This window comes from Nuphar pumila, chromosome 4, assembly GCF_984573655.1.
Source record: "Nuphar pumila chromosome 4, dmNupPumi1.hap1.1, whole genome shotgun sequence".
Lineage (NCBI taxonomy): Eukaryota > Viridiplantae > Streptophyta > Magnoliopsida > Nymphaeales > Nymphaeaceae > Nuphar > Nuphar pumila.
The window spans coordinates 13,996,244-14,284,601 of NC_143252.1; the positions used below are offsets into that span (position 1 = coordinate 13,996,244).

General features: G+C 37.4%; 4 protein-coding genes across 5 annotated transcripts in view; 3 read left to right on the forward strand and 1 right to left on the reverse strand.

Annotated features, from left to right (window-relative positions):
- Positions 1–18,926: 18,926 nt before the first annotated feature.
- LOC149839445 (6-phosphofructo-2-kinase/fructose-2,6-bisphosphatase-like) lies at positions 18,927–218,998 on the reverse strand. 2 transcript variants are annotated; one of them, XM_090002555.1, is made up of 23 exons: positions 218,348–218,819; positions 218,122–218,185; positions 217,691–217,986; positions 214,480–214,683; positions 180,820–181,032; positions 180,505–180,597; positions 159,933–160,031; positions 159,813–159,842; positions 148,404–148,457; positions 124,857–124,910; positions 124,716–124,793; positions 118,779–118,870; positions 118,598–118,655; positions 118,433–118,507; positions 99,694–99,741; positions 70,534–70,631; positions 44,103–44,178; positions 21,429–21,491; positions 21,230–21,321; positions 19,687–19,755; positions 19,504–19,567; positions 19,350–19,415; positions 18,927–19,268 (listed from the first exon to the last, which is right to left on the reverse strand). In XM_090002555.1, exons 1-23 carry the CDS (start codon positions 218,525–218,527, stop codon positions 19,191–19,193), a joined length of 2,244 nt encoding a protein of 747 aa, XP_089858681.1. In that variant the 5' UTR covers positions 218,528–218,819; the 3' UTR covers positions 18,927–19,190. The 2 variants fall into 2 exon arrangements, 1 of the variants encoding a protein (XP_089858681.1); XR_016431325.1 differs by having other exon boundaries at positions 19,024–19,268; positions 21,230–21,328; positions 218,348–218,998.
- Positions 218,999–259,428: 40,430 nt separating this feature from the next.
- LOC149839446 (uncharacterized) lies at positions 259,429–260,783 on the forward strand. Its single transcript, XM_090004129.1, has 2 exons — positions 259,429–259,659; positions 260,480–260,783. The coding sequence occupies exons 1-2, from the start codon at positions 259,438–259,440 to the stop codon at positions 260,564–260,566; spliced, it is 309 nt and encodes a 102-aa protein (XP_089860255.1). The 5' UTR covers positions 259,429–259,437; the 3' UTR covers positions 260,567–260,783.
- Positions 260,784–262,731: 1,948 nt separating this feature from the next.
- LOC149839447 (GTPase LSG1-2-like) lies at positions 262,732–281,424 on the forward strand. Its single transcript, XM_090004130.1, has 7 exons — positions 262,732–263,303; positions 264,739–264,831; positions 266,297–266,383; positions 270,817–270,910; positions 278,759–278,815; positions 279,687–279,766; positions 279,838–281,424. The coding sequence occupies exons 1-7, from the start codon at positions 263,077–263,079 to the stop codon at positions 281,021–281,023; spliced, it is 1,824 nt and encodes a 607-aa protein (XP_089860256.1). The 5' UTR covers positions 262,732–263,076; the 3' UTR covers positions 281,024–281,424.
- A 5,379-nt stretch (positions 281,425–286,803) lies between these two features.
- Positions 286,804–288,358, forward strand: part of APTX (APRATAXIN-like protein) — a 21,712-nt gene continuing 20,157 nt past the window's right edge. The window contains exons 1-2 of the mRNA XM_090004131.1: positions 286,804–286,962; positions 287,072–287,193. Coding sequence (XP_089860257.1) covers positions 286,932–286,962; positions 287,072–287,193 — 153 coding nt within the window. The 5' untranslated portion in view covers positions 286,804–286,931. The remainder of the gene's footprint in view (positions 286,963–287,071; positions 287,194–288,358) is intronic.

The following is a 288,358-nucleotide window of genomic DNA, read 5'->3' on the forward strand; positions in this document are numbered from 1 at the left end:
CCTTCTCACACATCAAAAAAATGATATGATTCAAAACATGTTTTTTTAGCAATGTACATAATAACTATAGGTTGAACTTTTAGGGATCAGAATTTGGATTATAGATCAATATTTTTTGTTAGATCTGTATTCCATCTAGATCAAATACAACATTCTTTTTATACTTTTTACATGTAAAACCTGTCACTTGACAAAAAAAAATTGTGTTAACAAAAAATTTGTGACAAATGAAGTGCGCTCACCTTTATTTATGTCGGACCCTCGTTTCAAGCCCCACTCATCATTCTCCGTGGAAAGTTAAAGCAGATGCAGGTTCAACCTTTGTAACTCAAAATCCATTATAACAAAAATTTAGATCCAAAGTCCAAACTCTCAACAAAACTATATAACATGCAATTCATATCAAGAGACTGTTTAAGTACTTAAGCAGTCAATAATGAAAAATTTGCATAAAACAAAATTAAAGTAGAAACAATCGAATGGATTCAAATATTACATATTTCGGATGTAGGGTCCATTTAGTATTTCAGGCTTCAAATTTCAGACTTTCTCGGGCAAAAACCCCTCCTAGGGAGTGTATGGTGATCTAAGAGCCGCTTTTCCTTGGTCCAGCAGCACCTTCGAGTAGGTGTGATGGTTTAAGGGATGGATCTGGCAACACCTCTATGCAAGGGTCTAAAATCATGAAGATAGAGTGACAAGGTGAGGACGGGGTTAGGAAATTCCTTCTCTCTAGGGTCAGCACTTAGGTACGGGTCTCCTAATTGGACCAAGTTTGAGAGGGCATCCCCTATTTATAGGCCTCAAGGATTTGGATTTGTCTCGAATGGATCTAAGTTCATCCATATAAATAAGACAGGATTTATCTACAAAGGAATCTACACTTAAAATGCTCATGGAGGTTAGGATAGAGGATAAAGATAAGGTCCTAGGTCTATCCGAACATTCAGGGCAATGCACAACAAAAGTTTTTGTTGTTTACTGTTTGGACCAAAAGGGGGAAAGAACGAAAGGGGATGACAAACTTTTGTTGTTCGGTGATCAAATGGCAAAAAGTTTTTGTCGTCCGTCCATCATACGGCAAAAAATTTTATCGTCTGGCTATCAGACGAAAAAAAGTTTTTGTTGTTCGGAATAAAAGGGGCAAAACTAAAGAGGGACGACAAAAGAAAATTTGATCGGCAATCAAACGACAATTTTTTTGCCATCCAAACCAAAAGGGGGCCAACTAAAATGAAATGGAAAAAACTTTTGTTGTCCGGTGATCAGATGGTAAAAAGTTTTTATTGTCTTTAAAAAAATTGAGGAAAATTAGGGAATTTGGGTGTTTTAAACAATTTTGGGTTTTTTTTTCTAGAATTCTATGGTTTGTGCCCATCTTTTGTAGAATTCCTAAGCTATGGTATACAAAATAACCTGAGATTCCTAAGTTGGAATATCTTTTCTTTGTATAGTTAGAACCTTTGTTTGGTTCTCTCTACATGTTTTAAAGATGCGATAGATTGAGAAAGAAATATCTTCGATGCATCATATCATAAAGATGGAGATAACCGATGAAGGCGTTTAGGGATGATCATTAATAAAGACATTTGAAGACTTATATTTGCAAAAATCTCTAATGTATTATAAAGATGAAGATTTCTATTAAAAATACTTGAAGACTTAAATTATTCTCATTAATTCATTTTTTTGTATTTTCAAATTTTTGGTATATTACACCATAAGTTTGAAGGGATTCTTAAGATGTGCGCGTGCGTGTGTGTATATATATATATATTATAGAGTAACTAGAATATGAGAACTAGAAATATGGGCATTTTCAACACATTTTTTGCAAATCCAACCATGTAGATGAACTTGGCATGGTGAATTTGCTAGGAATCAACCATTGAATCATATATTTTCAATGGAAAAAATGTGAGTTTTGAATGCTTGAATATTTATGAAGATTATGAGAAATTGATTTTAAAACCTTAAAAAAATGATGTCTATGAATCAAAATCGGATGATTCGAGAGTGGGTTCTTATAAAACCAAGCATGTAGATCACATTAGTATGATTAGATTCAAAAGAAAAGAACACAAAATCCATGAAACACATTGGTTCTCATTTTTAGTTCTCATATTCTAGTGATTCATACATTATACATTAGACACATACATATATTTATTTAGCATTGCAATAAGTAAATACCCATCATGAGATATTTTTTATCTTTTCATATATGTAATAGGCGGAGCCCATTAGGGGCACTTTAGTCTTTTTCATTTCTTTTTTTCTTTTTTGTCTTTTTTGGATTGAGCTAAGGGAATTAAAGTCCTTAGCTTATAGAGCTGGGACCTCCCCAACGGTTATATTTATAGCCGTTAAGGGTGGTCCCAAGAGCCCCACATATGAAGGGGGGTAAGGGGGGTAGTGCTTTGTGTAGTGCCTTTGTGCTCTTGTATTGTCTGGTAGTTTATATATATATATATAACTGCAAGCACAAACCTTCATCTTATGCTTCCCGTTGAGGCAAGAAAGTACACCCTGAAAGATGCAGTGAAATTAGAAACCAATAAACTAATATCAAAGCCCAAATAAGGTGAACTCTTAACATCTATAAAATCTGAAATAACAAACTACCTTTGCTTGTTTGTTGAGAACCCCTCGGAATGTTTAGATCTTTAATATTTCCATATTTTTAAAACAAAGCATAAACCCTCTGCCTCTGGAACAGTCTTCGGAAGCATTCCAATGAAAAGTTTGTGTTCTATGTAGATAAGAATGCCATGTAACAGTCATAAAGCATGATGAAGATAACAGAAGAGAGCCAAAAGTCTTAACACATGCTTAACAGCTCTGCAGTTTCAATCAAGTAAATCCCTTTCGTTTATTATTTGCTTTTCTTTTCCCTCTGATGTTTAGCATTAGACTTTAAAAAGAAAGTAAGCTAACAAAATAGTGCCACTTCTTCTCTCGGTTATTATCCTTTCTTCTGTTTCACTTTTATTTGTATTTTCTCCGGTCTTTGATAACTTACGGAAGTACTGACATAAATTACAGGGCCCAAAAAAGTTGGGGAGAAAGCTTGACAACGACGACTGAGTGTTGTCATTGATCGAGGGTTTCTGGTGATAGGCCAACCCCTTTTCCACCGGATTTTGCCTACCAAACTCCGTGTTTTGGGTTCCAAAACGTGCCTAAACCATTTTGCTACCGATTTGAGTTCTAAATTCCAATTTTTAGCACCAACTTTGCCCAAAATCGATTTAGGCATTTTTTTCGGGAACCGAAGGGTCACCCTTCGATTTCCATAATTTTTGTCCATTTCACACAGAGAAAATGGTCCCCGTGCATCGTTTTAGGTTTTAAAACCTTTTTGACTGATCTGATCAGTCATTTTGCACCTAAAATGAGAAAATCAAGATTTGAAGAAAAGAGGGGTTTTCTGAAAAAATGTGTACCTTGCTTCCGAGCGATTTCTTGTTGATGAGGTCGCTCGCACCGTCAAACCAGATGTTTGTCCGCTTGACGATGCCATTGTTTGCCCAAATCTCCCAAAAAAAAACTTAGAAAAGATAAGAGAATTTTTTTGAAAATATAGGAAAAATGAGTCGTGGGTGGGTTTTTGCTCACCCCAGTGTTAACGACAATTCGAGACAGTGAGGGCATTTAGATTGTCGTTAGCCTGTTGCATCAGGTGTTGTCAAGAGCTCAGGTCATATAACCCAGTTTCTGCCCCGGTTCGCTGACGATAATTGATTTGTCATCAGCCTTTAAAGGATTGTTGTCAGCATTTTTTTCATTTGTCATTAGCATTTTATTATTTCCGTGACCTTCAAAGCTATTCAGAGGACTTCAAAAGACAAGTTTTTATACATTTTCATGCATTTTTTTACTTTTGAATTCATCCATTCATAAATTGCATAGAAAATACTGAAAAAAATGCATTCATTCATAAAAAAAAAAATCTATTTATTCATCAAAAAAAGGAAAAAAATGATCATGCATTCATGAGAACAAATTGAAGAGCTCTTCTAGTAAGAGTAAGAAAAATAAAAAATTGGTTAGACATTCTCTTGTAATCTGGTGTGATGTTCGAACCTTCACAAGTCAGAAAATGGACGGCGTGATTCCAAGAAAAGAGCACCACCTTCAGACAGTATCTCACTAAATGGAATCAATATTGATTTAGCATAGTTTGTCTACAGCAACCTTATTGTTTTTGGTCTCATGGATCTATGAAAACTGATGCAAGCATCAGTACAGGCAATATAGAACTATGTAAAAAGGGCCAGCCAACCAGAGGACCCTTCAAGGATGTGGTTTTTTAAACTTAGGTTTGTCATCAATTTCAATAGGCATGATATCCCAAGTGGTTGAACTGTCTTCCTAATTCTCCAACAACATGCAATAAGTTTTCAGAGATCAACATTTATGAGCTCCCAGGGAGCCATTGTACCTCTATTGCTGTGAGGAAGATAGTTGAAGATCGGGAACGTGCTTGTAGAACCAGATGTCATGCAAAACTTTGCTCCCTATGAAGCACTTATCCCATTGACAAGCAAACCCCGGTAAAAACAAGCCAAAGCCACCATGCCCCGTAGCAAAACTAATGCTTTAGAAGGTGGATATGACAGAGATCCATCAGTTTATAGGTCTCACCCAAAATGATGAAAGCCACCACACAAAGAGTAAAGCAGCTCATCAGACATGTCAAGGACTGCTCAAACAAGTCATGGCTACTTGTGACACCGTGATAGGGATCCCATAGAGCCCTCAGAACCAAGCAAGGAACCTCATAACGGGTCATCTTTGGCCATTGTGCACCGCCAGTTAGGTTCCTCAAGGCCATCCATTCATCGTAAGCTTTGTGGTTCGAAAATAATTGATTCTAAACAGACGCATTTTGTGGAGGGGGCAAGAGCCCCGAAATCTCAATGCACTCATCTAGAGTTATCATCTCCCCCATCGAAAGCTAGAAAGTGTTGGTGCTTGGATTCGGCTGTTCTACAAGAACAGTGATTAGTCGGTTGTTAACCATGAAGTCACACAGACATGCAGTACTCGACCAAGCAGTCTTCATGGTGAGCCTCAAATTGGTAAGCCATAAGATGAACTAATCCGAAGGAGGTCCAGAGGGCATAATGTTCTTATTCTACAATAAAAAAGAAAAAGGTTGGAAGCAAAAAAGATCCCAAGAGGGAAAATTCAAAGGATAAGTTGGAACAAGCAGAAAAGAGAAGGAATGTCTCACCAGATCATCCTCTTCAATTCGGTGAAACCCCTGCACCATTCTCAAGACATCAAAGCACAGTAAAACATTGTCTTTCTCAATCTTCACCATGACAAAGTGAAAAAAACACACACAAATAGGGGAAATTTGGATCAAAACAAGGCTTTTTGATGGTCTGAAGACAGTAGAGAGCCTCGGCTTTAAAAAGTCACTGAAAAAAGCAAATGACACATTGATTGTAGTTAGCAATGGCCAATGTGTCGTCAACTCTTTTTAGTTTGTCATTACAAGAAAGAGCAAGAGCGATTTGTCGCCAACAGAACAAGCAAGATCGGGGATATGTCATCAACAATAAAAGCATTTTCACTAATGACACATGGTTTGTCCATAGCAATAGAAGCAGGTTTTTTTATGACACATGGTTTGTCGTTAATAAAAAAGCAATTTCACTGACGATACTCGGATTGTCGCCAGTAGATCTTTTCATGTATTTCATTTGCAGCTCTCTAACCAGTTACCCTTTAGAAAAGTCTGCACAGTGCTAGTTGTTAGGATTTTAGGTACATTAGGTGTATAGTGTTGAATTAAATTTCAGATCAAATAGTTTCACAATCAACATCATGATAGAATTCAGAATGGGTATCAACACGATAATCATGATTAACGGTCGATCAAAACATAAACCAGGAACAAACATGTCGATTTTCATATTATATCAAAATTCAGACAAAAGCAAATGACCAAACAGATGCATATAACATAATAAAATCAACAATAACATGTTAGTATTATGTAACAGGCTAAGGCGTATGAAAGTACTCCCCTTAGAGAAGATTTGCCCCCACAAATAGTGCAAATAGGGCCCGGCGTTGTTCCACCAGGATACAATAGCCTCGACGATCCGGATCGGTGCACTTCGATGGTAGATCATCCTTCGAAGACAACCTCTCTGAACCACTGTTGCAGAAAACCCCTTTCTGGAAAAAGTAGGAGGGCAAGAGAGAGAGATAGCAGCAGGGAGAGAGAAAATGAAGTTTACAAGAGTCAGGCAACTTCGTGTGTCTGTAACTCCAGCTCTAACCACGTTTTATAACCCACGAACGGTTACAAAATGTGGAAGAACCTCATTACAGAATACGAGCAGTCGTGACCCGATAACGAATCGATCCGTTATTCATTTCTCTTAACCCATTATTTAATCCAAATAAAAAACAGTAATCTAGGACAAAAAGATCATTGGACTTAGAATGGATATGGCCCTAAAGGGCCAATTACTCGAGCCTGAGCTCGACCTGACTCGGCATGGCACGGCGCGGCGGGCGGGCGCGCGCGCACGCGTATGTGTGGTAGCCATCCCACTCCCTTATTCTTTGGAACAAGTGTAAGAATCTTCATGTAGGTTATAAAGCCCACAACTTTCTTGAGATTCTTCAATATGGGACTATTCCACATCATCAAAGTCCAAACACGATCCCCATTGTTTTTCTTTATTTGAATTATCTTTTCTCCTCTTCCTACACCCAACATTCCCCCACAAGTTCAAAGAATGAAAACAGAAGGAAACAAAGATACAAGATGGAGTAATCTGCAGTAGGACATATCATGCTTTCAATAATGGTACCTTCTGGTTTGAACAACTACCTTAGTTGACTAACTTTACCTCCATAAGAACGAAGTGAACTAAAGTCTTGAACTTGAACCTTTGGGGTAAGAGTATCCATTAGCAACAACACGATAAAAGTTCTGGTTGTAATCTTTAGGGGTGACACGTTAATGGCCATGCCCCTGAATCCTGTTTCATGAGTGACTTCAGGAATAACCCAATTCCTTAAACTGCGGTTACATAGTCATACTCACATAGGTGGGCTTCTCCAGAGATGCACTGCTAACATCTCGTCAAGAAGGCTTTGAACTCATTCAGAGTTTTAACTATTCCTTAACTTGCAGTTACACATCACCTTTTCAGAGTAATCAAGGAAACAGACACAGAGACATAATATCATATTAAGAAGGTGCTATCTAGTTCACCTTACAATTTGTTATTGCCACATTGAACCGACTTTGTGGGATCTCCACTCAGATAGGTTGGGTTGTCACTGTAGATGAACTACTGATGGGTTTCAGTCCCATCCCTTCTCTGGATTTCAGGACTAATGACTTATCTAGTCATTTCGTTAATGAATCAGGTGTGTTCTCTTTGGATCCAACATAGTCCACAACAACTACTAACTGAGACACCAATTCTTTTACAAATTTTATTCTGACTTGGATGTGTCTCCTCTGCTTTTGATTATATTTTGTGCTTTTGACTTTTGCAATTATGACCATATTGTCACAATGCACAGATATTGCAGGAATTGGTTTGCTCATTAAAGGAAGTTCCTCAAGAAGTCTCTTTAACCACTCAACTTCCATTCCTGTGATATCTAAAGCACAGAGCTCAACCTCAAAAGCAGACTGTGACAAGATGGTCTACTTGACTGATCTCCAGGCGACTACGCTGACACCCAAGGTAAATACATACCCTGTTATGCCATAACTCCCAGAGTTCATGGCTATTCAGCTCTTATCACTATATCCCTCAAGAACGATAGTGAATCTCTTGTAATGCAAATTCAAGGAAGTAGTACCTTTCAGGTATCTAAGTACCATGTTCAATACCTTCCAATGAGTGCGATTTGGACAACTTGTGTATCTATTTAATTTTGTCACAAAGAACGAAATATCCAGTCTCGTGCAATTTGCAAGATACATCAAACTTTCAATAATTTGGGAATATCTTAATTGAGATACATGAACACCAGTCGTATTCTTATAGAGAGGAGTAGAAGGGTCATATGGAGTTGCTGCAAATCTCCCTTGGTTATAGCCAAATTTTTCAAGTACTTTCTCAACATAATGAGATTGGAAAATAGCTATACTATCAGCTGAACGAGTCAACTTTAAGCCTAAGATCATATTTGCAACACCTATATCATTTATATCAAATTTACTACTATGAAACGACTTCGTCTCATTCACAATTCTCATATTGAAACCAAACAATAGAATATCATCTACATACAAGCATAAAATAATACATGTATTACTTTTAACTTTGCAATAAACATATTTATCAGATTCATTGACAATAAAGTCGAATGATAAAATAACATTATCAAACTTCTCATGCCATTGTTTAGGGGCTTGTTTTAGTCCATATAATGACTTAACAAGTCTACAAACTTTATTTTCATTATCAGGAGCCACATAACCCTCAGGTTGATCCATATAGATCTCTTCTTCAAGATCGTCATGTAAAAAGGCAGTCTTCACGTCCATTTGATGGACCGAGAGATCATAAATGAAAGTCAGTGCAATAAGTATCTTAATTATGGTCATCCGGGTAACCAGAGAATAGGTGTCAAAATAATATATTCTCTCCTTTTGTTTGAACCCCTTGGCAACCAGTCTCGCCTTGTATTTATCAATAGATCCATCTGGTTTCAACTTCTTCTTAAAGATCCATTTGCACCCAATAGTGGAACTACCACAAGAGAGGTCAATCAGTTTCCAAGTGCCATTAGAGACAATGAAGTCTATTTCACTCTTTATGCCTTCTTTCTAATGCCCTACTTCAGGTGAAGCCATTGAAAAGTGAGGGAATCATCCTCGATAAGATAAGTGATATAATCACTTCCCAAATCCTTGGTAATTTGAGGTCTCTTGCTCCTTCTTAGTTCAACCACTTCCTCAGACTTAATTGGTCTAGAGTGGAAACAAGATGGCTCAACCCCCACATTTGTCATCCTTTCCACATATTCGGGAATGAAATCAGAAGTTGAAGGTATATCTAAAGAAGAAAGATTCTGAAGTACACCAACTTTCATGGAAAATACATCCTCAAAGAATGTAGCTTCTCAAAGCTCAACAATAGAGTTTACATATATGCTAGATATCTCAGACTTAATTACTAAGAACTTGTAGGCATAGTTGTTATTTAGATTAAATAATGGGTTAAGAGAAATTGATAACGGATCGTGAAAGTCATACTATATATGCGAATGTTATAGGGTATTTGCGAATATGCACAGGTTGTTGGTTACAAGAGTTTTGTGTTACCTATGCATGAATTTTTGGATCCACAAATGCACGGGGCAAACTTTTTGAGGTAAAACATTTCAATCAGAGCAAGTTCACATGGGTGTTGCGAAATAGAGAAGATGTGTGTGCTTGATATGCGAATCTACTTTGTTAGGATGAAAACTGCCCAGAATCGCAAATTTGTTTATGCAAAATTCATGAGGTCCGTACAATTATCGTGTGAATCTAATTTTTAGTGAGAGTTTGTGATATGCTAACTGTGTACCGATATATCGAACCTCAGACTGTTCACTAGTGTGAAGGGTAAAAATATCCTAAAAAAGTTGGTCATCCACGATTTTCGACATGGGGTAGATTTTCCAAATTCTGAAGTATTTCAGGAAAATTATTATTTTTGCAAGGACAGTAGGATCATTTTCCGATAATGTTTCCCTTAGTGCAACAAAAAGGTAACAGTTTTTCTTGGGTGAAGTTTTAGTGCAGCACATGCCCCATGTAAACAATACCAGGCCCAGTTATGAGGGCAGCCCCTATTAGAGCCACACCAAGGATCAAGCCCACTAATTAAGACAGTGACAATCCCAACTTGGTCCTGGTCTTGCCTCAAACAGTCCAATTTGAGCCAGATCCCATGTTCATTATTAAGTGCTTCTAGTTCTTTGATTATGTTCATGATATATTTTTGCAAGTACACTGCACAAAACATCTCTTCTCTCTCTGGGCTGAATGTGGCCACCCATGCAGTGTGTAGGATGGAGTCTAGAAAAGCCTTAGAGCGGAGGGACTTGAGGCAACAAGGCTGAAAGTGCATCAAACGATGAGCAATTGGGCAAGCATTGGGAGACTTGTGGGGCAATTAATGGGACAAAGCCACCACGAAAAAGCGTATGTGCCCATAGTTGTAAAAAACACTAGGGGAGCTCAATGAGGGGCAGTCACCACACAAGCTACTGAGGCGATTGGAGGCGATGGGCAAGCAGGAGGTGCAAGAGTCACCAATCTGGCCAAGAGTGAAGCATCTGCAAAGCACAAGCATAGAAGCACCAAAGAGGCAACAAAAGCACAAGAGGAACAAGAGACAATGCAGTGTTCAGGAAGCAAATTTCATTGATGTTGGGGAGTCAAACAACACTTACAAGGCATTCAAGAGGGCTTGGTCCTAACGAGTATGCACCAGTGGAGAGCGCTTGCCAAAGACTATATATATATATATATATATATATATATATATATATATATATATATATATATATATATATATATATATATATATATATATATATATATGAGAGAGAGAGATGAGTAACTCCTAAATAGTTTATGATCTAAACCGTTCTAAACACTTCTAAAAAACATAGTTGCATGTGTTTTTTTCTCAACTTTAAATTGTAGATGTATTCATAATTGCTTATTCACTGACAACCCTGCTTTGGATTGAACAATTTAATGAGAAACCTTGATTTCTTTTTCACCAAGTTTTAGTGCAATATGAGTCATCGATTTTCAATCACTCTAAATACACATCTAAACATGAAAAATACCTAATCTAATACATGGTTTTACTACAAAAAATGATCATACTTACAACTATTTTGGCATATTTTCCTAAAAACTTACAATTTCTGCTATTCTCATGATGTCCAAAATCGCAAATACCCAACATCCTTAGGACCTATCCTTCACAATTGCAAATTGACAAGATATTGCGATAAAGTTCTACTGCTCGTCAGCTAGTGAAAATCTCACTAAAATCAAGAATCACATGTTTTCTTATGCAGACCTCACGAACTAGTATAAATTTATTTATGAACCTCCACTTGAACTTAAACCACTAAAATAAAAAATATCCTACTTAATCGCATATACTTCACAAATTCACATAAATATATTTTGCGTACATTCGGTTAGACTAAAACAACTAAAATCACAAATATCTTACTTATTCGCATATACTTCACGAATATGAAACATATGTGTGAACCTGCACTTAAAATGAAACCACTAAAATCGCAAATATCCTAATTATTCGCACATTCTTCATGAATTCACATAAATATGTGTGAACCTTCACTTAAACTTAAATTGAACGTTGCAACATTACAAATATCATACTTAAATATTTGTGAATTTATAACATATATGTGACTTCTCTTATTTTTTATAGAGTTCGTGAATTATATATAAACCCTTTGTCCACACCCCTAGGGTTATTTTCGCATAAATTAGGGTTCTTTGTAGTCCCCAACCTACTTCTCTTCGCCAACTTGTTCTGGCAACTATTCATAAGTGACACATCATCACGGTTGAACCATCGACAATATGTTTTTTCGATAAGCACATCTTTAACGGCAGAATCAAATAGTGTTCCCCGACTAGTGGTCCCTAACATGCTTACCTTTGGTTCTTTTTTTGTTTTATATATTGCGTAACTTGTATTATTATAAGCATGTCATTAGAATATTGTTTGATTAGGAGACTTACTCATCCTCACAAATAGTTTTTTTGTTTTTTGCAATGCGTTTTAAATATTTTGTGTCTTGTTATTGTAGAAAATTTTGAATTTGTTTAATACAATATGACCACTGAGAAGACTGTGTTGAAGGGGTTCACACCCACATCATCTTCTAGTGTTGGAGCACAACAATAAAAGCTAACAAAGAATTACGAACTAGGTCATCTTGATCATTTGCAAGCACGACTTAGTGTGCACAGGTGGATAGAGAGGGAGTCACATCCAAAGCCAAAAATGTGAGTGTTTGACTTTTTTCATAAAAAAATCACCCTCGATAAACCCAAAAAGTTGCACTCAAACAAGAAGCAATAAAAAACTTCGATTTCGTACAAATAATATTTACACATTTCAAGGTGGCCCATATCTAAGGAAGCATATGCAAGAAAGGTTGATCAGTTTATGTCACATTCTTGTATCCCATCTTGGAAGCATCTAAGGAGGGTGAGGGTGACCCATTGGCTTTCATTGAGGTTGTTGCTAACCTCAATATCTGAATAGATGAAGCTAGAGATGTGACCATCTGTAGTGGCAGTGACGAGATGAAGATCGAGAGGGTGAAGGAGGTACCTCACCAAGGGACTGAGGTTAATCTTAGCCCTCTTTAGGAAGTGGATGTGAGTGAGGGTTATATGGTTGGATCAAATATGAACCTTAAGACTGAGGTTAATATGGTCGCTCTTCAAGAGACCAAGGTTGATGTCACAGAGGAGAAAGTGCAAGGTCTGAGGAAGAGGTCGTAGCGGGGAAGAAGGTTTGGTGCTTGTGGATAGGTATTTTATTCATTTATTATTTTATAAACATTGTCAATTTTATATTCAATCATTGATTAAATTGATATATATATATATATATATATATATATATATATATATATTGATTAGTTTAATGTTTCTACTATCCATGAATGCAATTGATTAGTTTGTCATGTATGTGTGAAACATGTAAAAATACATATTTGTATGTGTGTATAATTCAATAATTAATTTGATTGATTCTAATAAAATTAATTTTGATTGCAGGATCTATAACCAATTGATTTAGAAGAGCCAACATTTTGCATGCACTGGTTCTACTGAAACCAAGCACACCAATGGTTTGTAACACTAACGAAAGAAGCAAAGAAAGTGCAAGATCAGATGCATTTTTGTAAATTCTTGAAGATCACACCATGGAATGTCAGTCACCCCCTCTTAGAGGCAGTTGTGTAGTTTTGGAATCTGGCAACCAACACATTCCAGTTTAGAGATCTTGAAATGACCATCATATTAGAGGATGTGACACAAATCACAAAACTGAAATGTCATGGGGAGCCAGTGAGTGGACAACGGTGGAGAGATTTAAAGCACTTGTGTGATATTTACTTGCAAGCAAATAATGATGCATTCTGAGGTGAAAAGATCACATTTTCATGGCTTCTACTATGACCCTAGTAGGGCAAGGAGGATGAAGGCTAAACTGCCGTGTGTTGGAGGGAATGGCGGTAGTAGGGTGGACAAGGTAGTGAAAGCATTCTTGTTATACTTCTTTGGTTCATGTTTATTCATCAATATTGGTGGAAAGTCTGTCTATGCATCGTACATCAAATTGTTAGTGGACCAGGATCGTATCGATCAATACGAATGGGGAGCAACCTCACTTGCACACCTGTATGCAAGTTTGAGTGGCAAGAAGAGTGAAAGAAAAAATATTGTCAGGATGTTGGTGTTGTTGGAGATATTTATTTCTTTATTGTACCTAAACTTTTGATTTATATATAATACATTATTTAACATTGTACTTGCATATTCTGTATTAATCCTAAAGTTTTGATTTATAAATACATATTGTATTTTAATCCTTATTAATCAATATATTAATCCTTACAGGTTTGGATATGGGAGCACATATCCATTCAAAGTCCCTAAATGTGTGACTTTGTCAATGAATTTCCATGTGCTGCAACATGGAGTCGGTAAGGAGGACAGTGATCAAAGATTGGTGGGTCCTCACATGTCACGTGTCGAATGTGCTGCATCGCTTTGCAGGCTAACCAGGGCAGACATAAGTATTTTTGTTGATATTTCTTATCATTTTTTTATAAATATATGTTTCTAGACCTAACCATGAAGGAAATGTAGGTAAATCGATACCCCTATGAAGGAGTGAAGGAGGAGGAGGAGAATGACAATGTGGTTGTGGGGGCGAAAGACATCGCGAGGAAGGACATTTTGTTGCACAACATGAATGAAGTTGAGCTTCAAATGGTCAGCCAAGTCGTCCGACAATTTGGGTTCATTCAACAACCACCCAGTCTCCCTCGCACAGTTAGCAAATTTCTATCACTTTCCACAACAGATCAAACGAAGGATTACCTCATAGTATTTCTCTCTGAACTTCAAGACTGGCATGAGAGCGGAGAAGACATTGGCTTGTCGTTTATGTTACATACCACCAATGATGATTTGTAGTTGTCTAACAAGTTGCATGTTTTTCCTCCGCAAAGAGGGCCTTTTAGGGAGAGGAGAAAGTTAGGGTGAATCACAAAAGACCTTAAGTAGATTGGAAGTAGAGTTGGCTCTTGCACTTAAAGAAAATTGCATGTTGAAGGATATAATACATAGTCAAGCTGACCTTCTTGAGAACATGAATAAGGTTATCGAAAAGATATGATCGTTTCGTTGACAACATCCTCAATAGTGATTTCATGTAATTGTTTTGTAAATATGTGTGAAGATCAACATTGTATATTAATTAATATTGTATAAAATGTCATTTAAATACATTTATATTTATGAGTAGGTTTCTATTGATTGTTTTTATGAATTTAAATATATTTGTATGAATGAATTTATATAATGTCATGTGATTGTTTTTATTGGAATGAGAATGTTCGCTTTTACTATTTGCAAAAATTTGACTTTGGCAAATATTTTATGCATCATCACAAATATTTTATATGGAATATGTAAGTCTGTATAAAATATTTATGAAACTTACATTTCTTATTATCGCAAATATTTCATGTGTACTCTTGCATCATCGCAAATATTTTATGTGGCATGTGTAAGTCTGCATAAAATATTTGTGAAACTGGACATTCCTCATTATAAAAAATATTTGTCAATTGTTGCATAAAAATTTTATGATGATGCGACATGGCGCATAAAATATTTGCGATAATGAGGATTATAAGTTTCATAAATATTTTATGTAGACTTATTCATTCCGCATAAAATATTTGTGATGATGCGACATATTGCATAAAATATTTGTGAAAGTCAAAATTTCTAAATTGTGTGGACTGCCTCATTCTAGTAAATATTTGAATAAATTTAATAGCATTCATTTATTGAAAATGAACCTGCTCGTACATGCTGATGCATTCATTCATTCATGTTCGCATATATATCTATTCATACATGTGTGTGTGCAACTACAAACCATAGAAAATTGAATCTAAACAATACAAACGATAACAAAAGAATAGCAACAGTGCCTATAGCTCACATGTATGTGTGGATTTACATTCTTAATGTTTGAAGTTTATAATATAAATTTACAATGATAATTATCCACAGCTCAACTATCAGGACAGAGACCTCTGATACCTCATTGACCGATGTCTGAAAGCCCTTTTCTTCATATGCTTATAGGAGTTGATTATACGATTCCTTATATCTGTGACATGTTGAAAAAGGGTTATTAGCAAACAACTAACTACAACGAACATTCCAAAGAATTAAACAACTGACATATAAACATATACTTATGTGAAGTTTAATCCCTAGTTTTTGCCCAAGTATTGTGTATACACTATGACAAATATACCACAATCATACCTGTAACAATCATATACCTGATCAAATGCATGTACAAATTGAGTTAACTCTTGGTTTCTTTAAAAAATTTGCTTTATAGTAATTTCTAATCACATAATCATTCAAAAACTCACAGTTATGCTAGAGATCATTAAACATTTTGTCAAAAGCAATTTCTCGATCGTTTGAGTTTGTTGTTAGCCAATAGAATTTGTTCACAATCATTGAGCTTTTCATTACACAATTGGCCATACAAATGAGATGTCTCTACTTCAATGATTTTCAATTGCTCTTCATTGTATAAGAATTCATTGAATGAGAACCTATTCAACCACTTTTCATTAGTGTAAAAACATAAACAAGTTATACTAACTAACAAATATTCATATAATTATACAACATACCAAGGGTTCGAATTCTCAAATGTCATTAGTGCATCACTTTTACCTACCATTATTTATCATATATCATCACTTTATTTGTCCTCTCCTATCGACATGGTATACTCGTCATCATTGATATCATCCAATTTTTCACTTTCAACATGTTCACTGCTATCACTAATTGATTATTCAGTTGCACCAACTAAAGCGAAATTCATCATATCAATCTCTTTGTTTGCTTTCATGCATGCAACATTCATACATTTTCAATATTCAAGATTAACTATCAAAATATCATATTCATCATCACACCTATATCTTAACTATAAATTATATCAAAATTACAACTTGTACCTAGCATTGTCGTATGCCTAAGAAGGCTGCATGTCATTCAAATTACTTCGATGAAGATCATTGGCACTAGTTTCCCATGTGGTTTCACATCCTTTGTAGTGATCCTTTGATCATATACACCATCAATATTGTGTACTGTTTGGGGTAGTTGAATGATCGGCAAAAGACTCAGCTTGATAGATGGTGCATGAGATAGATGCACATTCTTTGCTTCTTTTTAGCTTTATGAGCAACCAAGTAAATGTCTCTACAAAATAACATTGATTTCACATCATCATTGTCCAACGCAGTCATCCATATATGTTGGATATCTAGGTTCGAAGAAAAACTATATCGGAGTATCATTGAATCTTTCACATATCCAGTTTTACAAGACATCAATTCTATAAATTTCTTATAGCTATTATTTTTAAAGACGATTATAGATTGCCAAGTATTGTAATCAGTGTTACATTAATATACTCTAACCATTTCAGAGACTATCATCAACAACTTACATAATCCAGACAACATATCATTCATCTAATGAAAATAGCATAGGAGAAAAGACCATCCATATACACTTGATATATTCAATTAACATAACTACCTACAAAAACTACTCTAAAAACTAACTACCAATAATAAACTCTTAACCCATATTCAATGGATGTACACAGTAAACCTTAGCCCTATTATACCAACACACAAACATCAAATATTAACTAAAGGACAAAAAAACAAACATAAATCATCTACAACAAATATATATATATATATATATATATATATATATCCTAAGCATAGTAAACCCTAAACAATAAATACAGTGGATGAAGAAGTCAATGACAAGACATGAAAACGTACAAAAAGCATTCATAGTAACAACCAAACATAAATATACATGGGGTTATTAAATAATCATATCTATAAAAAAAAAGTTTTAGAGTGAAAAACAAACAAACAATATATATATATATATATATATATATATATATATATATATATATATATATATATATATATATATATATATATATATGAAACTCGCATTTCGAACCTATAGATGGGGAAGTCGATGACAAGGATGATACCACAACCTCCTCAGAATGCAGCTCCAAATTACTCGAGAATCATTGAAAGGGGAGAAGAACAATAGAGAGGGTTTTACAAGAAAGTTCTTTGAGGACATAAACGAAAAGAAGAAACCCTAGGTAAAAAAACAAGTTTATATATGATTAGCAAACTCCACAAATAATAAAAAAACTCACATATATATTATAAATTTAAAAATATTTAAGTAGGATATTTACGGTGTTGCAACATTCAATTTAAGTGAATAAGTAAGATATTGGTGATTTTAGCTGTTTCAGCCTAACCAAATATACCCAAATATAATTATGCAAATTGGTGAATTGTATGTGAATAAGTAGGATATTTATAATTTTAGTAAATTCAATCTAATTGGATGTGAACAAATATATTTATGTGAATTCGTGAAGTATATGCGACTAAGTAAGATATTTATGATTTTAGTGATTTCAGTTTAAGTGGAAGTTTACAAATAAATTTATGCAAGTTTGTGAAGTCGATGTAAGAAAATGTGTGATTCTAGATTTAAGTAAGAGTTTGAACTAGCCAACGAGCGGTAGAACTTTATCGCAATATCCCATCAATTCACAATTGCGAAGGGTATAAAAGTCTTAAAGAAGCTGGGTATTTGCAATTTTGGACATTGAGAAAATAGCAAAAATTATAGAGATTTTAAGAAAAAGTGTGAATTAGTCATACAGTATGGTCATTTTCCATTTTTACTAAGTAAACTTTAGAGAATACGTATATATGTTCATATTAAGTACGGTTTACGAGAAGATTTTTTTAGGAGTTACTCATTGTTAACCATTCACATTAGAATCCAGCAAAACTGGTAGAGAAAATTGGTAAGGTGGTTGATCTTCATTTTGAGAGGAGACTTTGTAACGCCCCCTGGATGATGGACATAATATCCTCAACGTTAACAAGCTGAGAGCTACCTCGGACGAGTGATAATATTGTAGGCCATAACTTAGATTCTCTCATAATGAGTTCCTTGCCGGCAACCATCCACCCAATTGACTTCTCACACAATAGATGTTCACGAATGGTAAATCCGACGATCCACCACACTCTTCAAACGCTATAAACAGAAGCTTCAAGCCACCGTCGAGGAGGAGGTTGCCATCAATCAGCATACAATCAGTTTGAAGAACCTCATAATTGGAACGAAGCAAGATATGAAGGATATATTCACGAATGCTGAATCTGATCTTTAGAAAAGCGTGCATCATTAAGGTATTACCATGCTGAACACATTTGTAGGGTCAGATTTACAAAAAAAAACTTAAAAACCCCAGTTCACTTGAGGCAAGCACCTAACTTTAGTAGCCACCTATTCGCCACTCATATATAGTACATGAATAACAGTCGTAACACTGAAGCACGACATTGTTCTTCCTAACATCATCCCTTCATAGCGATATGGCACACATTAGAAAAATGTACTGTTTCTCAAAAATGCAACTTGATCAATTAGTACATGAATGATGAGCTATCATAGCAGATTTGGTAATTCTGTTAAGAAAAGGAAAAATAAAAAAGACGGTAGATTACAACAATGTTAGCGTGGTTTGAAGAAAGACCTTCATAGTTCTGATGAAAGGGAAATAAATAAATAACATTAATAGAAGGAAGCTGTTGTAGGTTGTACGGAGCAATTTTCTTCTCCATGCCAATATTTTTTTCTTCCATATTTACATTAATGAATAAAAAATGACATGGCCTGCTTCAGGCATTGATAATACAGACCAAGGATTCCTGAAGCCAACTCAGTCCATAAGTTTGTACCTCTTCTCCTGAACTCCAGTAACCCCCATTTGAATCTCAACAATGGTATGCAGTGGGACCTACATAATGCACATAAATATAACAAGGACGATATTGGTCATTGTTTAAATCACATTCCAGGATTTCAGTCATGTCATTACCTCAATGTGAGGAATCTCTTTTAGAGGTTTATCCGCAAAATATGCATACAATGCCCTCAATACTGCCTGTAGCAAAAAAAGCTTTAGTGTTTCATTCTTATGTCCCACTCTCTTTCAGAATTTCCCAACTGTAAATGAGCTCTAGCTATTTCACCTGATGTGAAATCACAACCACCGGTGCACGCTGGCGCTCTAGCTCTATAATTACAGGCTCTAACCTTCATAAAGTTGGTTACCAATTTCATGAAATTACCAATAACAAATGAACCAAATTTAGCTGGATGCTCCAAGACTAACAAATCCAGGCTGCTGAAACAAATGAAAACAAACTACATACCTTTGAATAACATCAAGGTATGATTCCCCCCGAGGATATCGGTATCTGAGTTTATCCTTTTTGCGAGCTCTGAAAAAATTAGATGCACACTGTGAGAAGGCATAGAAGTAGACATCTGGTCCGAACAACATATATATGTAGAAATAAATATGGTTTCACTTGGGAATTTGGCAAGGAGAGAATGACAAACAAGAGGTCAATTGTCTATAGGAAAGCAAAAAGCAAGTACTTGTAAAATTAAGTATTAAATTTTTTCATGTATAGGTCAGCAACAAGAGGCTGCACCAAACAATCACAAAACTTGAAGAACACTTCCTGTGAGACCTGTTACCAGGAAGAATCTAGTAACTTTAAGGCAGTTCAAAACATGATGACAAGGGTGTTAAAAGCCTAAAACCTATGTCACATGGGTGCGGGTGCGAGTGCGAGTGCGGCGCAATTTTAAAATTTTTGGACACGGGGGCTCGGCTATATATATATATATATATATATCCTGTGTGCATATATGTGGTTATTGTCCTCTAAAGTTTGGCACCAGCATGAGTGTTTTTATAAACTTTGCAAATTGTACTTTTGCCCTTGCAGAAAGGGGGGTCTGGGGGCTCCCCCCGGTGCGGGTCCAAAAAAGTATATAAAAAGATCATTTTTTTTTCTGGGGCTTATGTTTGAGACTCATGCTATATATATATTTTTTAAAAAATATATATATATATAAATCATTTTTTTTTGTTTTTTACCCTAAAAATGGATAATTTTTGGACTCAGTCAACGTTGACCGAGTCCAAAAAAGGACGGACTCGGCCTCGACTCGTTGACCGAGTCCGACTCGGCGTTGACCAAGTCTGAGCCGTGTCCGTGTCCGCACCCGTGTCGGGGCGTGTCGACTCGGGTGTGGCGCCTCCCTAGCCGAGTCCGTGTGACATAGCCTAAAACCCTACATGGATGTAAAAAAGGTAATAGTGCTAGTGCCCTTTCATTTTCTAAAAAATAAAGAAAAAATCTTTTGCATGCTGAGATTTTTCTAGTGATTACAAATGCAGGAAAACCACTATTAAGAAGTAGAGGATAATTCTAGTGAACTAATACTAGAAAAAATCGATCTAAGAGTTATTAAAATTAATGTTACTTTTTCCAATATAACTTGAAGTATTGGGACATAAATAATCTAAAAAGAAAAAACACAGGGATCTATGGATCATATAAGCAAAAGGAGGAAATAATCTAAAGTTCTGCATTAAGGAATGTGCTCTTTTACTGTCAAACAAACATTATGAGAAGACCAAACAATTGACTTTTTAAAACAAAATCTAACATAAAATTACTGACATATAAAAAGAAATTGATCATGCAACAGTATGGCATATAAGTTCATAATTAAGAAACAGGGAACTGCAACAAAAAGACAAAAGATGTCTCGAAGGTTTGGTGGATGGAAAATGATAAGTTGTTACAGAAGTTAAAACATAGAAAAAGAATAGTTGACTTCAAGCAGATTATCATCCAAAACCAAAAATTGCTTAATAAGTAGTGAAGTAGGACATACTCATACTCTTCAGGCATGTTTTTCTTAATTTCTTCATAAGTCATGCCGTCACATACTCCTGCATTGATCTCATCTAGGGCACGCCATTGTATCTGCACACTTTGAACAAACTTTTTAGAATGGAAACTAGATCAACAATTAATTTAAACAAGACAAGAGATATGTCATGATAGCAACGATGTCGAAGCTTAGGGGATACCTTAGGGAAACCAACAATAGGACTTGCAGTAAGAATTGTTCTCTGAAGAGTGCTAGTCCATATCTACTTAAAAAAAAATAAAGTTAGGCACTTGTAGCATCACTGTAGTAAACACAGGTGGCAATATGATAAGAGGTTACAATAACCAACAGGAACAAACTGAAACAATACATCGAACTTAAACATAATTCAGAATAGATTGTCAATTAGCGTTTTAGCATGGTCAATAACAGGTCTCCCACAAGCAGGAATAATCAGTAGATATCATGTGCATCTTCATTGTACGCTCTTCAATATTCTTGAAAACAAACAAAATTCTCTTAGACAACTGAGGGAAAATGTCGACTAGTTCTACATAGAAATAATTAAATAATAAGAGAACATTCAAAGAGAGAGAGAGAGAGCACAAGTGACCTATTTGTCTTCCTCTTATAAGTGATATGGCTTCCTGCAGGAGAAACCTAAATCACAGCCAGGACTGATGACCACAGTTAAAAGAATAAGGTCAGTGCACTGGAACACTCGAGAAAACTGGACTACGATCGGCCAACTGAAGAGTCGGGAACACAAGGATCAAATAAACTGACTTGAAAGGCCTGTAATAAACTAGTGAAATGTTGGCCAACCAAGTATAATGAAATGAAGATCTCACAAATCACAAACCCAAATATGGGTTAATACAAAAATAGCCGCTAAGGGCCATGAGAACACAAAAATAATGGCTTTATTATGTAAAGAATGCACACAAAATGCATTCATTACAAGGGGGCCATAGGCCCATATTTATACACAAAAAACTAGCTATTGGGAAGCTCCCAACAACTAGAATTCTAGCTGTTGGGAGCTCCAACAACTAGATTTCTAGCCGTTGGGGAAGCCCCCCAATGGACAAAAATGCCCTTGAAAATACCAACAAAATACAAAATGAAGAAAAAAACAAAAATAAGAAAATACAAAAAATAAAAAGACATAAGAGGACAGTTCTGCCCCTAATGGGCAGATCCTATTATAAGGTCAAATGACCAAAATACCCTTAAAGGAAACACCTAAAATAACATACACACACATATATATACTATTAAAATATATGTACCTATTTTTGTTTAGACTACCCGATAGGGATATTTTTGTCTTTTCACATTGTTTAAATGTATTTTTTGTTTTTTATTTTTATCTTTTTTGAATCACATTGGGGCCCCACCATAGAGTCGTTGGGGCCCCAACGGTCATAAATATGATCGTTGGGAGCTCCCAATGACTCTATGTGGGAGCTCCCAATGGTCTCCCTTTTTCCCTTTGCGTTGTCTAAATAGGGGATGTCTCCTCTTGTTAATTTTATTCTTCTCAAGCTCTATTCAATAAAGATTCTACATTTTTTACTTGTTTAAAGCTCGGCTAGTTGCAAAGGGATATAGTTAAAAATATAGGATTGACTATGAAGAAACATTTGCCCCTGTGGCCCGAATGTTAACTGTCAGATGCATCATCATTGTTGGCTCAATTAACAAATGGAACATCTATGAAATGGATGTTAAAAACGCCTTTTTAAATGGTGATCTAAATAAAGAAGTATATATGAATGCTCCGCCAGGAATGAAGACTCTCAAAGGAAAAGTGTTTTGTCTTCGAAAAGCACTTTATGGTTTAAAACAAGCCTCCAAGGCTTGGCATGATAGATTTAATTCTGTAATGTTAGAAAATGACTTCTCATCCTGTTTCACTGACACTGCTCTGTTTATTAGAAAAACCAATGCAAGGATAGTCATTCTGCTTTTGTATGTGGATGATATGCTAATAACGGGAAGTGATACTAAAGGAGTTAAAAGCATAAAATCAATTTTAAAGGATAGATTTGAAATGTCTGATTTGGGATTTCTAACCTATTTTCTGGGTATTGAAGTGGCATACTTGTAATGGATCGGGTCCAGACCCAGTTCATGTATAATGTAAATTAACACTCTGTTAAGGGGTATTTTTGTACCCTAGTGTTTTACATCTTTATTATTAATAGAATGAGAGGGCAGTCACGATGGACTGAACCCCCTCTCTCTCTCTCTCTCTCTCTCTCTCTCTCTCGATGATAGGGTTTCCTTCTTTCATGGTATCAGATCGTGAATCTGGGAGTGAATCACAGCGTGAATCTGCGTGGATTCACCAGCGTCAGCAGCCGTGAATCTGTGTGGATCTCAAAGCAACGTGAATCTGCGTGGATTCACCAGCGTCAGCAGCCGTGAATCTTATCTGTGTGAATCTGGGAGTGAAGGGCTGCCAGCGTGAATCTGCGTGGAGGGCTGCCAGCGTGAATCTGGAACCACTCAAAGAAACGTGAATCTGGGAGTGAAGGGCTGCCAGCGTGAATCTGCATGGATCCATCAGCGTCAGCAGCGTGAATCTGCGTGGATCCATCAGCGTGTTTCTATCAGCAAAAATCTGGAAACGTTATTAAATCAGGTTCCCTTTTCCTTTGTAAAAAAAAAAAAGAATTTGATCATCTTTCTATCTGTGACTTTCTTTCTTGATCTGGGATTTCCTTTTAATCCCTGCTGTTTCCCTGCATTTAATCTGTGTTTCCCTGCTACCTGCTAATCACTGTTAATCTGTGATTTCCTTTTCTTTTCTTTTTCTGTTAATCTGTGATTTCGTTGGTTCTAAAGAGAACTGCCTACTGAGTATCACCTGCTAGCAGCCATCTGTTTTCCCTTATCTGAATTTTTTTTCTCTGTTTTCGTTGGTTCTGAAAAGAATTGCCTGTCGAGTATCTCCTGCTAATCACTGTTGGGTCTGGTTTCGTTGGTTCTGTCAGCCGAGTACTTTGACTGGCCAAGTGTTCTGTCATCATTGCTATCCTCAAGTTTTCTGTTAGCCGAGCAATGTTATGTTAGTCGAGCCCTCTGTTTTTGTTTTTCATACCTAAGTGTCAGTTCAAACATATTCATCAAATGGATTTTACTCACGGGAAATCATGTCTGTCCTCAAGTTTTCTCGGTCAACTAGTCTCTGAAAAACTGAATAACTGCAACTTCTTAACCTGGAAAAGACAGATCATTCCGTTTATAAAGAGTCAGGACCTCTCTGGTCATCTGAATGGATCGGTCCCACCGCCTCCAGAATTCCTTTCGCAAGAAAAGGCGGACGATAAAGGAGAACAATCTGTTGTTCTTCACAAGAATCCAGAATATGTTGCTTGGATGAAGAGGGATCAATCGCTAGTGGCATACATCACTTCAATCCTCTCACAGGAGATCCTTATTGCTCTTCCTGATGATTGTTCGGCAAAGGAGCTGTGGGATACGTTAGTTCAAACATATTTACAAATTTCTGAGGCAAGAATTATGTTTCTCAAGCGAGAATTTCAAATGCTGAAGAAAGATTCCATATCTATTATGGAATACCTAAATAAAGTGAAAGGCATCACAGATCAGTTGGTCGTTGTTGGGTGTCTTGTCAGTGAAAAAGATAAAGTACAACAAACCTTAAGTGGATTGGGGCCAAGACTATCATGTTATGACGACAACCTTACTATGTTTACCAGAACTTCCAAGGTTTGAAGATCTTCGTGCGAAATTATTGCAATATGAGATGAATTTGAAAGGATCCTCTGAAGCCTCTCATGGGAATTCCGGAACACAAGATGTGCTGGCTATGGGAATGAGTTATGGTCGAGGACGAGGAAGTTCTTTTCGAGGAAAAGGAGGCCAAGGAAGAAATAACTATGGAGGTCGTGGCATACTTCCAACACCCAATATCCAGGGACAAAGACCCATTCCCACCTGCTTCCTATGCAACAAGAAAGGGCACATTAAAGCAAATTGTTGGTTTAATCATCAAAACAAAGGGAAAGATCCACAAGCAGAGGCTAGGAAGGATGGAGAAGTAAAAGAGTTGTTGTTGGCAGCCTTGGCAGGATTGAATATGAATCAAAATGACAAAGGAATTTGGTATGTCGACTCCGGAGCAGCTACTCATGTTACAGGTGATGTAGGTAAACTCTTGACTCTTACACCTTATGTTGGAAAGAATAGCATAGTCACAGGAGATGGATCCCATCATGCAATCTCACATACTGGAAATGCCATTATACACATGTCAAAGTCCTCTCTCAAACTTCCAAGTGTCATTCATGCTCCTAATATTCAAAAGAACATTGTTTCTGTCTCAAAACTTGTTGATGATGCTAATGCTTCAGTTGAATTTACTCCCTCTTCTGTTTATGTCAAGGATCTTCGCACGAGGAGGACATTCGCTGAAGGAAAACGATGGGGCAACATGTACATCTTTCAAGAAGATCCTTCCTCCATTCATTCCAAATATTCATCCTTGAAGCCTCACCAACGTCAAGTTTTTTATTCTGATTTTATATTTACTGTTTCTGAAAGTAATAAGCCAAGACTTTGGCATAGTCGTCTTGGCCATTGTGGTCGCCATTTCATTGAAAAACTTGTCCTGAATAATCTTATTCCTAAGTCCAGTCTGAATTCAGAAGTCGTTGATACAAAATGTTTTAGTTATCATCTATGTAAGAGTCATGTTTTACCTTTTGCTTCCATCAATAAAAGAGCTTCAAGGCCATTTGAGGTCATTTGTTCAGATGTCTGGGGTCCTGCTCCAATTACTTTTTTTTCTGGCAGTAAATACTATCTTATTTTCATTGATAGTTACTCACGTTATACTTGGATATTTTTTATGAAGCACAAATCAGAAGTCTTTGGATTGTTCCAGAAATTTCACTCTTTTGTTCAAAATCATTTCTCTACCAACATTCTTAATTTCCAGTGTGATGGAGGAGGTGAATTCTCCTCGAGTGATTTTGTTAATTTTCTTCAACATAATGGGATAAAGAGAAGAGTGTCTTGCCCTCATACACCTCAACAAAATGGGATTGTTGAGAGGAAGCATCGACATATTGTTAAGACTGCAATGAGCATGATGCACGAGAGCAATCTTCCTGTATCATTATGGACTGAGGCCTTCCACTTCACAGTTCATGTGATAAATCGATTGCCCATGAGTATCTTAGAAAATAAGTCACCATACTTTTCTCTTTTGGGCATACAACCTGATTATCATGAATTACGTGTGTTTGGGTCTGTTTGTTATGTTCACATTGACAACTCACTCAAGCACAAGTTCCAAGATAAGGCTTTAAAATGCAGGTTTATAGGATATGCAGAAGATTACAAAGGGTACAGGTGTTATGATCCCCTGAGTAAGCGTGTCAAAATATCAAGGAATGTTATTTTCGATGAAATGAACTTTGCTGATCAGGATACTAATTCGACTATGGTGAATACTGATAACTCAAGCTCCAGCATTGAGGTATACTACCCATGGTTAAATTCAGAACTCTTCTCCAATGGTAAAGTAGACTGCCCAGAAAATTGCAGTCAGAAGGAGCCACATGAGGATTCAGCCAATGAGACTCAAACGGAGGAAACTGTCACATATGACTTAGAGCCAACAAGGTATAAGGGTATTGTGTACACCCGGCGAGAGAAAGAGCCCTCATTCATTCCTTGTACGAATACGGATCCATCTGGATCATCTGTTTCGCAGCAAATGGATATCAGAAGATCCTCACGGATTCGACATCAGCTTGACAGGTGGGTAAGTTATAAAAAAATTTCATTGGATTTTCAGTTATTCTTGACATCCATAAGTAAAGAGGATGAGCCTCTCATGTTCTATCAAGCTGCGAGCTCTAGAAGATGGGTAGAAGCAATGAATGAAGAAATGGAGGCCTTACATGAATGTGGGACATGGGAGATTGTACCTATACCACTGAACAAAAATGTTGTTGGGTCAAAATGGGTGTACAAGATAAAATATAAACCAGATGAGAGCATCGAAAGGTACAAGGCTCGACTTGTAGCCAAGGGATTCACACAAGAGGAAGGCCAAGACTTTGATGAAACTTTTAGTCCTGTAGTTAAAATGGGGACCATTCGCATTGTGTTGAGCCTAGCCATTAAACATGAATGGACATTGAGCCAGCTGGATGTAAAAAATGCTTTTCTGCACGGGGATTTAAAAGAAGAGGTCTACATGGAACAACCCACTGGATATGCAGAACGAGACGCCAAAAAATATGTATGCAAATTAAAGAGAGCACTTTATGGTTTGAAACAAGCTTCTCGTTCCTGGTTCGACAGTTTTTCTCTAGAAATACAATGACATGGCTTCTCTCGGTCTCTTCTGGATCACTCATTATTTGTTCACAATGAACAAGGAGTTACTACTCTTCTGTTGATATATGTAGATGACATCATCATCACATGGAATTGTAAAAGTCACATTGAGCAGGTGAAGAAGTTATTAAATCAGAGATTTAAGATGAAAAATTTGGGAGAGCTGCGATATTTTCTTGGTGTAGAAGTTGATAACAAAAATGATACACTTACCCTTACTCAACACAAATATACGTTGGACATTCTCGGCAGAGCAGGCATGACAGATTGTAAGCCGTTAACAACTCCAAGTGTCATTCATCAGAAATTGAGTTCACAAGAAGGGGATATATATGGAGATCCCACTAAGTATCGCAGTTTAGTTGGCATGTTGCAATACCTGACTTTTACTAGACCATACATAGTATATTCGGTTAATCAGGTATCCCAGTTTATGCATGAACCTCGTGTGTCACATATGGAGGCAGTCAAACATATACTTCGCTACCTAAAGGGTACAGTAGGTGATGGGCTGGTATACAAAAACAAGGAAGAATTAGATCTAGGCGGGGGCCATGAGATCGTCACTTATGCTGATGCTGATTGGGCGGGTGATCCAGACGAACGACGATCAGTATCTGGTTATTGCAGCTTCATTGGGCCAAACTTGGTATCCTGGAGCAGTAGAAAACAAAAGGCGGTTGCTAGATCAAGCATTGAGGCTGAATACAGATCGATGGCCACTGCCACAGCCGAGGGTACATGGATAAGACATCTCCTGACAGAAATGGGAGAACCGATTGCTCGGTCACTGTTGTTGTGTGACAATCAAAGTGCCATCAACATGTCATTCAATCCCATTCACCATAGTCGAGCAAAGCATATTGAAATAGATCAACATTTTATTAGGAAAAAGGTTGAAGACAAAGAGATTGAGCCTATCTATGTACCAACTGAAGAACAAGTTGCTGACATCCTCACTAAAGGGTTGACAAAGGATAGATTTTGGTTTCTGAAGAACAAGTTGTTCATGGTCCAACACCATGCACAACTTGAGGGAGGTTGAAAAGAAGTCATCGTTATCCTCATTATGTATGTCTGACCCGATCCATTTATGTAATGGATCGAGTCCAGACCCAGTTCATGTATAATGTAAATTAACACTCTGTTAAAGGGTATTTTCGTACCCTAGTGTTTTACATCTTTATTATTAATAGAATGAGAGGGCAGTCACGATGGACTGAACCCTCTTTCTCTGGAATATCTCTCTCTCTCTCTCTCACTGTCGATGATAGGGTTTCCTTCTTTCAATACTCTCATAGAGAAATTTTTTTATCTCAAACTAAGCTTGCCTTTGAGATTCTTGACAGGTCAGGTATTACTGATGATAAAGTTTATGAAACTCCTGCTATTGTAGGAGCCAAAAGAAAATTGATAATGGCATTCCGCTCTCCGATCTCACTCCCTACAGGCAACTTATGGGATCATTTATGTATCTGAGTATTACTAGACCGGATATTTTTCATGCAGTTCATACTGCAAGCCAATTTCAACATGCACCAACATCGGTTCACATGAGTGCCATTTTGTGGATCATCAGATACATGAAGGGTACACTAAATAAGGGAGTGTTTTTATTATCTTCTTCTGAATTGAAATTAATTGCTTATACTGACTCTGACTGGGGATGCGACCCAAATAACTGTCACTACACTACTGGTTTTTGCGTGTTTTTAAGAGACTCGCTGATCGCATGGAGATGCAAGAAGCAGCAAAAAATGTCTTTATCCTCTACTGAAGCTGAATATCGAGCCATGACAACTACTACCATGAAAATTGTATGGATTCATCAGCTATTAGAAGACATGGGGATCAATGTAGAAGGGTCCATCAAGCTATGTTGTGATAACAAGAGTGCAATTTATATTGCCAAAAATCATACATTTCATGAACGGACTAAACACATTGAGATGGACTGTCACTATGTTCGAGAAGCATATCTCAAATGAGTCATAGATCTTCCGTATGTAACTTCAGAATATCAGTTGACAGATTTCTTCACCAAAGCTCTATGTTCTCCGCGGTTCAACTTCCTTCTTGGCAAACTTTTGGTCATCATGCCCTAAGTTTGAGAGAGGGTGTTAAATTGTAATCCATTATTATTGTAATGCTCATATATATTTTATATATATAAAGAGAGATACATATACATATATATTTCATATATATGTACATGTATCTATCTAATTATATATATATATAAATATATATCAGCTGTAGGGGTATTCTAGTCTTTTTCTCTTTTTACGCATATTCATCTTTTTGAATATGTTTGTATATCTTTATTTTTCTCTTATTTCTTTTTAATATATGTACTTTGTGTACCTTGGGGTGCCCACATATAGTCATTGGGCCCCTCCAACGGTCACATTTGTGACCGTTGGAGGGGCTCCAACGACTATATATGGAGCCCCTCTAAGGCCCACTAAATGCTCTATAAATAGAGCCCCTCTCCTCTGTATTTGCAAAGGGCTTTGAGTCAAAGCTTAAGTGTGATCTAATAAAGTTTTAAATTCATTTTAAGCCTTAGTGCATTTGTGAGATATTGTGGGTTGTGCCTTTGTGCACAAGTGTTCTAAGTGTTTTTATTGTGCATTTGTGCACTTGTTTTCCATCAAGAACATTGTGTCTTGATCATAGTGTCTTTTTTAAGACACTTTCACAAATCCATGTATACTTCTTCATTTAAGTTTCCATTTAAGAATGCATTCTTAGCATCTAACTGATATATCAGTCATTTTCTAAAGGATGCTACTACAACTAGAGTCCTAACTGTAGTTATACGAGCTACTGAGGCAAAGGTTTCCTCGTAATCTATACCATATTCTTGAGAATATTCTTTTGCAACTAGCCTTGCTTTATATCTCTAAAGAGACCCGTCACTTTTTGTTTTAATTTTAAACACCCATCTACACCATATTGTCTTCTTTCTGATAGGAAGAGGTTGAATTACCCAAGTGTGAGCCTTGTGTAATGCATCTAATTCAATTTTTATGGATTCAACCCATTCTTTTATGTTTTTAGATCCGTTATAGTTAGATAGTTCATGATAGAAATGAATGGCTAGAAGACAAGCCAGCCCTATAGTTTGAGGAGAAGGATTCATATAAGACAAACCTACTTGGAGGCCTATGTGTTCCTTCCGACCTCTAAGTCTAGTTTCTTCAGTATTTGTTAGTTCAGATCTTTCAAGGGCACATGGATGCTCCCCATTATTTCATTTGGAGTATTGAAGAAGATCATGAGATGTCTCACTACTTGAGTCATTAATAGACTCGAAAGTTTCAATATCATTACTAATACCTTTATTGGGTAATAAATCAAATAAGAAAGCATACTCAGATTCTTCCTTAGAAACTTAAAACTCAAATCCATTGTCATTTTCTAAAAAAGTAACATTTCTAGAAACGTAAAGTTTATCATTTATTTTATCATAACATCGATATCCTTTTTTATTATCAGCATAACCAAGAAAGACACATTTTATGGCTTTAGGAGAGAGTTTGTTATATTTTTCAAGAAGCACGAAGCATTTACAACTAAATACCCTTAGCCCTTTCAAATCATGAGAAACTTTAAAGAGTTTTTCAATAGGAGATTTGTTTTTCAATGTTTGAGAAGACATTCTATTTATTAGATAAACCGCGGTTAGGGTGGCTTCAAACCCAAAATTATTTTGAAATTTCTTTTAAAATAAGTAGAGTTCTAATAGTTTCAATGATGTGACGATGTTTTCTTTCAGAAATCCCATTTTGTTAAGGAGTCCTAAGACATATTTTTGATGAACAATTCCATAAATTTTTAGATATAGTTGAAATTCATTCGAAAGAAACTCTCCCCCAGAGTCGGAGGGATAGACTTTAATGTTTTTTTTAAATTGGTTTTTAACAATATTATGAAAGTTTTTAAAACATGAAAAACTTCGAATTTGAGTTTTAGGAAGTAAATCCAAGTATGTCTACTAAAATCATCTATAAATGTAACATAATACGAATAACCAGCTTTTGACATAACAAGAGCGGGACCCCATACATCCGAATGCACTAATTCAAAAATTACATGTGACACAGAGGTTCTAGATCCAAAAGGTACCATTTGCATTGTATACAATCTTCACATACAAAATTTTTATCTTTATAAAAATTTTCCAAAAATGAAAAAAGAGATAATTTGGATATACTTGGATGTCCTAATCTTTTATGCCAAAGATCCAGATTAATGTCTTTGACATGATTACAAAATGAGTTTTTTGGTAAACACAAGAAATCTATGTAGTAAAGGTCTCCTCGTCTATGGCCTTGCCCAATCAGCTTTCCTGACTAGAGATCCTGCACCCAACAAGCCTTAGATGAGAAGAATACTTTATAACCGTAGTCAGAAATTTGGAAGACTGAAAAGAGATTTAAATCCAGTTTGGAAATAACTCTAACTTTTGGGATAAAATTTTTTTTTGAATTATCATCAAGATTTCCTATGCTTCTGACTTTTAAAGAGGTACCATCGGTAGTTGATACACATGAAAAATATGATTTAGTGCAATCGAATAAGAGAGACTCATTGTGAGTCATGTGAAAAGAGGCACCGAATCTAAAATCCAAAAAGTTTTACCTAGAGGAGAAGAGGAAGAGATAGCGACGCCGGATGTAGAAGGGCTTGAGAATTTGTGAGACTGTCTCTGCTATTTGAGCAAGATTTAATTCATTGAAGTTGCTCCCTTTTCTTGATTCTTGAGATTCTTCACTTAAGGCGGCCACCTTTTTAAATTTGGGACACTCCGGTCTTATATGCTTTGGTTCCTTACAATGGTGACAGATAATTTTACCTTTGTATCCTCCTCCATTATGTCCTTCTCCATTAAACTTCTTCTCAAAGTGAGGTGGTTTATATGTTTTTACAAAGTTTCTGGGTCTTGCCATGGCAAGAACCTCATCATTAGACTAATGCATTCCAAGTCTTGTCGCTTCTTGACAAATTTGAGCAAGGGCATCACTTATAGGAGTAGTGGCCCTATGAAGGAAGATCTTACTGTTAAATTGTATCTCTCTTATGTAAATATTTACATATATATATAAAGAGAGATGCATATACATATATACATGATGTATATATGTATATGTATCTATCTTTATATATATATATATATATATATATGTAAATATATTAAAACCCGCAAGGGTATTATAGTCATTTCCCTTCTTTTGCGCATATTCATAATTATGAATATGTTGTAATATTTTTTTTACTTTTACTTTTTCTTCTTTTTCTTTTTTCTTCATTTTATTTTTTCTTTTTTGTTTGACTCAAGTCAAACTTGGAGGGGGCTCAACACTAGCTGTTGAGCCTCTCCAACGGTTAGAATTCTAACTGTTGGAGGGGCTCAAACAGCTAGTGGAGCCCCTCCAAGGCTCCTTGCTTCTTATAAATAGGGGAGTTCCCCCTTTGTAAAACTCACTTCTTGGAGCTTTTGTTCTCCATTCTTCTCAATAAAATTCTTTATATTTTGTATGCCTTTGTGCATTTGAGTTTCTTTATTGTACCTTCGTGTACATTTGTTCTAAGTGTTCTTGTGCATTTGTGCACATTGGTGGTGTTGTGCTTATCACACACTTTATCTCTTTTTTGAAATATTTTCACATGGTATCAGAGCTAGGCTTAAAGGAAAAGAAGATCGTGCATTTTTCTCTCTTCGTTGGAGTACCTCGTAAAGTGTGCCATCGAGTTGTGGTGGTTGGAGTGAAGACTCGGTCCTTCATTCTATATTTTAGAAGCTTTCTACATCAAGAAGGAACTCTTTTCACATTGTGGTACGCATTTATTTCTCTTTGTATCCTCTCTAATGGGCGAAAAAGATTCTCACTTCTCTCTTGGCTTCAAATTAAAAGAAACGAATTATCATGTATGGGCCGGGAATATGGAGGCCCATATAAAAGGAAAGGGTCTTTGGGGGATATGTTCAAGGAACTATTCCCGAACCCGAACCTAAAATTACTATCCTTGAGAGAGGGGAGATCAAGGTTCTTGAGGGAGAAGAAAGAGAAAAGGCTTTTGAAGAATACAATAAGAAGCATGAAGAGTGGAAAATGAAAAATTACAAAATACTCTCATGGTTCTTCTCTTCGGTTGAGACCAAAATTAATGCCAACATTCTAAAGTTCAAAAAGGCATATCAAGTATGGGAATATCTTGAAAGAATGTATACTTCAAGAGATTTGTCCCATAAATACTATCTCCAAAAGAAGGCTTTAACCCTTCAACAAGGAGAAATGTCTGTTAGAGAGTATGTTGCCGAGTTATCCACTATTTGGGATGAGCTTGCTCTCCAACAACCTAAATGGAGTGGTGAGGCTATTGAATTGAGAGCCAAACAATTAGAAGATGATCATTTCTTTAACTTTTTAAATGGGCTTAGACCCGAGTTTGAACAAACTAGATCCTCTCTCTTGTCTTCTTTCTCTTCTCCTCCATTGGAAGATGTGCTTACCAAATTAAGTGGAGAAGAAACTAGATTAAGAATGAATAAAACCAATCTAAGTGTGTTGGTCGTTCCCTCTAAAGATGAGGATGAGGGTGCTTATGTTGTCTCAAGACCGGGGAATAATGTTAAAACCTATAAACCCCCTCATTTTAACAAAAATCAATGAGGAAGAGAAAATGGTGGGCATTATGGAAGAAGAGATTATAGTAAGATCATATGCCATTTTTGCAAAGAACCGGGTCACATTAAACCGGTATGCCCTAAATGGAAGAAGATGGTGGCTATGTCTACTACTTTCCAATCAACCAAGGAGGAAGGTCCATCAACTTCCAACCATGCTACTTTGTCTCTCAATCAAATCATGGAAGCTCTTCAACCACTCCTCAAGGGATCCGTTTCCGGAGCAGCCATGACCACCTTCTCTCCTCCCGATAAGACTCTTTGGCTCTTAGACTCGGGTGCATCCTTTCATATGACTCTAAATGTTTTTGCACTTTCTAAATACTCAAAAAATTTGTCACCCTCTTTTGTCTCTACCGCGGATGGGGCTTCTCTTGAAATAAAAGGAATTGGTGATTTTGAAAGACAAGGTTTTTCTATCCCTAAAGTTAGATTTATAGCAAAACTAAATTTAAATTTGATTTCCGTCTCTCAACTATCGGATCATGGGTGTGATATCAAATTCTCATCAAATAAATGTTGGATACAGGATCGCCGGTCCGGGAAGTTGATTGGGGAAGGCTCTAGGAAGGGAGATCTTTATCTCATGGAATTTCTTCAAATTCCAAAAACCTCTTTTTGTAATGTTGCCCAACATAAAGATATAAATGTTTGGCATAAACGCCTTGGGCATCCAAATATTGTCAAGCTTTCTTATTTACATTTTGCTAAAACTTTATGTAAAGACAATTTCAATTGTAATGATTGTATTCTTGGTAAAATGAGAAGCTTACCTTTTGGACAAAGAACTATGTTTTCAACTAAGCCTTTTGAAATTGTGCATTCGGATGTTTGGGAACCGGCACCCGTTGTGTCTAAGGAAGGTTTTTCGTATTATGTTATTTATGTGGATGATTTCTCAAGGTACAGTTCGATATACTTCCTCAAACATAAACATGAGGTTTTCTCTACTTTAAAGGTTTTTCACATGTTAATACAAAATCAATTCAATAGTAAATTACAAATTCTTAGAACCGATTCTGGGGGAGAATATCTCTCAAATGATTTCAAAAGTTATATTGAAAATAATGGGATTGTTCATCAAAGGTCTTGTCCCAAAACTCAACAAAATGGGTTGGCCGAACGAAAACATAGACACATAATTGAAACTACAATAACTTTGCTCATTTCTCAAAAAATTCCAAAAAGATTTTGGGCCGAAGCGGCTCTTGCATCGGTTTATCTCATAAACCGACTTCCATCCAAAAACTTGAATCAAATATCTCCATATGAAATCTTGTATAAAAAAGAACCCGATTACAATAGGTTAAGAATTTTTTATTGTAAATGTTTTGTTCTCACCGATAAGAATGATAAATTATCTCCCAAAGCTATTCCTTGTGCGTTTTTGGGATATTCGGAAACACAAAAAGGTTTTAGGTGTTATGATATTAAAAATGATAAACTATATGTTTCAAGAAATGTAACCTTTTTAAAAAACATAAGTGGTTTTGAAGAACACAAAACTCATGAAGATAATGTCGATTACTCTTTTTTGTTTGAACTATTATCTAGAAATGAAGATTTTTTTAGTGATGATGAATTGAATGAGAATGAGGATATAAGTGAAAGTATTCCTCAAACCATTCATGATGAAGAAGAAATGATAAATGAACCAATTACCTATACACATAGAGATAAAAGCACTTTTAGAAGTGCAATAGAGAAATATAGTGACCTTAGTGAATCTTCCAACCACTCTCGAAGAACTGAAAGATCTAGGAAAAATCCTTCTAGATTTATTTCCTATGAGTCTTTTTCTCCAAAACATAGGGCATGTCTTAGTGTCATTCACTCATATCAAGAACCTAGAAATTTTAAGGAAGCTAAGGAAATGATATAGTGGAGGGATGCCATGGACAACGAACTTAGAGCCCTCAACAAAGCCAAAACTTGGGTTTTTCAATATCTTCCAAAAAGAAAGAAAACAATAGGATGTAGATGGGTTTTTAAAGTCAAAACCAAGAGTGATGGCACTCTCGAAAGGTATAAAGCCTGTCTTGTCGCAAAAGGATATAGTCAAGAATACGGCATCGATTACGAAAAAACCTTTGCCCCTGTTGCACGAATGGTTACTGTAAGATGTTTGATCACCATTGCATCTATTAAAAAATAGAATATTTACCGAATGGATGTTAAAAATGCCTTTCTAAATGGGGACCTTAATGAAGAAGTCTACATGGATGCTCCTCCTGGTATGAACGTACCAAAGGGGAAAGTCCTTCGTTTGCAAAAAGCGTTTTATGGTTTAAAACAAGCCCCTAAAGCTTGGTATGATTGATTTAATGATGTGATGGTTTAAGATGGTTTTACCTCATGCTACATTGACACTGCTCTGTTCGTCAAAAAGTCTGATGCAGGAATTGTGATTTTACTGTTGTATGTTGATGATATGTTGATAACAGGTAGTGACATAAAGGGCATCAGAAACATTAAAACCACTTTAAAGGAAAGGTTTGAAATGTCAGACTTGGGGTATCTGACTTACTTTCTTGGTATCGAGGTAGCCTACTCTCATAGAGGCTATTTTTTGTCTCAAACTAAACTTGCTTGTGAGATTCTTGACAGATCAGGTATTACTGATGATAAAATATGTGAGACCCCTGAAATTGTGGGACAAAAAATGAAGATCGATGATGGGAAACCTTTGGAGGATCCTACCCCCTACCGGCAACTTGTGGGATCTCTAATGCATCTTAGCATCACAAGGCCGGACATCTCTCATGCCGTGCATACTGCAAGCCAATTTCAGCATGCTCCTACATCCGTTCATATGAGTGTCGTTCTCCGAGTTGTCAGATATATAAAGAGAACTTTAAACAAGGGAGTTTTCCTTTCCTCATCTTCTGAGTTAAATTTAATTGCATACACTGACTCTGATTGGGGAGGTGACCCAAATAATCGTCACTCCACTACAGGTTTTTGCATTTTTTTAGGTGAATCCCTGATCTCATGGAGATGTAAGAAACAACAGAAGGTGTCTCTATCGTCCACCGAAGCAGAATATCGAGCCATGGCTTCTACAACTATGGAGATTGTTTGGATTCATCAGTTGCTGCAAGACATGGGAATTCCAATTCAAGAACCCACAAAGTTGTGTTGTGATAATAAGAGTGCAATCTATATTGCTAAGAATCACACTTTTCATGAGTGGACAAAGCATATTGAGATGGACTGCTATTATGTCAGAGAGGCATATCTACAAAAAGTCATCGATCTTCCTTATGTGACTTCAGAATATCAGTTGGTAGATTTCTTCACCAAGGCGCTTTGCTCTTCAAGATTCAACTTTCTCCTTAGCAAACTTTCGGTCATTGTGCCCTAAGTTTGGGGGAGGGTGTTAAATTGTATCTCTCTTGTGTAAATATTTACATATATATATAAAGAGAGATACATATACATATATACATGATGTATATATGTATATGTATCTATCTTTATATATATATATATATATATATATATATATATATATATATATTAAAACCCGCAAGGGTATTATAGTCATTTCCCTTCTTTTGCGCATATTCATAATTATGAATATGTTGTAATATTTTTTGTACTTTTACTTTTTCTTCTTTTTCTTTTTTCTTCATTTTATTTTTTATTTTTTGTTTGACTCAAGTCAAACTTGGAGGGGGCTCAACACTAGCTGTTGAGCCTCTCCAACGGTTAGAATTCTAACCGTTGGAGGGGCTCCAACAGCTAGTGGAGCCCCTCCAAGGCTCCTTGCTTCTTATAAATAGGGGAGTTCCCTCTTTGTAAAACTCACTTCTTGGAGCTTTTGTTCTCCATTCTTCTCAATAAAATTCTTTATATTTTGTATGCCTTTGTGCATTTGAGTTTCTTTATTGTACCTTCGTGTACATTTGTTCTAAGTGTTCTTGTGCATTTGTGCACGTTGGTGGTGTTGTGCTTATCGCACACTTTATCTCTTTTTTGAGATATTTTCACACTTGCTCAAATTCTGATCAAAGGCCATAAAGGAAAGAAAAAATATTTTCTCTTTCAATTTTGGATCTTCTTATATTAATAGCCGAACCTCCCCATTTTGGTTCCAACATAGCTAATTCATCTCAAATAGGGGATAAGATACCGTAAAAATCTCTTACACCCTTATCTCCTTGTTTAGAATTACGTAACTTGGAGATAATAGAGTCTAACCATATCCTTTTGGATAAAGGTACCTTTTAGAAAGCCCCATACATCACATGCCTTCTTGAACTTGATGATATTGGTGGCGATTTTAAACTCAATGGTATTCATAAACTATGAGAGTATTTGCACATTGATTGCTTCCCAATCTTCCATTTTCTTTTGATATTCTTACAAGGCTTTCTCCTTCTTCAGACAAGGCCTTAACTTGATCTCCTTCTCTTGTCAAAATGAGTTGTGGTTCACAAGTAGAACCACTAACAAAACCCCATAATTTTTTACCCTTGATGTGATTTTTCATTGTCGTTGCCCACATCAAGTAATTGTTTTCATTGAGCTTGTAAGTGATGACGGTGGCAGACTCTCTTTCTCCCATGATGAATACTTGAATATTTGAGTAGAGGATCAAAGGATCGAAGAACACTTCTTCGCGTGAAGTAGATACGTGATTCACCTTCTCTCAAGAACCTTACTCTGATACCATGAAATGAAACAAGGGTGAACAAATATAATCCCAACAAAGGGCTTATACACACACGAATCGAGGTTCAAATGAACCGATTACAATCTCATATGAGATGAAATATAAAACAACAAAAGGCATAAAAAGCCTATTGGAAAAGAGAAAGAGCTTTTATATATAATACTAAAATGCTTCAAAGAGCATTCGAATTCAATTAAGGAGTGAGGCTCTATTTATACAGCCTCACTCAAGAAGTGGGAGGCAGTCCAATTGGACTGCCTTCCAACATTCATATTTATGACCGTTGGGAGGCAGTCCAACGACTAGTTGGACCATCTCCCAACAGTCATAAGTTACAAGGTTTTAAAAAAACAAAAAACTAAAAAGAAAAAGAACTAAAAAGGAAAAGAAATATTACACTTAAGTCCCTAGTGGACTGTACTACATACAAAAAGACAAAAATACCCTTGTCAGGTATTTATATACATAATTTTAACATCCAACACTCTTTTCGCCTTGTTTACAATTATGAATTTTATCTTGAAATTTCCATCTAAAGGCAATATCACATTGTGTATATGTTTGCTTGATAAAGAGTCATGTTTCATTGGCTCTCTCAAATTCCAAAATAGTCTCACAAGTGTCTTCATTCATACTTTCCATGAGTAAGGAAAGAACCTTGGCATAGACAATTTCTCATTCTTTCAAGGCTTTCTTATAACTCACAAGAATTTTCGCTTTTTCATCTCCTTTGAGCACTTCTTTAATGGTTCTATCTTTATCTTTTATGGATTTTGTGAGAGTAAGTTGAAGCTCAATCAACAAACTTCCAGAAACCTTTTCTAACAAGAATCCTTTTAATGGCGGTAGCCCATAGAATGTAATTTTTTTCATCAAATTTAATGGAACTACCATCACAACTTCTTTGTTGGCCATGGAACCAAAGTATACAAGACAAGAGAGAAAGAATAAAGAGAAGGAATATGTACTAGGAGAAATTTTCAGCTTCCTTTGAAGGACCAATACTTCTATGCATTCACCAGATGATAAATCTTAAAGAGGAGTGGGCATGCTTCCCAAGGAAAGAACCGATCTTTGCAACACTCAAATATGTTTGAGAAGCCGAATATCACTAAGGAATCGAACGAGCTCTGATACCATGTCACAAACCAATGTAATGCTATAATGAGCCACTTATGGGCTAGAACACAATCTTGAGAGATGACCACTTATAGGTCAAACACAAATAGAATCTCGGAATGAACCACTTAAGGGCTGAAACACATGAAAAATGTATATTGAATTAGGGAGAATCCCTTAGAAGCTTACAAACATTGTTCGGGGGGTTTGCCCCATATATATATGTTAAGACATATGTAATAATACATCTATATATATATATATAAATATAGATGTATTCACCATAATACCCGATAGGGGTATTATGGTCTTTTCACAAGTACCCAATAGGGGTACTTGTTTTATTCCTTTTATTTTTGTTTTTTTTATTTTTTAGAATGTTTATTGGGATACCAAAGGGGCCCCACAATGGAGTCGTTGGGGCCCCCAACGGTCACAATTGTGACCGTTGGGGGCTCCCAACGACTCTATTGGGAGCCCCCTTTGGACTCCCTTTGCTTATAAATAGGGGGAACCCCCTTGTATCTTGTATTGCTTTTAGAGAGCTCCTCTCCAATAAAAGGGATATTATTTTTATGTGTGTAGCCTTGTTATAAGGCCCTTCGTATATCCCTTGGTGGATTTACTCTCTTATGCTTGTTTCGTTTGTCCGTGTTGGACATAGTAAATGCATTGGCATTCTTGGATTCTTCCGCATACTTCATTACATGGTATCAGAGCCATACGATCTTCTAAGGTGAAATCGTGTCTCTCTCTACTTCCTTTCTTTTTTTTTTACATCTTCATTTTGTAGCAATGGAAGTCAAGATCGATCTATCATTCAAGCTCAATGAGAAAAATTACATGATGTGGGCATCCGCAATGGAGAATAATCTCAAAGGCAAGAAGCTTTGGGGTTATGTAATGGAAACCGTTCCGGAACCCCAACTTAAGCTCACAAAGATGGAAGAAGATCAAGAGAAAGCACTTGAAGGTGATGCTCGTCTCAAGGCCATTGAAGATTATCATCACCAAATGGAAGATTGGGAGAGCAACCATGCAAAAATCCTAGCATGGTTTATGAATAATGTCAAACTTAAGGTATGTGCAAATATTGCAAAATTCCGCCGGGCAAATGAAGTTTGGTTTTTTATGAAGGGTATGTATACCCAAAAGGATCTTGCAAGAGCTTATTTTTTTCAAGAAAAAGTGAGAACCACAAAACAAGGCGACCTGAGCATACAAGACTATTATAGTGCTCTAAATCCTTTGTGGGATGAATTGACTCTTTTAGAGCCTAAATGGGTGGCTACGGAGGATGAAAAACTAAGACAAAAACAAATGGAACAAGATAGATTGTTTCAATTTTTATTTGGGCTTCGTCTCGAATTTGAACAAGTTAGATCCTCACTTCTCCATAGATCTACATTTCCTCCTTTAGAAGAGGCTATTGCCGAAATTACTCAAGAAGAGACTAGGCATAGCATGGGTAAAAGCATAGATGAAGTTCTTGCCGTATCTAAACCCGACAATCATGTTAAAACATACAAGCCACCTCATTTTGGTAAGCAAGGGAGTGGTGGAAGAAAAATGATTATATGCCATCATTGTTATGAGCCGGGACATATTAAACCCGTTTTCCCAAAGCTAAATGGGACATTTAAGCCAAAGGTGGCTTCCGTTGAGGAATCCTCTACCAAAGAAGATGAAGGCAAGAACGGGGATCTCAAAGATACTCTTGGTCAAATTTCCTTTGCTCTCCAACAAATTTTAAAGGCTACTTCTTCCACCTCCGGTGCCGCTATTGCCTCATCATCACCTCCCGGTACGTACTCTTGGATTTTAGATTCCGAAGACTCTTTTCACATGACTCCTCATGAAAATGCATTAACCAACGTGCACACCAATTCAAAAATATCTTGTGTCTCTACGGCCGATGGAACTTTTCTCAAAATAAATGGTATTGGAACTCTCGATTCTAAAAATGTTCAAAATTTTCTCGTTCCAAAAGTTAGAATAGTTCCTAAATTAAATCTTAACCTCTTTTCCGTTTCCCAAATTGCCGACCATGGATGTGAAATATCTTTCTCATCCCAATGGTGCTTTGTGCAGGATCTCCGGTCCGGGAAGCGGATTGGGCAAGTCCATAGGAAGGGAGATCTTTATTTTATGGATAACTTAATGCTTCCAAATACCTCATTTTGTACTTATGTCCAAGACAAAAATATTGAAACTTGGCATAAAAGGCTTGGACACCCAAGTTACTCTAAAATGTATCTTTTTCCTTTTGGAAACAAGTTTTGTAAAGAAAAAGATATCAATTGCAAAGATTGCATTTTTGGAAAAATGAAATCTATTCCTTTTCCTGTTAGAACATTTGTGACAACAAGACCTTTTGAATTGGTGCATTCCGATGTATGGGGACCATCTCCGGTTCTATCCAAAGGTGGTTATTCATATTATGTTACCTTTATTGATGATTATACTAGATATGTATGGATTTATTTTCTTAACCTTAAATCGGAAGTGTTTAACTTCTTCAAAGAATTTCATGCAAAAGTTCAAAATCACATATCCATTCTTAGATCCGATTTGGGTGGAGAATACTTATCAAATGAGTTTCAATCATATTTAAAACAACATGGCATTTGTCATCAAAAATCTTGTCCAAGAACTCCTCAACAAAACAGCCTAGCGGAAAGAAAACATAAACATATTTTAGAAACCACTAGATCATTACTCATTTCTAAAAATATTCCTAAAAGTTTTTGGGCCGAAGCCGTGCTAACCTCCACCTATTTAATCAATAGAATGCCATCTTCAAAATTGAATAATATCTTTCCTTATGAAAAGCTTTTCAATATGACACCCGATTACAATCGTCTTCGTATTTTTGGGTGTAAATGCTTTGTTCTTTTACATAAAAGAGATAAATTGTCACATAAAGCAATAGAATGCGTATTTTTAGGATATGGTGAAAATCAAAAGGGCTATAGATGCTTTGACTATAAAAACAATAAGTTATTTGTCTCCAAAGATGTGATCTTTTTAGAAGATGAAAATGGATTTGAAATATTGGAAAAACCAAATGAAATTGATTATATGTTTATCAATGATCTTTTAGAAGATTCAAATGATGACTCTTTGAGTCATCCAGAATTTTTAGAAAATACTCATAATAATGATTCTCATGATAATGATATACACAAAGAGGAGGCTCAAAGGAGCCAATGCGACCTACCCAATGGCTAGAAATGTAGCTGTTGGGTAGGGTCCAACGGCTCTATCAGGATATTCCCAATAAGCCCTTGCGGCTGGGAATATTTACAATAAATAAAAAATAAAAATAGAAAAAGATAAAAATACACTTATTGATTCAGTACATGTGAAAAGACCAAAATGCCCCTAGGATACGTATGTACAGAAATACATATTGCATATATATATATATATATATATATATATATATATATATATATATATATATATATATATATATATATATATATATATATATATATATGTTTACATTAACATCCGTGTCATCCATGCTATAAATTGAAAACACTTAAACCCTTACCTATTCCCTAATAAATTTTAAGGAATAGATAAAGGTTCAAGTGTTTTCGATTTAAAAGATGATGAGGAAAAGGGTATATGCAAGTGTGCATGTATACATGTGCATCAAACTATGTATGCATGCAAAGTTACAATGCATAATTACAATATAAATTGCTACAGCTATAGAACTTGAATCAACAGGTCAACATCATCATGCATATAAAGGCTGTCAGGGATGTTAATGAAAAAAAATGTAAAACATATGTAAAATTCTTGGAACTCAAAAATGAAGACAAACAAAAGTCTATAAAAAATTAGCAGCTAAAACTAAGAGAAAATACAAAGGAACAAAGACATGAGAGAATAGCAGTTAAAAGGAAAGGACGGAAGCATAAAATGCTTGATATAGAAGCCAATCTTTAGCAAAGCAAAAGGAAGCATATGAAAGAGAATCTCACTGAAGCAGTTCTCTCTGATTTCAAACGCTTCTCCACAAAATTCGCAAGTCTCTTGGCATAAAGTTCTCCAGCTTCACTGTTTGAAATCAGTCATTGTTAGATTGAAGAATGCATGGGCAAGCAGGTAAGTTTGATAACACAACTACATAGACTTGGCATAGAATGATAGAACAATTGATTACTTGTCATGATGAAATTAACATATTCTAGAAACTTCATTTTGGAGATCACAAAAATGTGGCTGATAAAGCAGTCAAATGAACTACAAGGAACATTTAGGAGCTATGTCATACAGACATTTCATTTAGCATGTGTATCCTGTGTCGACACTACATGACACCTGGACACACCACAAAGACTTCATAGACAAGATCAAACTTGTGGCAAACACAGTCAACACTGCGTCCTTAACTTTATCTATTTATTTTCTGATCTTCACTTTATGTTGTATTTACCTGCATTTTTTCTTTGAAATTGGTCACTGATTAGACTGAATTTCACTTTTCAACTTAGATTTATCCTTTAATGTCTTTAATCAATCATGTTCAAGAATTTTCACTTAAGAAAATATCCATGCTTTATTGCTTTAGATTAAGAAGCATGAATGGACATAAACATATAAACATTAATATATATTGTACAGCCGTGTCCCTATGTCCTAATTTTACCAAACTTGTGTATCGGCATCATGTCCCATAACCATATCCATGTCTCTGTGATATAGTTTAGGCCATAAGCAGGCCTCCTAGACAGGTAAGAATCATTATTTGATTTTTTGCTATTGTTTCATGGTGTTGTAATATTCAAGTCGCATTTAGATCATATAATCACATATTTAGATGAATCAGTTATATGCAGACTTGTTTTATAATTTCAAGGTACAAAAGCATATTGAAATATTATTTGAATAGTAGACTATGGGCACATGAGAACGTTAACTCAGAACATGGGAACACATTCTATTCTCATAAAAAGAATGCTGAACTATTGTTATAAATTCATTATTTTAGATGAAAAAAAATATTGTAGCTTCATGTTGCCTGAAGTAAAGGAGTTACTAGCCAACTGGTTGTGATAAAATATGACTGTTAAGGGTTGAAACCATCACCTCAAATAACAAATATTAAGGGGATCAACCAGTCAAAACGCAATGAATGTGGATTTTAGATGATGGAAAATATCATCCTTGGGTAGGCAATGCAACCTATCCAAGATTACAAGACCATTAAGGGTCAACAAGTACATGCACTAATGGTCAATTATATTTTACCTGTCCAGGAACAATACCTGTGGGGATAAGAGGCCATTTATAAATTTAACAGAATGGAAGTGCTTCACATTCGTATTCTAAGATTGCACTTGTATGTATCAGCACCGAATGAATGGAATATGTACATATCGTTTTATTCTAGGTGCAATAGCATTTTACGATAAGATCCACATGCATGTCCTGGAATCACATAAGACACTTCATAAAACATCTTTCCTCAAGAGGATTAAGCCTTAATGCAACCAATTAAATATGTTGTCTAAACGGTTAGACTTAACTTGCACCTTAAACTTGATTATGTTCATTCAATTATGCACTAAGATTGAGTGAGAGTACAAAATGTAATATCGTGTGTTTTTCTACTATGTTAAATTCTGAGATTTCAGAAAATTTGGCTAAGTGTTTTGGTAAAGTTTATAAAATCCTTGATTTTAGGTGGCGTCACACCCATTGACAAGACCTAAACGAGCCAATTAAGATTTGGTAAACCTTTTTATTTTTAGCCTTTAAAATTGAGCGAAATTCAGGTTAAATTCAAGCGAAATTCGAAGAAGAAATTCAAGTAATATATCATTAGATACGTCTCAAAATTCTAAAAACATTGATATTTTGTTTTTTTGAATTCGGGCTACAGTTGGCCTGAAAATCGCATTTTTAAAAAATGGCCCACCTCAATATGATCGATTCTGGATTGGATCAGATTAGATCGGATCCGATCCGTATGACCCAATTTAATATGGACCCAGTCCAAGACCCATATTAATTAGGATCTGCTCAAGTTTGAGATCCATATAGATATTGGGTATGGATTTAGATCTTGGATCCGAGATCCAATTCTAACCAATTTAAAGTTTTAAATTCAATATAAATGTTAAATTGAGTTAAAATCCATGTTAAGAAGACTCCCATAGGGTGAGATACCCTCTAAAACTTTTTAAAAATTTATTATTTAATAAATAATTAATTAAATATTAAAAATTAATTAATTCCAAAATTTTATTTTTGCTATGGAAAAATTTTACATTTATGGAACTCTACCTAATATGTAGGGATTCTAGAAGTGCCAAATGAGGTTAAACTAAAGTAAAATAGTAAAACAAAATAAAATACCAAATGGATAAAAAGTAGAAATAGAGTTCTACATTAGAAGAACTTTATCTCATAGCCAAATGGGAAACTCAAGAAGGAATGTCACCCTCTCTCTAGAAGACAAAAAAAATATATAGAAGGGTCTAACTCGTCTCACTCTCTAGATTTCGTTTTCTAGAGAGAGAGAGAAGGAAGAAGAGAAAAGAGAGAGAGAGGAAGAGAGGAAAAGACAGAAGAAGAACAAAGAGAAGGAAAAGAGGATCCTTTCCATTTCGATCGGCCGACGAAGATTTTCTGGTTCTTTTTTCGTCTTCCATCCATGGTATGGGTTCCTCTCTTGATCCGAACGGCGAGAAATAGTCTAAATCCAGTTTATGTGAGATTTTAGTGAGAAAAGGGGAAAATCTGAACTAGAATAGATATATGTGGGTCAATTTCTCCTTTCTTTTCTTTTCAGCCTACATATATATATATATATATATATATATATATATATACGCGATGTTAAATCAGCCATTGATTTCCTTTTTGGCATGTACACGCTTTCTAATTTCGTGCTTATAGTGTTCATATTTAAAAGCTAAATCTGTTCCGCGTGTTATTTTTCTGCATTTTTCTTGTTCTGCATATTTTAAAAACTCTAAAATCTGATCTGCCACGTGTACACGTGAATTGATCTGGACAGATCTGTCCGAGAGCACACGTGGACAGATCTGTCCGATAGCACACGTGGGCAGATCTGCCCAACAATACATATGGATAGATCTGTCCAACAGTACATGTGGACAGATCTGTCCACAGATCTGAACAGATCTGTCCGACAGCACATGTGGACAGATCTGCCCCACAGTACATGTGGACTGATCTGGACAGATCTGTTCAACAGCACATGTGGACTATCTCAATAAGCAAACATGATCAGATCTGTGCGGTGAAAATTTTATGGCCTGCATAATATTGGTGTAGTTGATTTTATCTCTGATATCTTTTGTGTCACATGTTCAAGTCAATAACAGGTAGAGATTAGACAGCAAGTCATGTAACATTATGTCTTGATAAGTGGCATGATCAATTTTAAATAATCTTGTCTATATTGACTTTAGATGTTTGATCTTGAATCTGATAAGGGTATGCGCAGAACTGGTTTAAGTTCGTGAAAGGATTGTTTTACTTATTTGATTCTAGGATCTGTCCAAACTCAAATGTACAATGGGTGTGGATGGATCAATCACAGAAAATCAGGTGTGTCCGGATTTCCCGTGATGGGTTTAGATTAACCCCAAAAGTCTGTCCAAACCGAAATTTTTCATTGGGTTGGGACTGATCAGAATCAGTGGATTCGGTTGACAGGTTCTCTATGTTCTTTTTTCTAAACCAGGGTTCATTTGAGAATGGAACACAGTGGTTCTTGACTGAACCAAGAACCAACTGACTGTAGTGCTTCATGTTGGAGCATTGGACTGATCCGAAATGAAAATTTGAGTTTTGGATTGATTTTTTGATGAGTTTTGAAGTGAGTATAAGCTTAAATTGAAAGTAGGTTTAAATCTGGACATAATTAATTAAGTCTGAGTTTGATTAAATGAGTATAAGCTTAATTTGAAGGTAGGTTTAAATCTGGACAGAATTAGTTAAATATGAGTTTGATCAAGTGAGTTATGCTTAGTTTAAACATGTGTCTAAACCCAGAATTATTGTATTACTTAGTTTTGGATTTTTTGTTAAATGATTTGTAATTCGGAATGTTAAAGCTAGATTCTTGTTTTGGGACCTTGTTTATAAATCTGATTCGATTTTAGTAAACTGTTAAATCTGACCGCTTTTACTATGTTAAAGATAGGATTTTTTTGGTTATGTATGAACCTGGGTTTATCCAAAAAGATAGTTTTGTGATTTATCTCATGTGGTCTTATGCGAATATATATATTTGTGTATTTTGCTCATATGAATGGTAACCGTGTCTAGTGGTTATGTATGCCCATGCATTTGAATATTATGTTGGCATAGTTGCACATATTATGAGCACGAAATTTCTAAAGTTATTTTGAGGTTGCATTAACATGATCATATGCATGTTTGGGCATTATGCATGAGATGAATCATGAAAGAAAAATGCATGTTGCAAGCGATTATTCATATGCATATGCAATCTGGTTTATATGTACACTCTTGATTGTGTGAGAATAAATGTGCATTGTGGACATGTTTCAATAGTTGTGTATGTGAATGCTCACTGAGAATTTTGCTTAAGATGCATCGATGGTCGAATGTTAACTATTATAAGCCATGTGGGTCAGGAGTATGTATGGATCTAAGATTAGTGTTATGCATTGCAAAAATTCACTTTTGAAATTATTAGCTTTCTAAATTAATTGCACTGTTAAATTTGAAACGGGCAAGGTTTCGTGTTGTGTTTTGCATGTTGATTTGCAAAACGATTCTTTTATAAAGAATTTAACTTTTGTTAAAAAGATAAAAGAGATAAACAGTGTAATTAATACTTTTTCTTCTTGGATGTCCCTTCTAGAGTATGAGAACCCTGGATGACAGTTTTGGGAAAACCGTGAGGATACTAAAACTTCATGTGCGTTTGTGCCCCTTAACATAATAGGGTGGTTCACCTCACGGCCACGGTTTTAAAGAGTTTTCAGTGACTTTGCCTGAGGGTGGTGTTGTAAACACAACTGTTGTTATTGGTATACCAAGAAAGTGACATAAATGAATATTGATTTTCCTGGTGTCCCGACATTAGATATTTATTTCTAATGTTTCGATGAATGGTGTTGATTCCTGATATTGGTTGAGGAACAAGTCTGAAACCCAGTAATAAAATACAAATTGTGTATAAGGTACAACTAGGAACCCATCTTGGACTTCGAGAATTATTGTGCTTGTTTTGAGTATCCACGAGTTTTAATGAAAAATTGTAACGCCGCAAAATTTCAAAGTTATAAACCTTTTTAAAAAGTTCAAAAAACTGAAAAAAAAATTCTTATCAGAGTTTTGTTTAACAAATTAGCGGAAATGATTTTTATTTTTGAAAGATGAAAGGCAAGTTGACAACCTTGGGCGCGTTAGCGAAAAAAAAAACCACATTTCCAAAACATATATAACTTTAAGTTATACAAAATTAGGATTTCTTGAGGAAACCCTTGCCAAAAACCAAAAAAGTTCTGGATGCGAGCTGCTAGTAGAAACAGTAGGATTTTGAACCGTCTCGCAATCGCGTTATCGCCTATCTCGCAACCTATTCGTCACCTTTACCCATAAAATGGGTCAGTTTCACAAAAAACTGGTAGGTGCACAAATAAGACAATATAGAACAAAATTAAGTATATGCATTTAATTCTATCATGCTTAGCAGTTTATACAAGTGAAAAACTATATAAACAGTTCATCAACATAAGTAAAATGCTACAATTAGCATAGGAAGCAATTAACAAATAGTACACAACAAACAAAAAGTGAACAGGATAACTTTTGTTTTGATACTTAGCTGACCTGCGAATATCCGCAAGGCAACATAGTAGAAACAACTGAGACTAGTTTGGGGGTCTATTATGCCATGTATTTTCAAATACCCCGAATAGCTAGTTGAGTCCGCTCCTAAGGGGATGGTCGGTGACCGAAAGAAGATTCCTCAAAGGCATACGTAGACAACAGATGCATCTTACTTCTGCAGAAGTTTGTGGGATCTACCATCTAGGATAATCTCTAGTAGTCTCGTCCCCTAACTCTGATGACTGGGGATACCGAGTCATTGCCCGAGGGGTGGTTGTTAACAACCTGTCCATCGAAGTTTTTGTATAATCACATTTTGTCTCTTGACAGAAAACAATAGGTCGAATGAGTACTTTAGGTTTTATTTAACTGAAGACTCATTCTGCATGCCCTAGTTTTATCGACCCAACTCAAGCATCTTGCCTGTGAAGGTGAGTTATCACTATTTATGTGATTACAGCATTGTGCTATTAGCACTATTCGAGGTCACATAATCGTCTCATCCGATCATCGTAGTACTGACATGACCCGCATGTCTACGAGTACAGTACGATGAAAGGGGTATAGGTTTCACACAAAAGGAAACCCCAACACTAAGTTTCGCAAAGATGTAATGCAATGCAAAAACTCCTTTTACATGTTTTATCTTTCGAAATTAAAGTATAACATTTATGCTATTTGCACGCTATGAGATTGCCACTAATCTCTAGTCCATTTATCATAGTATATGTATGCAGCGCATGACTCGATACTAGTTTCGATAAACAGGATACGAGTTTCTCAAAAGAATCCCGCCCAACACATATTTCTACCCATAAACCGAGGTTATCTGAGTCGTATCGAATACGCAAACAGAGGTAGTAAAAACCTATCTCCCAAATACGTTGATTCGGAAGACTAGGTTGCAAACTCGCAACAAAAACTTTCAAAACCAACTCATGTGCATAATTATGTCAAGTGCATCCTTTCATTTGCATACACGGATTCACGCCATTGCATATTCCCTTTGAATGTAGGTGCTCATGTAAATGCATATTCCCATCAATCGTGCATGTCAATAGCATGATATCAATAAACTTGCATATACATATCAATGCAGGTTCCCATCATGTGCATACATACTTGTCAATGCACGTTTTTCATTAAAATAAACATCACGTGCACATTTTTATCAAGTGCATATGTAACTATCAATGCACTGTTTCTATTTGGAATAAACATCAATGCATGATTCTTCTTCAAGTGCATATATAGTTGTAAATGCAATGCTTTCTTTGAAATTACTCATACACATTATTACATATTTCCATCAAACATGTAAATATAACTGTCAACGCATGCCTTCATTTGGATGAAACATACACACTTCAATGCACACAACTGTTAATGCACTATTCCCCCCTTTTTTTGTAAAAACAAGAATCCAGTACCCTTATCATTTCTCTTTTTTTTTATAAGGGATTTATACCCAACCGACCCAGTCGGCTGGGGCTTCAAACAGGCTCAGCTGGGCCTGGCAGGAAGCTGTCAGGCCTGTGCCAGTCCAGCCAAGAGGCTGGACTCAGCCTGGCAGGGCGCTGCCAGCCCTAGGCTGGCCCAGCCAGCCCAGCCGAGACATTCGGCTGGGTCTGACAGACCATGCACAAGCCCGGCTCGGGCCTGTGTATGTTCTGCCAGGGCTTGGCAGTCAGCCGAGCCTCCCTCGGCTGGCTACCAGCCGACCGGCCCATCATCACGTTGGTTTGTTTTAAAAAGTTTTATTGAAAACTCTGGTATGCTTTTTTTTTTAAACGAAGATCATGCCCAGCCAAACCCACTTGGCTGTGGCTGGGTTTCAGAAAAGCCTGGCAGACCGGGCCAGTTGATCTGGTTCAGCTGGGCCGGCTGCCATGGCAGGACGTGGCCAGGTCTGGTTAGACCTGGCCAGCCCAGCCACTCGGCTGGTCTGTTGACCAGGCCTGCCCTGCAGCCCTTACTAAAAGAGGTTAGACATATTTTTTTTTCTTCAACGTGTAGAGGCCCAGCAATCTGTGCATGCTTTGATTTGCATGGGTACTGTCCAGCATGCGTTCACACAAGCTTCAAACTAATAAATAAGCATAGACATCAGAACAAATGTTAAGATTCACTAACTACAATCCTCGATACACCAACTTTAATGAAGAAAGCATGCATACCAAGATATTTCAGCATTATTATCATACATCTAACAGTCCATAATAATTGACCATGTACAAGGATTTATTCATTTGAAGCGATGAAATAAACGAAACCCCTCCATGGAAATCGAATATATCTTGTTACAAGCGCATACAAGCTATTCTTGTTATAATATAAATTCTGTTTTTACCAAAATTCAACTATGTACAGAATTTTAGTGTTGAGAGGATGAAAAGAACCAAAACATAGACATGGAAAAAGGGATCCATGAATCCTCTTCCATGCCTTTTTGAGTGACCACATAGATCTACTCCTTTACCATGGTTTACACCAAGGTATAACATAAGAATCAAATCGGTAATCGATTTCTCACTTACTTCAAAAGAAGAGACCCATACCTTGATGTGAAAAACAAAGAAAGCACGATGAAAAGAAAGGATGGGCTGGAGAAGAAGACTCTTCTTCTTCTCTCTTTCCCTTTCCCTCTTTCTTTCTCTTTTTCTTCTTTCTTTATTTTTTTTTTATAATGAGTGGGAGAGGGGATGACGTTCCCCCCTTCTCCAGCCCTTTCTAAAAGGGCTGGAGAGAGTTTCCAAAACTTTGGAGTTTCCAAAAAAAATAATTTTTTTTTAAAACTCTTTAAAGTTGACTTCTTTTTAAAAAAATAATTTTTTTTTAAAACTTTCAATCCTTATAAAACTCTATCTTAACCTCTCTTAGGTAAGAATAGGGACTCTTTTAGAGAGTCCCACTCACAGCCCAAAAACAAAAATTCAGAATTGATATTATTTAATTAATTAATAATTATTAATTAATTAAGAATATCTAAAAACTTTTAAAAATAACCAAATTAACCCAAAAGGCTTCTCAACCTTATTAAACTCCAAATTAAGGCTTTATATTGAATTTAAATCTGGAAAAACATTGGGCTGGGATTTGGATCTGGATTCGGGTCCAAGATCCAAACTCATACCCAAAACGAAAATGGATCAAGATCTAAATCAAATCCAGATTTAAGTAGGACTTAAATAGGACCCAAATCCATATTAGTTCGGATTGTAGGCTTGGTATCCAATCCGATCCAACTCCAGATCCATTTCGACAAACTGCTCAATTTTCAGAAAAACGTGATTTCCGGGCAAACCAAAACTCAAATTCAGGAAAAAAAAATATTGTTGCGCTCAGAATTCTGAGACGCATCCAACGACATATTACACAAATATCAAACTCTAAATTTCGCCTGAAAATAACCTGAATTTCGCTTGAATTTAAAGGTCGAAAATAAAATTATTTTTCACGCTTCGATTGGCTCATTACGACCTTGTCGATGAGACCTGAGCCAAGCCCAGACTCAAAGACATCGGTCTAAAAATCGAGCCTCAAACGATTTTTCACCTAGACTTAGCCAAATTTTCGAAAATCTCATGAAATGACTAAGTACGAAAATACGTGATATTACACAACATGCTTGGCTAAAAGAAGAAATTGACAACTTAAACATAGATTAACACATGCTTAAACTGGGAAAAATAGATGGCATGCTCAAATCAAATCAAAAATATATAGAATTGTGACTTAATACATATTCGTATACATATTTTTGAATCAGATTTCTCTTCCCCATTTAAAATTACACATGAACCATGTTTAAAACTATTTATTCCCTTAAGAACCTAGAGAGAAACCTGTACCTTAAATCGAAGCATAGGAAAAACGATGGATGTGGAAAGAAGAACTGGATTTCTTCCTCCCCTTCCTCTTATTCTTTTTCTTATCTTCCTTTTTCTTTTTTTCTCTCTCTTTCTTTCTTTTTTTTTCTTTTCCCTTTTCTCTCCCCTATGGGTTTGGGGTTCCTCTTACTCTCTCTCCCTCTCTCTCTCTCTCTAGAAACACAAGTTTCTAGAGAGAGGGGAAAACTACCTTTTTTTATACTATGTTATCCTCTATATTTTTTTAATTATTTTTAGCTAAAGTTTATCTAGAGGGGGACAACCTCTCTACAGAACTCCATTAGAGAGTAGTGTTTTACTAAAAGTAGAACTCTACCTCTTCTAGATAATCTTTTATTTAATTAATTATTTTTATTTCATTATTGATTTAATTATTTAATTATTAAATATTATATTCTAAGAATATTTCAGAACGTGTCGGCCCCCCTCTGGAAGTCTACCTATAGTAGATTTCTACTCCAGGTAGAACTCTACCTACCCAATTTAACCTTTAAATTGATTTTAAAGTTTTAAATTGGTCATATTTGGATTTGGAGGATTTTGAATCTATATCTAAGATCCAAATCTAAATCCAAATCTATATCCAAAATCCATATGGATCCTACCTGGACCAGATCCTAGTTAATATAGGTCTTGTAGTGGGTCTAGATCTATATTAACTTGGATCAAACAGAGCGAATCCAGTTCGATCCAATCCAGAAAAAAGCAAAAATAGAGGTGGGTCATTTTTTAAAAACATGATTTTCGAGCCAATCGTAACCCAATTTCAAAAAAAAAAAGCACCAACTGCCTCCAAAATTCGCTTGAATTTAACCTGATTTTTGCTCGAATTTAAAAGTTAAAAACAAAAATTTTCTCAAACTTTAATTGTCTCATCTAGGTCTTGTCAGTAGGCTCTGGGCCACGCCCAAACCCAGCTGACGTCACCTATATTTAAAGATATTTTCCCACAATTTTATCATTTTCATTAAATACTTAGAAAAAAAATCATATTTTTCAAAATTAAAAATCATGGAAAAACACACGGTATTACAATAACATTCATATATGAAGGTCTCGGAATTTGTGCCCTACTATCACACAAAAAAGGAGAGAAAGAGAAAGAGAGGTTTAGGGAGAAGACAATAGGAGCAAGGGTCGTGTCTAGCTGTAGGTCACACCCATGTATATATATAGATGTTGTACAAGAATGGCCCAGTATATAAGGGCAAAATTACAAGAACTAAGGTTACAGAAATGATAGAAATACCCTTACACGAGTACACATAATGCATGTTCTTAACAATAGGTCCCTCAACCAATGTTCTTAATGGCTATGTAGCAGCAATATTTGTTAGGTGTGCAATCCACTATCAACCCTTTGGGACCATTATGGGTCAAATGTAGTTTACTAATAAAGAAGATAGACAAACTTCCTTTACAATTTAGCGAAACAAATCTTGATCTCATTTTCTCCTACAAACATATTATGATCAAGCCTAGAACTTGAAAAGGAGCCCTTTTTCTCATGCTTGGTATTTAAATATTTTTTGTTGGTAAAGCTGGAAAAGACTGTGCAATCTTTTGCCCTAAAATAGGCTTCGAATCAAGGCACACTTCAACAACGATACATGATAAAGGTGGCCAACATGCAATAATAAGCACGAAAATATTCTTCAAATGGCTCAAGCTAATCATCTCAAACAAGAAGATGTTGCTTAGCTTGATATAGAATAATAGATCCAATACCTATGTCCATGATCTCATCCATATGAAAGTACAAATATATATAAATGATTTGTAGGTAACCATGTCTATGTCAAAAAGGTCTAAGACATAGGCTTATTATATTACATCATTAGATTATGAAAAAAGATAGAATAAAAATGCAAATTAAATTTTAAAACCTTTATTAAGAGTTCTAAATTCTTTAATAAAGTTACCTTTATACATTTGATATTTTACCGGCAAAATTATTATATAAACAGTTTGCAAGAGTGCTACCATTAGCATAATGTCAACAGTTTGCGGGACATAGGATGTTTTTTCTGGATTGGGGGAGGGGTGGTGGATCATGCAATAGATAAGTGTGAAGATGGATTGAGACTCCATAGTCGTCTATAGTAACCTTGTATTAGCTTTCTCCAGAATCTGCGAACGAGAGGAGGCTGTAACGAGTCACGACTTCATTAAGAAAGACCGTGACCCCTTTTCATTAATATAAAGGCAAAGCCCTAATACAGATTTGAGTATTTACAAGTATGCCATTATGATGTGCGTATGGTACATACAAATAGTTTGGATCCGGATCCGGATCCGGATTCAGATCCAAAACTTAAATACAAAACAATGCATTGTCTAATAGTCTCCCTCAAGTTGTGCATGATTTTGGATCATGGACAACTTGCTCTTTAGGAACCAAAAATGACGTTTTGTGAGTCCTTTAGTAAACAAATCAGCCACTTGGTCTTCTGTTCTAACATAATGAGGCTCAATCTCTTTTTCTTCAATCTTTTGCCTGATAAAATGTTGATCAATCTCAATGTGTTTGGTCTTACTATGATGAATGGGATTGAGAGATATTTGAATGGCACTTTGGTTGTCACAAAAGAGAGAACAACTTGCAATCGGCTCTTTGAGCTCTGTCATCAAATGTCTAGTCCATGTTACTTCTGTTGTAGCAGCAACCATCGCCCTGTATTCTGCTTTTGTACTAGATCTAGCCACTGCTTTATGTTTTCTACTACTCCAAGAAACAAGATTGGTACCAATGAAAACGCCATACCCTGAAACTAATTTTCGATCATCAGGATCCCCGGCCCAATCTGCATCTGAATAAACAATGATGTCATGAGCATTATTCATGGATCTGCTTTTGGTGTACAAAAGTCCATCTCCAACAGTACTCTTCAAGTACCTCAGTATCCTTTTTACTACTTCCATGTGTCCCGTCCTTGGCTCATGCATGAATTGAGAGACTTGATTGACTGAATATGTAATATCGGGCCTGGTAAAAGTAAGATATTGAAGCATTCCTACTATACTCTGATATTTTGTGGGATCATGATACAGGTCTCCGTCTTGCACACTTAGTTTCTGGTTAAGCACACTAGGAGTAGCAAGAGGCTTGCAATCTTTCATTCCACCATTTTCTAACAGATCCAAGATGTATTTATGTTGGGTTAAGGCAAGCTTATTTCCTTGATTATCCACCTCTACTCCAAGAAAGTACTGAAGGTTCCCAAGATCTTTCATTTTGAACCTATGACTCGGAAGATCTTTAGTTTCTTGAACATGACTCTCACTACTTCCTGTAATAATTATATCGTCAACATATATCAACAAGAAGGTAGTAAACTTCTTACCTCGAAGAATAAATAGGGAGTGATCCAATTGGGATCGATAAAAATCATGTTTTTGAATTTCAAGGGAGAAACTCTCAAACCATGATCGAGAGGCTTGTTTCAGTTTGTAGAGTGCTCGATTTAATCTGCACACATACTCCTTTAAATCTCTCTCTGTATATCCTGGCGGTTGTTCCATGTATACTTCTTCCTTCAAATCCCCATGAAGAAAAGCATTCTTCACATCTAGCTGACTTATTCTTCAACCATAATCCACAGCCAATAAAAGAACAATACGAATTGTGCCCATTTTCACAACTGGACTAAAGGTTTCATCATAGTCCTGTCCAAATTCTTGAGTGAATCCCTTTGCTACGAGACGAGCTTTGTATCGCTCAACACTCCCATCCGGTTTATATTTAATCTTATAGACCCATCGTGACCCAATTACATTTTTATCTGGAGGTCGAAGGACAACTGTCCATGTTTGACACTGGTACAAAGCTTCCATCTCTTCATTCATAGCTTAAATCCATTTTTTGGAATTAATGGCTTGATAAAAATGTCTAGGCTCGGTCTCTTTCTCAATCTATGACAAAAATAGCTGAAAATCCATGGTGAAATTCTCATAACTGACCCACCTTTCAATAGGATGCCGAGCTCTTTCAGATCATTTAATCGGAATTGCTACTGGATTAGAAATTGGAGAAGTAATGTCGTTGGATGGATGAAACACAGGCTCTTCTTGTTCAATATCGTCCGGGGTCAAAAGTGAGTCCCTTTCTCTTCTCCTATAAACTTGCCCAACAAACTTGTTAATCTCTGGAGGATGTTCTACTTCAAGTTCCTGTATGTCATTGTGTCCATTTTGATAGGATGTTCTTTGAGTACAGGAGAAAGAACACTCATTGTTGATTGCTGGAAAGAGTTCTGCACTGAGACATGGATCATAAAATAGCGCATTCATATTAGTTTGGGCAGAAACATATTTTCCATCTCCAAAATCATTTTCATCAAAAACTACATTCCTAAATATCTTGATTCGTCTGCTGTCAAGATCATAACACCTGTACCCTTTGTGATGATCTGCATATCTGACAAATCTACACTTTGATGCCTTAACCTGAAACTTGTTTCGCAAAGAAGAATCAATATGAACATAACACATGCAGCCAAAAATTTTTAGTTCATCATAATCAGGATGCTTCCCAAATAGGATGAAATATGGGGATTTATTTTCTAAAAGCTTCATGGGCAGACGATTAATAATATGAACAACATAGTGAAAAGCCTCTGTCCAAAGGCCTATGGGGGTATGACTTTCATGCATCATGCTCATAGCGCTTTCAACAATATGATGATGTTTCCGTTCTGCAACTCCATTCTATTGGCGTGTATGCGGGCAAGATACTCGACGATTTATTCCATTATCTTAGAGGTAATTGATAAAGTCCCTGGAGGAGTATTCCCCCTCACCATCACATTGGAAATGTAAAATATTACAAGAAAAGTGAGTTTTGACAAATGCATGAAAATAACGAAAAATAGAAAAGACTTCTGATTTATTTTTCATGAAATATATCCAAGTGAAGCGAGAGAAATTATCAATGAAAATAACATAATATTTGCTGCCAGAATGGGAAGGATTAGGAGTCGGTCCCCATACATCAGAACAGATGATGTCAAAAGGCCTTGAAGCTCTCTCATTTATTGAATGAAAAGGAAGAACATGACTCTTACACATTTGACAACTCGAACACATTTTATTATCTAGTCTAGAAATTAGGCTAGACTCAGGAATAAGACCATCAGATATTAGTCTCTCAACAAAGACTCGACCACAATGACCAAGATGCAAATGCCAAAAATCAGGCTTATTACATTTATTTGAAGATTGCAAATTGAACACATAAATATTCTTTGATGACATAGACTGAGGAGATGGCTTCAAGGTAGGTCGAACACAAGTAAAAGGGTCCTCCTGGAAGACATACATATTTCCTCGGCGTTCCCCTCTAGCGAACGTCTCCTTCGTTTGTAGATCCTTGACATAAATAAAAGACGGAGTAAATTCAACAAAAGAATTGGTATGATCAACAAGCTTAGAAACGGAAACAATATTTTTTGTAATATCTGGGGCATGAAGGACATTGGAAAGATGAAGTGGGGATTTAGACAAAGGGATAGAAACACTACCAATGTGAGTAATGGGGTGGTGTGACCCGTCTCCAGTGACAATGTTACTTCTTCCAAAATAGGGAGTTAAAGTAGAGAATTTACCTGCATTACCTGTGGCATGAGAAGCTGCCCCAGAATCAATATACCACACTCCTTTATCATCACGTTTCATATCAAGCTCAGACAGTGTTGCCAAGAGAAGCTCTTTCACATCTCCCCTGAATTTTAGAGGATTTTCCTTTCGTCCTGACGAGCTTTCACCCTTTTGGAACTTTCCTTTTGTTCTGAGGATTGTGCCAACAATTGGCTTTTATGTGGCCTCGCTTGTTGCAAAGATAACATGTGGGTACCTTTCTTGCATTATAAAGATGGAAAGTATTCGGGGTAGGCAATAGCCCACGTCCCCCTGGAGTACCACGGCCTCGTCCTCTGCCGCCACCAAAATTATTATCACCACGTCCCTATCCAAAAGAAACACCAGTAGCAAGAACCTGTTCACCAGTCTCATGTGACATCCCTTTCAAAGTCATCTCATATTAAAGTAATTTTGCATGCAAGTCTTCGAATGATGGTAGATCAGGTAGATATAGCAAAGAAGTCAAAAGAACATGAAACTCTGGTCCCAATCCATTCAAGGTTTGTCTGACCTTGTCTTTAACTGCCACTTCATACCCTACAACTGCAAGTTGATCACTGATGGTCTTAACCTTATTCAAGTATTACATGACAGACATAGAACCCTTAGTCAGGAGTTGAAACTCACGCTGAAGAAAAGAAATTCTAGCCTTTGATATCTGTGAGTATGTCTTTACTAGTTTGTCCCACAATTCCTTTGCTGAGCATTCATCTGGAATTCCCACTAACACTTCTTGAGAGATAGTTGAAATAATAAAGGCAACTAGAGATAGTTGAAATAATAAAGGCAATTGCAGCTTGATCACGCTTCATCCAAAACTCATATTGGGGATTTGGAATGTGTTGTATGGAATCAGCCTCATTTCCATTCTTAACTTCTTGAATGAGAAATTCTGGAAGAGCTGGGGTTGATCCAGTGAGATGTCCAGAGAGACCTTGGCTTTTGATAAAAGGGAGGATTTGTCTTTTCCATATCAGGAAATTTGAATTGGTGAGTTTTTCAGAAATGAGTTGACCGAGAAAATTGGATGAAAGAAATGACTGAGAAGAAGAGTCCATGGTTAGAGGTAAAAAAGATTTAGGTTAACGGAATGACTAATAAAATAGGATGTGCAATCAGTATGACAAAATGAAGGCTTCTGTAGATACAGACGCAATAAGTAAGTCTCGTTCGTTTTTTTTTTTTTATAAAGGAAATTCGAGTACTTAACTTGAATGAGAAAAAAAAACAGATCTGGTGTAAAGATCTAATTTAATGTCAAAGCCTTATGCTTGATTGCACACAGCCATACCAAGAAAGAAAGATTCCCCCCTTTTTTTTTGATAGAATCAAGTAAACCCGATACGCAACTCTAGCAAGTTATCAGATCTGACACATAGATCTATTTAATTGCACACAGCAGTATGAAGAAAGACAGATCTTTGATGGGATCAAGTAAGAAAAAGTCGTAAAACTAATTTTAGCATGAACCCAATTCAGATTACAAGAGATAACGATTATGTTGAATCAAACCCAAGTTACTTTCAGGAAGGAAATAACAGAAAACAAAACCCAATTTAGTTTTAGAGATGCGATACACAGAGAATATAAGATTGAATACTCAGTTTTAGATTTGAAAGAAAGAATCGGAATCTAGAATGAAAACAGGTCTAAAAAGAACAAATCGCAGAAATAAGATGACCCGAAACTGAGAGAGTAAGACGAGAGAGAGAAGGATGAGAGAGAGATCTGTAAAAACCGAAAATTTTTATTACAAAATATTTTAAAATATGCAAATTGGGCCTAGATCCAGGACCCATAAAGGGGTTTTCCGAATAAATTTACCTCGTAAATTTGATATGTACGTATAAGTACAATAATTTTTTAATTAATTAAATAATTCGGGAATAATTATTTAAAAGAGGAGCGTAGATGGGTCTGGGATCCACATACCGGATCCATGTACCTATATATATTTTAATATATATATATACATGTATAATCTTAAATAAATAAAATTTTAATTTTTTTAAAAAGTTAATCCGAGGATCCAGAGTTGGATCCATTTGGATCCAACTTGTGGATCCATCTCGTTGGGGTTGGGTTACGGGTCTCGGGTCCGAACCCGAGCCGCACCCATGTAACAGCCCTTTTAAAGAAAAAAAAGGGCAACCCGATAAGGGTTGCCCGATAAAGCATAACAGAATCAAGAAAGGGGGAAAGGGGGGGGTTACGCAGGGCGTAACCGACCCCTGCATCTCGGTAGAGGAGGGGCTTGGGGCCGATAAAGGGGGAGTGGAGAGGGGGTTCTTGCCCTCTTCTCTCTCTCTCTCTCTCTCTCTCTCTCTCTCTCTGGCTATGTGTGTGTGCCGGAGGATAGGAGATCGCCGGAAAACCTGCGGCAAACAGCAGGTTCGTCGTCGGCTACCTGCTGCCATCGAAGGCATCCAGCGAGCACCCTTCTTCACGGCAGCAGCGTGGAGCGACACCAGCCGACCGTGCCTACGCGCCTCCAACCTTCGATCGCCGGGAAACCCATCGGAAACAGGTACGGTGCTCCTCTCGAATCTAGGTGAGGGATCGAACATGGGTTCGATCCCGTGTAATCCTTTGAGATGAGGGTCCATGGGAACCCTCAGGATGGCTGATTTCTGCAAGAACCATGGGGGCGAACCATGGATCATTTCCCATGGCCCGATTTTTTTCCCTCTTTTGGTAGCCTAAATTGTTGTTCCTATTTGGCTGGAAAAGGAAATTTCAGGGTATGTAAACTAATTTACAAAAAGAGAACTGACTGTCTCTCTCGTTGAAATCTTGGTTGCTAGTTAGTTTCAAATTTCGTTTTGGGGGTTTCCATCAACCCTAACCTGAAAACCCAAATTTATGATTTGGGGGTTTCGGATTTCCTTTATGAAGGGGATGTGCGATTTCGATTTTTCTTATATAAAGGGTTTTTTCTTATTTGTGCAACTCTTTAGACTTCTATTGATGATAATGGCCCGTTCGAGTTATAAATTTGTTATGAATGATGTTTTTGTTAATTGTAGATATGATGGATGTGTAGGGAATCTGGTGGATTGAGTCGTTATAACTAAAGTATGTGCATCTATGTCACACGGACTCGGCTCCAAGGTCGCCGCACCCGCGTCGACACGCACCGACACGGGTGCGGCTCGGACTCGGTCAACCCGACCCTGGGTGTGGTCAACGCACCTAGGGTCATTTTGGTCCATTTTTTGGAAAAAAAAAATTTTGATTTTTCTTTTTTTAAAATTTTCTGGGCTACAGCTGTAAGGAAAAAAACCCATCACAACTAAAAAACCTGTACACTTTCAAGTTTTAAGTACAGAATGGGCACAACTCAAGTTTTTGTGGTTTTTTCCTGTATGAAGAAAGTGAATTATTACAGTGTATGAAGAAAGTGCCCAAAAGTGAATTATTCCTGTATGAAGAAAGTGTACAGAATGCCTTCACAACTCATCACCTGTCTCCTAATGGGCACAACTTTGACCGAGTCTTATATATATATATATATATATATATATATATATATATATATATATATATATATATATATATATATATATATATATATATATATATATATATATATATATATTTTAATATATATATAGTCGAGTCCCCGTGTCCAAAATTTTTGAAATTGCGCCGCACCCGTGTCGCACCCGCACCCGCACCCATGTGACATAGATGTGCACTAATTCTCTATGTTGACTCATTAGGTTGATTTTGTTTAGCAAACTTCAACGTGTTGAGGCAAGCTCTAAGCAAATGTTTATTAAAGTAGTAGGTTGTTTCTCTGAGCCAACTTTCAAAGAGTGATGAACAATTTTTTTTCACTTAAATTGTATAGCTGACTGGGTTATTGTTAGCTTATTGGTTGTTGCATCCTCTGTCTTTGGAGCTTGAGCATTTCTTAGGTTACGACTCAAAGTTTGCTCTTAAGTTGTTAATGGATTGTCTCAGGCATTGGAATTTTTAACTTAGGTAGATATGGTCTTACTAGAGTTATAAGATGTGAGTTGCTGGTTAGCAGATCAAGAGTTTCCCAAACATTTTGTGGGTATATAATTTACTGTTTGTTGTATTTTAGGTGTTTAGTTATATGCAGAACAATGCCCTGTTTTGCTTTCATAATTAGTTATAAAGGATCAATATCACATGATGCACTTCAATTCCTAAAGGATGCATACAATTGAAGAATGACTTGCTTTTACTTGCCTATAGTGAACAAAGAAAAAGGGACTGTGCGATGATCTGCATATAGGCAATTTTTTTTTTATTAATTTACTTTATTTTTGAAATCTTGCTATCCTCAAAATGGAACACTGTCGTGTATACCGAAACAGGGAATAGATGTGTTTGATGATGCAGCACTATGCAATGTTTTGGATTAGAATTAAAGTCAGTATTTGTTCCAACTGAATATGTATGTATATATAAATAATGTCTTGGTTATTATTGTCATTGCTAGATTTATAAATTTTAGCTGTAAGTGTAAATTTCAGAATGTGTAAGTGTAAATTTCATATAAAAGAATCATTTCGATGTAAGAAGGAATTCGATTGTTATTTAAAACTGCATATGTGAGGGTTGTTTCAGTGTTGAACTGAAATTGATAATCCTATCATGAAACTGCATCTGTGTGGGCTTGTTTTCCTTTCACTTCTGATTTGACTAAGGTATATTCATTTGGTTATCATATGAATAGCTGATGGGGTTATATGCTTTCTAATATGAAGTTCAATATAAAGTGACATTGAGAGTATTACTCCCTGGACTGAATTGACTATGTTTCTAGCTAGGAGGTTGACGGGTCTGGGATTGGTAAGCCCGACCAACTTCCCTAGCATATGCAGAAAACTTACATTTATGCCCAGTGAATATGTGAAGTCTTATCTTAGCATATCATTTTGCTGGTTGTTTAATCGTGAATGTGATCATGGATCGGTTATTGATAGTTTGGTGAGCATGTACGCTTGATGAGAACCTGTATTGCATGTGTACACTCACACCCTCAAAGAAACCATGGATTAGTTAATACCCGTATCTGATGTAGGTAACACACACATAATGAAAATGCATATGAATGAGTAATGACATGTATATGTTTGGGTTTATGATTTCATGAGTGCACATGCTTTTGGCATTATTGGCATAGTGTTATGAGTAAACACTACTTGGTTTTATTGTGTGATGCATCGATGGCCTAAATGGACCATTATCGGCCTGGAGAGCCGTGGGTTTAGTTTTCTTTCACATATGTTTTAATTGTATCACTTAAACCACATAAGATGGTTTGGCACATTACTACATTGTTCTAGTTAATTATACGGGCTGGAGTTTCATAAGGGTCCCTGCAAGGGAGAATGCGGGTTTTCACTTTACTTTTGCATATGGTGTTGCAAACTTAAAGAATTAACTTTAATAAAAAGAATAAAAACAGTGTAATATACATTCTGGGATATCTCATCTGGAGTATGAAAATCTTAGATATCCGGTCTTGGGGAGACTGTGAGGATACAAAAACTCTGTGTGCTGTAATTTGGTCCCCTAAACCCGATATTGAGGTTCTTTCTCTTAGCCACAGTTTTAGGGAGAGTCTGCCACTTTACCCGGGAGTGGTGTGTTTGACACAGCTGTTGTTTATGGTACCAAGGAAGTGGCACTTGTGGGCGTGGGGTGTCCCTTGTGTCCCCGACATTAGATGTGGAGGTCTAATCTTCCGAAGGTGATTCGGTCGAGGGCTAAGTTGGAACCCAGTAATAAAATACAAATTGTGTGTTAAGCTACCCTGGGAACCTACTTGACCTCGGGGTTTGTACCCGTTTGGTGTATCCGCGGGCAACGGTAATTAAAAAGAAGAACTTAAGGTTGTGTGCATCTAATAGGGCATGCATATAGAAAGATGAAACTTAAATGAAAGATAACAGAAGAAATCATGCATTGCACATAATCATGCATTTTTCTGTTATGCATTAGATCATGCATGTTTGAATCATTCTTGATATCATGACATGATGTGGTGGTAGCATATGATTTACTTCTTGAAATCATGCTGCAAGGTTTGAGTATTTAGTTCCTGATATATGGTACTGTTTTACTGTTCTTGACTGGTGAGCATACGCAATTGTTGGTAGTTATGGATATTTGAATGTTGCAAATTTTATATCTACACTCACTCAAATCACTGCATGAAATCTTATCCATGTTCTTTCTCTCACCTGGTTTCTTTAGAAGTAGTTAAGCTCAGAATTTCGGTTCTGACACCCTACTTTGTTGGCTTTTCACAAGACATGGTGAACAGTAAGGCTGGACTGGCTACTGGGGATGGATGAGAGTCATACTCGCGCTTGTCAGTTTCAGCAGGGGACATAGTGGCTCTATTTTTGCTTCTTTTAGTTCTTTTTACTCTCTGCAGTTGATTACTTCACTTTTGAGATATGTATGAGACTCTTATTGGTTCATTAATAAAAGAGTTTTAGTTGGTTCTTATGGATGATGATTGCAACTTCGTTTGTGGTGGTTGGGCTATCCAATGGAAAGTGGAACTGTGAGGACCCCAGATCTCTGGGAAGGTTTCCGCATTAAAAAAAAATATTCTGCATTTTTAAAGGGTATGGATTAGGGTCGTTACAAGATCTCTTAAGAATGTACCTGCTGGAAAACCACCAGCCCTCGGATCAGAGTCGCTCTGATACCATATTAGCTTTCTCCAGAATCTGCGAACAAGGGAGAGAAGGAGGCTGTAACGAGTCACGACTTTCATTAAGAAAGACTGTGACCCCTTTTCATTAATATAAAAGCAAAGTCCTAATACAGATTTGAGTATTTACAAGTATGCCATTATGATGTGCGCATGGTATATACAAATAGTTTGGATCCGGATCCGGATCCAAAACTTAAATACAAAACAATGCATTGTCTAATACCTTGGTGGTGTTGAGAAATGTAACATGTGTATTACTAGCATTTGTGTTACTCTTTTACCCTTGTACATTTTGTTATTTTAGAGGGGTATTCTTGTACTTAGCCATAAGGTGATGTAGTTGTCTTTTGTAAGCAAAGGGAGATCTACTCCCATATATTATTGTAACCATGTGTTATCTTTTCAATGAAACTTCGAGTTTTCTCTCATCTTCTCTCTTGTGTAGCTTCTTCTTAGTGCTTAGTATGGTATTAGAGCCATATTCAGCTTAAGAGTGTTTTGTGTGTGTGATTCAGAGGAGAAGGAAGCTGCATTTTGGAGCTATGCAAACCTACCTCATTTTGTATGCTACCCTAGTGACATCGGTACAACTGGTGAGATATTGGCCGATTGAGGCAGAAGTTTGCTAGTACTTAATTCTAGAAAGCATATAAATCAAAAATCGTGATGATCAAATGAGATTTGGATTTTTGGTGAATTTTCTTTGAATTTTTGGAAGTGGCACAATGTCCAGATTTGAGAAATCTGTTGATTCCATAAGTTAGGTTGCGGTCATACCAAAAGTATGCTAAGGTGTACATATAGGTATTTTTTTTTATTTATACATGTATTCAAAGTATATCAAAAGTATACTTTGTGTATATTTGGAACTCAGTTTAAGTATATTTAATGTATATTTTAGGTTATATTAAATTTTTATTTAACTTTTGGTTATTACTGAAATGACTATTTTATTTTTGTATTTTTGTATTTTCTATTTTTTGGTCATTTTTTGAATAGCCGACTAGCAATTTGGATTTTCTCTAACTGTATATATTGATGTAATAGGTAATACCCATTAGGGGTATTTTGGTCTTTTCATAGATGTGTAATAGGTTGTGCCCATTAGAGGAACATTGGTCATTTTGTATTTTTTTCTTTTCTTTATTTTTCTGTTTTTGTTATTTACTATTTTGTGTTGGGATTTTTAGTAAAAAGACACATATAGTTGTTGGGAGCCAACGGCTCTATATGAGCCTTTGTGTGTATATAAAGGGATGTTACCCCTTGGATGGGTTATGCTTTCTCAAGCACCCTCACTCTCAATAATATTTATATTTTTTACATGTGTTTTTGCACCTTAGTGGGTTGCATGAATGTGTTTATGTATTGACCCATAAGTGGTCCTTGTTCTTCAACCCTTATAAGCCAACAAGGGTCATTCTATTGTATTGTTTTTCCCTCTTTCATTACATGTATCAGAGCTTTGGTGCTATGTGATTGTAATTTGCATTTGAAGATAGCATGGTGGACTAGGAAGATCGAAGTAGCGCCGGATTGTTGCTTCGAGAAGTGTTCTATCAACCATCTTCAACCCCTTATCTCCCTATTCTTTTCTCTGTCTTTTTTTCCTCTTTGCTTCAATAGCCGACAAGGAAGTTGTAACCGTTGTTCCCATCAAATTTGATGAGACCAACTACAACATGTGGGCTACTGCAGTAAAGAGAATCCTAGTTGGGAAAGAATTGTGGCACTTGGTTGATGGTTTTACTCTGGAACCTCAACATATTCTCATGTTGAGCCTGAGTCTTAAATAGAAGCAGCTAATAAAGAAAAGTGGCAGTTCTTGAGAGAATGCATACATGGGATCTTGTAAAGCCTCCACCAGGCAAGAATGTAGTGGGGGAGCAAATGGATTTATAAGATCAAGACTAAGGAAAATGGGTCAATTGAGAGATATAAGGCAAGATTAATGGCAAAGGGCTACAGCTAGCAGTTTGGAATTGATTTTGTAGAGACCTTTGCACCTGTAGCCTATATGACTATCATACGAACCTCGTTTGCAGTAGCTATAGTGAAACAATGGAACCTGTGGCAATTAGATGTGAAGAATGTCTTCTTGAATGGTGATCTGGATAGAGAGATATATATGCAGTTGCCACATGGATATTCGGACCCTGAGGGAAGAGTTTGCAGGTTGAAGATGGCTTTGTATGGGCTTAAACAGGGTCCTCGAGCTTGGTTCAAAAAATTTAATATTGTTGTCAGATCTCTTGGTTTCGAGCAAAGTTACCATGATCCAGCCTTGTTTGTGACATCTTCTCAAGGGAAGTGCACATTACTCTTGTATGTTGATGATATGATCATTACAAAAGATTATTTGAAGAAAGTAGATGATACCAATAAGTTAGCCAACATCTTTTAGGTGAAGGATCTAGGAAATCTGAAATATTTTCTTGGTTTAGAGATTGCATATGCAAAGAGAGAACTTTACTTGTCCAAATATAAGTATACAATTGATTTGGTTGTGAAGGCAAGATTAGTGGATGATTCAAAAAGGTTAATTCTCCTATAGAAGCTAGATGATCCAGTGGTGTATAGGCAGTTAGTCGAAAGCTTGATATATTTGACTATATCTAGACCAAATATCACCTACATTATTCATGTGGTCAATCAATTTATGATTTTTTTGTGGTACTCCTAATTGTTAGATATGTGAGGGACACCATGCACTACGGGATGTTCTTTTCATCATTCTCTTCCATAGATGTGAGCCTTTTATGATGTTGATTTTAGAGGCAATACCCGAGATCGTCTTTCCACTACTGGTTTTTGTATTTTCCTTGAAAGCACCCTAATCTCATAGAAAAGTAAAAAGCAGTAAAGAGTTGCCTTATCTACAATTGAAGCTGAATACAGAGCAATTGCACAGGTTACAACTGAGATTATTTGGATAAGGTGGCTATTGGAGAGATTGGAATTCCTATCAATGGTCGAACCTCCTTATATTGTGACAATATGAGTGCTATTCTTATTGCAAAGAATTCAAAATTTCGTGAAAAGACTAAACATATTGAAATAGATTGTCACTTCACAACAGATTGCAGACGTGTTTACTAAGATTCATGCTTTAGTTCACTTTAGCACATTTCTTTCCAAACTTGCGATGATTCCTCTTGCATCATCTCAAGTTTGAGGGGGAGTGTTGATTCTCATGTATAATATGTGTATTACATTTTGTGTGCTACCCTCTGTATGCATTTATGTGTACATTACATTCTTTACAAGGGTATTTTTGTACTTCTTCTAGTAGTATAGAGTCACTTGTTTTTGTCCTATAATGGGATTGGAGGGATGTCCTCCATATATGGCTGTATTCTTTCTTTTCTCACTCAATGAAGTTTCTCTCCTCATCTTCTTCTTTGTTATCTCTCTCATGGTTGGAACTCTACTGCTTTGATAATTGGAGGATAGGGGAATTGAAATTGATAGTCGGACCCCTAAAATTGATAGCAGGACCCCTCTGCACTGTGACAATCATAGCGTTATTCACATAGTGAAGAACCATGAGCTTCACGAGAGAACTAAGCATATTGAGATAAATTGTCAATTCGCCCTTAGAGCATACTTGGAGGGAAGCTTTTTTGTCATACATTGGAACCACTAGTCAGGTTGCAAATTGTTTTATCAAAAGATTGCTTTGAAGACATTCCATCAATTCTTCTTTAAACTTGGAATTATTGCGTTTTCCGCATCCCAAGTTTTATGGGGAGTGTTGAAGAATATAAGATGCATATTACTAGTATTTGTGCTACCCTTCTACCCTATACATATTATTATTTTAGAGAGGAATTCTTATGCTTAGTAGCCATAGGGTGATGTGATCAACCATTTTTGTCTTTTTGTGAGCAATGGGAGGTCGACTCCCATATATTGTTGTAACCTTTGTTAGATATTCAATGAATATTCTTGAAGTTTCTCTCATCTTCTCTCTTGTATACCTTCTTCTTAGTGCTTAATAAGTGAGAAGATTGGAGGATTGTGCAATGTATAAAAGATAGGTTATATACAAACGTAAAAGTGAAAATTGAAGAATAGAAAAATAAATTAAGGAAAAAAGAGGGAAATATTAAAGGGTAGATTTGTTTTTTATTAGGGTAAAATCAAGACTTTTTATGGAAGCAGGAATTGCCATCTAACCATAAAATAAATCATGCATATGTTTGAACTATACTTTTTTGGGTATGAATTTGAATTATAATAAATGATTAGCTATGGTTTTGTAAATAAAACCCAATACTTAGAAGTGAAGCACCAATGGTAACAACTTTCAAATTTATAAGGAATTTGTAAAACCTTAAAACAGAGTCACCCCCAATTCGTCCTCTGACATTGTCAACACTTTCTCCATGTCGAGTAAGAAGAATTGGACGAGGAGTAAGATGGGTATTTACCTACATCACAAAAGAAAAAGGAGAAAAGGATTAAAACCAATGACCTACTAATACAAGCAAGTGTTTCATTTTATGAATAGTAGTTGACATGTGCATTACTACAACTTTTCAGCATCAATCACCTTCATTAAACAAAACCTTTCACAAGATGCCAAATTATCTATGCACAACATGTATATGAGAACAAATCTAAAATTAATCACTAAGCAATAAAATTCAAGCTTGTAGGTGGGTGCAATTTTCCGCACTTGATCACTTGATGTCCAAAATACAGATTTTATTCACATATAATGAAAACTGAACAGAAATTTATATTCTACATATATAATAAAGGTTTCATGCATAAGAAAGAGTACATATCCTTTATAACCATCTTGTAAGTTGACAATACAAAACGTTATGACCATATTTTGGATAAAAACCAAATGCATAAACAGAAATGTAAATATATTAAACCTACATAAAAAGCATGCCATAAAAAAACCAACACGAAGTATATTTCTTGCTTTCTTATGGGGCTCAAGACTACCAAATATAAAAAGAGCAATATACATAAATTGCTTAATATAATCAGCACTAAAGACCAGCTAAAGGAAAAGAGTTATCAACTTCCAAATATATGCATCATGGGCCGCTTTGGTCAAGAAACGGCATCCTATTTGCTTCGCTTGAATTAAGCTAGCGCTTGATTCGATTGCATGTATAAGAGACCTGCTTATTGGTCCAAAGTTCATTAATAGTGGGAAAGAGGTGAAGAGCTAATGTGAAGTGAAGGCCGCTGTTGACTCACTGGCTCATTCGGTTGGAAAGGAATACTAGGACCTTCAGAGTATTTATTATTTAATTCAAAGGGATATAATTATGTTCTAAAATTAAATGGCCCATTTAAGACCTGCCTTGGATGGGGCCACTTAGTCACTAGCCAACTTGTTCATCTGTATGTATATTGCCCATATCACATGGCTGAAGGTGTCGACTTCAACACAGACATGAGAGACCAAGACAGTCAATATTATGATTCTAACCCTGTGAACTAAACCTAAATGAGACCCATCAACCTAAATGGATGACAGCAATGCTTTCCATGCAATAGCTTTCCACATAATTTTGCCCATTCAATTATACACACATATCTTTGTAATCAAATACAAAAAAGACAATAGAATGCCTCTTATGGGCTTTACAAACACACAAAAGTGTATATAAACAAAGACCGCTTATGGGTCAAATACAAGAACACAATTACAAAACTTCAAATGGGCAAGAAACACATAAAAATTATAAAGCTTTATTGAGGATATTTGAGTCCAGCATAGAAATACAAGAGGGGGAAGAACCCCTATTTATACACAAAGCAACCCCATAGAGTCATTGGGACTCTCCCCAACAGCTAGAAATGGAGTCGGTGGGGAGGTCCCCACGACTCTAAAGTTGTTTGACCTAAATGCCCTCAATGATAAATCTATTTACTAAGTTACAAAAATAATAAATAAAAATACAAAAGACTATTGTGCCCCCTAATGGGCACAGCCTATTACATTGTTGTGAAAAGACTCAAATACCCTTAATGGGCATTTCCTATTATAACACAGAAAATATTATAAAATACATACATATATATATGAATATATATATATATATATATATGTATATATATATGTATATATGTACAATGTTATATATATATATATGTGTGTGTGTGTGTGTGTGTGTGAATACTATTAAATTGTAATTTATAAGACAATGTATTTTCTATATATATTTTATATATATATAAGAAGATACATATACATATATATATTTCATATATGTATATGTATTCATCTACTTGTATATATAAAATATATATTTCTTTATTGCATTGGCTGTAGGGGTATTTTAGTCATTTCTACATTTTACGCATATTCATGTTTTTGAATATGATTGTAATTCCTCCTTTTTATTTATTTTATTTATTTTATTTATTTTATTTATTTTATTTATTTTATTTATTTTATTTATTTTATTTTGTAATTTTTTTCATTTCTTATTTTTGTTTTTTTTATATAATGTTTTTGTACACAGTCAGTGGCTGACTGTGTACAGTGTACAACAGTCAGCCATTGACTGTGTACACAGTTTTAAAAATATAGACATTGGGCTGATTCCCAACGTCTCTAATAAGAGTTGTTGGGAATAGCCCAACGTCTCTTAAGTTTGCTTATAAATAAGGGCTATGTGAGCCCATTGTATGCAGGTATTAGAGTAACGAGTTGTCTCCTTAAGCTTATAAACACTGTGCATTTATTGCACTTTCTTTGGTGTAAAGCTTATAAATATTGTGCATTTATTGCACTTCTTTTGTGATGTAAAGCTTATAAACAATGTGCATTTATTTTGTGTATTGAGTATTTGAAGTATCAAGTTATTTGAAAACTTGATTGTTTGCAAGGATTCTTCACATGGTATTAGAGCAAGGTTGGAGAAAAAAAAAGGATCGTATGGATTCTCACTTTTTTGGGTGCCTCGAAAAGCATGCCCTCGATTTTTTTGGTGATTGAAGTGGATTCACTTGTTTTTCCAATATTTTAGAAGACTCTTCTATCAAGAAAGGTCAAAAAATCCTTTGTGGTACGTATTCTTTTTCATCATCTCTCCTCTCTAATAGGTGAAAAGACTCTCATTTTTCTCTCGGCTTCAAACTCAATGGGTCCAACTATCACGTATAGGCCGGAAACATGGAGGCTCATATTAAAGGAAAAGGGCTTTGGGGTTATGTTCAAGGCTCGATTCCCGAACCGGAGCCAAAGATAACCTTGATGGAGACAGGAGAAATAAAAATCCTTGAAGGCGAAGAAAGAGCCAAGGCTCTTGAAGACTACACCAAAAAGCATGAAGAATGGGAGATGAGGAATTTTAAAATCCTCTCATGGATTTTCTCATCCGTAGAAACAAGAATTAATGCTAATATTATCAAGTTTAAGAAGGCTTTTCAAGCGTGGGAGTACCTTGAGAAGATGTACACCTCTAGAGACCTGTCTCATAAATATTACCTCCAAAAGAGAGCTCTAACTCTTCGTCAAGGAGAGATGACCATAAGGGAGTATTTTGTTGAACTCTCTTCTATTTGGGATGAGCTTGCTATGCTCGAACCCAAGTGGAGTGGAGAAGCCATAGAGCTTCGTTATAAACAATTGGAAGAAGATAGATTTTTTAATTTTTTGAATGGGCTTAGGCCTGAATTCGAACAAATCCGATTTTCTCTTTTATCCGCCTTCACTTCCCCCTCTCTTAAAGATGTAATTACTAAACTAAGTGGGGAAGAAACTCATATCGGTATAAGCAAGAACAACCCAAATATTCTAGCTACACCTTCCTATAATGAAGAAAATGAAGGAGTTAATACTGTCTCAAGACCGGGGAGCAACTTAAGGACCTACAAGCCTCCTCACTTCAAGAATCAAAACTCAAGTGGTCAAGGAGGGAAGAAGGATTATAGCAAGCTTTATGTCATTTTTGTAAGGAACCGGGGCATATCAAGCCTATTTGCCCAAAGTGGAAAAAGTTACTTGCCATGGCTACTACATCCCAACCTCAAAAGGAAGAGTGCTCGTCATCTTCAAATGGAGCTCTTTCATTGCAACAAATCGTGGATGCACTTCAACCTCTTTTAAAAGGGGCGATTTCCAGAGTCGTCATGTCAACCTCTTCTCCTCCCGGTAAGACCTCTTGGCTTTTAGATTCGGGTGCTTCTTTTCACATGACCCCAAGTTTTAGTTCTTTTTCCGAATACTCAAAAAATCCCTCTTCATCTTTTGTTTCAACTGCGGATGGAACATCTCTTGAAGTAAAAGGAACAGGAAATTTTGAAAAACAAGGGTTCTTTATTCCAAAAATTATATTTATACACAAATTAAACTTAAATTTGTTTTCTGTTTCTCAACTCTCTGATCATGGGTGTGATATAAAGGCTCTAGGAAGGGCGATCTATACTATGTTAATTCCCTTTAAATTCCAAAGAACCCGTTTTGTAATGTTGTCCAACAAAAGGATATTAATGTGTGACACAAAAGACTTGGACATCCAAATATTGCAAAAATTTCTCATTTACCTTTTGTTAAAAGTCTACGTAAGAGTGATTTCACTTGTAACGACTATATTCTTGGGAAAATGAAAAAAATGCCTTTTTGTTACAGATCTATGTTTACAACAAGACCTTTTGAAATTATCCATTCGGATGTATGGGGACTGGCACCCGTCCTATCAAAATGAGCCTTTGCATATTATGTCATTTTTGTTGACGACTACACGAGATATTGTTGGATTTATTTTCTTAAACACATATATGAAGTTTTCTCGATTTTTAAAACCTATCATATGATGATTAAAAATCAGTTTAATGGGGATCTCAAAATTTTTAGAAGTGACTCTGGTGGAGAATACATTTCAAGTGAATTCAAGAATTATCTTGAAAGTTATGGTATTCTTCACCAAAGATCTTGTCAAAAAACCCCTCAACAAAACGCGTTAGTCGAAAGGAAGCATAAACATATAATAGAGACTACTCGTACTTTGTTGGTTTCTCAAAACATCCCAAAAGGTTTTTGAGGTGAAGCAGCTTTGGCATCTGTCTATCTGATAAATCGGCTACCTTCTAAAAACTTGAACAATATCTCGCCTTTTGAAAAATTGTATACCAAAGAACCCGACTATAGTCGGTTGAGAATTTTTGGTTGCAAATGTTTCGTTCTTACTGACAAAAATAACAAGCTTTCGCCAAAAGCCATTGCCTGTGCTTTTCTTGGATATTCTGAAACCCAAAAAGGATTTCGTTGTTATGATATTAAGAATGACAAGCTATATGTTTTCAGAAATATGAGTTTTCTGAAAAATGTTAATGGTTTTGAAAGGAGTGAACCCTTTGAAGAAAACATTGATTACTCTTTTTTATTTGAAATGGTAGCACATGATGATGATAGTGATGACGATTTCATTCATAATGACGTCAATGATAAAGAAGATGGCTCTTCCCATCCACCTATCTCCCAACATAGAAATGAAGGAGCATTAAGAGATCCTATAACATATACCCATAGAGATAGAAACAATTTTAGGAGTGTAATTGAAAAATTCAGTGAACCTAGTGGTTCCAATTCAACAAATGATGAAAACGTAGGAAGAACTAAGAGAAGTAGAAAGATGCCTTCTAGGTTTATTTCATATGACTCGTTTACTCCTAAACATAGAGCCTGCCTTAGCGCTATTCATTCCTATATAGAACCCATAAACTTTAAAGAAGCCAAAAAGAATGATGAATGGCTGAAAGCAATGGAATGTGAGCTTTCAGCTCTCAATCGGGCAAAGACTTGGGAGTTTCAAGATCTTTCTAAGGGTAAAAAAACAATAGGGTGTAGATGAGTATTTAAGGTAAAAACTAAGTGCGATGGATCTCTTGAGAGATATAAGGCTTGATTATTTGCAAAGGCATATAGTCAAGAATACAAGATTGACTATGAAGCAACTTTTGCCCATGTGGCCCGAATGGTCACTGTCCGATGTCTCATTACCGTTGCCTCAATCGACAAATAAAACATCTATCAAATTGATGTTAAAAACAACTTCCTAAATGGTGATCTGAATGAAGAGGTATATATGGATGCTCCACCAGGAATGGAGACTCCCAAAGGGAAAGTGCTTCGTCTTCGAAAAGCACTTTATGGTTTAAAACAAGCCCCTAAGGCTTGGTATGATAGATTTAACTCTGTTATGTTAGAAAATGGTTTTTCTTCCTGTTTCACTGACACTGCCTTATTTGTTAGAAAAACCAATAAAGGGATTGTCATTCTGCTCTTATATGTGGATGATATGCTTATAACCGGAAGTGATTCTAAAGGGGTTAAAAGCATAAAATCAATTTTGAAGGATAGGTTTGAAATGTTTAATTTGGGATTTCTAACTTATTTTTTGGGTATTGAAGTAGCTTACTCTCATAGAGGGTATGTTTTATCTCAAACTAAGTTTGCCTCTGAGATTATTGACCGGTCAAATATTACAGATGATAAGGTTTGTGAAACTCCTGCTATAGTAGGAGCCAAAATGAAGATTGATGATGGTATTCCTCTCTCTGATCCCACCCACTACAGACAGCTTGTGGGATCTTTGATGTATCTGAGTATTACTAGACCAGATATCTCTCATGCAGTTCATATTGCAAGTCAGTTCCAACATGCACCAACATCAGTTCACATGAGTGTCATCTTGCGGATTGTGAGATACATAAAAGGCACACTAAACAAGGGAGTATTCTTATCATCTTCTTCTGAATTAAAATTAATTGTTTATATTGACTCTGACTGGGGAGGTGACCCAAATAACTATCACTCCACCACTGGTTTTTGTGTGTTTTTAGGAGACTCACTGATTTCATGGAGATGTAAGAAGCAACAAAAAGTGTTTTTATCCTCAACAGAAGCTGAATATCGTGTCATGGCGACTACTACCATGAAAATTATATGGATTCATCAGCTATTAGAAGACATGGGATCTCAATAGAAAGGCCCACCAAGCTATGTTGTGATAACAAGAGTGCAATATACATTGCCAAAAATCATACTTTTCATGAGCGGACTAAACACATTGAGATGGATTGTCATTATGTTCGGGAAGCGTATCTGAAAGGTGTTATAGATCTTCCAGATGTAACTTCAGAATATTAGTCGGCAGATTTCTTCACCAAAGCTTTGTGTGCTCCACGGTTCAATTTCCTCCTTGGCAAACTTTCGGTCATCTTGCCCTAAGTTTGAGGGGGGGTGTTGAATTGTAATTTATAAGACAATGTATTTTCTATATATATTTTATATATGTAAAAGAAGATACTTTTAAATGTTACTAGGTGAGACTCACACTTGGTTTAGGAAGAGGGAGTCTCACCTAGTAACATTTAAAAGTGGGGTTAATACGAGTCAAATAGATTTTTTCCTACTTAGAAAGAGAGATAGGGGTTGTTGCATCGATTGTAAGGTTATACCAGGAGAAAGTGTAGCTACACAACATAGAGTCTTAATTTTAGATCTTAGAATTAGACAATGCCGCAAAAGGGATAGACATAGGATAGATCCTAGAATTAAGTGGTGGGCACTGAAAGGAGCTAAATAAGGAATGTTTGTAGAGCAGGTAGTTAAGGAAGTTGATTGGTGTCTCGAGGATGATTCAGAATCAATGTGGAATAAGATAGCGGGTGGCATGAGAAAGGTGGCTAAGGAGGTATTGGGTGAGTCTAAAGGCGGTGCACCGCTAGGTAAGGATACATCATGGTGGAATGAGGATGTCAAGTTAGCTATTAAGGTGAAAAGAGAGTGTTATAGAAATCTAAGTAAGAGTCGTGATAATGAGAATTTGGAGAAGTATATGATAGCAAAGAAGGAAGCTAAAAAAGTTGTTCGAAACGCGAGGGATAAGGTATATAAGGAGGTTTATGACAAGTTGGATACCAAAGAGGGCGAGAAGGATATTTATAGGCTTGCAAAGATGAGAGATAGGAAATCGAGGGATCTGAGTATGGTTAGATGTATCAAAGATAAAACACAAAGGGTTTTAGTCAAAGATGAGGAGATTAAGGAGAGATGAAAAGATTATTTTGATAAGTTATTTAATGGAAGTCATGCTCAGGATCTTGGAGACTTCTCCATTCATTTTTATGAGATGAATCGTGACTTCATGCGCAAGATTCAAAAGAAAGAAATTGCAGAGGCTTTGAAGAAAATGAAATCAAGAAAGGCAGTTGGCACAGATGATATACCTATCGAGGCTTGAAAATGCTTGGGTGAGAAAGGTTTAGAATGGTTGACAAATCTTTTTAACAAGATTTGGCAGACAAATAAGATGCCTAATGAGTGGAGGAAGAGTACTTTGGTGCCGCTATATAAGAAAAAGAGTGATATACAAGATTGCACAAACTATCGTGGTATAAAACTCATGAGTGATACTATGAAACTTTGGGAGAGGGTGATGGAGTCTAGGTTGAGGAAGGTTGTCATGATATCGGAGAATCAATTTGGTTTTATGCCTGAAAGATCAACTATGGAAGCTATACATCTTCTTAGACAACTTATTGAAAGATATAGAGAGAGGAACAAAGATTTGCATATGGTTTTTATTGATTTTGAGAAGGCATACGATAGAGTACCTAGGGACGTTCTCTGGTGGACAATGATGAAGAAAGGTGTTTCTCTCAAGTACATTAGTATAATTAAAGATATGTACGAAGGAGTAGTAACCAATGTCCACACTTGTGGAGGGGTGACAACCAATTTTCCTATAACGGTTGGGTTACATCAAGGATTTGCATTAAGCCCTTTCCTATTTGCGATAGTGATGGAAGAGCTTACGAGATCAATTCAAGAAAATGTACCGTGGTGTATGTTGTTTGTTGATGATATTGTTTTGATTGATGAGTCTAGAGCTGGGGTTAATGCTAAGTTAGAATTATGGAGACAGACATTGGAAGCTAGAGGTTTTAAGTTGAGTAAGAGTAAGACTGAATATATGGAATGTCGGTTTAGTAAGCAACGAAGTAGTGATGGGAGTGTAGTGAAGCTTGGTGAGCAAGATATACCGGTGAATGATTATTTCAAATATTTGGGATCCATCATTCAAAAGTATGGAGAAATTGATGGAGATGTAAATCATAGGATAAAGGTTGGGTGGATGAAATGGAAAAGTGCTACTGGAGTGATATGCGATCGTAGAATGCCATTGCGGTTGAAGGGAAAGTTTTATAGAACTATTAGGCCCGCTTTACTATATGGTACGGAATGTTGGGCTGCCAAGAAACATCAAATTCAAAAAATGAGTGTAGCTGAGATGTGTATGCTTAGATGGATGTGTGGAAATACAATAAAAGATAAGACTCCGAATGAGGAAATACATAAGAAGGTAGGTGTGGCATCCATTGAAAATAAGATGAGAGAGAATCGTTTACGGTGGTTTGGACATATTCAGCGAAGGCCTAATGATGCTCCAGTTAGAAGGATGGAGAAATGGGAAAATATATTAGTTAAAAGAGGTCGGGGTAGGCCTAGGAAGACTTGGATGGAGATGATAGGAAAGGATATGAATGCTTTGAACCTCACCGAGGACATGGCGTTGGATAGAAATGATTGGAGGAAAAGGATTCATGTGGAAGACCCAAAATGAATTTCTTTTTGGTTCATATCGCTGACCCCAATTGTTTTGGGATGAAGGCGTAGTTGTTGTTGTTGTTGTTGTATGTAAAAGAAGATACATATACATATATATATTTCATATATGTATATGTATTCATCTACTTGTATATATAAAATATATATTTCTTTATTGTATTGGTTGTAGGGGTATTTTAGTCATTTCTACATTTTACGCACATTCATGTTTTTTAATATGATTGTAATTCCTCCTTTTTATTTATTTTATTTTTGTAATTTTCTTTCATTTCTTATTTTTTTTATATAATGTTTTTGTACAACAGTCAGCCATTGACTGTGTACACAGTTTTAAAAATATAGACGTTGGGCTGATTCCCAACGTCTCTAATAAGAGCTGTTGGGAATAGCCCAACGTCTCTTAAGTTCGCTTATAAATAAGGGCTATGTGAGCCCATTGTATGCATGTATTAGAGTAACGAGTTGTCGCCTTAAGCTTATAAACACTGTGCATTTATTGCACTTTCTTTGGTGTAAAGTTTATAAACACTGTGCATTTATTGCACTTCTTTTGTGGTGTAAAGCTTATAAACACTGTGCATTTATTTTGTGTATTGAGTATTTGAAGTATCAAGTTATTTGAAAACTTGATTGTTTGCAAGGATTCTTCACAAATACATACATATATATGTATAACTTAACACTCCCCCTCAAACTTATGGTGATCACCGAAAGTTTGTCAAGCAAAAAATGAAACCGAAGAGAAGGAAGAACTTTCGTACAGAAGTCGGTCAATTGAAATTCTGATGCTACATAAGGCAAGATGATGGTCTTCTTCAGGTACTCTTCACAAACATAATGACAATTCATTTCAATATGTTTGGCGCGCTCATGAAATGTGTGATTGTCGGCTATGTAAATATTGCTTTTATTGTCAAAGCATAACCATGAAGGTGATTGCATATGCATGCATGTCTTCCAATAATCTTCTCAACCACACAATTTTAGATGGTGTGGTGTCCATGGCACGATGCTCAGCTTCGGTTGACGACAACGACATCTGCAGCTTCTTGTATTTCAAGGATACCAATGAGTCATCTACAAATACACAGAAGCCTGTAGTTAAACCGTCTATCATTAGGATCGTCTCCCCAATCAAAGTCAGTATAAGCAATTAATTCGAGTGGAGAGGAAGACAAAACAATCATTTTAGAAAAATAATTTTGTAAATATCTAATGATACGCATAGCGACACTCGTGCACAATGGTAGGGGAATGCTGGAATTGACTAGCTTTATGGACTGCATGTGAGATATCAGGTTTGATGATGGTCAAGTATATGAGAGCTCTAATCATTTAGCAGTAAGGAGTAGGATCGTCCAGAGGTGTGCCATCATCTATCTTCATTTTTACATTTATCACTTCAGAAGTATCCACCCCTTTCTCATCTGTAATTTAAGACTTGTCTATGATGTTAGAGGCAAACTTGGATTGAGTTAGAAAATAGCCACAAGCGGAATATATGACCTCAATCCCTAAAAAGTATCTAAGAAAGCCTAAATCAGTCATTTCAAAGCTTTGTTTTAAAAAATTATTAATAAAACTCAAGGTTGTATGTATTGTACGATACGATATGTATCATTAGTATGAAGGAAAACGATATGATACGAGTGTCTATCGTAATTATATCGTACGATACAGACTTGTATTGTATCATACGATACGAGGTGTGTCGTATGATATAGGTTCGGCGCACTTTAAAAGGTCTGAATCGTAATTTTACTGATTTGGGTTTAAAAGACCTCTTGAGGGTCGACTCTACTTGTGTAGAAGATATTCTAGAGGTATCCAAGCACCTTAGGACTCATGAGAGTGATTTGAGGGCTTATCTGTGTGCAAGGGAGAGTGTTTTTATGGCTTGCTAAAGTAAAAGTGTATTTTCACCATTTTTCCACTAAGAAAGTAGGTTAAGGAAAAAAATCTTCATTATGAGTAAAATTACAAAGCCACCCTTTAAAAAAAATCAGCCTCGGGAGGTGCTGCCCCTTACAATCTCCCGCCAACTTACCATGAAGTTGGAGGGGGAAATTAGAGATTTATATTGAAGTAGAAATTTGTCTTCACATTCCAACAAAGATGGCATTAGATGATCTGCCATGGCAATGGGACACTCAAGTAGTGAGTGAAAACCGATTCAAAATCGAATGCAACTATTATCATAATATTTTTGTTTATGTAATATGAAAGTATGAGTCTTGTGGTATGTTCTTAATTGCAAGATATTTAATATTTTGCATTGTTCTTGTAAAATAGTTGATGTTTAATGATGTCTTATGCATCTCATATAGACATAAATGCTTTATATGTGATTTTATGGTTGCATTTTGTGCATTTCATCATTGCCTTGTGTGCTATGATTTTTTAGAATTTTTAATTTTTTTTTCAAAATTTATGATTTTTTATGATACGATATGTATCTTATTTTGGGCCCAACCGATATGGGTTACGATATGATACTTACAACCTTGGTAAAACTAACTCTTTGTTTATCTCCTCCAATGATGATCATCATATCAACGTATAGAAGAAGGATAACAATATCTCTTAATAAATATAGCAGTGTTAGTATAATAGGAAGTAAAACCTAGTTTAACCATAACAGAAATAAATTTATCATACCAAGCTTTAGGCACCTATTTTAAACCATAAAGGGTTTTCCTTAAGTGAGGCACCTTTCCAAGAGAAACCTCATATCCAAGTGGTGGGTCCATATAAACTTTTTCCTTCAATTCACCATTGAGAAAGGAATTCTTGACATCCATTTGATAAATAGGCCAACATTTAATGGAAGAGTACTAACAGAAGTCATCCTAGCTACTGGAGCAAAAGTTTCATCATAATATATTCCATACTCTTGGGAATAAACCTTGGCCACTAATCTAGCCTTATGACTCTCTAAAGTTTTGTCACTCTTGGTTTTAATTTTAAATATCCATCTACAACCTATTGTCTTCTTTCCATGAGAAAGAATCTATACCCAGGTTGTAGACTTTTCTAAGGCTTGTATTTCATCATTCATAGCACTCATCCATTCAGGATAATTCTTTGCTTGGTTGTATGACGATGATTCAATGTACGAAAATATCTTGGCCAGACAAGCTCTATATTAAGGAGTAAAATTTTTGTAGGATACAAATTGATCTAAAGGTCAATGTGTTCTTTTTTATTTTCTAAGAGTACTTGATTCTTGATTTTCTATGCTAGAATATTGTTCTAAGGCATTTGGATGTCTATCACCAGTTCTTCTATATTACATAACTAGAGGTTCACCATCAATGTCATTAGACTCACCACACTGGATGTTGGAATGGTGTTCATCATTAACAACATCATCATTACATTTAGAAAGTGATTCAAGAAAAGAGTAATCATTATTTTTTTTAATAGAAAAATTAAATTAAAAAAACTTTCTTGCTCTATAAAGGTGACATTCCTTGATATATAAAGTTTATTATTATCTTTAAGAGATTCCTCTTTGGTCACTCAATCTTCTCCACAAATAGATTTAGTGAGAATAGGTTGAGGTTTCGATAAGGAACCATCAACATAGTCCCATAAATCTTTGTCAACCAAGATCCTTTTCATAGCAGTGGCCTACATGTTATAGTTTCTCCCATCAAATTTGACAGGAACAACCATAACAACCTTTTTGGCCATTGTTATAAGAGAAGAAAGAGTAAGAGATAGAGAGAGAAGAGAGAAAATTTATGGATGACGAACTTTTTCGAAGTGATGAAGATCACGAACGCACGTTCCTCCTTCACGCACCTTGGAAAGAAAGCTACTTTACTTCAATATCACCTCAAACTCTGATACCATGTAATCAAATACAAAAAAATAATAGAATGCCTCTTACTGGCTTTACAAACACACAAAGCTATATATAAACAGAGACCATTTATGGGTCAAATACAAGAACACTGTAATAACCGATTTTTTTTTTGTATTTTCCTTTATAAAATAATATGAAATGTGAAAATGGGCCTAGGATCCGTATTTCAGATCCAGGACCCATAAGGGGGCATATATATATATATATATATATATATATATATATATATATATATATATATATATATATAGTTAATATCATATATATATAAAAAGAAATAATAAATATAAAAGTTAGTGCAGGGATCCACAGTTGGATCCAACCTGTGGATCCACATTTAGAGTAAGTCATGGATCCAATTCACGGACCCAAATCGGCAAAGGATCCATTGGCCCTGATAGTGAAAGGATACCGGGTCTCGGACCCGGGCCGCGCCTCCCCCGTAGCAGGTAAGTAACGAAAAAAAAAAAAGGGAACTCTTGGACCCGGATCGGACCCGACCCGGATCCATAACCCGGTAGGGTTTTAAAACCCTGCCCGAGTGTTTCCCTTTCCTCCCTGTAGCCGCCTCGCACGAGAGGGGCTCCCCGTAACCGACGGAGCCACGACCTTCTTCCCCTGCTGTGTCGAGTTTTGTTTCGTGTTGTGTTAGTTCAAGCTATCCCCTCTCGTGCACAGAAACTAATTTTGTTACTTTTGGATTAGGACTTCTTTCTATATTAAATAGAGAGAGGCAAAAAGGAAAAATTACAACTAAGTCCTTATGAAAACAAAAATTCAAAACACCTCTAATATAAAAGAACTTAAACTAAAAACCACCTATTCTCAAAAGTCCTGTGAAAATAAACCGTTTTAACTAGTTACTTTTCTTCATCCTTTTTATGATATCGCAGTTATTCAGTAACTGGGTTTACTGCTTTTTGCCTTACCAGGGGATCCATATATGAGTGCTCCTGCTGTTCAGCCTTTTTATTCCTTTCCCACTTACTTTGTCCTTCTACACTTACCTTGTTCTTCTAGAGTGCTTTGAAAGGATTCATGTAACCAAACTTCCAATAACTGCATACTATTCTACGAGTAGAAGCATGCATTTACAATCCTTGATTTCACCTAGTTATTGGTTTGCACTTCAAAGCATCAGAGTTAATTCTTTTTCTGGTTAGCGTCGATTTAAAAGAGGAAACTACACGCATGAGATCTATCACAAAGATTCTTTGTGAAAGCCATTTGGACGGGGTGTTGTTGGCTTCATGGGTTAGTTTTGTTTTCTGTTGGCCCAGTTTAGCATGAGTATACTGATTTCTTTGGTATGGATATATATATTCATGTATTAAGAGCCCAGTTGATGGTTCAACAGCATGTTTGACTTGTCGATCAACATCATGTTTGGTTTATGTCAATTTTAACTCTGACAAGGCAGATATCAACAAATCTTTAATCTCTTCATTGTCTCTGGTATTTGTGAACTTTCTTTTGGTTTCTGTCTGCGGACCCTTTCCTTTATTCTCTGGATTATGCCAACAATTCGCCTTGATATGTCTCTTCTTGTTACAAAAGAAGCAAGTAGGAATAGATCTTGGTCCCTGCGCATGAGCTGGCATGTTTGGAGTGGGAAGCAAACCACACCCTCCGTGTCCACTTCGCCCTTGTCTTCCTCGTCCCCGTCCTCTACCATAAGTCACTCCTGTGGTTAAAACTTCTTGAGTATTTGGATGATTATGAGTTTCTTCAGAGAATCCCTTCAGAGTCATTTCATACTGGATCAATTTGGCTCGTAACTCATCGAAGGTGAGAAGAACAAGAAGGCGCAGTAGTGATGTAACTATCATATTGTAGTCAGATCCCAATCCACTCAGAGTTTGTTGCACCATGTCATTATCACTAACGGCACACCCTATAACTGCAAGTTGGTCTGTGATAATCTTTATCTTGTTCAAATATTCCATGATGGTCATAGAATCTTTTCTTAGCAACTGAAATTCCCTTTTTAGAAAAATCACTCTTGCTTGAGAAACCTGCGAATACGTCTGAATCAGTCGTTCCCAGAGTTGTAGCGATGTACAGTTGTCAGAAATGGCAACGAGAATCTCTTGAGACAGAGTTGATGTGATGTATGCAACAACTAATTGATCTTTCCTTTCCCAATTGAGGAATTCAACATTTTTGACATACACGATTGAACTCGCCCCTTGGTCATCTTTTTCTTCTCTCGGGATAAATTCTGGTGGGACTGAAGTGGTTCCATCCAGGTGACCTAAGAGGCCTTGACTCCTTATGAAAGGAATAATTTGTCTCTTCCAAATCAAGAAATTTGAGATGTTTAACTTTTCATAAACAAGCTGGTTAAGAAAACTTGAAGAAAGGTTTGATTGAGAGTGATAAGAATCCATTAAGAATTAGAATCAACAGAAGTATCCACAAAAATTCTAACCCTCTTTTTTTTTTGGAACAGAGGGTCGTAAATTGACAGAATCAAAGGATGCAGGAACTCAGGTTCAACTTGTCAAAACTGCTATTCAACGATATGTGAAAAACACCTTCACACATTAAATATATTTGCATAAATAAGAATCAGGAAGGAAACTATACAGTAAACATATATTTGAATGTGCAAGTACGAGGAGAAGGGTGGACCCAAGAAGATCGAACAGACAAGCAATAACGAAATGTCAAACAGGCAATATCAATAAAAGAAACAGGGATCGTGATTGGTCTGGTGTTTCACGTGAGTCAATTTCAGCGATTCACGTGAAACACAACCACTCCTTTTACGGTTTGGGTTCGCGTGAACAGAATTCACGTGAGCCTCAGATCCAAGAGTGAAACAGACCCACTTGAGGTATGGGTGCACAGAATAATTCAGGAAAGAGAAGAAGAATGAGAGAAGAAGAAGAGAAAAGAAGAAGAGTAGATAAGGGGTAAAAAAACTTTAAAATTTCGATTGGATGTCAGAACCTGTTTAGAAGGGATGAGGGCTTCAGATTGGCTGTTGATGGGTTTGGCTGAAGGAGATGGAGAGGACTTGCTGAAGGAGCTGTTGATGGGTTCGGCTGAAGGAGATGAAGAGGGCTCGCTGAAGGAGCTGTTGATGGGTTCGGCTGAAGGAGATGAAGGTGGCTCGCTGATGAAGACGTGTTGCACCTGACGAGAACCTTTTCCGGCCCTTAGACAGATCTCAGCTTTGATACCATCTTAGAATTCCACCTTGGTACCTGCATTGAGAAAACGAGAGAGAGAGAGAGAGAGAGAGAGACGAAGAAAGGATTACGAGAAGGGGGTTGCGGCTCACGATTTCTTCATAACAGAAATCGTGACCTAATGCCTATAATAATACACTTAAGTGTACACAGTGGGTCGGGTCGGGTCTGGTGTATTATCCGAACCCGGATACAAATAAAAAAACATACAAATAAAAAACAGACTTATACATGAATGGAATTCGGATCTAGTACAGGATCCAGACCCGAAACACTATTCACCTTTTTCAGTATACTCATACATCTGAATATGTTTCACTGTTTCAGACTTAACGAGTTGTATACACATGCATCTGAAAATATGCATATGAATATGTTTTACTCTTTCAAACTTAACGAGTTGCATACACATGCATATGAAAATATATTCTTGATTCAGATTTGCCGCGTTTCATATGCATGCAGCTGAATATATTTTTACTCAGATTTGTCGAGTTTTGTATGCATGCAACTGAATATATTTTTATTCAGATCTGCCGAGTACATGTATATGTAGTTTTGGTTCAGATCTTGTAAACACCCCAAATTTTCACTCACCTTCCTAATATATCTATCAATCATCATATTTCAGTTCTTTAGAAGCAATGAAGGGCAAAATGGTCATTTTCCAAGATTGAACCTTGCAGAAAGTCCTAAATTCCATTCTCGAGTCTCAAAACCTCTCTATTTAGACTCAAAGACATCTTCAAATTACAAATCCTCCAAATCTCATGCTTAACCAAAAGTCAGAATTTTCAAATCCAAATTCAGAGTGACAACTTTGTAGGACATGTCTTTGCATAACATCGCATGAGCATTTCATATCACTGCACTGCACAGCATGTCATTTCGAGGTCCAGAACTCTCGATTTCAAAATTATCAATCCAGATTTGAATTTCAACTATTTTCAAAATTGATTTCAAAACCCTGGGTCTTCAAAGTTATCAATTCTTCCCATTGTACCCCTAGGGCTCTGAATTTCAAAATAGTTTCTCAAGAAAACAATCTGGATAATTTTCAATACAATTCAACTCAGATTTTGCCTTTTTGTCAGCTATTTCAACTATCTTTTTTTACAAAATCGCCCTACAGGGGCCAACTCTTTCCAAAAAATTCTGTTTTACCAATTAGTCCAGATTTTATGAAAATTCCAAAAAGAGGTTTTACTGTCTTGTTCTTAGTTCAATAAAGAAGCAATATGGGACCCACATTGAGGTGGTGTCACATAGGCTTTTCTTTTGAAAATTTTGAATTTTGAAAAACCCAAAAATATAGGAGCCTTGTCCCCTGAATGGGCGCCACTTGTCCTTTCTCTCTCCTCCCATTCATCTGCCAAGTGTCAGTGTGGGGCTACCTTAAGAAGCCGCAACATGTCATTCCATGCCATGTGTCAGTGTCCACCATCTTCAGACGGCGCCATGTGTCATTCCATAGATCACCCTAAGATGCCAAGTGTCATGTGTTGTCCTGTCCAGAAAAAGTAGGCTTGTCTCCTCTGAGGTGGCGCCATTTGGAATGTGTCTCCTGCAGAGGACACATGTCAATCTCTCATTTTCTCAGAAAAAGCAAATGCCATGTGTCATCCTCTGCTCTTCTCAGAAAAAGCAGATGACACATGTCTTCCTTCTACTTTTCTCAGAAAAGTAGATGACACATGTCATCTCCAGCTTCCTTCAGAAAAAGTAGAGGACATGTCACTCCTGGCTTTCTTCAGAAAAGCAACCATTCAAAAATTTTCAGACAAGGTGGCGAAAATCCTGGAGTTCTACCTTTTTCTACTTTGAATATGAGGGCGCCACATGTTCCTTGCTTTTCCCTTCTGCCACATGGCGTTGTAGGAGCCACTCTGAGGAAATGCCACATGTCCATCCTTCATTCCTCCAGGGTCAACCTCCATTTGATATTCAAATTCTCCTCTGAGGTGGCGCCATTTGAGAGAACTCCTCCAGACAGCTGACACTTGTCTGCCACATGTCCAGACCTCCCTGCATCAGAAAAAGTAGAAAACCCCCCCTTTGAGGTGGCGCATTCTGCTTCCTCCATTCCTGTTCTCCTGCCACATGGTAGTGTGGAGCAACTTGGAGGGGGCGCCACATGTCAGCCTCTCCTTTCCTGCAGAAAAGTAGAATTTGAATTCCTCTGAGGTGGCACAGTATGCTTCCTCCACTCCTGTCCTTCTGACACATGTCAAGCACCTCCAGAGATGGCGCCACATGGCATGCTCCTATTGTTTTCAGCTTTACGCCTCAAATCTCCTTTTGAGGTGGCGTCAATCCAGAGTCCCACTTGGCTTCAAATTTTATTTTTATTTTATTTTTAATAAAAGTAGCCCACCATGAGGTGGCGCCACCTGAGGACTCCCTACAAAAGGCGATTTTGAATTTCAAACTCCAAGAGAGCACCCTCTGAGGTGGCGCCATCTGGGAGCTTCCTGCAGAGAAAATCAAGCACCCAAATTTTAAAAAATTTCAAATCCTGCTGAGGTGTCTCACCCACAAATTTCCTATTTTATTTTCTCAAAAAAAAAATCAAAATAGCACCCCCTGAGATGGCGCCACATGGAGGGCTCAGATTGAGCCTGTTTGAAATTCAAAATTTTTCAGAAAATCTATAAAAACAAGGCTCCACGCCCAGCATGGGGAGACCATTTTTTGAGAGCTTCCTTTTGGACTTGGAAATTCGACCTAGCCTTCTTGAGAACCCGATTTTGAACTTTGGAATTCACGCCCCCTTTGGCCCAGTGGAGAAGGTGAAGTAGATCGATCTTGGTGAATCATTCGAAGCCCAGAGCGAAGGACGAACGAAGCTCGTGACAGCCGTCCCTTTCAAGAGCTTCAACGCTGCCTAACGAAGCAAGGTGCACCTCATTTCCTCTTGAGTTGATTTCATAATTCGATTCGGGAGTCGTTTGAAGAAAGAGCTCATCCGAGAGATGGATTGAGTTATTCTCATAAAACGACATATATAAAAATACATGATTATGCTTCCTTGATGATTTTTAGCATTCATGCATTTAGCTAGATTTAATTTGCATTTTATTTCGTTTATTTAGCATGTTTCATGAATTAATTAGGATTAATTTAGCATTTATTTCAATTCTGCTCATTTTCAGTAGTTCTCTGTTTTTGTCAGTCAGTCCACACGTCATTTCATGCATTTATTTTTTATTAAAAATCCCAAAAAAATCATGTAATGCGCCCTTAGGTGTCCCTAAAATTGTGCCAAAAATTCAGAAGCATTTGAATTCGTTTACTGCGGTAAACGTTCAAAAAGGTGAGTCGGGTTTTATTACCCGGGATGAATTTTAAAATGTCTTTTCCGACTTGTAAAATCGAGATCTCCCTCATGGGAGATCCGATTTTCGATCCAAAAGATGTTCTGAACTCGGAAGGATGTCTAGTTTTTAACCTGATTTTATCAGATTTTTCTGAATTTTTTTAATGTCTGACAAAAATCCGAGAGTTCGGGACACGTGTCAGAGCCTGATTTGGGCCTCTAAGACTTTGGATCAACTTAGGTCGATGGGTTCTCTTTGGGTATTGCTCCAAATCCAAAACTGTAAAAAGTGAATGTTATGTCCGAGATGTCCTCTGTTTGCATCTGAAAGCTTGTGATTTTTAGAACAGTCGTGATACCTGTTTCGAATTTTTCTTGTCAGTCCTCTGTTTGGTCACATTTGTCTGTTCTATCAATTTAGGAATGAAAATTTATATTTTTATCCGTGTTTCTGTTAATCAACTGCCGAAGTCATGAACATGAAAGTTGTTCATGTAGGTGTCGTGAGTAGCTCTGTTAAATATCAGAAATTTTCAGGGTTGTTTTCTATTTTTTAGCATTTTATATCAGATTAGGGTGATTTTTACCTCTGTCAGAACTAAATCCCTGTTACTGAACTCACCATGGCTCAAATCCCGAGGCTGTAAAAATAAAAAATGTTCCATTTCGGGTCCTTTAACAGTCTGCAAAATATCAGAAGTTTTCATGGTGTAAATCTTGCATTATCATGTTAAGCAGGGCATTTGGGTCGGATTCATAGGCAAAATCCACCATTTTAGGATTTTCTTCAAATTTTAGCATTTAAATCATATCATTTCGTGATTTTTAGCATTCTAGGCTGTTTATCAGAGTAAGTAGATGCTTCATACCGAATTTGATGTAATTTGGAATCCATTTGAGGCTTGATTTACCCATAATATCAAAACAGGGCCCCGCGGGACCCGAATCCAAGCGAAATTCGTCATTTTGGATAAATTGCAAAATGTCAAATTCTGATTTTACAGTCTTAATATGTTTAGCAGCATGTCATTATGCCTCATATTGCATTTCATCATCATTTGATTCAATTTGAATTTCAAAATCTCAATTTTACCAAGTTTTCCTTCAAAAAAACCTGATTTTAAAAATATAACTTTATAATTAGGGGTATTTTGATCATTTTGACCACCATTTCGAATTTCAAACTATTTTCCACCGAATTTCTTGCATTTACATTATTTCAAATATCAAGGAAGCATGAAAATAGGGTTTATATCCAATTAAGTCCAATAATTTCACAATATTATTGGAAAATCTTGGAAAAACCCACATATTTGAGCTAACCCCATTTCAAGTTTGGCAGGGACATTCAAAAGAAGGAGCTGAAGTCTGCGAATTTCCATTTATTTCATTTACTTAGTGATGTAATAATGTAAATTTTGGAATTAGATTTTAATTTTCTGCTTAGACTAGGATGCATATCATATAGTTTAAATTTATGCAATATCCTGCTTATATGATTCATGCATTTTTTATTTCAAAAGCACTATGGATGTTCACGAATGGCACGTGCACCAACTCTTAGGGAGTTGATGAACTCGGTGGAATCCATATTTACGGCCCTAGTCGGAATATGGACGAGACCCAGATCCATCATCTTTCTACTAGTCACATTGAGCCTACACTCTTAGGCTATCTTAAAAATGCACATCATATTTTCAATATTTTCAAAGTATTGTGCATTAAATCAACTAAACCCTGAACATATTCATGGCCACAGTCAAAATATGTGAAGGATTTATTTTGACTTAATACACATTTTCCAACAAATTTCTTAGAAAATCTTCCAAAATGCATTCATACACTCATGTCATTTGCATCATGAAATCATTGATTTTCTCATGATTTTCTTAAGAAAATTTCATTTCAAGAAAATCGATTTCTCAAGAAACTCTGAAGATTTTTCAAAATTGGTTTTCCCAAGTCAAGTTTTTCCACAGTTTTCTATGGAAAAGGTTATTTTTTTCAAGATTTTCAAAAGGAGTTTTCCAATCTTTCTCCAAGATCAAAATCGATTTCCAAGTATTTCAAGGGTAAAATTCTCAGGATTTCAATTTCCCAAGTTTTGAATTTTCTTCTCCAATGAGTTTTCCTATAAATTTTCCATCATTTTCCTAAGAAAATTCTCAAAGTCCAAGTTTTCTTGAGAAGTGTTTCCTTTTTCAAATGTTCACCTTTTCTCAAGAATCACTTCTATTTTCCCAGGATTTTCAACTATTCATGATTTTCCCACATCTTTATGAGCTTTCTCGTGATTTCAAAACCCCTTTTTCATCTGAGTTTCCTGAGAAATTGACTTTCACCTTTTTCCTGAGAAATATTTTTCAACTCCAAAGGTTTTCCAAGCATACATCATGTTTTCCAACTTACATTTTCCAAAATCTCATAGCACATGCCTGAATTCTCTGTGCATTTAGGATAGAACACGATTTTGATGATTTAACTAAGTCAAGCATAGTTTTGGTCCTTGGTTCGATTACCCCTGTTAAAGGCGGCAGGAACGGTCGAACCTCGTACCGACAGGTCGAGCCCCATCCCATGGATTTTCCCGCAATTTTCAAAACGGAGGTGAGTATTTCAAAACAATTTCCAAAATCCGGTCAAGTTTGAAGCGCGAAAGCGTTTCCCTCTTTCTCTTCCGCAAGAGAGGGAAGACGGGAAAAATTTCGCGACGATAACAGATCTGCCGAGTACATGTAAATATAGTTTTGGTTTAGATCTGTCGAGTATAGATACATACTGATTTGGTTCAGATCTGTGAGTACATGTACATGCTGATTTGGTTCAGATCTGCCAAATATATACTCATACTGATTTGGTTTAGATCTGCCGAATACATATTCATATTGATTTGGTTCAAATCTGCCGAGTATACACTCATTGATTTGATTCAGATCTGCTGAGTATATGCTCATACTAATTTGGTTCAGATCTGTCAAGTTATATGTTTATGCATATGAGTATTTTATCTTGATTCAAATTGGTCATGTTACCCTGTTGTACATGTTGTACACACGACTCTTTTTGGTCTAGCCGACCCATGTACATGATTTTAATCATGTACATGGATCAGCCAGTGTGTTGTCCATGCGAGTACACAGGTCTGGCCAACCTATGTACATGAATACGATCATGCACGTGGATTAGTCAGCATGCTGCCCACGGGGTATAAGTCTGGCGGACCCATATACATGTTCATGAACATGTACACGGATCAGCCAGTAGGGCCAGTACATGTTTGATTGTGGTCTAGCCAACATGTTGTTTGCTTGTATATTTTCAGCCTGGCCGACCCATGTGATTATGTACATGGATCAGCCCTAGCTATTGGCTTGATTATCGGACCAACAGAAGTAAAAGTTCTGCACAGGTGATTTGAGTACATGAAATTGGTCATGTACATGTTTAAGAATGATATATGTATTCTTTTTTAGATGATACATAAACCTAATCATGATTTGATCAGTTTGCAATTGTGCATATCATACGCATGAATATGAAATTTATTTGATGTTTGCATGACTGTGATTATATGCATGTTTGGTTGATTATGCATGAAATTGATTATGAATGGTGTATTTTGGAAGCATTGTAATTGCATAGGTACGTGTTAGGTTTAATGTGTATTCATATTTGGTATTTTGAATGTTCATTGTGAACATGAAATTTTTACCTCTCGGCCACAGTTTTAAGAAGATTCAGCCACTTTGTCTAGGGGTGGTGTCGTTGACTCAACTATAGTTATTGGTATACCAAGAAAGTGACGTCAATGGTTGAGGATTTGCATTGATGTCCCAGCATTAGGTGAGGATTCCTAATGTTCTTATGGGAGGAATCTACAAGTGGAGCTCTCTCTCTCTAAATCAAATTATAGAAGCTCTTCAACCTCTTCTTAAGGGAGCTATTTCTGGTGCCGCCGTATCCACTCCTCCTCCAGGTAAAACTTCTTGGCTTTTAGATTCGGGTGCATCTTTTCATATATCTCCAAACATCTCTTCTCTTTCCGAATATTCTAAAAGTTTGTCACCATCTTTTGTTTCAACCGCGGATGGCACTTCTCTTAAAATTAAGGGGATTGAAAACTTTGAAACTCAAAATTTCTTTATTCCCAAAATTAGATTTATATCTAAATTGAATTTGAACTTACTTTCCGTCTCTCAACTCTCGGACCTTGGATGTGATATTCAATTTTCATCTAATAAGTGTTTAATACAGGATTACCGGTCCAGAAAGTTGATTGGGGAAGGCTCTAGGAAGGGAGACTTGTACTATGTGGATTCTCTCCAAATCTCAAAAACCCTTTTTTGTAATGTGGCCCAATATAAAGACATAAATGTTTGGCACAAAAGACTTGGTCATCCCAACATCACCAAGTTATCCTATTTGCATTTTATTAAAAATCTCGGAAAAATGAGAAGTATGTCTTTTGAACAAAGATCTATGTTTACCACAAAACCTTTTGAAATTGTTCATTCGGATGTTTGGGGACCGACACCCGTCATATCCAAGGGAGGCTTTGCCTATTATGTGATTTTTGTGGATGATTTTTCTCGATATTGTTTGATATATTTCCTTATAAATCATATCATATGATAATTAAGAATCAATTTAATAGTAATTTAAAGATTTTTAGGACCGATTCCAGAGGCGAATATCTTTCCAATGAATTTAAGAAATATCTTGAAGACTATGGTATTGTCCATCAAAGATCGTGTCCTAAGACCCCACAACAAAATGGGTTAGCCGAAAGGAAGCATAGGCATATCATTGAAACCACCAGAACCCTTCTTATTTCCCAAAGTATTCCAAAAAAAAATTGGGCCGAAGTGACTCTTGCTTCAGTTTATCTTATTAATCGTCTTCCATCCAAAAATTTAGATAAAATCTCTCCTTTCGAAACTCTATATGAAAAATAACCCGATTATAATAGATTGAGAGTTTTTGGTTGCAAGTGCTTTATCCTTACAGATAAGAATGATAAACTCTCACCTAAATCCATTCCTTGTGCTTTTCTTAGCTACTCTGAAACCCAAAAAGGGTTTCGATGTTATGATACTAAAAATGATAAGTTATATGTCTCAAGGAATGTAACATTTTTGGAAAATGATAGTGGTTTTGAAAAGAATGAATCTCATTTAGAAAATGCTGACTATTCCTTTCTCTTTGATCTTTTATCTAAAGATGATGATATCTCTAGTGATGATGAATCAACATATAACAGTGATAATGAAGTGGTTGAAATCAACAATAACTCTAACCCTACTATCTCTCAAGAAGAAAATATAACTAGAGACCCTATCACCTATACTCATAGAGATAGACGCACCTTTAGAAGTGCTATTGAGCAATATAGTGAACCTAGCGAATCTATCCCCCCACATCATTCAAACCTTAGAAGAACCGAGAGAACTAGAAGAACTCCCTCTAGATTCGCATCTTTTGATTCTTTCTCTCCTAAATATCGGGCTTGCTTAAGTGTCATTCACTCATATTTTGAACCGAAAATTTTTGAAGATGTCAAACGATGTATTGAATGGAGAGAAGCTATGGAAAATGAACTCAAAGCGCTTAGGAAAGCCAACAATTGGGAATTTCAAACGCTTCCCAGTGGAAAGAAAACTATAGGATGTTGATGAGTGTTCAAAGTCAAAACCAAAAATGATGGATCTCTTGAGAGGTATAAAGCTCGTCTTGTAGCTAAAGGGTATAGTCAAGAATACGGGATTGACTATGAAGAGACATTTGCTCCAGTAGCTCGTATGGTTACTGTCAGATGTTTCATCACCATTGCTTCCATTAGAAAATGAAATATTTACTAAATGAATGTCAAAAATATCTTTCTAAATGGTGATCTTAATGAAGAAGTCTTCATGGATGCTCCACCTGGTATGAAAATTCCTAAAAATAAAGTTTTTCGTCTTCGTAAAGCTCTTTATGTCTTGAAACAAGCTCCCAAGGCTTGGCACGATAGATTTAACAATGTAATGACTGAAAATGGTTTTACTTCATGTTATACTCACACTGCATTGTTTGTTAAGAAATCCGATGCAGTGATTGTTATATTACTGTTATATGTTGATGATATGTTAATAACAGGTGATGATGTCAAAGGAATCAAGAGTATTAAATCTATCCTGACTTCAAGATTTGAAATGTCAGACTTAGGATTTCTGACATATTTTTTGGGAATTGAGGTTGCATATTTTCACAGAGGCTATTTTTTGTCTCAAACTAAACTTGCTTGTGAGATTCTTGACAGATCAGGAATCACAGATGACAAGGTCTGTGAAACTCCTGAAATAGTAGGTTCAAAGATGAAGATTGATGATAGGATTCTCCTAAAAGATCTCACACCTTACCGGCAACTAGTTGGATCTTTAACGTATCTCATCATTACGAGGCCTGATATTTCTCATACAGTACATATTGCTAGTCAGTTTCAACATGCACCTACTACAGTTCATATGAGCGTCATTCTCCGCATCATCAAATACATAAAAGGTACAGTAAACAATGGGGTATTTCTATCTTTTTCTTCTGAATTGAATTTAATTGCTTATACTGACTCTGATTGGGAAGGTGACCCAAATAACCGTCACTCCACCACTGGTTTTTGCATTTTTTAGGAGAATCTTTAATTTCTTAGTGATGCAAGAAACAACATAAAGTCTCACTTTCATCCACAGAAGCCGAATATAGAGTCATGGCATCTACTACCATGGAGATTGTTTGGATTCGCAACTAGCTAGAAGATATGAATATTCAAGTTCAAGGGCCCACAAAACTATGTTGTGATAATAAAAGTGCAATTTACATTGCCAAAAATCACACATTTCATGAGCGCACGAAGCACGTTGAGATGGACTGCCACTATGTTCGTGAAGAATACTTAAGAAGAACCATAGTCCTTCTATATGTTACATCAGAATACCAACTAGCAGACTTCTTCACCAAAGCGTTGTGCTCTCCAAGATTTAACTTCCTTCTTGGCAAACTTTGAGGGGGGTGTTAAATAATATAACATAATTTAATATGTAATCTCATAGTTTTAGTTTACTTTTAAGTTTAGTTAGGATTAGGTTAGTTTATTTAACAAGGTTAGGTTTCTTTTTTTTTAGTTTATTTTTGGACTTATTTGGCTTTATGCTTTTTTGACCAAAGTCAAAAAGCATAAAGTAGAGAAAGCAATTGGACTTCCAACAGCTCTATTTAGAGTCGTTGGGAGCCCAACACTCCCTCATTCCCTCTCTCCAACAACAACAACAACAACAACTACGCCTTCATCCCAAAACAATTGGGGTCGACGATATGAACCAACAAAGAAAATCATTATGGGTCTTCCACATGAATCTTTCTCCTCCATTCATTTCTATCCAATGCCATGTCCTCGGTGAGGTTCAAAGCATTCATATCCTTTCTTATCACCTTCATCCATGTCTTCCTAGGCCTACCCCGACCTCTTTTAACTAATATATTTTTCCATTTCTCCATCCTTCTAACTGGAGCATCATTAGGCCTTCGTCGAATATGTCCAAACCACCGTAAACGATTCTCTCTCATCTTATTTTCAATGGGTGCAACGCCTACCTTCTTACGTATCTCCTCGTTCTGAATCTTATCTTTTATTGTATTTCCACACATCCATCTCAGCATACGCATCTCAGCTACACTCATTTTTTGAATATGATGTATCTTGGCAGCCCAACATTCCGTACTATATAGTAAAGCGGGCCTAATAGTCGTCCTATAAAACTTTCCCTTCAACCGCAATGGCATTCTACGATCGCACAACACTCCAGTTGCACTCTTCCACTTCATCCACCCAACCTTTATCCTATGATTTACATCTCCATCAATTTCTCCATACTTTTGAATGATAGATCCCAAATATGGGGTGTTACCCCCTTGTAACTTACACTTTTGTAAAGCCCCCTTTTGGGACCCAAGATATTGAAGTTGATATTTTTTTACGTTTGTGCATTTGTATCCATGCATTTGTGCACTTGTGAGAGTTCTCCTTTTATGCCTTTGTGTTTCTAGTATTGTGTTTATACACAAAATCTCTTTTTATAGAGATTTTCACAGAATACCCACCTCTACCCAGAAATGATAGAAGTTGCTGACCCTAGAGAACTTATCCAAGTTGAATAATATAAAGTTGTATTTTTTCTTCTTTATCCTAAGGCTAGAGAAAATAACTTGAAAACCATCCAAGCTTGCCATGTCTACCCTTTACCAGTTGAACCAGAAAGGGGAATGTTATCTGCAATGTGCAGATGGATGAGGAAAATAATAGGTACATCCACAGCTTCATAAAAACCAACTTCCACCATCTTCTATCACTTTCAAATATATTAGACCATATGAATGCCTTGGTCAAGGCTTGTTTGCAATAAAACATGCTTGAATCAAGATATCTGAAATTTGAATATTTCAAAGAAAACGAAAATAGATGGTTTGGACCTAAATTACCGACAAAATCATCTATACAGATAATAGATCAACCATTAGAAATGCATCTATACAGACCACTCCACTTGACACCAAAACTGTACTTCGCATATCTGCACCATTTATGCACTTCATAGCTTTTTCTTTTTTATGGGCAAGCTGGAGGATAACCCCTATTGGATATCATTCAACCCTTGTAAGCTCATAGTGATTAGTAAACTTTAGTCGAAATGATTTTATGATGCCACAAACCAGTTATCTTCAGATACAATTCTCTGTCGATAGCTAGCTATAGCAAGTGGATTGTGTTCTGCCATAAAAGTTTTACTTTCTAATTTAACTTGGCTAAACTCCAAGAAGATCCCATTATAGTTATGATCAGGTACCTATAATAAGAACAGAACAGCACTAAAGCCTTAGTAGTTCTGGGACATGTAAGCATTACATAAAACTCAAAGTTGAGGCATTGTCCTAATACTAGTTTCTCTTTCAAATCTATAGGGTCCTTCACATAGAATTCCATAATGTTAGTAGATTTCAATTTCTTATACTCAAAAGCAATTCATTTGAAGACCATTACCATTATTTACACTCCTAAGTCGTATTCTATGCCTTGTAAAAGATCTTATTTAGCATCAGAAACTTTTATAAGACCAACTTAAAAGCAAATTATTCTCTAGTACTCATACTCAAAAGCAAGTGCATACTAAATAGATTATGTGCTCATAGCAAATGCAAATGCAACCATTGAACGTCCTTAATGATGAAGACGTCCTTAATGATGAAGACCAAAAGTAAGTCATACCGTGAGCCTGAATAAAACTAAGCATATTTATGCATCAAAAACCACTCCTATAACATGAGTAAGGCTTCTAGTTTTAAATCTCAGAATACTTGACAAAGTAATATGGCCACACAAGGTTATGCAATTGTCTGGAATTTAGCCATTTGTAAGCTTTCAGATAATATGCTTCATGACAAGCAAACCAAGAAAAAGTTGAGAACATACCAAAAAGAAGACAATCCTGCCAGGAAGATAGCCACTTATATTATTCACCTGATTCACCAAAGAAAAAATCAAGAACCATATCAAGGAATGTGCAATTAGAATGAGAGGACGAAATTTAAATTTAATGTCAAATGTTCTGCAACTAAATAATAGATGATTATGCTGAAGTAGCAACATACTAGTATACATGGCATGAATTTTTTATTCTTCTTTTTTCGTTTTCTTCATAGCATTGAATAAGAGTATCTTTTCCAATTTGACCTCCACAACCATGAAGTGTCAGAGAGTAGGAGAGAGACGGCAATGAGACTAATAGGAGGAGCTCTGAAGGTGGACTATAGTTGTACGAGCTCCATTTGCAAAGGTGTCCTGAGATCATGATCTCATGGCTTGAAAACATTTTGAGAAAGGAAGAGATAAAGAACATAAACTTATTCTTCGTGTGAGTTTGAGTGTCCAACTTAAAAATTTACGAACTCACTTTTTAAATGCTTGAAGTGTGAAGGCACAATGTTTATAGAAAATTGGAATTTTTCTTTTTAAATGTATAATGAAGAGAGAAAAGGTGAGGAAAGGCAGGTAAAGAGAAAGGTGGAAGAAGGAGAGGAAGAGATAGATGTGTAAGTGTAGACAAAAACGTACAAAGAGAGAAAAAAGATGGGAAGCTCTGGTTCCAGCACTTCTTCATAAGTAATTAAAATTTCAACTCCTACATGAAGTCTGAAGTTTATGTTTTCTATCCATTTAATCTTTTGAAAATCAAAGGTTACATGCAAACCACTATTTGTTTTTTATTTTCTTATTTTGCACTCACAAAAGACCTGATTTTTGTGTTTGCCAAACTTATCCTAGAAGGAAAGTAGACCATCTTCTTTACAAGAGAGGAATTGTAAATCCCTCTAGAATGTACATCTTCACCCCTCAATTCATCACAGTTCCCAATCTCCAAGAACCAGATTAAATCTTCTATCTTTACTCCCTTGCATCGATTATCCTTTTAGTAGCCAAGTAAAGAAATTCTTTTTAACAACACCATGATGAACAAATATCAACCCTTCTTATCACAGTATCCAAGATCACTAAATCAAGATACTAGCCAACCATTCAACATGCCAAGTAGCAATACTCAAATTTTCACCTTCAATTATAGGTGATCAAATATTGATGGAAAAGTGTGCTTAAACGCCAAAGAAACATGTAGGCCTCCTAACCACTAAACTGCCTTCAACCACTCAGTGTTTGATTCATTACTTCTAATGTTCTCACCGCTAATCAAATAACCATGCCAACATTTATCCTTTTCAGTCTCCAGACTATTCATTCGGTCAAATTCCAGTTGTCAATTCACAATCTAACAAATCAGGTGCTGGATCATACTCTGTCATGCTCCCAATTAAATGGAATATTTCCATGAATTATGATTGAAAAGAAGTTGATTTATATCTAATTTGCAAAAGAAGAGGGCTCCAAAAAACTCTAGATTAGGCTTTTTCTTAAGTATATGTTGTTTTAGTTAGGTTAGTAAGGTCATATTCTATGATTATTACATATAAAAAATAAATAAATTGTGTTGTCACAAAATAATTATCCCAATTATGTGGATAGACTTGTTTCTATAAGGGGTTGGTCAGGTTGGAGGAGTGCAATCTATATCAATATTGTGAAAAAGAAAAGCCGATCTGTTTTTAAATTTTTAGGAACAATATGAAAGTGCAAAAAGTGAGGTGAGATGATATTAGGTTCCACCAAACTGCTGAAGGGAAATATCAATCATTGCTAAGAAAAACCAACTGAAGAAATAACTTTGTCATGAAGAAAAATGCAATGGATGGATTAGAATGTACATGCTAATATGTGAATAAAAAAGAGATTACATTGTGACTGAGGGAAATAGGGATAGAAAGAGAGTTTTCTTGGTAAATAGCATTCTTAATGGATGATTATTAAGACAGAAGCGATGTTTATTTCGTTCTTTTTTCATTTCAAAAAGTGAACATACTTAGGTTTGTATACAAACAAAAGAGTGTTTTCCAACTCAATATTGTAAGTATCGTACCGTATTGTATGATACGGTACAATACATATAGTTACTATGAGAAATAACAATACAATACATACTTTTATCACGATATGAGTGTCGAAAAACGATGAGGGAGGAGAGAGGCTCTGATGGCTGTAGAGGAAAACCCAAATAGGGCCTGCGGTTCTTGCATTTCATTAAGTATACACATGTACAGAAATTAGGGTACGAAAATACTCATTACATAAAATATTAAAATTACAACATGCCATTAATGAGCATGTGTTTAAATAAAAATGTATTGGGTCAGGATCCAGACCCAGTCGTGAATGACGACGTCGTTTCACCCTCCCTCAAGTTCTACATGGTTTTGAACCATGAACAACTTGCCCTTTAACATCAAAAATCTATCCTTGATAAGTCCTTTTGTAAACAAGCCAGCAACTTGATTAACAGTCTGAACGTATTCTGGTTCAATTTCTTTTTCTTCGACCTTTTGTCTTACAAAATGTTGGTTAATTTCAATATGCTTAGCACGACTGTGGTAGATAGGATTGAATGACATGTTGATAGCACTTTGATTGTCACACAAGAGAACGCTTTTAGAAATCGATTCTCCTACTTCTGTCAGCAGGTGTTTGATCCATGTTACTTCGGCTATAGCAGTTGCCATTGATCTATATTTAGCTTTTGTGCTTGACCTGGCTATGGCCTTTTGTTTTCTATTGCTCCAAGAGACAAGATTTAAGCCAATGAAAACACAATATCCTGAGACTGACCTACGCTCATCTGGATCTCTTGCCCAATCTGCATCTGTGTAAGTAAGAAGTTCATACATGTGATGGTAATGCATACTTTTTCTGTACAGAAAACCATCTCCAATAGTTTCCTTCAAATATCGAAGAATGTGTTTAACCGCTTCCATATGCTCAATATGTGGTTCATGCATGAGCTGAGATACCTGATTGACGGAATAGACAATGTCAAGCCGAGTGAAGGTAAGATATTGAAGCATTCCTACTATCCTGCGATATCATGTAGGGTCCTCATACAAATCTCCATCTTGGGAACTGAGTTTCTGATGAAGTACAATGGGTGTGCTTAGAGGCTTGCAATATGTCATACCGGCCTTGCTAGGAACATCAACGGTATACTTATGTCGAGTAAGTGTCATGCCTTCAGGAGTCCTGTCAACTTCTACTCCAAGAAAGTATCGCAGTTTACCAAGATCCTTCATCTTGAATCTATAGTTCAGAAGTTCTTTAACTTATTCAATATGTTCGTTAGAGTTACCTGTAATGATAATGTCATCAACAAATATCAATAACAAGGTAACCATATCTTTGCATTTGAATATGAAAAGAGAATGGTTAAGAAGAGACCGACTAAATCCATATTTTTCAATTTCAAGTGAAAAAATATCAAACCAAAATCAAGATGCCTGCTTCAGACCATATATAGCTCTCTTTAACATGCACACATATTCTTTAGAATTCCCTTCTGCATACCCAGTGGGCTGCTCTATGTATATGTAATACCCGTGAATTTTATCTGATAAATAAACCTAAAATTTATGTCCTTGAGCTGGTACAAAGGTATTTTACTGTTTTAATTGTTTATTCGCAATTGGATATCGAATATTTGGTTTGGATCTTCAATATCAGATTCATAATATCATGTTTGGATTTTCGATATTACATTTGGATCTTAGATGTTGGATCACTAAATTTGATATTTAATAATGGATTTCGGTCAAATGGATTGGATCTCTGGTATTAGATCCTCATTATCAGGATCAAATTTGATATCGGATCCAGGATGAATGAAGCGGATCAACGAAGTGTAAATCAGATTCTTAATAAGAAGAATTTCTATATCAGACCTATAACATTTTAGAGGGATCTGAAGTAGCACTGGTGATGGTTGGATCCACATTTGGATCCTGGACATCGAAGAGGTAAATAGGGTAGAATCCAATCAATTTACTATTTTTCAGGTAAAGAATATGGTTTATGAGCGGCTGCAGGATGAGGCATCGGATCGAGATTTTTGGATTTATTGTTCCAGGGATCGCTTGGGTTTATTGTAATTTTTAACTGTTCATATCATTTAAAACTCTAATGTTAATTTTCATTGATATTGAAATAAAACGAATGTTTTGGGTTTTATCTCCACGGTAATGTTCCAGAATGTTTAACCCCATATTATTACTTGTTTCCGCTGTTAAAAAAAATCCTCTTAAATTTGGGTTAAAATTTTGGGGCGTTACAGTATACTTCCTCCTTCAGAGTTTTATATAGAAACGCATTTTTCACATCCAGTTGGCAGAGAGTCCATTGATGCTCAACAGCCAATGGTAGTATGATGAGGATAGTGCCCATTTTTACGACTGGACTAAAGGTCTCATCATAGTCTTGTCCTTGCTCCTGTGTGAAGCCTTTGGCAACCAGACTAGCTTTGTATCACTCGATAGTGTCATCTGGCTTATACTTTAGCTTATACACCCACTTTGACCCAACCACATTTCGATTGTGTGGTCTGGGAACAACATCCCAAGTGCCACATTCATGAAGAGCCTCCATTTCTTCGTTTATGGCTTCAATCCATCGCTTAGAATTTATTGCTTAATAAAATGTTGTGAGTTGATCTCCCTTGCCCAAAGAGGCTAAGAAGAGTTGAAAATCCATCGTGAAGTTCTCATAACTAACCCACCTATCAATTGGACGTCGAGATCAAGTAGACCTTATGTGAACAAGTGATTGAATGGAAACAGAAAGAGAATTCTGCTCTTGATTAGAGCTGAGAGGTATCTCTGTAAAAACCGAAAAATGTTGCTACTAAATTTTTTGTTTCTTACAAAATATTTCAAAAAAATAAAATAAGCAATTTGGGCCTAGATCCACATTTCGGATCTAGGACCCATAAAGGGGCAAGCAGTTATAAATAGTGTCAACCAAAAAGGAAATAAAAATAATAAAATAATTTTTTTTTTATAAGGTTAATCTGGGGATCCCCAGTTGGATCCATTTGGATCCAACTGTGGATCCATATCATTGGGGTTGGCTTACGGGTCTCGGGTCCGGACCCGAGCCGAGCCTTGTGTAACAGGGCTTATAAGTGTAAGGGGCAACCCGATAACGGTTGCCCGATAAAATCTGAAAAAAAAAAAAAAAAAAAAGTAGAAGGGGCAACCCGATAAGGGTTGCCCGATAAGTCTGGAGCAAAAGAGGGACTCAGAGGTTAGGGTTCTGAGAGAGAACCCTAACGGTATCGCATGGGGGAGGAGGCCTTGAGGCGCAGCCGCCGGCGGGAGGTTCGGCCCCGACCTTGTCGGGCTATCCCTTTCAAAAGCAGGGGGGGCTCTCGGGTGGGTTTCCCCCTCTCGCTTTTTGTTTCCCCAAAGATCTCTCTCTCTCTCTCTCTCTCTCTCTCTCTCTCTCTCTCTCTCTCTCTCTCTCTCTCTCTCTCTCTCTCTCTCTCTCTCTCGCTGTGTGTGCGCACGCCGGAGGAAGGAGCCCATCACCGGCCAACCACAGGCGTCAAGGGCCCCTCGAGCATCTCCCTTCACGGCGGTTGGAAGGAGCATCACCAGTCGGCACCCCTCTGCGACAGCCGTCTCCGGCCACCGGAAAATCACCGTAAGAGGTACGGGTCCCCTCTCATGGAAATGGATGAGAAATCGAAACCCTGGTTCGATTTTGTGTTTTTCCTTAGGATGGAAACCCTGAAAAATAAAAATAAAGGGGATTTGGGGTCATCACTTTAGTTGATGGTGGTAGGCGACAGGCCCAGCCGACGCAGTCGGCTGGGCGTGGTGTTAGTTTTGGCAGGGACCCAACCGACCCGGTTGGTTGGGTACAGGTGCTGGTTGTGGCAAGGCCAGGGCAGGCCCAACCGACTCAGTCAATCGGCTGGGTGTTGGCCTGGGATCTCAGGTAAAGCAAAGAAAAAAAAAAAAAACAAAGAAAAAAAAAACAAGGGGTTTTAGGTTCAGTATTCTGATGTTCTTGCTTGGCATTGATAAGTGCATTGACATCTTTGACTCGAATGTGACGTTAGTCATTTCTTTTTTTTGTATGTTTCATAAATTTGATCAGCCTGTGCATGTTTTTCAATAGTGATAATTTTTGTTTGTCTGTAAAGGAAAAATCTGGAATTGTGGGCTTACGTTAAGAAACTTTCTTAAGGGCTATGGGCTGGGTATCGGTAGTGGGATTCCTTTTATGTTAGGACCCATGGATAAAACCCTGTGTAGCTTCTTGCATATTCTGGAATAGTCTAAATGGAAGTAGGGGGAGAACTCTACATATGATTAGGGACACATCCGTGTCGGGTTCACGCTGAGTTGTTCCACCAAGTAATGGGTGTTTATGAACCTATGTTGGATTGCCTTTTCACAATGCAGCTTGTGCTTTGTTTAAGACTTCAACTGTGTATATTGGCCTGCTTATTTTTACCTTGTTGTCGTGGGCTGAGATCACACTAGGCTGATAGTACAGTTCATGTTCTTTCAGGATGGAGTTTCGCTTGAGATGGGCTTGAAATCATGTTATCCATTCACACTCTTGCTTTCTTTATTTTTCTTACATATGATTGAATATTATCGAAATAATGTCTTCATGGTACAGTTAAATTAGAGAGAAATCTGTAGTCTATTCCATGTGATGAATGACTTGATTTTGCTGGCTTGTGGTACAGATGTTACAGGAAAATATATACATAAATAGTTGTTAAACATGTAAGATGTTTACTCGCAGCACACACATGCCCAAACTGGGTCTGTGTGTATTCTGTTGGGCCCGGTCGATAGGGTCGGCTGGTTTTCGCAGGATTAAAAAGAAATAATATATATACAGAATTTCATAAAGGGGATTTTCTTTATGTTGTTTAGGTCTTGACAGCATACACAGGCCCAGACCGGGCCTGTGCATATGCTGTCAGACCCAGCCGACAAGGTCGGCTGGGCTGGATTTGTTTATTAAAAAAATAAAAAATAATAAAATAATAAAATAATATATGATTCCTGCTTTTCTTCTTCAGTGATATATTGTTGGTTTGACAGGAGGAGTATGAGTTTTTAATAGATGTACATTTTGATGGGAATGAGTAGTGTTATGAGTATGCGTGTAAAATGTATAGTCATGTTTCTACTAGACTATTGATGTCTCATTTAACATAAGTATGCGAAATTGCGGGGTTTATTCGCGTGCACATACTCACAGGAGATATGTATTGGTGGATACCCATATGTGATGGAGGTAGTACACGTAGTGAGAATGTAAAAATGATATGTTTAATAGCATCAGTCAAACCACACAAGTTGGTAGGGCACACTACTACACTGTTCCCGTTGTCCTCACGGGCTGGAGTCCCGTAAGGGTTCCCGCAAGGGAGGATGCGGGTTTTCACTTTACTTTTGCATATGGGGTTGTAAACTTAAAGAATCGACTTTAATAAAAATATAATGAAACAAGAACAGTGTAATATACATTGTGAGATATCTCATCTGGAGTATGAGAATCTTAGCTATCCGGTCTTGGGGAGACTGTGAGGATACAAAAACTCCGTATGCGTTGTTGCCCCTGAACCCGATATTGAGGTTCTTCTCCTGGCCACGGTTTTAGGGAGAATCCACCACTTTACCCGAGAGTGGTGTGTTAGTCACAGCTGTGAGGTTATGGTACCAAGGAAGTGGCACTTGTGGGCGTGGGGTGTCCCTTGTGTCCCCGACATTAGATGTGGAGGTCTAATGTTCCGAAGGTGATTCGGTCGAGAGCTAAGTTGGAACCCAGTAATAAAATATAAATTGTGTGCTAAGCTACCCTGGGAACCTAACTTCACCTCGGGGATTTTACCCGTTTGGTGTATCCGCGGGCGATGGAATTAAAAAGAGGAACTTAAAATTGTATGCATTTAATAGGGCGTGCATATGGAAACATGAACTTAAATAAAAGAAAATAAGGTGTTCATACATTACACATATATCGTGCATAATTTTGCTATGCATTAGATCAGGCATGGTCTGTTTCTTTTCCCTGATATATGTTGTTGATGGGTGATGGTTACTCTTTAAGGTATGTAGAATACCCTGCTTACTCGAAGTGAATACCTGTTATTGATGAAAGTTTATGCATACTTAAATGATGTTGCATGGATGCTTAAGTTGGATTGAGTAGATGTAATAATTGTTTTTCCTCAAGGAGAATTGCATAAAATTGTACTTGTGTTCTTTATGCTCATTTATTTTCATTAGAGGGATCTGTACGCAGAATCCTTTGGATTTCTGACCCCTCCTTTTTATGGTTTTTCACAGGAGCAGAAACTCATTGAAGCGACTGGTGTCTGGGCAAGTCACGGGTGTTACGCACTTGCTGGATACATCTTAGAGGGACATCATGGCTTTACTTTTGTTTTCCTTTTTTGTTCTATTAATTGATGTTGCACTTTCAGTAATTCATTATGCAAGTGTCTCTAGACATGTTTATCAGTTTTTCAATAAATGAATAATGATTTGATGTTGGTTTGGAAGATAAGTGTAAGCTCTATCGTGGTGTGTGGTTATCCAGCGGTGAGTGGAACTGTAAAGGCCCCAGGTCTCTGGGAATATTTTCAAAAAAAAAAATTCCGCATTTTCGAGGGGATGAGTTGGGGTCGTTACAATCTCCTTCTCATGTCTAGAGTAAACAATGCCTTTATACCTTTCGGGAGCCGACAGTGGTTCAGAAATCACATTTTCCTGAGTTCTTTGTGCAGCAGTAGGTACGTTTCCCTCATCTCTTTGATTACGTTCAGAAGAACAAACATCATCAATACTAGAAAAGAGATCTGAGTTCAACCAAGGATGATAGACTTCAATTTCTAGAGGTGTTAGCACTATGGCCAAAATTTGATTCGCCAAACACAACATTTCTGGATATTTTGATGCGCTTGCTCACAGGATCATAGCATTTGTAGCCTTTGTAATCATCAGCGTACCCAATAAATCTGCACTTTAAGGCCTTATCCTGAAACTTGTGCCGCATGGAACTGTCAACATGAACATAACATACACACCCGAATACACGCAAATCATGATAATTTGAATGCACACCACGCAAAGAGAAATAGGGTGATTTATTTTCCAAGATGTTCATGGGCAATCGATTTATGACATAGACTGTTGTATGAAAAGCCTTTGTCCATAAGGTAACTGGAAGTTTACTATCATGCTCATTGCACTCTCGACAATATGGCGATGCTTCCGTTCAGCAATCCCATTCTGTTGAGGTGTATGAGGGCAATACACCTACCTACTTATTCCATTTGTTTGGAGGAAACTAATAAAGTCATTTCAAGAGAATTCAACCCCCCCCAATCACATTGGAAACAAATGATATTCTCAGATAATTGATTTTGAACAAAGGAATGAAAATTCTGAAATAATTTGAAGGTTTCAGATTTAATTTTCATAAATAAGATCCATGTATATTAAGAATAACTGTCAACAAAAATAAGATAATATCTAGTGCCAGACATTGAAGGAACTGGAGCCGAACCCCAAACATCAGAACATATAATTTCAAATGATCTTGAAGCCCTTTTATTAATGGAATGAAATGGAAGAACATGACTCTTACACTGAAGACAACTAGAACATTTTTTATTATCGGTTATCAATAAAGTGACTACTATAATGACCCAGACGACCAAGCCAAAGATTTGGCTCAATACATTCAGAAAGATTAAAAACACTATCAAAAGGAACTGAAGATGATGATATGAGCTTCGAGATGGAGTCAACGGGCTGAACATGAGAGGAAGGATTCTCTTGGAACACATACATATTCCCTTGACGTTTTCATTCAGCGAACGTTTCCCTCGTGTGAAGGTCCTTAACACAAACAGAAAAAGGAGTAAACTCAACTGAAGTATTAATGTCATCTACAAGCTTAGAGACAAAAACAATATTTTTCTTGATATTAGGAGCATGAATGACATTTGAAAGAGCAAGAGAAGAGTTAGACATAGGAATTACAGAATTTCCAATGTGCGAAATATGGTGGTGAGACCTATCTCCAGTGACTATACTATTTCTACCAACATAAGGAACAAGATTTAGGAGCTTACCAGCATCACCAGTGATATGAGTGGCTGCAACAGAGTCAACATACCAAGTGCCTTGATCATTCTGTTTCATGTTCAATTCAGCCAAGGCAGATAATAACAGTTCTTTGACTTCTCCACTATTCTTCAATGTATTTGTTCCCTTTCTTGTCTCCAATTGCTTTCCTCTATTTTGCAGGTTAAACCAACAATTTGCCTTTATGTGCCCTCTTTTGTTGCAGAGAAAGCAGGCGGGTATTGTTCTTTGCCCTTGCATATTAGGAGACATACTGGGAGTAGGTAATATTCCACGAATATTCCTCTCTTGACCTCCCCTTTCTCGAGATTCATACCTGCCACGTCCTCGACCATAGTTAACTCTGTGAGGAATCACACCAGACTGTGTGTGCAGAGGAAGAAGATGAGGCAATGTAAAAAGGGGCGTCGATATGTGATTATCGTTTATGACTCACCATCGTGCCCTAATATATTAAGAATACAATGTGGGTCGGGTCTGGAATATAACATCAGACCCAAATACAGTAGACAACCCATGGAAAATATGTATAAGTATGAATCGGGTCTCAGACCCATATCCGAATAACACCAATGTCAATACCCTCCCTCAAGTTATGCATGGTGCTGCACCATGGACAACTTGTTCTTTAAGAACCAAAATTTTATACTTGTGAGACCCTTAGTAAAAAAATCAGCGAATTGATCTGCGGTTGGGACATAAGCTGGTTCAATCTCTTTGTCTTCAATTTTCTACCGAATGAAGTGTTGATCGATCTCAATATGCTTTGTGCGACTATGATAGACAGGATTGAAAGCTATTTGTATAGCACTTTGGTTGTCATAGAAGAGAGTAGTGGGCAAAACATTCTCGCCTAATTCAATGAGAAGATGTCTTAATCATGTGGCCTCTGCAGCGGTTGTTGCCATAGGTCGATATTCAGCCTCAGTGCTGGATTGCGCAACGGCACGCTGTTTATTGCTGCTCCAGGCTATGAGATTCCCATCAATAAAAATGCAATACCCTGATACCGAGCGCCTATCATCTGGGTCTCCAGCCCAATCTGCATATGTATACACGTATAGTCGGTGTCGTGCATCTTTAGCGTTAGTTTGATGGTAAACTAAACCATCCCCAAGGGTCCCTTTCAAGTATCGAAGAATCTGCATGACTGCATTCATATGCTCTGTGCGTGGGGCGTGCATAAACTACGAAACTTGATTGACTGCATACACAATGTCTGGTCTAGTAAAGGGGAGATATTGGAGCAGACCAACAAGACTACGATATTGTGTGGGATCTCCATAATGAGAGCCAAGCTTATGATTAAGCACACTGGGAGTGGAAAGAGGTTTACAATCTTGCATTTCTGCCTTATCTAACAGATCCAAAGTATACTTATGCTGCGTTAATAAGAGACGTTCACCTTGCATATCGACTTCAACACCCAAGAAATACCGCAAATTACACAAATCTTTCATCTTAAACTTCCAACTCAGTAAAACTTTTGTGTTTTCTATGTGATCAGTCGAGTTCCCAGTAATGATAATGTCACGTATATAAGGAGGAGAGTGGTTACCTGAGGATCTTGGAAGATAAATAGAGAATGGTCCAAATGAGATCGAATGAATCCATGCCTTTGAATTTCAAGAGAGAAACTATCAAACCACGAGCGGGAGGCTTGCTTTAGCCCATAAATGGACCTTTGTAGTTTGCAAACATGTGTGTTGGGACTATTTTCTGCATAACCGGGGGGTTGTTCCATATACACCTCTTCTTTCATACTCCCATGGAGAAAGGCATTTTTGACATCTAGTTGACTGAGGGGCCATCCATAATTGACTGACAAAGACAAGATTAATCGAATGGTTCTCATCTTAATCACAGAGCTAAAGGTTTCTTCATAGTCTTGTCTGTATGCTTGTGTAAAGCCCTTGGCTACGAGTCTCGCCTTGTGACGTTCAATAGATCCATGAGGTTGGTACTTTATTTTATAAACTCATTTAAACCCTACAACATTCTTGTCTAAAGGTCTGGGAACAACCATCCAAGTCCTATACTCGTGTAATGTAATGACCCCATTTCATACCCGTGAAAAAGTGGTAAATTTTTTTTTAAACAAGTGCGGAAACATTCCCAGAGATCCGGGGCCTTTACAGTTAAGCACAACCACCACCACAAGGAATCTTATACTCATCTTTCGTACCAAACCATAATCAAATCAAACTCCATTTATTCAAATGTAAAGAATCTGAGACATAATTAATTGAAAGTAAAGAAGCAAAAGAAAGACAAAAAGGAAAAAGTCATGCCGTCTAAAGAATCTGCCCTGCAGTCGTGTAGTCCCCTCGTGACCCTTTTCAGAAGCAAGTCACTCCACTAAGCATCTGAGGCTGCGAAAAACACAAAAAGTAGGGTGTCAGAATCCAAAGAATCCTGCGTACAGGTCCCTCTAATGAATTAAATAAGTAAAAAGAATATAAATAAGATTCATACAATATTTTAGAGAGACATAAATATCACATTCATAATTCAAATAATCATTCATGCAATAGGGAACATTTATTAAACATGAGAGAACATTTAATAAATAACAATGATCACAGTTTAAGCATTAAAGACATTTAACATGCATTAAGGAACAACATTATTCATTCTTCAATATATCACAATGAAGGAAACAAGTAAATATGCATCAACTAATGCATAGCAGGAATATGCATGATTTCAATGCAATGCATATATAATTTATTAACTTCAATCAAGTTTTCTTTTATATGCATGTCCCTATTAGGATGCACACACATTTAAGTTTCACTTTTTTAATTACCATCACCCACGGATACTCAAAACGGATAAAATCTCCGAGGTCAAGTTAGGTTCTCAGGGTAACTTAGCACATAATTTATAATTTATTACTGGATTCCAAACTTAGCCCTCGGCTGATATCAGGAAACAACATCATCCATCAGAATATTAGAAATCAACATCTAATGTCGGGAACACTAGGGACATCAGCATCCACAAGTGTCATTTTTCTTGGTATATCAAACAACAGTTATGTCTACACACCACCCCCAGGCAAAGTGGTGGACTCTCCCTAAAACTGTGGTCAGGAGAAAGAACCTCGATATCGGGTTCAAGAAAAAACGTAAAACACACGGAGTTTTTATATCCTCACGGTTTCCCCAAAACCGCAATATCCAAGATTCTCACACTAAAGAAGGGACATCAAGGAAACATAAATTATATTGTTCTTTACTTTCTTTTATCTTGTTATTAATTCATTTTTTTTACGTTTGCAAATCAACATTTAGAATTAATAACATAAGCATGCAAATCAGCATGCCAGGCTCTTCACGGGACCACAACCAGTGGCATCATGGAACAATGCAATAAAACAATAATAACACATTTGACTTTTGCAATGCATTTAATAACTACTATAAAGAGCAACACATGCTCAAGGTTCACCCAGCCTAGGATGATCCAATTGATCATCGATGCATTCATAAGCAAAAGTCATCAATCACATACCACTATGCATTCCTTTCACATGCTTTTCCAATGCACATTCATATATGTAAACTTTTGAGATGCACATGAAACAATAAATTCATAAGCATATGCATGAGCACCTACGTATGCAGGTTAAGAACATGCTTCCAAATCAATACACATATTCATGTCTATAGCATAATTTCACTTGATGCAAGTATTCCTGTCATATGCATGCTTCAACTCACAGGTTCATATCATATGCATGTTTTTCACTCATAAATCCATTTACTTAAAACATGTGAATGCTTATAGGCATCATAACCAAAAATTTAGAAGTTTCACATACCCACAAGATGCACATGTACTAGCATTGCATTTGCACATTAGTCATGCGTAATAAGTCAATCATAAGCGTGTGAAACCAACCTCTAGCATGCACATAGCTGAAACATCTATCCGGGCGAAAATTGGATTTTTTTTAACACCCTCATCACACCATTAAAACGCCCTTTTTTTTCAATACACTTGACCCATTGAAATCTTACCCATTTATGTGTGTTGTGTGTGTGACTGTGTTTTAGAAGTTTGGAGGTACATACAGGTGTTGACGCATTTAGGATTGTCAAAATTGATGATTCAGAGTTACCTGCAGACCCTGCACTTCGTCATTCTATTTCTAGTTATCATCCTAATATCCAAGATAATGTTCGTAGAGCATATATGATCTGAGGTCCTTGTCAACTTCGAGATTATACATTTCAACTAAACCACCAAAAATGAAGGTTCATTCTATCTTGGTATGATGAGTATAAGGATTGGTCGGAGTATAGTAAAAGTAAGCATAAAGATATTGTTTGCAGTGTTATCTTTTCAGGCCAAAAAGCACAAAGAAGATTAGTGCAGAGGCATTCATATCCGAAGGATTTGATAACTGGAAAGACAAGAAGAGGTTTGATAAACATGTTGGAAGCTCTAGCAGTTTTCACAATTCAGCATGAATGAAGTGTCAAAATTTGATGCAACAAAAACAACATATTGATGTTATACTTTATAAACAAAGTGTTCGACAGAAAGATGAATATAGACTTCGCCTTTGGGCAACTGTTAATGCAATCAGATACTTGTTAAGTCAAGGATTGGCATTTCGAGGGCATGATGAAGCTGAAGAATCTCTTAATAGAGAAAATTTTATTGAGTTGTTGAAGATATTTGCAAAGATCAATGATGACATAAATAAAGTTGTATTGAAAAGTGCTCCAGAAAATAACAAATTGATATCTCCTGATATACTAAAGGATATTGTCAAGGCTGCTTCTATACAAACCACAAATGTTATTATCATCGAACTTGGAGATACTTTTTTTATTATTTTAACTAATGATTCTCGTGATGTATCAACTAAAGAACAAATGGCTATTGTTTTACAGTTTGTTAATGAAAAAGGTCGAGTGGTTGAATGATTTCTTACTCTTGTGCATGTTCTTGAAACAAGTTCTATGTCACTCAAACAAGCAGTTGAAGAAGCATTTTGTAAGAATAAATTAAGCATATCAAGTTTGCGTGGACAGGGTTATGATGGAACAAGTAATATGAGAGGGGAGTTTAATGGATTGAAAAAGTCTTATATTACATGAAAATGAATCTGCATATTATATTCATTGTTTTGCACATCAACTTCAATTGGCATTAGTTGACGTTGCTAAAAAAAATTCATTGCTTGATGTGTTTTTCAATATATTAGGCAGTTTGTTAACTTTTTTATCCACTTTATGCAAGAGATCTGAGCTTATTCGAGAAGCAAAATTTATGTGAATTGCTGAAGCACTTGCATTTGGCGAACAAATGCAAGATTTAGAAAGGTTTAGAATGGTTGACAAATCTTTTTAACTTGATTTGGCGAACAAATAAGATGCCTAATGAGTGGAGGAAGAGTACTTTGGTGCCTTTATATAAGAATAAGGGTGATATACAAGATTGCACAAACTATCGTGGTATAAAACTCATGAGTCATACTATGAAACTTTGGGAGAGGGTGATTGAGTCTAGGTTGAGGAAGGTTGTCATGATATCGGAGAATCAATTTGGTTTTATGCCTGGAAGATCAACTATGGAAGCTATACATCTTCTTAGACAACTTATTGAAAGATATAGAGAGAGGAACAAAGATTTGCATATGGTTTTTATTGATTTAGAGAAGGCATACGATAGAGTACCTAGGGACGTTCTCTGGTGGACAATGATGAAGAAAGGTGTTTCTCTCAAGTACATTAGTATAATTAAAGATATGTATGAAGGAGTAGTAACCAATGTCCGCACTTGTGGAGGGGTGACAACCAATTTCCCGATAACGGTTGGGTTACATCAAGGATCTGCTTTAAGCCCTTTCCTATTTGCGATAGTGATGGATGAGCTTACGAGATCAATTCAAGAAAATGTACCGTGGTGTATGTTGTTTGCTGATGATATTGTTTTGATTGATGAGTCTAGAGCTGGGGTTAATGCTAAGTTAGAATTATGGAGACAGACATTGGAAGCTAGAGGTTTTAAGTTGAGTAAGAGTAAGACTGAATATATGGAATGTCGGTTTAGTAAGCAACGAAGTAGTGATGAGAGTGTAGTGAAGCTTGGTGAGCAAGATATACCGGTGAATGATTATTTCAAATATTTGGGATCCATCATTCAAAAGTATGGAGAAATTGATGGAGATGTAAATCATAGGATAAAGGTTGGGTGGATGAAATGGAAAAGTGCTACTGGAGTGCTGTGCGATCGTAGAATGCCATTGCGGTTGAAGGGAAAGTTTTATAGGACGACTATTAGACCCGCTTTACTATATGGTACGGAATGTTGGGCTGCCAAGAGACATCATATTCAAAAAATGAGTGTAGCTGAGATGCGGATGCTTAGATGGATGTGTGGAAATACAATAAAAGATAAGATTCGGAACGAAGAGATACGTAAGAAGGTAGGTGTTGCACCCATTGAAAATAAGATGCGAGAGAATCGTTTACGGTGGTTTGGACATATTCGGCGAAGGCCTAATGATGCTCCAGTTAGAAGGTTGGAGAAATGGGAAAATATATTAGTTAAAAGAGGTCGGGGTAGGCCTAGGAAGACTTGGATGGAGATGATAGGAAAGGATATGAATGCTTTGAACCTCACCGAGGACATGGCGTTGGATAGAAATGATTGGAGGAAAAGGATTCATGTGGAAGACCCAAAATGAATTTCTTTTTTGGTTCATATCGCTGACCCCAATTGTTTTGGGATGAAGGCGTAGTTGTTGTTGTTGTTGTTGTTGTTGCTGAAGCACTTGCATTGGGTGAACTTGAAACAGGACGAGAATTAAATAAAGAAATAAGTTTCAAACGACCTGGTGATACTCGGTGGGGTTCTCATTACGATGCTTTGGATAATTTACTCAGTATGTATTCTTTTGTTATTCAAGTGTTAGATTTCATTGCAGAAGATACATATTCAGGAAAAAGTCCATATGCAATTATTTTATATCATCAGTTGCAATATTTTGAATTTGTTTTTTGCTTGCATTTGATGTATAAAGTTTTGGCAATAACTGATGACCTTTCACAAGCACTTCAGCAAAAAGATCAAGACATTGTGAATGCTATGAGTTTAGTCACTACATCAAAACAGTGCCTTCAAGGTCTGAGAGACAATGGATGAGACTCTCTCATAAACAAAGTGTCCATATTATGTAAGAGATTTGATATTCTGATTCCTGATCTAGGGGACTCATATACACCTCAAGGACGACCAAAACGTAAGGTTGAAAAGATCACCACATTGCATCATTATTGTATTGATGTGTTTTATGCTATTATTGATTTGCAACTTCAAGAGTTGAATGATCGTTTCACTGAAGCAAATACAAAGCTCCTCCTTTCAATGGCATGCTTGAGTCCAAAGAATTATTTTTCTGCTTTTGATAAAGATAAGTTGATTTGTCTTGCTGAGCTTTACCCTAAGGACTTTTCTAGAGTAAACATAATTAGACTTGAAAATCAATTGGATATATACATTGTAGAAATGCAAAACAGTTATCAGTTTTCAAGTTTAAAATCTTTAGCCGAGCTAGCAGAGATGATGGTAGCAACTCAAAAGCACATTGTATTTTTTCATGTGTATCTATTGATTAAGTTGGCATTAACTTTGTTAGTTGCAACAACAAGTGTTGAAAGAGCATTTCAGCTATGAACAATATCAAAAGTCATCTACGTAATAGAATGGGAGATGAATGGATCAATGATGCTTTGGTTACTTACATAGAAAATGAGACATTTGATACCATCAGTGATGATGCAATTATGAATTGTTTTCAAAATATGAAAAATAGAAGATACCCGTTGTAAAATTTTCATGAATTTAGTTGTTTGTATTTCTTAAGTGAACAATCTTTATTTTAGTTTAAAAGTACACTTTAAGGATTTATCTTATTATGTTCATAAATTTAGTTGTTTGTGTTTGTAACAATTGTTATTTTAATTCAAAGGCTTATTTAAGTTTTATCTCTCCACGAACGGCTGTTCCTCCAGCGAAAAATTTTTGGCGCCACCACTAGTCCGAATAAATGGATCGTCCTTCAAGACAATAGCATTGTCCCTGAGACCCGAAGTCTGCCCTCCAACGAAAAACTTCGGGCTCCGCCACTGCTTGGAAAGCATTATAATTAATAGAAGTAAAACCCTGAATTTTGTTTTTGAGACAAGAAATGTAAAGAGCTGAAAAACTAACTAATAATTGCCTGTTGAGCACTTCAAATGTCTTATCATTTGCCAACAATAGTTTGTTGTTGATATAAAAGACATAGATCGAGGACTATTCAGAGTCTCAGACCAGGTTAAATTGTATATTGGTTAAATTTTACATTTAAAAGTTGTCATTTTCCCCTTTATTAATCTTTAAAAACACTGACTTATTATTACTTTTTCTACACCCCTTTAAATGTTTAGACATTTTCTAGAAATTTCATGTCTTCCATTCTTGCAGTAAACTAGAACGATTTGATCTAATAAATCAGACAGGCATGATGTACATTCAAGGATCTACACATAGAAAAACTATAAAAGAGAATAAAGTAATAAAGAATAGATAGATATTACTTGTATTTGTCCACCTTGGCCGCTGACCATATCAATCATTTTGATATAAGAGCCCTCTTCTACAGGCTCATAGACCTGCAAGAAATAGTTATTAATAATCTGCAACTGCAGGCAAAACATATCACAACGCTTTCATAAATCATTGAGAAAATTTGATATTTATACCCCCTCATAATTAGCTAAACGTGCTTTAAAGTCCCTCAGTCCAGCCTCAAAATCTGGCCTGAAAGAGACATAAACAAACGTTAAACTACTTCTACACCTTGTAAATCTGAGCAGCATGGAACTTCAAATTTTACCACTCATACCGTACAGGAAAACAAACCATTGGCTAGTGTCAACTCACTCTTCAGCATAGTCAGGACTCTGTTGAATTTTAAGTCGTATGTTTCTTTCAATAATTCTTTGATCATTACAAATTGTCTCCAAAAATATGATCTGCAGCCAATTTGGAACAAATAAAAATAAAAGGGAAAAAAAGAATGAGCCATGATTATACTTCTGAGTTTCATGATACAGCTATCAAAAGTGAACCATATTAATTGACTGGTGAACCAAAGCTAGCAAACCTTCTGAATAACTCTAGCCAGTTCTAAATAGACATGCAAAAATAAGTGCAAGTTTTGATGGTAGAATAGATAACCCAGAATGGTGGCTACAGAGTACACCCCGAAACATAGCCTAGATTGACAAGACATTGTCCTGTTGTATGAATGACCTGCAGGAACTGTTTATTCCTTAATAGTTTCATTTGGATGAATTTTACACCAACATTATTTGAAGAGCGAAGTCGTACATCTAGGGGTAAGCAACGGGCCAGGTGGCCCGATGGGCCAAGCCGACCTGGCCCGCCATGTGCCGGGTTTGGGTCAAGGTTTTAGGCTCAGGCCCGTTTGGTACCGAGTTGAAACCCGGCCCATTATATACGTGGGCCGGGCCCATGCCAGCCCAATGGGCCTGAATTATTTATTATTTTTTTAATAATATAAAAAATAAAAATTAACTATTGCATAGTAACTTGGTAACTATTACTATTTATCTAATTAGTTACATTAATTTTATGAAAAATAGAAAGATAATTAATTGGGTGCATGAGAAGTTAGGAACTTATTAATTATTAATATTTACAAATGGATTTGGGTCGGGCTAGGCTGGACCCGGCCCGCTTCGGGCCAATGGGCCAGGCCATGGGCTGCTCTTCAAACCCGAGCTCATTAAGAACCGGGTCGGGTCGCACTTAAAGCCCGGCGGGCCGAGCTCCAAACGGGCCCAGGCTGGGCCGGACTGATGCCGAAACCTACGTACATCAAGACTAGCATAAAGAAGCATACAATGAACAGACACTTGGAGGTTAATCTTTGACCAAGGTACTTCAGCTTAAGGATATACTTGCCCTTAATCAGGCAGCAGGTTCATGGTTTAACACCTTTTCTTCAAAGGGCATTACACACATTTCGCTTGGAGTATGACTGATCATTTTTTTATCATACGATTAGCAATGGGAAGACAATTTATTACTTTATGTTCAAGACATAGTAATCACTAGCAGCAATATGAATCAAATAAAGGAACTCAAAGCTACAACCAATTAAAGATTTGGATTGGAAGGGTTGCTACAGTTTATATCCCTTTTTGAGGGATCAAAACAGATTTTCAAAAAGATCTGATTGTGGTGAATTATCATAATATGCAGTGTTCAGTAATAACACTTAGTTTTCACAAAATGTTAACAAAACGTTATCCTTTAACCTAAAAAAATGTTGAAGTTTAGTAAGACGCTGCCAGTACCTAAAGCCTCTAATAAATCAAGCATCGCAATTCGTTTTTGGCTAGGACTAGTCACATGGAGGCAGTAAAATGAACCTTACAAGATAATAAAGGTACTCCTCAGATGGTCTTGTCTATTGAGATCCCATGCATTCATCTCCTAACATGCATCTTACTATGCTAACCCATTCTAATGCAAGAAAAGTTTACTTTACAGGGTCATTTCTGTAATTTTTTCCTTTACACAGTTTATTTTGTTCCTTGTTAAATAGTTAGTGCAGGGTAACTTTCTTCACAAAAATGACGCCCTAACATTGTAACAGAAATGGGATCAATGAACAGTAGTGTGATAGTTTGTCTTCTTCTAGCCTATTTATCTGCAGAAGTTAGAGGGGAATAGAGCACAATATAGTGGCCTACCTCCTCAAGATGGCAGCAGAGCCATGTTAGGCTATGGCACCAAGTTTTAGCAGTCCCGTAGCAGTAGGTGACGTCAGTCCCGTCCCTCACATCAGTCTAGAAGGGGTCTGATAAGATTTCGGTGCATTTGCATCTGTTGAAGCATGACTAAAGTTGAAGACTGCTTGCAATCCATTTGGATCATTAATGACATTTTTTATTTTCTAAGTATTTATCAGTTGACAGGCTTCTTTTTGAAGATTTTGGGTTTTGATGACCGTTCAGCAGTATAAGGCATGATTAATGGGTGGAGTAGGAGCAGGTTACCCATTAAAGGTAGTGAAAATCAAATGGAAGTGAAAGAAAGGACAGAAATGTGAGTGTGGATTGAGTTTTAAGCAAGCTAACGCTAGCGCCAAGCCAAGAATAAGGAAGGCTCATGAATGGTAGGAGGCTTTCCTAGATCAGTGTTATAAGTGTCCAAGATAAGTAAAAGGATATGCACTTCCATAGCAGTAAAAGGACATGCACACTAAGTGAAGTGTTCATGAGAGATGGACAACCTATGAACTTTCATAGCTTTCTTTTCACCACTTCAAGATTTGATCCACCAAATTATTGTCATTGTGATTTTAAGAGGGTGTTAAACTGTGTAATATGGGTACATTGGGGACTCCACGGTACCTGTGTTGACATGTGTATGGCCATGGGATACAGGTTAGGTGTGTAATGAAGTATGCGGAAGCAAGAAAATCACTAGCCACTAAAGGGCTTACAAGATTATAATCACACAAGTGCACATGCACAAGTCCACCATGGGACAATACAAAAGCCAATAAGGCAATAATGAAAACACAAAAGCAAACAAATATTAGCCTTCATTAATTAAATGCTTAACACAAGCATTGAAGAAAACAAGAGGGGTTTACCCCTATTTATACACAGCCCCATTCAAAGGGGAGGCCATTGGGAGCTCCCAAAGATCAGAAATCTGACCGTTGGGCAGCCTTCCAACAGCTCTTTGGCTAATGACCAAAGAGCCCTTGGTCATTTTGTCAAGAAAAAAAGAGAAAATAAAAAATAAAAAGGGCTACACGCAGTCCCTGGTGGATATTTTATTACAAGGAGAAATGACCAAAATACCCCTGACTCAAAAAGTAAATTACGGACACATTATGGTATATATACTATTTTAATAAGGTGGGTGTCAGACTATGTAAGAAGGGTACGTAAGGGACCCAAGGTACCCGTGACACACGTACAAGCATGATACACAGGTCAAGTCAGGTCGGGTCCAACCCAACACAAATGCGACCTAAAGCAAGATGCTCCTTTTTTTATCTAATACTTGATTAAAGGAGCAGGCCATTTTAGTCTCGACCCTGAACCGACCATGTAAGACACCTGACAACCACCTCTCCCTTCTGGCAGCCAGTTGACGACATGGAGAAGATGGTGATGACGAAGAAGAAAGGAAGAAAAAGACGAAGAATGCAGTGGTGGTGGTGGTGGTGGTGGTGGAGAGAGAGAGAGTGTCATACCAGTTGGGCCTGCTTCTTCTTCTTGAAAGAGAGAGAGAGAGACGGGACTAAATAGGATTTTGTCTCTCCCAAACTCTTCTTTTTGTTTACAAGATATCAATCGCCCCAACTCCTCTTCTCTTTTTTTCTTATTTCACTCAAAATATTGCCCCACCAGCCCTCTTTTCATTTTATCAAGAATATTGCCTCATCCTCTCCTTTTACTCAAATTATCATTTTCCTAAAGATGGATGCTTTCAAGTATGGGTCCTGATTGATCCAAACCTAAAATACCTATGTTGTACCTTTTGTACCCAAACCAGAGTTACCGGAAGATTCTTAGATAGGTGGGAAGCTCGCTTCCCGGAAACTCACTTCAGAAGCGTGATACTCCTCGCTTCCGAAACTTGATGAGAACCTCGATTCCCCCACGCTTCTCCTATGCTTTCCACATGCTTCAATTATTCTTATTATATGTTCTCTTACTCAACTTTTCATGTTTTTTATGTGTTTTCTCTAACTCTTCTCACTCACTTCCATGTGCTTTCGCTAAATTGGTCGTTATCATTTTTAGATTTTGTTAGAAATTTAATTCTTACACTAAAAAATCATGAAATTTAGTATTAGTCACTTTTATTTTAGTTTTTATTTGTGTTTTATTTTGATTCTCATTCAATTCTTTATATATATATATATATATATATATATATATATATATATATATATATATATATATATATATTATTCCTTGCTTCCCACTTCCTATATATTTTAAAATGCATCGCTTCTCGCTTTCGCTTCCCGTATCGTTTCCCGCTTCCGCTTCCTAGTCTGGCAACATTGACCCAAACCCATATGTGTACCTATGTGACATAGGTGCCAGAACATAAATGTTTGTCACTATATTTAATGAGGTATAATTGGATCCTTGGGCCACTTATACCCTTTTGTGCATGAGATACCGACTACATGAACCTACATAATCAGATTTCTCCTATCCCACTTGTATCCATATAATCTGAAAATATAAAAAGAATACCAACCCTAAAACCCAGACCAGTTGAAACAATATAAAACGGCTAGCCTTGTTAAAATATATGTAATCAATATATTTATATATATATATATAAATATATTTATCACACACTACCCGATAAGGGGTAGTTCTGTAAACTCGCCCAATAGGGGCATTGTAGACTTTTTCTCTTTTCTTCTTTTTCTTTTTTCTTTTTCTGTTTTTTTCTTTTTTTCTTTTTTTCTTTTTTTCTTTTTTTCTTTTTTTCTTTTTTTCTTTTTTTTGTACTTTTTGTGCATTAAATGCACAGCCATTGGGGGGCCCAACAAAGAGTCGTTGGGCCCCCAACGGTCACAATTGTGACCGTTGGGAGCCCAATGACTCCTTGTTGGGACTCCCAATGGTCCCTCTCTCTCTCTCTTTTCTCTAACTCTCCCTCACTCCTCTCTTGCCTATAAATAAGTGGGGTCTCCCCCTTTGTAATGTGTGGCTTCTTCAAGCCTCTTAGTGCATTTATAAGATTTTATGCTTTCTAGTCATTATTGGCTTTTGTGTATGTCCTCTTTTGGACTTGTTCTTTGATTTCTATGTGTGAATGTTCATTGTAGGACATACATTTCTTTTCCGCATATTTCATTACATGGTATCAGAGCAAGGTTGTGCTCTTGATTCATATAGCTAGTTGACTAGTTATACCTCTCTCTTGGTTTGTCCTCCATTCTTGATTATATGATGGAAGGAGAACAAAAGATTGATCTCTCCTTCAAGCTTAATGGTACTAACTACATGATGTGGGCCGCCGCCATGGAGAACAACCTCAAAGGTAAAAAGCGTTGGGAATATGTTATGGGCACCATTAGGGAACCTCAACTTCAACTTACGAAAATGGATGGTGATCAAGAAAAAACTCTAGAAGGAAATGCTCGCATGAAGGCTATTGAAGATCACCAATCCAAGGTAGAAGATTGGGAAAGTAAGCATGCAAAAAGTCTTGCATGGTTCATGAACAACGTGGAGCTAAAGATTTGCGCCAACATTGCTAAATTCCGCCTAGCAAATGAAGCATGGTTCTTTATGAAAGGTATGTATACCCAAAAAGACATTGCTCGTCAATTCTTTATCCAAGAAAAAATCCGTACCATTAAGCAAGGTGAAATGAGTGTAAGAGATTACTATAGCACTCTTGGACCTTTATGGGATGAGTTATCTCTTCTTGAACCCAAATGGGTAACATCATGCAACCGTCATTGAAATTTTCATAAACAGAAAAACAATGTGGTTTAAATTATCAACCCTGACAACGAACTCTAAGATAGTGCTAAGAATACGATAAATAAGAATATTGATTCTAAGGTTAGAGAACATAGAAGCAATATCTCCCTCTTTTAAAAGTAAAAAAGAACTCATATGGAGGTTCTTAAGCTCTTATATAGGAATGGAAAAAAATAAGTAATATCTACAATCGTTTTAAAAAAATGGAGATTCATTATAGTGCTCTATATGCTATTATGCCAAATGTTAGCACAGAACAGTAACACCACCAGTATAAGGCCATTCAGCAATGAACAGATCATCAGCACACCTTGCATCTCCCTTCTGACATTTTCATAAGCATATTCCTTCTTTGTCTGGTACTGTTTGTGGCGTCAAATATGCCAACCTATGAAGCCAATGTCAGCAGATTTTGTAGAATCTTTATCATATATAGTGTCAGGGACTATACCTGACCGCCCTCTTGCATCCACGATAACATATCCTCCATCGCTAAGGCTGCCACCTAGATAAGAGTATGTGGAGAAGTGAATGATCAAAAACATCAAGCAAGAAAAGAACCCTAGCAATCAAACAGTCAAACATATCAGAAGAGAATTTTGAACAATGCCAACAAGAAACAATAAGATCCATAACAAACAAACAGTGAAAGACCAAGTCAAACATGATAGCAACAGCTGATTGGCATGGATTAGGAAATGCATTTTCCCTTTTTAGAATACTTGGATGTGCTTATTTGCTTTTATGACATCCATGTAATGATGGTCTTTTACATCAATATGGATATTGTATTGGAATATGTACATAATATTTTGACTATTAACATACAACTGAAATTTTTATTCAACTTATATATGGAAAGTTGCTCAGATATCTAAATGAGTGTCATTAATACTGGATAAACATATTGTCTTCAAGATGGTTCTAGGTTTCCATATGTTCATCTTGAACCATATGCCTTAACTATCTAAGAAAATTTTTAAACAGAAACATCTCAACAAGGATGACTTTGGCATTGGTAAACTAAAGCCACAGAATTGAGCCAAAGTGGTGAGATGATGATGACACTGCACCAATAGAGACGCAAAATATTGGACTAAGATATAAGACACATCACATCAAAATCACTCCGACTTTGAAGGAATCAAATTCATGAAACAATGGTTAATTTAGGTGGAGGATTAGATGAAGATATTGTCAGTTTTTTTTTTATGAGTGAAATATTATGGAGATGTCTCACAGGTGCATGGCTACTAGCACATGTTCTTGTTTGCATGCATGGAAGGTGAAAGATGGTAGTTGTAAGGCAAATTTCTGGTGAACAAATGATTTTGACTTAGACTGGATGAACTTATGAGATTGGATAGACAAATTGAAACATTAAAGGGAATGATTCCTCTCTTTCATAGGAAAGCAACCTCGAGCAAAGGAACATCAACATTACCAAGTCTGCTTTTCGGTTGGTTGATGTCCTTGTGAGAATGTGTTTCAGGTTATTGTCAACAAAGAAGAAGGAGAAGATGCGTTGAGCAAGGGGCGGCAGCTGCTGAAAGCAATCCTCCACACATTGCCGTGCCCTATATTTCCATATTATATATGTTGCAATTTGGATCGGGATTGGACCCGGATTGGGTCTGACAGACCCAATAATGAAAGCAATACAAAAGACGTTACATAAATGTTAAATAAGGTCATTGGGTCCAGGGGTCCAGATCCAAACCCGTGAACAAATAACGTACAGTCTCAATATCCTCCTTCAAGTTGTGAATGGTCTTGCACCATGGACAACTTGTTCTTCAAGAACCAAAACTGTATTGTCGTAAGCCCCTTAGTGAACAAATCAGCCACCTGATCAGTCGTCGAAATGTAAGCTGGTTCCACTTCTCTATCTTCTACCTTTTGCCGGATGAAGTGTTGATCAATTATTATATGCTTTGTGTGACTATGGTGAATAGGATTGAAGGCAATATGTATGGCACTCTGATTATCACATAAAAGGGTAGTGGACAGAATATTTTCTCCTATTTCAGTCAAGAGATGCCTCAACCATGTAACCTCCGTTGTAGCTGCTGCCATGAATCGGTACTCAGCCTCAGTGATGGATCGTGCAACTACAAGTTGTTTCTTGTTACTCCATACTATTAAGTTTTCATTAATAAAAATACAGTACCCAGAAACCGACCGTCTATCATCTGGATCTTCAGCCCAATCGGCGTCTATATATACAACAAGTCGATGTCTCTCACCCTTAGATTTAAACCGATGATAGACTAGGCCATCTCCAAGAGTTCCTTTTAAATATCAAAGAATTCTCTTAACTGCATTCATATGTCCTGTGTGTGGATCATGCATGAATTGCGAGACTTGATTCACTGCATACACAATGTCTGGTCTAGTGAAGGTGAGATATTGAAGCATACCCACAAGACTTCGATATTGCCTAGGATCTCCATTTGTCTCCCCATCCTGTGAGCTAAGCTTGTGATTAAGTATGTTAGGAGTAGACAACGGTTTGCAGTCTTTCATACCTGCCTTATCCAATAGGTCTAATGTATATCTGTGTTGAGTTAACAAAAGATATACGTCATGCCGATCAACCTCAACCCCAAAGAAACAACGCAAAACACCCAAATCTTTCATCTTAAATTGCCGACTCAACACGTCTTTTGTAGCTTCTATATGTTCAGTGGAGTTCCCAGTAATAATAATATCATCCACATATATGAGAAGTAAAGTGTTCACTTGATGATTTTGGAAAATGAACAGTGAATGATCGAGATGAGACCTAAGGAACCCGTGCCATTGAATTTCGAGTGAGAATCTATCAAACCACAAACGAGAAGCCTGCTTTAACCCATAGATGGCTCTTCGAAGTTTACAAACTTGTGTACTGGGACTGTGTTTTGCATAACCAGGAGGTTGCTCCATATACACCTCTTCTTTCAGGGTGTCATGCAAAAAGGCATTTTTAACATCAAGCTGACTGAGAGTCCATCCATACTGAACCGATAAAGACAAGATTAATCGAATGGTTCCCATCTTGACCACAGGGCTAAAAGTCTCCTCATAATCTTGCCCATATTCTTGAGTAAACCCCTTTGCTACTAGTCTCGCCTTATAGCGCTCAATGAATCCATCAGGTTTGTATTTTATCTTATAAACCCATTTGGGCCCTACAACATTTTTGTCTGAGGGTCTAGGGGCAATCTCCCAAGTCCCACACTCATGTAAAGCCTCCATCTCCTCATTCATAGTCTCAACCCACTTGATTGACATAGAAGCTTGTACAAAACTAATGGGTTCATCTTGTTTTTCAATCTGAGAAATGAACAATTGTAATTCTGTGGAAAAGTCATGATAACTTACCCATCTCTCAATGGGATGACGAATCCTATCGGACTTCCTAGGCTGCACATCAAGACACTGAGCATTATTTTTATTTTTATTTTTATTCCGTCGCACGTAGACATCCCCTTGATACTTTGTGATATCTGGGACAGGTATTGCAATGTTATGTGCATATGATGACTCTTCCCTTTGCATCTGTGCATTTGGCCCATTCGGTTCAACGAGTAATGAATGATGTGGTGAAGAGCCCTATCTCTCCATCTGATCAAATAGCTCAGCCGCAAGCCATGGTTGATAGCTTTCAACATCTTTGTTGTACCCATTTACCTTCACTAAATCCTCAGTATTGGCTCATCAAATACAACATTCTGTGATACTCTGATGCGATTAGTGGTAGGATCATAGCAACGATACCCTTTGTACTGATCAGCATAACCAACGAACTTGCACATGTACGCTTTGTCCTGAAACTTGTTACGTTCAGAACTATCAATATGAACATAACATACACAACCAAACACTCGCAATTCATTATAGTTAGGGTGAACACCAGAGAGTGTAAAATAAGGAGATTGATTATGTAGCAACTTCATTGGCAGGTGATTTATAATGCGCACAACAGAATGAAAGGCTTCGGTCCACAAACTTAAGGAGATGTGAGTATCATGTAACATGCTCAATGCACTTTCCATAATATGTCGGTGTTTTCTTTTCGCCGCACCATTTTGTTGTGGTGTATAAGGACAAAAAATTTGACGGCTTATTCCGCTATCTTGGATAAATTCAGTAACTTCCTTTGATAAATACTCTCTCCCACCATCACATTGGAAATGTTGAATTTTAGACAAGAACTGATTACATACTAGAGCATGAAATGAACAAAAGAGCTTAAATACCTCGGATTTATGCTTCATAAGTAAATCCAAGTGTATCTGGAATAACTATCGATAAACGTAACACAATAGCGACTACTTGATAAGGAGGGTTATGGGGCAGGTCCCCAGACATCAGAATAAACAATCTCAAAAGGCACAGAAGCTCGTTGATTTATTGAATTGAAAGGAAGAACATGGCTCTTACATAATTGACAACTGGAACAAAGTGAAAAATCAGACTCAACACTCAAATTATACTGTGGAACAAGTCCACCAGACACAAGTCTCTCAATGGATGAGCGATTATAATGACCCAAACGAGGATGCCAGATTCTTGGCTTATTACACTAAGATAAACAAAAACAATTTTCGGATGACAATGCCTGGACAGCCTGTGATTTTGGCGAAACATCACGAACAAATGAAGACTTCTTGATGGCATACATATTGCCCTACTGTTCTCCTTCAACGAGTGTCTTCTTCGTGAGAAGATCCTTGATACATACAGAAGGAGTAAATTCGACAGAAGAATTAGTATCATCAACAAGTTTAGAAACATAAACAATATTTTTTACGATGTTGGGAGAATGATAAACACCAGACAATTGTAAAGAAGAAGTAGGAAGTTGAAGAGAGACATTTCCAGTATGAGAGATGGGATGGAGAGCACCATCTCCAGTTTTAATACTAAATTTTTCACGCTAAAAAACGGGCCTCGAAATGTTGCCGATATAACCTGTCACATGGGCAGCAGCACGGGAGTCAATGTACCAAGTCCCTTGTTCACTTTGTTTGAAGTTCAACCCTGAAAGAGCAGAAATCAAAAGGTTCTTCACATTATCCCTCCCATCATCCTTAGATTCTTCTCTTGCCTTTCCTCTGGTGAAAGCTCCAGCACCATTATTTTTGCCTTTGTTTTGTGGATTATACCAACAATTCGCTTTAATGTGCCCCTTTTTGTTGCATTGAAAACATGCTGGTACATTTCGGAAGTTTTGGTTCCCTGAGAAGGTGTTAGTCGGCATGTTGGGTGTGGGCAGTAATCCACGACCTCCTTTGTAAAACCTGTGTTTTTTAAGGATTATTAATAAATAAAGAACTCATTTTTTTAATCTCCAAATTAGAAATGTGTTTCTAGCTTTTGAATTTTATTTATTTATTTATTACATATTCATTTATTCATTCAAGTCAATCAGGGTATAATTTGCATTTATAGAACTATTTTGGGCTATAAATCACTATATATATATATATATATATCATATTTAAATATATTTTTTATAGAGTTTGTAAATTATTGAAGTATATTTGTGTGTTATTTGGCTCTTGGTAATGCTTTATAGGGTAATTTGTTATTTTTGGCTAATCTTGTTATAATTGGTATTTTTTGAGTTTTTGGCATTTGCGATCGCACACGAAGGGTTCGTTGTATTACTTGGGTAGCGGTCTTTGCGGACTTCAAAACTCTTCGGTCTTTTGAGTTTCGATTCATTGTTCTTCACATTATTAAGGTAAGATACCTTAACTGAACTTATAGAGAGCATGTTTAGGCACTAATTGTATAAGCATGATGTTGCACTGAATATCTAAATGAATTGCAAATACAAGTTATGCTCACATACTTCACTTAGTTGTGGATATCTAGGACTCTTGTGATTGTAGTTCGGAGATCATGCTTGTCATAATTGTAGTTAGCGAAATATGGAGTGTGTTTGCTGCAGGTATACCTGTGTGTGGATTTGAATGCTTGGGCACTTATGAATGTATGATATGTACGCAATGTATGTCATCGTACTTTGGTTTGCGCATACTATGTTGCTTTGTGTGTTTGTATGAATTTGATACATGGTGCACATATAACTACTATGGATATGTATAAGTCGTATTCGATGCATACTGTGAATGTTATATATATTGTCTTGTCATATGATGAACTCATTTATTCTTGTATAGAAGAAAGCATGTGAATGTTATAAATTGTTTTGAACTTGTATGTCTTGTTTGCCTGAGAAATATATGTGTATGATGTACGGTAGGATGGTCAATGAGATTTTGACCAACCCTTACACAATTATATCTAAGGTGATATATCGATTCATGTGGTGAAAAATGCATATGACTTTTATCGTGTGTGCATATCTCGAACTACGTAGGAGTTATGTATGTGGATGTTTAGTTGCTTTGTATTATGAAATGTGTATGTTCACATATGCATGCATAGAACTCATGTTTTGTTTACGCATGCTTTGATGTTCAATTTACTAAGTGCAATGTTCTTTGTAGCGATGATATAATGCGTAAGATGCTATGCTTATGTATGACATGATTTAAATGTCATGTGAAATGAAATTGTGAAATGAAATTGTGAATGCATGCAATAAATGTTTAAGTTCAATAGTGAGCTTTGGTTCATGAAGCCTTATTGGTTAAATGTGTGATTTTATAATTTTAATGTCATATGAAGTGATGTATGGTGTGATGCTTTGATTGTATACATGCTTATGCCTGTGTTGATGGCTATCGACCCTGAGAGTGGTCAATTGTATTGATGCATGTATCACAATAGTTTTCACTAGATATGGTACCCGTTGAGAAATTGTTCCCAAAGGATTCTCTTTGAGGGTGTGCATGACCAGATCAGGTAATCCGGCTAGAGCGGTAAGTCTCTGTAAGGAAGTGCATTGTCCAAGAGCAGGTAGCCCGCGAAGATGGTATATTCATGTGAGGAAGTGCATTGTCCAAGACCAGGCAGACCATCCGTCTAGGGCGGTAACTCCTTGTGAGGGTGTACATTTCCCAGACCAGGTGATCCGGCGTGGATTTTGTAAATCTTTATTATGAATAAATGAAATGTTATGATGAATTGTGATCAGCTTCTGGGTTGATTGAGATAGCCAATTATGAATCTATAGATTTGGGTTTTCTATTATAGCATGATTATATATTGAACTCAGATATAATAATCAGATCGTTATTGATTTTAGATCTTGATATACGGTTATGATTGTGATGCTTATGTTAGCATATATGTGAATGACGCATCACGCCTACAAATAACTACTTTTGACTTATTAGGTGAATGATACATCACACCTACATAGTTTCATTGCAAATAATTGCATTATGATTGTCTGAGTAAATATATCACACCTATGTATCATGATTGATTTGTATCATGAATATTTAACTAAATTACTTATAAGGTATGTGTGTGTGTTTCACGTTAGAATGGTCAAATGTGATTTGACTTATTGCTTATAAGAATTATGAATGCATATGAAAATGATGCAATGATCTGAATGTCTTATATGCATATATATATATATGTGTGTGTGTGTGTGTGTGTGATGACTTGTATGACTTGAATGCACATAGATTATGCTTTATTACGTGAGTTAAGGTTGAATAGAATATTAACTGATTAAATGTTTTTAAATGCTTTATGTTCGAATGCTTGAAATGAATGACTCATAGGACGTTGTTCCCTTGTCTATTACTTGACGATGGATGAATAATATATTTTTACCTTTAAATGCTTGATATGTTTTCTTTAAGTTTGTGTTTGGGTTGTTTTACCAGACTTTAGTGAGTCTGGCCCCGTTTTATGGGAGACAAGTAATGCAGGTAAAGTATGATGAGTAGCTTGAGCGAAGGGTTGGTCGAGCTGCATCTTCAAGGGTCCACTCTTACCTTGCGATCTTCGTATTCATGATCTTTTTGTTTTAAGTACTTGATTATAAAGAGACTGAAGTATTTTTTCATACTCTGATTTGAAATGAAATTAAAACTCTTCATATTTCAGTCTTATATTGTACGTGATTTGAAATGTGTATATCCCGTACATTTTGAATTGATTGTTATCTTTAGTGTAACCATGCCCAAAGTCTTAACCGTTTTTAAAAATTGTTTCTGCATTATAAGATCTGATTTACTTATAAAAAAATTTTTGTTTCAAAATTTTAATATTTGAACTATAATAAGGTTACAAATTTTGGGGCGTTACATCCTTGACCATTTCTTACTTGTCCTCGTCCTCCTCTAAAACCACCACGTCCCCTTCCTAGCACCATTCCTACGACTAACACATCCTTATTACTAGAATTCATAGTCATCTCCTCACCTCTAATGGTACCTTCATATTGTAGCTTTGCACGAAGATCTTCAAAATTGGGCAATGAAGGGAGACATAGGAGGGAGGTGACCAGCATGTGATAGTCTGACCCAAGACCATTCAGTACTGTTGAACTTTGTCCTTATTAGGGATCTCACAACCTACCATTGTCAGTTGATCTGTGATAGTCTTGATTTTGTTCATGTACTATGTGACTGATAAATTTCCTTTCTTCAAAGGTTGAAACTCACTCTTTAAATGTAGAATCCTGGCCTCTGAGATATGTGAATAAGTTTGTGCCAATATCTGCCACAACTCCATACCCGAACATTCATCTAGAATGGCCACTAATACCTCTTGGGAAAGAGTAGAGGTAATGTATGCCACAACCGCCTGATCTTTTCTTCTCCATGCTGTGAATTCTGGATTACGAACCTATTTGTTGAAAACCTCCCCTTTATCGTCTTTCTCCTCTTGCAAGACAAACTCTGGTGGTGCATGGACAGATCCATCGAGATATCCAAACTCCTAATAAAAGGCAATATTTGCCTCTTCCAAGTTAAGTAATTTGAGTTGGTGAGTTTTTCGGAAATAAGTTGGCCAAGGAAGCTTGATGAGAGAGAAGGAGAATCCATGAAGAGAATAAGAATAAATGGTGTTAAAGAAAAAAACAAGAAATAGATCAACAAGACAGTCCAACAAGTCAGAGAAACAATCGGCCCAACAATTTGAGTTCACCACTTTTTTTTAGGTCTGACTCACTGCTTCTCTAATACCTTTAGCGGACAGCACGATCTGTACTGGTCAGAGTCTGATCAGACTTTTCGCAGACTCCAAAGATATAAAGTCAAGTCTGACGAAAATTGGGTATGCCGATTTGAAACCCAATAAAGTCTGTAAGAGGAGTATTCTGACGTGAATAGTAAAATCTGATGCTAATGCAAGACAGGAATAGGTGCAAAACAGGAACAGATCTGATGCACTAATCAGATCTGGAATCAACGAGAAAGATGGGTAAAAAATGAATTTTGATGTCGGCAATAAGAAGAGAAACAGATCCGGATGAAAATCAGATCTGAAATCCAAAGATTGAATAAAAAAAAATCAGAAGTTTGATTTTGAAATTAAAGATCGATGATTATGTTAAGGATGACGTTGGAAGAAAAATATGGAGAAGAAGGAGAAAACAGAGAGGAAAGGCAAGGGAGGATATTGAGAAGACAGAAAGATAAAAAAAATAGACACAATTTTTTTTTTTTTACTAACCTGGAACAGATGACGAATCTCTTGAGACACTTTCTGAAATCTGTTTCACGCCCTTGAACTGAAGTCAGATGCGATCTTGCTCTGATACCATGTGAGAATATGTGTTTCAGGTTATTGTCAACGAAGAAGAAGGAGAAGATCCGTTGAGCAAGGGGCGGCAACTGCTGAAAACAATCCTCCACACATTGTTGTGCCTATATTTCCATATTATATATGTTATAATTTGGATCAGGTCTGTCGGACCCGGATCGGGTCTGACAGACCCAATAATGACAGCAATACAAAAGACGTTACATAAATGTTACATAAGGTCATCGGGTCCAGGGGTCCAGATCCAAACCCGCGAACAAATAACGTACAGTCTCAATAAGAAAGTCATCCTATTTCACTCTTAAGTTACGAGGAATATCCTCCCATAAACTGCTAACTACAACTAATCCACACATGTGGGAATTGTTAAGATATATATAGTCTTTTCTTGTGTAATCATTTTTGTCTTGTATATACCAAAGTAAACCTAAACAATGTTGTATCGTACAGTATCGTATGATATGTATCATTACTATAGGCAAAAGTGATATGATACACACATATTGTGCTAGGAGTGTGTATCTTATTTGTATCGTATGTATCATATGAAACAACCCTGTCGTATGATACACTTTTGGTGCACTTTAAAAAGGGCCGAAACTTATTTTTTATTTTTTGGGTTTTAAAAACTTCTTGACGGCCGACTTCCTCATTTATGTAGAGTCCATTAGAGGGGTATCCACCTATGTCACTTAAAAAATGTTGGTACGAAAACACGGCTATATATATATATATATATATATATATATATATATATATATATATATATATATATATATATATATATATAATCACATAAATATAAAATAAATTCAAAATAAACTAAATATAATCAAAATACATGCTATATCTAAAATATATTATATACTGAAAAGATAAAGTTATAAACTGAAAATATAATTATAAATTAAACACAAACTTGTATGTACGGAGGGTAAAATGGCGTATCCAGGTGTTGACGCATGTCGACACGGTTACAGAGGAAAAAATGGAGTGCCCAGGTACCATAGGTATCCATGCACACTAAGGGTAATGTGACCGATTTGAGGACCGATCCGTGCACAAGGGAGAGGGTTTTTGCAATTTGCTAAAGAATGCATTTTTCCACTCAAGGAAGTGGGTTAAGGTAAAAAAATCTCTATTATGAATAAAATTACAAAACTGCGCTCCAAAAAATCTCCACCTTGGAGACTCACGCCCCCAAGGGTGTTGCCCCCCTACATCCCCCCGCCAACTTACCGTGAAGTTGTATCCCCGAAAATTAGGAATTTATATCAAGGTAGAAATCAGGCTTGACACTCCTCCAACAAAATGATCCGGAATGACAATTGGGCACTCAAGTAATGAGTGGAAACCAATTGAAAATCAAGTGCAACTATTGTCGTAATGTTTTTGTTTATATAATATGAAAGTATAAGTCTTATGGTATGTTCTTAATTGCAAGATAAATATATTTTGCATTGTTCTTGTGAGATAGTTGATGTTTGATGATGTCTTATGTAGCTCATAGAGACATAAATGAATGCTTTATCAGATTTGATATCTGGTACAGTTTCCACAGTAAACAGGGAGAGAGAGAAAGAAATAATCAATGGCTGGGGCGGCACTGTATTACTCGACCTCCAAGCCCTAATCCTTTATAAATAAAACAGGTATACAATGATCCTTGTAATATCAGAGATATTACAAGGATGCCATTAATGAGTAATATTCAACATGTGTTCATTTAACATACCATGCATATGGATCTGGATCCAGATCCATACGCAAGTTATATTTTAACACCCTCCCTCAAGTTGTACGTGATTTTGGAGCATGTACAACTTGTTCTTCAATAGCCAAAATTGGCGTCTTGTTAACCCCTTGGTAAACAGGTCTGCCACTTGATCTTCTGTACGAACATGACGTAGTTCTATCTCCTTCATCTCGACTTTTTGTCGTATGAAATGTTGATCAATCTCAATGTGCTTCGTTCTGCTATGCTGGATAGGATTACATGCAATGTTTATTGCGCTTTGATTGTCACATAGAAGAAAAGATTGAATAATTGTCTCCCCAAGATCACTCAATAAGTGTCTAATCCATGTGGCTTCCGCCGTGCCTGCAGCCATCGATCTGTATTCAGCCTCTGTACTCGATCGTGCCACTGCCTTTTGTTTTCTGCTACTCCAGGACACTAAATTGTGTCCAATATATACACAATATCTAGAGACAGATCGTCTCTCATCTGGATCCCCTGCCCAATCTGCGTTTGTATAAGTGATGAGTTCATGTCCTCTATGCAGATTATCGTTCTTGCGATAAACAAGTTTGTCTCCTATAGTTCCTTTTAAATAGCGTAGAATGCGCTTCACAGCTTCCATATGACCCTCCGTTGGAGCATGCATAAACTGGGATACCTGATTGACAGCATAAACTATATCAGGTCTGGTAAAGGTCAAGTATTGTAACATCCCCACGAGACTTCTATACGTTGTAGGGTTGACACAAAGATGACCATCTTCAGAGCTCAGCCCTTGATGTAATACACTAGGAGTACTGACTGGTTTGCAATTCGTCATCCCGGCTCTTTCCAAAAGGTCAAGAGTGTATTTTTGTTGCATGAGTGTCAATGTGTCTTGTTGTCTGTCAACTTTCACACCAAGAAAGTACCCCAACTCCCCTAAATCTTTCATCTTGAAAGTTTTCATTAAAAACGGCTTCATGTCTTGCACATGATTATCTGAACTCCCAGTGATCACAATGTCATCAACATATATAAGAAGTATAACAATGTCTGCCTTTTGGTAAATAAAGAGTGAGTGATCCAGAGAGCATCTTCTAAAACCATAACTCTGAATTTGCATAGAGAAACTTTCAAACCAGGAACGGGACGCCTGTTTCAACCCATACAGAGATTTTCTTAGTTTGCACACTCAGGCAGTAGGATCCTTCTCGGCATAACCAGGAGGTTGCTCCATATACACTTCTTCCTTTAAAGTTCCATGCAAAAATGCATTTTTAACATCCATCTGGCTAAAGCTCCAACCTCGATCGACTGCTAGGGATATGATGGCACGAATAGTACCCATTTTGACTACCGAACTAAAAGTTTCATCGTAGTCTTCACCATGTTGTTGTGTGAATCCTCGAGCAACAAGTCGTGCCTTATATCTGTCAATGCTTCCTTCAGGCTTATACTTTGTTTTATAAACCCATTTTGAGCCAACTACATTCTTTCCTTCTGGCCGAGGGACTATTTTCCAAGTCTGGCATTCATGAAGAGCTTCCATTTCTTCATTCATAGCTTCAGTCCAATGACGGGATTGAAGAGCTTGATTAAAACAAGTGGGTTCATTCTGTTTTGTGAGCTGAGACATAAACAATTGGAAATCAAGGGAGAAGGTCTCATAACTCACCCATCGTTGAATAGGATGCTTAATGCGTGACGGCCTTTGAGCCGGATCATTGGCGATGCTTTCCACATTCCTCGGCTCTGTACTTTTGTCCCGTCTAGTGTATATCTGCCCAGAGAAGCGTTCTACTGGGGTTGGCTCAACTGGAGACTCAACTGGAGATAACTCAACATGCATCTGTGAGTCATTCAACTCCCTACTCAAGCCGAAGGAAAGACAATTTGTCTGACATATTTCTCCTGTATTAGCAAAAAGATATGCGCTCATCCATGGATCATATACTTCTAATTCTCGAGATGGCAACGCTGCAGAGTCATTGACCTGAAAGTTTCGTTCGTCAAAAACAACATTTCTAGAGGTCCTAATACGTTTTGCAGTAGGATCATAGCATTGATAACCTTTGTATTCATCTGCATACCCAACAAATCTGCACTGGACAGCCTTGTCCTGAAACTTATTTCGCAGAGATGAATCAACATGTACATAACATACACAACCAAAAACACGCAGCTCATCATAAGAGGGATGTTGCCCAAATAAAGTATAATAGGGAGATTTCCGATCCAAAAGTGCCATAGGAAGACGATTTATGATATGAACAGATGTGTGAAAAACTTCTGTCCAGAGACTAACGGGCACATTGCTATCATGTAACATGCTCATCGCGCTCTCTACAATATGCCTGTGTTTCCTCTCCGCAACCCCATTTTGTTGAGGAGTATGAGGGCAAGAAACCTGTCGACTTATTCCTTTATCCCGAAGAAAGACAATAAACTCGTTCGATGAATACTCTCCTCCACCATCACATTGTAAATGCACAATATCACAAGCAAACTTTGTTTTGACCATCGAATGGAATTCCCGAAATATTTGAAAAACTTCATGCTTGTGTTTTAAGAAATATATCCAAGTATAACGGGAATAAGAATCAATAAAGATAACATAGTAATGACTGCCAGAAAGAGAAGGAATAGGTGCGGGTCCCCAAACATCAGAATAAATAATCTCAAATGGCTTTGAAGCTCTTTTATTTATAATATGAAAAGAACATGACTTTTGCAGAGTTCGCATGAAGAACATTTATTATTACTATCAAAAATTGAACATAAACTAGACTCTGGAAGGAGACCATCAGATACAAGATTTTCAACGAAACCATGACTACAATGTCCCAAACGACTATGCCAAATATCTGACTTATTACAATGAGATGAATTAAAAACTTCCAATGAAGGGAAAAACAAAGACTCTGAAGGTGAAGACACTGAAGGATGCTTGGACGACCTCAACTGGAGAACTGGGACTGAAGACGAAGACACTGAAGGAATCTCCTTGAAGACGTACATATTTCCTTGTCGCTCCCCCTTAGCGAACGTCTCCTTCGTTCGTAGATCCTTAACATAAACAGAAGAGGGAGTAAATTCGACGGAAGAATTAATATCGTCAACAAGTTTAGCTACAGAAACAATGTTCTTTTTAATATTAGGAGCAAGAAGGACATTGGACAAGTGAAGTGAGGACTTTGACATAGGAATATGTGCACTGCCAGTATGACTAATGGAGTGATAAGTTTCATCTCCCGTAACTATACTACCTTTTTCAAAATAAGGCAATAAGTGAGATAACTTACCCGCATTACCCGTAACATGTGTGGCGGCACCTGAATCAACATACCATTCGCCTTGTTCATTTTGCTTGATCGTCATCTGAGACAATGTTGATAACAAAAGTTGTTGCACATCTGTGGATAGTACTTTTGTGTCCACAGTGGCAGCTGATTTATTCTCAATTTTGTTTATTTTTCCTTTGTTCTATAGATTAAACCAACAATCAGCTTTCACATGTCCTCTTTTGTTACATAAGAAACAAGTGGGCACTCTCCTCTGATTTCCTATATTAAAAACCCCTGAAATATTAGGTGTAGGAAAGATACCATGTCCTCGCCCAAAACGTCCGCGGCCTCTGTCTCCTTGATGCCTGTCATTCCCTCGTCCAAAACCAACAGAAGTGTCCATGGCCAAAACTGAATGAGAACGAGCTGATTCATTTCCTTTTGCCCTTTGCTTCATAATCATCTCATGTTGGAGAAGTTTCGCTTGGAGGTCGTCAAAAGTGGGCAAGTGAGGAAGGCAGGATAAAGTTGTGGTGAACATGTCAAAATCAGGACCCAATCCATTTAGAAGTTGTTGAACTTTATCTTTATCTGCAATAGCACTTCCAACAACAGCCAATTGATCAGTAATACTCTTCAAGCGGCCTATGTATTCCATGACTGTCATGGAGCCTTTCTTCAAACTTTGAAATTCATTTTTTAAGTACATAACGCGGGCTTCTGATATCTGAGAGTATATCTGAGACAACTTACTCCACAGATCCGCCGCAGTGCAATCATCTGAAAGAGTAACCAACACTTCTTGAGAGAGTGTTGACGTAATATAAGCAACCAAAGACTGATCCCGCTTCCTCCAAGCTGTATACTCTGGATTCTTAATGGAAATGGTAATTGTGTCACCCTTCTCATCCTTGGTTTCCTGCAAAATAAGTCGTGGTGGTATAGGAACTAAACCATCCAAATGTTCATCGAGATCCTGACTCTGTATAAAAGGAAGGATTTGCCTCTTCCAGGTCAAAAAATTAGAATGAGTAAGTTTTCTGTAACGAGCTGACTCAAGAAATTGGCAGAGGGACCGGATGACGAAGACGAAGAGTAATCCATATCAGTGGAATAATGAGTAAGCAAACAAGATGAATGAAAAGAAATAAACAGATTTGAGATCACTTAATTAATCAGTAAATTGTAATTAATCAGTAAAACTGTAAAGAAAGGAAGGGAAACTTGTGGAATCAAAAACTGGTTTGAAATAAAAAAAAAGGGGGAACAGCAGTCGGTGATGTTTAGAAGAAAAGAAAAATGGAACCAACATAGACGATAGAATGAACGAGAATAACAAAAATGAGCGAGAATAAAAAAAAAATATGAGTAACAGGAAAGAAAGAATGGATGAGCACGTTGTTCACGCTGAAAGGAAAAAGAAAAGTACCAACTTTCAGAAGATCAAGGGTTTCAAAGGTTGTTGTTCACGTTGATCAGGGGTTTTAGAAGATGAGATTTCAGAAGATGGGACATCAAAGAGTGTTGTTCACGATCTGTTGTTAATACAGTGTTGTTCACGCTGTTCTCGATGAACACGCTGTTCACGATGAAACCATGGAGGAGGATCGAGAGGATCGAGCACGTTGTTCACGCGTTGTTGTTCACGATCTGCTGTTTCAGAACTTCTTCAAGCACAGGATGGCTAAGGCTCTGATACCATATCAGATTTGATATCTGGTACAGTTTCTACAGTAAACAGAGAGAGAGAGGGAGAGAGAGAGAAAGAAAGAATCAATGGCTGGGGCGGCACTGTATTACTCGACCTCCAAGCCCTAATCCTTTATAAATAAAACAGGTATACAATGATCCTTGTAATATCAAAGATATTACAAGGATGCCATTAATGAGTAATATTCAGCATGTGTTCATTTAACATACCATGCGTATGGATCTGGATCCAGATCCATACGCAAGTTATATTTTAACATGCTTCATATGCGATTTTATGGTTGTATTTTGTACAATTCAACATTGTTTCATATGTTATGACTTTTTATAATTTTTGCTAATTTTTCTTATTTTTCATGATTTTCATAGGAATTTTGGAATTTTTTTATGAAAAAATTAAGATTTTTTACAATACGATATGATACACTATGTATCTTATTTTGGGCCCGACCGATACGGGTAATGATACGATACTTACAACCTTGCACCTAAGTGTATTTTAGGTATTTTCTTCTTTTTATGTAGTCTTATACTCAAGGTATACTTTAGGCAAGGACACCTTACGAAGCACGTAGTCAAACCAAGATGATCTCGAGTCCATCGCCAAAAGACAAACACCAAGGTGATCTTCCCTTGGTTCTGATACCATGATACGAAGTGGCACGAAACCTGAGACACAGACAAAAGAGAAATAAAAAGGAACAAAAGCATAAAGATGACTCATTTGACCATAGATAAGAAATAACATGTTTATACATTCATAAGAACCCAGCAAATAAAATAATAATTGTTATTAATAATAAAATAAACAAAAATTACATATAGACTTCACTACAAAACACTCACACAAAATATGCACAATCATCCTCTCTCAAACTCATAATGAGGCATAAGCCTCATATTGCCGTTAGGATGGTCTAACAGCTAGTTTGACTAGTCGTTAGACCATCCTAACGACTAGTAGACTCCAACAGCTAGTTGGACTAGCTATCAAAAATACAAAAAAATAAAGAATAAAAATAAAAGAAACCTAAAACTAGCCTACAAGTATACTTAAGTATACTTATCATGGTGAATGGTATGGTTATTGCTGACATTTGTTTTGACCTATTGTAATGTGTTGATACACTCTGTTCTTGAGGTTGTTGATATAGAGGTTAGTGGGGTGAATGCTTGTAGTGACCAAACTATTGTTTTTATGAATTAAATATTTGAGAATGATGTCTTTTCTCGTTAAAAATTGTTTGTGGAATTTTTTTTTAAATCTCTTCCACTGCTCTTTTGCCCTTATAAGGAAAATGGTTATTCTTTGAAAAAATTTCATGCATGATTTTGTGCATTCAATATGCTTTAATTGCATGTTGGATATATATTTTTAGGGGATTTCTTTTATGTCGATTATCTTTCATGCACTATTGTATGAATTTTTGTATGAATTTAATTCATTCATCTTTTGTTCTAAGCTCTTTTGAGCTTTTACATTTTATATGCATGTCGTGTTTGCTCAGTATAATTGATGATTTGTACCATCATTTGAAATGTTTATCTAAATCATTGGGATATTATTTATGATTGTTAGTTTATGCCTAATATGTGATTGTCTTTTAGACTTTGGTGGTCAAATCCTCTTTTGATTAGTACTTATGTTTTCTGGAAAAATGTTGATTTTGTAGTTATAATTATCTAATTTAGATTTCTTAAAGTTGTTTTTGAGGTATGTTCCTCGTATCTATCTTAATGGCTATTGTGTCTTGTTTGAAACTTTGAATAGTTACCACTTTTTCTAAATTTTTAAAAATAATTGTTTCAAAATATTTTTCTTGCTACTTGTTTAAAAACAAAATAAATAATAATAATAATAATAATAAATGTCTAGTTTATTTTCTATACATATGTTTTTGGTGTGCATGATCATGGTAATGCTTTTCCTCTATAAAACATGTAATAACCTCATTTTTTATTATTATTTACTTAAATTTTACCGTAAAAGCATATATATTCTAAATTAGGCCTGGGATTCGTATTTCAGATCCAGGATCCATATATTAACGTGCATCTAATAAAGATATATATATATATATATAACGAACTCGAGAATCCACAATTGGATCCATTTGGATCCACATCATAAGGGATGGCGCGGATCCAATTCAAAGGGACTTCCGGGTTTCGGGTCCGAACCCAGGCCGCGCACCGTAGAGAAAAAAAACGTATGGCCCGATACAGGCTTCTCGATAAGAGGGCGTGTTAGGGTTCAGAACACTAACATACGTCTAAGTAATGGAAGGAGGGAGGGGTGCAGCGCAGCCGCCGGAGGAGAGCTCCTCTCTTCTCGGGCTTTCCCCTATAAAGGGGGACCCCGAGTCTGTCTCCCTCACTCTCCTTTGGCTCTCATCTCTTATCTCTCTCTCGTTCTCGTCTCTACACTTTGTCTCCCCTTCTTCCTCTCGACTTCTCGCGTGACCCACCCGCGGCAACCACTTTTCCTTCCATCATCGAAAGCGGTAGTGCCACCGGAACCGACGGCCATCGCCTCGTGACAGCCACCTACAGAGCGCCGGACAGAGGTAGGATCTCTGTAAAATTTTTTGTTGGGTATTGAATGTGTTCAGTCATGTTGAGGTGGGTTACAGGGGAAGCCCTAACTCGAACGGCACAGAGTTTCTTTTCGGGTTCTCGATTGCCGGGAAACTCAAACTTGTGAGCTGGGGGTTTCGGGAGCTACGAAATCCGAGCTTGGGGGTTTCTGTCAACCCTAATCCGAAAACCCTAAATCTATGATTTGGGGGTTTCGGATGTCTATTGTAAAGGTATGATCAAAGGGGGGGTAGTTCTTTAAGTTGAAATGGTCTTGATGGATTTCACATACGGTCAAACATGTTTTATGGGTATAAGCAGGGTCGGTATGTGGAAAAGAGACTTTTATGCACTTAAGGAAGTCATGATCTGATCCTATCCTCAATTTTCTTGAAATTCACGGGGTATACCTGTGTATGTCTCTTTGGATTTCACGATTCAGTTTTGTTCTACTTTATTTGAAATTTTATGATTTAAGTCTGCATACACATTCCTCTGAAATTCCGTATGTCTATATATATATATATATATATATATATATATATATATATATACATTCCTGTAAATTTTATGATTTAGTCTTGTGTATAACCTTTGGAACTGCATGATTTGGCCTGGGGTATATTCTCTTGAATTTCAGGATTGATTCTGTACATATTCTTTTGCAATTCCTATGAGAAATTGAGGTCTAAACCAGGACAATGTCTTGTATATCGTTCTTGGAGTTCAGATGAACTGTTGAGACTGAAACAAGATTAAGTCTTGTGCCTCTTCTTAGGCAATCGATGACTGTAGCATGCTAGTTTTGAGTTGAGATTCTAAGCAAAAAAAAGAGAGAAAATAAATTTTGTTACCGTGTGTAGCATCCGAGAACTGTTGTAATCTTATTAAAATAAGAGTTGTGCATGTTACGTTCTTGCCTAAATAACCTGTAACGAGTATGTAAATCTTGTGTTCTGAATATAAAATTTTCTATACCAAAAACTTTTATTTTTCAGTCTATGGATTAATCTAAGTAGTTTTCCTTCTATATAGTAATAGTTGTTTAAGTTCATCTCTGTTGTTGGCTGAAGGTAAGTGTGATACAGATGGACTGTGTGCCAGCTAAAGAATCACAGGGTCTGAAAGTTATGCTACAGTAGTGTGGCTAATACTCACATGTTCAATGTAGTTACATGCTTGAGTAGCTCTGAAATTTGCAATATGCTATATAGTTGCTGTAACCATCATTGCATCCATCACTGTACACTTGCAGCTTGCTGTAACACACACGCACAATAGATTGGCTATATCGGGGCTGCATGTCTATAGCGTCTCTGTGTTCGTTATTTTAAGAGCATTTGTAGCTGACAATACCTTGTACATTATGTTCAGCATATGCTGATGTGCTGGTTATGTTTTATTAAAAAGACCCACATGCATGTGAATGTTTCTAGTTACGGGTTACATTATGTCCTACACATCCAGGGGTTCTGATTATGCCATAGTTCATGCTCATTATGTTTAACCTTGATTAGTGATCAGCATGTAAATAAATATCTGTGAATACATTTCCATTTCAGGGTTGGTATAAGTATATGTCTTGAATTGTTTGGAAAACCCTGCCTAATGGGCAATATGGGTTGAATACTCGATGCAGGTACTTGGGTTGTTAACTGGTGCGTTATGGCAATAAAACTGATAATAAACTTAAATTAAATTCGTGTGGGCCTGACTGGTTTAAAGGTACCGGGGCAACCGTGCTTGACTGGTTTAAAGGTACAGGAGCACTCTGTGTGGGTTTGTGCAATCAAGAAAAAAAAATGTGATGTTTATACCTTTATAAAATGGCTAAGGTTGGGGACCTACTACGATGGTAGTAGGAGGTAGTTGAGGAAATGCCCCTGCATTTTGGATAATTTAAATAAATGAAAAGATTAACTCACTCTGATTCGGGCTTACCTTAGAGAGGGTAGGTGGTACAAAACTCAGGGGACATGTGTTTTGTGTTTCGAGCAAAAATGACTCGTTCGTCCCCAGTCCTCGAAGTTTGGGGGACCTAGACTACCAATGTGTCCTAGGTGGTAGCTCTTTGTTCTTCTGCAGAAGTTAGGGATGCATCCTGTTTTGGTTTTGGGCCTTTAAGAGGTTCTCTCGGTCACTGGCCGCTCCCTTAGGATTTACAGTTTCAGTAAGAATATTCGAGTTAATAAAACACCAATGAATAATGAACCCCTGAAATGGTTGTCTTGGCCCGCGTGTACCCGCGGGATACTTAAAGATAAACATTTGAAGTAGATCATCTTAGGTATCACATCTGAGTAGGTAGTGACAAATTTACAATTGTATTCATAAATAGTTACTTTTGAAATGTGGTCAATTACTTTTAGCATTCAATGGAATATGTGGCTATGAAATGTTTTAAATTCTGCTAATATTGTTACCTGTTAGTTAGTGTTCACAAACCGTTGCTGTCATAGTGTAGATTCTGTACTTGTTCTTGCATATGCTGAAAATCACACACGGCACCCACATCACATACCTGGCACACGATATACCTGCAAGAAAAATTACAGTATTTCCTACTTAAGACAGTTGTAGTCTAATTCTTATAAATTTACCATTTTTCAGGTGAAAAATAAAATATCATGAGCGGTTGCGGGATGGGGTGTTGATCGAGATGTTTAGTTTATTGTGTTCCCGGGACAATCTCAAATTAAATTTCAATTTATTATTATTCCTGTTAGTTGGAAACTCTGATGTCGTTACTTATTTGATAATGAAATAAAATAAGTGAGGTTGCTTGCTCTCTACTGTAATGTTCCGGAATGCTTAATCTCATAGTATTATTTGTTTTCGCTGTTTTACAAAATAAAAACCTCAAAAATTTGAGTTAAAATTTCGGGGCGTTACAAAACAAGTTTATTATCAATATATTGTCTAGTTTATTTTCTATATATTGTATTTTCGTGTGCTTTTGGTATGCTTAACCATCCTCTCTCTATATGTATATATCTAATATTATAACTATTTATTATATATATGTGTGTAGTTGTTGCTTCATGTTGCAGGAACTTAGAGAACTCATGGATGGAGCTAAGGTAACACAAATGAAATTTCTTAATAATGATTGAAGTTGTTCAAGATTCTTGATGTTTATGCAAGTATTTGAAGACCCATCCCTATCTTATTGTTGCAAACTTTCGGTGATCCACCGCGAGTTTAAGGGGGGTGTTAAGATATATATAGCCTTTTCTTGTATCATTTTTGTCTTGTACATACCAAAGTACACCTAAGTGTACTTTAGGTAATTTTTTTTCTTTTTATATAGTCTTGTACTCAAGGTATACTTTAGGTATACCTTTTTCATGTATTTTATGATAAATATACTTAAGTATACTTGAAGGCTAGTTTTAGATTTCTTTTATTTTTATTCTTTTTATTTTATTTTTTTGTATTTTTGGTAACTAGTTCAACCAGCGGTTGGATTAGCTGTTGGAGTCTACTAGCCGTTAGGCTGGTCTCACTGCTAGTCAAACTAGCAGTTAGACCATCCTAACGGCTAGTATTTTGCTTGGCTATTTATATGAGACTTATGCCTCATTGTGAGTTTGAGAGGATGATTGTACATATTGTGTGAGTTTTGTAGTGAGGTTTATATGTATTTTTTGTTTATTTTATAATTAATAAAAATTTGTTGGTGTTCTTATGAATGTATAAACATGTTATTTCTTATCTATAGTCAAATAAGTTGTCTATGCTTTTTTTCCTCTATTTGTCTTTCGTGTGTGCCACGGGTTTCGTGTTACTTCACATGGAATGCTGAAGATTAAAGTTTCACCAGATTAGAATTATCATGTACACATGTTTTACACCAAGTATGCATTTAATCATGGCTTTTATGTGATTATGGGACATTGTCTCCAAACTTCCAATATTCATATAATTGTCAACTTTTTTTATAACAAGGAACCCATCAGGATCAATCCCTAAATTGGTCCCATCAAATAGTGGTAAACCCCAGGAGAGCAGATGGGCCCCATAGTGCTGCTCCATACTTGATCACAGGGGGAATCAAACTCACAATGTCTGGGGCCTTCAGATCTCCCAATACTTTCCCTAACCAACTGGCAACCCTGCAGGGCATGTAATTTTCAGCAACTTAATGCTCTGAACAAGAGTGATAGCTTCTCCTATCCTTGTATATCAATATGGTTTGCAACCTAAATGGACTTTATGAATGATATTCCAAGCCACCAAGGCTATTCTCTTCCATACTGGTCAACATTGGCAACTTCGGAGTGAAACTTGAGTTGTGATTGTACTTCACACATTACGGTCCCATTTAGAGTAGATATAATCACAGGCAAATTATTCTTATAAGCCATTAATCTAACTCAATAAATTACATTGTCAGATACTAACTGCATCACAGAAAATGGCAATATGATCACCATATTGCCAGTTAAAAAAGCAAACATCCACCAATTTCTGCATCCTGAAGAACACTTAGCTTGAACATTCAAAACACATTACCGATATACCATGAGGTCATCATTTGGCAGTGACAGAAAAAAAAAAACAATAAATTATCTCTGGAGATAAGTAAGTTGCAAGTAGCGAAGAAATGTTTTGATGAACCAATTAAGGACAAGAGAACCATTTCATATGCATAATTTAATTGAATACATGTCATGAACCCATATTATAAGATCAATCCACGTTCATTGTTAAATATGAATCCTAATGAAATGGATGCAAGAATGCAAATAAAATGTATTCAAGGTAGAAAAGTTAACGACATGCTACTATACATAAAATATAAAATTAGGCACACAAAATGTTGAATAGCAGACAGTGCCAACATTTCACATGAGCATTACTGAATGCATTTTTGCATGCAATACTAGAGACCACAAAGAAACATCATCTCATTTCTATCACTATAACCTATTATAAGAACTGCATGAATCAGAACCTGATTTCTCACAGAGAGAGAGAGAGATGGAGGGGGTGTAAATATTGTAACAAATACCTCATTCCGAGCCTCTATCCCTTCAGGGTTGTCTGCTCGAAAAAAATCAGCTGACTGCAGTCAAGCATATTATTATCAAGTTCCAAATACATTAACATTAACTAAAACTACATATAACAAGAACATTTTTTTCAAGTTCCAAATACAAGAAGCAAAACACATTACAGAAGGCTTAGTAATTATACCACAGAGTAATAGCAAGTTAGACGGCTTCAATGGCATGCAACTAGCAATTGAGATCATTAACTATCTGGATCATATTTGTAATTTTGTACAAAGGCTCCAGAAGCAGCCAATGACATGTCACTTTATGGGTATACAAGCATCAAGGAAGTCGTGCAGGATTAAATGCTCACAATGTGGAGTATATTTTGCTAAGATGAAAAAGGGAATCCAAAGGTTTACATAAACCAATCTTCTTTCATTCATTGATCACACACACACATATACATATGTGTGTGTGTGTGTGTGCATTACAAAATACTGTAGGAGGAAACACAACAGTACACTTGCCCAGTGAACTTCATCCTGGTGTATGTAAAAAAGAAGACAGAGACCAAGTTGTGTCTCATGAGTTTGTGCCCCTTTGCTTGTCAAGGCTTTCTGCATAGCTAAGACGTTGTTCACATCTAATATGTCTAACATTATGGCAACTGTTCTTTGTAATCAAATAGCAAAACTGTTGTTGTAATATCGTGTATCTTCGTACTTAGTCATTTTATGAGATTTTCAAAAATTTGGCCAAGTCCAAGAGAAAAATCGTTTGAGCCTCGATTTTAGATTGATGCTTTTAAGTCTGGGCTTGGCCCAGGTCTCATCAACTAGGTCTAAGCGAGCCACTTAAAACGTGAGAAAAAAATTTATTTTCGACATTTAAATGCAAGCGAAATTCGAGCGATATTCAGGTTATTTTGGATGAAATTCGAAATTTGATATTCGTGTTATATGTCGTTGGATGCGTCTCAAAATTCTGAGCGCAACGATATTTTATTTTTCTTGATTTGGTCTACGATTGAGCCAAAAATCACGTTTTTTCCAAAAATTGAGCAGTTTGTCGGGTTGGATCCAGATTTGGATCAGACCGGATCTGAGGGATTTGATCCAAATTAATATGAATTTGGACCCTATCCAAGACCCATATTAATCTGGGTTTGATCCAGTGTAAAACCCATTTGGATTTCAGAGATGGATTTGGATCTTGGATCCAGATCCAAATCCATGCCCAACGTTTTTCCAGCTTTAAATTCAACATAAAGCCTTAATTTGGAGTTTAATAAGGTTGAGAAGCCTTTTGGGTTAATTTGGTAATTTTTGAAAGTTTTTAGATAATTTTAATTAATTAATTAATTAATACTAATTCTGAATTTTATTTTCGGGGCTAAGTAGGACTCTTTAAAAGAGTCCTTATTCCAGCTTAAGAGGGGTTAAGAAAGAGTTCTAAAAGGATTGAAAGTTTTTTTTTAGAAAAGTCAACATTTGGTAGTGTTTCAAAAAAATTAGGAAACTAAAAGAGAGTTCCATTTTTTTTTGGAAACTCTCTTAGAGAAGGGGGCGACCTCCCCTATGGGGCCTATAAAAAGACCCTAAGAAAGAGAGAGAAAAGAAAAAGAAAAGAAAAAAAAGGAAGAGAGATAAAGTGAGGAAAAAGGAGGAAGAAGAGGAGGATATTTGATCTTTTTCAGCCATCCATCCACGTTTTTCAATATCTACCATTGTTTTTCTTCATTTTATATACAAGGTACGGGTTTTCTCTTTTGATTTGAGTGGGAAAAAGAACATGGATTCGATTTCCATGTAGTATTTTAGTATAAAATCATGTGAAAGAGTAAATCTAAATATTTACTCTAAGATCCATGGTTGAGATCATGTATTTTCCCCTTTTTGAAAGCTATTTTTGGAGTAAAATCATATGAAAAGTATTTTTACGGTAAAACAGAATTTTAATCCATGAAAAATATAGCTTGTTAGGCGTGTGCTTTAGAGTAATATCGATTTTCGAAAGAGATTCATGTTATGGACTGGTAGTGGTGTGTTTTGTTTGTAAATTTGATTTGTGCCTAAGCCAAAAAAAATCAGAATCGTGTTTACTCGTTGGGAATCATGTACTATATGCACATCCGGGTGATGATATTCCATATACGCGTGATTCATTGCATGACAGATCGATTAAAGCTTGTATGGTTTGGTTTGTATGAGCACACGTCTAAATGTCTGCAGTCCTTTTCAGAGAAAAAAATATGTATGCATATACAGAATTCTTTTTTCTTTCTATTTTCTCTTGGGTTTGGATGGCTCGATAGGAGCCAGCTTGAGTCCTGCCCAACTGGGCTTGTAATGCCCCAAAATTTCAAACTTGCGAACCTTTGAGAAAACAGGCAAGAGACTAGAAAAAAACTCTTTCCTTCAGAGTTTGTTAATAAAATCAGCGAAAGACTATTCTTTTGTTAATTCAGAAGGCAAGCTGACAACTTTGGGCACGTTAGCTAAAAGAATCAAAACTCACAAAATTCGGATATTCCAAGAAAAATTCGTTACAAACCCAAAACATTCAGGATGAGAGCTAAGAGCAGAAAGAAGAAGTCTTGCAGCCATCTTGTCATCGCGTCATCACTCGTGGTGTACCTAATCATCACTTGTACCCATAGAATGGGTTAGTTTCGCGAAAAACTAGTAGGTGCACAAAAGAGACTACAGGAAACTGAATTAAGTACATTTAATTCAGTATGTTAATCAGTTTAAAGGAGATATGCAGTTAAACAGGTAAGCAGTGCAACAGGGTAAGCAGTGCAAACGGTTAGGCGGTGCAAACGGGTAAGCGGTGCAAGCAGGTAAGCGGTGCAAAACAAGTAAGCAGCGCAACTGTCAAAACGTAGCAAGACAATTCTTTTGATCGTAAGCTATGAACTACCATGCAACAAGCTTGTTTTCATTCCTAGAACGAGGTCTCTACACCCAATCATTATCAGGTCATCGTTTGTCGCTCTCACTACTTCTAACAAACGCTTTGTCCTGAACAACCTTAATTTATTTCAATCTCTCAAGGCCTTACGCGGCCAACTATCACCTGTTATAACTCACCTAAGGTGTCATACTTTCTCAGAAAAACTCACCTTTCCATAGAAGGTCCAAAACATGATCATGATCTAAAATCGCTAAAGATCTGATTCTCACATCAGGGTTAAGCATGTAATCATGTTAAAGCAGAAAGTCAAAACTATAGATTCATAAGTGGCTATCCCAAACAATCTCGAAAGATCATCACAACTCACCATAACTTTTTATGGTAATCAAAAACACAAGATCCACGTCGGATCGCTAAGTCTGGGAAAAAGTACGACCTCACAAGGAATTACCACCCTAGAGGGTATACCTGGTTTTGGACGACACACTTTTTCACAGGAGTTCACCATCTTTGCGGCTACCCGCTCTTAGACAGTGTACCTCCTCACAGAGATTCTACCGCTCCAGCCGGATTACCAGATTTGAGAAATGTACAACCTCACAAGGAATTACAGTCCTAGAGGGTATAACTAGTCTTGGACGACACACTTCCTCACAGGAGTTCACCGTCTTTGCGATTACCCGCTCTTGGACAGTGTACCTCCTCACAGAGATTCTACCACTCTAGCTGGGTCACCTGGTCTTGATCATATATACCCTCACAGAGAAACCTTTGAAAACTCAGTCCCCAACAAATGTCATATCCAATGAAAATCATTGCGATACACGCATCAACACAAATGACCGCTCTCAGGGTCCATAGCCACTATTACAATCAACAAGATCAACGTCGGATCACCTTGTCTGGGAAATGTATAACCTCACAAGGAATTCCGCCCTAGATGGTATACCTGGTCTTAAACCATACACTTTCTCACAGGAGTTCACTGTCTTTGCGGCTACCCGTTCGTGGACAGTGTACATCCTCACAGAGAATCTACCACTCCAGTCGGTTACCTGGTCTTGATCATACACGCCCTCGCAGATAATCCTTTAGAGATCAGGTCCTCAACAGATATCATACTCAGTGATACATGGATCAATACAATCGACTGCTTTGAATAATTGACCGCTCTTGGGGTCAGTAGCCACAATATGGGTACAAGCATGTATATCAGCAATATGCATCGTATCACTTCACATGGTAAAACAAAACACAAGATCACACATTGCTCCAATAAGGTTCCATGAACCATGAACATATTATCGCATACTTCCAACATTTCTTATCACGTGGCATATCAATCACATCACACAGAAACATATAATACTACGCATCGTGTTATTACCACAAGAAACATTGCAATCCTCAAATAGGACCTCAAAGCATGCATAAATGACACATGAGAACACGCAGATATGGCAATTCAGCTGATTCTATAGGCGAAGAGTAACTAACTCTATCTGATAGCCAAACAAAACAATTGAATAAGACAAGCACTCATAACAATGCTCGTGATACATACAATTACCATCAAATGGCTCAGTCCATCAACAACTAATTAAATTAATCGTAAGGCATAAACCATTGCATTGCAAGTCATTCATAAGTTATACATGATAAGCAATCATACGGCAGCTGTTATATCACAATATGTAAGTAGCTACAAGCGGCCACGTCGGATCCTTGAGTTAAGTGCATACTCGTATAAATATATATATATTTGTATATATATATTTATTTAATGGCCATTTTTAGTTTAATTAAACTTAATTCAATTATCCAAGTCCTCTGTGCAATCTTCCCCTACCTTGGAGAGTTGCGAGCTTGCTGGCATCTGCGGGTGTAAACAATTGACGGCTCGGGTCGCTGAGCGCGAGCGAGATCTGTCGTACGAACTGCAAAAATGACAGCCTTAGCATGCTAACACCAAAAATAGAAGGTCAAGAACACTGTCGTCGTCCTGACGTGAAGGAAGTAGAGGCAGGGGCATTGTGCCCCTGCGCACCTACTATCAGCGCAAGAAGCAGGGGCAGGGGCTGCGAGCCCCTGCTAACATGATGTCAGCAAACAACGAGGAGGCAGGGGGTTGCACCCCTGCCCTCATAAAGCGAGGGCAAGCAAGGTTGCGCCCCTGCCTGACAAAGTAGAAGATAGGCAGGGGGCTTCGCCCCTACCTATCGAACATGCACGGAGGCAAGGCTTGGCCCTTGCCCGAAGAAATGCGATCAAGCAGGGGGCGAAGCCCCTCCTGATGCCAGAGAAGAGCGAGGCAAGGGGGCTTGCCCCTGCCTGTCGAAAAACAACGAAGGCAAGGGCGATGCCCCTGCCTAAAGAGAGAAGAGGCACAGGGAGAGGGCTCGACCCCTCCCCTGCCGCAACAAGGAGCAGGGAGGGGCTCGACCCCCTCCCCTGTCAAAACAAAGAGCAGGGAGAGGGCTCAGCCCCTCCCCTGCCGTAACAGGGAGGAGGCTCAGACCCTCCCCTACCTGAAAGAAGCAGGGAGGGGTTGGGCCCCTCCCCTGCTAAAGGTGGTGCAGGGAGCAAGGAGGGGAGCTCGACCCCTCCCTTGCCGTAACAAGAAGCAGGGAGGGTCTCGGCCCCTCCTGCGTACTACGAAGGCAGGGAAGGTCGAGCCCTCCCCTGCGAAGATCGAAGGCAGGGAGGGCTTGAGCCCCTCCCTGCGATAAACAGAGGCAGGGAGGGTCGGACCCTCCCCTGCGCATCGAGACAGGGAGGGGGTTCGACCCTCCCTTGTAAAAGAAAAGGCAGGCAGGGGGCCCAAAACCCCTGCCGAAACCTTTCTTACAGGCGGCAGGGGCTTTAGCCCTGGCGACTTGTCGGCAAAGCGGCAAGGGCTTAAGCCCCTGTCAGACGGCTATCCCTTGCCGCAACGGACCGACATGCAGGGGCTTTTGCCCCTGTCGGTCAACGAAAGGAAGAAGAAAAAGGGAAGAGGAGGCAGCAGAGGGGTACGCACCTGGGAAGATCGCGACGACGAGGGAGTCCATGGACGGCCGATGGCGAGGCATTGATGGCTAGACGATCGTCAGCGACGATGATCGAGGGTTCACGGATGTCGCTGATGTCTTCAGTCATCGACGGCTGAAGAAGGGGGGAAATCGTCGGTGGCCGCTACCCGACAGACTCGAGGAGAGGGGGGGTCGGGTAAAGAGGCATCGCCGGCGAGGTTGCACAGGGGAGGCTGTCGCCGGCGAGGGTGGGCTCCGGTGGTGCTGTCGCCAGTGGTTGTGCTTGCCGACGACGGTGGGTCGACGCATGGGGAAAGAGAGCGAGTATCGGGGAGAGAGAACGAGAGAGGAAAAAGGGGGCGGGGGTTCTCTTTGAAACCCCTGCCTCACTGTCTTTAAAAGACACGGGAGGCGATGCCTCCATTGGGTCCGGGAGGGGTTCGGGTCCGGATCCGACCCGAATCCAAGCTTATCAATTTTTTTCCGGTTATTACAGGGTTATTACAGGGCTGGCAGTCACTGCCAGGCCAGCCACCCGGCATGTTCCCTTTTAAAAAAAATGGTAAAGATATAGGGAAATCTGCTTATAGATTGAAGTTGTGCTTGGACAACACGTACTGTGTATCTTTTATGGTAAGCATGTTTCTTTGTATAACCCAACCAAGGAACCATTAGAAGTCTGTGTTATTGCGTGCTTATTCCTCATACTAAATCAGAAATTTGGTTTCGATTTGCATTCATGCTAGGATGGTGTAAGTTGCAGCACGTTCTATATTAATGTACTCTCAAATTGATGTGAAAAACTGGATGTCAGGCTCTGCTTGTACAACTGAATGAGAAAAAAAAATATAAGAACTTATCTTATTTTGACCCAGTGGGGCAGTGGGGCCAGGTCTGACCAAGCCGACTGGGTTGGCTTGGCTGGAGTCGAGCCCCAGCCGACTGTCAGTTGGCTGGGTGCTGGGTTGTATGTTGCTCAAAACAAAAAAAAAATGTTTTAAACAGTTGGACCCAGCCGACCTGCAGTCGGCTGAGCCATGGGCAATCAGCCCCCAGCCAACTGGGTCGGCTGGGCTGAGTACCTGACCCAGCCGACTGGGTGGGGTTTGGCTGCGTGCCAGACCCAGCCGACCAGTCGGCTGGGTCATGTGTTCTAATATATATATAGATATATATGTATATATATATGTGTGTGTGTGTGTGTGTGTGTGTGTGTGTGTGTGCGCGTGTGACGGAACATGTGTTGTGGATTGTGAATTTTTAAAAGTTTTGCAAGGGTAGGTATTCTAAACACATGTTAAGGATACATACAGGTTTCATATGTGACTGTATGCTAAATGTGTGCATAAGTGAGGGTTGAAATAGCTCATGTAACTTGCAGTTATACTTAAAAAAAATTAGATTTCCTATCCATAATACATTCAGCCTTTGCATGTAAAGAATAATATGTTTTACTTCCCGGTATTAGATACACTCTATGTCACATGGGTGCGGGTGCGGGTGCGGGTGTGGGTACGGGTGCAGCGCAATTTCAAAAATTTTGGACACGGAGACTCGGCTATATATATATATATATATATATATAATTCTAGTAAACAAATAAAATTAAGGTAAACACATCTATGGGCCATGGTTAAAGGAAAAAAAACTTGAAACTATGACCTTGTGAAATGGTCCATAATCTGTACTGGTCCAATTTTTTAAATGATCCCTTTACTATAGCATTCACATATTTGTGATTTGTTCAGTTTTGACATTCAAATGTTTAAACTTTATACGTTAACAGTTGCACAGACTGTGCAATGCAGTCTGTGCAATGCAGTGACTATGCAGTTGCACAGTCTGTGATTGTGCAACTGCAATGCACAGTCTGGTTATATTTTTTTTTCAAAAAAAGATATATAAATATTGATTTTTTTTGTTTTTTGTCCTAAAAATGGACATTTTTGGACTCGGTCAAAGTTGACCGAGTCCAAAATGTGGACAGACTCGGCCTCGACTTGTTGACCAAGTCCGACTTGGCGTTGACCGAGTCCAGGCCGAGTCCGAAGCCGCACCCATGTCGGGGCGTGTCGACTCGGGTGCGGCGCCTCCCTAGCCAAGTCCGTGTGACATAGGATACACTATGTTGAATCAAAACATTACTGCAAGACCCCATCCTATGCATGTGTATACCTTAATTTGATGTGTTTGGCACTTGCGCCATTACTTGAATATTCACATGTTTAATTAAAATGGGTATTTCATGAAAGCTTGCATGCAACATGAAACATGTGAATTAAGGCATGCATTGGTTATGAGTGTGTATTGAATGAAACCATGCATTGAACTTGAATACATGTGCATTCATGCATATGCCTGTGAATTTTATTATTTTATGCACATCTCAAAAGGGTTTGGCATACATGAGTATGTGTTGGAAAGCATGTGGAAGGAATACATATTGGCATGTGAATGATGATTTTTGCTTATGAATGCATTGATGATCAAATGGATCATCCTGGGCTGGGTGAGCCTTGAGCATGTGTTGCTATTTATATTAATTGTTAAATGCATTGCAAAAGTCAAATGTGTTAATTGTTGTTTTATTGCATTGTTCCATGATGCCACGGGCTATGGTCTCATGAAGAGCATGCTGATTTGCAAACTTATGTTATTAATTTTGCATGTTGATTTGCAAACGTAAAAGAGATGAATTAATAACAAGATAAAGAGAAAATAAAGAATAGTGTAATCTATGTTTCCTTGATGTCCCTTGTTTAGTGTGAGAAACTTGGATATTGCGGTTTTGGGGAAACCGTGAGAATACAAAAACTGTGTGCTTTACTTTTTTTCTTGAACCCGATATTGAGGTTCTTTCTCCTGACCACAGTTTTAGGGAGAGTCTGTCACTTTGCCTGGGGGTGATGTATAGACACAGTTGTTGTTTGGTATACCAAGAAAAATGACACTTGTAGATGCTGATGTCTTTGGTGTCCCCGACATTAGATGCTGATTTCTAATGTTCTGATAGATGGTGTTGTTTCCTGATATCGATCGAGGGCTAAGTTTATAATCTAGTAATAAAATATAAATTATGTGTTAAGTTACCCTGAGAACCTAACTTGACCTCGGAGAATTTACCTATTTTGAGTATCCACAGGTGATGGTAATAAAAAGTGGAACTTAAATGTGTGTGCATCCTAATAGGGACATGCATATAAAAGAAAACTTGATTAAAGATAATAAATTATGCATGCATTGCATTGAAATCATGCATATCCCTGTTATGTATTAGATCATACATATTTACTTGTTCCCTTAATTGTGATATATTGATGATTGCATGACGTTGTTCCTTAATGCATGCTAAATGTCTTTAATGCTTAGATTGTGATCTCTGTTGTTATTAAATATTTTCTCATGCTTAGTAAATGTTCCCTATTGCATGAATGATTATTTGAATTATGAAGGTATTATATTTATGTCTCTTTAAAATATTGCATGAACTTTATTTATGTTTTTTTTACTTATTTGATTCATTAGAGAGACCTGTACGCAGAATTCTTTGGATTCTGATACCCTACTTTGTATTTTTTTTCGCAGCCTTAGATGTCTAGTGGGGTAACCTGCTTTTGAGAGGAGTCACGAAGGGACTACACGACTACATAGCAGATTCTTGAGATGGCGTGGCCCCTTCTTTTTGCTTTTTTTACTTTCATTTACTTATGTCTCAGACTCTTTACATTTGAATAAATAAAGTTTGGTTTGATTTTGGTTTGGTATGAAAGATGAGTATAAGATTCCTTATGGTGGTGGTGGTGTTTAACTGTAAGACCTCGGGTCTCTGGGAATGTTTATGCACTTGTTTAAAAAAAAAATTGCCACTTTTTCACGGGTATGAAATAGGGTCATTACAATTGTAAACCAACTCTGCAGTTATAATTTTAATACAAAAAATGGTCATATCTTTCCAATCCCATTTCAAACACGGGTAGCAAAAGTTAAAAAGAAGGTTATCCTATTTGGTTAGACATGGTCTCCACACAATTAGAATCAACTACATCCAAAGAAAATAAACCTGATCAAAGGTACTAGTCCAGTAGCCATAGAGGCTGACCTAGATCTAGGTAGATCCAACCTGAACAGGGGCTCTGTTACCCACTTACAAAAAATCATGGTTCTGTGGTGGCATCTGAGTAGCTTTTAACCACAATACTCAATCTTGTACAACTTCCAGCCTCACCTAGGGCGCTAGAAGCAGACTCTTAACTGAGAGGTGAAAACCAGAAAAGCTCATCCTCAGGCTAAAATATGGAACAAGATATCTAGAGGAAAAGACTTCTTAGATAAGTGTGACTATATCCTCTGTTGCAAATTGGACATTTTCTTAGTAGATGGTAAGATTTATCAGCAAAATCTAGACAGAGGTTTACCTAGAATTTTTTAGCATATTTCCGGGGCATTTTGTCCTTTTCATAAGTGGTGACAGATCGATGGCATGGAATGTAATATTTCTTGTATTCTGTAGGTTTTTCTTTTGTATCATGTTGTGGTATGCCTTGTAATTTCTTCTTAATATACATTTAGATTTTTCCCTTTTAGTGCTTCAATATAAATATATTGGATTGGAGTCAATCCCTCTCCATTAAACATTAGGGATTGCATCTGGTTTGTCCTCTCTTCTCCATCAACATTGATTCTAGGGCTGGATTTACAAAAATGACCAACCAAGAAAAAAGGCATGCCCTAGGAAATGAACACAAACACAAATCAGTCATCCACTGTCTGTAGTGAAGCATTTTCTTTCTGGATGGTAACATCTGTTAGAACATTAGACAGAGGTTTCCTATTGACCAATCAAGAAAAAAGCCATGTTCTAGGAGATAATTCCAAGCATGCATATCCATGAACCAAATGTCCTACACGAAACTGAACATTTTATGTCCTACATGAAACCAAGCTTCAGCTGCTGGGCAGTTTCGCAAAGTACTTGGCTTTCACTTCCATCTAGTGAGAGAACTTTAATTTTTTTTGTGCAGGTACTCAGAAATCCCTGAAGTACTTGGCTTTCACTTCCACCTAGTCTGAAACTCTTAATTTTTTGGATCAGATACTTAGACATCTTTTGTTGTTCACACCGTGAGTTCAAAGGGAAAATTAGTGAATAAGGTCATGTATGTTTAATCTTTCCATGTGGTGCTCAAACTTTACATTTCTCACAGAGGTACTTCGTCTTGCGGATCCTGTTGTTAACAAGAATTACTACTGATCATCAAAAAAACAATGGATATTTGTTCATCTTCTGACTAATCACTCAACAAAAAAAAGTATGTAGGAGAATAAAGACAGAATATGCAATTTTCATCAGTTAAACATGTATCACGGATATTGAAAAAATGAGGCTTACACAAGAATAGATTAGGAAATGGAACCATGGACATGATGAAAATCTTAATGAGTGAATGCAATAGAAAAGCATAAATAATTTATGATAGTGAGAAGCAAAATGCTTACTTGATTTACTCCATGCTTGAGACGACGATACTATTAACCAAACCAAACACAAAGGCAATAATTAGCAACCATGTAAACCTTTGAGAATGCATAGGAACAAAATGGTTAACAAAAAATCACCTTGCCAACATTGAAATGCTTGGTTTCATGACCTAACCATCGAAGGTACCTAGTGAGCTTTGCTGCTGTAAAGGTCTTACCTCGTGCTGGCAGCCCAACCTATACCCATGAGAAAAATTGTAACACATTCATCTTGAACTGAAGGAAACAAAAACATGTTTCAATGTCTATTGAAATTCCAATCTCTGATAACAGCAATAATGTTCAACAGAAGACTTCTGAATTGCTTTAAGATCAGTAAAAAATGTAAGCAGATCATTGGTGATTGTGTCAACTAGCTAAGCTAATCAGACAGCCCTGAATATGAAAAGATTTCACTAGCAGGACAAGCAAAGGGTGTATCCGTGTATATGACAGCAAAATAAACAAAGATACTGAGATACTCTACATGCATCTAATAAGTAAATCAAAGAAAAGAGGAAACTTTATTTTTGGACATAGAGCTATTAGAAAGTATACTTTCTATAGATTCAGGGTAGATAAATAGCTCAAGACCTGCTCAAATTACGATGACTTTTGAATTCATATGCCAGAGAGTACAGCAAATGAAATTATTCATTAGCAAAGTTTCCTTTTAACATCTAGAGGAAAACCATAGGGTGCAGTGTCAGTTTTGTCTGCAAAAATTTCCTAGAGAAACCATATGTATCCAGACACTGCAAACCTAGATTCTGTTTTTGAATTTAAAAAAGGTAATGGTCAATTTTATTTTGTATGGATGCCGGCCATTTTTCTTATTGTTTGATCACCTGGGAGAGTGCCTATATGGAAACTGTATCACGTGGATACAATACAACTACAGATCTGCAGGACCTGCAGACAGCTGGCAAGATATGGGTGTTAAAATGTATGTGTGTGTATATATATGTAAGACTCGTGCCTTTTGAACCCCTTTATGCTATGGTCTCAACCAAACTTACATGTGAATCATATTTAAAATTGTTTCTCCCCGTTCGAATCTAGAGAAGAACCCATACCTTAAATTGGATGTAGAAAAATATCGAAAAATTGACAGATGATCGGTAAGGCTGGATTTCCTCCTCTCCTTCCTCTTCTTCATTTTCTTTCTTTTTTCTCGCTTTCTTTATTTTCTTTCTTTTTCCTCTCTCTCTCTCTCTCTCTCTCTCTCTCTCTCTCTCTCTCTCTCTATATATATATATATATATATATATATATATATATATATATATATAACAAGATTTAGAGAGAGAGGAGTTAGACCCCTTAAATAAATTTTTTTGTTCTTTAAGTCTTCTAGAGAGGGGGTGACATCCCTTCTAGAGGCCTCTTATATGCATGGAGTTCCACCATATGTGGAACTCTTCCATCTACCTTCTGAATCCATCTAAATCTTATCTCTTTTATTTTATTTAAATTAATATTCTCAAGGAATATTCCAAAGGAGTTCTAGAAGCCCACATGGGATAGAGTTCTACCCCAGGTAGAACTTTACCTCATCTTTATTTTATTTTAAAGTTTTTTTAAACTTTAAATTCAAAGTAACTTTAAAATTGCCATTGATGGATTTCGAATCAAGATTTAGATCCAAGATCAAAATCCATATCTAAATCCATATGGATCCAACCTGGACCAGATCTTGTTAATATGGGTCCTAGTGTAACGCCCCAAAAATTTTAACCTTAATTATAGTTCAAAAATTGAAATTTCGAGACCAAATTTTTTTTTTGATAAGTATAAGTAAATCAGATCTTATAACGCAGAAACGATTTTTAAAAACGGTTAAGACTTTGGGCGCGGTTACACTAAAGATAACAATCAAATCAAAATGTACGGGATATACACATTTCAAACGACGTACAATATAAGACTGAAATATGAAGAGTTTTAATTTCATTTCAAATCAGAGTATAAAAAAATACTTCAGTCTCTACGTGATCAAGTACTTAAAACAAAAATATCATGAATACCAAGATCGCAAGGTAAGAGTGGACCCTCGAGGATGCAGCTCGACCAACCCTTCGCTCCAACTACTTATCATATTTTACCTGCATTACCTGTCCCCCATAAAACGGGGTCAGACTCGCTAAAGTCTGGTAAAGCAACCCAAACTCAAACTTAAAGAAAACATATCAAGCATTTAAAGGTAAAGATATATTATTCATCCATCGTCAAGTGATAGACAAGGGAACATCCTATGAGTCATTCATTTCAAGCATTCGAAAATAAAGCATTTAAAAGCATTTCATCACTTAATATTCTATTCAACCTTAACTCACGTAATAAATCAATATCTATATGCATTCAAGTCATACAAGTCATCGCATATATATATATATATATATATGCATCTAAGACATTCAAATCATTGCATCATTTTCATATGCATTCATAATTCTTATAAACAATAAGTTAAATCACATTTGAGCATTCCAACGTGAAACACACGCAGATACCTTATAAGTAATTTAGTTAGATATTCATGATACACGTCAATCATGATACATAGGTGTGATATATTTACTCAGACAATCATAATGCAATCATTTGCAATGAAACTATGTAGGTGTGATGTATCATTCACCTAAATAGTCAAAACTATGCGAGATGTGTCATTCACCTATACGCTAATATAAGCGTCACAATCATAACCTCATCAAGATCTAAAATCAATAAGGATCTGATTAGCATATCTGAGTTCAATATATAATCATGCTATAATAGAAAACCCAAATCTATAGATTCATAACTGGCTATCTCAATCTACTCAGAAGATCATCACAATTTATCATAACATTTCATTTATTCATAATAAAGATTTACAAAATCCACACCAGATCACCTGGTCTGAGAAATTTACAACCTCACAAGGAGTTACCGCCCTTGACGGATGGTCTGCCTGATCTTTGACAATAAACTTTCTCACAGGAATATACCGTCTTCGCGGGCTACCCGCTCTTGGACAATGCACTTCCTCACCTCACAGAGAATCCTTAGGGAACAGTTTCACAACGGGTACCATATCTAGTGAAAACTATTGTGATACATGCATCAATACAATTGACCACTCTCAGGGTCGATAGCCATCAACACAGGCATAAGCATGTATACAATCAAAGCATCACACCATACATCACTTCATATGACATTAAAATTATAAAATCACACATTTAACCAATAAGGCTTCATGAACCAAAGCTCACTATTGAACTTAAACATTTATTGCATGCATTCACAATTTCATTTCACAATTTCATTTCACATGACATTTAAATCATATCATACATAAGCATAGCATCTTACGCATTATATCATCGCTACAAAGAACATTGCACTTAGTAAATTGAACCTCAAAGTATGCGTAAACAAAACATGAGTTCTATGCATGCATATGTGAACATACACATTTCATAATACAAAGCAACTAAACATCCACATACATAACTCTTACGTAGTTCGAGATATGCACACACGATAAAAGTCATATGCATTTTTCACCACATGAATCGATATATCACCTTAGATATAATTGTGTAAGGGTTGGTCAAAATCTCATTGACCATCCTACCGTACATCATACGCATATATTTCTCAGGCAAACAAGATATACAAGTTCAAAACAATTTATAACATTCACATGCTTTCTTCTACAACAACAAACAACAACAACAAACCCGCCTGTGTATAACTGTTTAGTTATACACTGCCGGTCCCAAGCCCGGATAAAGGAGGAGGGTTGCGGTAGGCCTGTGACAGCCAGCATAAAAACTTAGTCATACCTTATGAAAATGAACCAATATGAGAATTTCGTTGGGGCGTTCCCTACTGAGCGACGCGTTGTACTCTCTAGGCCCGGAGGCAGTGATAAATGGGCAAGGGTTGCTAGGTCGTCGCCCAGAAGCGACGCGTCACACCGGCGCCCGGGTGTGGTGTCAAATAGGCAAGGGTTCCCTCACTTTGTTGGACGGGTGGGGGTAAAGAAGTTAGTCCAAGACCATAAAATTAGGTTAGCCACTTGGAACATAGGGTCTTTAACTGGTAAGTTGGTAGAGTTAGTAGATGTTATGTGTAGGAGAAAGATTGATGTTTTATATCTACAAGAGACCAAATGGGTAGGTGAGAAAGCAAAAGTGATAGAACCTTGGGGATATAAGATTTGGTATACAGGAATAAATAGGAATAGGAATGGAGTAGGGATTGTTATGAGTCGTCAGTTTATAGATCACGTAGTTGAGGTCCGTAGGAAGGGTGATAGAATTTTACTTATTAAATTAGTATTAGGTACGGATATTATTAATATTATTAGTGTTTATGCACCTCAAGTAGGTTTAGATGATTCCATTAAGCATCAATTTTGGGAAGATTTAGATGGAGTAGTACAAGGGATATCTTATGGAGAAAAGCTTTTCATCGGCGGTGACCTTAATGGACATGTAGGCATGGATTTGAGAGTATCCATGGAGGCTATGGTATAGGAGAAAGAAATGAAAGTGGAGAAAGGATTTTAGATTTTTGTTTGTCCTATGATATGATCTTAGCAAACACTTGGTTTAGGAAGAGGGAGTCTCACCTAGTAACATTTAAAAGTGGGGCTAATACGAGTCAGATAGATTTTTTCCTACTTAGAAAGAGAGATAGGGGTTGTTGCATCAATTGTAAGGTTATACCGGGAGAAAGTGTAGCTACACAACATAGAGTCTTAATTTTAGATCTTAGAATTAGACAATGCCGCAAAAGGGATAGACATAGGATAGATCCTAGAATTAAGTGGTGGGCACTGAAAGGAGCTAAATAAGGAATGTTTGTAGAGCAGGTAGTTAAGGAAGCTGATTGGTGTCTCGAGGATGATTCAGAATCAATGTGGAATAAGATAGCGGGTGGCATGAGAAAGGTGGCTAAGGAGGTATTGGGTGAGTCTAAAGGCGGTGCACCGCTAGGTAAGGATACATCATGGTGGAATGAGGATGTCAAGTTAGCTATTAAGGTGAAAAGAGAGTGTTATAGATATTTAAGTAAGAGTCGTGATAATGAGAATTTGAAGAAGTATATGATAGCAAAGAAGGAAGCTAAAAAAGTTGTTCGAAACGCGAGGGATAAGGTATATAAGGAGGTTTATGACAAGTTGGATACCAAAGAGGGCGAGAAGGATATTTATAGGCTTGCAAAGATGAGAGATAGGAAATCGAGGGATCTGAGTATGGTTAGATGTATCAAAGATAAAACACAAAGGGTTTTAGTCAAAGATGAGGAGATTAAGGAGAGATGAAAAGCTTATTTTGATAAGTTATTTAATGGAAGTCATGCTCAGGATCTTGGAGACTTCTCCATTCATTTTTATGAGATGAATCGTGACTTCATGCGCAAGATTCAAAAGAAAGAAATTGCAGAGGCTTTGAAGAAAATGAAATCAAGAAAGGCAGTTGGCACAGATGATATACCTATCGAGGCTTGAAAATGCTTGGGTGAGAAAGGTTTAGAATGGTTGACAAATCTTTTTAACAAGATTTGGCAGACAAATAAGATGCCTAATGAGTGGAGGAAGAGTACTTTGGTGCCGCTATATAAGAAAAAGAGTGATATACAAGATTGCACAAACTATCGTGGTATAAAACTCATGAGTGATACTATGAAACTTTGGGAGAGGGTGATGGAGTCTAGGTTGAGGAAGGTTGTCATGATATCGGAGAATCAATTTGGTTTTATGCCTGAAAGATCAACTATGGAAGCTATACATCTTCTTAGACAACTTATTGAAAGATATAGAGAGAGGAACAAAGATTTGCATATGGTTTTTATTGATTTTGAGAAGGCATACGATAGAGTACCTAGGGACGTTCTCTGGTGGACAATGATGAAGAAAGGTGTTTCTCTCAAGTACATTAGTATAATTAAAGATATGTACGAAGGAGTAGTAACCAATGTCCACACTTGTGGAGGGGTGACAACCAATTTTCCTATAACGGTTGGGTTACATCAAGGCTTTGCATTAAGCCCTTTTCTATTTGCGATAGTGATGGAAGAGCTTACGAGATCAATTCAAGAAAATGTACCGTGGTGTATGTTGTTTGTTGATGATATTGTTTTGATTGATGAGTCTAGAGCTGGGGTTAATGCTAAGTTAGAATTATGGAGACAGACATTGGAAGCTAGAGGTTTTAAGTTGAGTAAGAGTAAGACTGAATATATGGAATGTCGGTTTAGTAAGCAACGAAGTAGTGATGGGAGTGTAGTGAAGCTTGGTGAGCAAGAAATACCGGTGAATGATTATTTCAAATATTTGGGATCCATCATTCAAAAGTATGGAGAAATTGATGGAGATGTAAATCATAGGATAAAGGTTGGGTGGATGAAATGGAAAAGTGCAACTGGAGTGTTGTGCGATCGTAGAATGCCATTGCGGTTGAAGGGAAGTTTTATAGGACGACTATTAGACCCGCTTTACTATATGGTACGGAATGTTGGGCTGCCAAGAGACATCATATTCAAAAAATGAGTGTAGCTGAGATGCGGATGCTTAGATGGATGTGTGGAAATACAATAAAAGATAAGATTCGGAACGAGGAGATACGTAAGAAGGTAGGTGTTGCACCCATTGAAAATAAGATGTGAGAGAATCGTTTACGGTGGTTTGGACATATTCGGCGAAGGCCTAATGATGCTCAAGTTAGAAGGTTGGAGAAATGGGAAAATATATTAGTTAAAAGAGGTCGGGGTAGGCCTAGGAAGACTTGGATGGAGATGATAGGAAAGGATATGAATGCTTTGAACCTCACCGAGGACATGGCATTGGATAGAAATGATTGGAGGAAAAGGATTCTTGTGGAAGACCCAAAATGAATTTTTTTTTTGGTTCATATCGCTGACCCCAATTGTTTTAGGATGAAGGCGTAGTTGTTGTTGTTGTTGTTGTTGTTGTATGCTTTCTTCTATACAAGAATAAATGAGTTCATATGACAAGACAATATATATAACATTCACAGTATGCATCAAATACGACTTATACATATTCATAGTAGTTATATGTGCACCATGTATCAAATTCATACAAACACACAAAGCAACATAGTATGCGCAAACCAAAGTACGATGACATACATTGCGTACATATTATACATTCATAAGTGCACAGGCATTCAAATCCACACACAGGTGTACCTGCAGCAAACACACTCCATATTTCGCTAACTACAATTATGACAAGCATGATCTCCGAACTACAATCACAAGAGTCCTAGATATCCACAACTAAGTGAAGTGTGTGAGCATAACTTGTATTTGCAATTCATTTAGATATTCAGTGCAACATCATGCTTATACAATTAGTGCCTAAACATGCTCTCTATAAGTTCAGTTAAGGTATCTAACCTTAATAATGTGAAGGACAATGAATCGAAACTCAAAAGACCGAAGAGTTATGAAGTCCGCAAAGACCGCTACCCAAGTAATACAATGAACCCTTCGTGTGCGATCGCAAATGCCAAAAACTCAAAAAATGTCAATTCTAACATGATTAGCCAAAAATAGCAAATTATCCTATAAATTATTACCAAGAGCTAAATAACACACAAATACACTCCAATAATTTACAAACTCCATCAAAAATATATTTAAATATAATATATATATATATAGTGATTTATGGCCCAAAATAATTCTATAAATGCAAATTATACCCTGATTGGCTTGAATGAACAAATGAATATGTAATAAATAAATAAATGAAATTCAAAAGCTAGAAACACATTTCTAATTTAGAGATAAAAAAAATGAGTTCTTTATTTATTAATAATCATTAAAAATTACGGGTTTTACACCTAGACTGGATCCAGTCCAATCCAATAGAGAAAAAGGTAAAAATAGAGGCGGGTCATTTTTTAAAAATGCGATTTTTGGGTCAACTGCAACCCGATTTCAGAAAAATAAGGAGTTAATGTTCTCAAAATTACGAGACGCATCGTACGGCATACTTACCTGATTTTTGTCTCCAAATTTAACCTGAATTTCACTTGATTTTTGTTTGAATTTAAAGGTTAAAAACAAAAAAATTCTCAAATATTAATTGGCTCATTTTGGTCTTGTCAGCGAGCTTTGGGCTACGCCTAGACCTAGCTGACGTCACCTATATATATATAAAGATGTTTTCTCCCGATTTTTATCATTTTCATTTAATACTTGGTTAAAATTCATAATTTTTTAAATTTAAAAATCATAAAAAAATATACGATATTACATCCCTACTCCCTTAAAAGAATTTTGTCTGCGAAATTAAAAACATACAGAATAAATGTGGATAGTGGCTATGCATATCGGTCTCGGGCTTCCAGGTGCACTCGTCTAGTCCATGATGCTACCAACACGCCTTCATGAACAGGATCGTCCTACTACGAAGTGTCCTCTCCTGGCGATCCACAATCTCCATCAACCTCTCCTCTATCGTCAAGTCAGGTTATACCTCGACCGTCTCATAATAGATAACGTGTAAGGGGTCAGGCACATACTTTCTCAACATTAAAACGTAGAATACGTGAATCTGGGAAAACTAAGGAGGAAGCGCTACACGGTAAGCTCACTCACCAATACTCTCAAGAATTTCGAAATGTCCAACAAACTGAGGGCTCAACTTTTGCTTCTTCCCAAACCAGAAAACACTCTTCGTAGGTTTGATCCGAACAAACACGTGATCGCCCACGGCAAAACTAAGCTCCATACATTGTTAATCGGTGTAACTCTTTCGTCTGCTCTGCACCGCAAGCAAACGTTGTCGGATCAACCGCACCTGGTCTGAGTAGTTCTAAATGGCCTCTGGAGACTCCACTGCTCTCAGTCCAACCTCATCGCAGCACAGCAGGGATTTGCACGGTCTACCATACAGAGCTTCGTACGGTGGCATACAAATACTGGCATGGTAGTTGTTGTTATACAAGAACTCTGCAAGCTTCACATGCCTATCTCACTCCCTTGTCAAATCCAGCGCACGCGCTCTAACCATATCCTCAAGTATTTGTATTGTGCGCTCTGTCTGCCCATCAGTTTGTGGGTGAAACGTCGTGTTGAACTTCAATATGCTACCAAAGGCCTTCTACAACTGATGCCAAAATCGAGGCATGAAACACGGGTCTCGGTCGGACACGATCGAATGTGTTACCCCGTGAAATTGGACAATCTCATCCACATAAAGATCTGCTAAGCTTTCCAAATCTAACTGACCCTAATAGGCAGAAAATGGGTACTCTTCGTCAACCTATCCACAATCACCCTAATGGCATCGTGTTGACGACGAATTCTCTGCAAACCCATGATAAAATCCATCGAGATATCCCACTTCCACTCTTGAATGTCCAACGACTGAAGAAGTCCACCAAGTCTCTAATGCTCTATCTTCACCTGCTAGCAGGTGAGACACTGAGACACAAACTCCGCAATATCTTGTTTCATCTCGTTCCACCAATAAGTTCGTTGGAGATCCTTGAACATCTTAGTAGAACCAGAGCGAACAGAATACTTAGACCTTTAGGTCTCACTCATCAGCTCCTCCCGCAATACCTTCGGAACCCACCATCTATCTCCAAATATAATGGTCCCATCCTCCTCACTACGGAAATGCGCATCTAGCTTCTAGGCACTCATGCATAATTTGTCGAAATCTGGATCGACCGACTGAAGCTCCTCAGTACAGTCTAAGATCTCAGGTCGCGCCTTCGTCTTCACACAAAGGATACGTTTGGAAACATCTGCTACCTGACGAACTCCTCAATCAAATCTCAATTGCGACCAATCAAGTTGGTTGTCATTAGTGAAGACTTCCTGCTCAACGCATCAGCCACTACATTCGCCTTACCAGGGTAGTAGGCGATGGTGAACGCATAGTCCTTGAGAAACTCTAACCACCATAGCTGCCTCAAATTCAAATCTCGCTGCGTGAAAATATACTTGAGGCTCTTGTGATCAGAAAGGACCTTGAACAGTTCCCCATACAAGTAGTGATGCCATATCTTCAGCGCGAAGACAACAACTGCTAACTCCATGTCATGCGTGGGGTAGTTCTTCTCGTGTACCTTCAACTACTGAAAAGCGTATGTGATGACCTTCCTGTGCTGCATCAAGACACAACCTAGTCTGGTTCTCGAAGCATCGTTGTACACTACGAACCCGCCCATCCCAGAAGGCAAAGACAATATCGGGGTTGAGGTCAACCTCTTCTTCCGCTCCTGAAAACTCTTCTCGCACCAAGGTGACCAAATAAACTTAACCTCCTTCTGCAAAAGTCGAGTCATAAGAGTAGCTATACGAGAGAAGTTTTGTATGAATTGATGGTAGTAGCCTACCAATCCCAAGAAGCTCATAATCTCTTAAATCGTCTTCGATTGCTCCTAAGACAACATTGCCTCCACCTTGGCTGGATCAACCTCAATGTCCTTCTCTGAGATCACATGACCGAGGAACATCACCCTATCAAGTCAAAACTCACACTTCGAAAACTTAACATACAGCTTATGTTCTCTCAGTGTCTACAACACGATCCGCAAATGCTCTTGGTGCTCCTTCAAGCTCTCATAATAGATCAGAATATCATCAATAAACATGATAACAAACGAATCCAACCACAAACTGAAAACTGGATTCATCAATTCCATGAATGTTGCAGAGGCATTGGTGAGTCCAAAAGACATCACCAAGAACTCGTAGTGCGCGTATCTGAACCTGAACAAAGTCTTCGAAACATCCTCTGCCATGATCCGCAGTTGATGGTACCCAAAACGAAGATCGATCTTAGAGAACACCTTTGTCATACGCAATTGGTCGAACAAGTCATCAATCCTGGGCAAAGGGTACTAGTTCTTCACAGTTACCTAGTTTAGCATGCGATAGTCTATGGAGAGTCACATGGACTCATCCTTCTTGACAAAAAGAATTGGTGCACCCCAAGGTGACACACTCGGCCTGATAAACCCTTGTCAAGAAGTTCATGTCGTTGCTTCTTCAGCTCAACCAGCTCTGTAGGTGTCATGCGATACGGCGCGCACGAAACTGGTGTTGTGCAAGGCACTAGCTCGATCGAGAACTCAATCTCCCTGTGAGGTGGCAAACCTGACAAATCCTCAAGAAAAGCATCTAAAAACTCACGAACCACATCCAATTGCTCTAAAGGTGTCGTCGCCCGATTATCCGTCGCGGACACACTGGCCAAGAACAACATACAACCCTACTTGTGGTACTTGGAGATCTTCATAGTTGAGACAATTTTCACCTCACTCACAGGCCTAGTCGTCTGAAAACCAGCGCAGACAAGTCGGGGCATTCCAACAAAACCTTCTTCCCCCAACACTAATGTTAGGACCTTCATAGCGATTGCATCCATCAAAAAATGACCCATCTAACAACTAAATGTCTAGAATGTTTTTCTCAATGGAGAATTAAATGAGCAAGTTTATATTAATAAAGGAAAAATCTTAGACTTAGAAAGGCCTTATATGGCCTTAAACAGGCTCTTAAGGCCTGATATGATAGATTTAGCAAAGTTATGACTCATTTGGGTTTTCATTCTTGTTATACTAATAGTTTTTTTGTCAAAAATATAGGTACTAATATTGTTATTTTTCTGCTATATGTGGATCGCGTGATAATAACGAAGAATGATGAACAACGAGTTAATGAAACTAAAAATGTTTTGAAAAAGAAAATTGATATATCTGATTTGGGATTTTTAAGATATTTTTTTGGTGTTAAAGTTGTCTACTCTCCCAAAGGATACATTCTTTATCAAATAAAGTTTTCTCTAAGTCTGAGATTACAAATGACAAGAAAGTGGAGACTCCTAAAGTAGTCAATGCAAAATTAAGATTTGAAGATGGGACACTCCTGAAGATCCAACACCATATAAACAATTGATTGGGTCACTCACTCATTTGACTATTACCAAACCAGACATAACTCAAGTTGTTCATGTAAAGAATCCTTGCAAACAATCAAGTTTTCAAATAACTTGATACTTCAAATACTCAAGACACAAAATAAATGCACAGTGTTTATAAGCTTTACACCACAAAAGAAGTGCAATAAATGCACAGTGTTTATAAGCTTTACACCACAAAATAAGTGCAATAAATGCATAGTATTCATAAGCTTAAGGAGACAACTCCTTACTGTAATACATTACTTCAATGGGCTCACATAGCCCTTATTTATAAACATACTTAAAGAGTCGTTGGGTTATTCCCAACGGCTCTTAATAGAGACGTTGGGTTATTCCCAACGGTTCTTAATAGAGACGTTGGGAATCAGCCCAACGTCTATCTTTTAAACTGTGTACAACAGTAAGTGGCTGACTGTTGTACACTGTACACAGTCAGCCACTGTGTACAGAAATATTACATAAAAAGAAAAAATAAGAAATGAAAAAAAATACAAAAATAAGAAAAAATAAAGAGGAATTACAATCATATTCAAAAACTTGAATATGCATAAAATGTAGAAATAAAAAAATACCCCTGCAACTAATACAAGAAAGAAATATATATATATATATATATATATATATATATATATATAAGTAGATGAATACATGTACATATATATGAAATATATATATATATATGTATCTTCTTTTATATATATAAAATATATATAGAAAATACATTGTCTTTTGAATTACAATTTAACACCCCCCCCCCCTCAAACTTAGGGCAAGATGACCGAAAGTTTGCCAAGAAGGAAATTGAACCGCAGAGCACACAAAGCTTTGGTGAAGAAATATGCGAACTGATATTCTGAAGTTACATATGGAAGATCTATAACTCCTTTCAGATACGCTTCCTCAACATAGTGACAGTTCATCTCAATGTGTTTAGTCCGCTCATGAAAAGTATGATTTTTGGCAATGTATATTATACTTTTGTTATCACAGTATAGCTTGGTGAGCCCTTCTATTGAAATCCCCATGTCTTCTAATAGCTGATGAATCCATACAATTTCCATGGTAGTAGTCGCATGACACAATATTCAACTTCTGTTGAGGATAGAGACATTTTTTTATGCTTCTTACATCTCTATGAAATCAGCGAGTATCCTAAAAACACACAAAAACCAGTGGTGGAGTGACGGTTATTTAGGTCACCTCTCCAGTCAGAGTCAGTATAAGCAATTAATTTTAATTCAGAAGAAGAGGATAAGAATACTCCCTTGTTTAGTGTGCCCTTTATGTATCTTACAATCCGCAAGATGGCACTCATGTGAACTGATGTTGGTGCATGTTGGAACTGACTTGTAGTATGAACTGCATAAGATATATCTGGTCTAGTAATACTCAGATACATCAAAGATCCCACAAGTTGTCTGTAGGGGGTGGGATCGGAGAGAGGAATACCATCATCAATCTTCATTTTGGCTCCTACTATAGCAGAAGTTTTAGAAACCTTATCATCCGTAATACCTGACCTGTCAATAATCTCAGAGGCAAGCTTAGTTTGAGATAAAAAATACCCTCTATTAGGGTATGCTACTTCAATACCCAAAAAATAAGTTAGAAATCCCAAATCAGACATTTCAAATCTATCATTCAAAATTGATTTTATGCTTTTAACCCCTTTAGAATCACTTCCGGTTATAAGCATATCATCCACATATAAGAGCAGAATGACAATCCCTTTATTGGTTTTTCTAACAAATAAGGCAGTGTCAGTGAAACAGGAAGAAAAACCATTTTCTAACATTACGGAGTTAAATCTATCATACCAAGCCTTAGGGCCTTGTTTTAAACCATAAAGTGATTTTCGAAGGCGAAGCACTTTCCCTTTTGGAGTCTCCATTCCTGGTGGAGCATCCATATATACATCTTCATTCAGATCACCATTTAGGAAGTTGTTTTTAACATCCATTTGATAGATGTTTCATTTGTCGATTGAGGCAACGGTAATGAGACATCGAACAGTGACCATTCGGGCCACATGGGCAAAAGTTGCTTCATAGTCAATCTTGTATTCTTGACTATATGCCTTTGCAAATAATCAAGCCTTATATCTCTCAAGAGATCCATCGCACTTAGTTTTTACCTCAAATATTCATCTACACCTTATTGTTTTTTTACCCTTAGAAAGATCTTGAAACTCCCAAGTCTTTGCCCGATTGAGAGCTGAAAGCTCACATTCCATTGCTTTCAGCCATTCATCATTTTTTTTGGCTTCTTTAAAGTTTATGAGTTTTATATAGGAATGAATAGCGCTAAGGCAGGCTCTATGTTTGGGAGTAAACGAGTCATATGAAATAAACCTAGAAGGCATCTTTCTACTTCTCTTAGTTCTTCGTACGTTTTCATCATTTGTTGAATTGGAACCACTAGGTTCACTGAATTTTTCAATTACACTCCTAAAATTGTTTTTATCTCTATGGGTATATGTTATAGGATCTCTTAATGCTCCTTCATTTCTATGTTAGGAGATAGGTGGATGGGAAGAGCCATCTTCTTTATCATTGACGTCATTATGAATGAAATCATCATCACTATCATCATCATGTGCTACCATTTCAAATAAAAAAGAGTAATCAATGTTTTCTTCAAAGGGTTCACTCCTTTCAAAACCATTAACATTTTTCAAAAAACTCATATTTCTGAAAACATTTAGCTTGTCATTCTTAATATCATAACAACGAAACCCTTTTTGGGTTTCAGAATATCCAAGAAAAGTGTAGGCAATAGCTTTTGGTGAAAGCTTGTCGTTCTTATCAGTAAGAACGAAGCATTTACAAGCGAAAATTCTCAACCGACTATAGTCGAGTTCTTTGGTATACAATTTTTAAAAAGGTGAGATATTGTTCAAGTTTTTAGAGGGTAGCCGATTTATTAGATAAACAGATGCTAGAGCGGCTTCAGCCCAAAAACCTTTTGGGATGTTTTGAGAAACCAACAAAGTACGAGTAGTCTCTATTATATGTTTATGCTTCCTTTCGACTAACGCGTTTTGTTGAGGGGTTTTTTGACAAGATCTTTGGTGAAGAATACCATAACTTTCAAGATAATTCTTGAATTCACTTGAAATGTATTCTCCACCAGAGTCACTTCTAAAAATTTTGAGATCCCCATTAAACTGATTTTTAATCATCATATGATAGGTTTTAAAAATCGAGAAAACTTCATATATGTGTTTAAGAAAATAAATCCAACAATATCTCGTGTAGTCGTCAACAAAAATGACATAATATGCAAAGCCTCATTTTGATAGGACGGGTGCCAGTCCCCATACATCCGAATGGATAATTTCAAAAGGTCTTGTTGTAAACATAGATCTGTAACAAAAAGGCATTTTTTTCATTTTCCCAAGAATATAGTCGTTACAAGTGAAATCACTCTTACGTAGACTTTTAACAAAAGGTAAATGAGAAATTTTTGCAATATTTGGATGTCCAAGTCTTTTGTGTCACACATTAATATCCTTTTGTTGGACAACATTACAAAACGGGTTCTTTGGAATTTAAAGGGAATTAACATAGTATAGATCGCCCTTCCTAGAGCCTTCCCCAATCAATCTCCCGGACCGGCGATCCTTTATCCAACATTTGTTAGATGAAAACTTTATATCACCTATGATCCGAGAGTTGAGAAACGAAAAGCAAATTTAAGTTTCATTTGGCTATAAATCTAATTTTTGGAATAAAGAACCCTTGTTTTCAAAATTTTCTATTCCTTTTACTTCAAGAGATGTTCCATCCGCGGTTGAAACAAAAGATGGAGAGGGATTTTTTGAGTATTCCAAAAAAGAACTAAAACTTGGGGTCATGTGAAAAGAAGCACCCGAATCTAAAAGCCAAGAGGTCTTACCGGAAGGAAAAGAGATTGACATGGCGGCTCCGAAAATAGCCCCTTTTAGAAAAGGTTGAAGTGCAACTACGATTTGTTGCAATGAGAGAGCTTCATTTGAAGATGACGAGCACTCTTCCTTTTGAGGTTGGGATGTAGTAGCCATGGCAAGTAACTTTTTCCACTTTGAGCAAATAGGCTTGATGTGCCCCGATTCCTTACAAAAATGGCATAAAAGCTTGCTATAATCCTTCTTTCCTTCTTATCCACTTGAGTTTTGATTATTGAAGTGTGGAGGCTTATAGGTTCTTAAGTTGCTCCCCGGTCTTGAGACGGCATTAACTCCTTCATTTTCTTTATTATTAGAAGGTGTAGCTAGAACACTTGGGTTGTTCTTGCTTATACCCATACGAGTCCCTTCCCCACTTAGTTTAGTAATTACATCTTTAAGAGAGGGGGAAGTGAAGGCGGATAAAAGAGAAGACCGGATTTTTTCGAATTCAGGCCTAAGCCCATTCAAAAAATTAAAAAATCTTTCTTCCAATTATTTATGACGAAGCTCTATGGCTTCTCCACTCCACTTGGGTTCGAGCATAGCAAGTTCATCCCAAATAGAAGAGAGTTCGGCAAAATACTCCCTTATAGTCATCTCTCCTTGATTAAGAGTTAGCACCCTCTTTTGGAAGTAATATTTATAGGACAAGTCCCTAGAGGTGTACATCTTCTCAAGGTACTCCCACGCTTGAGAAGCTTTCTTAAACTTGATAATATTGGCATTAATTTTTGTTTCTACGGGTGAGAAAATCCATGAGAGAATTTTAAAATTCCTCATCTCCCATTCTTCATACTTTTTTGTGTAGTCTTCAAGAGCCTTGGCTCTTTCTTCGCCTTCAAGAATTTTTATTTTTCCTCTCTCCATCAAGGTTATCTTTGGCTCTGGTTCAAAAATTGAGCCTTGAACATAGTCCCAAAGCCATTTTCCTTTAATATGAGTCTCCATGTTTCCGGCTAACACGTGATAGTTGGACCCATTGAGTTTGAAGCCGAGAGAAAAATGAGTCTTTTTCACCCATTAGAAAGGAGAGATGATGAAAAAGAATACGTACCACAAAGGATTTTTAGACCTTTCTTGATAGAAGAGTCTTCTAAAATATTGGATAAACAAGAGGATCCACTCCAATCACCAAAAAATCGAGGGCATGTTTTTCGAGGCACCCGAAAAAAGTGAGAATCCACATGATCTTTCTTTCTCCAACCTTTGTAAACAATCAAGTTTTCAAATAACTTGAAACTTCAAATACTCAATACACAAAATAAATGCAGAGTGTTTATAAGTTTTACACCACAAAAGAAGTGCAATAAATGCATAGTGTTTATAAGCTTTACACCACAAAAGAAGTGCAATAAATGCACAGTATTCATAAGCTTAAGGAGACAACTCCTTACTGTAATACATTACTTCAATGGGCTCACATAGCCCTTATTTATAAGCATACTTAAAGAGTCGTTGGGCTATTCCCAACGACTCTTAATAGAGACGTTGGGAATCAGCCCAACGTCTATCTTTTAAACTGTGTACAACAGTCAATGACTGACTGTTGTACACTGTATACAGTCAGCCACTGACTATGTACAGAAATATTACATAAAAAGAAAAAATAAGAAATGAAAAAAAAAATACAAAAATAAGATAAATCAAAAGGAGAAATTACAATCATATTCAAAAACATGAATATGCGTAAAATGTAAAAATGATTAAAATACCCCTACAGCTAATACAAGAAAGAAATATATATTTTTATATATATAAATAGATGGATACATGTACATATATATGAAATATATATATGTATATGTATCTTCTTTTATATATAGAAAATATATATAGAAAATACATTGTCTTTTGAATTACAATTTTCACTCAAGGAAGTGGGATAGGGTAAAAAATCCTTGTTCTTTGTTTCATTTATGTATGATTGAAGTTGAATAAGGGTAAGCTCCTTTTTTAATATTTTTAGAAGATATTACTTTACCTTTAGATTTTTACCCTTAATCTCATTTTTTGTGCCCTTAGAACTCAAAATTTGTCCCTCAGTGTACTATTGAGCATTGTTTTAAATCTTTGTAGTGATTAGATTTAGTAATCCGCGCTCTAGGAGGTCGATGCAGGGTGGAGGTCTTGGAGGATACCTCTCAAAGGATCTTACATTGAAATGTTGTACATTAGTTGACTTGGAGATGTGTTTAAAAGAAATAGTGAAGTGTAACTTTATGGTTTTGCAATGCATGGAGGATTATATAAATTCAAATATCATGTTGTGGGGCATAGAAACTCTAACGTGAAATTATGTACACATTGCATTCCTACTAATATTCATGTTGAGCTTCTTACTAGTCTTATAGAAGATGATAAAAGAAAGGCACGAGTACGTGCAACATTTACAGGAGAGAAATTGTGAGAGGTGGTCCATGATTCAGAAAACGAAAATGACCCATCATCATCTCAAGCCACTGAACGATGCAATAAACGAAGGAAATTATTGAGTTGAAGTTTAACACTGAAGATGACTTGTTATATATTTATGAACTCTAGCTTTATGCCTTTTCCCTTAGCATGACATTTTGTAACTAAAAAATGTAACTTTAACTTTTGCACTGAGTACTGAAAACTTTGTCTTTTGAATATATCATTATTTTGTCTTAACTTATTGTATTTGATGCACAACCAAATGCATGATTGTTTAATGTTTAAGAATATACCTATATTTAGTTAATCTTGTTATATAAATAAATTATGTTCTTGTATTATATGATTTTTTTTTGTTTTTTAGATTTTTGAGATTTTTAAAGAATTTTTTAATGAAATTTATGAAATTGTACGATACGATAGTATCTTACTTTAGGCCTAACTGATACGGGTTACGATACGATACTTACAACCTTGAGTTTCACTATCATCTACTGAAGTTGAATATAGGGTAATGGCTACAACAACCATGGAACTCATATGGCTAAAGAATCTTCTCAAAGATATGAGAATAGACATCTCAAAACCTTTGAAGATGTGTTGCGACAACAAAAGTGTCATTTACATTGTCAGCAATCATACGTTTGATGAGCACACCAAGCACATTGAAATTGACTGCCATTATATACGTGATGAATATCTAAGAAGAGTTGTTGAATAACTATGTCCCATCTGAGTAGCAGCTTGCAGACTTCTTTACTAAAGCTCTTCTTGCACCTTGTTTTATCTTTCTTCACAACAAAGTTTCAGTGTTTACACCGTGAGTTTAAGGGAGAATTTTAAAATGTATTGATTTATATATATATATATATATGAGTGTATATGTATATATATTATATAATTTTAAATTGTTTTTCTTCCCTTTGTAATAGGTAATACCCTTTAGGGGTATTGTGGTAATTTTGTACATGTAATAGGTTCTGCCCTTTAGGGGCACAACTGACCCCTTTTTTGTATTTTATTTTTTATTTTGTCCTTTACACTTTTGTAAAAGGCAGTTTTGTCTTTTAGTCCATATAGTTGTTGGGAGTCTCCAACAGCTATATTCAGTTTTGTCTTTTAGTGAATATAGCTGTTGGAAATCTCCAACAGCGGTATTTCTAGTTAGTGGAGCCTTTCCCAACAGCTATATGGGTCATCTTGGCCCTCTTGTTTGTATATAAATAGGGACCGCTTGTCCCATTAGATGTAATGCTTTTGCTAAGCATATTATCAATAAAGATTATTATTTTTCAAGTGTTTGTTGTATTGTATTAAGCCCTTGTTGGCTCTTTTTATTGTCCCTAGTGGACTTGTGGTTGTGCATATTGTGATCGTGCTCTTGTATGCCCTTAGTAGGGTCTTATTTGTATCTTCCACTCATTTCATTACAATGGGACCATGTGTCTGTAATAAACTACTTTGTCACAACAAATAGAGAAATGCATGAAAAATCTGAAGAAATATAAAAACATAATGTATAGTATGAAGTAGAATATCTATATGAACATATACATAAGTTTGAAAATTCAATTATAAGAATTCGAGAATGCCAGCATCAACATGGGATATGAGGGGAACTTTGAAGTACCCACGTTACCTAGCAGGCAGCTAGTTACAATAATTTGTTTACAAGATGCCCCCTAGTTAACAAATTACTGCACAGGGTTTTAGTTGAGTCTCACGAACAAGAGTGCCAAAGATTCATAGGCTCTTTTTTAATATTTCATTTAAATCAAGGCTTTTTTAAAACTTTCCATATATTTCTTTTAAGCAATCTATGTTGAGAACAGGTGGATTTAAAACCTTCTATCGAAGTTCAGGAATATGTGCACTTAATATATAAGAATGGCTGTCTGGCTCATACCAGAAATTTCCCACTGGTATCAACTTTTATGTTTGTTTTGTTCCACCTTCCTTGATATCGTCATGAATGCTTGTAGAATTTAAACCTTTCATGAGACCACTCCCTTGAAGATGTTTAAGCAACTATCACTGTCATAAAGGCATTTCACATGCCTATTCTGCCCCATCTCATAATCAAACAAACAAATGACTAGAAAGGATAAAAGTAAGAAAGAAATCAAGAACCCAGAAACCTATTTAGATTTTGTCAGGATTGAAGCCAACAATTGATGTCTACCCTCATCAACATTAGACGAGTTTAGCCCACAATCAATTAAGTCCTCCACAGCATTAACTCAAAATTATAAAAACGAGTAAGAACAATCTTCAGTAAATAATGTAAAATCAATTAATTGTATGGAAAGTATTATTGCAGTACAGAGTATGCCAAGATTTTGGAAGAATTACATTACCAAAACAATAGCCAACTTCCGGTCCTCTTTTGGTCCAAGCATCTGATCAGCTACAGCTGCTGCTGCAACAGCTCCAGCAGCTGCGGGCATAGTCTTCCAAAGATTGAATAAATAATAGAAGCATTAGAAGAATTACCAGAATATAATGGTAACCAAAACTGAATATAGCCTGATGGCGAACCATCCAGATGAATGAAATAATAAAGGGTCGAGGAAGTAAATTAGATCTAAAAGTCAAGTTGCAGATCGTTGTAAATTGAAGAACCTATGTGATAGGGAATGATGTAGTTAAGTTTTCAACAGGCATGTATCAACCTTGGCTTCTGAATCCAATTTAAGATCTCCACCCATGAAAGTAGTTGCACTGGATGACCTAGCATGCCTAGGAGAACCAACACCCCTATCAACATAGAGTCCCCTGTGCCCATCTTGCTTTTGAACAGGTGAAAATGTTCCTATTGATTTAGATTGAACCATGCCAGAAGTGGCAGCAACTATGGAATTTTCTGAAACAGTAGCCTCTGTGTCCTACACCAGAAGTAATGCATTATGTAAGTAGCGGTACAAAATGATCATTGCTTTAAAAGGTATCTCAAAATTTACCTAAAATAATATCCAAGAGCCACATGGGTAAAAGAATATTTATTAACCGAGAAGAAATTGACTTGGCCAATCAAAATTAAAAACCTATGAGAAAAAGGAATAAGCATTCTTAAAAATAGCACTTTCCTAGATACATAAACATAAGCAAGAAGAATGAGATTAAAAATGAGAAGTAAAAGAAACATTCACAATCCTGAAGTTGAAATCAAATTATAATATTTACAGCAAAAAAGGACGAAAATCTGTGTAAAATGGACACTGTTCAAGGCCCTGACAGCGATTATGAACAATAACATATTGAAGATTATATTTCCTGGTTATGAACAATAAAATACCAAAGTTTAAATTTTACTATTGGCAGAATCATGTGATTCCCAAATCCAAAGTAAGATAAGAAGTCAGATCACTTTTGTGCAGTGAAAGGCTCGAGTCAGTATAGGTCAAGGTTGTCAGACTATGAAGCGGAAGCACGAAACGATACGGGAAGCATAAGCGAGAAGCGATGCATTTTAAAATGTATAGGAAGCAGTAAGCGAGGAATAAAAAAAAGCAATATAAGAATTGAATGGGAATTGAAATGCAACGCAAATAAAAACTAAAATAAAAGTGATTATTCTTAAATTTCATGGTTTTTAGTGTAAGAACTATTTTTTTAATAAAATCTAAAAATGATGATTGCCAATTTAGAGAAAGCACATGAAAGTGAGTGAGAATCGTGAGACGAAACACATAAACACATGAAAAGTAGAGTGAGAAAACATATAAGTAGAATAGATGAAGTGTGTGGAAAGAATAGGAGAAGCGTGGGAGAATCAAGGTTCCCATCAAGTTTCGAAGGCAACGATTATCGCAGTTTTGAAGCAAGTTTCCGGGAAGCGTGTAAGACTCGTGGTTTTTACAAAAAAAAGTGTTTTGGATTCAGGTTAGATCTGACTGGCTGGATCCCCTTGAAAAGACGTGTTTTCCTTATATCAGGTCACAGGTCAAAGGGTCAAGACCTGTAATCGTGACCCGTAATCGTGCCCTTTCATTAATGGCATGTTAAGACTAGTCGACCATTAGTTATTTTCAAGTGTTTTATCCTTAAAGTTATTTATTTATTCTTAAAAGATGGTTCTTTAGAGTTTTTCATATAATGAGGGACCTACTTGTAATTTGTCTTTTAGGCTAACCTCTATTTAAACAAGAGGTGTTTAGCCCTAAAGGTTCACGATTTTTCCCTCACAGCTGCTCTCTCTCTCTACCTCGGTTCCTGTGCAGTATTGGATTTCTCCACATGGTATCAGAGTTGAAGGTCTTGGGAGCGTGAGCACAAGTTCGATCTGCGCAAAAAAAAAATAAAAAAAAGTGTGTGCTCTCCCTCTTTTAATTTGAGTGGCATAGATCTGATAACATATCTGATGTCTGACAACAGTCAAGACACAGATCTGTAATGAGATCCATAAAGCTCGGTAAGTTCTCGATCAACTGGATCGTGTATCGTCAAATATGGGACACAGATCTGTAACAGATCCATAGAGATCGGTGAGTTGTCTGTCATCTGGAATGTGTATCGTCAGTTGTGATGTGCAAAGGCTGTGAACTTAGTATTTTCTAATCTGAAAAGAATTTATCAATTGAACCTGCCCTTAGTCGTGAATCTGAAGAAAATCCTATGTTGTTAATCTTGGATCTGAATGGAAAAAAATTTATTTTGTTGGAACCTTTCGATTGATCTAGGGTTGCCGTGAATGGTGTATCGCATAGTTCCATTTTTTTATATGTCGTGAATCCTGTACTATGAGCAGTCTTCATCGAAACTGTGCTTCTAACAGATCTGTGATTAAATACACAGATTTTTTGGTCGTGGTCAGAGATGAGGTGGAGGGTTTTGCTTTGCTCCTGTAGAGTTGTTTGGACTGGTTCAGATCTGATCGCAGATCTAATGTCGTGATTCTTCAAAATACCATGAGGTGTCGTAGCTTATGCAGTGTGTCGAACTGACTGTGGGTTCGTGACATATTCAGATTCAATCTGAAAGTTTCCTTTTTTAATTGTTTTTGTCGTACATTGCAGCAGTGTTATCATTTCCTGCATAAGCATTCTTCATTATGGCTGAAGCTCCGAAGTTTGATTCTAAGAATGAATCTATTGGGGAATATAAGGCTTTTGCAAATCCTTTTTCTTATGGGTCTTCGGTGAAATTAAATGAAACCAACTATGCCAGGTGGTCCAGAACTTTTATGATGTCGGTATCTGGACATCGTAGAAAACATATTTTGTTGGAAACTGAACTGAATGATAAAGTGGGAAAATATGTTACTTGGGATGAAGATAATGACATTGTTATGTCATGGATCATGAATAGTGTTGAACCTCATATTGCAGATGGTCTAATGTATTATAATACAGCTAAACAGATGTGGAATAATCTTCAAGATACTTACTCTCAAGAAACAAATGTGAGTCGTATTCTGCAAGTTGAACAAGAGATATATAATTTGCAGCAGGGATATCAGACCTTGGTCCAGTACTATGCATCCGTTAAAGCTGCCTTTGAAAGGCTTAATGCTCACAGGCCTCTGTGTTGTTCAAAGCAAAAGGATCATCAAGAACAGACTATGGTTGCTCGGTTCCTCACAGGGTTATCTTCAGAATTCTCGGTTGCTAAAGTCCAAATGTTAACTGGATCTGATGTACCTACTCTAGTTGATGCATACAATCGCTTGAGCAAACTTGTTTTTTCTCTCCCACAATCTCATCCTATATCCCAGACATCTGCCTTAGTTGTTCCTTCTGGTTATGGTTGTGGAAATACTCTGAACATTAGAGGACGAGGTCGTGGAAGAGGTGTGGAAGGTAGAGGTAAACTTCAATGCACATTTTGTGGAAAATCAGGACACTTGGAAGACCATTGCTGGGATAAACATGGACGGCCTGCCTTTCCTGCATCGAGGCCTAATGTTCCAAAAGCTAATGTTACAAAACTAGAGGTAGTAAATGCAAATGAAGCCTCTTCTCTCCGTGACTGCATCTCCCTTAGTCGTGCAGAATATGAAGAACTGGTAGCTCATCGTCCTTCAAGCTCCTCTTCTCCTGTAGCTGGTGTGGCCTACGCAACAGGGGACCATCTTTATCTCAATGATAGTAAGTGGATTATTGACTCAGGTGCATCCAGACATCTGTGTGAAAATTCTCATTATTTTTCAGATCTAAAAGATATTACTGCTCATCGGGGAGTCTCATTAGCAGATGGAAGCTCTTCTCCGGTGGTTGGTCAAGGAAATGTTTTTATATCTTCTTCCTTACAGTTGAAAAATGTCCTTCATGCTCCTTCATTTCCTCAAAGTTTACTTTCAGTGAGTTGTCTTACAAAAGAGCTAAACTGTAGAGTGATATTTGATCCTGTTGGTTGTCATTTTCAGGATTTGCTGACGGGGAAGAAGATTGGTGGAGGCTATGAAGAAAATGGAGTCTACTACTTACATCATCCAGTGGGAAACAGTTTTGCTGCAGTCGAGTATTCCTCGAGTCCTGTTCAGTGGCATCGTCGTCTTGGTCATCCTTCATTGTCAAAGCTTCGTCATGTCATTCCTCAAATTCCGTCTACTACGTCATTTCAGTGTGAAGCATGTCAATTGAGCAAGCATCATCGGAGTTCGTTCCCTTCTAGTCAGAGTCAGTCCAGTCATAAGGTCTTTGAACTTCTTTATGCGGATGTATGGGGTCCTAGTAAGATTCCTACTATGACTCAGTGTCGATATTATCTTGTTATTGTTGATGATTTTTCTAAGTTGTCTGGGATGTTCCTAATAAAAGAATGATCTGAAGTTCTTAGTATTATTAAGTCATTGATTCTTAAAATAAAAAACTCAGTTTGAATCTGTTGTTAAGATTATCTGCACTGATAATGCGCTTGAGTTCAAAACAAAAGCCTTGCTGCAATTTTATCAAGACCATGGCATTCAACCTCAAACCTCCTGTGCCTATACTTCTCAACAAAATGGGGTGGCTGAGCGAAAACACAGGCACCTTCTTGATGTAGCATGTATCCTTATGATTCAATTCAATGTTCCTGCTTCCTATCGGGGGGATGTTGTTATCACAGCCTGTTATTTGATCAACTGTATGTATTCATCATCCGTGGAAGATAAAATTCCTTTGCACATCCTGAATCTCAATGCTCCTCTTTTCTCTTTCTCGCCAAAAGTATTTGGGTGTATTTGCTTTGTGCACAGACTTGGACCTGACCGTGATAAATTAGCTACTCAAGCAACTAAATGTATTTTTATAGGTTATCCAAAAAACCAAAAGGGGTGTCGATGTTATGACCCGATTTCTCATCGAGAGTATGTCAGTGCGGATGTATCTTTCCTAGAGTCTGTTCCATATTATTCTCATACTGGATCTCAGATGCAAGTTGATCTAAATGACTCCTTTGTTCCTCCTTTCCCTTTGGAATCTGTACCTCCATTATCGGGTCCCACCCTACCTTCCTCACGGTTTCATAATCCCCCATTGGTATATGTGCGTAGAGCTCCACCTCCTCCTGAGCATTCTCCTTCTTCTTCTCCTGAGGTAAGTGTTCCTGATCACAGTGATCTTCATGTTGATGATAATAGGCCAATAGCTCTACGTAAGGGGACACGACAATGTACCTTATATCCTATATCTCATTTTGTGTCTGATGCCAGAATTGGAAGTCAGATGAAAGCTTTTATTTTCGCCTTATCTGCTGAAACTATTCCTTTGAACTATCAACAAGCAGAGTTTGATAGTAGATGGAAGCAGGCAATGCAAGAGGAAATGGAGGCCTTATTGTCTCAACAGACGTGGGACCTGGTTAATCCCCCATAGGATGGGGGACATTGTTAGACGTAAATGGGTATATACCATTAAGTACAACTTAGATGGTTCTATTGAAAGATACAAAACCAGATTAGTAACAAAAGGTTATAGTCAGACATATGGTGTTGATTTCTTTGAAACTTTCTCTCCTATCGCACGAATGGGTACCATCCGTCTAGTTCTCTATGTAGTTGTTCACTATGGATGGCGTCTGTGTCAACTAGATGTGAAAAATGCATTTCTACATGGGGATTTGTCAGAAATAGTATACATGCAGCAACCTCCTGGGTTCAAAGTTGAGGGGAGTGTCAGAAGGTGTACAGGTTAAAAAAGGCGATATATGGTCTGAAACAAAGTCCTCGTGCATGGTTTCAAAAGTTTTTTGACGTGATGTCAAAGTTTGGCTTTAAGCGGTCAGCGTCAGACCACACATAATTTATTAAGAAAACTAACTCAAGTCTAGTTGTTATGGTGGTATATGTGGATGACATTATCCTTACAGGAGATGATATAAACGATATTGCAGCTACAAAGGCTCATCTTCAAAAACATTTTGTTACAAAAGACATTGGTCCTCTTAGATATTTTCTGGGTATAGAAGTTGCCAGAAGCAGTGAAGGCTTGGTTTTGTCTCAACGTAGGTATGTTCTTGATTTATTAAAAGAGACAGGAATGTTGGGAGCCAAACCAGCAAATATTCTCATGGATCACAAAGTTCAATTATTGGAAGAAGGGTCAAAACTTGTGGATAGCAAAAGTTATCGCTCTCTAATAGGGAAGCTACTATATGTGACAGTGATGTAATGAAATATGCGGAAAAACAAAGAGTGCATTAAGCACTTACAACATCCACTAATGAACAAACAAAAGGGCTAACACCCAAACCCACAAGAGACAACACAACATAAAAATATAAATGTCTCTTATTGAAAAGAGAGAGAACTCTCAAGAGTGAAAAATACAAGAGGGGTTCACCCCTATTTATACACAAAAAGAAGGAGAGGAGGAGTGGCCTTATGGCCTTAAAAGAAGAGAAACCTAGGGGCTCCCATGGAGTCGTTGGGAGCCCCCAACGGTCACAAATGTGACCGTTGGGGGCCCCATCGACTCCATGGTGGGGCCCCTTTTAGGTGGGCAAAAATATAAAAAATAAAAAGTAAAAAAAGAAAAAAGAATTTACAAAAAATAAAGAAAAGAAACAAGTACCCCTATTGGGTACTTGTGAAATGACTAAAATACCCCTATCGGGTATTTTAGATAATACATATATATATATATATATGTATATAAACATATACATATATATGAATTACATATATTTTAACAAGTGACTAGCCCTGATATTGCTTTAGCAGTAAGCAAGGTTAGCCAATTTATGGAAAAACCCAATGAAGTACACTGGAATGTTGCAATGATGATTCTCAGGTACTTAAAATCTTCCCCTAAAAAAGAGTTATTATTCAAGAAAGGGGAAACCCTGGAGATAGTTGCTTACTCTGATGCTGATTATGTTGGATCTATTGAGGATAGGAAATCTACCACTGGATTTTGTGTGTTTATGGGAGGTAACTTAATTTCATGGAGAAGTAAGAAACAAACCGTGGTTGCTAGATCGAGTGCCGAATCAGAATATAGGGCTATGGCCCAAACAGCAGCTGAATTGATGTGGGTTCGAAATGTACTAAATGATCTTCAAGTGAAGATTTCATCTCCTATGGTGATGATGTGTGATAACTAGGCAGCTACGTATATAGAAAATAATCTTGTATTTCATGAGAGGACAAAACATATTGAAGTTGACTGCCACTAAGTAAGAGATATGGTTCAAGCTCGTCATATCTCTACCAAGCAACTAAACTCGGAGGATCAAGTTGCAGATATGTTTACAAAGCCTCTTGCTAGGCCCAGTTTCTCAAAATGTTGCAGCAAGCTGAGCATGATTGATATCTATGCTTCAGCTTGAGGGGGAGTATTAAGACTAGTCGACCATTAGTTATTTTCAAGTGTTTTATCCTTAAAGTTATTTATTTACTCTTAAAAGATGGTTCTTTAGAATTTTTCATATAATGAGGGACCTACTTGTAATTTGTCTTTTAGGCTAACCTCTATTTAAATAAGAGGTGTTTAGCTCTAAAGGTTCACGATTTTTCCCTCTCAGCTGCTCTCTCTCTCTCTCTCTACCTCGGTTCCTGTGCAGTATTGGATTTCTCCACATGGCATATATGTAATTTGTCTTGTTATAAAAGGGTATTTTAGTACCCTAAGATTTTGTATTAGATATAGCATATAATGTAAAGATGGATAGCCGACTCCTGTATTTGGGAAATTGGGTTTCCTTTGCAGCTCCTTCTCTCTCTTTGTTCCTCACCCTTCACATACGGTAAAACCCTGGATTTATAAATCTAACATGATATCAGAGCCACACTAGAATCGAATATGGGATTGCTTCCAAAGGTATGTCTAAAAAGATCGCTCACCCTCCCAAGTCAGAAAATTGATTTTCAATATTTTTCTCCTTCTTAATCTTGATCAGACTTGATAATGCAGCGAGGTATCGGCTTTCACAGGCACTTGAATGCGGAAAAAAAGAACACGGCTCCCACATCGTGCGATGTGCAGAAAATAAATTGAATGACCACCGAAAACGATGGTATTGGTTTTTATTTAAGTGAAAACTTCAAGTGAACAATGGAATGAATCTTAACGAATGGGAATAAATAATGACATTGAAAAGGAAAACAATAATCCAAGGGAAAACTGCTGAAGGGACAATTCTCAAACATAAAATAAAGGTTGTTGTTATCCAAAAGAATTCTCTCTACCACGCAACCCTAGAATAGGGTTTTTAAAAGGGGTCAACTGGATCCGGGTCTCGGGTCTGGTCCTGGACCTGAGACGTCTTCTCGTTGCTGCTGGGCCTGGGATGCTCAGACCCATGTTCGTTTGGAATAAGTACGCAGGGGTACATCATCCCTGCCTCTTGGTCCCATGATCTGGGTCGGATCCACTACGTGGGTTCGATCCTCCATCCCATTGGTATCGAGATCATTGGACACGCCCGGGTCACTCTGTGTAGACCGGGCCCGGTCCTGCTCTGCATCATTCTCTCCTAGTTAGGAAGAAGTCGACTCTGACGACTTGTTGTCACCACAATAAACATATAGATCAGACACATTGAAGATAGGCGAAATGTTCCAATCTTCGGGCAGTTCAAGAAGGTAGGCATTCGGACCCAATCGTCGAAGGATCTTGAATGGGCCATATTTCTTAGAACTCAATTTACCATAAGTACCCACTGGGAAATGCTCAGGACGCAGGTAAACCCATACTAACTGACCAACTTGAAACTGGACATCTTGACGACCTTGGTTTACGAAAGCTTTGTAAGCTTCGTAACTCTCAACAAGTTTGGCTCGGACTTGTCTATGTATATCACGCATGTATTCAACGGCATCAAACGCGTCTGAGGCTAGGTCTAGGAGACTAGTCACAGGTGTTAGATCTACTACATGAGTGGGTGACCGACCATAAACCACTTGAAAAGGAGACTTGCCCGTGGACCGGTTGATGGAACTATTGTAGGCGAACTCGGCTTGCGGCAAGACTAGGTCCCAAGTTTTTACATTTTCACCAACTAGACTCCTCAGTAGGTTTCCTAAAGTATGGTTTACGACTTCGGTTTGGCCATCGGTTTGTGGGTGGTAGGCATTGCTGAAGTGGAGCATGATTTTCAATAAAGCCCATAAGCGAGTGTCACGATTTGAGATGATCGTGTGAGGCAATCCATGAAAGCAAGCCACGTTCTTGATGTAGTACGAGGATACTAACGAGGCATTCGCTTATACGGGACAAAGATAGCCATTTTTGAAAACCGGTCAACCACTGTAAAACCCGTGAAATTTATGAAATTCTAAATGAATAAAAGGGAGCAGTTATGTGAAATAGTAAGATTTTAAGCTAGACACTACAATTTTTATGACTTGTGGTTTCTAGAACGAAACCGATAATAAACTCTCACAAGTGGTTTTGGATCCGGATCTTGGCAAGATCCGATGATCCGACCCGACTCACAGGGCCCAATGGGAAAATCCAATGGTTTCGGGATAACAGCGTGAGATCCAAATCACATTTAAGGCAAGAGAATGCAAGTTTAGAACAAACGGGTGAAAAATCAATGTGAAAACGGAAGAATCCATCAACAAGGAAAAACGTCCCATCGTGACATAAAGAGAATTTTCTGCAAAAGTAAACACCAAGTGATGATGTGGTGTAGTGGTAGGACGCACGGTCGTCTGAATCCACAACCCGAGCTCAAAAACTCAGAGCGCCCACGTAGAAGTGAAAAAAACCTTGCTTTTTCATGAAATCCGAAACGAAACTGAAAGGGTTAAATACAATTTAATCCACACACTTTGCAACGAAAAACAATGTAGCACAACTGGTGGGGCTCGTTACCCCTTAGGTTGAAGACCCAGGTTCAAAACCCCCTGTGCACAAATTATTATTTTTGTTTTCACAAGAAAGTGATGATTTCTACCTTGGTGAAAAGGGTAAAAACGTGGGATTAAGTTAAGCCTAAATTTTTTGCTTTTTCATCGCACTCTACCAAGGATCGAGGAGAATCTCATGGGACATGGAAGAGGGGTACCCATAAAACAAATAGTGAGGGAAGTTAGAGAAAATCATGCGAATGAGAGGAGGGGGCATTGTTGGAAATAGACATCACCCACCAAAAACGTGAGATTAGGGTGAAGATTTAATGCTTTGAAAATTTAGTAACTTCCCCTAAATAGAGGAGTTAAATGAGAGATTTTTGGTAAGGAGTTACACTAGACGTATCTCTCTCTCTCTCTCAACGTTTCACCTTCTTCCTCCTCTCCCATCGTGAGGGTCGACCCCATTGCTAGTCGTGTGGACCATCTTTGCTGGACGTGTGGACTCCATTGTCGAAGTGTGTGTTGCTCTGACGAAGGTACGAAGTTGCAGCCTTGCCGTCGTGAGACTCCAAAGAGGTAAGGAGCATTGCTATTTGTATGTGAGTGGTTGATGCCTTGTTGCACATCTGTGTTGCAATATCATGGAGTTTACGCGACAAGCACCACCTATATGTAGGTGCGTTTAGAGCCTCGAGACCGAGGTGGCACGAGCTGAAACACCTACTCGCCAATAGGTCAATATGTAGTGGTTCAGCCAATGGTTCTCACCCTTGGCCAATATTGGGGCACTGTGGTGTTCTTTGTAAGGGCATTATGTTCCTATGTGTATGTCTGGTGATGTGTAGTACTCATATCAAAATCTATAGTTCAATTATATGTAGGAAAATACATATATTTTGGTGTGGGCATTAGCCATAACGGATCCAAGGTCGAAACAATCTTAGGTAGGCGAATGGCATGGAACCTATGAGGGGTTGCCGGAAAACGCCTTGGTCTGTGCATCGATTCACTCTATATAGTGGAATCGGTAGTATTAGCCTTGTATTGAATGCTCACAAAGAAAAAATAATAATAAAAAGATGCGCCCTTTTAAAAAGTTACAGAAAAACGGCGAAATTAGTCGACTGGAACAGTAGTTAGTCGACTGATAATATCATCAGTCGACTGATAAACCCTTCAGTCGACTGCTGCTAAATTTTTTTCCAGAAAACAGACATTCTGTCCGGTCGACTGAAAAAACTTTCGGTCGACTAATTTTATGATCAGTCGACTGATGCTAAATTTTTCCAGAAAACAGACATTCTTTCTGGTCGACTGATAAAACTTTCGGTCGACTAATTTTATGATCAGTCGACTGCTAAACCCTTCAGTCGACTGCTGCTAAATTTTTTTTCAGAAAACAGACATTTTGTCCGGTCGACTGATAAAACTTTCGGTCGACTAATTTTATGATCCGTCGACTGATAAACCCTTGAGTCGACTGCTGCTAAATTTTTCCAGAAAACAAACATTCTGTCTGGTCGACTGATAAAACTTTCGGTCGACTAATTTTATGATCAGTCGACTGATAAACCCTTCAGTCGACTGCTGCTAAATTTTTTCAGAAAACAGACATTATGTCCGGTCGACTGATAAAACTTTCGGTCGACTAATTTTATGAGTAGTCGACTGATAAACCCTTCAGTCGATTGCTGCTAAATTTTTTCAGAAAACAGACATTCTGTCCGGTCGACTGATAAAACTTTCGGTCGACTAATTTTATAAAAAAAATAATAATAACGTTTTGCTTAGAAGATTTAAAGCAAAAAGGTTGGTCGACCGGTGAGCCTATTGGTCGACTAATAAACATGAAAAATTGAGTAAAGAGTTTTCTAAAATGCTTTTCACGAAGGGTTCTTTTAGAAAAGTTTTTCTAAAGACTTTTTAGATGAAATGCAATTGAAATATCTATGAAGGAAATAGTTTTGATGGTAAACTAAATATGTGATTCACATATGGACTTTAGGATTATGTCCAATACAGGGAACACACATGATAAAGTTGGATAATGCCATGTTGCGGCATAACCAGTGGGGGTACGAAACGTACACTCGAGCTCATAAACAAAACTGAAAATGCCGAATGTTTAAGTACTCGACATAAAGTTGAACCAGAATTATGAGAAATTGTGGTTTGTGCCTTTGAGGCATTCGATGGGTAATGTGCATATACTAAGATCAACCTGAGTGTGGGTTGGGGTTTTGAAAATCCCCTGTGGTGCAATGACTTGCACATAAGAATAAATAAAAATATGCACACATAACCTAAATATGGGATTCTGGGTATACTTGAAAGATGGTATATGTTACTGGTTTCCCAAGGTTCTGGGTACATCTGAAAGACGATGTATGTTACTGGATCCAAACAAAACAAGAATGAAAATTATGTACATATATTATAATTATGGGATTCTAGGTATACCTGAAAGACGGTATATGTTACTGGTTTCCCGGGATACTGGGTATACCTAAAAACGGTATATGTTACTGGTTTCTCAGGGCTCTGGGTACACCTGAAAGATGGTGTATGTTATTGGACCCATGGTCTACCTTGGAGAGGGTAGGTGGTACCAGGGTTACCGGAAGCGCCTAGCTAAAAGGGGAAGCGCGCTTCCCCGAAGCGCGCTTCGGAAGCGCGAAACGTCGTGCTTCCGAAGCGTGGGGGGAAGCGTCCCCCTTTTTTGGGAAGCGCGCTTCCCTTTAATGGGGGACGCGTTTCCCTTTAATGGGGGGGCGCGCTTCCCTTTAATGGGAAGCGCGCTTCCCATCTCGCTTCCCCCACGCTTCACCCTCGCTTCCCCTTTTTTTCCAATTTTTTATATTTTTTATTTTTTATTTTTATTTTTTTCGCTTCCCCCTCGCTTCCGAGACGCTTCCTAGGTCGCTTCCGAGACGCTTCCTAGGTCGCTTCCGAGACGCTTCCCGAATCGGTCCTAAGTGGTCTCACGCTTCCCTGCTTCCTAAAATTTTGAAAGTGCCTCGCTTCTCGCTCCCGCTTCCCGTATCGCTTCCCGCTTCCGCTTCCTCAACTGGCAACCATGGGTGGTACAAGTTTCGTGGACATTCTAGTTTTTTTTTTGTGAGAGCTAGGCGTCTCACCCGGTCCCCAGTCCACGAAGTTAGGGGACCAGGACTACCAGTATGTCCTAGGTGGTAGATCCAAGTCTTCTGCAGAAGTATGGGGTGCATTCTAATTTTTGTTCTAGCCACTGGGGAGTTCTCTCTCGGTCACTGACTGTCCCCTTTGGATATCCGTACGGCTAGTCATACGGGCTATTAAATAATAGACCCCCGTATGGTCTCGGTCCGCTACGATGTCTATGCCTGTGCGTACCCACAGGGTAAGAGTAAGATATGCATTAAATAATTTAAGTTGACTGGAAACTTATCTCTGAAGAATTATATACTGTTGATTTGACTTTAGTAAAACTTGTGGAATCTACAGCTTGTACTAATGTGGATAAATATACCTCTAGTTCAGTCATCTTTTGCATTGTATCATGAATTAGAAAGCATAATCATCTTCTTAGAATGTTATAAACTTTCATGCTAGTTATATATGCAGTTATTGCACATATTTGTACACAGGTCACTGAGCACCACATATAAATATAATGCTTCTTACGCAGACAGGGGAGTCTGACCCTTCTGCTTTAAATGTTTTTCAGGTAACAACTAATTGGAGCATCGGGGTGTCGTTTTGGATAAAGCCAAGAGATTTCATTTATTCAGTATTTTATGTTTGAACTCTGATTAGTAGATTTACATTTCTGTTATGGGATGTAATTAATGACATTAATGTTTCAATTAATGAATGGTATGTTTAGTACTTCTCTGTTTTACCCTGTAATGCACCCGACTTGTGTTTTCCGCACGTCCGCTATTTCAAAAAAAAATTTTACTCCAAATTTTTTTTACTATAAAATGTTGGGGCGTTACAACCACAACTAAGATGAAATCAAAACGACGTGAGGTTCTGGGAAGACCCACAATAAAATCCATGGAAACATGTTTCCAAGGCCGCTCAGGGATGGGCAACAGAGTATACAGACCACTATTCTGATGTCGACCCTTGGACACTTGACATACTCGACAACTCTGGATAAACTTGACAACATCTTTGCGCATTTTTGGCCAAAGGTATTGTTCATCTAACAGTGCGAACGTCTTATCATGTCCAAAATGCCCAGCTAGTCCGCCTTCATGTAACTCGAAAATCAATTGGAGTCTAAGAGAGAATGCAGGCACACATAACTTATTACCTCGAAAGAGGTAAACGTTGTGTATACTAAACCGTGGGTCGGTTGTGCTATCAGAGGAGAGGCACCCTTCTCAGACTTGCTAAAAATCAGGGTCCGTCGGGTACAACTCATTACACTGCTCAAACCCAATGACTTGCACTGACACAGTCATCAAAAGGCTATTCTTCCTGCTAAGTGTGTCAGCTACCTTGTTCAAAGTACCTGATTGATGACGAATAGTGAAGGTGTACTCTTGCAAGAAGTTGACCCACTTGGCATGTCTAGCACTAAACTTCTTTTGACTATTCAAATATTTCAATGCCTCATGATCCGTGTACAAGACGAACTCCTTATAAATGAGATAATGCCTCCAATAATGAAGGGCTTGTACAACAGTATAGAACTCGACATCATAAGTGGAGTATTGGCACCTTGCTTGAGTCAGTTTTCACTAAAAAAAGCAATGGGCTTGCGATTCTGACTCAAGACTGCACCAATTCCCACTTTAGAGGCATCGCACTCAACCTCAAAGACTGCGCTAAAATCAGGAAGGGCTAAGACAAGGGCACTAGTCATTTTCTCTTTGATGAGCGTGAAGGCCTTTCCCGCATCAGACGTCCAATGGAAACTAGTACCCTTTAGGCACTCTATGATAGGGGCCATGAGGGTGTTGAAGTTTCTCACAAAACGACGGTAGAAAGTGGCTAACCTGTGAAAACTACGGATCTCTCCTATAGTCTTTGGGTAGGTCATTCTACAATCGCACGGACGTTGGCGGGATCCGCCTTAACTCCATCAGACGACACAATGAAACCCAAAAACACAACACTTGACATCATAAACTCACACTTTTTGGCATTGACATACAACTTTTCCCTACTTAAAATCTCTAAGACCGGACGCAAATGACTCAAATGATCAGACAAAGAACTATAAATCAAAATGTCATCAAAATATACGACAAACTTCCCTATACAAGGACGCAATACTTGGGTCATCATATTCATGAAAGTACTCGAGGCATTTGATAACCCAAATGGCATGACTAACCACTCATACAATCCATCACGTGTCTTGAATGTCGTTTTTCACTCATCCCCTCTCGGATACGGATTTAGTGGTACCCACTTTTTAAATCAATTTTGGAGAAAATAGAGGCACCAACTAACATATCATCCAAACGAGGAATGGGAAAACAGTATTTGATAGTGATGCGATTTATCGCTCTACTGTCAACACGCATGCGCATGGACCCATCTTTCTTAGGAGTGAGCAGGGCGGATACTGCGCAAGGGCTCACACTCTCACGAATAAAACCCTTTTGCAGTAATTCCTAAACCTGCCTCAACAACTCGGCATGCTCGGATGGATTCATGCGATACGCAGGGGGATTGGGGAGACTCGGCCCCGGGACAAAATCAATAGCATGTTGCACCACCCTCATCGAAGGTAGACCATCAGGAAGGTCGTCTGGCATAATGTCGCGAAACTCCTCAACTAGGGGCGCGATGTCCGCGGGAACTGGCAACGACGTACTCATAGACTGCTTAGCCACGAGGACATAACAATAGCCATCCTCTCGACAACGACTCAAGAAGGTCCGGTAAGATAGGCCCGCGAGCCGGGGAACTCGCTCAGGCTTATCCACAGTGGAAAAACCGATCTCCTTAATAGGGAGAAGGACTATTTTATGACCCTTAAAAATAAATGAGTATGTGTTCCTACGGCCATCGTGAATGGTCTTGTGATCAAACTGCCAAGAACGTCCCAAAAGAATGTGACATGCACTCATAGGCGCTACATCACACCACACCTCATCGTGGTAATGTTCCCCCATGGAGAACCGAACTAAACAACGTTGGGTGATAGGAACCTCGTTTTCTCTTTTGAACCATGCCATCTTGTATGGCTGGGACAATTTCTCTGTTTTCAGGTTCAAGGTGGACACGACACTCTCGGACACCATATTTTCACACGCCCCAGTATCAATTATAACATCACATGCATGCCCCTTACAGTTGCACCGGGTTCTAAAAATGTTATTTCGCAACCATTTTGCAGGGGTCGACTTTCGGGGTGCGGTCAAAACATGACGGATAGACAATAAATTTTCGACGTTGCCATCGAACTCTACGACTTTCCTCTCATCCTCTCCTTCAACCAACGACTCACTATCACTATCAGACGCTGACTCAACAATACCCTCGACAAAATGGGTGTTCTTGCTCACGGTGGGGCACTTGGATGCGACATGACCTAACTCCTGACACCTAAAACAACGAATGGTAGACTCACTAGGCTTGGCCTTGGATCTGATATGGTACGCAGGTCCGGACTGGTCGGGTTTGCTAGGATTTACTCTAGGGGTGGACTTTGAGTCTTCCTTCCTAGGGGAGCTCGCTCCCCTGGTTGGGAAACTCGACTTGGGTCAGTTGGACTGGTCACTACAGAGGTCCTATATTCCTGCCTCCTTTTCAATTTTTCCTCCATATTCATGGCATAACTGCTTGCTTGATCCAATGACTCGACTGTGACACAACTGAAATCATCAGAAATAGCAGGACGGAGACCAGAAATATACCTCGTGACTTGTTGGCGGGCGGTCTCCTCGATCTGCACTCGCAGAGATAGACGATGGAACTCAGCAGTGTACTCCGCCACAGTACGGGTGCCTTGACGCAGGGTCAGGTACTCCTTGTAGGCTCTCTTAGCGTGGTCTTAAGGCATGAACTTTGACTGCATCAATCTCTGCATCTCCTCCCATGTCTGTATGCGCTCTAGTCCATGTCGCTCCCTCGACCTCTGCAGTTCAACCCACCATGTCTTCGTTAGGCCTCTCAACCGAGTGGACGCTAGAGAGACACAGCGGTGCTCAGCTACAGTGTGGTAGTCGAAGAAAAATTGTACGGCATAGGCCCAGTCAAAGAACTGCTCTGCATCGAATCGTCCTGCGAACTCTGAAAAGTCTAGCTTCACCCCGTAGGTGGAGGGGTGCTCTGGTGCTCTCTGCTAACGAGTTTCCACCATTCCTGCAGGATACTCGTTCTGAAAAGCATCGTCATCCAACACTGCTTCATCACCCTCTTTGCGGTACTGCTCGCCTGGATGTTGGTGCTGACGAACTCCAACGACGTGTGGTCGACGCTCAGGTCATGCCGATCCCTGCTGAATCTACATGGCGGCTGCTGGAAACTACCTCGATCTGGCTCGCCCATGGGTGGGAACCATCTGTGGTCAACGTTGTGGCACCGGTATGACTGGATGTCCTACTAAAGGTGGAAGGGTCGCTCGGGTTATGGGTTTTGGGCTGGTGGGAAATGGATAATGTGAGTTCGGGTTATGCGTCAGGTTAGGATAGGGGTAATGTGTTGGGTATGGTACCGGGTTCTGGATCGGGGACGGGTTAACGGATTGGGTCTAGTACGGGTATTGGATTTGGTTGGTATAATACTGGGATGATTCACCTGATTGGATCTGGATCGGAGCAAGACCTAAGCTATTTGTCGGGCCTAGAATGGGATAGGTAGGATCATGGATCAAGTTGTGGTGTGAGAAGGTCTGGTTTGAACTCGATCCTTGGTCCATAACAAGATGGGTCTGGTTTTGACCTGGCTCAAATTCAAGCTGGAACTCCGTCCGGGTCCGATATAAGTTTGGGTCGGTAGGGGATCTGAATTGGGGTTCAAAAGTAATAGGTTGGATCTGGTTCGGGGTGACCTGCAAACCGGACCCAACTGGCTAAGTCGCGTAATGGGGTTCGAGGCCCGGACCCACTCCCTGGGACCCAAATGATGGTCCTCGAGATCCGGGTATGGGTCCCGCTGTCACAAAGTTCAGTCCGGACCCTCTTGGGTTTGGACCCATCCACAAGGACCCCTTACCCACTGCACGCTGGTAGGCTGCAGCAGCGCCCCCACGCGCGGGCTCGAAAAAGTGGGTCGGATCAACCCCGGCCCTGGCTGACGTTGTTGTGCTAGCAGCCTGGCCCAGCATCACGCTGGGGCCTTGCAAACCAGGCTCGGGCTGCGACAGGCACAATAGCATGAGGCCAGGCCTGCGCACCCGAGCTGACGCTGGGAGGTACGGCCAGAGCCCCGTGATTTGGCTGGCAAACATCAACGGCCAAATTAGCAGCCGTGACAGGATCCATTGTTAGAGAAGGTACCAGATTCGGGGCGGTGGCGCGACCACGAGAGATCGGCTGGCCTGGTTTGGCTGCGGCAGCATGTGCTTGATTGTCTTCGCCGTCACCCAATCCCGCTCCCATTTTCAACATAGAAGCCGCGCGCGCCTCCCTGGACGACTCGATGGCCACGATCCGATCTTTGAATCCATCCAGTCGTTTCGACATGCCAGCTATGTCCTTGCTTACGTGTAGCATGTTTTCTTGGATCTTGGTCATCATGTCGTTCATCCGCATCATCGGATCCTTGTTGTCGGTTTCCTCCTGCTCTTTTCTGCTTGTAGGATCGTTTCTCGCTTCTTGCACCATGCCGTTGACAAAGGAGGAGGGTTGGTGCTCTGATACCACTTTAATGCAGCGAGGTATCAGCTTTCACGGGCACTTGAATGCGGAAAAAAAGAACACGACTCCCACGTCGTGCGATGTGCAGAAAATAAATTGAATGACCACCGAAAACGATGGTATTGGTTTTTATTTCAGTGAAAACTTCAAGTGAACAATGGAATGAATCTTAACGAATGGGAATAAATAATGACATTGAAAAGGAAAACAATAATCCAAGGGAAAACTGTTGAAGGGACAATTCTCAAACATAAAATAAAGGTTGTTATCCAAAAGAATTCTCTCTACCACACAACCCTAGAATAGGGTTTTTAAAAGGGGTCAGCTGGATTCGGGTCTCGGGTCCGGTCCTGGACCAGAGACATCTTCTTGTTGCTGCTGGACCTGGGATGCTCGGACCCATGTTCGTCTGGAATAAGTACGTAGGGGTACATCATCCCTGCCTCTTGGTCCCATGATCTGGGTCGGATCCACTATGTGGGTCCGATCCTCCATCCCATTGGTGCCAAGATCCTTGGATACGCCCGTGTCACTCTGTGTAGACCGGGCCCAGTCCTGCTCTGCATCACTTGATCAAAATCAAATCTGATCGTGCTTTTGTCACACCGATTTTGTCTCGTCATCTTATTCCCAATATATTTCTTGTTTGATTTTCAATATTTTTCTCCTTCTCAATCTTGATCAGACCTGATCAAAATCAGATCTGATCGCGCCTTTCTGTTAAAACCGATTTTGTCTCGTCATCTTATTCCCAATATATTTCTTGGCTTCACCATCTTTATCAGATTTGATCAGATCTGATCTGATCACGCTTCTTTGTTATTAATATATTCTGCGTTGTTTTCTTTACTCTTAATCTGGTTCTAGTTTATCTTGTTGATCAAAATCAGATCTGATCATGTAATCGACTGTCTATTAACCTCGTTTTATTCTTTTTTTTATCATATCTGAACAGATTCAGATCTGGCTTCATTGCCTTTTGTTTTTTTTTAAATTCCTTTCATTCTTGAACAGCTTTAAATCAATATCGAATCTGTGCATTACTTATGTGTTCTTTTAAATCTCCGTACTCAGTGCTTACCTGTTTATTCAAATCTGAATAATTGCAGATCGAAATTCAATATTCAATCTAAATTAGATACCAGATTTGAGATTTTGTTTCAGCTTTCCTTTTACTTATTGTCTATCGTTCATCACATAGCCTGATGTAGTCTATTCTGCAAAAAAAAAAAGAAGGTTCCAGTTACTTTTAGTCATCTGTGTGACTATTCTGTCAGCAAAAAAAAAAGTAAGAGGCTGCAGGAACTTCCTTAAAGTTGAAAGTTGTTTTTCGCTATATTGATTTCTTTAGCTATTATCAGGCTGTACACATTCTTCTTATTGTGAAACATGGATTCATTTTCTTCTCAGTCTGGTCTTTCTTCAAGTTTCCTTAGTCAACTCGTGTCTGAAAAATTAAGTAATTTCAATTTCCTCACTTGGAAGAGGCAAATCATTTTTTTCATTAGGAGTCAGGATCTTTCTGGACATCTGGATGGATCTGTTTCAGTCCCTCCAGAGTTTATATCTCGAGAAAAAAAGGACAGTAAAGGAGCATTTACCACAGTATATGTTAGAAATCCAGAATTTGTAGTTTGGATGAAAAGAGACCGGGCGCTAGTTGCTTATATTACCTCTACGTTGTCACAAGAGGTGCTTGTGGCAATTCCAAACGACTGTACGGCCATGCAACTTTGGGAGAGACTAGTTCAGACATATTCACAGGTTTCTCAGGCCAGGATTGTATTTCTTAAAAGAGAATTTCAGATGTTAAGAAAGGATTCCATGACTATCATGGAGTACTTGAACAAAATGAAGATCATCACAAATCAATTAGCAGTTGTTGGGTGTACAGTGACTAATAAAGATATGGTATAACAAACTCTAAGTGGATTGGGGCCTGACTATCATATGATTGTTACTTCCTTATTGTGTTTACCTGAAGTGCCCAGATTTGAAGACCTGCGTGCAAAATTACTTCAATATGAGATGAACTTAAAAGAGTTTTCTGAAGAATCGTATATGCATACAGGGACGCAAGATGTTCTTGCCATAGGGGTAGCTTATGTACGAGGACGAGGATGAGAAAGTTATTATATTAAGGGAAGAGGAGGACAAGGAAGAAGTGGACAAGGAGGCCATGGACTATTACCTACACCCAACATATATCCCAACTCACAGCGATAGAGGCCAATTCCTACTTGTTTCTTGTGTAATAAAAAGGGGCACATCAAAGCCAACTGTTGGTTTAATCCCCTAAATAAAGGAAAATTAACACAGACTGAAGCAAAGAGAGAAACAAATAGCACAAAGGCCAGTGGAGAAGTAAAAGAGTTATTATTGTCAGCCTGGTGATATTGGTAAGCTCCTAAATCTTGTTCCTTATATTGGTAGAAATAGTATAGTTATTGGGGATGGATCCCACGATTTTATCTCTCATATTGAAAATTTTGTTATACCTATGTCAAAGTCCTCTCTCAGTCTTTCAAAGGTTCTTTATGCTCCTAACATCAAGAAAAACATTGTTTATGTTTCTAAACTTGTTGATGATATCAATGCTTCAGTCGAATTTACTCCCTCTTATGTTCTTGTCAAGGATCTCTGCACGAGGGAGTCGTTCGCTAAAGGAAAACGACAAGGCAATATGTATGGTTTTCAAGAAGATTCTTCTGCTCGTGTTCGCACAGTTGACCCAAACTTGAAGCTCTCCTCATCGTCGTCCCCTGTGATTCTTATATGTGTTTTTAGTGTCTCTGAATCAAATAAGTTGAATCTTTGGCATGGTTGTTTAGGTCATTGCAGTAGTATTTTCATTGAGAAACTTGTCTCAAATAACCTCATTCCCAAGTCTAGTTTAGGAATATATGTCAATGACAACAAATGTTCTAGTTGTCTCTTATGTAAGAGTCATGTTTTACCTTTTCATTCTATCAATAAAAGAGCTTCAAGACCTTTTGAGATTATCTGTTCTGATGTTTGGGGGCCTGCCCAGTTGCTTTTATATCTGGAACTAGATATCATCTTATATTTGTTGACAGTTATTCTTGTTGTACTTGGATTTTTTTTATGAAACACAAGTCTGAGACCTTCAAGTTCCAAAATTTTCACTCTTTTGTCAAGAATCAATTTTCTGAAAACATTCTTTGTTTCCAATGTAACAAAGGAGGTGAATTCTCTTCAATTGACTTTACTAACTTTCTTCAAAGTAATGGAATAAGGAAAAGGGTGTATTGCCCTCATACACCTCATCATAATGGGATTGCTGAAAGGAAACATCGTCATATTGTTGAGAGTGCAATGAGTATAATGCATGATAGTAATCTTACGATTACTTTATGGACAGAAGCCTTTTATTCAGTAGTCCGTGTGATAAATCGATTGCCATGACTATTTTGCAGAACAAGTCTTTACTTTTCCCTGTTTGAAGTTCATCCCAACTATCATGATTTGCGCGTATTTGATAGTATATGTTATGTTCATATTGACAGTTTTATGCAGATGACTATAAAGGATACAGGTGCTATGATCTCATGAGCAAGCGCATCAAAATATCAAGAAATGTTATCTTCGATGAATTGAATTTTGATCATCGACGCATTACTTCTTCTGATTCAAATTCTAAAGTTGAGGTCTATCATCCTTGGTTGAATTCTAAACTTTTCTCCGGTACTAATGATGTTTGTCCTTCAGATTGTGATCAAAGGAATAAAGAATCTATGCCTGCTGATGAGTTGATTGCACATAAAAGTACAGAACCATCTTTGGACCCAAAAAGGTGTAAAGGTTTTGTTTATGCACGACGAGGAAGAGAGGTGCCCACTATTGTTAATCAGGAAATTGATACATCCTCTACATCTACTTCTACCTTTGATGTTAGAAGATCGACTCGCTCTCGTCATCCAATAGAAAGATGGGTCAGTCATAAAAAAAATTCACTGGACTTTCAACTTTTTCTGACTGCTTTGAGCAAGGAAGATGAGCCCACGACATTTACTTAAGCATCAAATTCTAAAAAGTGGATTGAAGCAATGAATAAAGAAATGGAGGCTCTACATGAATGTGGTACCTGGGATGTTGTTCCGAGACCATCTGACAGAAATGTAGTTGGGTTGAAATGGGTGTACAAAATAAAGTACAAACCGGATGGGACTATAGAACGGTACAAGGCGAGACTTGTAGCCAAAGGATTTACACAGGAGCAAGGACAGGATTATGATGAGACTTTTAGTCCAGTTGTGAAAATGGGGACAATCAGAGTCATATTGTCTTTAGCTATCGAACATTAGTGGAAAATTAGTGAACTTGATGTCAAAAATGTTTTTCTTCATGAAAATTTGAATGAGGAAGTATACATGGAACAACCCACGGGCTATGCAGAAGGTAATCCTACAAAATACATATGTAAATTAAAAAGGGCGATATACGGATTGAAGCAGGTGTCTCGTTCTTGGTTTGATAGTTTCTCTCTTGAAATACAAAAGTATGGTTTTAGGCGATCTCTCCTTGACCATTCCTTGTTTATATTCAAGAACCAAGACATAGTTACTCTCTTGTTGATATATGTAGATGATATTATCATCACAAGTAACTCCAAAGTTCATATTGAGGAGGTCAAACATCTCTTAAATCAGAGATTCAAAATGAAAGATTGAAGGATCTTGGGAAACTACGATACTTCCTTGTAATTGAAGTTGATAGTACTTCTGAAGAAATGACTCTCACACAACATAAGTACACTATTGATGTTCTCAATAAGGTAGGTATGAAAGATTGCAAACCCTTGGGTACTCCTAGTGTCCTTCACCAGAAACTCAGTTCTCAAGATGGACATCTATATGAGAATCCTACAAAATATCGTAGCATAGTAGGCATGTTGCAATACCTTACTTTCACTTGACCTGATATTGTTTACTCAGTAAATCAGGTATCTCAATTCATGCATGAGTTGTGTGAAGGGCATATGAAAGCAGTTAAACAGATACTTAGGTACTTGAAGGGAACTGTTGGGGATGGTCTTCTGTATAAGAAAAAGACAAATGAGCAAAATGCACATGAAATTATTGTCTATACTGATGCAAACTGGGCGGAAGATCCAGATGAACGTAGATCAGTATCCGGCTATTGTGTGTTTGTTGGGATGAATTTGGTTTCATGAAGTAGTAAGAAACAAAAAACTATTGCTAGATCAAGTACAGAAGCCGAATATAGGTCAATGGCAGCCACTACTGCTAAAGCTACCTGGGTTAGGCACTTACTAACAGAAGTGGGAGAATCGATCTCTCGATCTCTTCTTTTATGTGATAATCAAAGTGTCATCAATATGTCCTTTAATCCCATTTATCACAGTCGTGCCAAACACATCGAAATAGATCAACATTTTATGAGACAAAAGGTAGAAGAGAAGGAGATTGAGCCTAAATTTGTACGAACTACAGATCAAGTGGCTGATATATTCACAAAAGAATTGACCAAAGACAGATTTGGGATGTTAAAAAGCAAGTTGTTCATGGTTCAAAACCATGCACAACTTGAGGGAGGGTGAAAAGACGCGTTTTCCTTATATCGGGTCACAGGTCAAATGGTCCAGACCCGTAATTGTGCCCTTTCATTAATGGCACATATGTAATTATGTCTTGTTGTAAAAGGGTATTTTAGTACCTTAAGATTTTGTATTAAATATAGCATATAATATAAAGATGGATAGCCGACTCCTGTATTGGGGAAATCGGGTTGTAGCTCCTCTCTCTCTCTCTCTGTTCCTCACCCTTCACGTACGATAAAACCCTCCCTCCCAGCTCCTCCCTGTGCACCCTAAAGCCCAAGCCCCACCCTCCCGTTCTCTCTCTTCAGTCGCGTCGGCACACCGGACCGGTGTTGCTTCCCCCCCCCCCCCCCCCCCCCCCTTCAAGTACGCACATCTCTCTCTCTCTCTCTCTCTCTCTCTCTCTCTCTCTCTCTCTCTCTCTCTCTCTCTCTCTCTCTCCTTGATCTCCTTCATGGCAACACCAGTCGGGTGCTCCACTATCACCATCGCACCTCTCACCTTCTTCTTCTAGTGACCTCATCGAAACACCTCCACCGCTGCCACCACCATACCCAGCCATCATCACACCACCCACAACGTGCCTCACCACTACCTGAGGCTTACCGGAAAGCCTTGTTGCCTCCCTAAACCGACGCTCTTTGGTGTTGCCGGACACCCGTGACAGAGCCACTGACCTCCTCTCTGTTCTAGTGAGGAGGCCCACCACCATGGGCCCTCATTTTTGTCGAACTAGATCAGTTCACCAGCCCAGTCGAAGGCGACCCTGCCTCTCCTCCTCGGCATGTAATAACCTAAATTTTTCCGTTAATTTTTAACGCAAAAATTGTTTGATTTGGGCCTAGTATCCAAGTTTCGGATCCAGGACCCATAAAAGGGGTCGATATAGGAAATTAATATCTTATCTATAAAAATATATATATATATAAGAGTTTAGAATAGGGATCCAACCTGTGGATCCACATTGCCAGTGAGGCATAGATCCAACACTCGGTTGGATCCCAGGTCTCGGACCCGGTCCGCACCCCATGTAACGAACAGTCAAAAAAAAAGATTTTCCCGGACCCGGGCCGGACTCGAACCAGACCCGGACCCGATAACCCTTTAGGGTTATAACACCCGACGTAGGAGGGCGAGGGTTTTTAAAACCCTCTTCCTCCCCCGCGCCGCTCTCCCCTTCCCCGCTCGACTGAAGAAGGAAACCCCATTGGGGTTTCCCGAACCGCGCCTTTAAAAGCACGCAAGGGTGAGGGAGGATCCCTCACCCATGCGCTCTTCCTCCTCCACTCTCTCTGTCACCCTATCTTTCTCCCTCTCCCCCGTATTTTCTGGGCCGGTTGTCGACGACCTCGCCTGATGCCTTGCCTCCTCCTGCGGCTCCCTTTCCATGGCCTCGCTTCCCGGTGACCACCGATCGTCGAGGACCTTGGAGTGTCGGCGACACCTCCCTCAAACCCTCTTGTTAGGAGACGGCGATTTTCGTACACTCCTGATCGCCCGTTCGCGGCAAAGGTTCGATGGCTGGCATCATCCCCTTCTCGCAACAGCCGCAGCCCCCAAGCGCCGATTTGAGGTATGGGTCTCCTCTTTTGAAAATAGATGAGAAATCGAACTCTGGTTTGATTTTATGCTTTTTTCGGATGGAATCCAAGGGAAAAGCGTTTTCATGGTGGATTCCTTCATGAAGCATGGGGGATGACCCATGGATCGTCCCCATGGATGGTTTTCTGTGTTTTATCATCCCTTAGAAAGAAAAAAAAACCTTGGTTCGGATGTTGTTGGGCTCCAGCCGATCCACGTGCCGCTGAGCCTGTTAGACAGTCAGCCCCAGCCGACTGGGTCGGCTGGGCTGTGTGTGTTTAACCCAGCCGACTGGATCGGCTGGGTGGTTCTGCTGCACGACAGACTCAGTCGATTCGGTCGGCTGGGTCATGTCCTATAAAAAAATTCTTTATCAGGGCTGTCAGCGTGCCCTGACAGCATGTGCACATAGGCCCAAATTGGGCTTGTGCATAGGCTGTCAAGCCCAGCCGACAGGGTTGACTGGGCCGATTCAGCCAGCCCGGTTCGATAGAGGGGCTGTGTGGCCCAGTCCGGCCTTTGGGCAGGCCTGGTAGGGGTAGCCAGACCCGACCCAGCTGACCCGAGTCAGCTGAGCCTGCTGGTAACCCCAGCCGACTGGGTCGGCTGGGGGTCAAACCTTGTAGGGTCAATATATATATATATATATATATATATATATATATATATATTGTTGTGTGTAGTATGTGTTTCGTTTGTATACCTCCAGGAATTTTTTTTTTATGAAGGTTTCAGCTGTGTGTATGCTAGAACTGAATTTTCACATGCTTGTGAATCCCAAATGGGACGTGACCAATGTCCAAATGCAGTGTTACTACATTTGTATCTTGTGAATATGTACAAAATCTGAAATGTAGTTGCACAAGTAGTCATATGTGTAAAGCTATGTCACAGGGATTCGGCTAGCAGGGTGCCGCACCCGTGTCGACGCGACTCGACGCGGGTGCGGGTGCAGTACCGGGTGCGGTCAACCCGATCCTGGGTGCGTTGACCGCACCCAAGGTCATTTTGGTCCATTTTTGTTTGGATTTTTTTTTTAAAAAAAAAAAAATCTGCCCTACGAAATGGGCTGCAGAATTTAAAAAAAAAAAATTTCTGGACAGCTGCTTGCTTGCTGCTGCTCTTGTTTTATAAAGGGGCACTTGTGTCCACAACATCTGACGAGCTTTGTTGGCATCCTATGCTATTCCTGCCTCCAAACAATTAATTCACAATGTTGGAAAACATACTGTTAACTTGGAAATGATGATCCATCTTCCTCAAAAATTAAAACCAAAATTCAAGAGCCTTTTGAAGTCTTTATGCTTCAACCAACCAAATCCTTTTTCGTCAAGGATTTTCTCTCTCCATAATAAATGATAATGGTGGTTGTAGAGTAGAGCCTTGGTGGCTATTAGTATTCACTTTTCTCCTGACGAGATGGGTGCTCTAGTCGTAGCCTTGTGTAGACCTCTCTTTTCCACATGTCAAATCCAATAAATTTCTTTTAGCTGTCATCTGTGTGCAACTGTATATAAAATGAAATTTGAAGAACCCTAGGCAGTGGCGTGGCAGTGGCGTTGTAGGCCTCGTGAAGACTCTCTCTCCAACAAACCACGTCAAACCTTTCGCTTATATTTTTTTTCGTGAAGACCAGGGAGTTTCAGACATGATTGAATCATGACAGTCAGCAGAACGCAGCAGGTTGGGTCGATCAGATTGCCAATCCTTTCGATTCATCAATTTTGTCTCGTTGAGCTTAAGTACACAACAAGCAGAACGTGGGTAACAAGTCTTCAAACAAACACACCAGCAAAAAAAACTGAACCCCAACTCGCGTCGGGGGAACCCCCGACCCCCTTCTATATCTCTCTCTCTCTCTCTCTCTCTCTCTCTCTATATATATATATATATATATTACATTTTTGCCCCTGTCGCACCCCCGAACCCAGGTTTTTTGGAAGTGCCGAATCCCCGCACCCGCACCCATGTGACATAGGTGTAAAGAGATGCATATATGAAAGTTTTGCATGTGATGTCATCATGTGAATGAAAAACATGTATTCACCATGAGTAAATACATTAAGTGAAAACATGCATTTGACATATTTGTGCATAGTGAATGAAAGCAGACAATAGACTGAATAGGTGCATTTCATGAAAGCGTGCATGGGTCACTATCATATGGATTGAATATGAAAATGCTTCTAAATATTCTTATCTCACGCGATAGTTGAAACATGCAAATATGAACGTGTACTTAGAAAGCATATGATTTATTCTTGTATATGGCATGTTGTTATGGTTTTTGCGTATGGTGTGTCGATGATTGAAATGAATCATCGTGGGCCTGGGGGCCTCGAGCTATGGTTTGCTCTTTCCTTATTTACTTTTAAATGCATCGCAAAAATCATATTTACTTTTATTGCACTGTTTTGTGTTTACACGGGCGGGAGCCCCGTGGTGACTATCGCAGGGGTAGATGCGAGTTTTTACTTTTTCTTTTGCATGTTGAATTGCAAAACTTAATAAATGGTTTTAACTAAAAAGGTAATTAATAAGAACAGTGTAATATATGTACTGAGATCTCTCATCGAAAGAATAAGCATCTTAGAGGTTCGGTTTTGAGGGACCACGAGGATATAAAAGCTCTGTGTACTTTACTTTGACCCTTGAACCCGATATTGAGATTTCTTCTCTTAGCCACGGTTTTAGGGAGAGTCTGTCACTTTACCTGGGGGTGGTGTGTTCGACACAACTGTTGTTTTGGTATACCAAGGAAATAGCACTTGTGGACGTGGAGTGTCCCTTATGTCCCCGACATTAGATGTGGAGGTCTAATGTTCTGAAGGTAATTCGGTCGAGGGCAAAGTGGAAACCCAGTAATAAAATACAAATTGTGTGTTAAGCTACCCTGAAACCTAACTTGACCCCAGAGAAATTATACCCGTTTGGTGTATCCATGGGCGACGGTAATTAAAAAGATGAACTTAAGTTGTATGCATTTAATAGGACATATATATGAAAATGAAAGCTTTAATAAATGATAATAAAGTGTTCATGCATTGCACATAAATTATGCATATTCCTGCTATGCATTAGGGGATGCATCTTTTATCTGTTCCTTTAATTGTTACGTGTTGGTGGATGCATGATGTTTAAGTTCTAATGCATGTTAAATATACTGCTTTTCATTGTGATTCATGTTATTGATTTATATTCTTCATGCTTAATAAATGTTTCATATTGCATGAATGCTTAATTGAATTATGTAATTGTCATAATTACATTTCTCTGAATTATTGCATGAGATCGTATTTGTATTCTTTATGCTCATTTAATTTCATTAGAGGGATCTGTACGCAGAATTCTTCGGATTTCTGACCCCCGCTTTCTGTGGTTTTTCGCAATTGCATATGATCAGTAAAGCGACTGGCTTCTGGGAAAATTACGGGTGTCACGTACTTGCTAGACAGATCACAGATGAACAACGCGGCTCTACTTTTATTTTATTTTCATTTCATTTAGTTATTGCACTCTGAATTCTTTATTTATGCAATTGTCTCTAGACTTATTACTCATTAATTCAATAAAGGTTTAGTTTGGTATGGATGATAATTATAAGCTCTATTGTGGTTGGTTGTTTTATCTAATTGAGAGTGGAACTGTAAAGGCCTCGGGTTTCTGGGATTGTTTCCGCACTTAAAAAAAATCTGTATTTTCAAGGGGTATGAATTGGGGTCGTTACACAGCATCCCCTTCCTTTGCATCCGACCTCCCTCAAAACCTCTCGTATCTCCTCTTTTCGATGAGCAAAAACCCACCGACGGCGGCACTAGTTGGTGACACAACCCGCAACTACCTCCTCGTCGATACCCTCCTTGCGAGTTGCACATATAATCACCACCATCACCATTGCAGGCCCTGCCCTGACACCTTACTCGCAGGCCCATCCCAACCGCCTCCCTCCACTTCCTCTTTTGCATAGGAATCGAGCCTGGCTCAGCTGTGGCCTGCTCGGTTATGGGCTGGCCACTACCTACGACAGTGGCCCATCCACACTGGGTAGGCCCGACCGAGTTGCGCTCGGTCAATATCGAGCCCAGCTCGGTCCCCGCCTTTAAACCGAGCCCAATCTAGTTCTCTCAGCAGGAGGACCGAGCATAGGCTCGGTCCTATCTTGTCTGGGGACCAGACCAAGCTCGGCCTTATAGACGAGCCCTCTGTTTTCCCTTGTACTTTTTGCTGCACTCGAGCAGCAGCAACTTCTAGTGTTGTTGTCCGGAGTCTGGTCGAGCCATGCCGAGCTCGGCTACCACCGAGCACAACCTAAGTCAGGCTCGTACCTCGAGCCGACTCAAGTGCACCGAGGTTGACTCAACTTCACCTTGTTAACCCGTCGGCCCTGCCTGCCTGGTTAGGTGTTGTCAAGCTGAGATCAACTAGCACCAAGCCCGACTGAGATTTGACCCTTGCGACACAAACGTCATTTATTCTATTAAATTAAGTTTTTTGCATCGTTCTTTTCAAAGCACAATAAAATATCTTTTAGCGCACCACATCGACGCAACGGACAAGACATGCTTACCAAGGCACAAGCCCTTAAGAACCTACGCTCGGAATCGTCAGTGAGTCAGACCATCTCCGAGGTAGGAAAAAGTTGCATAAGAGAACAAATGACGAAATACTTCTAACTTATACGTATTATATATATACACATATATATATGCTTTTAACTCAAGAATACAGTTTTGCGTATTCTTGTCTATTTAAAATTATGTCATTTACTTTGTTATCGCACTGCAATGTGCATAGGCTACTAGTTACGTAATTTATTTAGCTGATGTACGGTTTTGTACAACGTGCATTGCTCACGCAATTTATTTAGTCGATGTATGATTTCGTACATCGTGCATTGCTTATGCAATTTATTTAGTTGATGTACGATTTCGTACATCGTGCATTGCTTACGCAATTTATTTAGCTCGATGTATGGCATCGAGCCTTACTTTATGTGATTTACTTTGTCGTCACGCTGCAATGTGCACAAGCTTATGCGTTACTATATATGTATTTTATATACATATATATAACCTTACAAGGTACATGTACTCCTGCCTACTTTAGATTACGCGTGCATTTAAAGATGCATATTTGCGCATCCTCGTCAAGTCTCTATTTTTAAAAGGGTTTCACATGCGAAATTTCAAGCTCGTCTTATTCGTTGTCTCGAAAAGCAAAACAAGTATTTAGCGTTTGCATTTTCGCAATTGAGTTTTTCCTTCAAACCTGCGTAACAGAAAGGCTTTGACTATGTAGCCCTAGGTGGTAAGTACGCTCGGTCCTTTTCTTTGGTATCCGAAATGACCCGGATATTCTTCGATCTAAAATACGGAACGTTGAAATTTCTAAATAAATGTTGAGGTTTTTTTCTGAGAAACCGATATCCCTCTCATCATAGTGGTACTATCAGACATGCACGGAATGTTAGTACTACGATGATTGGATGGGAGGTTTACAGTAACTTTGTAGTGTGAAAATACATGATGATTAAAAGAAAATTACATAAATGGTGATGATTGTCTTCACCGACAAGATGCTCGATTTTGTTTAAAAGACCAGAACATGTAGAATGGGTCGTCAGTTAAAATATAACCTGACATACCCATTCGTCTTTTTGGTTCCGTCAAGAGAGAGGATGTGATGGTACAAAATTTTCGATGGACAGGTTGTTAACAACTACGCTCCTCGAGTAGCAATGATTTGATGTCCCCGATCATCGGAGTTAAGGGACTGGATTATCAAAAATTATCTTAGGTAGTAGGTCCCAATTTCTTCTGCAGAAGTTTGGATGGATCTCCTTGAGCAAGTGGCCTGTAGGAAATTCTCTCTCGGTCATGGACCGTCCCCTTAAGAGCGGACTGAGCTAGTTGTCCGGGATATTAAAATACATGGAATAACAAACCCCCAGACAGTCTCAATTGTTTTTACATTTTTCTTGTATATACCCTCAGGACAGGTAATTATCGAAACAAGATTATCATGCTCGTTTTACTTATTCTGAACTGCACATCATGAAAGGAACAACGTATATGTTAGTCTTGTTTTGAATTTTGATATCTATGCACGTACCAGATTTTTATAAGTCTGACTCATTTTATGGGGTACAGGTGATGATTAGGTCGATACGACAAGCGATGGCGTGATGACGTAATGATATCAAGATCTCACTCTTTCTCTGATGTTTCGTTCCTGAGCACGTTTTGTAATTTTGCATAAGGGTTTTCTTTTGAAATTCCTCTTTTGTATAAACTTTAATTATCAAAAACCTTGGTTTGAATCTATGTGGTTTCAATGCTTATACAGAGATACAAATCTATTGTGTAAAGGAAAGTTCACCTGTAATGCGCCTATGGTCCATTGACTTGTTATTTCAAACACTATTTTTTCGCTGAACTGACATTTTAAACTCTGAAAAATGATTGATTGCAAAGCATTTAAATTTTTCCTAAAAGATTACAAGTTTGGGATTTTTGGGCGTTACAAGGCGGGCTTCCCACCTATCTAAGAAGCTTCCGGTAACTCTGGTATAGGTTAAGATTGTAAACTGTAATATCTGAAAGTTAATGGCCTCAACTGTAACCTTGTAAAAGTGCATGTGCTGCCTTTAGCATGGCAAGGGCAACAAAAGGCTAAGAGTCATAACTAGAAAAGGTAGGCAAAATGAAGCTTTGAAGTCTCGTTTTTTCATAGTACTGTGTGGATTGTGCAAAATTGGCACAAAGGCATTGAATTCCAAGTAATTTCAATAAAAATCAACCCAGGAATACAAGATCAGCCAGTGAAAAGAAATTTATGACTGATTAGTTGCACAAACTCTTGTCTATACCAAGATTTAGTCATTAGTTGAAAGCATGATTAATTACTTGATTGAAGGGGATGCTTAGCAAACAGGCAAAAATGACCCTAAATTTTTACAAATGTTAAAAACATTTGGCTCTTGAAACTGCCAAAAAAGCATCAACTGCACATTGTCTAATATGAATCAATATGTCAAGTGTCATATCTACATGACCCCATGATAGCAAAAACGATTGTACTGTAATGTAGAGTAGTGTACAATATTCTGCAAGATTGCTTCAGAACCAAATCACACCATCTATAGAGTCATTAAGATAGTCCTAGTGTTTTGACATCAATTTAAAAGCATGTACCAGCTGAGTCACACCCGTCACCTGCATGGGACATGACACATGAAGTGCTGTGTCAGAGACCAAGGAGACTCCAACCAAGAATCGTGGGCCAGATCCTCCCAACATCTAGAGAAAAGATACTGAACCTGGTTCTTCTCATTAGATGGAACAGGGTGTGCTGGTCAGACATCTAGCATCCCATAAGATGTTTAGGTTTTGGAATATACTGGCTTATGAGTGATGAGCCAGTTACGCCTTATGTTAACAGTGAGTATTGTGCATAATGTGTGACAGGTCTTGTGGCAGCCAGCAATCAATTCAACTTTTACTGGCAAAGCTAGGTGGAATTTGTCTTAATTAAAAAATAGGCGTCTCTTTCACATGAGAAAAAAGAGTTTTTAAAAACAACCTTGTATTTCTTTGATAAGACTCCTTTTTATCTTGTGCAGCATTTATTCTGTCAGAGCTCACCTTATGATATCACAGTCCTTTGACTGTCACAGGAATCAGTCCCAACTCCCAAGTACTGTATCATTTTCAGTTCCCGTGAAAAGACAAATAGGGATGTTATGAATTTTATGAGTTCTTGTTCTTAATATTTTTATGCATTCATATGTTTGTAATATAAAAGCTGTGTTTTTTCTGTCTTCTACTAACTTTCATAATATTGATTTTATGTTATTGGATGAAGAAATTTCCTTTTTTTTCAAGAAGCCTGACTACCTTTTGGTAAAAATACTTGGAATATTATTTCATATTTAAACATATCAAGAAGGTTAAAGCTGCTTCATAAAAGAAAACATATTGCTGAAAAAAAATCAAACAAAATGAAGACTGGCATCAATAAAAAGAGATCCAACATTTCATTTGTTCAGAAAAGCAGTTAACTAAAGAAATCCATAATTTTTTTTAGAATGGACCAAGTTGGACAGCACAGTTGTCTTTTAAATACCACAATTTATATCACTAACCTTCCCATGTGGAGACCAACTATTCCTATTTGTCACATGTGGATACGTGTTGGTGGCATCAACGCTGGAAGAAATGCTGCAAGGACCGAACAGGCTTGGAGTCTCTGTCATATTAGCTGCATAAATCATGGTTGAAGCTGTGCTGGTTGGAGCTGGAATGACATAATGTTCTAAATCTAGCTCCAAAGTAGCTGCAGGACCATTCTGCCAGGAAACAAAGAAACAGTTATAACCAATTAGACCCCTCAAGGGATCAGGTATCTGACTCATCAGGGTGCACTCAATCTGCCTAAATAACAGGGAGTCTGGTTTGGGTTTCATTGGGTCGAGAAACTGGAACCCCATACCTCACCTATATAATTCAGATGGCATCTGGAATATAATATTTGCATAAAACATAAATAAGAAAACACTTGGGCGAACCAGGTTGAGTTGGATATTGGGTGAAGATCATATCTCAAATCCGATTGGGTTCAGATCAACATTTTTATGCTCAGACCCATACATCCAGGTTTGGGTTGGGTCGAGTAGCTGACACAAACCCAATTCTTGACAGCCCAAGAAATTAAGAAACAATGCCAAGGAAAATATGAAGTCAAAATCCTGAATCCTAAGAATACATATCTTTTCTAGGCAGAAATAGTGCGACAATGTTTCATAATTATATCAGCTTGTGAAGAATCTTTGAAATGTTAGCATGAAACACAACCAGCAAGACATTCTTTTCCCTTTAAAACACAAACAAATAGCAATAGCTACCATCTGAATCAATGTGTAGTGGAAATTACAATTATATAGTTCACTCATTCAGGATTGTTCAGATCCAGGTATCAAGAAACTAGTTAAGAACATTAAACTGAAATTGACTCTCTTGAGCATAGTAAAGCCATCAAACATGAATACAACAATGCAAGCACTTCCCCCATCAAAGAAATTACAATGAGGGAATGAAAAGTCAAGGAGGAAATATTTTTCCATGTACCAAGACCATGATTGTCTCTCAATGAAAAAGCAAGAGGGCAGCACTAAACTCACTGAAAACATCACTAAGCTACTAAATACATAAATAACATGGAAGCATTTGCACCATCAAAGAAATTATAATGAAGAAATGAAAGGTTAAGGGAGGTTAAGTTAGAAAAAATTTCCCAAGTATTAAGACCATAACCACCTCTTAGTGAAAAAGCAAGAGAGCTGCACCAAAATTAGCCTCTTTCCATGCACTCAACTTAGCACTTTGTCAATCACGATTGACAAACTATTCATCAATGAACTCCTCATTGAAAATGTATCATGATCTCATTAGCCAGATCCAGCACTTTCCATGCAGTTAGCTTATGATCCTAAAAAAATTGGTGTTCCATTACAACCATGTTTTCAACAACCATTTTCTAAATATGGCAAAAGCTCACATTGCAACAGAAGTTACTGAACTTCCATATGAAGAGGGGCATGAACCAATATTCTCATCAGAAAATCTCAAAGACCTTTATTTAGTATCTTTCCACTCCTCGCACAACAAGGCATTCTCAAATTTAATCTTCATCCAACAAGCACATGGCTGAGAACAATGGTGCTATAGCTAACATGTCTGCTGTGAAGATTTTCAGGTCCTTCATGTTGCTTTTCTCCAACAAATCCACAGCTGACATATTGCAACAATGCCTCCTCTATCCAAAGGTTAATGATTACCATGAGTGAGAGTCCTGTGTGGCCCTTAGTGCTAGGAATGGATTGTCTTAAAAGTAAGCCTTTTGAAGGGAAGGTTCCTATTCAACCTTGATCTCTTAACTAGAATCTTTCATTCGATAAATAAATTCCTCGGCTCTCTTAATCTCTATTTCCGGACTCTGCTTTATGATTTTTGTCACCAATGTGTAGGAGAATGCTACAGACAGATTTGAAACATCATCCAATATAACCAAGTTAATAAATAATTTATCCAGAAAATGCTGAATCAATGGGAGATAGATAGAAGCTTTAGAACTAAATCCCTGGTCTCTGAATTACAGCATAAATTAACTGTGTTAAGCTTACATGCTATCTCATCTAGCACTAAGAGAGCCTCCCTGCACACGCATTTCCCATTGTCAACCATTTTGGAATAATCTTGAAAACAAGGACATAATTACGCTCTAGCTAAAACTTCACCTTGATAAATCATGTTTACAAAAAATTTACCCGATCTTATGCACTGACTACAATGTCAAGGTTGGCTAGATTGGAGTAGTGATGTTATGCATACTAATTGCTTAACAATATCAAATAGATGGACAAACTATAGATGTATGTACCATGTCTTTTATTGTAGGTGCCTTATGATAAAATTTTGTTTTCGTACCATCACAGACACCATAATTGTACTCAGATAATTGTTCGACATAAACCAATGGGAGGACTGATTTGCTTTCCCAAGATATCCATAGGGCCAGCTAATATATGTGTGGATTAAGTGTGTGATAGATGAGCCACGCAGAAGAATTATGTCCATTAGTGGCAATAAAAAGGTGAATGACCCAACCATGTATGATTTTTTGAAATTTGAGATAAGAAAAATGCGATGTGTGCAATGAATCTTCTAGAACCAATCTGAATTCTTTTTTTAAGAAAATAACCAGTAATAATTGTAGTTGGATATCATATATGTAAACTCAATTACAACTTAAAGAAAATGAGAATACACAATAGATGTTGCAGTTTACTTGAACATACTCACATATCAAGACCCTGCTGATAAACTTGGCATGCTCAAACCACTGTCATCTAAATTGATCAGTTGCACTACACACTCCAGTTGTGTTAAATACCAGTCATTTTTACATTGTGTGCATATTCCTATGAAATTCAAAACATCCAATATGCAAATACAGGAACATCAGTAGTGCTGAAAGGATCAATGATGTTATGTAGGAAACAGTATTCTAACAAAATAACTTTGGAGAGTGAATAGATTATATATAATTGTCCCCAGGGAACTCCAAGATAACTCACAACATTGATTCACAGGAAAGAACTGAATACCAAAATAGATTACGGGAGAATATTTTTCAATTCCAAAAGCAATGCTCGTCTCAGTGTGACAATTCAATCCTGAAAGCAATGCCCTCTCAAACCAAATATTCTAACTGAAAAATATGCCAGCATACCAAGGCAATAAATCAGAACAATAAGCTAACGGTAATCGATTTCCACAAGAGGAGTCGTCTCGCACCTCCATGCCAGTAGCCGGAGCGGGATTAATACTAACATCCGGTATTCCTCGCACAGTCGAAGGTTGGAGGTTTTCCAAATAAGCCCTCCAACTCGCCGCAAGATCAAAGGGAGAAACACAATCTGCTTTAATAAGCACGCGATATTCCAGCACCTCGTCATTGCTCACTCTAAACAACGCCAATCTCCGATCTCCTTGAAGAGCTCCTCTCGTGAGAAGCCTGTTCGGACCCTCCTCGACGATGCAAGGCGTCGACTGATACTTTGGTTTCAGCAGAAACTTGAAATCTAGTGTTTCTACAACCAAAAATTAAATTCAAACAAATTAATTAATTAATTAATTTACAGGCAGCAATTCAACCATATCCCACTCAGACAACCATATCCAAACCGTCGAAATTCAATCAAAACTAATCAAATTAATTCCCTCACCATGATTAGGAGGAACCACGAAACTCAACTCCCACATAGACGTCGATTCGCGTTCCATGGCAAGCTAAAACACCCATATCAAATCACGCATCATTATTGCATTCAACATATCGACATACTCCAATCTTCCTTTTCCTTTTTGCATGTTAGAATCTTCAAGCTCAAAAACGCTTCAATACTAACACTAATCAACCAAAATAAAGGCTACCCACGATGAGTTACTCACCGCTTTAAAAGAATCCCAAGAACCAACAAGAGGAACGGAGCCATAGACATGAGGGACGAGGCTCCCATTGAGCTTGTAATTCTCCATCTTGAGAGAAACATAGAGCTGCCCACCGGCCTGGTCCAGGCTCTCCCCACCACCATGCTCGCTCTCCGAATTCTTAGAAGCACTAGTCCCCATTACTGTTTGGTGGTGAAAACAAGAAGCAAGGAAAAAAAGGAAGGGTGGGATTTTGTGGGGAGGCAAGAATATGATAAAAATCCTACACTTCGGTCTTATTAGCCTATTTTTACCGCTTTCCCACAGCTTTTATTATCGACTTTGGAGGCTTATATGATGTTGGTTTCTTGGTTTGTTTAGTGGGAGTTGGCGGGCGTTCTAGGAAGGTGGGAAGGGGAGGTCCCTCTGGCCTCTGCAACGAGAAATCGAGAATCCAAAGCAGGGGAAAAAAAGGAGACCACCGGTTTTAGGTGAAGGGGTGATGAAGGGGGGTTGCTTTTGTTGGGCTTTTCGGGTGGTTGAGAGGGGGGCCCTTACCCAACTCGCGTGGGACTTTTACGTCTAACGAGTTGCGTGCCTCTCTCGGGGTTGGAGCCTATCGATTCCTGAGCGTTCCAAGATCCTGCGAGGTCGCGTGGAACAAGTCGTTTCGGATCAACCATCCATCGTATATACGATAGATATGGATGAGTACTCACTATCGAGGACTGTTTATGTGGTTCACAATCTTTTATGTGAATAATCAGTCTGTTGGTCACCATACCTTTTTTTTAAGCAATCTCGTACACATACACAAGGGTTTTCCCTCTTTTTTGCCTTTTCAGCTAAGCAAAAGGAAACCCCAGTTCTCGTCGAGATCAAGATGGGCGTGGCATAGTTAGTAACACCTGAAACAGCAAAAAAACACTAAATACCAAGTACGTTATTTGAAAGGTTTCACAGGACAAAACAATTGGCATAAAAAAATTACGACCAATGCATATAGTGTAACGATTCAAACTTTCTCAATAAATAATTTTAAAACATTGCATAATAATATTTTAAGGATACGAGACATATTTACATATTTATTATATACAACCCAATACACATGGAATAAATCAAACCATAAATTTAAATAGAATTAAATTTAATTGACAAGTTTCCTCAAAACAATAAATTCTCAACTTTATCATAATCCAGCCCACCATATCATAACTTCCGCTCCCTCCAGCAAGCCAGATTCTCTATCACTATGCTTCAGTACCTGAAAAAAGGTTTTTAAAAATAAACTTGAATTGTTATTTCATGGCATCCTTCCTTTTTTGGATAGAGGACATTTTTGTCTTTTTCTCAAATAATTGTTTCCTGACGAAAATGGTAAGAAAGGGTACTTAAGTATTTGCAACTGCACTGGACTCCGATGCTAAGTGATTTCAACATGCACAGGGATACGAGCTCCATGTGCTTATATATGTGGTGCTCATTCGGACCCCAAACACGCACCTGCATCTTAGGAGGGGAGGGGGGGACATATAACCTGCTTCACACACACACACATATATATATACACACCTTCTTACTATTCTATCATGAATAAAAGTTAGTTTTTAAAAATTATCTTACTTTAGCATAAATAGATTATGTATCTTAGCAATGGGTTCAAGATCCATATCATAATTGAAAATATTTATATCGAAAACCCGATTCAAGAGGTTATAAATTCAATTCTATCATGAAACAGAATAATCAGAATACATATAAAATTCATTCCCAGATATAAGCAATCATAAAAAAAAATTTCCTGAACAATCAACCCTGAAACAAATGTGCCGACTCAAGTTAAAAAACTAATGAGTCTTGACCTAACGTTCACACTTATAGACATTTTCAATAGAACTCAGATTAAGACCCTTTTCAAATCTACCCAACGAAGCTATATACGAGCCACAACAAAATATTTGACCAAAGAGCAAGAAATCTCATCAGGTCATCAGAAAGAATCATCTCTTACAAGGATTAAGCCTTGTTTGGGCTAGTTTAAGCGTATGCGTGATTCGACCCATGCTCAATCCATCACTCATAGGACTAGGAGAGAAAACTTGTATCTTTGCTTGTAGCTTCACAAAAAGAGGAAAAAAGAATAAACAAGGAGACGTTGAAGAAAGAGCGATGAGCACATTGTAGTCTCCTTGCCACCTGTTGTTACCTCTCTCTCTCTCACACACACACACATACACACACACGATACCTTTTTCTCTCTCTTCAACCATCTTTTTTTTCAGTACAGTTCAACCCTCTCTCTTTCAAAGTCAATACTGAGAGAGGGTAGGGAACACACTCTTTAGAAATCATCATATAATGTCGTAACATTAGAAATCATCACATAATGTCGCGACGACAAGAAAATCAATATCCATTAACGTCACTTTTTTGGTATACCAATAATTGCAGTTGAATCTAACAACACCCCCAGGAAAAGTGTGGGTGTTTACTACAACCGTGGGTGAGAACACGGACCACACATCAAGTTTTTGAGAAAAACAATGCACACGATGTTTAGTATCCTCACGATCTCCCATGACTAGCATTCGAAGTTGCCACCCTTTTAGAGAGCCACCAAGGAAGAATAATTATTATATTGTTTGGTCTCTTTTACCACTACTAAATAATTAAGAGTTCTTTGCACAAGAATAATTATGCAAATCAACATGCAATAACAGCTTTGGACCCTTGACCTATCAAACTCAACAGTGTAATTAATTCAAAAGTAATACAACATAATTTTTACAATGCATTTACAACTTACTATTGCATGAACAACATATGCTCCTGGCCTCCAAAGGCCTATTTATGGTTTACACATAACTACTATAAAATTTAATAAAATTAAATGACATTGCAAATCTTCAGTGCACAACAATCACCTATAAACGAACACATTTAGTATTCACAGTTCACAAGACATAACACTAAACCAAATTCCAAATTAAACCAAATGGATGAAAAACCAAATTCCTACCCACTGAAACAGGTCTACATAACTGATTCAAAAAAATCAGGTTTTATCAGACTTCACAGTTGGACTTACTAAAAAAATATTCAAGTTGAAGGAAATAAATCTCATATATAAAATCAATTACATGTATGCAAAGCCCTAATTACCACAATCATATTTCTTTAAGGCAATCCAAAGTATTAGCCCAAACAGAATGAGCTTTAACATATATATGTTTCAGCAAAAACTCAGATTTTGTTAATCTAAACCATATTTGAGGTAAAAAGAAAAAAATAGATTCTCGACAATCAATACATGAACAAGGATGTAATATCAATCTGAAAAATGAATAGTCAAAATTTGAGTATGCAACATAAGTAACAAGAATAAAATTCAAGAAGGTACAATAATGTAATCCAAGAAAAAATATCAGAACTTGATAATCTATTTTGGTAAATGCTCTTAACCGACCAATCAATGCATATCTTTCCTGAAAAGTCAAGTTGGATCAATCCAAGAACCTATACATGTATATGCACAATCAACATAAATTTTTGAAGCATGATAAAACTTATTTTTTTTGTATCTGACTGTATCATTTTAAAAGTCGATTCATGTTCAATAAGACTCTAGACATGATCATAATTTAACTAATGCTAATACATGCTAATAGAGAATGGTTCGTGAATATCGAAGAACTAAAATCGATACTAGAATCATAAATACAAATTGGTATCTGCTAAGTTCAGATATGCACATGACTAAAAAGATTAGTTTTAATGTACTTAAACCAAAATCAGTCATAATCGACCTCGCAACAAGGTTTTAAAATATCTATATCAAAATCCTGATTCAAGCAGTTATAAATTCAATCATGATATGAAACAGAATAATCAAAATACATATACAGTTCATTCTGAGATATACGATTCTTTATAACTAAGCAATCATACAATTTTTTGTTTGACTGAACAATCAACCCTAAAACAAATATGCTCCCTCAAGTTCAAAAATTGATGAGTCTTAACCTAGTGTTTACACTTATAGGCATTTTTAATAGAACTCAGATTAAGACCCTTTTTCAAATCTACCCAACAAAGCTAAATACGAGCCACAAAAAAAATATTTGACCAAAGATTCTAAGCCTCGGCAAGAAATCTGATCAGGTCATAAGAAAGAATCAACTCTTTGAGGGATTAAACCTTGTTTTGGCTAGTTTAGGATTATCCCCAATTCAACCCATGCTCAATCCCTCACCCATTAGACTAGGAGTGAAAACCCGTACATTTGCTTGTAGCTTCTCAGAAAGAGAAAAAATGAAGAAAGGAGGTGGCATTGAAGAAGGAGCGACGAGCGTGCTAGAGTCACCCTTACATTCGATGTTACCTCTCTCTCTCTCACGATACAACCTCTTTCTTTCTCTTTAGACCTCTTTTTTTTAGTACAATTCAACCCTCTCTCTCTCTCTATAACGCCCCAAATTTCCAAAACATTACTTGGTCAAAAATTCATGGATTTCTTATGGTCCGACATAACCTCATACTTTTTCTCATATAGGTAGTGTCACCAACTAGTGTGAACACTACCGCAGTAAGCTCCAGATTGTGGGTTGGATAGTTTTTTTCATTAATCCTTAACTGTCATGATGCATACGCGATCACTTTTCTATGTTGTATCAACACGCAACCCAGACCCATTCCTGAGGTATTGATGTAAGTCACAAAGCCTCCTTGACCAGAAGGTAATGCAAGGACAGGGGCCGTAGTAAGCCTCTCTTTCAAAATCTCAAAACAGTCCTTACACTGGTCATTTCATTCAAACTTAACTCTTTTTTTTTTTAAAAATTGCCATAAGTAAGGCAATTCTAGAGAAGTCCTGTATAAACTTCTGGTAGTATCCAGCAAGTTCTAAGAAGCTGTGAACATATGTGATATTCTCTAGTTGTTTCCAATCTAACACAACTTTTACTTTTGTATGATCTACTGTTATACCATCTTTTGAGATCACGTGCCCAAGGAACATTACTTTGTCGAGACAGAATTCACATTTTTAGAATTTGGCATAAAGTTGATTCTATTGAAGGGTTTTCAAGACAATCTTCAAGTGCTCTCGGTGTTTCTCTTTGTTCTCAGAGTAGATAAAAATATCATCGATAAAGACAATGACGAAGGTGTTTAGATAGGGCTTAAATACTCGATTCATCCGGTCCATAAAGGCAACAAATGCATTTGTGAGTCTAAAAGACATTTTACTACAAACTCATAATGCCGATATCTCGTTCTGAAGGCCGTCTTGGGTATATTCTCCTCCTTAACTCTAAGTTGAGGATACCCAGAACTGAGGTTGATCTTAGAGAATACTCTCGTTGTTCTGAGTTGATCTAATAGATCATCAATCTAAGGCAATGGATATTTGTTCTTGAGGTTGTCTGATCAAGCATCCTATAATCGATGCAGAAATATGATGATCCATCATTTTTCTTTACAAATAGCATAAATGCTCCCAAAGGTGAAACACTCGAATGGATGAATCCTTGTTCCCTTAGTTCTTTCAACTGACACTTTAGCTCACTGAGCTCTACTGGTGCCATTCAATATGGGGTTTTTTAAATTGACGCAGTTCCTGGTAAGGATTGAATTCCAAATTTAACCTCACAAAGTGGAGGGAGTCCTAGCAGCTCGACAAAAATTATATTGAAAAACTCTTGCAACACTTCCAAACTCTCAAGTGGTGTGAGAGTTAGTCCTTCTACCAAGAGACTCACTAGGAAGGCCAAACAACCCTTCTTAAGGCATGCTTTATACCTTTAATGCTTATATGACTCGCTTCTATGGGACATGTTTGGATAATCAGTATTCTACCCTAAGTAATCACAGTCGAGATAGTATGACCCTGCCCTCGTGCCACAAAATCTTAGCATGGTTTTGGGCTAACCAATTAATTCCCAAAATGACGTCGTACTGGACCATATTGAGTAGGACAACACTAGTAGGCAAATGTTGCCCAGCTATCTCTATATCAACGTTCTTCAAATATTTGATGCATTTGATGTGTGAACCTAGTGGATTGTATACTTCTATTAATTTGTCTACTGGTTCCACCGAAGCGTGGAATTGTTTGGTGAAATCATCAGAAATAAAGTATGAGTAGCACCATAATCAAATAAGATGTAAGCGACATGTCCATTAATAGGTACAATTTCTTCAATCAGGTCACCATTTGCTACTTGTTTAATAGTTACAACATACACAAAACCTGTCGTAGGTCTTTATTCGGTTCTAAGTGTAGATCATTGCAAACTAAGGGCGTTGTTGTGCCTGTGGAGAGGGTTCGACTGATCCGATATTTCATGATCATCTGCAACCTTCTTGGTGCAATCCCTCATATAGTGGCCTACTTTGCCACAATAAAGGCAACTACCTATGTCGTGAGGACATGGTCTTTTGAGGTAGTTCATGTGACACTTCTAGCAGTTAGAATTTAACTACTAGCTAGGCTGAACCGCTTCTTGTCTTAGTAGCGGCCTCACAACTTGCATAGCAGAGTTCTTTCTTTGGAACTCTCTCTTGCGAAAGGTTGGTCGTAATCCTTGCTCACCCAGGAACATCCGCTTATGGTTCTCACTATCTGCTACCGGCCTCTTCCCTGCGAACCTTTTTTATCGCTTCCAGTCAGTTTTAATTTTTGAAGCTGCCGCCACAGTAGCTTGGAAAGTCTGAGGCATGCTAGTTATGACACTAGACCGTAGCCCTTCCCATAACTCATTTAATTACTTGTCAACCCTCTCCTAGTCAGTCTCGAATAACCGAGAGCACTACCGCTCAAGATTCTAAAATTTCGTGGTATAGTCAATAAGGCTCATAACACCTTTCTCCAATTCCAGAAACTCCATCTTTTTCTTATTTTTGGAGTTTAGTGGGAAATAGTTATTTATAAATGCTCTCCAAAAATCAATCCCAAGGAATGACTTCGTATTGTGAGAACTACATGATCTTTGTGGTATCTCACCACTTTTGTGGGTTATCCTTTAGCCTATATGTGCCGAAGTTGGTTTTTCTATCTTCTCGCACTTCCAATACCAGGAAAACACGTTCTCTTTCCTCAATTCAGCTTTCAGCAAGTTCTGAATTGGTTCTACCGATAAAGACCGTGGGTCAAGTTTGAGAAACTTCTCATATGTTATTTCTCTTAAACTCTCATTGCGAGGCGGATCTGGTTGTTGCCTTGTCTCATATATGATAGTTACAAGCTTGTTCAGAGTCTCTAGTAGGAGTCATTGCGTGTGGGACTCTTTGCTCGGTGCGGTTCTTCTCATCCTTGGAGTCATTTATCTAATCACATACAAACAACGTAGTTTAGTTTCTTGATGTATATAGGGAAGTAAAATTTTCTTTACTTGTATATATGTACATTGTATCACAACAAACATACATTGTCTTTAAATACAAGTGTCATGCCATACCCCCAAACATTGGGGGTGAAAACCATGCATATGAGTCTTTTGACTCCAAACATAACCAGTTTCTAAGAATTGGATTTATTTTTTGACGTAAATAGCCCCAAATAGTTTCGTTGATCCTACCGAAGTCGATGGGGTATTGCTACTCCCCACACTCGAGTAATGGGGTCCACTGATGCGTGAGGTCTCATCTCTAAGACCAAGCAATGCCCGTCGACCCATATCAATGGTGTCTTTCTTTTGGCATTCATTGGCGGAATGCCCCTCTTCGTCATAAAACTCACAATCTTGGAATTCATATAGGCACAACCATTCATCATGCATGATTTGACACCGATAGCAGTAGCCTCGTGAATAATGGGTTGTCATCTATAGTTCGACAAGGATTTACTCGATCAGAAAGTTTGAAAATACACTTACAGTGCAATACTGCGAACATGACGTATCTTAAACTAGGTTTCTCAGACATAGACTCTAATACCAAATCTGTAATGTCCCAAATTTTCAAAACATCACTTAGGTAGAAAATTCATGGATTTCTTTTTTTTCTTTGCAGCAGAACTTAGAAAAGGTTTTTAGCAACAAAAATAGATGATAATGAGATGTCAGTTTTAGAAAACATCGGGCAAGTCACAGGTATGTAGCCAAGCACTCATTGACCAACAAAGTTTTCTATTTATAAAAAAAATAAGTTATTTATTACAAACATAAAAGCAATATTCTATAAAACTGGCCTGGAACTCGATGTCGCCTTGCTCCGTATATCGCATCGCAGGTTCAACAATTGTATTCCCCATTAAACGTGGTCAAAACCATTGTTGGTCTAGTAAGAAAGCATTCAAATCAACTCAAGTATAAACTCAGAAAAATACACAGACTACTTAGGGTCAGAGTTCGCAATAACGATGTTCAAGTCTCCACGACTTAGTGTATATCGTGAAAGCCTTCTCGGGGCCATGCTTTGAATATTTCACTCAAGTCTCCAAGACTTAACACATATATCACGTTAGCCAAATCAAAGTCTCAATTAGAACAACGAGCACAAGTCTCCACGACTTGGCATATCCGTATCCCACGAATCCAAGCGAGAACTCCTCGAGCTTAGCTTAGTCGTGCGAATACAACACAAGTCTTTCTGAGGATTTAACCCCACTATTGTTGTAGAGGATGCATCTAAAATGACCTGTTAGGGTTATCTCGGTATGAGTTCTACCATCCTATCATGGACATGGTCATTAGGTCTCTAGGATATTTCAAATACATAGAATAATAAACCCCCAAAATGTTGCATTGATGTCAAAGTTCAAGGTGATAGGAGCAGAGAAGAAAAGTCTTGTTAACCTCATCTTTGTGCGGATATAGTTGAAAAGGGTCAATCTCCACTCTAGTTACTATTCTCCGACTACCAAATCTTAGTTTCCAAACACCAATAGAGGCAAACAGGGTAGGTAAAATTTATCATATCCCCATCTCCCTTTCATTTTCTGCCCTCACACAGAGCCCAAATCATTTCCAGAGCATTTGTACTAGTAATGCCACGTATGCAGAGTAACTTGCGCATCTTGTTTGCTAGAAAGAGGACAAACTTGTGGGCCTTGGTTCTTTCCCCTGTATGACAAACATAAGTTGTCATTTTTAAGTTATTAACTACTTTTCATTTTCTTTATCTTATTTGCACTTTAAGATGAACAAGTTTAATGTGCAACAAAGTTCATTGAAAGCTTGGGTTATATGCATTAAAGATATTGTCATTTTCAATGCAAAACTTTTTGGTGTTCATTAAGGTTTGTTTTATTGTGTCATTTTCAATGCAAGATTTGTTTGGTGTTCATTAAAGTTTGTTTTACTGTGTCTCAAAATACAGTTAACCGATTTGTTAATTAGTCAATTATTCTAAATTGCATTAGATGTTATATATAGTATTTTTCTTCTATGGTACTTGATGTGGCATAAGCACAAAAAGAGATTCAAGAATTGGTTTTGCAAGTGCTATTTTGTATTTAATTCATGACATTACTCCTAATGATTAATCGAACAATATTGACATATTTACATGGTTTTACATAATGCTGTTAAAATCGGATCAGTAGGTGAATCGTTTTCTCAAAAACCCCTTTGAAACAAATCGATTGTGAATCAGTATTTTTCACTTAGGATGACACGTCATTAAAAAATACAAAATATTTTAAAATTGTTAAAAAACAATGTTGTTAAAAGCGCACTTCCAGACACATTTTTTGCACCTTGAAGCGAAGCACTGCAGGCTCTCATGGAAAGCATAGTAGGGGTCAAAGTGTGTGCCTCATTAGCCTTGAGGTGTGCCCTCAACCATTAGGCGCATGCCACATTCAATATGGGGGTAAGATGAGGGATGGTGCCCTTCTTCTTCTTTTCTATATTTTTTTTTAGTTCTTCTTGTTCCTTTCTTCCCCTTCTTAGTTTTTTCTTTCTTTTTCTTCTTTTCTTTTTTTATCTTTATTCTTTTTTTCTTCTTTTTTTGTTTTTATGCTATTCATTGTTGAAGACCAAGGTTATCATCCAACTGGCCCACATCCAAGGCAGGTTATGACTCCAAGAAGGACACACACGTCTCATGCATGGACCTTGTTAATCAGAAAAATATTAAGAGTCTTGTTCAAGAAAAAGTTATAAAAGTTTGCAATCTTGAGAGTCAAGGTTATCTGAATAGGGAAGATTCAAGAACCATATTCCCTATTATAATCAAATGAGTTATATATGTATGAACCTCTTCTCTCTCAAGAAAGTCATTAAAAAAACAGAGAGGGAGAGAAGACCGCGTGCTTCTTCCTTGCATGCAACTGTGTTCCAACTTTCATAAGATCTGATCCAATGTCATATTTGTTCTTTAACATGGTATCAAAGTTTGTGATGGAACTCGATGATTTCTTCTACTTGTCATACCTTTTTTTAGTGAAGCCAAGTGAAAACCCTCATCACCGACTGCACATTGGCTAGCCACTGGTTGGTAAAACCCTTGAGGCCTCCTACCTATTGGGGAGTAAACCCACCCCCCCCCCCCCCCGCTTTGACCTTGCAGGAAAGGCAGCCCTTTGTGGGTTTTGAACTCATGATGTCCCATCAACTTGATGACATTTACCACCAGCCCTTACTAAATGAGTGGACCCCTCATGGCTCCTTGTTTGTTTTTAACATATCATTAGGACTACTCCATTACTTGGGAGCCAAGGAATTAGTTGACGAAGAACTTTGAACCAGTGATAATCTTGATGCTACATGCAACTACCATTTTGTTGCAATTTAAGGCCTATAGGAAAGGCCTCACATTCTTCAGTTATGTTGTTGATGCATGAGGAGAGCATAAGACTTGGGATTCATAAGAGTTTATTTGGTTTGATCTGTATTTTGGATCCCTAATTGCTATTTGGATACTTTTGTATTTTAGTTCATTTGTAACAAATATTGGATTATGTATCAGATCCAATATTCAGATTTTATTAGATTATTATAAGTTTAATAATTTTAGTTTAGGAAAAACTCATCAATTTATGGATGGGGGATCTTTGTAAATAAAGGTCAAGTTGAGTTGGAATATGATTTTTTGTTATTTCTTGTTTTTAAATTATTTTTTTGCATTTTTCTATTTATTTATTGTTTTCTTAGACAATCTTAGTTTGGTAAAATTTTGATGTAAATCGAGTCCCTTCTATTTGCATCAAAGTGGTATCACCTGTATTGTCAAAAGCTGTTAACAAAAATTTTGTGGTAAAAGAAATAGAACTCACATAGATTTCACAAAACTCTTTCTAAATACATTTAAAAGATGTGGGATGCTTGTTTCATGCCTTGAACGTCCTTCTCAACGAGAATGTAAAGCATATGCAGGTTGTTTGATCTCCAAAGCATGAAGCTCATCATTAATATAGTCTAGATTCAATATTTACACCTCGCAAAATGAGACATGCAAAAAAAATCACACATGTATAAGCACTCACATAACAAATTAAATATATAAATTAAACAGATGAATGAACAAATAGATCGATCGGAAAATCACCTTTTTCAGACTTTGGGGTCCGCTTATCCTTTACATTATAGTTGGCTTTTCTTCGTCAACAACACCTCCACGTAGGGTATGACAATTCGAGAGAGGGGCTAAGTGAGTGTAATGTCAAGGTTCTTTATCTCTAGGGCCAACACTTAGGTAGGGAATTTTTTGGTCCTCCAAATTCTAGGGGGCAGCCCCTATTTATAGAAATCTTAGATGAGATATGGATCATGGGCTTTTAAGATTCAAATCCAATCCATATGGATTTGTCCTTATCTCTATGAGGGATAAGGCTAATCCACAAAAAGTCCTACACGAACGCGCTCAGGGAGAGGTCTAATTGGATTGGGATATGTCTCTTCAAAGGCTTATACTTATCCTCGATAGATCAGACGACATAGTGGAATGATGGCCCCGTGACGATGGTGGAGAGGGCGGCACATGTGGAATTTCTTCCCACCCACCGTCGGGTGCCCTAGTAGCAAGGCATTCCCGATGCATTCCATTTGGTGGTTCGGGTTAGTGAACCAGTTCATCCCACCCATGGTAAATCAACTCAATTTTGGGGATCTAAAACCATTTTGCATGATTTAGGACCCACTTTCAACCCAAAACCTGTTGGACGCACATCCCATTACACACAACCTTAAGTTGGACGTACATGAGTTCGTGTGCAGATTTGATACAAATCTTCTTTTTAGCTGGATCGACTCTATGGACTCATCTTTCGAGATGGATCACATAACAGAGCATCGTAAGACACTGGTGGCTTCACCATGATTAAGCAGTTTGGCCTAGGTGAGGTGGGAAAAGTTGCAAACAGACCATGAAAACCAAAGACTTGGGCGGATCCAAGAATGAAGTGAGATGAAACAAATGATATGGGTTTGGTTTGCAAATCAACAACCTTTTACTTTTGATCCCAAAACTTCTATTGAAACCCAAGTAGGCGAAATCGAATTAAGAACCAATTTAGATAATCATTCCTCATAACCCACCTAAGACACTCCTAATGACCCAATTATAATTAAAGAGGATTTAAATCCAGAATCCCTTATACTTGATCTTCCTAAACCTATTGTAATATCCTTAATTTTTATTGAAAATTATTTGAAAACTATTTAAAATAATATATAATTCTTCGAGTTTGGGGTTGAGATTCATGTTTTGGATCCAAGATCCATAAAAGGGTCCATAAATAGAATATCACATATAAAAAAATAAAAATAAAAAAATAAATAATAATTTAAATGCAGGGACCCACAGTTGGGTCCATTTGGATCCATATCACGAGGGAGACGCGGATCCAACACGCTGTTGGATCTCGGGTCTCGAACCCAGAATCGGGACGAGCCCCGTGAAAGGAAACAAGGAGGCGCTTGATATGGGTTGCCCGATAAAAGGGCGTGTTAGGGTTCAGAACCCTAACACACGCCAACAGTTAATGGAAAGGGGGAGATGAGATGCAGTTGCTGGGAGGACGGTGTGCTCCTGCCTTTTAGAGGATCATTGTCCTTAAATAGGGGTCCTGAACCCCTTCTCTTCCACCTCTGCCTCTCATCTTCCTCTTGTTTTCTTTCTCTCCCTCTGTCCTTCTCCCCCCCTTGAGCTTGTTTTGCGGTGCCAGGGCAATTAAGGGTTGTAGAAGCACTCCCACCCACGACCGACACCATCTGCTTCACATCTCCCTCTCGATCGGTGTCGCGACAGTGGAAACAACAGGGTCGGCGACTTCCCAACCGCGTCAGCCTCCACCTCTTGACGGATTAAGGTAGGATCTTTGTATTTTTCTTTTGGGTATTGAAGGTGTTCGAGTATGTTGAGGTGGGTTGCAGGGAAGCCCTAACTCGAATAGCATGGGAAGAGTTGATTTCGGCTATGCAAATGCTTATGTTGGTTGTTTCTGTTTCTAAAAATATTCAATGGATCGAGTATAGGGTGTCGGTGCTAGAAATTCTAAGTCCTTGTACTAGGGATTTCACGGTGAACCCCCAAACTGAAACCCCAAATCATTGATTTGGGGGTTTTGTAAGTCTGTCAAAGTATAAGAAGGGGAGAAGGGGTTCAATTTTGACTGCTAGGAACCCAATTGAGAGAAGAAAAGGGGCTTCATAATGTTGTGAGGTTTGGTTTTGGATTCTTGACTACCACGATATATGTATATATATATATATACATATATCTATATATATATAATAATAAAAACATGAATTTTGTATACGTGAATGCTTGTAGATTTCAACTCATGATCAGTAATGTATTTCCTGTTATAAGTTTATTTTAGTTTTCATTTGGTAGCCATCTGGTATTTTTGGATGTAAAGGTCTTCCTAGCATTACCTGAGATTTAGACGTGATGCCTCTGTTAAATCAGTTATGTGGGTACTCTGACTTGGTGGTTCCTGAAAGCTATATTGTTATCAGTTGTATTAATAAGCATTGTGTTGCCATATTGTAAATTCCTCAACATTCATTTAGATTGGCCATATTGTGTTGACAAAAAAAAAAGAAATTGTGTTGGCTGATTTTCTCTCTATGGTGATGTTCAATCCCTTACTGTTAGTTGTATGTGTAGATCCTATGTAGGGTATGATTAATACATTATAACTTAATGTGTCATACTGCTTGCAACTATACACATTCTGTGATATTCATGTTAATCGTTTTATCAATATGGTCAATCTTACACTGTCATGTTATAGTCTGCCTGAATGCATGAGTCTTATACACAACCAGCCTTATAATTTGAATAGTCGTTCCACGTTTATTGCGTACACTTCCTAATCGGTGTGAACTACAACAAAATATAGATTTCTTTTTTAGTCAGCTCACGGGTGAAAGCTGGGAGTGTTTAAGCATATTTTCTGGTACATATAATCCCTGTGTGGCATGCCTTATATTTTGAAATATGTATACATATTAGACGTTGGTCTGAATGCTCGAGATTGAATTCAATACTTGGACTCTTAATCTGCATGCTCAACTTGGACATTATGCCATGGTATATCCATAATTCTGATATGAGTGTGTTATAAAAGAAAAGAAAAGAGGGACTCACAGTTTTATTGTTATATGCACTTGTAGTTGTGGTTGTCTTTATTTTCATCAATCAGTTATGATATGGTAAATCACAGGAAGATGAAGATCTAGTTAGACCTAAACAGAACAAAGGGCCATACTTGAATTATATATAAGTCTGGTGAAATTTCTCGTTAATCAATATTAGATGCATGACTAAACTATGGTATATTCAATTGGATATCCATCCTATGGGGAGTTGCTTGGGAAACCTGCCTAATGGGCAATATGGGTTGAATACCCGATGCAGGTACTTGGGTTGTTAACTTGTGCGCTATGACAATAAAACTGATGATAAACGTAAATTAAATTTGTGTGGGCCTAACTGGTTTAAAAGTACTGAAGCAACCGTGCTTGACTGGTTTAAAAGTACCAGAGCACTCTAAGTGGGTTTGTGCAATCAATATAAAAAAAAAATGGGATGTGTATGCCTTGGTAAAATGACTAAGGTTGGGGACCTACTACTATGATAGTAGGAGGTAGTTTGGAGAAATGTCCATGTACTTTGGGTAATTTAAATAAATGAAAAGATTAACCCACTCAGACTCGGGCTTACCTTGAAGAGAGTAGGTCGTATAAAACTCTAGGGACATGTGTTTTGTATTTCGAGAAAAAATGACTCATTGCTCCCCAGTCCTCGGAGTGGGGGGAGGGGGGGGGGGGTGACCCAGACTTCCAATGTGTCATAGGTGTTAGCTCTTTGTTCTTCTTTAGAAGTTAAGGATGCATCCAGTTTTGGTTTTGGGCCTTTGGGAGGTTCTCTCGGTCACTAGCCGCTCCCGTAGGATTTATAATTTTAGTTAAAATATTCGAGTAAATAAAACACCAATGAATAATAAACCCCTAAATGTTCTCTTCTGAAATGGTTGTCTTGACCCACGTGTACGCGCATGATAATTAAAGATAAAGATTTGAATTAAATCATCTTAGGTATCACATTTGAGTAGGTAGTGTCAGATTTACAATTGTACATATAAATAATTACTTTTAACATGTGGGCATTTACTTTTAGCATGTAATGAAATATGTGTTTATGAGAGATTTACATTTTGCTAATGCTTTTACCTGTTGGTTACTTTTATAATTATGGCTGTCGTAGTATAGATTCTATACTTATTCTTGTATTGCTGAAAATCATACACAACACCCACGTCACATACTTGACACATGATATACCTGCAAGAAAAATTATATTATTTCCTACTTAGACAATTGTAGTCTAATTCCAATCAATTTACCATTTTTCAAGTGAAGAATAGAGTTTATGAGCAGCTGCGGGATGAGGCTTCAATCGAGATGTTGATTTATTGTGTTCCTGAGATAATCTCATTAAATTATAATTTATTATTATTCCTATTATTTGAAAACTCTGATGTCATTATTTATTTAGAATAAAATAAGTGTTGTTGCTTGATTACTCCTGTAATGTTCTGAAATGCTTAACCTCATAGTATTAATTGTTTTCGTTGTTATATATAAAAAAAAATCCTCAAAATTTGGGTTAAAATTTTGGGGCGTTACACCTATTATGGAACCATATATCTCAACATCCGAAAACCTTAACTTGAACTTCAACCCATATCTAGTTGATCAATTCCCATGTGAACTTCCCCAAGACTTACCCATACCCAAAGTTGTTTTAGATCAAAAGTCAATTATCCAAGTTCAAACCCTACTTTCCCTCATCTCACTTGAACCAAGCTTGCCCCAAGCCTTGGGTTTATTTGGAATGCATCAACAATAGCTTGTAAAACACAGGATGATGGAGAGATCCTCTATTCATGGACCTCTTCGCATTGGATCAAGCCTACACTAGAACCATTTGATTTGTGTCAACAAAAGGATCTAGAAGACTTTGGTTGGTTTCTAAAGAATGTTTCTAGTTTTAGTATGTATGTTGCAGTGGATGTTGCTTGGTTCATTCAGTTTATAGAGCAGTACACTGATCTAGTTTCATATTGTGGGCCTATGACCTACTAGGTAAAACAGAATTAAAAGAAATACAAGCGGTATCCAAACTCGAAGGCAAGTCTTCTCCAACCCAAGGAGAATGATGCAGGAGCGAAGCAGAAGACCTGGGGTCCATAAGTATCCATTTGGTTTCATTTGTATTTTGGATCTTTATTTGCTATTTGGATATTTTTTGTATTTGGTTAATTTATAACATATATCAAATTTATATATTAGATCTAATATCTAGACTTTATTATATTAAGATAAGTTTTATCTTTTTAAAGGGTTATCACGATATGTAGTTTATGAAAAATCTCATCTATTTATAAACTAGGGATCTTAGTAGATAAAGGGTAAATTTAATTTGAGATATTGAATTCAGTTAGTTTCTTAAGAAGTTATTTTCCTGTTTTTCCTTAGTTATTTCTTGATAATCATAGTTGGGTAGAATTTTGGTGCAAATCAAGTCTCTTCTATTTTGTATCAAAGTGGTATCAACATCATAAGTTAGCTCACCTCGTCCATCACTTCATTGCAAAGTTAGGGAGGATCATGTTAGAGTGAAAGGACAATTTACCGCAATTTGTTTGAATGAACGAATTGAGAGAACAATCTCGCCAGATTTCAGATTCATTCAAGGATTCAACCCGGGGATCCACATCTGTTTGATTATGTCTTATAGTTACCCGATTGACAACAAACATAGGCGTCAACAAGCGATGTTGTGAGGCCTTATGACATATCACTACATTCAATGATGGTGGCGACTGCAATGACCAACAAAACCTTATTCTCCACTTACAATTATCAAGTTTTATGGGACCCCATCGATCAGTGCAGATAGTGTAAGCAGGCCATGAACGGACCATTCATATGCCAAAACTCAGTCGACCACTTCCCACCAGTAGCCACAGTCTGACAACGCCACCAGTTGCCTACCAGACATCCTCCTATCCCGTCGACCGAACCTCGTCGATGGGCCGACTAATGATCTAGCCTCCTCCATCTTCCTCTTGTGGCAAATCACGAGCAACAAAGAACTGCCAATGGCAGGGAGTGAGTCACCGACTTTCCGTTGGCTATGGCTAGCCGACAGAGTCCCTTCCTGCCAACGGGAGCCACTCATGACCTCCACCTTGCCAAAGTTCGGAGAGTTTCGCCCCCCTTCCCTTCTTCAAAGCAAGCCTGATTTCCAGCCTGATCGACAACCGGGGAATGACAAGAGAGTTGTCACCCACCTTCCGTGGCTAACAACAACCATGGTTGTCGATGACAAGCTCTGTCGGAGCCCTCCATGGTGGTTGGGTTCCTGGCAGAACTCAGTTGTGAGTGACATCAACAGTCGGAATGAGGCCCTCCACCTGCGCTGGCTCGGGGACAATTTTTACCACTCGACCGCGAGTGGAGGCTAGACGGAAAGGTCCCCCCGCCCCCTGCGGCTGAACCCCTAACGGTGACGCACAGGACAATGCTGGTGGGGTTCCTCCCCATACGCCTTTGGGTGCCCTAGTAGCAGGTCACCCCGACGCACTGCATTTGGTGGTTCGGGTGAACGAATCGGTTCATCCACCCATCATGGTGGATCAACCCGGTTTTGGGGATCTAGAATCACTTTGCATGATTCGGGACCCGGTTCCGGCCAGAAACCCGTCAGACGCATGACCCAGTACACACTGCCTCATGTTGGATGTACTTGAGTTTGTGGGCATATTTGACACAAAGCTTCTTTTCAATTGGATTCACTTGATGTAGTCGTCTTTCGATGTAATGCCCCGAAATTTTAACCCAAATTTTTAAGGAGATTTTTTCTATAACAGCAGAAACAATAAATACTATAGGATTATGCATTCCGGAACATTACAGTGGAGAGCAACCAACTCATTTATTTCATTTCAATATCGATGAAAATTAACATCAGAGTTTTAAATGACATGAGCAAATAAATTACAATGAACTCAAACGATTTCGGGAGTAGTAAATCCAAAACCTCGATCCGATGCCTCATCCTGCAGTTTCTCATAAATCCTATTACTCACTTAAAAAATGGTAAATTTATAGGGATTAGACTACAACTGTTTAAGTAGAAAAACTGTAAATTTTCTCTCAGGTATATCATGAGTCTAGTATGTGATGTGGGTGTCATGTGTGATTTTCATCATATACAAAAGCAAGTAAAGTAGACTATGCAACATCAATAACATACATATACATAAACAAGTAAAGCAGATTATGCAACAGTAATAATAGACATATACATAAGCAAGTAAAACAAATTATGCAACAGCAATAACATGCATATCAATAAACAAGTAAAACAGACTATGCAATAACAACAATATGCAAAACTTTCATGTAACAGTCACAATATGAATTAAATTATTTCACAGTTATAATTTTTAAAGCATACTGAAATTTAAGGAATATACATTCTGCAAGACAAAGACAAGACTAGCAATATACTAAGTCTACTCAATGTGATACCTGAATTATTCTAATTAGTGTTTATCTTTTCTTATCTCATGGGTACACATGGGCCAAGGCAACCATCACAGAAGAGAGCGTTCGAAGGTATATTATTCAAGGTTGTTTTATAAACCCGAATATTCTAACTAAGACTGAAATTTCAAGAGAACGGTCAGTAGCCGAGAGAACCTCCCAAGGGCCAAGCCAAAACATGATGCATCCCTAACTTCTGCAGAAGAACATAGAGTTACCACCTAAGACACATTTAGTAGTCTGGGTCCTCCAACTCCGATGACTGGGGACCAACGAGCCATTTTTTTGCTCAAAACACAAAACATATGTCCCCAGAGTTTTGTATCACCTACCCTCTCTAAGGTAAGCTCAAGAATTGAGTAACACTAAAGCATATTTGAGACAAACACAATGCATAAAACATAGTAAAACCTACAACATGAAAAAAAAAGTTATTGCCCTTCTCCCCTTTATCATAAATGGAAAGCCCCCACTCTAAGCAAGAATCTGAAACCCAAACCCCATCCTCATAGTAAAAATCTGAAACCCCCAAATCATGGATTTGGGGTTTTCGATTTAGGGTTTGACAACACCCTTCATTAGTATAACAATCTGAAGAACAAAAAAAAAAAACTTTTTTCGATTTGGGGTTCTTGGACTCCCCCACACACACGTGCACACTCAATCACCTGAAAGCAAAGGTACATAATCCTACCTTTTTCTGACGAGGAGGTTGTCGCTGCGAGAGGAGAGGTCCGTCGGCTTCGACTGCTCCGCCGCCGTGAAGGGCTTCGAGAGGGAGAGCGGGAAAATGAGGGGGAGAGAGAGACAAGGAGACAAAGAGGGAGGAAAGCGAAAAGGAGTTGAGAGGGAAAGAGAGAGTGTGAGAGGAAGGGGGCTCAAGCGGGGATTTGTAGGAGGGTGCCTCCCCAAAAGGAAGGACCCTGGCGGTTGCGCTACCCCTCCCCCCCCCCTCCCACATCGATACGCCTCCTAACGCCCTTCTTATCGGGCAAGCCCTGGAACGACCACCTAACTTAAACAAAAAAAAATTCTTACACGGGCCACGACCTAGGTTCGAGGCCCGGGATCCAGACTTGGTCTAGATCCGCGATGGCTTTGCAAAGTGGGTCCGCAGGTCGGATCCAAATGGGTCCAACCGCGGATCTACACGCTAAGTTTAATTTATGTAATATATTTTATATTTCTATATATATGATATTCTACATGGACCCCTTTTATGGATTCTGGATCCGAAACATGGATCCCAGCCCCAAACTCATAAAATTAAGTATAAATTCACATAATTAACAAATATTTAAGGTTATAAACTCTAACTAAATTTCTTTGGACCCAAATACTTTATCATGGATCTCAACCACTTATTACGGTTCCAAGATCCATCAAAATCATAAAACCCTCTTAAGAAATACGGATCTAAGTATCCAAAATTTTCTTCACACTATGGATCCGAATTACCATACCTAGATCTAGACCACTATTATGGGTCTAAACATAAAAATTCTAATTAGATCTTCGCCATATTTAGATATCCAATGTCTATGATCCAAATGCAATATTGTGGATCCAAACGTCCCATAGACTATTACGAATCCCCATAAGGTGTTATAGGTCGGACATAGAAATTTTCTCATTAACATCTAATTTAAACTTGGTGGATCCATTGAGTTCTTCCCGAATTCAGTACCCAATATGACCCTGATATTGAGGATCCAATATCAGAGATCCAAAACAAGAGATTGAAATTTACTACTAAGTATCCACATACTAAGTTTGTGATCCGATATCTATGATTTGAATAGCATATTAGGGTTTTGACATTGAAGATCCAAACAAGATATCCGAGATCCAAATACATATTAAACACATAAAATAATAAAAATATTCTGGTACCCGCTTAAAAACATAAATTTCAAGTTTATTTATTTGATAAAAATCACAGGTATTACATTCGAGCTGTATCATGTGCTAGTGCATCGAAAGACACTAGTGCTTTCATCACGAGCGAGGAGTTTGGTTAAGGTGTGGTGTGATAAGTTGCAGACAGAACGCGAGAACCAGAAACTTGGGGTGGATCCAAGAATGAAGCGAGATGAAATAGTTGATGTGGGTTAGGTTTGTGAATCAACAACCTTGTATTTTTTGTCCCAAAACTTCTACCGAAACCTAAGTTGGTGAAACCAAATTAAGATCGGATTTAAATAATTGTTCCTTAGAACCCACCGACGACACTTCTAAAGACTCATATCCAATTAAAGAGGTAAAATCTCTTATACCTGGTCCTCTTAAACCTATTATAGATCCACATATCCCAACATTCAAAAAATTTAACTTGAACTTCAACCCAAATCCAATTGATCCAGCCTCAATTGGACTTCCCCAAGACTTACCCATACCCAAATCTGTTTTGGATCAAAAGCCAATTATCCAAGTTCAAGTTCTATCTTTCCTATCTCACCTGAACTAAGCTGACCCAAGCCCTGAACTTATTTAAGAAACATCGACAACAACCTATGGAATGCAAGATGATGGAGCGAGAAGTCCAAATCCTCTATTCATGGACCTCTTTACATTTGATCTAGCATACAATAAAACCATTTATTCTATTTGATCCATGTCAACTGAATGATCTAAAAGACTGGTTGGTTTGGAAAGAATGTTTACAGTTTTAGTATGCATGTTGGAGTGGATGTTGTTTGGTTCATTCATTTTAGAGAGCAATACACAGGCCTGGTTCTATATTGCGATTCCATAACCTGCTAGATGGAACGAAATTGAAAGAAACTTACGTAGTATCCAGACTTAGAGAAAAAAATCTTCTCAATCTCGATAGAGAATGATGCAGGAGCAGAGCAGAAGATCCGTGGTCCATAAGAGTTCATTTTGTTTTATTTTTATTTTGGTTCTTTATTTGCTATTTAGATATTTTTGTATTTTGGTTTATTGATAATGGATATTGAATTTATGTATTAGATATAATATCCAAATTTTATTAGCTTAGGATAAGTTTTATTTTTTTAGAGGGTTATCATGGCAGGTAGTTTAAGAAAATATCTTTTATTTATATATGGAGGATATCAACTATTTTATTGTTTTTCAATTATTTTTCTGTAATTTTCTATTTATTTCTTATTTTTTTAGATAATCGTAGCTGGGTAAAATTTTGATGTAAATCGAGTCTCTTCAATTTGCATCAGTTGTTATGTAATACGAAGCCCGAGTAAGTTTTTTAGGAAAAGGTTCTAACATTGTTGGTTGCTAGCAATGAAATAAATATCATTAATATTTTAAACTACTACACTTTATCACAATATTTGCTAAGTTGAGAAGATGTCATAAGTTCAAAACCCATGGTTGTATGTCATTTATTACAAAGCCCAAGTTGGGTTTACTCCCTGATTATGGGGACCTAGGGTATTTATAGCAATGAGCTTGCAAGTGAGTGAGGTGGTTTTCTTCAGTAATGATAAAAATATCAGAAAAACGATCATATTATACAACAAAATTGACATATTTCCTAAAATACCCCACAATTTACCGAATCCGCTGAATAGACAATATTACAAGTTCCTAATTTTTTGTTGTCTTTTTTACCCCACGTAAGTGCCAGTTTCTGATTTTTGCACGTCATAACGCTAAAATAACACACCCATGAAACTTGTCAACAAAATCATATCTTAAGTTGCAAATTTCCAAAAAAGAATATGAAAATCCAAACAATTTGTGAAACTCGTGATGAGTTTTGCAATGCACATTGCAAAAATCCTTTCTAGTGTTGCGAAAGTTTGTATCTAGTAAAATTCAAAACAATTATCACACTCATATTGCAAAATTCTTTTTTGTTACAAAATTTCCTATAAATAGTACAAATGCAAAGTTAGGGTTTCATAGAAACTAGGTTTTTTGTGGTATCCAACCAGTAAGAAATTATGACCATTTTTTTATGCCAAAGCATCGACAACAAGAAAATCGGTGGCACTTCATCAACAAAAAACATTGACAACAAGAAGATTGGCAACAAATCAACAACAACGAGAAGTTGAGTGTAAATTTATCGACGGTGAGAAGATCGATGACGCTTTCGGTAAGTGCATCTTATGGTGTGGGTGGGATAAGAAATAAAATCCGCAGTCAACATTTAATCACATGGTATAGGTGGGATGTGCAACATTCTTGAGGTCATCCCGTTCTAACGAACTGCGATAGCATGATAGATGTGTTTTCTCCCTATCAACACAAAGTTGAGTATTTCATAGTCAGCGTTCGATCACATGGTATGAGTAAGATACTCTGTTTTCTCTCATTCAAATACGCAGTGAGAACCAACATTCTTGTGAAATAATGGTATGGATGCAATATATGAAATACTTCATTTCAAGAAATAATGGAATGAATGCAATGTATGATTGACTGCATTTTATGAAAAATAGAATAAATGCAATGGATGAGTGACTTCATTTTATGAAAAATAGAATTAATGCAATGTATGAGCAACTTCATTTTGTTAAAGTGCATGCTATGTTTCTCAAATCCTTTTTTGCATCCTGATACTCTATTTTTTCAAACCCTGAATTTTGGTCCCCTCCAGTGATTTTTACAACGAATCTCTTGTAAAAGGAATTTTGAGATTGCGTAAGAAAAAGGATTTTTGTAATACTAGTGTGATGCAATATAGAAATTTCACAATACCGGAGCCAAATTCATTTTTTATTTTAAAAAAGTAAATTGAAATGCGCATGTACCTTGCAAAATTTCTTTCTAACTTTAAAAAAGTAAACTGAAATTCACATTTACATTGTGAAATTCCTTCTTAATGCAAAAATCACTAGTTACATAATTTGTTCATTTCCTATTATATACACATTATACATAATTGATTGTAATAAACAAATCAATCATTTGTTACATAAATAATACATATCAAACAACTTCATTCCCTATTACATACACAATTCATTCTTCTTTTATATAAATAATTCATTCTACTAAAAAACAAGAATCAAACAACTCCATTCCCTGGTATATATAAATACAATTCATTCTCTTCAAAAAATAAAAATTAACAACTTCAACTTTCATTATGGCATGTGCAATGGTCACCTTCATCATCTTTCATCCACAAGCGCAAGTGTATCCTTTGACTTAGACTCTTCATTGTCGTAAACTAACCTCCAACACAATATTAAACCAAATGAGTACTTGAACAAAAGAAGCAAAATATTGAAAAAATATTATGTAAACTATAAAGAAGCATGACATAGATTATTTTGTAAATGCATCAAATACTTACACATTACTTCCTAATCGTGTTTCTGCCTATTTTGGCCAAACTCGTGACATATATTATACTTATATGACACCACCTCATTGTGTTCTATTCTCTGTCTATTCACTTTAGGTTGTCCTACTTTTTTAATTGGCCCTAGTGGTAAGACGAGAATAAGGGTCGAATGAGCGATGTATAGGACATTATTGACCATCAGATGAAATAGATAAGTGTCATATGCAACTCGATATGATTCAACTGTATATAACTTATCATATTAATCATCAAGAAGATTGTCATCATACAAAATGCATTGAATGACATGTTTGCAAGGAATCTCAGTAACCTATCACTCTTCACAAGAGCATTGAATACTCTCATGATCAAAATAGTAATTGTGCCTTCGATCATGGGCTTCATAACGATGGTGGAGGTAATGCATTAATACCATGCATAGCTTTTGTGCTTCTATCTGACACTCTTTAATCTTTGTAATTACTTTAAGCATCACAATGTCCATTTTTTTCTCGTTAGTCCTTCTTTTCTCATAAAGTTTCATTAACATTAGATGAAATTTCTCAATAAGTAGAATTAAGGGCTTGTCATATATGAGAAAAATTCATGAATTAAAGCGCTCCACTATATTAGAGGTTAAACACCCATACCTTCTAGCGAAAAATGATTGTTAGCCTAATGTATCATTTTTTTCTTATCAATATGTTTCTTCACTTTGCTCATGAATCTTTGAAATATAAAAATGATAATGGTCTCATAGGTGCTTTGGCAGTGCACCACCAGTGTGCACTAAATTTTTTTAAAAAGTTCTTAGTCAGGTGCTTCATGCAATATCCATCATATGTAAAGGACAACATACAAAAGCCCTTTGTGCCTATATCAGATAACTGTCAATTATTGTTTAACTTTAGGCTTATTATAGTTATAGATATTTATTTGGTTCTTCAAATGCATTAAAGGTCATTTTTATGACTTCTTCGACCCCTTATCCACCACTCCAAATGCTAGAAGAAACATATCATCAGAAGCATCAATAGTGTGAGCAAGCAACAAGATAGTTATGTATTTTCCTTTTAAGAAAGTATCGTCCACCATAAAAAGTAAAGGACATTATTTGACAAACTCATCGATGCATGGTCGGAAGGATAGAAACATGTACATAAATCTATTGTCTATATCAGTCTCAAGGAACACTATTGATTCGGGGTTAATCGTCATCAAATGATGATAATAAGCGAAAAGCATTCTGAAGGACTCCTCAAATGAACCATATAGTATCAGCATTCTGATAGACTCCTCAAATGAACCATATAGTATCAGCCTAGTCAATTTACGTTCATGTCATGCTTGTTTATAAAAAACCTCCACACCTACATTGTGATTCACGACAAAGGTTGTTCATGATTCTTTTTGGAGTCATCTTCAATTATCGTGCAAGTGTCCATGAATAACATGTGAAATCCACTTCGAAGGTACTTTTCTCGCAAAAAGGTTGCTCACTGATCCACCATATGTATGATCACTTTGATACCTCTTCACTTTAAAGAACGTTGCTCCATGCATCTTTGTACAATGGATCTTTCAGGAGCAATTTACTATAGTTCGTGGGTTCTTTCTCATACATATGAGAGTGTCTCTGTTACTGTAGCTCTTCACAAATTTTGTTTTAACACTATAAAATAAAGAAGGAATAGATACAAAATATTAGTTATAACTTATGAAAGCAGTAGTTAAAAGTAGTTATTAACTACAATTTAATAAAGAGTTGTAACTAATAATAGTCCTATAACTTTTAACTATGGCTTCAATTGTGCTTAAATAGCCGCATAGGGTGTACCCTTTTAGCTACAACTACAAGAAAGCTATAGTTAAAAGTTATTTTCAATTATTTTCTACGACTTCAGACCGTAGTTAATACTCTCCCACAAAACTTTTTATGGGGCAGGTAAAAACACCACTCTAACTTCACGCCTTTTTCTTTTTTCATTCTCCCTCAAACCCTATACACACACTCTCTCTCTCTTTGTATAGAGGCAACAATGTTGGATTACGTAGGCCCTCCTGGTCTCTTGCTCCCATCCTTATTCTATTGATGTTCAGTGTGGCCATCTCTCCCTTCACCTCTCATTCTTGCCTCGCCTCTTGTCCCTCTATCATAGCCGTTGTCGGCATCCGGTGAGTATCTCTCTCTATATGCTAGGGTTGCAAGAAGGCCACAAAGGAAGAAACCCCCTAATCTTTTTATCTGGTTGGGGGTTTTAATTAGGGGCATTGAGAATCTATGGCAGCCATGGCTGCACATGGGAATTTGAGTTTTTTTTAGGCCCTATATATGTTGTTTTATATTTGATCAACGCTTGGCTGCAGAGTGTATATGTGTTTGATTAAGGGCATGTTTGGGTGTTTGATTAGAGGCATTGATGCCCTCTTTGTGATGAATATTTAGTTTGGATGTTTGATTTTGCCACAGTCATATTTTTGAGAAAAAAAATTGTTAAACAAATGAAGATAAGATGGGGAGAAGTCTCTAAACCAAAATAGAAAACAAACATAAGTCAAAAGGAAAAAGCAACAAAATCTTGAGATAAAGCTTACCCTACCCACTCTTTTCTATTTCAACATCTATTTTTTATGTGTCATGGTTTTCAATTAAATTAGGCTAGTTGGGTTCACATAATATTGAGCATAGAGCTATATTTATGTTTTATCACTCAAAAATATTAACTTTTCATTATTAATATAATCTTTTTTAAGTTCAAAAGGATAAAATGGATATTTCAGTTATGATTTACTGCTTTCTTCCTTATGAGAGATGGAAGGTAATAATGGGCCTATATTGACAGTACTCAAAATGCTAGTACTTTATTTTGGATTTCAAAAAGATGGACTTATATTTCAAATTTTGGGCAACAAATGGTCCCCTATTTGAAAAATTTTTAATATTGGATCTGAGAATATGGTTGCATTAAAGACATGTATTGTCAATTAGGCACAAATACTTGCAATTGATAAGTACTGAAACTGTTTGCATTCATTAAGTTTTTCATTGTGCAACTCATCATACAACTGAAAAACCTATAGATAAATTATTTTCAATTATTCTTCATTGAATGGGAATCCGTTCATTGAGAACCAAGGGTTTGACTTTCCAAATGTCATTAGCGCATCATTCTTACACACTGACTCAGCTGATATGGTGTACTCAGAATCATCGCTATCATCTGATTCTGCACTGTGTCTGTCATTGTTGTTAGCATAAACTGATTGATCGATTGAACAAAGTAAATCAAAACTCATCTTTTCTATGCTCTCTTTGCTTTAAAAAATGCAATATTTCTGCAATCTCAACTTTCAAGATTAACCAAAAAAATACCATCTCTAGTTTAAGCACAAATTAGAAAGAGCTTCAACCTTTACTTAGATTTGTCATCTGCATTAGAAGGGTGTGTGTCATATAATATCCTACAATGAAGATTGTTGGCACTGGTTTATCCAAGTAGTTTCACATCGTTTGTCATGATTCTCTCATCATTAACTGTTGAGAAGAGTGAGATGTTTACCAGAGGAGTGAGCTTAATAGCTGGTGGTTGAGATAAATGCATATTATCCATAATATTTTCATTATTTCATTCTTGTACAACATTTCATACTCTCATTTGATGTTTAACTATGCATTCTCTAACTTGTTTAACTTCACAAACATTGTTAATTCATGTAGTTTTACTAACAACTAAATAAATGTTGCTCCTATGTAACATTGGTTGAACATCATCATTGTCCAAGAGATGCATCTATATATCTTCATCATCTAATTTGGAGTGCACTTATACCAAAGAACTATTAACTCTTTCTCATATATCCAGTTTTACGAGACATTAATGCTACAAATTTCTTACAGTTACTACTTTTTGGAGACTATTATAGATCTTTAAAGGGGTTGCTTAGTGCTATAATAATTTACAAATATGATTTCAACAGCCATCATAATTGCCTACACCAACCACACAACGTATCAATCAGTTAACAACTTTGAAAACCAACAACCCACAATACACCAACCAACCAACCCATATTCAATGCTTATGCATACTCAACCCCAACCCTAATCAAACAACGATAAATATTGTTAAAACCACTGAATATTTATAAACAACAGACAAAAAAAAGTAACTATATAGGACAAAAACCCCAAAAAACAAAAAAAATCAAGGAAACTAACAATAAAATCAATGAGAGATTTTTGCAAAGTCGCTGCCCGTCGAAATATTCTCCTGAATGTCGTCAGAATATCACTGAAAGATCGTCGAAAGGATTGGAGACCAGTTGTTGGGTATCACAAGAACGCTAGGTGTTGTGAAAATAGGGCATCCAGATGAAAAAAAAGGGTTGTAAAACAAAGTGTCATTTATATAGGATGAAATTTTGCAAGAAAAAATAATTTTGCAATGCAAGTGCGATTCGAATAAGAGATATCACAATATCGGACTTTCACAAATATTTTAGAATTTTGCAATACTTCATGCGGTACTCATCAACAATTTTGTAATTATTAGACTTTCACAAATTTTATGATTTCGCAGTTTTTTATGCAAAACTCGGGGAGTTTCGTATTTTTTTTGAAATTTCGCAACTGTAGATGTGATTTTGTTGATGAGTTCTATGGGTGTATTATTTTAGCGTCATAACGTGCGAAAATCAAAAATTTGCACCAGCCAAGGGTAAAAGAGACAAAAAAATTGAGAACCTGCGATATTGTTCATTCGGCAGATTCGGTAAATTGTGGGGCATTTTAGGAAATGCATAATTTTTGCCATACACTATGATCATTTTTCGTAATAAGAAAAACCTTCGAGTTTTTCCTAGCTAGTGTGATAAGCAACAAATGGTTGCCAAAAAGTCCAGTTAACTTTTTATAAGTGCAAATTCTACTATTTAGAGAGAGAGAGAATGCACATCTTATTTTTATAAAAATATCAGATTGTCTAATTTTAACATTAATTTATGATATCTTAAGCAGTTTTTTCATGATACAACAAGTACAAGAGAGTAGTGGTGGACATCAAGCCGAGTCGGATCAACCTGATTCAAGGCTAATAAGGGCTTGACAGGCCCGAACTGTAGTCATAGCTGCTGAGAGCCAGATCCAACCTTGTCGAGCTCAGGCTCAAAGGTTTGGCCCGGTACCCGATGACTAGGCCCATATCAGGATTTTGGTCGAATATATATATATATATATATACAAAGTCGTGCATTGCACGAACTTAAAAATTGGCAACGAATGCAATACACGGTTGAACATAGGTCATATAACCGTTATCTATGAATTGTAATAAATGAAAAAAAAAATGAAATCCCATTATGCAAGCTCCATTATCCATGACAGGGTCCGTCAATTTGATCCAATAAAAAAACTGAGGAACACACCTCTCATTTTTATATCAAACCCAAGTGGTTGTTCCAGCTACATGTTTAAATTGGCCTGACCCAAAACCAACTTTGTTTAATCATGCATGTTGAATACACTGGCCCAAGATTACAAGAAGCTTAACCAAGTTAATGAAAACCTTTTCAATGTCTTTGGTTGATTAATGCAAGGGTCTTTTGCAAAATAGTCCCCACCTTATTAGCGATTTGCAAAATAGCCCCCTGCCTTATGAGCTTTTATAATTTAGTCCCCACCTTTTCATTAACCCTTGCAAATTGGTCCCTCAGGTTAATAGCCATTCTTCTTCCCTGAGGGGTGTCAACATGTCAGGTTTACCCTGACCCGATCCGGACCAAACCCTATAGGGTCTGGGTATGGTGATAAATAAGAAAACCCGATTAAGACCCGGGTCCAAACTCGAAGGTTCGATTAATACATGGATCTGGATATAGTTTGTGAAATTTTATACCAAACCCGAGCCCTACCCATGTTTCGATTAAGACCCACAAATTTTCAATGTAAAAATGATAAAAAAATAATATTTTGCCAGGTATGGTCCTTATAGATTCATGTAGTTTTTATCAGGTCTGAGTATAGTTTCTCTTATAGTGGACCCGATTAGAGCTGGATCCAAACCCGATATCATACCCAAAAATCGGATCCAAGTCTGGTTTCACATGGGTCCAAACCAAACCTGACCCGTTGATACCCCTAGTGACAGTAACTATATATTAAGGTAGGTAAATTGACAGTTCAACCCTCCCAAGAAGACCATCTTGCAAAACCTGAATAAGATAGGAACTAGTTTGCAAAAAGTGAGTAAAATTGACCTTGCGACCTAAGACTCCCACCTCACCTTGCCCCCCTTTTACCCAACTATCTCATGGTTCTTCCACCTTCTCTCCTTGGGATCTGACTCCCACTCGTCATCATTCTCTTCCATCCTTCATCTTTTTCACATTTCACCCTCACTTTTTCCTTTCTCTCCTATTTTTTCTGTTCACCTCTTTAACGATCAGGTGTAACCCAGTGAGCCATAACCAAAGAGCTTTGTTGAAAAAAAGCAATAATTTGAGCCAAACAACGGCAGCATGTTGGGTAACAGGGTCACATTTTTTGTGACAAGCACGTCATTTTGGATGCATGCCACTACGACACAACACTGGCACGCTATGAAAATTGACATGTAAAAATATTGATTTCATATTATTTAATATTTTGTAATATTAATAAATATATTTTTATTACTCAACATGTCGAGGACCAATCCAGAAATTTGCCATGGAAGTACTCCATGAAAAGTTAAGGATTTTTTTTAAAAGCACACCTAAATTATGGGCGATAATAAAAAACACACCTAATTTTTAGAAATTGTTAAAAACATACCTAAACTTATGCTCTGTTAATCAAATCCATGTTTCCGTCCATTTGACTTGGTTATCTTATCACCAAACCAAGTTGAGTCTGAAAAATAAATTGACTAATTTATCTTCAAGCTTTCTTTTTTTTTGTTAAGCTTCCCACGACCTTCTTTCCATATTCACTCAACCAAAGAACTTTCTTCAATGAGGCCTCTCTCAGTCTCAGTCTCTCTCTCTCTCTCATTGTTTTTTTTCATTTAATCCTTTTTATATTTGATTAAAATCCTAAAATCGGTATTGTTAGACTGCATTTTTTTTGGAATCTAAGTTGGTCGTTCAACAATTTGAATCCCGATAATATGCTAAAACCTTAATCTCTTTCTCTTTTTTTAAACCCCAACCTGGCCCATGTTTATTCCTAATCTCTCTGTCCTTTGGTACCTTATTTATACAATTTGCATCTTATTTTATTTGCAGAGAGCATGCGTTCATGTTGCTGCAAATTGCTCTCCGAAGTCTATCTGAATCTTTGAAGGTTCACATAGGTGGTGAATTGACATTGGGTAATTGGTGTTGGAACTTTGAAACTCTTTCTACGGTAATTGATGGGACTAATGCTTGGAGGCACAATGGTTGCCCCACCCGGATTGAACCCGGGTGCAGTAGGATTGAACACAACCTCGATTCTAGGAAGCAACCAAGCCTGCACCTCATGAGCAATGCCGACCACTTCTTATACTGAGTAGCCAAGCCACCATGACACGACTACCCTTGAATAGCTTTGCAGAAAGACCAAAGATAGAGAAAGGGAGAAAGAGAGAGTGCGCACTAGAAGGAAAATTGCATATAAACTGACTTGAGGCAACTGCGTTTTATATAAACCCAGTATGCATGAGTCCATAAAACCCTATTATGGACCAAACAGGTAGCATACACTCATTATAGTCCAAATGGGTTGCATGTGGCCTTAAAGGCTCGATAAAATTCTATTTTTTTGTGTTTTGCAACACCAATTATGCTTAGGAGTGTAAGGTGCAATGTTTCGTTTGTGTATGCCATGCTTTTTACAAAATTTTATAAAATCATAAGATAAATATTTTTCACCTCTATCTGACCTAAATGAAACAATTTTGTAATTGTGATTTTTTTTAACTTTATCTTTAAAAATCTTGAATTTTTTAAATAACTTATCTTTGTTTTTCATAAGATAAACATAAACAAATTTTGAAAAATCATCAATAAAAGTAATGAAATCTTCATGATTTGAAGTGTTTTTAAAACCACAAATATTACTATGTATGAGTTCAAGAATTTTAAAACTTCTTTCCACTCCGTGAGAAGGTTTGTTAGACAATTTTACTTAAATACACACATCACATTTATTATAATGATCATGCTTGCAAACATGAAATAATTATAATTTACTAATTTTCTTAATGAATTCAAAATGCACATGACCAAGTCTAGCATGTCATACTTCAAGTGAGTCAAGCAAGTAAACAAAAGAAGATGCATTATTATTAAACACATTCAGTTTGAATAGGCCATTAAAAAAAAGCTTTTTCAATAAACACACGGTTCTTTGACAATATTAAATTATCGAATTCAAAAACACAAGTTTAAAACCACATGTTAGAAGGAAGGTAAATATGAGGTTCTTAGTCACAATGGGTACATGATACACATTCGTAAATGTAAGACTTCTTGGATGTGAATTTGAGTTCTATAGTCCTTTTTCCTTCAACCTTTGCCAATTAGTCTTTCATGTAAACTCAATTGTCTTTCCCCATGACATCGTATGTTTTAAATATACTCCGATCATTACAAGTGTGAATTGTATATCCTGAATCCGCAAAACACCTTTTGTCCATTTGAACCATAAAAATTGAGCTTATTACAATAACTAGGTTTGCTTAGAGACCTTTTGCCTTGCTGCCTTGTCTTTTGCAGTGACGATACTCTCTTGCATAGTATCTTGGTTTGTCACATACATAGCATGAAATAATCTCTCATTTTGATTTATTAAAATATTTGAGTTTCTTTTTCTTAAACTTCAAACTGGGCTTTCATCTTGACTTATGATCCATCATATTCACTTTGGTCTCAACTTTTTTAACTTTTTCATTTTTATCTATATGACAAGTTTCTTCTTCAATTCAAAGATAAGAAAGAAGTTGTTCTAAAATGAAATCTTTGTTTTTATGTTTTACCATGTTATAGTAGTTTTTCTATTAATTGGGTAAACTTTTAATTATTCTAGCTACTTAGAAAGACTCATCAAGGTTCACGCCTTCTACATTAAGTTGGTGAGCAAACAATTGCATTTAATAAACTTGAGATAGAAGTGATTTATCATAAAAAAAACTTGAAATCCATATACTTGCTAACAAAAAACTTATAGTTTTCATAAGCTTTCATGCTATATTTATCTTGAAGATCTTCCTAAAGCCTTTTGCATAAAGTCTACTTAAGAGTAGATATCAAACTTCAGGTCAATCGATGAGACTGATGCTTGTAGATGCACAATAAAGGCACTTTCTGAAAAGCGATGCTGCCCCATCGAGGTTTAGGGTTAACCACAACCTTGCTTATGGGATAAAAATCAAATCTACACCTCATGTGCAATGTCAGCCACTCCTTACACTGAGTTGACATGCCACCACGACATGACTATCTTTGAATAACTTCATAGGAAAAAACAAAGAGAAAAGAAGAGAGATAGAGCATAGGAAGAAGGAAAATCACAGACCCGAGGCAACTGGGTTTATATAGACCCCGTATGCATGGGTCCATAAAAGCCAATTATGGATCAAACATACATCATGAACCCTTAAAGGCTCAAACAACTGTCCACAATGGGCTAACTGTGACCACTAACAGACTAACGATACCCACTAACGTCCCAACATTTTTGGATACATTGAGGCTAGCCATTAGGCTAGGTGTCGCTTTCTAGCAAGGTTGCAAATGACCTTTGATTGCGTTGGTCAACTATCAAAATGCTTAAAAAAATAAATATTTTAAGTGGTTTTTATGAGGTATAAATTTGTCTAAAAATGTCTAAGGTGTTTAATTGACAAGCCCAAGATCTAAGCTCCGTGAGGGCCTTGCCCTCTAAGCCAACTCTCTATATTTTAAACTGAAAAGATTTTTAAGATAATCAATGTGGGACTAAACATTTTTCATAAAGTGGGCTTTTTCCTCCAAAATACTTTCTCAAAAACTAGTCAAAGGAGATATTTTGCCAAAACATTGTTTAAAAAAGGTATAATTTTGAGCCAAATACTAACAATTGGCAAATTCTAAATGCCAATACAAACTAGAGCAATTATTTTTGTTGGAATTGCTTTGTTTTAATTTCAATCTTGCATAAAAGGTTGTAGTTTTTGAAGGGAGACAAGTTCATTCTTGGGGAAGTTCTTGAAAACACATTTTCAAGGATAAAATGGTAAATCATGTCACATATTTAACCACAAGTTGAAAGAAGTAAACTTTGGGGCCTTTAATTAACCATGAAAAGTTTAGGTGTGTTTCTTATATCAATTTTAGAACTTAGGCGTATTTTTGAAAATTTCCCAAAAGGTTACAATGGGTAGGTCCCTGGAGCATGATTGGTATGACTTTTCCGAAACCAATCGAAGGTCTAATTAAGCTATTTTTACATTTAAATTTGGATATAGCAGAGGTCATAGGATGGGTTAACCAGCTAAGGAGATTAGCGAGTCCAAACTATTTTATATGCCAATGAAGCTCTTGAAAGAACAGACGATATGGTAATAGGATATCGATCCAACTCCAAAATAAAAAATGGTGGATCTGCTTTGGTTGGACTCAATGAGGGCAAGTAGATGAATGGATTCAGCTTTGGTAAAGAGTCACCACTCACCAAGTTAAGTTCGTATCTAATTATCTTATAAATGAAGTCTAATCTAGATAAGATAAACAAATCGGGTGCTGGTAAGGGAATGCCCACTTAGATTCTGGATCCCACAGCCTGTGGCTGTCAACCAGTTAGGAATCAGTGGCGGAGCCACATTGAGGCCAGGGTGGGGCAAGTGACCACCCTGACCCAGTGAAAGTCGGGTCAGTGCCCACCCTGATGAGAGATTGGGTCAGGGTGGACACCACCACCCCCGACCTCATTTTTGTGCCCTTGCTTGACCCCTATTCCTCTCTCTCTCTCTCTCTCTCTCTCTCAACTTTGCTGGAGTTTGCCATATGCATGCACTAGTGGCTGATTTCTTCTTTCTCATCATCATCATCTTCTTCTTTCCTTTTGTTTTTTTTCAAATTATTTCATAAATTATGAATGAATGCTTTACATGGTTTTGATTTTAGGGGTTTTATTTATTTTTTCAATAATCACAATGCATAGTTTTTATTTTTAAATAACATGAATGTTTAATTAGGATTTTAGGGTTTTTTAATTAAGCTTAGACATGTAATGAATGCTTTATTTTGATTAGAATATTAAGGGTTTGACTTTTCTTTTTCAATTAGCATAAATCTATGAATGTTTTAGGACTTAGGGTATTGATTTTGGTTTTTTTGTCCAAATGACATGAAAGTTTTATTAGGGTTTAGTTTTTTGTGTTTTTTTTTTATATTTTCAATTATCATTAAGTATGCTTGGTTTTAGTTATCACTTATCAAACCCTAAATCTATGATTTTTGTTAGGATTTAAGTTTTCTATTTTGGTTTTTAAAATGAAATTAATATTTAATTAGGTATTTTCCTGTTTCTCAACACTAAACATAAATCTATAAATGTGTGCTTGATTTTTGTTAGAATTTTAGGGGTTTTATTTTTTATTCAATTAACATATATGTGAATGATTTTTGTTGTGATTTAAGGTTTTGATTTAGTTTTTTTTATAATAACATAAATGTTTGATTATAGTTTTAGAGTTTTTTAAAACTACCACTAGCACTACAAAAAAATAGTTGATTAGCGACGGAATTTAGCGACGGAGTTATATCGTCGCTACTTAGCGACAGATTAACGAGAGAAATGAATCCATCGCTATATTTGTAGAATTTTACGAAACTAGCGACAGAAAACATTCCCTCGCAAAATCCGTCGCTAAGTAGCGACGGATTTTGCGAGAGAATGTTTTGTCGCAATAAATACGACAGTTAGCGACGGAATTGCGACGGCTAAGATTCCGTCGCAACATAGCGACGGCCTAGGCGACGAAATATTTTCTGTCGCCTTTTTTGTTTTTTGAATTACGATGGCTTAGCGACGGAATTAATCCGTCGCTAAGCCGTCGCTATATGTCGCATTACCCCTAATCCCAGCCCTCTTTTTCCTTTCTCCTTTCGCTGCTCCCGCTCGCCGCCCTCTCCCTCCTGCCGCCCTCTTCCTTCCGTCAACCTTCCGCTGCCGCCGTCGCTGCCCGGAGCAACCGCAGGTACGTAAATGGATTGGAGGTCGACCCCCTGCTTTTTCCGGCAGGGGGTCGACTCTGCCAGGCGGTCGACCCCCTGCGTTTTCCGGCAGGGGGTCGACTCTGCCAGGCGGTCGACCCCGGTAGGTGGTCGACCCTCTGCCGTGTCCGGCCGGGGGTCAACCCTGGTAGGGGGTCGACCCCCTGCCGTGTCCGGCCGGGGGGGGGGGGGGGGGTCGACCCCCCGCCATGTCCGGCCGGGGGTCGACCCCCCGCCGTGTCCGGCAGGGGGTCAACCCCGGCAGGGGGTCAACCCCTTTTGATGTCCGGCAGGGGGTCAACCCCCTGCCTTGTCCGGCCGGGGTCGACCCCCTTGCCGTCTCCGGCCAGGGGTCAACCCCCTGCCTTGTCCGGCAGGGGGTCAACCCCTTTTGATGTCCGGCCGGGGGTCGACCCCCTGGTTTCTTGCTCTTTTTTTTCTTTTTTCAGAAATTAGGGTTTTTATTTTATTTTTATTGTTTAGTTTTCTTTGATTTTCATTGATTAGGATTTTTTATTTTGATTTTCATTTATTAAGCAATTGAATCAAATTTCTTAAATTAAGGCTATTTGTAGTTAATTTAATTAGGGTTTTTTATTTGATTTTGTTTTATTAGGGCTTTGAATCAAAATTTAAAAATTAGGGCATTTTATAGTTAATTTGATTAGGGTTTTCTTGGATTTGATTAGAGCTTTTATTTTTATTTTCTATGATTAGGGATTTGAATCATAATTTTTTTAATTAAGGATTTTTAGTTAATTTGGTTAGGACTTTAAATCAAAATTTTTTAATTAAGGCTTTTATAGTTAATTTGATTAGGTTTTTTTTATTTATTTAGAGTTTTTATTTTTATTTTCTATAATTAGGGATTTAAATCACATTTTTTTAATTAATACTTTTTAGTTAATTTGATTAAGGATTTTTTTGTATTTGATTTGGGCAGGTTTTTTCCTTGTTTGATTAAGGTTTAAATTGTGGCTTTTTTATTTAATTTTATGGTTTATTTTTCTTATAGTTTATGATGTTTTGGTTTATTTATAATTTATTTTCTTGTATTTTAAGGTTTTATGATTTAATATGGTCGAATAATTTCATGGTGACTTCATTTTAAAACATCATTTTTTTTTGCAGATTTCTCAACAGAACTTGCTTGTGCCCCGCCACCCGTGGTAAGTAAGTGACAAAAACAATGCAAATCGGGTAAATACCCGTGGTGAGTAAGTGATGCAAGCCCATCACATGTTATTTAATTTATTGAATATAACACTTTATTGTTCACACACTCACTTAGTTGTTGATATCTATGACTACTTTGTTGGAGTTCGGAGATCATGCTGAGCATGATTTTAATGTATGAATATGGAAGTGTTCTTATTTTTGGAGTACGGAGTCCATGCTATGCATGGTAGTAGTTAGTGGGATATTGAAGTGTGTTTGCTGCAGGTACATGTTTGATATTTGTTTGATATGAATTATTTCGATGTATTGCAATGTTTGATGTGATTGTATCCATGCTTACATGTAGTTACTTTCAATTTGATTATGTCTTCCATGTGAAATTGTATACTGAAAGCATGCTTCAAATGAATGTATCGTGTCATGAATAGTTTGCACATGAAAATATTAAGTTATCAATGCATGCATCATAATTCTTGTGATTGTATGACATCATATATTGCATGATAAATTTGATATTTTCTTCATCATAGTATTCTGATGGTTCTCTTTTAACTGGTTAGGATACTATTCGTAACATCATACGACAGAATGACTGCAAACCGTGAATGGATGTACCGTAGGATAGTAGACAATGAGTTATCGCATGAATATATGGATGGTGTCGACAGTTTTATTGAATTTGCAACGGCAAGTGTCAGTACGGTAGATCCCACAGGTCGGATTAGGTGTCCCTGCAAGATTTGTAAGAATAATCGATTTGTAGAACCTCATGGCGTTAGACATCACCTATACAGGAAGGGTTTTGTGAGTGATTATCAGAACTGGACGTTTCATGGAGAAGAATTTAGAAACGATTTTGATGCACGGGTGAATGTGGTGCACGATAATCCATATACGAATTTGATATTTGATGCTGCAGGAACAGAACTGGGTTCTGCTATGAGTTCTAGTGATGTAAGAACTGTCGTAGATGAAGAATCACCAAACGATGCAGCTAGTAGATTTTATGATTTACTTAGAGATGCTGATGAGCCACTTTGGAACGGTTGTGAGAGTCACACTATCTTGTCTGCAGTTCTTCAACTAATGAATTTGAAGTCCGAGTATAATTTGAGTCAATCATGTTTTGACCGTTTGTGCATGATTGTGAAGAGTATGTTGCCTAAAGATGAGAAATTGCCACAAAATTTCTATCGTGCGAAAGTTATGGTCAACGCTCTAGGTATGGGTTACAAAAAGATTGATGCTTGTCCAAATCACTGCATGTTGAATAACAGGGTTACGGTATTCAAGTGTCATTGGTTTGATCCAACTGCAACAAGACTCGACAAAGCTTCAGGCATTGTGGAGGTGAATCATAAATCCAGGTTTGGAACATATGAACCATTCATATTAGCCTCGCAAGCTCAACAAGTTTATTATACTTCATATCCGAGTATAAAAAAGTCAGATAGAAATGAATGGTGGGCAGTTTGCAAGGTGAAATCCAAACTATACCCCGAGTATGATCAGTTACAAGAAGATGAGTTAGCTGAAGACAGTGATTACTATCAATCAGATGATGTCTGTGACTTCGCTTATGGTCACGATGTTGCGCATGATATGCATGTCATATCTCCATTGGCTGATGAAACATTCATAGAGGAATGTGATCCAAATGATGTACCAAGTGGATGGGCAAACAATGAAGAAGAAGAAGAAGAAGAAGAAGAAGAAGAAGAAGAAGAAGAAGAAGAAGAAAGTCAAACTAGTGACGAGGAAGAATTCTCAAGCTAGTGAAAAAAATCTTATACTACAAACCTCTATTTAAATGCATTGTAATACTTGATGTGAGTTGTATTGCAATACTTGGTGTGAATGATTAAAAATTTTATTTCAATGTATTGTAATACTTGATACGAATGATTCGAATGCATTGTAATTTATCTGAATGTATTATAATTTATGCAATTAACGAATGATTTGAATTAGTGCAATACTTGATGTCAATGATTTGAATTATTTGAATGCATTGCAATGCTTGATGTGAATGACTTGAATGCATTGTAATACTTGATGTGAATTATTTGAATGTATTGTATGACATATGTTATTTGTTAGAATATGGTTCGTGGAGGTTATAGTGGTCGCTCATCCAGTAGTAGCCAGGCTCAACCTTCATCTTCACGGGCTCCTGTGATAGGTATATCATATAACTAATTAGATGCTTGATTAGTTCAAATGCACATTCTGAGAACTTGGTGTGTATTTTTTTACAGATGATGTTGCGCCTGTATACGACCTACCTACACCAGTTGATCGCACAAGTCAACAGCCAACACAGGAAACAGGGTCTTCACAGGCTGGCACAAGAAGACTCATTCGAATAGTGTATATCGATAATCGACCGTAAGTATTTTGTTTTCAATTATTGCATATCTTTTAAATATTTTATATTGATATTTACTGTGTAACAATTCATGTGCAGCACGAGGTTTGAGCCACAAGAAGTAGTACGGGAGATTAGGAATTCACTTCTTCAACATCTACCAGGACCAGTTGCTCAATGGAAAGAGTACCCAAAGGAGGTATTAGACAGATTGTGGTCCTCATTCATGGTATACAGTTGTTCCTCATAGTTAATGTGTTTCATATTTAATTTATTTAAGCAATGTCTACTAACTTTCTGAAAATATTTGTAGGCTTCGAATCGCTTTGCAACTACGGTGGAAGAAAATGATGCAAGGAAGGTGTGGCAGAAGGTGGCTGCCAATCGATTTGCAGACATGCTGCACACTATGAAGACTGCAGCAAAAAAAGCATCTGGCGTAGTAGATGATCCATTACTGTGGAAGGGCCATGGTCCTATTACTATCAGGAGAGATTACTGGGATGAAATGTGCGATATGTGGGCGGGAGATGCATTTAAAAATCGCTCTGCGAAGGCTTCACAAAATCGATCGAAGATGCCCGAAGCCCATCTACACACAGGTGGATCTAAGACATTTGGGAGCCACCTAAAGAAAATGGTAACTCATCAATATATAATATTAATTTTATAAGTATAGTTGCAAATTTGTGTACTAAATCTTTTGTCATTTAACTTCGCAGGAAGCAGAAAAAGGAGGCAGTGTACCATATAAGGATGTGTTTGTAGAAACACATAAACGGAAGACCACGGGAGTCTTCGTATCAGAGAAGGCGAGAACGACAACGGTATGTATTAATTCTATTAATAATCATTGCAATATATATGCAAGTCATCATAATGTTATCATTAATTATTAATGAATACTTTAAACATTATTTTGTAGGAGGCATATGAGCAACAAATGGTAGAGCGATATGGTGAAGACGCTACTCAGCATCCATCATTTGATCCTACAGCATGGGTGACTGCAGCAGGTGAACCCAAAAAAGGTCGCGTGTTCGGGTTTGGGAGTAATATGAACACTTCACCAGTTATTGGTTCTTCCAGTTACGGCTCACCAACTTCTTGCGCCGACATAAGCTCCAAGCAGCCGACTATTCTTTCCGGTGATGATGTACGCGAGATCATTAATGAATCACTGAATAACTACTTCCAATACACCGTCGCCCCCTTTCTCCGAAATGAGATCAAGGCCGCTGTTCAGGATAGGGGATCTTCGATTCCAGGTCCCTCTCAGGTATAATCACATATATAGTTTTTTTGACTATCTTAAAGCACATCTGAGCATGGTAGAATCACATATAGAGTTTTTCTAGATGCCTTAGAACACATATGAACATGCTATAATCACATATTCAATTTTTTTACTGCCTTAGCACACATATGAGCATGATAGAATCACATATATATATATTTAACTTTTTGTCTGTCTTAGAGCACATATGAGCATGATAGAATCACATATAAAGTTTTTTTGATTGCATTAGAACACATAAGCATGCTATAATCACATATTCAGTTTTTTTACTGCCTAAGAACACATATGAGCATATTATAATCACATATTCTGTTTTTTGACTGCCTTAGCACACATATGAACATGCTATAATAACATATAGAGTTTTTTAACTGCCTTAGAACACATATGAACATGTTATATATCATTTATGATAGAATCACATATAAAATTTTTGGCTTTGCCTGCCTTAGAGCACATATGAGCATGCTATATTCACATATTCAATTTTTTTACTGCCTTAGCACACATACGAGCATGATCGAATCACATATATAGTTTTTTGCTTGCCTTAAAGCACATCTGAGCATGGTAGAATCACATATAGAGTTTTTTTATATGCCTTAGAACACATATGAACATGCTATAATCACATTCAATTTTTTGACTGCCTTAGCACACATATGAGCATGATAGAATCACATATAGAGTTTTTTTATTGCCTTAGATCACACATGAGCACATGATAGAATCACATATAGTGTGTAATTTATTTCATTATATTTTGTTTATCAATACTGACTGTTCTTTTCTTGTGTAGGCTGCTAGCGATAATCAGGGTAGTGGAGCTGAAGGGACAGATAAAGACAATGAACAAGAAGACGCACAAAATCTTGGCGATGATTAGAGGACTGTGTTGAAGAAGTTCTATTTTTTTTATTTTTCCTAATTGTAATTGTTGAATTGTAAATAATTAAACTTCTTAGTTTTAAGGTGGAACGATTAATTATTATAGATACTTGTTATATGAATTTTTTTGTGTGGTTTGTTTTTTATTTACAGGAAATATAAATTGTACAGAAAATATAAATTGTACAGTTCTCCGTAATTAATTTTTAAATAAATTTTTTTTGATTTTTTTTCGTTTTTGCGACGGATTAGCGACGGATGATTCCGTCGCTATTCATATTAATCTAGCGACGGCTTAGCGACGGAATTAAATCCGTCGCCACGCCGTGGTCGCCGTTTAGTACCGGCGGATTGGCGACGGAATATAGCGCTCGTTATTCCGTCGCAATTAGCGACGGACTTGGCGACGGAATAATTCCGTCGCCAGTTAGCGTCGAAATATTCGCGACGTAAGCATACTGTCGCCGCGTTGTCGCTAATCCGTCGCTAACATGGTTAGCGACGGATTAGCGACGGATTAGCGACGAAAGGTGGTCGTCGCTAATCTACTGCTCTGTTGTAGTGTAGGCATGAATCTATGAATCATAAATGCTTGGTTTTAGTAGAATGTTAAAGGGTTTATTTATCAATCATCATAAATCCATAATTTATGATGTTTATAAGAATTAAAGTTTTGATTTTTTTTTTAAATTTATGAACATTTAATTATGGTATTAAGGTTTTTATGTGTTTTTCCTTCTCAACTAGCATTGAACATGAATCAATGAATAGTAAGTGTTTGATTTTGGTTAGAATATTAGGGATTCTATTTTTAGATCAATCAGCATAGATGAGAGATCCATGTTTTTTATCAATTGCTCTTTTTTTACAATTAACAATGAACAAATTATGAATTGTTTTTTAAATATAAAATAATTAATGATGTCAATTTTAAAAAGTACATTTTAGAATAATTGTTTGATTTTTTCATAAACATATTATTATTATAATTTATTAGTAATTTGTTTTTCTTTTTACTATGTATTTATGCCCACCCTAGTTTAAATTCCTGGCTCGGTGGATTGACCCAATTCCTATCCAGGTTGGGTACAAGAAGAGCCAGGCTAAGGCTTTATACCACAGGTTCACTTAGCAAATTGGGTCATCCGAGTTCTATATGGACCCAAGTATGCTTTATAATTTTCCAACCCCAAGTTCCAACTAAGCTGCAAATTTTCCTTGTGAAAAACATATGTTTGCTTTGGTCACAAGGTCAATATTGTGACCAATTTGACACAAGATTCACGGCCAATCTACTTAGCAAAGTGGCATAACTCTTTTTCTTTTTGTTTTTTTTCACATCTAACACTATAGATGTCATCTAGAACCAGCTTTTTCATAGTCAGAATCTGATCTATATACAAGTTTTTCTAGGATCCAAAAATCAACAACTATGAATGGATTGATATTTCCAACACATAAAAAAATGTTTTTTCATTGAAAAAATATGATCCAAGAGTCATTCTTACTAAGTCGAGTATGCTGAACATATCTCTACGAGTTTAAATTATGTCAAAACAACAACTTGCATCATGAGAAAGTGTTATAATCGTTATTTGCAATTACAGGATCTTGGAAAAAATCCAAGAATCACAGGGCATTGCAAACATGCCGGAAAATTCAAAACTTTATGGGGATTTGTTTTTGCTTTCTGTATTTGGTCCCGCACACGGTCTACCCTAACCCAGGTCAGGTCAAAACCCGACTCGACCCTAGGATTTCAAAACAGGACCGCAGTGAAAACTCAAATTATATATAAACCGGAAATGGGTCCAACTCAAGTTGCAATTGTGATCCACAATCTTTCAAAGTAAAACTTATTGAAGTGGTCTGGTTCTTGGTATCTGGAATTAATAGGCTCTTGCCGAAGCGGGAACAGGGTCAAAACCAAACCCAACACTAGTGCCTCAAAATCGAACCTAAGAGAGATGCACATGCACGGTTCGGTTCCGAATCAGATCCGACTCGTTGACGACCCTGCCCAGGTCAAGGATTTGGTCTTACCTACTTGCGTTCAACCTATCTCACAATTGTATCTTGAAACTGGCGATATTTTCAAAGGATGATACAATAATGAAAAAAGCGAAAATATCATGTCTCAACGCGCGACATTAGTGAGAGAAAAACACTAAAACAGTTTTTGCAATAGTTTATATTATTTATGGAGTATCCACGTGTCAATACAAAACTTAATATTACGATATGTTACCGATATTTTAACGATAAAAACCTGAAATTTAAAAACATCACCAGATTTTCCCTCGCCGAGTTTTTTTTTTTCTTTTTCCGAGAACGCCGTTCATTTGCGTTCTTCCCTTCTTCTTTCTCTTCGTTTGGGTGGCGGGCTTGGTTGGCGCAGAACTGTCTTTCTTCTGCGCGTTGGCGTTTGGAGAGGGAGACCAAAATCTCGATTTTCTTTCCGTCCCCGAATGCTCAACTGGGCGGGCTGGTTAGGGTTAAGGCAGAGAGATGGTGAGGAGCGGGAGCTGCAGCAAGTCGGGGGTCGGGAGGGCGCTGGTGAAGCAGCACAACCAGACGGTGCAGCTCGGCAAGGAGAAGGGCCGCGCCCTCCGCAAGCAGCGCGTCCTCGAGTCCGTTACCGACGTCGCCGACATCGACGCCGTCATCGAGCAGGCTGAAGAAGCAGGCCGCGTCTTCGACGCCGATAATCCGCTCCCCGAGCTCCTTATCAACCTGTGAGTAAATCCCCCCCCCCCCCCTCATCTTGTTCTTTATTCACTCCTGTTTCATTCATTCATCCGTTTTTTCTGGATTTCTTATCGAGACGGTTCTCCCAATGAGTCAAGAATCCCTGGAATTCGCTAGCGAGATTGCATGATTCGATAGCTTTTAACTTAATTTGGTGGAGTTTCTCTGTTTGTTGCCCTTGATGATGAATGATTGTTGGGTTTTTTATTTGAACTATCATTCATGGCACTGTGCATCTATTCTTGATCATACAACTGTTGTCTTGAAACTATAGTAAGTTTGGAGATAAGAAGGTGAGGGTGCAAAGAATTTATATGATGCATTCAAGGGTGTTTGATGTACCAACTTATCCAGATAAATGGAATAACTTAGGGTAATACAATTTCCAGTTTGTCCCGTTTATTTGGATATGTTGGTTTGACAATTACCCATGAGTAGGGGGAAATGGAGTCCGAACAGTTGTGTTAGCAAATATAAATTTTTATTCTTTTGACCACGAATGATGTATTGAAAATGGGGAATTCTTTCTAGAATGCAGCACTTTTCCTGCTCGTTTTAGTTGTTAATTCATTTAATGGTGGATAAATTAGGGCACCAGTCCATTAGATAAACTCCTAATGATTCTAACCTCTTAGCAAGTTGATTTGTGCATGCCTTCCTGAAGGGTGGCTGAAGGTTAAAAACATGATATTTTCAGAAATAAGTGAATGCTTTCACATAGATGATCCACGTCCACCTTGGGTTTTGTTTATCTAATTTGTAGTTTGTGTTCTTTATTAGATACGTTTGATCTTTGTCCTTGGCTTGTAGGTGTATCATTGCTGAACCTTTTGTTGGTAAGAATAGTCATAAATATCACCCATAATTTGAAAATGTTACGATTTTATTGCAATGCTTTTAAAGGGTGATATTATACTGAAAAACCCGATATTTTCAAACTATCGTCTCTTTTGAAAATATCATGTTTTTAACCTTAACATGATAAAACACTTTCCTAGTTTTTATATTTTTAGGTTTTCATTATTGTTTTTTATATAATTATGTATATGTACACCAATATTTTCCCAAGACTCGTTATCTCAAAATATTGCAAGATTTTCCCTCACCAATATTTTCCCACAAACGAGATTTGTGACTATGTTAGTAAGTCCATGCATGTTGCTTCTTTCTTCCTCAACATTTTTTGGCAGTAGAGAATAATGTAGACTTCATATGCCCATTTATATTCGAATTATTGCTCTTGTTTGCAGCTGTGATTCATATCCTTGTTTGGATCTTTCTTTGTAGTCTAATCACCCACTCTCGTATACATACTGTAAAACACTCATGGACATGGTTACTAGCTCAAACAACTATGTTAGTATTTATGTTCATTGTATGGTTACTGGTGCTCTATACCTTTACACATATAAATTTTTGCAGTGACTTGAACCCTGATTTAACACCAGAGGAAAGGAGACAGCAACAAAAGAAAGAAGAATTCTTGTACAGAAGCAGCCTTCGTGTCCCTCGTAGGCATGTATTTCTTTCTTTTACTTTATTATTCTTTCTTCTCTGATCTTATGCCACCGTAGGCTATCTTGTTTTCATTATAAGAAAGGACCAATTCTCTTGAATGCTTGATGATTTGTGTTAAAGCTGTGTAGTGGTTTGAATCTTGTTCCTTCCTTTACTACCTATTTCTGTTTAGTGGTTTCAAATTAGCACATAAACTCATGTTTTTAGTGTTCTCCTTTTACTATGTTGTAAAAGCATTATGGTTTGACAACTTTTCATAATATAAATAAAGTAACAAACTGTGTTTCTTTTTTCTAATCTTTATTATATATGGTTAACTGGGGTTTGCAAGGTGTATTAGGGGAACCTTTTTCCCCTTTGGATTATACTTTTGGCTTGTACAAAATAGAATACTTAAGGGAGTCAGCATTAGGTGCTTACTGCTTAGTAAACAATCTGCTCAAGATTTCTTGATCAGGGACTAACCTGAATGTGTTTGTAGTTGTCAAGATATTGCTTCCAAAAACCAACCCCAAGTCAATTTTGATAACCTGGGCAAGATACTCTTGAGGCAACACTTGCACGTGCCTTAAGTTCATCATTAGTGTGTGCACATGTGCATGTGTTGATGGCTTACTCCATGCCATCAACCTATCTAGAATCTTCCGAGGCTAAGTTGTCACCAGTTGGACTTAACTTCCAGTGCCAGATTTTTGTCCATTTCTTCTCTGTGCTTTTGAGGCCAAGGCACAAATTGCATTCCTTAAGAGCCTAATGCTCCTTACAAGAAGGTGCATCTTTTCACCAAGAAAAGGAAGTTGTCTGGGATGAACCTCTTTTGAGCAACTGACCATTTCTATTGTTAATGTATGGTATGGATTTTCTAGTAAGATGGTAGTCCATGTTTCACAAACTGTGGAGTACGAAACGACTTGACTTCATAAGTGTTCTCCCCATGTTCTTCAAATTCCTTATCTAAAAGGGCTTGAATAAAACCAGTTGTCCATTAAACATTTACGGATGTGATGGAGGCTTCCTTTTCTCTGTTGGCTTGACTCTCTTCCCTCTTTTGTTGGCATATTAAGATCTAGAGTCAAGTTAATTTTTGACAATTCAATGGTCAGTCAGAAGTTTTACATAGGATCCTGCCCCAGCCTTGGAACCAATTCCATTACGAAGATGGGTTCATTGCTCCTCTGTGTGTGTGTGTGGTGAGCCAATTCATTCATGTATGTCCAAGGGAGGGAGGGGAACCACATGATAGTTCTTACTTTGTGAATGCTTGTTTGACTTATTCAATTGAAACCTATTTCGTGCCTTTTCTTCTGTTATTTTCAATTGTTGCTGTTGATGATATGATGAAATCATGTTCTCTCCATATGCATATGGCAGATGCATGCATCTGTATAATACACATACATGCACATATGGATTGCTGCTGGTATCATTGCACTTGATTTACTTACATGGATAACATATGCAGGCCTCCTTGGAACATCAATATGTCTCCAGAAGAGCTTGATGATAATGAAAGAAATGCCTTTTTGGGATGGCGTCGAAGCCTTGTAAGGTTAGTTTTGTGGACTTCATAATCTTTTCTTATCATATGCATAAACCGAGGTTAGCAGCTATAGAGTAAGTCAGATTTAATTGTTGTCATAATTTTTTCTTCCTACCCCTAGGTGCAAACCTATGTCACACGGACTCTTCTAACAGGGCACCGCACCCGCGTCGCACCCGCACCCAGGCGGGTGTGACACTTGGACACAACTTCCTTTGTGTTATATGAAGTCAACCACACTGAGGTCCATTTCTATCCAAAAGTAGATTCAGTTAACCCTAATCAAGTCCATTTTTATCTATATTATATATATAAATACTTAAATACACACAAATACACATAGTGTTAACTTAAAACTGTTAAAAAAATTATATATATATATATATATATATATATATATATATATATATATATATATATATATATATATATATATATCCTCCCCGCACCCAAGTTTTTTTAAAGTGCCGCATCCGTACTCGCACCCTCACCTATGTGACATAGGTGCCAACTTATATTTTTGTCTCACTGATTTTGCTTTCTATATCTATACTTGTTCTCTAGCTTGTCTAGATCATTCTCTCTCTGTTATCTGAATTTCATGCTTTCTAACTTGAACAGTTGGGTGTGTTATGCTGTAGTAAATACCTATCATGTACATGATAGATTCATACACACCCTCTCACATGCGTATAATAAAAAAAGTGCAAACTAGTTATATACTTGAGGAATTTCTTAAATTGGTTTTCATCCCCATAGAGGATCTAGTTGTCAACTTGAAGTGGCAAATTATAGTTTTTCCTGTAACATATTCCAGGGAAAAGAGGCTGTCTTGTCAGCTATCTCATATGCCACTATATGTTGTATTGAAAGGAGTATCTTTTCTTAATAAGTATGATCAATTGGACATAAACTCAATTTTTTAATTTTCCCATTTGATCCTTTATCCATTTTCCCCCTTTGCTTCTGGTGGCATCAATATGCCACAATATCTTGTTTGTTTCTCTAGGAAAATAGATGTCTGAAAAAAAAATTTCAATCTATTTCTTCCCTTCTAAATCAGACGAATCAACCTATTTAACTTATTTCATTGCTTTGCAAGTGCAGCTGACTCATTGTCAAACTTTTCTGTCAAGGATCAAATTTCCTTCTGAGTTTCAAGGGATTAAGAAACCTATAAAATATCCATCCTTGTCAAGATGACAATCTCATCATATTGATATTTCATTTCTATTGGATTAAAAAACCAATGGTTTGGAATTAAACAACTAATGGATTCTATAATATGGTAGCATAATAATTGCATGATTCCTTTTCAATTTCATGTCAAATTTTTCAACAAGCCCTTCCATGAGCTATGAATCTACGACAAGTTCGTAGATCATCCCATGGATTTTCATTCTATAATTTTATGGTTATTGACATTGTGCATATAAAATGGCTAATTATCTTTACCCTGTTTCCTCACTTATTCAACTTTGTTTGGGGTTTTATTTATTAGTATTAGAGTCTACAGAAAAAATTCCTTGATTCTTGCATTTTGATTAAATAGCTAATAATCTCGTTCATTGATACACTCTAAACTGGAATTGCATTCTAATTATATTCAAATAGTTCCTCTCGAACCCTTCCAAAAGAAGTAAAAGTTCCAGTCTTTTTTATTTGATAATTAGTTATTCTTATTTTATATCATTTTGGTAGTGAAAGAATTAGAAAATGACATTGCAATATTGCATGCAGATTGGGGCGGTGAAGATACATATTTTTGGAGTTTATTTGAAGTTCAGTTGTAACATCTTTTTTGGTTCTGAGATGGAGAGTTTTTTGCATAGGTTGCATCATCAAACACAGATGGTACAACCCATTCTAATTTCTATCCTTGCAATATGAAACAATGCCCAAAAGTTGGGCCAGAAAAGTAACTTAACCATAGTGATGAATCTTTACTATCTTTGGAAACATTGTGATATTATCATGATACTTTAACAAGACAAAATACCAGTTATATTTTCTGGTCCAAGATTGAAGCCCATGAAATACAGTTTCTTGTTATTTTATATTATTTTATTTGGTTAGTTTTCTAATTTCTCATGATTTATTAAAAGCTGAAAATATCCCTGAGAAATTGCCTTGCCGAGTTATCCCAGGACCAGCATTGGTGTTTATGGTCCACATCCTAAAACTCATCTATTAGTGAAGATTCTTAAGTGGTGTATCTAAGACCATTTTTGGCCATTTGGGGATTGGTGTCACTACAAAATTTAATGCCATTCATGCTGATTTCCAGTGTCACCTTTGCCAAATGGTGATAGAAATAAGGCTCATTTTTAATACTATACACTTGCAGACAATCACCAATGCATACATGCTTGCATAATGGATATGTTTAGACCTTTATTGCAAATATCTTTCATATTTGAAAGTTGTGATGTTTATGTAAGATGTAAACAGAAACTTCTTAAAATTATCAAGATATTTTCAGATGTCACCAAATTTCAGTTTTTCAAAGAACCGTTGAAAGATTTTCCTGATACTTAAAGGCAATTTTTTCCCACATCCCTTTTTCTTTCAGTTGAATGTTGTAACTGGATTGGTGGAGTGGGACTATCTTAACCAAGGGGTCTTGGGTTTGAATCCTGCCAAGAGGTATTCCCCTAGTGGATCAGTTTGGTTGTTAGACAGAAAAGAAGGATTCTTCTTCTGCACACATACACACAAATGCACACAAGTACACCCATGCCCCCCCCCCCCCCCCCCCCCCCCCCACACACACACACACACCACACATGCACAGATACCCCGCTAGTACATACATAATATACACATATATATTTACATATGTGTGTAATGAAACAAGGAGTCTTTACACATTACACACCTCACTCAAGAGGCGCAAATCACACCCACAAATGGTCCAAAGCACAAAAACCACTAAGAGCTTATTAAGAACTCAATCACAAAGCACACATTCATAAGTCCACTATGGGATAATAAAAAAAGCACTAAGGCTTACATAAGCACAAGAGTGCATACAATATCAAAAGAGAAACACTTAAAAATAATGAATTTATTCATCAAGGAGCTTCAAATACAAGGGGATTTAAGCCCTTATTTATAGACAAGAAGATGCCAAAAGGGAGCCTCTAAAATAGAAGTTAGGAGGCTCCCAACGACTATATGGAGGCATATACAACAATGCCTTTACATAAAGAAATAGAAAATACAAAAATTAAAAAGAAGAAGAATAAATAAAAACCTATTTTCTAACTTGTACAAAATAACAAAAATGCCCCTGGTGAGCAACCCAAATTACATTATTCATTAGAGTTACATATATCTTGAATATATATATATATATATATATATATATATATATATATATATATATATGAAGTTATACATATAACTTAACAGTGTGTGCATGTAAGTGTATGTATGTATGTTAAATTTGATTATTTTGTGTAGAAAAACAGGAATTTGAAAAATCTTCTGGGGCATCTCACGCTAAAGAATTTTTTACAGGGGTATTTTGGAGTAGCCCATAGTATTTTCTTGTGACTGTATTGCTAGTCCTCTCTCTCTCTAAAAAAAGGATCTCTCAAAGAGTGATTGTACTTTAGTCTAGGATCAAAGCAATTGTACTATCCTTATCTAAGTTAGGTGAGAATGGTTTTTGCATGTGGTTTTAGCTGTGACATTCATAATGAAAGGACTAAGAAATGCCTAAAATGAGGAGTGTTATAGAATAACATACTGAAAATATTTATAAATGTAACAGAAAAGAAGAGTTAAGAAAAAAAGAAAAGAGCGGGTCTAAAATTATCTTGATGAGCATAATCAGTAACAGCAACAATTCGTATTTTTATTCTAATATTTTAGGCTTTTAACTAACTAATCAATGGCACATGTATGATGCTTGTTCAAAGATCTAAAAATATCTTAGTGGAAGTAATCACCAACAGTCAAGCAACTCATAAGTTGCTTCTCGTATTTTAGGCTTTTAGCTAACTAATAAATGGCTGGAGGTATGTTGTGCATTCCTTTTTCGAGAATCATCAGCGGTACTTAAGTAATTTAGCTGAATGACCTTTAGGGGCACTTTCTACTAAGATAAATGGCAATTCTTCTTTTATGCTAAATAATTCTGAAGGCCAGTGTCTTTTGAGTTTCTTACTTGTGGGACAAGATGTAACTAGGTAACCAATTAGTTGCACATTTAAAATATCTGGTTTTCAAGGTAGCTGGTGTACTTCAGCCCATGTTTTCATGCTAGGAATTTAAGAATGCCTTTTGAATCTCTAAATGCAATAATGGTATTTGTATCATAGTTGCCATAAAGTTTTGTATTTTTTAAAATTATTTCCTGTTTCTGTTATAGCTCTTATCCTTTTGCTTTTAACATGATCTTGAGCAAGTTTTTTGTTGTATTTGTGTTATTTCAGGCTGGAGGAAAATGACAAGCTTGTCCTTACACCTTTTGAAAAGAATCTGGACATATGGAGGCAGTTATGGCGTGTTCTAGAGCGCAGTGATCTAGTAATTTGTTTTGCTTCTAGTTTTTCTCCTATACGATTTGATTCCTTTATTTTCTTGTGTTTGAAATATGGCAAAGTAGATTTGTTTCGAAGTGAGCAACTTGACATCTTTGGTGTGTGCATGTTTGAGATCTCGTCTTTACTACTGGATAACTGTGCTCATAGAATGTAAAGAACCCAAGCCCCCTCCCCCCACTCCCTCTCTCTGTTTTAGTTACTGTTGGCACATAATAATCAAAGATGGTGAGTAGAAGGGACTGCATTGCTTTCTAAGTGTCTTGCTTCATACGTGGTATTGTGACATATGCCAAAATCCAGAAAGGTTTGGGTCTCTACTCGTGCACCATGGGGAAGATGTTGTCACCCAATTGGTGTCCTAGTTTAACCATTCATGTCATTCTATAGCTGTAGGTTTCCAGCTCTGCAATTTGCCCAACGACAAAAGTCTGATATCTGTCAGGAAGCTTCAACAGTTCCTGTCTGCCTCATCTTTCTCAGTTGCTTTTGAGCAAGAAAAAATATAGTTGTCTGGAGAGATGGAAGAAGTGTGGGGGAATAAAAGAAAGAGGAAAGGATTAGAGTAAATTATCTCTACTTTTTGGCATGATTCTTCCATTCATCAAAGACACATTTTTTATGTTCATTAGGTAATAAGGACTATAAAACATGTAGATTTACAAGTATCTACAATGTAGAGACAAACACATTCCAACAGCTGCATATTTTTCTATACAAATAGAAAAGGTAGTATGACTTGAGCGAGATACCAGGTTCACCTGAGCTGTGTCATGAGTTAAGGATAGACAAGTTGAGTCATGAGTCACTTGAATTTTGAACTATGGGTGCAATGGGCAGTAAGAAACACATGGAATTCAATGCCCTAATAGGAGCAACTTATTGATTTAACTGTTTGTTTGTTTGTTCCTTAGTCTGGTTGAATCTACAATTATACATTTATTGTTAAGTACTAAAAGCTGGCTGGGGAATGAAGCTCACAAGTTGATATATTGTACACATAAATTATAAAAAAGAAAATGTAAGAAAAACTAGCATATAAGTGGATGAACATAGGAAAACAAGTTGTGTACATAACATGATACATATAGAAAAAAAACTTAAGGTGTAGTCCGTATGCTGTTTGTTTTGCACTATGTGGTAGGGTATCTATACCAAGGTTGTAAGTATCGTATCGTTACCTGTATCGGTCTGGCCCAAAGTAACAACGTATTGTAAACGTATCGTAAATTTTTAATAAAAAATTTCAAAAAATTCTAAAAAAATAAAAAAATTTAGCATAAATTATAAAAAAATCATGTCACATAAAACAATGATGAATTGCACAAAAGACAACTATAAATTCACATATGAAGGCAACTACATAATTTAAATTAATAACAAACCATGCAACTGATAACTGACAATGTAAATAAAAGACAACTATATAATTTAAATTTTAAACACAATTAAAGCCTTACATTTAACCAGTAAGAGTTTATGATAACTAAAACCATTACATTAGCCAATGCCTTACATGCCAAACTTCATATCTAAAGTTCTAAACTATAAAGATCCTAAAACTAAACTATCTTCTAGAGCCTATTTGTCAAACATCAGGATAATATTTTCTCAGTTTTGTATCCAACTGCCGCTCAATGATCTTTTTATGTTGGGTCATTTTTTTGGCAAGTGGATCATCATCATCATCTTCAGAATTTGGAACAATGATTGGAAGTCCTTCATATTTGCATTTTTGCAAAATTCTTCTTCTTCAAATTTCTTCTATTTCAGCAATGACATCAATACGAAAAGTTGCAGGAATAGTTGGAGAATCACATAAATGTAAATTTTGATCTTGACCTACAATCTATGTCACAGGGATTCGGCTAGCAGGGTGCCGCACCCGCGTCAACGTGACTCGATGCGGGTGCGGTCAACCCGATCCTGGGTGCGTTGACCGCACCCAGGATCATTTAGGTCCATTTTTTTTTTTTGGATTTTTTTTTTAAAATTTGCCCTATGAAATGGGCTGAGGAATTTTTTTTAAAAAATTTCTGTTGACAGCTGCTGCTGCTCCTGCCTTTTCAATCCTGATCCTTCTTTTTCGTAAAGGATTTTCTCTCTCCATAATAAATGATAATGATGGTGGTAGCCTTGCTGATCCTTCTTTTTCGTAAAGGATTTTCTCTCTCCATAATAAATGATAATGATGGTGGTAGCCTTGCTGATCCTTCTTTTTCGTAAAGGATTTTCTCTCTCCATAATAAATGATAATGATGGTGGTAGCCTTGCTGGCTATTCACTGTTCTCCTGACGAGATGGGTGCGCTATCGTGCAGCTGTATATAAAATGAAATTTGAAAAAACCCGCGTCGGGGGAACCCCCAGACCCCCATATATATATATATATTTACATTTTTGCCCCTGCCGCACCCCCGCACCCGGGTTTTTTGGAAGTGCCGAATCCCCGCACCTGCACCCGCACCCGCATCCATGTGACATAGTCTACAATATATTGCTTAAATATATGCAACCCACCTCTAATAATAACACCACAAAACAAACATCTCAAATTCAATTGTTACCCTAGTCGTGATGCATCATCAATGCTTCTGCAGTATTTCCATGCAGGATCATCTCTAATATGACATGAACGTGAAGACGACATCACAGGATCTAAAATAAAACAAAACCAATTAAAAAACTCAATAAGAAGCACCAAACACACATTTACCCAAAAGCACTCAGTAATCAAAGAATATAGATTTTGTACCTTATCTCACTTGAGTGAAAAAATGGTGGAAATGCACTCTTGATAAAATTGCAAAAGCCCTCTCTCTTACGCACGAATTGACCTCCAAATTGATCTCATGGAACTTAGGGTGTGTGGGTTCCCTTCTAACGGACTCTAGACATATGGAGAACTTGGGCCTCAAGAGGCCTTTTAAATCCAAAATGAAAAAAATATAACTTTCGGCCTTTGTTAAGTGCGACAACATTGTATTATATAATATATATTGTATCATACGATACAATATGACACATGGGTGTATCATATGATACACCTAATACAAATACGATACATGCTCGTATTGCGATACGAGTGTGTATCATATCGCAAAATACAAAAGTAACGATATATATCTTATCGTATCATACGATACATACAACCATGATATATACGATGAAACTATGACCACTCATCATGCTATTTTGTATACATTAATATGAAAAAGCAATCCAAGTCAATGATTAAAGGTTTAAACAAACGTGTAGATCATTGATTTCTCATAAGGTAATAGTAGAGTCCTAAAAGCAAGATCCACCAATCCATAGTTGGAATTATTTATGGTTGAGACTAGGATGGTACCTGATTGTCTTCAAGCCCCCAACTCTTGCTATTGATTAATGAAATATCTTTGCAAATGCTTTCACAATTGTTGTCTTTCATAATTCCAAAATGTCACCTCTAACTATGATATAAGAATGGCCCATACTGTCCATCTTACTAAAAAAAGATTTGTTGATGTTGAAGGGATTCTAAGTCATAACATTATTTAGTACATAAATTACCCAAGCAAAATTCAACAAAATCAGTTATAGGGTATTTGGCTCTGTAATCGGGACACGCCGAATTGGTTGGTGTATCCGTGTTGACACATGTTGACATGAGGGTGGGCACCGGATGCAGTGCGGGTACGCCGTGGTTTGGTCCTGCACTGCGTCGGGTCGGGTCCAACGCAGACCCACCCCCTCTCTCTCTCTCGCTCTTGTCTCCCCCCCCCCTCTCGATTCTCCTCTTTCCCCTTTCTCTAGTTTGGAAAACGACAGGGAAAACAAGAGAGAGAGGAAAATAGAGAGAGAGGGGGAATTGAGAGAGAGAGGAGAGGAGAGGGGGGAAACGAGAGAGAGAGAGACGTCTCTGGCTTCCACTCTTCCTATTCTTCTTTTGTTGGTGCTGGAGGGAGAGAAAGGAATCCTTCCCCTCCACCACACCCAAACCCTGCCTCTCCTGCTTCTCTTCCTTCACTGGGGGTGGCAACCTAGGGTACCCAGGCGGGCCAGCCCAGAACAAATCTCTTTCTCTCATGTTTTTTACCTTTTTCTTTTTTCTAATTTCTTTCATTATACCTGTGCTATGATAAGACCTGGGTCAAACTTAGGTATGAATGACCCAAGTCCTATGTCACACGGACTCGGCTAGGAGGTCGACGCACCCGTGTCGACACGCCCCGACACGGGTGCGGCTTCGGACACGGGGCAGACTCGGTCAACAAGTGTCGGACTTGGTGAACGCACCGGGGCAGAGTCCGTCCACTTTATAGACTCGGTCAACTTTGACCGAGCCTATTGTTGTCCATATTTAAAATTTATTTTGGACTCGGGTCGGGTCTATATCCGAACCCGACCCGGATCCAAAATGTTTATTGTTATATTTTTGCTTTTTTATTATTGTTATATTGGGCATTACTTTTTTATTTTTTCTTTAAAATTTACAATCTTATTATTAATTTATTGTTATATATATATATATATATATATATATATAGCCGAGTCCCTGTGTCCAAAATTTTTGAAATTGTGCCGCACCCGTGTCGCTCCCGTACCCGCACCCATGTGACATAGCCCAAGTCTTGTTCAGACCTGGGCTAGACCAGATCTGGATCTGTTTCAACCTAGGTCTGAATCATACCTGTGTCAAAGCTGACCCAGATCAGAACTAGACCTGTGTCAAAGTCCAAACTTAACTCTTATTCAGACCTGGAGCAGACCAGATCCGGATCTATTTCAACCTAGGTTTGAATCAGACGTGTCAAAGCTGACCTAGATCGGAACTAGACGTGTCAAAGTCCAAGCAATATATATATATATATATATATATACACACACACAACAACAAACAACAACAACAACTACGCCTTCATCCCAAAATAATTGGGGTCGGCAAATATATATATATATATATATATATATATATAGCTGTGTCCCCGTACTTACATTTTTTGGAATTGCCATGTCGTAGCCTCCGTACCCGTATCCGCACCCGTACCTAGGTGACATAGGTATTTGATGGTGGTTGGGCTGAAACTATACTTTAAACCTGTACTTAACATATAGCGATTGATGAACATCTTCTATTCTGGCATGGTCCCTTGGTGTATATTGTTTACAAATGATATAGTATTTGTTAGTCAAGATTTTGAAGATGTCCATAGCGGTAGCACCTCTTGGCGCATAACAGGGTGTCTGAACCATAATAGTGATTTTTCTGTGTTATAAAAAAAAGATATAGTGATTTTTTTTTGGGGGGAGGGGGGTGGGGCTGTTTCCCTTGGATTATCCCAAAAAAAGATAAGAGTAGATGTACTACAGATAGAACTTTGATGGTGTATATTATTAAAAATATGTTCATGGATTAGTAGAAAAATTCAAAGTATATGGAGTGCTAGTATAGTGGGGAACTCAACAAGAAAGTGTCATAATCTATGTCATAGGGACGTGCCATTTTGGCTACATGTCCTTGCCATTTCGGTGCCTTGTCCCTGGTGACACAAGTGACACGCTGATTGGGACACATTCTTACGACCATTATTTTACTATTTTTAATAATATTTGAATAACAATTGCAAGTTTAAATATTAAAAAATACCAATAATAGATTTTTATTAATTAAAGTAAAAAATTCCATGTCCTTGTGTCCCATTTTTGAAAAAAAAATAACTTGCAAGTCATCCTCATCCTGTGTCCTTGAGACCACAAATCTTTGTGATGTCATAATCAAGATGCAAGCTGTAGAATGCAACAATGCTAAAGTTTTAATACCTAGGTCTATAATATAACAAGACGATGTGTTTGAGTAAAAAAAAAAAGATATTTTAGAAATGAATATATGAGAGGATATTTAAGAGTATTGTCAATAAAAAAATAGGAGAATGTCATTCAAGATGGTCTTGATATGTTCAACACAAACTTATCACAACAGCAATGAAAAAGGTTGACATGAAGCAAGTTGAAGGAATTGGGAAAAAGAAAGAAGATGATTGAAGATAGGGCTGTCAACTTGGTCAAGTATTTGACCCATCCGGGAGCATTGGAATCCACTCATAAGAATTAGCCAGGTTCATATATTGACAGGTAAGAAAACAAAAACTCAAACCTGATGCACACAATTCAAATGGAATACACACATACAAACATAAAATACTTGAGTCATGCCATCTCGACTCTGATGCCCGACAAGAATATCCTTCAATACCGACCCACATATTTCAAGGGTCAGGTTTGACCGTTTGGGTCGACCTGAATAACATTCGGGTTGGCATTTTTATGCCCCATACCCCAGTATTCGGGTTCAGGTCAGGTTGGGTGCTCGATAAAAAAAACCCATTGATAACCCTAATTTAAGACTTAAATCGAGACCATAAAAAATGTGAAAATTTATAAGTAATAGAGTCTGTGGCTCAAGGTAGGTAAGGAATTGAGGAACATGCCTGGTAATTGGTAAAGCTGATCCCATGTACTTGGTGTAAGGCGTGATGATGAAATATGGATGTTCGTACCTATTTAGGTATATTCTGTTAAACTTTTGCTATGGATCATATATTTGTCCTTTGTTGTAGGGTTACCGGAAACACTATAGGACTCGGGAAGCATGCTTCCTCGAAATGCGTTTCAGAAGCACGAAATGCATTGCTTTCGAAATGCGTGGGGAAGCAACCCTTTTAAATTGGAAGCACGCTTCCCATTTCGCTTCCTCCTTGCTTCCTCTATCGCTTCCCACTCGCTTCCCAATATCAAGAAGTGAATTTTCTTTTTTTGGGGGGCTTGGAGCCTTAACAAATTTTTTTTTGCCCAATATCGAGAAAACTCGATTCCTATTCGCTCGAATCTTAGGTCGCTTCCCTCATTGTTTCCTCTTCGCTTCATGTTCGCTTCCCTTCTCGCTTTCGAGACGATTCCCGGTTCGCTTCTACGTTATCCCGCGCTTCCCGCTTCCTAAAATTTTAGAAGTGCCTTGCTTCCCAAATCGCTCCCCGCTTCTGCTTCCTCGACTGACAACTCTGGTCTGTTGCATGTATTGGGGCTAAACATAGCCAAAATTCTCTTTCTCAGCAATTTCTTTGAGATTTTCTTCAGGATTTTTTTTTTCAAAAGTGGGTTTTGTCTTTTAAAATATTTCGAAATATAAAGAATTAAGAAAATAATAAATAATAGATTTTAGCAGTATTTTTGTGGAAACATAAAAAACAGTTAAAATTTCTAAAATAGAATAAAAAAATAAGAAAAAATATAGTTAAAATTTAGAAAATGAGATTTTTTTAGAATATCCTGATATTATCCCTATATTTATGTGATACAAATATTTTGAAAATGTCTCAATACTTTCCCTTTAATATTGGCTGATGACTTTTCTTGTAAATACCATGATATTTTCAAACTATCAGCCATATTTTGTGGCTATGGGTGTAAATGATGGAAACTCCTGTTTTGTTCTGCTGGCTTCTTGGATCTTACATATTTCTGATCTGAATCCTTATAAAGCAATAGCTTTCTATCTCCGCTTTTAGGTTGGAATTTTAGTCATCATTTATATGGGAATTTGGATGAGAACTATCTGTTTAAATTTGTATTCTTTTGTTATCATTTATCTGCATATTAGTTCTTCATTTAAAGCAGTAATTATGACTGAGGTGCAGATTCTGAAAATCATTGACGTAAGCTGTGTAATAGTTGGTCAGTATACTTGTGTTTAATGAGCATGCATTTTCTCTATATAATATTTTAACATATCATCTTTTTCAGTTATATGCATCATTAAACACCTAATACTAACACTTTTGTGTTCTGACTAGCTTGTTATGGTTGTCGATGCACGAGATCCATTATTTTACAGGTGCCCTGACCTTGAGGTAAGGTTACATTCATTTCCACTTTCACATGGTTATTTAATATCCTGAAATAATACCATATAACATAATTAGTAAATACTGCTTGCATATATATAAATCTGCAGTCTCATGTTATCTCTTTGGAATGTGAGAAAGCTTTTCTGTAACCAAATAGACAATGACAATAGATAGTGGTTTTAGTCTTAAATGATATTAGATTTTTTGCCTATTTATCATAATTTTGAGAGAGTTGCTTTAAGATAGTGTCAACTTAAGTTGTAAGGCATATATGGCAAAGTAGTTAAATTTGTTCACGCCTATACCAGCAGAACGACTGATTTTTTATATATATTGATTGTGATTCTGTGAAGGATCTTTTGTTTACTCTTCTTTTTCTCTTTCTTACAATATTTTAATATTTGTATATAATGACTGTCAATGATTGTGGCCATGTCATACCTGTATTTATCAGTTATTTATAATGCTAAGACCAAAAAGGTCATTTTCCACCTGCATTTCTGAGCTTCCTATTTATTCTTGTGGACTTGGAGATGTAATGATCAAGCTACGTAATTTCATGGTGTGATAGCATTTCAACAATTGGAGTTCTTTTATGTTTCCTGAAAGATTGCCATGAATAGTATTTAGACAAGAATGTGTGTGCACAAAACACCTAGTGTGTGTACAAAACACCTATCCCATCCTCCCATCCCAACCTTCCAGTTATGTTACCACGGGCAATTGAAGCTTGAAAAATGTTTACTAAAATAAATTGATTTGTAAAGAAGTTCATGTGCAACATGAATTAAAGTTTTTGAATGACCTTTATTATTTGTATTGCTATAACTGGTTATCATGAATCTGATTGAGATTCTCATTCATCCTTCCTCAGGAATATGCAAAGGAGATAGATGAGCATAAAAAGACTATGCTACTTGTCAATAAAGCAGATCTTTTGCCCTTTACAGTGCGGTAACAGTTCCATCTTACAATGCTTGGCTATAATTCTCTTTGTTTTTTTCTAATTTTTCTTATGTTTTCAGAAAAAGTTGGGCAAGATATTTTCGGTTCCATGGAATATTGTATATATTTTGGTCTGCAAAAGCTGCATCTGCTGCTCTGGAAGGAAAAAAGTTGAATATCCCCTGGAGAATAGAAGAGGGGGAACTTCCGTCTGACCTATCAGATGAAGATGTGAAAATTTATGGAAGGGATGAACTGTTGGTTCGATTGCAGAGAGAAGCAAAGACTATTGTTGAGGCTAGAGGGGATTTCCCTGGCAAGAGCACCGGGCAGTCGTGTCAGTCTGAACGGCTGTTTCCAGCAGGTGGTGCAAGGCATTCTGATAGTAAAAGTGTCGTAGGGTTTGTGGGATACCCGAATGTTGGAAAGAGCTCAACGATAAATGCATTGGTTGGTGAGAAGCGGACAGGGGTTACTTCTACCCCTGGCAAAACAAAACACTTCCAGACCTTGATTATTTCAAAGGAGCTTACATTGTGTGATTGTCCGGGGTTAGTTTTTCCATCCTTTTCTAGCTCCAGATATGATATGGTTGGCTCAGGTGTGTTGCCTATAGATCGCATGACAGAACACCGGCAAGCTGTGCAGGTTGTAGCCAACCATCTTCCCAGACTTGTGCTTGAGAGTGTGTATAATATAAGCTTACCCAAACCCAAACCATATGAGCCACAGTCTAGACCACCTTTTGCTTCTGAGTTACTGAGGGCTTATTGCTCTTCTCGTGGATATGTAACATCTAGTGGACTTCCAGATGAAACACGAGCTGCACGCCAGATTCTGAAGGACTATATAGATGGGAAGCTGCCTCACTTTGAACTGCCACCAGAAATTCCTGGAGATGTTTCTAAGCAAGCTGAATCAAACACAACAGAGCTCAGTCATTTTGGTGTTTATGCCAATATGAAAGGGGTGGAGTTGGTGAGTGTTGACTCAGAAAAACAGCATGAAGCCAGTGAAGATGCTGTTTCATCTAATGTTGCTCATCTATTGAGTGACCTTGACGCATTTGATTCCTCTAATGGTCTGCTTGGATCTGTTGCTTATGCGAAAAAGGAGAAGGCTGCAACTGCATCACATAAGCATCACAAGAAGCCACAGAAGAAAAAAGACCGATCGTGGCCGGTGGGAAATGATGGTGGTGATGGAATGCCTGTGGTGAGAGTATTTCAGAAACCTGTGAGTTTTGGAGCTATGAAAGCTATCTGACTGTTTCCTCAGTGCTGTCTTTGGCTTGTTGTGTCCTGCATCTCAACCTTGTGTTCTCTTTTTATCACCAGTTGGCTCAGCTATGCCACACAGATACTCCATTTTGACCCCCGTGTCCCCTTATATACCAGTCATATTGAAACTTCATAAAAATGACTGAATCCCCGTATCCACAGCTGTATCGCTGTGACATATGTTGTCTGGACTGTAAATATGTCGACATGCTCTGTGGCGGGTGATGTGTAACTATTATGAGCTCACTAATTCATCTTCTGCTAAACTGAATATTTGTGATTCTGCCCAATGTCACAAATTTCATTCTTGGGGACATCTCAACAAGGGAAAATCTTGAGATGTTTTCAAAAGACCTGGTTTTTCTCAGAAAAAATATTTGGGATTTATTATTGACTCGGTTTGTTTGTGTATCAAATGGGATGGAATTTCAATTCTGTAGCAAACCATGCTATTGACATACATAAAAATATAGCCAATGGGAATAATATAAGAATATCACAAATTGCTTTTATTGCACTAATATTGTGATAAAAATGTGAGTTTTTCAAGTCGCATATAGAAGGCTTTTGTATGTTCATAGTAGAACTATTTTTCAGGATGCCCACATGATGGATCAAGATTAGAATGGAGGGCTCTTAATGGGTCCAGAGAAAACATTTGAAATGATGAAGCCCGGATTATCCTATCACGTTGAATTGACTCTATGCTAGCCCGAGTCCCAACATCAGGAGAGTACCAACATCGGAAATGGATATATGGTTTGCAGTTTAAAATCACTTATGCTTGCAATTGCATTCTATGGTTGGTAAGGCCAAGGATTTAATCAACACATGAATGGAATTTGATGAGATATTTGGTGTAATATCGTGTATTTTCATACTTAGTTAAATTTGAGATTTTTAAAAATTTGTCTAAGTATTGAAGAAAAATCGATAAATACTTGGTATTATGAATATGTTAATTGAGTCTGGGCTTGGTCCAGGTCTTATCGACAAGGTCTAAACGAGCCAACTAAAATGTGATAAAAAGTATTATTTACAACCTTTAAATTTGAGCGAAATTTGGGTTAAATTTAGGCAAATTTTGGAGGCAAAATTTGAAGTATATACTGTTAGGTGCCACTTGAAATTCAAAGTCCAACTGTATTTTACTTTTTTGAATTCGGGCTATGGTTGACCTAAAAAACACAATTTTTCAAAAAAGGCTCATCTCGATGGGCCAGATCCGGATTTGGATCAGACTAGATTCAATATATATAATCCAAATTAATATAAATTTGGACTCAATTCAAGACCCATATTAATTAAGAATTGATCCAGCTTACGATCCAAATAGATTTTGGATATGGATTTGGATCTTAGATTCAGATTCAAAATCTAGATCCAATTAAAAGACAACTTTATATTTATTATATAGGTTAAATTAAAGTAATTTTAACGTTTAAAAGATTCCCAAATAGGTAAGGTACCCTCTATTTTTTTGAGAATTTATTAATTAATAAATAATGTATTAATTAATTATTTTGATATAAAAATTAATATATTTTGAAATTTATTAGGAGAGACAACTAACTAATTAGGGCTTTTATAAGAGTCCATTAGAAGCCTTAGAAAGAGTAGAAGTTGGAAAGATTTAGAATTCTATGAAATTAAAAAAATTTAAAAAAAGGTCAAAAGTAGAATCTTTTGAAAATTAGAAAGTAGGATTGAAGATGGACTCCCACATGGGAAGTTCAATCTCCAGCCACAATTAGAAGGGCCATCACCCCTTATAGAGCCTATTATTTAAACTAAGAAAAGAAAGAAAGAAAGAGAAAGAGAGAGAAAGAGAAAAAAAAGAGAGGAAAGGAGAGAAAGAAAGAAGAAGAAGAAAAAGAGAAAGAGAACAAAAAGAAGGAAGAAGAAGAAGTAAGATGAGACCTCCTTCCTCTCCAGACATTGGTCGATTTTTCGGTCTTTTCGAACTTCAAAAATAAGGTACGGATTCGTTTCTTTCGATTCAAATAGGGAAAAAGAGTTTAAATATAATTTAGGTGATATTTTCTAAAGAAAATCATGAATTTGGTCCAATTTTCCATATTCAAAATAGGGAAAACTGACATATGCATGGTGATCTAGTTTTATTTCAGATTTAAGATTTGATTTTCATATAACAACATGCTTTAATTCAGATTTATGTGCATATATATATATATATATAATCGAACGAATCTGTCCATAAAATAATCGGTCAGATTTGGACATATCTAACCATTTTAACCTTGAACAAAACGGGATAGATCTGTCCCAATGCACTTGTCCAATTTGGATAGATTTGTCCAATGCAATGGTGGACAAATATGAAAAGATACTGTGTTATGGTGGTTATGGTTTAGAAAAAAAAATCTGAGTACCATTGGTTCATGGAGATTATTTTAAATACTATTTAAGAATCGGAGAATATTCAGTTTATGGCTATTATGCTATTAAAAGCCTGAGCATGTTTGGTTCATGGTAGGTGTTTCATGATCTATTCCTTTATCTTAGGCTATTTCAAAATCGATGTATGTTCGGTTCATATTATTATATCATGATGTTAAATGATACATGTGAAACAATTTAAAAAAAAGAAGAGTGAAATCTTCCATGACTTTGAAAATACCACAACATTACCTTTTTATTCTTTTGTGAATGTCGTTAAGGAAATCTAATAAGTTGCTCTAGATCTTTGTATGATACTATGTTTTTAGTTCATCAAAGTTAGTTGTTAGTTGTGATTCATTGTCTCGGATCTGCTTGCTCACATGCACTTGTACAAAAAAAAAGTGTGTTTATATATATATGAGTGCGGTATGTGGGAGTGTAGGGGAGGGACAGGGCCTATATGACCCAGTCCCTTCCTTCAAGCCATTGGGTTGAGCGAGTCGAACCATACCACACTTGGTTAGTTTGACCCAACCTGATCAGGGTTTGTTCTACTTGGCCATGAGCACAGTAGGATGCAGCAGGGCATACAACACCCTGCTGCTGCTCATGGCAGCGTGTCATAAATTGGCAGGATGGGGTCTGCATGACCCCGAGCTTGTTGGTTTCGAGCATAGCTGCGACAGTCACCAGGAATTCCGTAGTTGAGAAAACTGGCAGCTGTAGGGCCAGGCCCAGCCGAACGAGGTTTGGCTGGGCAAGGCAGTGTCTATTAGGCCCACCCGAACTAAAGTGGCATTAGTGAATGCTGAATTTCTTAATGTCCAGACATTAGATGCTAAATTCTAATATTTTGATGGATGATGATGAATCCTAATATAGGTCGAGAGCCAAGTGTGGAACCCAATAATAAAATACAAATTGTGTGTTAAGCTACAATTGAGAACCTAACTTGAATTCGAGAATTTGTTGTAACCGTTTTGAGTATTCACGGGTTTTAATGAAAGTGAAACTAAAATTATGTGCATTTAATAAGGACATGCATACAAAAGAAAAACTCTGATAATAACTTAATAAGTTATTCATGCATATATGCATTGATTTCATGCACATTCACTGCTTTGCATTAGATCATACTTCTTTACTGTTTCCTATTTATGATATAATGTATTGCATGATTATTGTTTATAAATGCATGAATGATTGTTCAGATTATTGTGCTAGTGTTATATGTTCTCTAAAATATTGATTGAATCTAATTTAGAATCTTTTTACTTATTTGAATTGTTAGAGGAATTTGTACGCAAGATATATGATTCTGACACCTTATTTTTTATGTTTTTAACAGTCTTTGAGACCAAGTGATGCTTTGGGGAGTTACGAGGGCTACACGACTGCTTGATAATTTTTACTTTGGATAGAGAGGCTCCACTTCTAAGCTTGTTTTTAGTTATATTCATTGATCTTAGACATTATGGTTTTAATGAATACAATTGTTTGGTTTCATTGATGGTAGTGTAATATCTTTGTGATTATGGATGTGGTTACGATTGTAAAACCCAGGTTTTTTGGGATTGTTTATGCAATTATTTATTTTATTTTATTTTTTTACTTTTCAACAGGTATGAGTTGAGGTCGTTACACTTGGGCTCTATTTGCGAGTCCTGCAATGACATGGAAACACTAATTCTGTCTTGCCAAAGTATGGTTGTCTCAAAATGTGATGTTTGAGGATAAACTTGCTAAAAACATCCTCTTGAGAATGATGTCTAAATGTAGCATTGAAGCTGCCAAGTCCATTATCAATACAGTGTTTTGGCAACACCTTCGCTCTCAAACAGCAGGGAGCATGAGAAGACTGGGGAAACTGCAATGCACCTCCGATTCAAGCTCCCAAACAGAGCTTAAAAGAAATTCCACATTCATGACGTAATTGTGGAATCGGCAAGGATATATGCGAAGCTCATCAATAGTGCTCTTGAAGGTAGAGGACAGCTGCATATGGTACATGAGGATACACTAAACCAAATAAGCAGGTTGTCTGGCAGGAGCAGCTAGTGCACGTCACCCTGTGTTGGGACGTTGCAAGTTCAAACCCCAATGGTATCATTGTATAACTGGGTCTGACTAACCCCAGCTTGCCTTTAGAAAAAAATGCAGGTTTCCTCCATTTAAAGATGTATAGACTCATAAAGCATGCTATACCACTAGTGGGAATTGTATGAGAAGAAGAAAAGTAATAAAAAGCCACCTGGGTTTTTCCAGGCCTTAAAGAAAATCAAGACACCATTTCGTAAAATTTTGTGCATTCAACCCCTGCTTGCTTTTCAAAAGAAGTGATATTTTCGTGATAGGTGAGATTTTAAAATGTCACAATTTTCAGTATTATATCAAAATGTTAGGATTAACTTGCGATATATTCAAAATATTGCCATTCTCACATATATTCTATGCGGTATAACCATCTTATTTAATTTTAACCCGACTCCCCGGTCCTTCGTTACATGCATTGTGTCTTGATTTTGAGGTAGTCATGGCCGATAGCTCCAAACCCCGTGGCTGCCTCCTCACCCACTAGTGAGTCTGCTGCTTCAGCCTTGCCACAAGTAGGGATGGCAGTGGGGCGGGGCGGGGGACAAGGTCTCCACCCCCGCCCCGCCTCAAGATTAGAACCTCCATCCCCGGTTCAAACGGGGATGAGGAGGGGGCGGGGAAAAGTGTACGTCCATCCCCGCCTCCATCCCTGAACGGGGATGGATTTTAACCTTCGTCCCCGTCTCCATCCCTGTTTCATACCCTTCATCCCCAGTCCAAACGGGGCGAGGCAGGGCCCCGCTTTCCCCGTTCCACTGCCATCCCTAGCCACAAGGGAGCAATTTATCTTGGGTATCTAACTCATGATGTCCAGTTTGAACATCTCAATCCACCTATACAGGTGTGTGGAGCACTTTGAGTTCAGTGTTGACCTTAGCCCTCCTCTGCTAGGGCCTGGCTCCCGAACCGTACGTAGGCTGCTGCTTACGGCCTTTCCTAAGGTGGTGGCTCCGAGCACAAAAAGACTTGAAAATCCCTTCTCCCTTGTTGCTTTTTACTCGCTCTTCCAACACTTTATTCAATCCCGCAGCCAAGCATTTCATAATCACTTTTTTTTGTTTTTGTTTTGATATTTACACGAACAAACCGGCCCTCAAGATCGAAGACCTGACCGCTCTGCCGTACTTACGGTCGCTTCTCGCTTCACGCATCGCTTCCGATACCTGATTCCCAATATGGCCACTATGCTGCAGGGTTAACGCTTCCTACACGTTGGCCACCTGGAACAGAGCTAGAGTCAATACGCGGGCTAGGTTCGACCATTCTAGACCTATGTTATATGAACATATGTCAGACTGAACCCAGTCCACAGCAGGCCCGGCTTTCCTGTAGAGGTGTGCAGCCATAATCACACGCACTGATATCAGATTGCACCCTCTCTTGAAACCTCCCTCACGATGGCTACAGAGCAATCCGGCATCCCACAAGGTTGGTCATCGGAATGCTTGTTCCATGCTTCTCGATTCTCCCGTTCATCGTCTGCAATCCCATCCCTTTTGTTTTCATTCTTATTATTGATGGCGACGAGATTTTGCAGGAAATGGGGAGGGTGGCAAACCCATCGTCCTGATTCTGGTGGGAGCTCCTGGCAGCGGGAAGTCTACCTTCTGCGATAATGTCATGAAGGATGCTTCTAGACAATGGGTTCGCGTCTGTCAGGTGTGTAGATCTCTCTTTTTGGCATTTTCCTCGTTGCCCATCATGGGTTTTCACCGAATTTTCAAAGATTCATTGGTTTCATCATGTTTAAGTTTGTGGGTATCCGCAGAATTTGCATATTGGTAGATTTCGTTGTGTTTAAATTTGTGGGTATTTGTTTGTTTTTGTATTGAACATGTGAAACCATGGTACATCTATTGATTTAGGCAAAGTATGGTTTCTCCGGAGAGTTCCACGCATTTTATTTTCTGTATCTGTTGGCACTTCTGGTCGCTTTTTGGTGTATATACCAAGTTGAGGAGTCACCCAATTAGTATTGTAGGCCAGGCAGGAATCTAGATAATAAGTGCTCTTTGTGAGTTTGAAGATGCTAATGGCTAGCCTTATATGCCTATTTTAAGGGAGAATGAATCTCTACTCTTCGGTTTCTTTACATCTGCTGACTGCTTGAAAGCTAATGCAGAACTTGGTCTATAGTATAAATTTGTCTCGTATGTATGTGCCTTTCATAGAATTTTGTTGAACATCCATGAGTTTTCACATGGGCAGTGAATACAGTATGAAGTCAAGTGCAAGCAGGCACCAGAATTGGATGGGGGCATACTCATTTTTACAGAAGCTTTCTGTCCAGTGTCCATCGTAGGTTGTGTTATGAGTATATTCTTGTAAAACTTAGATGTTAGAAGCGAGTAGGGTACATAGACCAATAATGGATAGATGAACTAATCTTTATAAGTACCTTCCAGTGTAGACCTTGCTTTGTTCTAAATTGGATTTGATTCGATACTAGAAGCCTGTTGCTTCTACTGCTTTGGTGAAGACCAAAAAAGGAACAAAAGAAACAAAATGATTAAAATGACTTGGTTCAAGTTGTTTAGAGTTGGTTTGAGCGACTTGCGTATATCTATGGCCATACCTGCTCACTTACTGATAGTGGTTTGTTTGAATGTATTGGGATCTCTTTGAAGCCAAACCAAGAACACCATGAAAAAAAGTATAAAAGACTAATTCTGTAGAAAGTGAATAATTTTTGTTAGAAATACTACCAGAAAGGTTGACTCTTTAGAACTTGAGCAAATATAGAAAATGGTAGTCAAGTTATATAATGATTTCTATTTGGTAAGTTCATGGCTATTAACTTGTGGTCATTTTTCTATTCAGCATC

Coding starts and splice junctions, on each gene's coding strand:
- LOC149839445 (XM_090002555.1), bottom strand. CDS start 218,527: ATGGGGACTAGTGCTTCTAAGAATTCGGAGAGCGAGCATGGTGGTGGG. Junction 148,458..159,812: donor TCAAGCATGGAGTAAATCAA/GTAAGCATTTTG, acceptor GCTTGACTGCAG/TCAGCTGATTTTTTTCGAGC. Junction 118,871..124,715: donor TGTCAGAAGGGAGATGCAAG/GTGTGCTGATGA, acceptor AATTGGCTGCAG/ATCATATTTTTGGAGACAAT.
- LOC149839446 (XM_090004129.1), top strand. CDS start 259,438: ATGAACACTTCACCAGTTATTGGTTCTTCCAGTTACGGCTCACCAACT. Junction 259,660..260,479: donor CGATTCCAGGTCCCTCTCAG/GTATAATCACAT, acceptor TTTCTTGTGTAG/GCTGCTAGCGATAATCAGGG.
- LOC149839447 (XM_090004130.1), top strand. CDS start 263,077: ATGGTGAGGAGCGGGAGCTGCAGCAAGTCGGGGGTCGGGAGGGCGCTG. Junction 263,304..264,738: donor CCCGAGCTCCTTATCAACCT/GTGAGTAAATCC, acceptor AAATTTTTGCAG/TGACTTGAACCCTGATTTAA. Junction 266,384..270,816: donor TGGCGTCGAAGCCTTGTAAG/GTTAGTTTTGTG, acceptor GTGTTATTTCAG/GCTGGAGGAAAATGACAAGC.